At 40.3% G+C, this 288358-nt stretch overlaps 3 protein-coding genes and 1 long non-coding RNA gene across 5 annotated transcripts; 2 read left to right on the top strand and 2 right to left on the bottom strand.

Moving 5' to 3' along the window:
• Nucleotides 1-63223: 63223 nt before the first annotated feature.
• TKTL2 (transketolase like 2) lies at nt 63224-76557 on the bottom strand. Its single transcript, XM_089911284.1, is given in 10 exon segments — nt 63224-63544; nt 63547-64046; nt 64049-64329; nt 64331-64515; nt 64517-64761; nt 64764-64920; nt 64922-64962; nt 64965-65033; nt 65036-65253; nt 76541-76557. Coding segments are annotated over 10 exon segments (1965 nt in total). The 3' UTR covers nt 63224-63292.
• A 187-nt stretch (nt 76558-76744) lies between these two features.
• TMA16 (translation machinery associated 16 homolog) lies at nt 76745-114339 on the top strand. The gene is given in 10 exon segments (XM_089911283.1): nt 76745-76788; nt 77367-77845; nt 77848-77894; nt 83754-83885; nt 85970-86082; nt 106050-106087; nt 107258-107342; nt 108488-108636; nt 112575-112617; nt 114116-114339. Coding segments are annotated over 10 exon segments (1311 nt in total). The 3' UTR covers nt 114297-114339.
• Nucleotides 114340-114458: 119 nt separating this feature from the next.
• On the top strand, nt 114459-119555 carry LOC111179038 (uncharacterized). The gene is made up of 5 exons (XR_016393416.1): nt 114459-114901; nt 115140-115218; nt 117176-117243; nt 118830-118961; nt 119484-119555. It is a non-coding gene; the product is annotated as an uncharacterized LOC111179038 (long non-coding RNA).
• On the bottom strand, nt 114939-205646 carry MARCHF1 (membrane associated ring-CH-type finger 1). Of its 2 annotated transcripts, XM_022582266.2 has the most exons (5): nt 205425-205646; nt 204403-205146; nt 170129-170309; nt 131058-131205; nt 114939-119252 (listed from the first exon to the last, which is right to left on the bottom strand). In XM_022582266.2, exons 1-5 carry the CDS (start codon nt 205613-205615, stop codon nt 118954-118956), a joined length of 1563 nt encoding a protein of 520 aa, XP_022437974.2. In that variant the 5' UTR covers nt 205616-205646; the 3' UTR covers nt 114939-118953. The 2 variants fall into 2 exon arrangements, with proteins under 2 accessions (XP_022437974.2, XP_022437976.2); XM_022582268.2 differs by lacking the exon at nt 204403-205146 and having other exon boundaries at nt 205425-205642.
• Between the last annotated feature and the right edge of the window lie 82712 nt (nt 205647-288358).

The raw sequence follows: 288358 nt of genomic DNA, 5'->3' as shown, positions 1-288358 counted from the left end.
ATCAAGTTGACTGTGGAGCTTTAATCCGCTGCTCCTGAGGCTGCTGGGAGAGATTTCCCTTTCTCTTCTTTGTTCTCACAGCTCCCGGGGCCCAGCTCTGGATTTGGCCCCGCCTCTGCGTGTAAGTCGCCTGAGGGTGTCTGTTCTTCACTCAGACAGGACGGGGTTAAAGGAGCCGCTGATTCGGGGGCTCTGGCTCACTCATGCGGGGGGGCGGGGGGAAGAGAGGGGCACGGAGTGCGGGGCGGGCCTGCGGCGGCAGAGGCGGCAAGACGTTGCACCAGCGTGAGGGGCCGGCCTGCGTGACGTTGCACCAGCGTGAGGGGCCGGCCGGCGTGACGTTGCAGCAGCTTGAGGCGCACCCTACGTTCTCCTGGGGAAGCTGTTCCTGGATCCCGGGACCTTGTCAGTGGCGGGCTGCACAGGCTCCCCGGAAGGGGGATGTGGATAGTGACCTGTGCTCGCACACAGGCTTCTTGGTGGCGCCAGCAGCAGCCTTAGCGTCTCATGCCCGTCTCTGGGGTCCGCGCTTTTAGCCGCGGCTCGCGCCCGTCTCTGGAGCTCCTTTACACAGCGCTCTGAATCCTCTCTCCTCGCGCACCAGGAAACAAAGAGGTAAGAAAAAGTCTCTTGCCTCTTCGTCAGGTCCAGACTTTTCCCCGGACTCCCTCCCGGCTAGCCGTGGTTCACTAACCCCTGCAGGCTGTGTTCACGCCGCCAACCCCAGTCCTCTCCAGGCGCTCCGACCGAAGCCTAAGCCTCAGCTCCCAGCCCCGCCCGCCCCGGCGGGTGAGCAGACAAGCCTCTCGGGCTGGTGAGCGCCAGTCGGCACCGATCCTCTGTGCGGGAATCTCTCCGCTTTGCACTCCGCACCCCTGTTGCTATGCTCTCCTCCGCGGCTCCAGAGCTCCCCCCGCCCCCGCCGCCGCCACCCGCAGTCTCCGCCCGCGAAGGGGCTCCTAGTGTGTGGAAACTTTTCCTCCTTCACAGCTTCCTCCCACTGGTGCAGGTCCCGTCCCTGTTCTTTTGTCTCTGTTTATTCTTTTTTCTTTTGCCCTACCCAGGTACATGGGGGGTTTCTTGCCTTTTGGGAGGTCTGAGGTCTTCCGCCAGCGTTCAGTAGGTGTTCTGTAGGAGTTGTTCCACGTGTAGATGTATTTCTGGTGTATCTGTGGGGAGGAAGGTGATCTCCGCGTCTTACTCTTCCGCCGTCTTCCCAAACTGTTTTTAAGGGGGCCTTTAAACTTAAATAACCATAACCTGGTATTACCCATATAAATCAATCCCATAACTGAAGGATAGTCCCTCCTAATAATCAGGAGGTTATGGTTTTTGACTGAAATTTAGATCGTTGCTCTGATTGAGCTTGAGTACTTTTAAAGAAACTTTATATTTATGGCCAAGGTCAAAGCAAATATTATTGATTGACCAAGTGAGGGACTCCCATCTAGAAATATTAGTCACCCCCAAAGAATTGTACCTTCTTTCCTCAAGAATCAACTTCCTAAGGGCAATCCAATCCGCGCCTTGGAGTGGATCAATCCACCAAAGCAAACCAAAGTACTGCACATAGGTAATCATGCATAATCCCAAAAATTGGATTGATTTTTAAACTCTACATAGGATTGTGCCCATTATAGAAAAACATTTAACATGAAAAAGTCCAAGAAATCAAGAAAACACTATAAATAATCATAAGGGGCGGGTCCATCATCTTAGGATAGCTGTCGACTTCCAATGTCAGATTCTTCCCACCCTGGTGCTGATGTTATTTCTTCTCTGTTTGAATGTTGTTTTAAGGTGAACTTGAAGTCAACAGTCCTCTCTATAAACCATTCCCGTTCAGGGCCCCTTTTTGAGTGGGAAATATAAATCCAAGAATCAGTTCCCTTCAGTTTTGCTGCTCATGAGCTAGTTTACAGTACCTGATAGGGGTCCTTCTATCTAGGTTGGAGAGAGTCCTTTAAATGATTTCTTTTCCAGTATGCATAATCTCCTGGTTTCATGTCATGGGGCATCTGATCTTCATTCAAAAATAGATTACTGTGATAAGCTTCAGAACAAGCTTAGAATGTCTTTTTAATAATTCAATTAAACCTTACAATAATGCAACATAGTAACATGGAACCATCTGGGAAGGGAGTCTCAGGCAGTAAATACAAAACCTCAAAGACCATTAGCAACACTAGAATTTAATATCCACTGGAACATATTTTTTTTTCCTCTAAAATTACCCTCATTTCTACCAACTATAGCCAAATTGAGACTAATTTGCTTGCAAAATAAGTCTGGTTTCAATAAACTTGGCCTGATTATTTACATAGTGTAAATATGATCACATAGGCCCTTTCAAATTGTTTTGCTGTAACTTTTCACAAGGAATCTCAGGCTGAACTTTTAAAAGACCTCTTAAGGCCCAAAAAAGTCACACCAAGTACTTGCCATCAGATTCACCTGTAATACCTATAAATTTGGGTAAATTCTTCTCTTCTTGAGGTTCAAAATATCTTGAGGTTCCTGTACCTGCCAGAAAGTGGCCTTCTTTATTCACCTGATAATGTTACTGGGAACCCCGTAACAAGGTACCAGGATGTTTTTCCAATGAGCATTCTGGGTCCATAAAGTCCACCTTAGTTCTTTAAAGCTGTCTGCTCGTATCTGAGTCTATGCATATTCTCAATATTGATATTCCAGTCAAAGCCATGGTGTAACCAATGTTTCCAATTATGTTTTGTATAAGGAGAACAGATTCTTTTGAATTTATGCAAATATATATATTGCCATGAAAATAAGAATACTCACGAAGAGTTTCCAAATTCTGGAGGGATCAGGTAGAGAGAAAAGGTAAATGTTTCAATTCTGCTTACAAAGGCATAATTTACCAAAATGCTGTAAGTCATTGATAGCTTAAGAGGAAATGTCTCCCTAAGTCTGGAAAACAAAGATTAAAAACCAGTAGTGTTTTAGACAAAAAGTCATAAAAAATGTCATTCACCCCTATGCAACTAATTCTTGTTGATCTTGATCTTCTGTTAACAGTTTTACAAAGCTATCAGATTTTCAATTAGAATTTTGCAATTTTTTTACCCAGCTCAGTGGCATGATCTGAAAGTTATCAGAAATCTGTACTTGTCATAAAGTCCCTTCTATGAAACTTCTTGAAGATGAAGCACATTTTATAAAAGCATCAGAGTAAAATAATAACTGTCTATAAATAACAACTAGAAAGGTACAGCTAAAGACCTAGTTACAATGCAATTGTCAAAGAAGTTTGGTTATTTAGTGACATAAAATATTTTAAAATAATAACTAGAATTATGACTGATAACATACCAGGACATATTCAAATTTTAGAAATTTCATATAATTTTCAAAACATTTAATAACATTTACCCATACAATATAAACTAATAAGGTTTATTACCACTCATTTAACAATGCTTCACATGTAATTTAACATACCAAATAAGCCTAATTAGTCTAGTATGTCTCTTCGAGATATTTCAGGCCCTCTGAAACATCTCAAAGTTCCCCAGAGGTCAATAGAACTTTATTTAGAATTTGATTTGAAGAAGTTCATCAGAGATTCAAAAGGGTTTAAAACACTTGGTCAAAGGATCCATAGGTCACTGTGAAGCAATACTATTCACTTAACCAGGTCACAATAAAATATTTCAAAGGAAAATGCAGAAAGTTACAACAGGTTACTTAAAAGATAAAGACACTCTACAATCTGTTATCAAAATTCCCATAAAACTTTGCCCACTTAACAGAGAAAAGCAAATTCCATTTTTGCACCAGCTTACTTTTAATATTAAAATTCATTCACTCAATTAAATTCATTCCAGTCTTTGCCCATCCTGAGTGTGGTGCTTCAGAGACAAAGGACAACGCCGCCTGAAAAACTTGCAGCATTACACCCCCTACCAGGCTCTTACTCGCCCTCCCTGCCATGTTGCCATAGTTACGAAATTCCTGAGCCCACCTGGGCGATGCCTACCTGGGGATGGGACCTGTCCCAAATAAGGAAAGACATCTGCCCAGTCCCACTCCCACCCTATAGAAGGAAGGTATATGTGCCTTGACCAATCAGTAAACGAAATTTTCACCTCGGACCATTCCTTTGTTTTCTGGCTATAAAAACTGATCAATAGCACATGTTCCGGCTCGACTCTCTCAGACTACAAGGAAGTCAGCCTGCTGTTCTGGCGGCGACCCTTCCCTCTAATAAATTCTGTCTTCTTTACACTCTGCCTTAGGTCTGGAAATTCTTTTCCAACTGGTGTTTGGACCACTGATCACGTAAAAAACTCTTTCCTCAGGGTTTCATTTCCACAAATATTCTATAACTTCCTTACCTTCAGATTTTGTTCTATGCTTTCTCTCTCTCTTTTAAACTCTCTTTAAGATAAATTTATTTTCTTTTCCCTTAACAAAATGCATTTCCATTCCTTACACCTTCTTTTTTCTTGCATAAAAGATATTTTCCTTATTAATTTCAGTAGTTTTAATTTTAATTACATATACTACTTAGAATTCTCAACTCTCAAAAAATCTTAATTTCTAGTGAAAACTAAGTAAGCCGTTACAAACTGTCTTTTACTTTAGCATTCTGTAGATTGGCAAACTTATAAATACATTTATAATTCCTAAAAATGTGTGCCTTCTTATAGAAAATGTCTCATTGTGGCACCAAACATATTTATTAATAGTCTTAAATATCTTTAACTTCTCTGTACAAGAAATCTATGTTCAGTAATTAATGTTTTGGTATATTATTTTATTTGTGAATGATCTAGATAGTCAATAAACTTCCATCATTTAACTTAATTTAGAAAAACTAAAGTTTCAAGTTAAAAAAGTATGGAGAAACTATTTTTAAGTAGACATACCATAAAACATAATTATCCTAGAGTTCACCTAAAAACATTTATTTCATTTACATTTAATTTACTTACGAAAATTTTGTCATATCAAGCTACTTTTTTTGCTGACAAATTTTGTAACAGAGATAACATGAACTTATTTGACTTTTATTAAACCTAAGCACAATGAAAGTATTATACTTAATGTTGATGACCCTAAAAACATGTCTGTACTAATTAAACCAAACTTTATCTTTAACACTGAATATTAATTTAATACTATTTCCCAGATCGTGTGAACCTGAAATCATTAGGGTTATTTTCTTTTATATTTTCTGAGAATTTATATAAGTGCTTAATTTCCTTTAAGCCAATTAAATATATTTATTCATTGTAAATAATTTACAAATTAATTTTGGCAATGTCATCTGAAGGTAACAACATATATTTACAATGTTCATACACAGACACACATATATCCAGATAGACTCAGACAGAGATCTCATAGTTTCAGTTTAAAACTTAATCATGAATCAGGTATTAAAATATAAAACTCACTGGTTTATAAATACCAGTTGGAATAAATTAAGTTTATGCTGGAACTTTAAAGGGCCTCTTTCTCTTTTTTTTTTTTTGTTAGTCTCAGGAATTGGTCTAGATAAGAGTTCTCTGACCTAGTAGAACATTTACACCTCAAAGGCACAGGCAGAGAAATGCAAACTGCTCCTAGAGGGACTTTTGTTCCCTTAGGATCAGAATTTTGAAAAGATGTTTTGTCAAGCTGGCTTTCTCTAACTGCAAATGCAAAACCCAGTTTTGGAATGTCAAAAGATCCCTATCTTGGCCATTTCAGGGCGAGATTTCCTTAGTCCCCAATTAAATAAGTACTTGCAAGTATAAGTTTGTATGTACATAAATCCAGCAGGGGTATTAGCTGGCGGTTATTTGGTGCCTCTTCTTCTTCTGTTTTGATGGCTTTGTTTCCCATTTCAGGGTCAGTTTTTTGGCGTAAAATTAGTATTGAAAACTGTGTGGTGGGCTGGTGTGCTGCTTGTGAGCTTACTTCCTCTAGGTGGCACCCTAGAGTCGTTTCGGCTCTTTTAGGTGTCTCAGTTTCTCCGTCTGGCAGTCTAAAACTGCTGTGGGTGCTGGGAGGACTGGATGGCCAATCCTTATGTGTGCATCCCCAGATGAGCGAATTTTTTAATTAATGAGTGGGTTTCCCTATGAGACTGCTACACAGTATGAGGACTCACTTCCACTACTCCTGTAAGTTTCTCAGTTGCCCGAGAAAGTTGTAGCTGGTTGGAAGGAGTTGTATCCCTTAACTTCAGAGCTGAAAGCTCTCATATGGCATCTTCACTTTTATTCTGACAAAACCCTGTTACAATAGCCAATTCGAGGAAAGACGTCAGGTCAGCCTTTTACGTAATTACCCAGTCCAAACGTCCTCAGTGTCTTTTAACTGAGCAAAGTCTTTCCAGTGCTTTTCATCTGGGGAATCCAGGTGCCTCTTCTTAAACTTAAGTTCAAGGAAAACCTACTCCTCATAGAGAGAAGTTTAACAACCATTGAATAAAACTAAGGATCGTCAACCAAGACGGGAGATCCAAGACCAGGAGAGACTCACCCAACTTCGTCTGGATTCACCGAGGTGAAGGACGGGCACAAGGGCCCTTGCTGGTACCAAGGCTCAGGATCTTTGTAGAGTTCAGGCAAAAGAGAGAAGGATGCTCTTCATGTCACTAGAACTGTCAGCTGAAGGAAATGCACAACTTAAGAGCTGTGAGTTGAGTTTCCTTTAGGGTCTTACTGAGGACTCTAGCCAGGGAGACAGCCTCCCAGATAGCCCAGAGGATCTGCTCCCAAGAGGTAGGGAAGCGACCAGTCTGTATCTGGTTTTGCTTAGGGAATACATGCAAACACATCTCAGTAAAAGTTACTGCTAGTCAAAGGATCAGATATCTCAGTTAATTATGTTAGTGCTTTTCTATGTATAGGAAAATGCAAGAATCTGGGTTCATTAATTTTTTTTTCCTGAGATATTTCTAACTATCTAAAGGGTTGTTTTTTTCCAAGGCACAGAGGGCCTTATCCCGGTTTACATCCTGAATCCATTTCAGGGTGCATTTTTTGTCAGTGACTGCAGTGGCTAATGATTTAATCCTGTAGAACCAGATGGTGAACAACATTCTTTGTTTTACACATACTTTGCTGTTGCAGGCCCATGTTTTCCTCTGGTTACCTCACTTTGGTTCCATATCAAATTATATAGGATGGTGCAAGACTTCAATTTTATTTGAGGACATTAAAAATTTATAACAGGGCTTCCCTGGTGGCGCAGTGGTTGGGAGTCTGCTTGCCGATGCAGGGGACACGGGTTCGTGCCCCGGTCCAGGAAGATCCCACGTGCCGCAGAGAGGCTGGGCCCGTGAGCCATGGCCACTGAGCCTGCATGTCCGGAGCCTGTGCTCCGCAACGGGAGAGGCCACAGCAGTGAGACGCCCGCGTACCGCAAAAAAAAAAAAAAAAATTTTATAACAATTCATCAACCTGTATTCTCTAATCACCATTTCTTACAAAATTCCAAAGACTAACAATAGTTCTAATAAACAAACATAATTTTAGCATTTTACCCTTACACATTAACCTTTTATTCTGAACAAAGAAGTTTCATGATATTTTATAAAATTGACCTAAAAGACTAGACACACTTATTTTTAAACATGGAAAATTCACTCGAATCAAAAGTACTGTGTGCTTCACTACCCTTTCACAGAATTTAACTATAAAAAATATGCTTTTTGGAAACATGATGTATTTATCACAACCAAAGAATATCTTCTTTTTTTTCCCTATTGACATTAATCTTTATATTTCCAAAAGTTTTCATTTAAAGATAGGAAGTTTAAAAGCTATGAAATAGCATTTAAGTGTTTAGATAATAATAGAATTTAGGAATGCAAATTAAGAAGATAAATATTGCATAAAGGTAGTGTTCTGGGTCCTTAAAAGAATGCATTTTCTTCTCTTTCTACAGTGCTATTCCAAAAGGAAATACATAATTAAATTGGTGCTATGCTCACTTGGCCGGGGTTTTTCCATAATATTCACTTTTCTTTATGAATTTGAGTTATCAAAATTTTTCAAAAAAAAGCCCTTAGTTCTTTGCCTGTAATTGATGTGCTGCCACCAGGAGGACTGAAGCTGTGCCTTCACTGTAATCCACTGACAGCACCACCATAAGAATTTTACATGCTTCCCACTCAAGAATATTAATAAGCAAAAAATAAAGCATATAACAATACCCAAATATATCATTTTTTCATAAAACAAGACTAAAATATGGAAGTTTCTAAACACACATGATTTCTAATTTAGTATTTTTCTCAATATTACCAATCTTTGCTAATATAATATTAAATTTTCCAGGCAGAAATAAATCTTACTAATGCAGCATTCTGCAAAGGGTGATATTGTCTTGTTCTGCCCCCTTTAAACAAACACGATTGACTGCAACAGCCATTGACATGTGTCCCTGTCTCTGTATTTATGAGATGAGAACCCTATGCTGTGTAGAGTATAATTCACAAGCATAATTGAATATCAAACAATACAGAGTGGGGCTGACATTATCTAGAATTCTCCACACTAAGCAAATGATAAAAACTCTAAGATATAATGACTTTCATTCTGGCCTACCTTTATTTTCTGTTTTGTTCTCATTTTGGCTGATTCCTAGTTTCTGGGTATAATCTGTTCTTTTGGTGGTTCTCAGAAGAAATTGGGAAACTCCAATTTAAATGGAGAGCAGGTGTTACAGTGACCTAGGCACATTCAATAAGCTTTCTGGGACTGAGAGTTCTGTCCTTCAATGTGAAAAGGAGAGAAAAAAAAGTCTTGCCACAAAGCTCCAAATATGTGATCTTGAATGAAGCACAACTATTTGCTTTCTTCAGTCAGAGAGACACATTGAAGCTACTTTTTTTCTTTTTTAAGAAAGAAAATGGAAAATTTTATTCAAGCCAAATTTGAGGATTTTATAAAACCCGGGAGGAGCATCTCAGAAAGCTCTGAGAACAGTTCTGTCCATTAGAAGTCAAGGCACAGGTATATGAGTTGAGACAAGAGAGCTGTACATTTAATGACGTATTATTGACAGTTTACACAATCCAGATCTGAGCGTCATCATGGCGGTGGGTCACGTGGCCTCTTACAAGATAAAGATGGAATGTTATCTTTTAAGGAATTGCCTTGTTGATGCTAGGAGAATGCTGCTTTTTTTCATTGAGCAGTTATCTCTGCTGCTGGGGGAGGTTTGCTCGATGCCTAATGCAGATACACAATGCACAATAGTGGTGAGAGAGGAGGCCCAAGGGCAGAGGAAATTTTTTATGTTTAAATTTTTCTTGTCTTGCCATAAAATGTGAATTTTATTTCACAGTTGCATTTCCTTGATGATATATGATGTGGAACATCTTTTTATGTGCTTATTTGCCATCTGTATACCTTCATTGCTGAGGTGTCTGTTAAATTCCTTGTTCTTTTTATATGTTGGATAACAGTCCTTTATCAGATGGCATTGAAGCTACTTGACCTTTATTTTAACTTTAGATCTTTGTCTTGACTTTTAGTAAAATGTTTCCAATCTATATCATTTTATTAAATGCAAAATTTTTTTATGCCTCAGTCTTTTTATAAAAGAAAATAGCCATATTGATATTTATTAACGAATTCATTTACACATTCTATCAACAAACATTTATTTAATGTCTACTACACGAAAGTATTGTGCTAGACACTAGGGATATAGAGGATAAGGCTGACCTGGTTCCTTTTCTCATAGAGCTTTTTATTCTAATTATTTACAGACATGAAACAACTCTGCTTTGCCGGCCTCAGTGATTCTCTCTGCTAGAGATTGCCTTCAGCACTTGAGATGCCAAATCTTAACAACCAGGGGGGAAAAGAAATCCCCTTTTTTCTCTTAGCATTACTCTTTGTTAAAAGGCTCCCAAAGTAGTGTTGCTTGGGTCCCCAAGTGTCATACAGATACTTCAGTACAGGTAGTCTTCTCTTTGCATGGTTCTGTTACATGCAAATTTCAGTTATCATAATTTAATTAAATAATAGTAGTTCCCCAAAAGCACAGTTCAAATATCAGTTACCAGGGTATATTAACTTTGAGTAATTGCATAAAATACAAACTTCACTGCCAGCTCTTCAGTCCACAGATTGCTATGTAGATAGCAGATGTGCATCATGATTAGCAATTGTGGTGGATCAATCACATCACTTCTTTCAAAGTCTGTGGGTGTTGGGTCACTGCACGTCTGTTATTCACTTGGTGCTCAGACAGCAAAGCATGTAGTTGTGTTGCCTCCTTGCCTCATAGTGATAAACCTACGTGACAGTTTACAAAAGTGGATAATTAAAAGAGGAAATTAGCTAATATAAGAAGAAACAGCTAATTATGGGAATGTTAACACTCCTGCTGTTTGAGGAGCTCTAGGTATGTAGCCAGTGGGACTGATGAGGGTGAACTTCCTAACAAAAAAAGAAGAAAATGGTTGTGAGGAAAAGTACCAGTGAAAGTGATGCTAACAACAAAATTCACAGTAAAGAAACTCTCAGAGCTATCTCATGACATTGAAAGCACTAAGGATAAAACATTGAAGTGGATCCATATGTAGAAAGAAATATGAAAACTAGCAAATCACAGAAAAGTAAATGCTTACTTTGTGTCATTATACAATAAGAAGTTATAAAACAAGTAGGAAGCATCACTTTTCAAGCTACTCTGGATAAGTTTTTCCAAAGAAATGAAACATGTTCATTCTCAGTGTTTCTAATGCTTTACATTTCAGTGTACCAAATATATAAATAAGTAAATAATCATTGGCTTTACTATTTTTTATTTTTTTACATTTTTATAACCAATGGTAAAAAAAATCTTTGATATTTTAACAAAAATATTTAAAGATCACAGAACAATTGTTATTTTTACCATTAATTTAAAAGAATTCTTTGCATGATTTCAGCTTGAAGTTTTTTATGGGCCTGCACTACAGAGAAGTGCAAAGCAGCACCTATCTGTATATATTACATCCCACTCTCTTCATAGGACCCATAATGCATGTGGGGATTTATCCAAGAGTGGTTTAAGTACTGACTGTCAGACTCAGAGTTCATATTCCTCTCCAATGACTAAGCACCAACAATGCTTCTCAGCTCTTCTGCAAGGATACTTTCATTGGACAATCTCACACTTTGGTAGGTATGACAAAATATGCCTGAAATGTGGAAGGACATACAGTTTAAATTATTTTTCCAGGCAATGCCTCAGCTCCTGTATAGACATAGCAGACGATTCTGATAGGCTTATCTCAGCAGGGTCTACACATTTCCAGTCATGACTAAATCCACAGTGGTGGACACTGCCCATCTGAGACTGTGCCTGTTCCGTAAGAAAAATGAACATAAAAGAAAAAAAATATTGAAATAACATAAAGGTGTGTTGGAATCCCAGTGATCATTGCAGAAGTATTCCAATAGTATTTATTTTGAGAAGAGTAGAAATATATATTTATTTTAGGACTTAGGGAAAAATGATCTTGATTTTTTTAATGTAGTATAATTAAATAGAACATATCATCTCTTAGAAAGAGATAGTCTTTTCATATTTTCTCATGAGTCGAATACAAATTTGTATCACACTGAATATTTTTTATCTTCTCAGTCACCACTTGAATAAAGTTTATTTCTCATTTCCCAATGCCAAACCACTGAAAAAAAAGAGAAATTGTAATATCTTTTTATCTACTTTTTTGGGGGTTTATCCTTCATAAAATGGAGGAAAATCGATGTCTTTCTCTTCTCTAGCTAAAATATATTCACGTAATTCAACTTTTGACATTTCCAGAGATATAGCATTAGTCACTGCTTGACTGAGTCCCATTTGCTTGATTTTGAATATGTATCTGGGTATGCAGCCTTGAAAAAGATTACATACAAAACAATTTCCAATTGCGATTTGATAATGGAGGTCACATATTTTAAATTATGAGTTTTGTGGCTCATTGCTATAGTTTGAGAGGCTTGGAAATGAGTTGTGCCAGTTGATGGTTGTGTAAGTGGATAAACAAGGCTGGATGAGCTCGGCAGAGCGCCAAATCACCAGGGAAAGGATAACAAAAACAGCTTCAACCATCCAGCTCCTATTTAGCAGCTAGAAAGAGCATAAGACCTCAGGTTCACGCTCATTTAATACGGGCTACATCTTTTTTATAGCACATATTCTTTACCTTTCATCATAGGTAACAAAACGTGAATCCAAATATATGAGCTGTCCTTTAGATCGTCTTTTTAATGCTAATACTCTTCCAGAACTGAAGAGTAGAAAAGATTTTGGATTAAACTGTGAAACAGCAGCTGAAGCAGCACATCAGCTGAAAACAATATGTTGAAAATTCGGAGGCAATATGCAGATTAAATAACTTTGCTATTTTTAACCAAAATTAAGATAAATTAAAATAAAAATCTTTGTTTAGCCAAATTCATAAAATTCTGCAACTCCCTTTATCAACAACAGTATATAACTTAAGTTAGAGGAAGGACTTTGGGACTAGGGAACAAGGAGAAGATGCAAAATCTAGTCTCACTTTTGCCACTAATTAGAATTCTTGGAAATGAAACCAAGTCCCCGCCAAACCCAAGTTCCCCTGCCAAGTTTATAGTTAACCTCTCTCTTCAAAACTTTATTCCCTTTCTTGTCCCCTCTCACCTCAGTCCTGTGCTAACTGACCACCAATCAACCAGAGTCAGATGACAACAGTTGCTGTTGTCCATAACATCATTAATGTACTAAAATTGCTGCTGGAGATATCACCATTAATGTACAAACTCAGGCTGTTTCTCCAGGACAAGATGAACACAGGTCACAGGGTCATGGACCTGAAACTACAATTAAGAAATGTCACCGACATGTCACAAGATGATGATTAATCCCAGCTTCTTCATTCTTCCCCTTTAAAACACCCTCAAGTCAAAGACCAAGTGGGAGTGGATCTGAGGCTTGTCTCCCACGCCCTTGCTTGGTGTCCTGCAATGAACCCTTACTTTGCTGAAAAATCCAACTGCCGGCATTTGGCTTTCTGCACTGCAGGCACACGAGGCCTTGTACTCAGTTACAAAAGGAAAAAAGAAAAAGGAATTATCTTTCAGTGAGGATTTACTCCGAGTCAGGAAGTCAGACCTTTGGTTCATGCATCTCCTTCAGTTCTCTCAATAATCCTGTGAGAAGGGAATCTTTATCTTTATGTTACAATGATCAAGCAAAAACGCAGGACTTCCCATAGCAAGCAGGCAGCTAGTAAGGGGCAAACCCAAAATTAAAACTCAGATTCGTTACACTCTAAAATCTGTGCCCTTCCCAATAGGCTAAATCTCATTTCCTCTCAAATAATCTAAAATATAATGGATTCCTTTGTGCCATGAAATCGGTTTCAAATATAAATCAAATTTGAAATTTCTTTTGGCTTTTGAGAGCTCCCAAATCCCACTCATGCTCTTCCTACCACATTATGCTGTCAGCGATATTTTATAATCTTAGTTATATTTAAATCATTGCATTTCATATTTTAATTTTTACCCTAAATAAAAAAGGGCATCAATATTTGCCTCTGAGTAGTAAAAAGGTCAATTGAAATAATGAGCATAAAAGTGTTTCAAAGATATAAAGATAGTAGACAAACTGAGGTCATGATTATGCTTCCATTATGGAACAACAAAAAATTTGCTTTCCAAACTTAAAAATACCTTAGAAGCATGTACAGCAATATCCTTTATTCTATACCAAGAAAAACCATTAAAAAGACCATATTTATATGGTAAGAAACAGGAAGTCATCTGCTGAGAGTGTAAGGGAAAATACAAATCAAAAATAAGAGGCTTAAAAAAAAAAATAGGAGACAATTCTCCCTGATGAAAATAAGAAAAGAACCCTTCCCTCCCCAAACATTTACTTTAGAAAACCTGCAACTGTGAGTTCTTTCTCTGTCCCTTTGAAATAAATGTGAATCTCTTTAAAGCTAAATAAGCCTCTCGCCAGCTTTATGGCCCAGAAGTGTCTTTCTTAAGGACTAGGAAACATCTCTTTGAAATGTAATTACTCAAGGAGAGAGAGCCCCTATCTCCTGTGTCTGAGGGAGGGAGGAGCCCCAGTTCAGCACTAGCACTTTTTGCTCCCAATTGCAAAACTACGCCCTGTCACAAAAATATGAGACCTTTTTGGGATAAAGCCAATTAGATAGCATAGATGGTCCCCCAACTACCAAGTGAATTTAGGGTGAACTATGAGACAAATCAAATGCCTTTACTTGAAGACTAATTATTGTTTATTTAGAGAACGTGTGTGTAGTGAGTTGTATCTCCTTCACTACACAAAAAGTGAGATTTCATTCTATCTTTGTAATCCGTTAGCTGATTTCCTGTGATATTTCTCACATTCTTAATGTTTATTCAATAATAAAATTGTTTTCTTTCTTTTATGGAGAGATTTTCTGAATTGGGAAGAGATTTTGTTATTAATTATATTGCCCAATGAGAGAAAATATATCTTCAGAGAATCAGAAGTCCTTAGAAAAACTGAGTCTTGAATGCAGTCAGAAAGTGGGAAATACTAGGATAAAAGCAGTGACCATTTATTTCATCAGAGGACATTTGAAAAGGTATATGTGAATGGCTGGTAAGAGGAACCCACACTGAATTTTTTTTTTTGGTATTAGAGAGGTGTGCTTCACGCCCTTTCAGAAGAACACCAGTTAGTCCAATTTTCTATAAAAGATTTGATGAAATAAAATTCATATTTTATGCTAAGACTCTTGCCAAGGCTGTTGCCCTAGAATCCTACCCCTGCCCCTCCCTCGAATGGAAGGTCAATTATTCTTATCTAAGTTTGAGGAGGAAGCAGCAAAGAGAAGAAAAACAAGAACTGGTTAGAACCAACTCGGCCCAAGATGGCAGAAGGTCTGACTTCCAGTGGACCCTGAGCCTCATTACATGCTCACTGTAATACATTACCTGCTAAATGACACACCCACCAGTGCCATGACAGTTGACGATTGACATGATGAAACTGAGCAGGACCCGGTGGGGCTCCTGGGCACAAAAGACTTTCTGGGTCCCCTGTTTCTTGTTTGTAAGGAAATGAGCTTCATTCAGCCTCAGTGACCTTCCCTGAGTTCCCCAGGGCAGATCGAACAGTTGCTAATCAGGGAAGGGAGGGGATGCAGAGACAAGGGAGAAGCAGCCACGAAACAATAGTGCAGCCTTGGGGCAGGGTCCTGGTTCCTGCTCAAGGGATAAACACAACAGTATCTTTGAGCTGTTTTGCAGATACTGAAACTCCCACCAGGTGGGAGAAGTTAACTGTGTGCTGCCCACAAGCACATAGACCCCAGACCTGTTGGAACCAGGTTAATGATGCTGACTCCCGATTACCTCACCACCAACCAATCAGAAGGATGTCCACGAGCTGACCACGCCCTGCTCCTCGAACACTATAACACTCCTCACTACCCTGTCCAGGTCAGGACACACAGTTTTTCAGGGCACAGGCCCACTGTGTCCCCCTTTGCCTGGCAAAGCAATAAAGTTATCCTTTTCTAATTCACCCAAAACTCTGTCTCCAAGATTCAACTCAGTACCGGTGTACAGATGCTGAATTTCGGCTACTATGACAAGAACCAGAAAAGCCCATAGAAGGACTGAAAAGGAGTATTGCATGAGTTCTGGGTCCACACCACAGCCTTGTTCTAGATAACTCATGAATATTCCTACCACTCTTTCCTATTCCCTCCCTTTTACCTCAGTCCTCCTATATATTTGGTGTCTCCACCTGAACTGGGCTGTGAACTAGGTTCCTGCTTCTCCATTCTTTGGCTGTGGAATAAAGCTTGTGCTGTTCTAGTCTCAGCACCAGTTTCATTACTGGCTGTGTGAATCTGAGCAGAAAAAGAACTTCCCTCTCTGAGACAAAGCATCTCTGTCCAGGCTAGGAACCCAGTAGGTCCAATTCGGTAACAAGACAAGAAATATTTAAACAAAAATTTTTTCTTTGCTCTTTCGTGCCTCCTTCCTCCCCTTTAGTGTGTATTGAGCACCTGCATTAACCAGACCTCCTTAGGAGATAACCTTCCTTCCTAATCTTGTAGGAGCCACGATGACCCATGACCCACTCACTTTGTAGATCTGGATGTGTAAACTGTCAATAATACATCATTTAATGTACAGCCCTCTGTCTCAAAAAACTTATATAACTGTGCTTTAACTTCTAATGGGTGCCACAGTTCTCAGAGCTTTCTGAGAGGCTCTTCCCAGATTATAATCCTTAATTTGGCTGGAATTTAAAATTTTCCATTTTTTTTCTTAGATTGACTGATTGATTTTTTCGTTGATAGATTTGAATTGCATTAATAGATGTATTGGGTATGGGAATGTGAAGGGTTACATATTTAAGTACAAAATAGGGAAGAAAAGTGGTGGTTGGCAGATATACTAAACTAAGGCAGTGTTCACCATTATTCATTCTCTTGTTGGGAACGAACAACGTCCAGCCCTTAGGATGTTCTGGGGGAAGAAGTTTTGGAGACGGCACGCCCTGTTTTAAACGTTCACAACATCCATGAGCTTATTTAAAGTTCTGAGATAACTTACAGTTAAGAAATTTGTCTCACTTTATTTGATCTAATTTTCTCTAAATATATTTGACCTTTTGTAATCAGATAGATTAGGGGATCCCTGGAGGAAGATGACCAGGCATGACTTTCTTGACACAAGAAAACCCATTTTGACTTAAGCCATTTTGTGAGCTAAGCCTGGTCTCAATGCTTGCCCTTGGACAGGTCTCAGTAATTAATGATCTTGAGGGAACAAAAGAATGCAGGAATAAACGACTGTTACCAGGCAAGAGAAATGACAACAGCAAAGATAATACATCAGTTGTAAGACTCTCAGTTCTGTTTCAGTGGCAAAGATTAGCCCAAAGCACTTTCTTGAGCTGTTTTGCAAAATTCAAACCCCTTTGAGCACTCAACCACCAGATGGACTAGAACCTAAGGGATGCTGCTGCCCGCATCAATCAACTAAAACTTCGACCCTGTCGACCTCTGTCCCAATTCCATGCAGAATTCTCCTTTGCTCAAGCCCCTTCATGAATACGCGTGTACCCTTAGCTTAACACTTCCCCAATATTGCTGTTCAGGGCAACACTACTTTGGGAAAGATCCCCAGAGTTCTTACTACAAGGAGTAAATCCTTCCTTCTCCATCTTTAGCTTGGTTGTATCTTTTGGCTCGACACCCACCAAGAGGCAAACCCAGTTTTTAGGGAACTCTTTGAGAACACTATATTTATAAACTAGTTGTTAATATCCCCAATGAGGTAGTGTTCCAGAGAATAGATGTGAGGAGTCACTGAAGATTTTTTTTTTTTAATATTGAAACTGACTGCATCAGTGGAACATATTTTGGGAAATGCTGATCGAAGGCCAGCACTGAAAATTCAGATTTTCCAATTCCCATTAATTGGAAGAGAGAAAAGAGACACACATTTGATCAATCACAAAATGATGCTCTAAAGGTGTTTGCTTCAGAGTTTAGCATGTGGCAACAGCCACAATTCAAGGCTTTTGGTTAATGGGAATTAACAGAGCTGGAAGCCTCTGTTAATCACTCAGAAAGTAATGTCTAAGCAGCTTTCAAAGTGTTTCTTTTCTTGAATTTTTGGATTGTGCCTACTCCAATGGAAATGGATTTCATGTTAATTCTTGGGGGGGGTAAAATTGACATGATCCTTTTCTATCATTACAGGAATTATTTTAAATACAATCTGCTGACACAAGCGTTTTCCCAAGTTAAATAGAAAAAGATAAATAAATTCCCTTTGTGCTCTGGTGGTTGTTTCCCTGCAGTGTAGCCTTCAGAGTGAGGACTGAAGGCAACTGCCCATATTCCCTCTGACACTGAGGATTGAAACTGTTACCGAATTAGGTCGTATGGACCCCCTACTTGGACAGTAGCCTGGCTGAGACCCCTGCTTTAGTGACAAGGTGACAAGGAAGGTTCTTTTTCCGTTCAGGTTCACGCAGCCACAAACAAAACTGAAGCTGAGACTGAAGCAGCACAGGCTTATTCAGAGACCAGAGAATGGAGAAGTGAGAATTTAGCTCCCAGATCAACTCCTTGCCTTAATGGCGACAGGGATTTGCTTTTTTTTTTTTTTTTTGAGGTACACTGTTGTTGCCTCTCCCGTTGCGGAGCACAGGCTCTGGACGCGCAGGCTCAGCGGCCACGGCTCACGGGCCCAGCCGCTCCGCGGCATGTGGGATCTTCCCGGACCGGGGCACGAACCCGTGTCCCCTGCATCGGCAGGCGGACTCTCAACCACTGCGCCACCAGGGAAGCCCTGAACCACATTTTTGAAGTGGAGGTGTTGTCCCATGAAAAGCTTATTCATTTCCATTACCATGGTGACCCAAGAGGACATGAAATTGCCCGTGTTAATGGTTTCACTTAGGGGTCAATTTTTAGATTAACAGATGTGTTCCTTTTTGTCCCTTCTCTTCTTAACATTTACCCATGGTCTTAATATCACGTTTTAGGGTAGATTGACTCATTTTTTATCAGGAGGTGACATGTCTAGGAAACTGAAGCAGAGAAAATTGTATGACTCTGACAAATCTCCCAAAAGTAGTCAGTGAATACAGAAACCATTTCCACTAAGTGCATTTGCCTTGACATTGAAAAATGTGGCAGAGGCTGCCAGGGGTTCGTTAAAATCTGTTGTCCTCTTCTTTCCTGGCATAGGACAAGACTTCACTTCCCTGAAGTCAGATTCGGCTACGTGAGCTGGGTTCTACCCCATGAAACATGATTGGAGGTCACACGTGCCTGATTCAGAGAGGGCTCACAAAGTCTCCTGCATATGCTGGGCCATGTCCCTTTCCCCTCTGACTGACTAGGATGGCAACACCCTGTGTGACCTTGGATGCAATATTTCAAAGGTGGCAGAGAAGCTGTCAAGCAGTCAGTGAATGATCACATAAAGAAAAGCACTCTGCTGACCTTGGTATCTGCCTGTACAGTTACAGAGGACAGTAACTGTCTTCCTTATTCTCTAAACCACTAATTTTTAGGGGTCTGTTATTTGCAGCCTAGCCTACCCTAATTTTGACCTCAGTCTTGGTGTGAGAGAAATGTGTCTGTGTGTCTCATGCAGTCATAATCATAAATTGAGAAGAAATCTAATTATTAGGAACTTAAATTGTAAGATCCAAAAAAGGGAAATGATACTTTTGCACAAATTGCTTGGCCTTGCATAAAAATTAGAAATAATGAAAAGTGTATTTTTTGCTTGTATCTTTTGCTTAGCATAAACTGATCTAACATAGGTCTCAATTAAAGGATTTAGGAATTTAATCACAATTTCTCTAAACTGTAGCTATACATTTCCATGAAATCTCAGGTTTTTGTCGTTATTTGGAGTTTTCTTACTAATATGGGCCCATCAAAATGTGGCAACTGGCCAATATTTGATTATCATGACTATATCTCACAAAGTTCAACTGACACCATTTTATATACTATCAATTCCAAATGAGCATATTTGCCATCAGGTAATAATACTAGTGATAATGATAACGTTTAGAGCAACTGTCTCCACTCATTACTTGCTACGATATAAATTTAATCTTCACACTAGATTTGAGGTTGGTATTATTATCCACATGTTACTGATGAAGAGCTGAGGCTCAGAGAGAGTTAAATAACTTGCCCAAAGCTCTGAAAAAAGCAAGTTGCTGGAACTAGGATCTGGACCCAGGTCTTGACTCAAGCGTTTGTGCTTTTAGTTCCCCACTGTACCATCTTAGAGAGCAGAGTACTCAGCACAGTCACTTTCCGATTTTCCTTGGGTGTTACGTTCTACAGACTATTTCATATACTAGCAGGACACTGAGACAACTCTGTATTGCAGCTCAGAACTGGGTCCTTAAATCCTTAGCTTTGTAGAATAGCTCTTTCGGATCAAGCACTGAATCACATAGTTTAAAAACAATGGAAAAAATTGTCTTCAAAACTAAAATAATTACACCTCTCAAAGTGTTAGAATTGTGTAGTAACACCTTTGGTCCTTCTACAACTACAGCAGACATCACATCTGATATCACACCCATTTTTATTTGTACAAAAACAGTCTGAACCTTAATCTTCAACTCCTTCTTCTAACCTGGGTTTCATAACATAATTTCAAGTATTTATAAGACAGTTCCCCCTGGACGTTATAGAGAAATCTTTAACTCAGCAGCTCATTAAACACAGCACACAATTGCCCTCAGAACTTGACTTCCCATCCTACCTTCCTGTTTATGTCTCCAATAAAGGAATTAATTTCTCAGGGCTTCGGGCTTCCAAGTTACTTAGTTTGTACTGTATGTATAGCACTTACCAAATTCATGAATTGTAACTATTTTTATACAGGATCTACCTGCCCTGACTGCTTGTAATACATGCCATTTTTATGGATAGATCATTTGTTTAGAAGAAATTGACAAGTTCAGTGATTTATTTATTCAGCCACAGATGTACTTTAAGAGATAGTTTCGTTTGAACTAGGTGGGGATTATAGCGTTGTAGTCATCTTTATGCTTCCAAAAAGATCTGTTGTAATGCCCTGATTTTGACTTATCTTGGCAAATACCTGTTGAGTGATAAATCACATATAAATACATTAATACAGAACTTTAGTACTAATAGATAAGATAAATTCTAAAACATGAAAGGGCAGTTATCTGACACTAAAGCACACATGAGTCAATGCCCACTGGGCAGGGGGTAAGTGAAATCCAACTTATGATTCAGAGAAATCTCTACTTATATTATTAAGGTGATGAATAAGCATCTACCAAAAACATAGCTAATGTACACAAAGCTGCAATCTTGGAAACTGTAACATACTACAAACATGATATTTTGTAACGACAGGAGTTTGGGGAAGTTAATAAAGAACAGTGAAAATAAGAACAATCGAAGAAGAATTTGTCCATGTTTATCCAGAGGTAGGGACGACAGACACTCTGACTTATTTGACAGACGTGAGTATTCAAGTCATTTTTAGAAAAATATTCTCTAAAAAGGAGCAAGGGCAATTCTCCAGACTCAGGTCAGATTACTCACATCCTTTAGCCCACCTCTCTCATCCTATCTTTCATTTATCAGGTACATTCATGTTGAGAATTAGGTATAGCAGTCGGTGGATTTGAATATTAAGATCACTGAAAGCATAACAGTTATCTTTTATTGTAATAAATTTATTAGTGTGAAAAAAGGCACAGTTTATGTGGAATCCTGATTTTATCACTAAGAAACTATATAATTTTAAGCAAGTTACTTAATCTCTCTGGTTTCCACTTTTCCAAACATCCACAAAGTGAAGACATGGGGCTAATGATGTCCTTTATTGCTTTTTAAAAAATCTGTGGTTAGAGAAGTCTGTGTCCTTAAGTACTACCATTACCCCTGCCAGTCGAGATCTCTTCTGGCAAACCACATCTAGGACATCCCAAGGGAAAACTGAACATTTCTTAAGAGGAGCTTGCCCTTAAAAGATTTGAGCCCATTTGTCTCTTGTTTACACGGACTTAATTTGCTGCTTATAATCAGGGAACATATCTCCTCAACTTAAGTTTTAATTCAAAATATTTATCTGCTTCTAATAACACAGCAAATGTCCATTTGATTTTAAACACAAATGGTGGTTATAAGGAACTGTTAACAGCTGCCAAAGTTGTGATCTTGTCTCCTTTCCACATACTTCTCTTGAACACAAACCAGGAAGATCCCATTCATTTTGAATGGAGTCAAGAAATCTGGTTCTGAATCTGACTTGGTGTAAAACCCAGCTCTATCCTAGTGTTCCCCTTGAGTTTAGTGTATTCCACAGTCAGTTTTAGGACTTTTGGATCTATCATACTTTAAAATAAACCTGAATTTCCAGCAATTCCTAAACTAAGAACCAGATGAAATTGAATTATGCTATATGGATTTCCCTATTTTTCAGACCACTTCTCAACTAAGTTTGCTGCTATAGACTTCATACCTGAATAGCTTTCACTAGGCTATTCCATCAATTATCAGAGTAAAATAAGGAACAGCAAGCTTAAATATGAATAAAGGGGAAGCTCAGGGCAATTATAAACAACCTAAAAAGTCCCCTAAAGAGGAAACTTCCTAATCATTGTTTCTTTTTGATGACCAAAGGCAATTTGACTGTATTCATAAACATTATAACTGGCAAGCACAGTCCTCTGTATCTTTCTCTACTTTTGGCTGAGATCAACGTTACCTTTCATGCTAGTTTACCCCCAAGTGTAATAACATCATTATGAATCCAGCAAAATTTAGCCCCTATGTTATGAGCCAAATATGTCTCAACACAGTTGAAAGCCCCCAAATCTGTTAGCTACATACAGCTGGGTTTTCACGAAGCTGCGTAGATGAAAATGGCAAAAGTAAGTAACTTAAGGAAGCCATCCATCAACTAAGATTAAGAACTGGCACCATTAGATTATTCCTTTGTTAGTGAAGACTCTTTTAGGGGACACTTAAATTAGAATTTCCTGTAGTGAATCATAGGGAGTGTTTGAACAAAAATGTCTGTGCTTTAATATCCATTCAACACAATTTAAAAACTATTTTTATGAATATATATTTTGTAAGTACCCTGTATATATATGACTTATGCTAATAATAGCAAATGCTGTTAGAGAATATTTCATCAAAATCAACTTAGAATCATTGCTTCTCTTCCTTCAGTCATGAACTTATACACTTTGAGGGCTCTGCTTTCCACTCTCCTCATAAAGGGACAAGATATAAAGATACATATAAAGATAAAGAAAGAGATACATAAAGACTTTTCCTTTAGAGTCAGTCCACTTTCTGGGTTACAGACATACTCAAAACTCCACTCTTTGTTTCTCAGTTCTTTAGCGTAGGCCTCAGCTTTGGTGGCAGGGTGAGATAGGGCCAGGGTCAAGGAGGTCTGGTCTCTGCGTTTTCCATCTCCAAAACTCAAGTTTAAGTGCTCACTCCAAGATTCTGAATCACATTACGATGTGCAGATCCCCTGACTACAACATGACTTATAAACTGAATTCCAATTTATTTATTTCAAATGGAGGGGAAGCTAATACTGTCCTGGTCTAATAATTGGAGTCTATTATCTAGAGGTCAGTCCTTCCCTGATAGTTCTGGAAACGAGAAATATGTTGTTTATTGAGCTTATTATTATAACCCATAGAGGCTCCTAAGGCACATCTGCCAAGCTTTGGTTCTCTCATAAATTGACTTTATGGAATTTAGAAATTTTCTGTATTTTGGTTATATCTGCACAACCAGGGCCAACTGTCTAGGATCAGAGCCTCTTTCCATTGTCACACACTGACCTCCACTCTCCCCACTGCCTTTTTGATCTTCCTTATCAGTTACTAACATTTCTGTCATTATAACACTCTCTCAAGAACAGGTTAGAGTTTCTAAGATGATACTTTATCTTCAGTTTCCAGGATTTGTGTCTCCCTGGCTTGTTGATTTAATCAATGAACTATCTCCCAAGCATGGTCCAGGAAGAGTTAATATTTCTGGGAAGTTTCCTAAAAATAATTAAATGTATGTGTAGTTTTATGGCTCTGGTGTTTTCTACGGAGAGTACATATTTTCTTGACTTTTATCCATTTACTTCAGCTTCCATCTGTGTTTTTAACCAACACTTTTGATGTTAACAAAATACAAAATAATCTAGATTCATAAATATCTATGTGTAGTATGAAATAACCATTCTATTATCCAATATTTTAGAAATTTTCGCATTAGCATCTAAGAAAAAGACAAGCTTTTTATGTTGTGTTAGATGAAAGAATTACTTTAAGATGAAAATAATTTCAGCAGACTAGTATTATTTCAGTGAAAGATGGACATGATTTTCTTTCAAAGTGCCTGTATTACGTTCTTTCCTATCTAGCTCATTTTCCCACCAATTTTAAAACATCATCATAAAGTTTAATAGACATAATATAGAAAGTACAGCAAAAGAACCAAAATATTTAACCTCAACTGCTGTCTTCCTCTACACTATATCAAGAAAAAAAGGACCTATTGATTATGTTTAATATATATTTGTATATATTAAATATATATAATATATTAATATATGATTATTTAATATAGTTTTAAATTGCATAAAATAAACATGAAGAAAGAGTGGCATGGAGGAAATATCAGAGACTTTGAAATCACACCCCACTAGTTTCCAATAGTAACTTCTGTCCTTACTGGGGTAGCCTTTGACAAATCCCTCATAGCCTTAATACTTGGCTTCCATACAAATAGTGGCTGTCTTGATAAGTTGTTCAGGGATTTGAGAGGATATACATAGAATGAAGTAATTCCAATTTATTTGAGATTTGATGAGATTAAATTTTAATAACGTCTAGCATATTATAGGTATTTAATGGGCAGCATCAGTCATTATTGTTGAGAGAAACTTACCTGAAAGCCTATAGACATGCAGACTCCTATTGTAGACCAACAGTCACCAATAAAGACCATGGTTTTGGAAATATAACTGAAAGAGAACAAAGTATTGCAGAAAATAATACTGGATAAAGAGAAATGATGACCAAATTTTGGAAGTTATATTAACATATGCTTGTGTCATGTTTCTAACTTTTCAAATAACTTGCAGATCAACTGTAAAAAGGAATTTAGTCAGTAGGAACTAAGCTTTCATTTCATATCCAGCATCAAATAATGATGGAGTGTGACTGAAAAGACATATATGGTATAATTCCTGCCATGAATTACTTGGCAGATGCACTAGGAGATAATGGAGACTTTTTTCTGAATGGAGACATCTTACACTCTAAGGAGAAAATACAATAAAGAACCAAAATGATGATAAAGATAGTAGATGTGAAAGGAATTCAGGAAAGCACATATCACGGGGTAACCAGAGAAAGAGGTGGGGAGAAATGGCCATGAAGATAGGTGAGATACGGCTGTGGATAAAGCGGGGGAGGAAAACCCTGAGTGAAACCACTGTGGCGGGAAGGAGCACTGTAGGTGTAGGGAAGATGATAAGATTAAATGTAGGAGAAAGGGGATGAGTGGAGAAGATCAGGGTCAGAATTAACATCATGGAGGAACCAGATGGTGGAGCTCCAGTGTTAATAGGACATGTCTGTTGTAGATCTGATAAGCAGTTAAAAACAACAATCTGGAATCGGATCTGAGTTCAGATGCTTGCTCTGACATTTCTTGGCTGTGTGACTTTTGGAATGCAGACAGACCTCTCTGACCTTCTGTTTCTTCATTCGTCACATGTGGAAAGGAATTCTTAAGTCAGAAGATTGTTGTACATATGATGCCAGTATAAATCTTAGAAGATTTTGGTCCACAAAAACAGTTCTTAAAAGGAGGCCAAGGACCAAAAACTTTAAACCATAAGCCTCATTTCACAAAGCAGACTTGAAAAATCAAGAAAGCAAATTGAAACAGAGAAGGACCCTATGGTCCTTCCCCTCCACATCTTCTGCCTGCCTTTTGCCTATAAAAAAAACTTTAGCCAAACAATAATCAGAGAAGTGAGAAAATACAGAAACAAAGAAAAACAGTCCAACAAGACTAAATAATAATGGTTTAGTCATTAAGCATAGTCAAGGGCTTTTAGTTCCTCCTCAAGGGCTATAGATAATATTCTGAGCCATGTCCTGTGAGCTGTCATGTAGATACTGAAGCCCCTGCCAGGTGGAAGAAGTTAACAACATGATGAGCAGACTGTAGCCACGACATAAGCTGCCACAATTCTGAGAACTGCCCTCAAGGAAATGGGAAACTGACCCTGGAACTGAAGATTAACTGTACTTAGAACAATCAAGATGACACTGATCAGACCACCAATGATCAATTTCAAGATGACGGTCAGAGCTGACTATGCTGTTTCTGCATGTAGCCCCCTCCATCCGTCTCTTGCAACTGGCTGTGGGGAGGGAGAGGGGAGTCGGCCCTTGAACAGGAGTCCACCCTCCCCCACAGTTGCCGGCATCCACAACAAAGCAAACTTTCCTTTCCACCAACCTTGCCTCTTTATTGCCTTTTGAATGGTGAGCAGCCAGACCCCACTTTCAGTTACAAAATGACTCTCAAGAAATTCTTAAAGCTGAGTGATTGTCCCTGGTTCTCTGGACTCTCAGACCTGTGTTCCTTCCATTAAATCACATTTATTTTCCAATTTGCAAGATCCCAAGTATACATGGAGCAACTTAGAAATCACTGAGCTAGTAGGAAATTACATTAAAAATAGTTAAAGCTTTTATTGTCTATTATTTAATATGAGTATATTATACATTATTAATAACGTATATAAAGAATCACAAACCAAAATAAGGATTTGAGCATTTGAACAGTAAATTAGATAAGAGCATTGTTTCAATGTTCCATTTACTGAAGTTGGAAACTGTCCTGGGGTTATGTAAGAAAAATACCTTATTCTTAGGAAATCACACTGAAATATGTAGAGGTAAAGGAAGACAATGATATCTGCAACTTACTCTCAAGAGATTCTGCAAAAAGAATAAATATATATATTCTCTTTCTCCCTCTACAATATATGTGTGTGTATGTAAATATATACATAAGTGTAAGTATATATAGTATATGGGTGTACTAACCTTGCAACTTTTATGTAACTTAAATTTCCAGATAAAGAGTTTAAGAAAAAAAAGCAGGGGAAAGATAAACACAAAATCCAGCCAGTGTGAGCCAGGTAGAGGGATCGGGTCAGGGAGGAGGGCCCAGAGTGCTGTGATGGGTTCATGTTGGCATGGCTGTTCCTGTAGTCACCCTGCTTTTGAGCTACGTATATGTTACTGACACTCTTGTGTGTGTACCGTAGTACATGAGAAAGGAGATGAAAGGAAAAATAACTCTCTCTAAAAAATAAGGACTCGATCAAGAAAAATTACAAAATAATTCTGCCTGTAATCTTGTGGAAATGATGTAATGATATATAAGGAATATACTTAGAAAAGCTGAGACAGTTTATGGCAGATAATTGAATATCTGAGAGAGAACTTTCATGCTACCTGAGCTGTAAACAGACTTTCAAGGTTAAGGATGTAAGGGAACCGAGGAACTCATTTGCTTCACAATGACGAATTTGAAGACCTTGAAAGATACGCTTTGCTCCGCTGAGATTTGCACTGTTCTGAGAAAAATAACTTTCAGGAGTTAATAAAGGCTTTCATGTTCATCTGATTCTCAAATTAAATAAAACACAACAAAATATAGATTGACCAGCATTCACAGAATGATTACTTTATGAAGAGAACTGTATTAGAAATAAATAAAGGTAAAACCAGCATGATTTGTACCTTAGGGAACTTATGTCATAAACAGAAATAACTGTGTCATGAGGGAAAATGTGAGATGTCATAAAGGAACAAAGATTCGTGAAGGAATTCTTAGGAGGAAAAAGTATTTGAGGGTTCTAAAAAAGTCAGCGGGTCAAGAAAGGATGATGAAGAGAGTTGCTATGAGTAGAGCTTGAAGGTTGGGTAGGATTGCATACAGGTACATTTTACTGGAAGAACCATAGCAAGAAGTTCATAGCAAGCAGCAGGGTCAACGTGAGAAAGGTGAAGTTAACACACAGATGGATGAGGAATTGTCCAGCTGATTTAGAAAAGCCATGGACATCATGTAGACCAGGCTGGAAAGGGGGGTTAGAGCCGGATTTGCCAGGCATTGCCGGTGGGTTGAGTAAGGAGTATTTCCCAAACGTGGTGGGCACATACTCCATCCAGCAGGACAGCCAGACCACTCAATGGTGAGATGCTAAGTGCTCTCCTTCTGCACGACCTGAATAGCCCCTGCTCTACACTGAAGAAATAGATGCCAAGCAGAGGTTCTCCATGGCCCAGTCACACTCACACCCACAATCCAGATGCCTTCAAGTAGGGCTCTCAGCAGGGTCTTTCTGAACTTCCTCATTCCTGGCTTATTGCTGTAGATTCAGAATTAGAGATTCATATTGTATCTCAAACTTGTTTTTCAATTTGGTCTTAATTCTTCTGTATGAGGCAGACATTATTTAAGATGTTCGTATGAAATTGTAGTTCTTCCTTAAATTTCAGTATAGAAAAAGTTTCTTCTCCAGTTCTCTTTTTCTTTTCTTTTTTTTTTTTGGTTTTGTTTTATTTTATTTATTTGTCCATAGGATTTTTATTTCCATTTAAATTCAGGTAAGAGAGTTAAACAAACGTGCCTGCACTACTTTGCCATCTTACCTGGAAGTCACATATCTTCTTCTTCGATTAAATGCCATAGGAGACTGAGAAACATTCTTAGTAAGCCTCTGGCTAAAATTTAATTTTATTAGCTCCAGAGCATAAAAGAGAATTTCCTTCTGAGTGTGTTACTGTGTGTGGAATGAAGCATTCCCAGAGTTTCTATGTTAAATTAAATCAAGCTTTCCTTTTTCCCTCTGAATCAGGTTAAGGGTTTTTTAATAGATTGCTTGGTTGGTCCAGACAGGAATTGCTCCAACAGTTATAAAGATTAGTTGAACAGCCTTAAGTTATCCAAGTCTTACCCTCACAATTTAGAATACCCTAATTTCCATCAAAAGTGCAGGGCTTAATGGAACATCTCAATTTAAGGTAACGCTCTCCTTTAAAGAAGAGGAAGTGATATTTCATTAGACCTGGCATCATTTTCCAAGGATTTTGTGATTTCCCCAGTGTGAAAACCTCTTGGTAGAAACCTCAGTAACTGGGTAAAGAGAAAATACTCTGACTAATCAGAATTGCTTAAAGTAAATTTCCTGCTGGAGTAGAACCCAGACACCATTACTAAAACTGTTGCTGAGTTATGATCATAAAATGCTAAGAGGGGCCATACAGATAATCATCTGGTTAAACTTTTGTACTGTAGCTTAAATCAGAGAAATTGAATAAACAGACCAAGGTTGACCAGAGCTAAATTAAAGAGGTAAGATTCAGAGTCAGTTTTCCTAACTATGCTCATTTTACTTCACCATCACAATTCCTGAGAGTAAAAGAATGCACCTACCATTTGAATCTCCTGTTCCCTGGTGAATTCTTAAAAAAGACTAAACACCAATTTTTTAAAAATGTTATTGGAGTAGAGTTGATTTACAATGTTGTGCTAATTTCAGATGGACAGCAAAGTGATTCAGCTATACATATACATATATTCATTCTTTTTTAGATTCTTTTCTCATATAGGTCATTACAGAGTATTGAGCAGAGTTCCCTGTGCTGTAGTAGGTCCTTGTTTGTTGTCTATCTTATATAGAGTAGTGTGTATATGTTCATCCCAAGCTCCTGATTTATCCCTCAGCAACGTTTCAAACACTAATTTTTTTTTTCAAACACTAATTTTTTAAAAGCCAAATATTTTTTGAAGTATAGTTGTTTTACAATGTTGTGTTAGTTTCAGGTGTACAGTAAAGTGATTCAGTTATACATATATATATATATTTTTTCAGATTCTATTTCCTTATAGGTTATTCCAAAACATTGGTAGAGTTCCCTATGCTATACAGTAGGTCCTTGTTGATTATCTATTTTGTATATAGTGATGTGTATATGTTAATCCCAAACTCCTAATTTATCCCTACCTTTCACCTTGAAAAGCCAAACACTTAAAAACATTTGAAGTAGCCCCCAAACCACGTAAACGATGTGAAACTGGTAACAGTGGCTCTTGCCTCTAACGAAGAGAACTTATTGGCTGGGCAAGGAAGAGACAGGAGGGAAATTTATGTTTATTATATGCTCATTTTATGTCTTTTAAATTGTTTTTTCTTAAGTAATTCTTCACTAAACTAGATAAATTGAAAGTCTGATAGGGAGAGAAACTTGTGTTTGTAAGGATTAAGGGTGCTAAACTGAAGGGGATGGGCTTGTGGTAGTTACATTTATGTGGCAAGCTCACTGGGTGAGCTTTGGCTAAACATTATTTGGCTAAACATTATTTCTGGGTGTGTCTGTTAGGGTGTTTCCTGAGGAGGTTAGTATTTCAACTGGTGGACTCTTTAAAGCAGATGCCTTGTCCTATGTGGGTGCCCATAATCCGATCCACTGGATGGAACAGAACAAGAGATGGAGGAAGGGCAAATTCAGGTCTTCTGCTGGCTGTTGAGCTGGGACATGGGTTTCCTCCTGCCCCTGGAGTAAGACTGGCACCACTGGCTCCCCTGGTTCTCAGGCCTTTGCATCTGGACTGACGACACCACCAGCTCTCCTGGGCCTCCAGCTTGCAAGCACACATCGTGGGGCTTCTCAGCCTTCACGATTGTGGAGCTAATTCCTCATGCAAACTCTCTCTCTCTCTCTCTCTTTCTCCCTCTCTCTCTCTCCCTCTCTCTCTCTGTCTCTCTGTATTTTTCTTTCTCCCTCCCCCTCCCCATATATATATTCTATTGGTTCTGCTTCTCTGGGAAGCACTGACTAAATAGAGTGTATTTACTATGCCAGCACAGTATATGCATGACCTCATCGATCCTCGCAGGAACACTGGAAGATTTCTGTGTTACAAGGTAGAAGAAGTTAGAGCATTGGTCTGTAATCCTTTCTTCCCCCCGTAATTAACTGGGAACAACTCGAGGGAAATGTAAAAAAGGCAGGTGATCCAGTGTCATCTCCTTGTCAGCATGTTAATGGAACCTCTGAGTAAATACACTAATAATATTTGCCAGGAGGGGATATTTATGTGTAGAATGTTTTGAACAGGATGAGCCTGGTTAAGTGTAACATGTAGGAAATAAACCCCAAATCTGTGGTTTTATAGGCATGGCTCTGGGGAAAATGTCACATAAACTGAAACAGAAGTGGAGATGTCCCATGTGCGGTAAACCCGTAGTAGTTGCTTTGAAACCTGTTTTTTTTTTAAAAAAATTTCCAAAGTACAGTTGTTTTACAGTGTTGTGTTAATTTCTGCTGTACAGCAAGTGATTCAGTTGTACATATATATGTATATACGTTTTTAATATCCTTTTCCGTTATGGTTTATCATAGGATATTGAATATAGTTCCCTGTGCTCTACAGTAGAACCTTGCTCTGTTTATCTATTCTGTATGTAATAGATTCCATCTGCTAACCTCAGCCTCCCACTCCATCCTTCCCCAGCCTCTCCCTCCTGGCAACCACAGGTCTGTTCTCTATATCAGTGAGACTGTTTCTGTTTCGTGGATAAGTTCATTTGTGCCATGTTTTGGATTCAACCTATAAATGACATCATGATATTTGTCTTTCTCTTTTAGTTCACTTAGTATGATCATCTCTAGTTGCATGAAACCTCTTGTGTCGTCAGGGGTCAGAGAGCATGTGTCTGATGCAAGAGGCAGGAACTTGAGCCACCTCAGCGTTCTAGAATTTTCTTTGCATTGCCTTGGGTCTGTCTTCCTCCAAAGCCTTTCTCACTTCAGGGCCTCTCAGGAGAAACTTTCTCACTCCTAGGCCACTCTTTTATGATGATTTGCAAGTAGAAATGTTGTTAGAGAGACCTACCTGCAAATGGGCACTCCTCTGGTTGTCTGTGTGAGAGAGAGAAAGGCAGTAGAAAGAGGTGGGGAGAGACTGGAAGGAAATGTATGAATAGGCTCCTAACAAAAGCTGACCGTTCACATCATCGCAAGGTATTACGTGGTCTTTTAAAGTGGAAAAAGAGTCCTATTTACTTGTCCATGACTTGTGAAATCCAAGTGTTGAATTAAGATAGATACATCATCATCAGAATCTCTAGAAGCTATAGCATGTTCTAGTTATGAGCTTTGCCTCTAGAGCCAGATGGACTAGAGTTGAATCCCTGCTCTGCTACGCATTAGCTATGAGCTTGGTGGGTTACTTCATTCTCGGTGCCTCATTTTTCTAGTCTGTAAAATGGGAACAATGTTACTAGTACTTAGCTCATAGGGTTGTTGTAAGGATTAAGTGAGATAATACATAGAAAGGGTTTAGAACAATGCCTGGTACATAGTAAGTGCTATTAGCTATTATTATTATTCTGTACATCTGAGGTTCAAAAAAATCAAACATCTTTCACAAGCTCAGTCAGTGACAGAGTCAGAATTCCAATCTTGCTATGTGCTTCAATGAAATACAATTCTCTCTTGAAAGGTTTTGTAAATATTTTAAAATTAAAACTGTGCTTCACTCTCTGATCCCAGAGCACTTTGTATGTGTATCTATTTTGCCACTTCATGGAAGGTATTGTGGTTTTGGTTGGTTCTTTTGCAGCCTTCTCTGCCAAACTGTGAATTCGGAGCAGAATTGTGGAGCATACATCTTTGTCTTACCCGTGCCCAGCATAATAAATATTTGGTAAATGAACACTAAATGCAACAAGTAGTAATAAATATACTGTCAGGCTTGTAATTTTTTTTTTTTTTTTTTTGCGGTACGCGGGTCTCTCACTGTTGTGGCCTCTCCCATTGCGGAGCACAGGCTCCGGACGCGCAGGCTCAGCGGCCATGGCTCACGGGCCCAGCCACTCCGCGGCATGTGGGATCTTCCCGGACCGGGGCACAAACCCGTGTCCCCTGCATCGGCAGGCGGACTCCCAACCACTGCGTCACCAGGGAAGCACCAGGCTTGTAATATCTTTAGGTCTGTAACTTTTTGACTCTTCAAATCATATTACTCAATTTTTTTACTTTATTATATGCAGTCACACTTGAGGATATCTTTGGCAGATCATTTTCAAAAACTTTAATGATACTTAGTGGCAAATAAAAGAAGACATTTCTCAAGTTGTGCTCACTTCCTTGATTCTCACCCTAACATTCCACTTAGCAAATGTCACTATGACTCCCAGAGTAGGGACTCAGATTTATCTCATTCCCTGATCAAAGGGACATATTATGTCATGTCCTATAAGGACATCTTCCCAGCAGTTGAGATCTTGAATGCTTCAGCTATGCTACAATAATTTAATTAAGGCTGTGACTGTCCTCAAAAATAACGAAATAAAAATAAACATGTATAGAAAATGCCTCAAACAAGAAAAAATAAAACGTTAATATAGTTGATCTTATTAGAATTTTTCAAATGTTCTCAAGCTTGCCCACCATGGCAGCTTTCTGTTTTATGTAAATTGTAGAGACACACACACACACACAAAACTCAGGTACACCCAAAATTATAGAATTTGAAACTATGAAAAATGAAAGAGTGCTGACGCCCTGATTATTGGGGGAATGAAGTGGGGACCATGTCAGTAAAGACTTACACGTTAGTATGAAATGTTTCAGGGCTGTGGTTTCTTATTCTTGTGACTACTGCAGAACCTTTCTTTTTCTCAAGTCATTCACCAGGTCCACAGATGTAGTAAAGCTATACTAGTGTCTGGGGGCTTGGACACGCAGAATCTATCCCCATGTGACCCTTTCTGCCTGTGAATCTGCTTTCTTGGTTAAACAGTTGCACTTGGCCTACAGTTTCCCGCTAACCAGAAAGATGTGCTCATTGGATAATCAAAACATGAGCAGAATTTGTGATTAGAAATGGTAAGCAGGCTCCACAACTAAGTGGAACACACTGATTATTTTAAAGTGAAGCTATAAAGAACGTTTAAAAGCACTACAAACCCAGCTCTCAAATATCTCCCTATTAAGATAAGGCTTAATATTTTGGCCTAAATTTCTGAGATACCAGGTGCTGGAAGTATTAAACCAAAATGGAAAGGAATATGAAAATGAATATAAATATATATGTATAACTGAATCACTTTGCTGTACAGCAGAATCACACTTTACAACACTGTAAATCACTTTACAGTAAAAGTGCAAATCACTTTACAACACTGTAAATCAACTAGACTTCAATAAAATAAAATTTTTAAAGACACATTTCAGTCTTTCTCTAGTTAGTCAAACATATATGTATAGTGTATGTGTGTAACTGTGTAATTGATATTATATGTGTATATTAGGACTTATTGAAAATGGGCTATTAAGAAATAAAATCAAGTAAAAAAAATGAAAGACTGTCTTATTGGGCCAATCCTTTGAGAATAAAAATGTCATTGAAGGTAAATTTTCAGCCTCCCATAAGCTTTATAGTGTATAACTCTTTTGTTTTGAATTATGAAGACATAAGCTTGGTTATTATATAAAAATGTAAAGAAAATTTTATCTAATAAAAGCCATAAATGATTAAATCACAATGTGCATTTAGATGGTTTTCACGTAGCAGAATACGTACATCTTATTATGCTAAATTGAATGCAAGCTCCTAGACAACACAGAGATCCCATTGCTTCATAAATATTAAAATTAATCAGGATGGTATGTTGAACCTTGAATGCATACAGAAGTATCTGTCATGTGTCTATGAATATCTCGGTGTCTAATGTTGAGCACAATGAGAATCTCATAATATAGTTTCTGATAAAGAATTGTCCATAATTTATTTATTTTTCCATTAGTAGCTGAATGATAAGAAAAAGCAAAGGCAGTTGAAAAAACATTGAATAATAGTAAGTTTCTTCACTCATATTTGACAGTGGGAGAAACACACACACTGACAAGTCATAAATCTTTTCTTTCTGCCGTGTGTGTACAGTGGAGGTTCTTAACCTGCAGTACAAGATCATGCATAGAAATAAAGATTACATTTTTTGCCTTAACCTCTAATTAAAGTTTGCATTTCCTCCAATTATTAGTGTACAGGAAAAAAAACACCACCACACCATTAGCAGTACAATAGAAATCAGGTATTTTCATATCACATAATAGTGGTTGCAAATATGTCTGTTACTACTTTGAAATTATTATAGTTATGATGAGTGGTTGCAATTATTATTTAAGCAATAATTTTTTTTTTTTTTTTTTGTGGTACGCGGGCCTCTCACTGTTTTGGCCTCTCCTGTTGTGGAGCACAGGCTCCGGACGCGCAGGCTCAGCGGCCATGGCTCACGGGCCCAGTCGCTCCACGGCATGTGAGATCCTCCCGGACCGGGGCACGAAACCGCGTCCCCTGCATCGGCAGGCGGACTCTCAACCACTGCGCCACCAGGGAAGCCTAATTTAAGCAATAATTTAAAAAGTACACTTATTACTATAGCACACATTTTTTTAAACATTTTGATTATTGCACTTTAGTACAATTTTTTTCCATTGTATACTTATGAATTTTACTTTATGCACTTAAAAACATTATTCTGAGAAGGAAACCATAGACTTCAACAAAATACAAAGGAGTCTGTGTCAAAAACAGAAAAATGTCCCCTCAAACATCTCATGGCCTAATCCCCAGAATCTGTGCGTGTGTTACCTCACATGTAGAAGGGACTTTGCAATGTGATCGAGGTAAGTGTACTGAGATGGGGAGATTATGCTGGAGTATGTATCTAAGTGAGCTCAGTGTAATCGCAGTGTCCTTATAACAGGAAAGCAGGAGTGAAAGTCAGAGAAAGGAGGTGAGAAGCTGTCACCAGAGGTTGCAGTTATGCACTTTGAAGACAGAGGAAAGGGCCCTGAGCCAAAGAATGCAGGCAGCTCCTGGGAGTTGGAAAAGGCGAAGAAAACCAATTCTCTCCAGCCTTCGAAGGAATGAAGCCTGATGACAACTTGACTTTGGCTCTGCGAGACTCATTTTGGACTTCTGACGTCTACAGCTGTAAGAATAGAATTTGTGTTGTTTCAAGCCACCACGTTTGTGAGAATTTGTTACAGCAGCAGTGGGACACTAATGCATCATGGCACCATTCAGGAACTCCTGAGGGTCATGTTGGCCACTTGTTCCACTAGTAATACCAATGTTCCTATGACTTAGGGGAAGTGCTTTCCTTGTTTCATATAGGACCATGGTCTTGGTCAAACAGACTATCACTAAGACCAAGTGCTTTGTTTTCCTGGAAACATTCCAGTATTAAAATATTTTTAAGGTTTTGGCACATTTACGTTGGCCTTACACCAAAAATTAAAAAGTAGACATATTTTGTTTTGTTTTGTTTTTAAATTCATTCATTTATTTATGGCTGTGTTGGGCCTTCGTTGCTGTGTGCGGGCTTTCTCTAGTTGCGGCGAGCGGGGGCTACTCTTCGTTGTGGTGCGCGGGCTTCTCATTACGGTGGCTTCTCTTGTTGTGGAGCACGGGCTCTAGGTGCACAGGCTTCAGTAGTAGTGGCACGTGGGCTCAGTAGCTGTGGCTCGCAGGCTCTAGAGCACAGGCTCAGTAGTCGGGGCGCACAGGCTTACTTGCTCCGCAGCATGTGGGATCTTCCTGGACCAGGGCTTGAACCTGTGTCCCCTTCATTGGCAGGTGGATTCTTAACCACTGTGCCACCAGGGAAGCCCTATTTTCTGTTATTTGGGAATAATCATTGCTTTTCAAATCTCAAACTGAATATATCTCAGGCCTACTACTGACACAAATGGCATTCTTTACTCAAAGGCAATTTATTTGTTTTTACAGAAAGTAATTTTAAAAGCCTTGATAGCCATTTGAATATAATCATAGCAATGTTTTTCAGCTGGGAAAATTCCACAGTGTTTTGATGCTTTATACATTCCACACAGAATTGCAGTAACTTATTGAAGACCATGACCTGAACTGCCCTTGCCTCTCTTCAGAACACATTAACCAGTACAATGACCATTACCTAAGACTATATAATAAATATAAGTCTGCAGACACCCCCTGGAATGACATATTCCTTGCCCTCATCGCCTTGATATACATGAGATAAATCCATACCGGTTGCTAAAATTTAACATTATTTGTATTTATAGATTATTTTGCATTAAATGATACTGTTTCTTATCCACCTACCAGTATCAAAAAATCACCTATCTCTTTTACAAAAGCAACTGGAGAAAACAGCATAATTTTGATAATGGAAAGGTCCTTGTTTTATGCGTTAGTGTAGCTCTTTGTGGAAACAGTTCAAAGGCAATTCAGTCATTTGTAAACAACATCTTTATGATGCTAGAGCTACTATTGCTTATTTAATTCATTTGAAATCACATTGTTATGATAACTGGTTCCTGGCAGTCAAAGGTTTTTTTATACAATATGTTGGAAGGAAATTATTCTTTAATGACATGGGTTAATTGTATGTGTATAAGCTTTGAAATCCTCCCAATAAATCACAGGTTCCAAATTGGCCTAGTGATGTAAACCTTTTTGTATTCAAGGTAATTCTATAGACCCCAAGTTCATGGCATGAATTCTACATAGATAAAAGCTTTATAAATTATATTCCTGTTTGTTTTTAAGTCAGTATGAGAGATCTGGTAGCTTTGGGAAATGTTCAAGTGCTCAAGGCCAGATTTCCTAGTTAGCCCTTAGTTCTTGAGCAAAAGCCTTATTATCGATGATCACATTGACCTTCTTTGCCTAGGAATGCTCACCACTCTTCATACAAATTACGAAAACTCTGCTAAAAAGGTCAAGCATGAGGCATGTCAGTCTGAATCACTGAGTAGTGATGCTGAAAGTGATGTTAGAGATTCAGCCAATACATTCAATTTACACTTTAAGAAATGAAAATGTACAGAGGTTAAAGACTTGTGTGAATGAACGTAGTTAAGCATAGGCGAATCTAGGAAGGAGGGGTTTCTGCCTTCTGATGCCATATTCATTCCATTAGATCATATTAGTTTATCTTCAGAGCAACTCAGTCTAATGTATTTGACTCAGTATAATTAAACACCTTTATGTGTCAGGAATTGTGCCGCATGATAGAGACAAAAGAATAAAAGATATTGCGTACTCTTAAGGAGAAAGGAATATGTAAATAAATAGATGGTGTTAATTAGAAATCGGTGCTGAAATAAAGATAGGAGTTCAAAGAAAAAAGAAGTCAGCTCAATTCAGGAGTCAGTGAAGCCTTCACGGAAGAGTTAATTCCTGAAATGACTTTGAAGGGAGGTCAGTTACTTGTCAAACCAAATGGGAGGGTATTCCTAGGAGAAAGAAAGAGAAAGAGCAAAAGTGAAAGCAAGAAAGAACACATCCTTTTCTGTGAGCTTCCCCAGGCCACCACACGCCCAGCAGGAGAAATTACAAAAGGAAAACAGGACCTTCCTGTACTCCAGGTGAGACGGCCCCTCCCCAGCCCCCATGACTCAGTTGGCAGGAACTGAGTGGGTACCACAGTGTCTCCTGTTGCGGAGTTAGGAGAGAGACCCACAGAGAGGAGAGTTCCACGGAAGACTGCCCCTGCCCTGGCCTCCACCTCGGTGTTAGAGGAAGTGAATATTACTCGGCATGCCTCTGGCAGGAGGTGCCCCGGCCCCAAATCTCATAGCCTTACTGCCACATTCCGCTTGAGACAGTTAGGGTTGATCATGTCACAAATGTCATGTATTTTATCCCTGATCACCTCACTCACTACACGAAGCCCAAGACTTCCAAGTCTACCCTCATCCCTCAGCTTCTCACCCTCATAGAATTCTGTATTTCCTGCTGGAACTCGTGCTGAGTCTACAGCAAAATCTTCCCTGGCCTCAAGAGTGCCGTAGCTAAGTCACACTTTGCTACCACGCAGTTTTGAAAGGTGCTCCTCCCTCCCAGTGTGACAGCTTCACATCAAGGCATGCAGGTTGGCTAGAGGGACCCAGTCTGGATTGTAGATTCCCCTGCTCCCTGTGCATAACCCCTGGGGCAGAATACAACCTACACAGCTGTAAGTGGTGGTTTGGACCTTCAGTCGTTTCTCCGAAAGTCCCCTTTACCCTCTCCCTTTTTTTTAAGATACTGGACACAAACTTTAATAATTATTTTCAACATGCTCCAAAAGATAAAAAACTATATGAACAGAAAATTGAACATTACAAATATCAAATGGAAATTCTAGGACTGAAAATAAAAATGGAAAAAAGTGAATATTCATGGGTAGATTTAACAGCAGATTTTTTTTTAATTGGAGTATAGTTGATTTACAATGCTGTGTTAGTTTCAGGTGTACTGAAGTGAATCAGTCATACATACCTGGAGAAAACCATAATTCAAAAAGATACATGCACCCCAATGTTCATTGCAGCACTATTTACAATAGCCAAGACATGGAAGCAACTTGAATGTCCATCAACAGAGGAATGGATAAAGATGTGGTACATATATACAATATACATATATATATGTATACGTATATACAAGGGTATATTACCTTCTCCCTTTAAGGATTGCTTCTTTTACATCCCTTTTAGAAGAATCTGTTTTTCTCTCCACTCTCTGTTTAATAATTGCCATAAAGGACTGCAGATGCTCACCAGCCAAAGACCATGAGAAAGAGGAGAATCAGAATTGGGCTTATTACGCGTTGCAAGGGAGACCAATGCCATGGGAAACAATGGGGTATCTCAGTAAGAGAATATTATGATGGGATTGTTACAGGATTGAGGCTTGCGTTACGTCATTTTGAAGAGGAACAGAGAAGTGCGTTTAGCTCTGGATTCTATGATTTTTGTATCTTCATTTTTATCTAGGAGGTAGGTGGATTGGAGTGAGTTAAAGCTGTAATTGATCCTAGAAATAGCAGTCATTCATCTGTGTAGCGCACAGAGGGGAATGCTTGGTTGTTTTTGCTATTTGCAGTGTTCTTCTATTTTCCTAAGATCAGAAATGATTAAGGAATAGTCGGTTTTGCTCACTCTATCAGTCATTCACAGAGGGACTTTGGCTGACGTGGATGTTCTATGAAGTTGTTTGTATTAAGGAAGAAAGAGCATAGCCTTGCCACGAGCAACAGGTCAGCACACAGCTAACAGCTGTCAGGATTTCTTTGCTTTCTCAGTAGGCATCCTTGTCAGATCTTTTTTTTCCTCCCATAATGGAAATACTTTAATGTTTCATGACTAAGTATGATATGTGCTGTAATTTTTAAGAAGGTTAAGAAAGTTGACTTCTATTCTTACTAAGAATTTTTATCATAGATGGCTATTAAGCTAACCCATTACAGAACAATGGCTGATGGACAGAAACATAAGACTGACATGAAGGCCTGGATGACTATCTCTAATTTGTCCTATTTCCTAGGCCTCCTTAATCTTCAGACTCTCCATCCTCTAAACCATCCTCAACTTAACATTTTAATCATGTTTCTAAAATATAAATCATCACATTACTTCACATCTTATTCAATATAATTCCCTGCTACTTACATAATAAATTTCAAAATCCTCTCCATAAAAGTGTCTTTGAGTTATGATCCCCTATTTATATCTTTAACTGCACCCCTTGTAATCTCCTCATACACCTTTCAATTTATTTATATCTAAACATTCATTAATTTAACACATATTTGATCAAGTGCCAAGCAGGGTTCTAAGTATGATGAATACAGCAGTGAATGAAATAAATAAAATTCTTTGCCATTACAGACCTTATAATCCCCAGAGAGGGGGAGACTAAAAAATAACATCTATCATATCTCTCTTTAATGTTTCTTTTAGCCAATGTGAAAAACTTTTGAGTACTGGAGAATGACAGTGGATATAATGAGCTTAATGGGACAGTCACACTCCAATTGTTGCTGTCTTTACTGGGGCACATCATCAGAGCCCTTCACACCTCTTACAAATGATTTTCTTTTAACTAAGAAGTGGAGAACTCTAGAAGCAATTGGCTTTTACCTGGAAGGAACAGCAGGACTTCATAGCATTTTACGTCAGAACTATGTCAATTCTGACTCTTTGCTGTCATTTAACAAGCAGAAACGTGGATCACCTCACCATCCTAAGGACATCTTACTATACTGGTGACATCATGCTAATTGGGCCTGGAAAGAAAACAATGTAAACATCCTACAATAGATACTTTAGTAAGATAGAGAGGATAAATCCCTGGTAAACACAGGGGTCTTTCACCTCATTGAAGTGTCTGGGGAGGAGGTGGTATAAGGGTCTTCAACTTATCACTTTATATCAAATGAAGTACGTGTTTCTACTTTACTAAAAGACCACAATGCTTAGTATCATATTTACTAAATAATCTAAAGACTTGTCAGCTTTTAGTGGAGTCTAGATGAGAAAAGACTCTCCAGATGATACAGGCTGAAGTTTAAGCAGTTCTTCATTTTTGCCTCTACGATCCAACAGATCCAGTGATGATTCAATGCACTACGAAGACCGTGGCTGACTTTGTTAGGAAAATCACAACAAAGTCTCAGAATTCTGGAGGAAAGCTAAGCCATTTTGGGAATGTAATTCTCCTTCTGAGACACAGTTCTTGGATTGAACATCTGATCACTGGACACTGGGAGACATTAAGAACTGAGAAACTCATTATGAGCTGAGCTTTATGAGAGCAACTCAAACTGTAGATTATACACAGTAGCATTTCAGTGTTCACCTGGAATATACTTATCGGAGTATGTCCTGAAAGCTCAAGGAAGTTGCATAAACAGAATGTTCACACTTCTGTCGGTCTTGCTCTTTCCTTATATCCAAGCCTTCATGGGAAGTTCCTATGACCAATTTTTACTGGAGAGTAAGTAATTGGAGTCTGGCTTACAAATAATTTCGCATGATGTGCTGGCATTAATTAGCAGTGGACAATGGCAGGAAAGTGAAGATATAGAAGATATGAATAACACTGTTGACAAGTGTGAACTAATAGACATCTATAGAATGCTGTACCCAACAATAGAAAATACATTCTTTTCAATTGTACATGCAGGAATCATCTGGTTAGACCATAATAGGGAGGGTTATTCAAAGATACCTCAATAGATACCATAAAGCACAAAGAATTAAAATCAAATGTGGTATATCTCACACCAGACACGAAAACTATTTTGATAGGGATCAGGTACCAAAGCATTAAACCCAGAGCCATAAGTCTTCTAGAAAACAGGAGATTATCTTTGAGAACCTGGCATCAGCAAAATTTCTTGGAGAGAACATATAGACCACTGACCAAAACCTTGAAAATTAATTAATTACATTCCATAAATATTAAAAATTTCTGCTCCTCAAGATACCACTAATAAAATAAATAAACGAGCCACAGACTGAGGAAAAATATGTATAACACATATGACAAATGATTTGTACCCATAAAGAACACCTACAAATCAACAGTAAAAATATGAACATCCCAATTTTTTAAATGAGCCAAAGATTTGGACACTTTGCCACAGAAGATGTATTAATGCTCAATAAACACACGAAAGAATACTTAACATCTTTAATCTTTGGGAGTTTGCACATTAAAACCATAAATGAACTACCATCCCATACCCACTAGAGTAACTAAAATCAAAAGGACTAACTTCACTGCCTATTGGTAAAGATGTGGAACCATTGGTAATGGCTCCTTGGATTTCCTTGGAGAACTAGTGCCCTGCACTCTCAGGCCATGTGTTTCGGGTAGAGTGGAATCTACCTGTACTTTAGGACAGGCAGATCTGAGCCTGGCCAACCAGGATCACAGGAGATAATCAAGAAATATTACCAGATCTAAGCAGGCTCAACTAAAGTAAGTCGGCCTCGGATCTTTGTAGTTCTTGGGAAAGAAATGTGTTTGGTTTTTTGTTTTGTTTTGTTTGTGTTTTGGTTTTGGTTTTTGTATTGTCACCAGATCTGGCTGCTTATAAACCTGGTACAATTGGTGGCCATTGTGATCATCATCCTAGGAGCATCTTTGTAAAAAGAAAGCTAACAGAGTTACATGGCACCATGAGGGAAAGACAGATTATTTAGGTACCAAATCCAGCATGCTCTGATCCTGGACTTGTCAGTTAGGAAAGTCAGTAAATTCCCTTTTCCCTCAAGTGTATTTGAATTCTATATTTCATTTGCAACGTAAAAAAAAACACTTCACTAAAACAGAAATAAACTAGATTTCATATTTTATTTGCCATTAAGCAAAATCAATCTAGAATATATGTTAGAAATCCACCTGTGTATTATATTCTTCTTGATGCAAGATGGGGGATCATTAATTTTTTTTCTTTGCCTTATACTTCAAAAAGTATAAAATACTTCTTCTAAAATGACATGGTATACTATACTATGCTATACCAATTTTAAGCTGAGACTTCACTTCTGGGAAAAAAAAATAGTAGTTAAAATGAATGTGCCCACTTGATTAAACTACAAAGGAACCAGCAGTGCCACAAAAAAATGAAAATCCATTATCTAAAATGATTAGGGGCTTCCCTGGTGGTGCAGTGGTTGAGAGTCCGCCTGCCGATTCAGGGGACACGGGTTCGTGCCCCGGTCCGGGAAGATCCCACGTGCCGCGGAGCGGCTGGGCCCGTGAGCCATGGCCGCAGAGCCTGCGCGTCCGGAGCCTGTGCTCCGCAGCGGGAGAGGCCACAACAGTGAGAGGCCCGCGTACCGCAAAAAAAATAAATAAATAAAATAAAATAAAAATGATTAGGATAGAGAATGAACAGGATATAGTGGTGTGCATTACTTTTCAGGCAGAAAAAGTCAAAGTATAATCAAGTTATTCTATCCACTGGTCAAATGAAATGGCTGGATTTAGAAAAATTCAATTCTAGAAAAGTCTGAAAATGTCTGCAGATGAAAAACTGATATAGGGCCCATGCAGAAATTTTACAGGGAACGTTCATCAAGAAAATATTTCCTTAAAATCATGTAATAGTTGTATTTACAATCTACTATAAATACATTTTCAAAGTAAAAATGCGTGACAGTCAGCCTATCAAATAAGTCAATCAGTCAACTGAGTATAGTCCAAAATCCACAACAATCAGACCTAAAATATAATAAATAAATATAATCAATGATGTTATTTTGAAAAAAATTTAAAGGAGAAAACAAATTAGGCTGAAATTTTAATACTAAAGCACAGTAATAGTCTTCAGTTCATAGTATATCATCCTTGTATACATATCATCCTTGAATCTGAAATTTCTCTTGTTTGGGTTCTAAATCAGGCATCCATCCCAGAAAATAAAAAAAAATCTTTTAATTAGATTTTAATAATAATACCTGCTTTTGTTAGAAGGTTACTATTTTTAAGCACTATGCTATTTCTTTGGATGCATTATTATATTTAATCCTTACAATAACCCCATGTTATAGATTTCATTAAGGTCATTGTAAATCTGAGGAAACTAAAAATTACTAAAGTCAAATCAAAACAAACAAATAGCACACATGGCATTTGGTCTGTCTCATTTCAGACCCCACATACAAGCCAAATACCAGAAAAAAAAAATTTTGAAATGAATTCAGACCCAAAGAGTGAAGTAAATGATTCCTAAATTTAGGAACTACAGAAATAAAGCTATACTGGTTAAAAGAAAGCCCCTTGCTCAAGTTTATGTAACTGGTGTTAGCTCAGTTTTAACAGATTTCTCTCTTGGGAAATGTAATCTGTATATATAAAATCCTTAAAAAATCAAGTGCTGATATTTCTTGCAACTCCTTTGGGAGAAATGAAGCTCAAATCCCAGTTTAAACAGAATTTTTGAAAATCCAGGGGGAGATCAAGATGCAGAGTAGAAGGACATGGAGCTCACCTCCCTCCACGAACACATCAAAAATACTCTACGTATGGAATAATTATCACTGAAAACGAATTGGAAGCTGGCAGAGGACTCCTGTACAACCAAGGCTGCAAGGAAGATCCACACGTAATAAGGTAGGAAGGAAAGAAAAGTAATCAACTCGAGACCTGTGCCCCTGGGAGGGGACTCAGAAGAGGAGGGGGATGACACGGGGAGAGATCCTCTCTGGGAAGTGAGCAGTTCAAGCCACATATTGGGTGCCCCAGCCCTGGGGTCTGACACCAAGAAGATGAGTCCACTTAGCTGGTTAGAGAACCAGTGGGACTGACAGCATGGCTAAAAGAAACCTAGACTCCACTTGAGAATAGCACACATGCTTGCTTACTGAAACAAGGCTGAGGAAACAGATTGAAACTGCCTGGGACTCTGGCTAGTTTTCCACAGTCACCCCGGCACAAGCCCCAGTTTGAGCGGAGTGCACACTCTGACCCCACTTGCTTCTTAAAGCAGCAAATTTTTCAGCAGAAACTTTACAGACCAGAAAGGAATGGCATGATATATTTAAAGTGCTGAAAGGGAAAGGCCTTCAAACTAGGATACTATACCCAACAAGGTTATCACTCAGAATTGCAGGAGAGATAAAGAACTTCTCAGAGAAGCAAAAACTAAAAAAGTTCATAAGTACTAAATTACCCTAGAAGAAATATTAAAGGGTCTTCTCTATGTGGAAAAGAAGTAAGTATCTATAGGCAAGGAAAAATCCCACTAGTAAAGGAAAATATGTAGTAAAGCCTGAGTATCAACCATTTAAATAAGCTGGTATGATGATTAAAAGATTAAAAAGTATAAAATAAACTATAACTACAATAAACAGTGAATGATGGAATAAACATGAAGATGTAAAATATGACATCAAAAACACAAAATGTGGGTGATGGGATTTTAAAAATGTAGATCCTTTAGACTGTACTTAAATGACTGCCAGTTTAAAATAAGTAGATATAGTTATAGGTCACTATATATGAACCCCATGGTAACCACAAATCAAAAACCTACAATAGATACACAAAAACTAGAGAGAAAGGAATATAAGCACACCACTAAAGAAAATCCACAAACCACAAGGGAAGAAGCCAAAAGAAGAAAAAAAGAATAGGGAAGAAATACAAAAACAACTAGAAAACAAGTAGCAAAATGGCAATAAGTACATATCTATCAAAATCACTTTAAGTGTCAATGGACTAAATACTCCAATCAAAAGGCATAGGGTGGCTGATTGGAAAAAAAAAAGACCCATCTGTATGCTGCTTACAAGAGACTCACTTCAGAGCTAAAGACATACACAGATTGAAAGTGAGGGGATGGAAAAAGATATATTATGCAAACAGAAACGACAAGAAAAGGAGGGGTAGCAGTACTTACATCAGACAAAATAGACTTTAAAACAAACTATATAACAAAGACAGAGAAGGTCATTGTATAATTATAAAGGGATCAGTGCAAGAAGGGGTTATAACACTCATTAACATACATGCACCTAATACAAGAGCACCTAAATATATAAAGCAAATATTAACAGACATAAAGGGAGAATTGACAAGAAAACAATCCCATTTAAAATTTCATCAAAAAGAATAAAATACCTAGGAATAAACTTACCAAGGAGTTTAAAGACTTATACTCTGGAAACTATAAAACATTGATGAAGGAAATTGGAGATGATACAAAGAAATGGAAAGATATCCAATGTTCTTGGATTGGAAGAATTAATATTTTTAAAATGTCTATACTACCTAAAGCAATCTACAGATTTAATGCAATCTCTATCAAAATACCCATGGCATTTTTCACAGATCTAGAACAAATACTTCTAAAATTTATATGGAATCACAAAAGACTCTGAATTGCCAAAGCAATCATGAGAAAAAAGAACAAAGCTGGAGGTATCATGATCCCTGACTTCAAACTATACCACAAAGCTATAGTAATCAAAACAGCATGGTAAGGGCACAAAAACAGACACACAGATCAATGGAACAGAATAGAAGAGCCCAAAAATTAAATCCACATGCCTATGGTCAACTAATCTAAAACAAAGGAGGTAAGAATAATCAATGGAGAAAAGATAGTCTCTTCAATAGTGGTGTTGGGAAAGCTGGACAGCTACATGTAAAGAATAAAATTACAACACTCCCTCACACCATATACAAAAATAAACTCAAAATGAATTAAAGACCTAAGTGTAAGACCAGAATTCATAAATCTCCTAGCAGAAAACAAAGGCAGAACACTCTTTGACCTACATCATAGCAATATTTTTGAATATGTCTCCTAAGGCAAAAGAAACAAAAGCAAAAATAAACAAATGGGACCTAATTAAATTTAAAAGCTTTTATATAAGAAAGAAAACCATCAACAAAATGAAAAGACAGCAAATAAGAAAATAAGAAGTAGATAAACAATTCAGAGAAGGTGAAGCTTAAACATTGACAAGCATTTGAAACGATCTTCAATGTCTCCAGTAGTAATGGAAATGCGAAATAAAACCATAATGAGATGGTACTTTTAACTCATCAGGTTGGCAAAAATTAAGAGTGAAAACATCTCCTGCTGACGATGTTCCAGATAAATAAGAGGGAGACTTGATAAATTGTTTTTGGAAAGTACTCTGTCAATAATGCTAATGTAAAAGGACTCGTAATCTGTGACTCAGCAGCCCCATTTAAAAAAATCTCACCCTCTGAAGTTAAAAAAACACGTTTACATTAAAAAATGTATATAAAAGCTGTTTTTGTAGCATGGAAGCAACTGAATGTCTACCAGTTGGGGAATGCTGAATAAATTATGTTACACCCATGCCTTGAAGCTGTAAAAAGTGTAAGCTATTTCTATTTCCATTGCCCTGAAGAGATGTTTATAGTATACTGTTAGTGAAAAAAGAAAGTTTGAGAGTATTGGGTAGAAAATAGCTGCATTTTAGTTAAAACAAAACCAAATTTTAAAATTTACATGTGTTATATATCCAAATGAGAGTACCCTGGGAAAGGCCATTTGTCTGCGGGTAGAGAAGGGCTGAAGGAATGAGAGGATGTATGTGGGGTTCTTACCACTGGTTACCTCAGGGGGTGAGAAAAGAGATGGGTTGACAAGTGTGAGATCATTCATTTTTTTACCAAACTCTGGGTGATTTTTCCCATTAAAATAAGTATCCATTATCTTTTGTAGTTTAAAATCTCAAAGACAAAGACTTTTGAAAAATGAAGCAGTAATAATGATATAAGGCTGAGGTCATGTCGAAAAACCCAAACATGATGTGAAGCCATTACGGTGAGTGAAATGTAACTTCAGGGTGAGTCACAGAAGAGGCTCCAGGCCCTGCAATGGTGCCCTGTGGATGGGCCCATGGCAACTGCACAGCATTCAGATTTGACAACCTTGAAGTGGAACTCTGTGTCAGCTCACCTCCAGCTGGAGTCAGTACGAGGCCTCCTCAGCACAGAATAGAGTTTTGGTTTCCTTAGGAAGAGTCAGAAGCACCTTGAAAGAGAGACAGTTGATGGAGCCAAGTTGTGGAGAGTTACGTCAGGTGGTGATGCGATCAGACACTTCGGAAACGGAGCAGGACCCTATGGTCTATGCCCTCTGTGTCCTCAGCCTTCCTTTTGTCTGTGGAAAAATTTAGGCAAAGAATAAGTTTAATCAGAGAAGTGAGAAAATGCAGAAACAAAGGAAAACCGTCAAAGGAGACCAAATAATAATAGTTTAGTCACTGAGCCTAGTCAAGGACCTTTAGTTCCTTCCCAAGGACTATAGATAATATTCTGAGCCATACCCTGAGAGCTGTGTTGTAGATACTGAAACCGCCGCCAGGTGGAAGAAGTTAACCACATGGTGATCAGACTGTAGCCGTGAACTGGCTGCAAGGAAATGGGAGCACACCGACCCTGGAACTGAAGATTAACTGTACTTAGAACAATCAAGGGACTTCCCTGGTGGCCCAGTGGGTAAGACTCCATGCTCTCAATGCAGGGGACCCGGTTCGATCTCTGGTCAGGGAAATAGATTCCACATGCGTGCCGCAAGGAAGATCCCTAGTGCCCCAACTAACACCTGGAACAGCCAAATAAATAAATATTGAAAAAAAAACCCAACAATCAAGATGACCCAGATCAGACCAATTTCAAGATGAGCTGACTGTGCTGTTTCTGCATGTAGCCCCCTCCCTCTGTCTATGAAAGTTCTTGCCCACTGATTGTGTGGGTGAGGGGGTCTGCCTGGAGTCCGCCCTCCCCCCAGGTTACTGGTATCCGAAATAAAGCAAACTTTCCTTTCCACCAACCTTGCCTCTCTGTTGGCTTTGGAGTGGCGAGCAGCCGGACCCCACTTTCAGTTACACTTCCTGCAGGGAGAGCCTTAGACAGGGCCTGGGACAGAGCTTCAGGAATGCAAGTCAAGGAGAGGAGGGCTCTTCAATCTTAATCCTTCAACAGTAACAAGTGACACGGACAGAGGGCTTCCTGTTGCCAGACACCATCCAGAGAGCCTTAAACATTTAACTCATTTAATCCTCCAATAACCTAATGAAGTTGGTCCTATTATTATCTTCATTCTCCAGATGAAGTGACTGAGGGACAGAGAAATTAATAGCCTACGGTCTTCCAGCAAGTCAGTGGTGGAATGAAATTTAAACCCAGACAGTCTGGCTACTTAGATTCTAAACAACTGGCTTCCTGTGCTTCCTGGAATATGTTAAGTTACTTGATACTTTCAAGTCTACTAAGGGTTTTCCCTTTGTGTGGAATATACTCTTTTCCTCATCCAGTATTAACATCTCCTTCCCCAGTTTCTTTACTGCCTGACACCTGACACCTCTCATTTTCCACAATACCTTAAGCAACGCTTTCAAACTCTGAATCAGCACATTATAGTATTAGCTTAAAGATGACCAATTTGGACCTACAAAAATGACAGTATCATATGTTTTGATGTAGTATCTACCTGTGTTTTATGAATATTACTTACGGATATTTCTTTCCCACTAAGGAGGGACCCACCTCAGAGTCCAAACTTTTTAAAATCACCGTTACTCCAAAGACTATCAGAGTATCTGCCACATACTATATATTTATTAAATGATTACGGAATATAATAGTAAATGATGATGCAAAGAAATTCTGAAGTAAAAAGGCAGATGAGATGATGAAAAGGAGATGACAAAGCAAAAGACTTTGAGGACATTAAATCGATGATGCAGAAATCATAATTTAGCTAACTTCTTAAGGATAGGTATCAACATTGCTCATAAAATGTATAATATCTTTCTATTTCACTCTTAGGGTTAAGTCACTCCCAAGTCTGTTGATTAATTGACATATTTCCTATTTCAGTTCCACAGTATATAGTCATGTTGAAGGGTACAAGTCCAACAGAAGCAGAAATCCTAAGTGGTTGGGAAATATGTTACCATACAATCTGAGTCAAGTAATTCTTTAAAAATGGAAGATAATGTGGGTCAGTATTATGACTGATTGGAAAGTGCACTTAAGATCAAAGAGATGATAACAAATGGAAGCTTTCCGCAGAAGTGCTCAGCATGAAGACAGTGCTGTAGAGCACTGTTCTTTCCCCACTGAATACAGGTGGGCAGAGAAACAGACTTTAAAAATAAGGGATATGGCTAAACTACGTAGACGTTTTAAAGATAAATGTAAGTATAAGCCAACACCAACAGCTATAACCTATTTGTTTTATGAGGGAAGAAATGAATTTTTAAGATATACTAAGTGCAAATCTGCAAAGGGTCTAAAATAAAGATGACTGATATCATGGACATAGGTGACATTATGAGTTCTTGGGATTGGGATTTGTAGATTCTATAGTTCATGAACAAATCTATATGGTCTGTTACAGACTCAGTGGATAACCTAGTCTCTTATATATCTGAGATCAATACTACCTTATATCTTCTTCTACTGTTGCTTTCTTTTTTTAAATTCAAATATCATTATCACTTCTCTCCTCACTACCTCAAAGCTTCTGTGAAGTTCATCCTTTACTTCTTCTTAATTCAAAGCCGCTCCTTCCTTGTGTGCTCTGGACTTACTATATTTCTGCCTTCATTTTAAAAATTTTACAGCATTCTTTCTCCATTGATTTCTAAGCTGATCCATACGTCTGTCTCCTCTAATCTTAAAACCCATGAACCTGTAACCTCTTTAAATACTGTACTACTAGTGGTAAAAATTCTCAAAAGGCTTGTCTTATCTCAGCGGCTTAATTTTCTCACCACTTACTCCATTCTTACCTATTTTCATCCGGCTTCAACCATCCTCCTCATACTGCATCTGCCCTCTCCAAGGTTTCAGGAGAAAAGAAAGGATCGTTCATGGAGTAGGTCTCAGAGAACATGAGAAGTGATGAGAGCAAAGGAACGAGGTGTAAGTAAGCCCTGGAAAGGGGAGACACAGTCAAATTTATGGGAAATTGCCTGGAGAACAGCATGGAGGGAAGGGCTTAGTCAAGCCACGTCCACAAAGCAGTGATACAGTCAGCCTGTGGTGACACCACATTGGGACACTGCACAGTAGAAGGATCTGATCTTCATGAGACCCAGCAGAGGAAAGACCGAAGAGTCAATGACTTGACTGGAAATTCACGAACCACTTTCATGACCAATAAAGAGATGTCATCACCACAGTAACGGAAAGTGTGGTATCTGTACAACAAAGTCTGCATCTGGTAGGGGCTGTGCCTTTACTGTACAATTTCAGATACTGTGGTTGTGACGACTGAAGGGAGCATAGAAAAGAGAGAAGGGTGAGTGAGGCCCACGAGCAGTGTGTAAACTGGATGAGAGCCAGTGGTCTGAAGGCTCTGTGTGTTTAAGAAGCCTCTACGATTTGCTATCCTGAGGCCAAGAATCCAAGTCCAAAAAATTCTGTTAGTTTTCACCATAATATCTAAAAACTGGGATGAATTCTTCTTTTCTCCAAGATTCTGTATTTAGTAAGGCTCATTAACTGCCCTTCTGCTCATCCCAGGCCAGTGTTCTCAGAGGCCTTTGTGGGCACTGGTCCTGCAGTGCATCAGAATTTGTTGCTTGGAATAGCTTATCACACCCACCTTGATGACCACCATTCTCAAAGAAGACTCTCCAGGTAAAGGTCTGGCTGCACAGTGTAACCAATTAAAACTTGGTAAGAAGGAGGACAGTTTCTTACAGAAATAACTACCCCAAGATAAGTTGCCACAAAAAAATAGGCATATCTTATAAGTTTTTCAATTCTGAGGAGAAGGGGGTCATGAGAATCAGACATTATTTAAAATTTTTTCACTTTAGTTTACAAAAGCAGAACTTATGAAATCATTTTTGGTTAAGAAATAGCTTCCTTATATATCCAGAAAAATAGGGTTAGGGTTAGAGTTAAAAAAGACAAAATCATAAATATTTCAAAAATGTAACCACAATAAATTTCCCCTCATTAGTTAATTCAGTGATTAATTGCTGTCCTTCTGGATCTGGTTACTAGTCAGAACTAAAACTGAGTTCTGGATATCCTGACTCAGTGTTATGGTCTGAAAGTTGTTGAAATGATGTCTTCTCAGAAGCCTGGACTCAGAGTCTATTCTCTGAATTGTCAACATCAGTCCAAGGGTTTTTTTCTTTTTTAATGTTTATTTATTTATTTAGTTTTTGGCTGCGTCGTGTCTTAGTCGTGGCACGCGGGATCTTCACCGCGTCCTGCAGGATCTTTTCGTTGTGGCGCATGGGCTCTGTAGTTGCGGCGTGGGGGCTTAGTTACCCTGCGGCATTTGGGACCCCATTTCCCCGACCAGGGATCAAACCCGTGTCCCCTGAATTGGAAGGCGGATTCTTAACCACTGGACCACCAGGGAAGTCCCATTCCAAGGTTTTAAGTTACCTAAATATCTTGGAAATTATCCTCAAGCTGACATATGACAAAACATGATTAGTCTTTAAAAAAAGCTAATCAGAAAAATGATTCAATTAAGATGAATAAAATCCAATCTTTTATAATCATAAATATTATGTAAGAGTAAAGTTAGCCTATTTGATCAGTAAACCTATTTAAGTTTAGAAGAAGCAAACTCAAATAGAATAAAACATAAGCTTGTTTTATACTTAACCGTGATGAATCAGAAGACATAGCTTTTTTTTTTTTTTTACTAAACTAAAATTATTAAACTGGTCTTGTTTGCCACAGAGTTATCTTAATTATGTTAGCCTGGAATCTCAAAACAGTTTTGAGATAGTTTTTGTAGGAAAACACATTTTAGACTTATTCCAACCTTGGACTGGAATAGGATGACCTTTGCGGGCTCGAGTTATTCCTCAGACCAGCAGTTTGTCATGTCTGCCTGGTACGAATGAGTCCCCATTAATTAAAGCCAGTGATCTTGAATTTTTTTCCTCACCTTCTACCAGAAAATTAAGGTTACACCAAATTCTTTGTTATTAATTTAAGGATGTAACTTCTGTCATATATTAATATTGCCTTTTAAATAGAAATTGTTATTTCATGTTTGTAATATATCCAATGGAATTAGAATGACATATCAAACCTGAAAGGAACAAATTAATTCTGACTAAATGAAGTGGGTTCTCTAAAGTTCAGGGCACCATGCCCTAGATTGTCCTAGATTGCAACAGGGGGACATTTAGCTCTGCATCTGCATTTAATATGTTCTGCTATCAAGAGAGAAGTTTTAATTTAATTTGTGGAAATTAACATCAAAAATAAAAGAAGTAAAAGTAAACGTAAGGTTTATAACAGATATATTTATTATTGTCTCTTAAATGAACACTTTAGAGAGTAGAATCCACAATATACCGAATTTAGGTTAATTCAAATCTAGTAAGTACATGGTAGAAATGGGCACCATCAGAGATAACAGAAATATTAAAGATGAAAAAGCAGAGAAATGGTCTACCAGTGACAACAAGCAGGAATCTTACCCCCAAAGGAAACAATGCATTTGTCTGTGCATTATCCAGGAATCTTGTCACAAGTCAAAGAAAACATGTCACCTGTGAGTCTAAACAAATAGCGCCAAAAAAATTAAACTATATTTTGGTCTATCAGAAATAAGCATGGAACTTTTCACATCGTCTGCCTTGAAATCATGCAGAGTATCATTTCATACTATAGACACAAGAGGATGAGAGTCTTTACCTTTTCTTTAATGAGGAGACTGAAAATGCTCTTCATAAAGTTTGAATATTCCATTTCTAAAATTCATAGATAAGGCATAGCGACTTGTCAGGATGTTTTAGCCTGGATGAAATAAAATGCTTCCATCTTCAGTATTTCTTACTGTTGTTTGGTTTTGCTTTCCTGAGATTCTAAGTATCAATGCTTTGACAATAGCTGAGAGATGGGAGGAAAGGACTTGTCAAAAAAATGTCATCCTTGCCACCACTCCAACCTATAATGTATCTTGAATTCAAAACATACTCGCACGGGTTAAAATAACTTTCTGATTCCGGGATTCACCTTTACCAGAATTACCAGTAAGGCAAGGAAAGGCACAGTAACTCACTGCTGGCTCATGGTGACTTCAGTAAATGGAGGCTTTGCCAGAATCAGTATTTTGAAATGTTTCATTGTTTGGCCCTCTGAAGATGTCACAGCAGGCAGCAAATGAGAGCAGTAAGGATAGGTGAAAAAATGGGCTTCTTCTGAGAAGTAGAAGAGAGGCAGTTAGGAAAGAGAATACTGGAAAAATCACAGGGGTATTCTCAGGCCGATCAATTTTAGGAACAACGACATGGATTGAAGGATCTGGAAACAGATTTGCTCAAAATTGTCCATGCTTACATACCCACTTGCAAAGTCCTCAGGACCCACTCCCCGCCCCGCCCAAGGTACATCAGCGTTTGAAGACTGTAAACCTAACTTGCTAAAATTACTTTAATGAGATCTCTTTAACTTCCTAAAGGACCTTTAATAATGTGATCTCTTTAAAAGGGAATATAATCCAGATGTATTGATAATTGCATCAAGATGCAATTGAAATTTTGTGAAAATTGACAGCTTATTTCTAAAATGTATATGGAAATTTAAAGGACCAAGAAGAGCCAAGGTAAACTTGAAAACAAAAAGTAGAGGAAATAGAGAACTTAAACTATTGAATTAAGACTTATGAAAAGGCAACAATAATTAAGACAGTGTAGCAAGGGCACAAGAATAAACAGACGGATGGGTTGGAAACAAATCTATACCTGTACAGTTGCCTGATGTAAAAGAAAGATAACAATCTGGTACAGTGAGGAAAGGGATGGGTTTTTTGAAATGATGCTGTGCAATTGTGTCAGTAAGGACAAAACTAACATTGCATCTTGACCTCCAACCTCACACCACACACAACAGTCAATTCCGGATGAAAATGAAAGATAAAAATATTAAGTTTGCAGAATGAAACACAGGAGAATATCTTCAGTAACCTTGGGGAAGGCAAAGATTTTTTAAACACAATACCAAAAGTGCTAAATCAAGAGGAAAAACCGTTTCTGTTTTGAGCACTTCTGTTGGTCAAAAGAATTCTTGAGGGAGTGAAATGGCAGTGCACAGAGTGTGCCCAACAAATGTTTGTATGCAAAATATGTAAAGCGCCCCCAAAAAACAAGATAAAAGCAAACAACCTATAGGCAAAAGAATTGAATAAGCACTTTCATGCGACCAGTGAACATAAGAAGATGCCCAACTTCATTAGTCATTAAGGAGATGCAAGTTATAACCATGATGCAATGCCACTTAAACAACAAACTCCAAGAAGACTAAAATAAAAAATATAGACAGAATCACAGACATAGAGAACAGACTGATGGTTGCCAGAGGAGGGGACTGTTGCGGGAGGGATGCAGTGGGAGGCTGGGATTAGCAGATGTAAACTTCTATGTATAGAATGGATAAACAACAAGGTCCTACTGTACAGCACAGAGAACTATAGTCAATATTCTGTGAGAAACCATATGGAAAAGAATATTAAGAGAAGAATGTATATATAATCGAATCGTTTTGCTGTACAGCAGTAATTAACACGATATCGTAAATCAGCTGTACTTCAGTAAAAAGAAATATAGACAAAACCAGATGTTGACGAGAATGGGATGCAACCTGAACTTTCATACTCTGATGTGAGTGTATAAGTTAGTATAATCACTATGGAGGGGTTGCAAGACTTAGCAAATAAAAATACAGAATACCCATTTATGGAATAATACTTGGTAGTTTATACTAAAGGTGGACATACGTATGGCCAAGTGACAAAGCAATTACTCCTGATTTCTATAACCAATAAAAATAAACCCCTGTGTTCATCATAATACTGTATAGTAATGTTCATAGCAGCACTATTTGTTATAGCCCCAAACTGAAAACAAACCCAATGTTTGTCAGTAATTTAAATGGATAGATACGTTGTGCTATATTCATGATCTGAAATACTACACAGCAGAGAAATTTAATGACCATCAATTTTTTCATATCTACTGGTAGATATGAAAAATTCCATAACCACAATGTCTAGTAAATGAAGCCAGGTACAAAACCGTACACTCTGTATTATTCCATTTATATAAAGTTCAAAACCAGGTAAAGGTAATCTATGGATTTAGGAGGTAAAATAATGGTTACTTTGAGGAAGAACTAGGAAACAATCCATGGGAGGGGGCAAGAAAGCAGCTTCTGGAGTGCTATTATAATTCTGGATTCAATATGAGTTTAGATGAGTGTTTCCACTTCATGAAAACTCACTGAACTGTGAGCTTGTGCACTTTTTTGTGTGAATGATATACATCAAAATAATCTGTTAGTTTTTAAAATATAAATGTGTATGGAAGGATTTAAAATACATGAAAACAACAGCATTTATGTGAGGGGTGGGTTGGTATAAACAGAGGTAAAGTATTCTAACATCCTTGCATTCCCCAGAAAGAGTAAAACTACCAATTAACCAAACCAACCTATTTCTAATAAATAGACTTGACTTGTACGGCTGGTTGAGTTAGGTGACTTTTTATTGTAATTAATATCTATTATATATTCAGCATTAATCTGTCACCTAGAGAGTAGATGCTATCAGAACAAATAGTTCAGGGAAGGGTGGTGTTTAGTGTAGGTGAAAAGATGAAATAAAAATATACCTTTTAGGGTTCTAGGAATAGATTACCTAGTAATTTTCAGAAGACAGCTAATTTGGGCCAAAGGTAATTTTCCCATTCCTTCTTTTAAGCCTTCTGTGTATAAGTGGAGCTTTAACGCTCTGGTAAGTGCCCCAGGAGCACAGCAGCAGACCTCATCCTAAAGGGGCAAACCTATAAGGCCAAGGACAGAAAGACGAGAGACATCGGTTTAGCAGCATCCAGGTGCCGAGGGAAGTTTACATGAATATTTCTCAGGTGTACGGTGGCCCATCTCCTGACAGGGAGGAAAGTTAGGCGTTGGCTTAGCGCAGGCCCAGGTGGTAGAATAAACGTGGATTTGCTTCCCTCTGCTTCTTACCCTCCCAGAAACTGGTCACACTGATTAAGATGGGACCACACAATTGCTACTTGTTTTATTTTTATAAAATTAGTGTTTATACTGAAGAAAAAAATCTATTTGAATCAGAAACATAATTTGGGGGAAAAATCAAATATAAATGAGATAAAGAAGTATAATGGAATTTAATTTAGGAACAACTTGTTTAGAAACTTGTGTATTTAGAAATTGACAAGGAACATTTTTCTTTCTGGGACTGAGTTTCCTCATCCGTGAAATGGGGATAATAATAATATACATATTTCAAGATTATTGTGAGAATTATATGAGATACATAACTTTAACTTCAGGCTCCAGGACACGTTAGTTATGTGAACTTAGGCAAGTTATGAACACGTAACCTCTCTGCATTTTAGCTTTTCCGTCTGTAAAATGAGAACATAGTAGCACCCATCATTCATATAGATATTTTCTTTTAAACACGTGGTATAAATAGTGTGATGTACGCACACACGTGAACATACAGGTCTGTATATGTGTGCGTCAGTTAATTTTCATGCTTAGTCTGCTTTTGAAGTACACTAATCTATTAATCAGCAGATTGTTAAAAGAACTTTTCATTGGGGAAATATATCGTGTTCCAGAAATTTTATGCACATTGTTCTCCCTTTGAAGGTATGAGAGGTGAGAATCTGGAAAACTCAGCAGTTTGCCTTTTGGAGGAAAACACTCCAACTCCAGAGCTCTATGGGATTCTGTGTCTTCCACTCCACAGAGCCCTTCAACCCAACTAAATGGTTGGTCACCTCTCCGTTGGGAATGCCAGTGAGTCCTTTACGGTACAGTCCTCCTGGCAGCGTACCTTCTGATAGATCAGCTTCCTTCTTGGTAGGAGGTGCCCCCACCAAGCTGGCTTTTGATTTTGAGCTTTACTCCTACCAATGCCCACCTTGGAGCAAACATCCCTCCACCGTGCTTGTAAAAGTGCCTGACAGTGGAGTGGGGACTTGGCTAAGCTTACAGCACACTGCATGACTGCCTTTTTGCCTTCGTGCAAATAAACACGTATTTGTTATATTTTGGTCTAACTACCTGTATCCATTCCAGTGTATGACACGGTGATGAAGTTCTCTACGTTTCAGAAGTACTTGCACAAGTGAAATAAAGTTGCAGGCACAGAGATGCATCCGCTTTACCCACCTTCCAAACTATGGAAACAGAGTCTTCCAGTCAAACAAGAGCTACTTCTCCTCCCACCGTTCTCTGGTCTAAAACTCTAGCTGCAAGTTGGAGAGGCTGGGAGAAGGGAAACCTAACCAGGCGGCCACCCACCATTCCCTGCAGACTGGCACCCTTCCCTGCCAATTGCAGCCCTTTGCTTGGGTGAAGTGAAGAAATATCTCACGTTTAATGAAGACTAAAGCATTGCTTATAAATTAAGCTGAACATGTTGTAGTCTCTGAGTCCAGATTGGATTTTCTTTTTTAACCTCTTTATTGGAGTATAATTGCATAACAATGTTGTGTTAGTTTGTGCTGTATAACGAAGTGAATCAGCTATGCAGTATACATATATCCCCATATCCCCACCCTCTTGTGTCTCCCTCCCACCCTCCCTATCCCACCCCTCTAGGTGGTCACAAAGCACCGAGCTGATCTCCCTGTGCTATGCGGCTGCTTCCCACTAGCTATTTTACATTTGGTAGTGTATATATGTCAATGCTACTCTTTCACTTCGTCCCAGTTTACCCTTCCCCCTTCCCGTGTCCTCAAGTCCATTCTCTACCTCTGTATCTTTATTCCTGTCCGGCCCCATACAGATTGGATTTTTATGATTTAAAATAGCCCTAGGGTCAGCTGTCACCTAAGGATGGATGGGAAAGTCAGGGGATCTGTCCAACTTTCCACTTAGAGCCACGGTGAAGACATTTGAAAGGAAGAGAAGGAAACAAAACTAAAGTTTTGTTTTAATTTCATCATAAATCATTTTTATTCCGTGTGCTTATAAAAATAATGCAATGTCATATTGAATTTATATTATATAAAAATATTGAGAATGGTATTCTACTTCTTAGTATAACTGGTTTGACTGATGGGACTCAATTTCTGTGTGTACTATCACAAAAGGGTTTTATTTTTCCATTAGCTGTCGTCATCTGTATTCTTTCGAAAATCCCTCTTTCTCCTTCCATTATATATAAGCATCTTTAATGTTGTCCCTAATTCATAGCACTTTCAGTCATTTTCACTTATTAAAACAGCTTCATTAGGGAATTCCCTGGTGGTCCAGTGGTTCAGAGTCCAAGCTTCCAGTACAGGGGGTACGGGTTCGATCCCTGGTGGGGGAACTAAGATCCCACAGGCTACATACGGCGGCCAAAAAACACAACTTTGTTATATTTTTAAAATTTAGCTACACATCTTTAAAGCTACAATCTTAAGCTCTCCCTTTCTCCCCAGTTCCTTCAGTGGGAGTTGAATAAAAGAGAGGTTTCTTCTCTTACACTTTTCCTCCATCCGACTTCCCAGTGGTTTCTCCAAATACATCTTTTTTTTTTTTTTTTTTTTTTTTTTTTTTTTGCGGTACGCGGGCCTCTCACTGCTGTGGCCTCTCCTGTTGCGGAGCACAGGCTCCGGACGCGCAGGCTCAGCGGCCATGGCTCACGGGCCCAGCTGCTCCGCGGCACGTGGGACCTTCCCGGACCGGGGCACGAACTTGTGTCCCCTGCATCAGCAGGCGGACTCTCAACCACTGCGCCACCAGGGAAGCCCCTGTCCAAATACATCTTTGTCTCCTCTCAGCTGAAAACCACTACGCATTCAGCCTATCTACATAAACAGCAACATTGGGGCCAACAGACCCTGGATTTAACAGCAAGTAGGTACTCTAAGCATTGGTGGTCCCTTTCTAGGTGAGATCACACCTTCCTATTGTTCCCAATTTGCAGGCAGCACACAGAACTGCTCTGATGCATGTGCCTCTTTACTCCGCAATATGGTGGCCTGTGACAAGCCTGCAACCTCCAATCCTACCAACACTATATAGTCAAAGATAGAGGTGGCTGTAAAGCCTGAGCCTTAAGAGGCCATCCTTATCCCCTCCACCTGGATATGGTCACCCTCATCTGGCTCCAATGCTCTACCCCAGGATTTGCAAACTTCAGTTGTAAGAATCCAGAGAGTAAGTCCTTTGGCTTTGCAGGCCATAAAGTGTGTGTCACAACTATGACTGATGTCAACAACTAATGTCATTCTGCCTAGGTAGCTCCAAAGGCGCCACAGACAATAGATAAATGAAGGAATATGGCTGTGTTACAATACAATTTTATTCATGGACATTTGAATTTCATACAGTTTCCACGTGTCATGAAATACCACCCTTTAAAATTTTTTTCAACCATTTACAACTGTGAAGTCATTCGTCGCTTGCAGTCAGTCACACAAAATCAGAAGGCTAATGGATTTTGCCTGCTGGTGTTTGCTATCCCCTGCTCTTCTCCATCCCTGCATCTCTAAGGTCAGGGAAGGAAGCCCATGTCTAAACCAACATCCAGTCTTGCAAGGAAATACTGGGAATTAACCCCAAACCTTGTAAGCAATTCTCTCAGGGAAACTCTCCCCCACCCCCATCAGTGAAAGGACCGGGAAAGCTGGAGGAGGTGATAGTTTCTAAGAACGATACACTCCTATCACAACAATGTCCCAGAACCTCCCTTACATATCACCACAGTAATGGCCACCAAAACAGCTCAATACTTCTCATGGGCTCCCCACCACACCCCCGACTGGGCCCTGGAGTATGTAGTAATTCCTGCAGAGTTCAGTAAACTTGGGGATGTTAAATCTCTTATCAATACCTCACATTATTGTTACATAATTTAGACATCAGAAACATTGAACAATTTACTTTTTTAAAAAAATTATTTTCCCAAATGGGTCCCTCAATTGACCTTCCAGGTGGCTTAAGAGCCACTGATGTATTTAGATAAAGTAAAATAAAAGTTTAATGTCCTGATTTCTTCTTTTGCTATCTCTAAGAGTCATAGAAATCAGGGAATAACCTGAGAGCCATTCACCATCCGAATGATCAGTGATACTCTCGATGACTGATTGCTGGTCTTCGCTAGCAAAAGCATAAGCAAGGCAGCCACTGTAGTCATAGCTGTCCCTGGAATGTCATCAAGCTTTCTTGATAATCTAGATGACATTCTTCTAGGCAAAACAATGAATAGGAGACCTGAGTTAACCCAGGGACAAGGTGTTCATCCAAATCAAAACTGCATCTTCACAAGCTTTAGTGGTCAAGGATTAGCGTCAGTCAGGACGACTCTCTGATATCCATGGACACACAGACTGATTCAAAGCTAGAGAATATTCAATACAACACAACTGGATCTGACTCCATCTTACTTGAAGAATTGTAGACACAAGGTAAGAAGTCTCACCGATTTCTTTTCTCTGCACCTGATAGCCATGGATTGACGCCCCATGGAACAACCTTTACAGGAGAGATTAAGGGCTTCCCCACCCTCCTACAAAAAACATTTTTGTTCCTCTCTGAGATTCCATTAGTCATTAAAAAGAAAAACCAAACCCTGATCTGCTGTCATTATTAAAGGTGTGTTTATGCATGTTTGATTGCAAACAGACCATCTTGCACCCCACATTCAAGTTACAAGCCATAAAAGCTGAAGCCCTTTCCTAGTATACACACTCAAGTTAGGACAAGTAATTTTGTGCTGGTATTTTATCTATTTATTTTACTCTGTTTCTGCATCAATACTAGGGTTTGAAAACTTTAAGGATGAAGAACTGTTATTCAGTAGCAACCCACTCACAGACATATTTGATTGATGTTACTAGATGGGAATGACCATATTGGAAGATCTACAGTTAGAGATCACAGGCTATAAGTGGATTTTTTTGTGTGTCTGTGAGACAAATGAGGTAAATTTTTTGGTGCATTTGTATTTTCTAAATTTCGACAGTAATCCTATAGCAACTGTTTTTATTTTTACAAAATAATTTTTAAATCTTAGGAAATAAACAGAGCAATTATCATGATCAGTTTTCAAAAGGAGAAACCAGAACTGGCTCAGAGAAAAAGGACAGACAGCACTACTACCATCCTGAGCAGGCCCCAACTTCTCTGATTCCCCGGTTGGCAATTTCTGGTCTCTGCAATACCTTCTAGAACAATGACCCGGAGACAAATTGGTTATGTCTCCAAAGAATTTAAAGAGGGCACTTAGTGAAGGTAATAAAACTAAGGAGCTAATTACCTGACAAAAAGTAATTTTAAACTTACTTTTGAACCTTGGGTCCGTGTTTGATTTTCCTGACTGGTACTTTGTTCTTGTATTCCAGCCACATAATCTACGTACTCACAGCAAACAGCAAGGGGCCTGCTTCAGCCCACACGTTGTTTTCCAGTGATTTGTCTCCAGCTCGGACCTTTTCCCAGGATTACTGTTGGGGGACATGACTCTTTCTGCTTCCGGTTTAGACAGAAGGTTTTTCCTTATCAGAGAGAAACCAAGTCACACGTACATGGCATAAACTGAATAAAGCTATTGGTTTTTAAATACTTTATTACACTGACTCTAGTGTCCTTAGTAGATGAATATAATCAAGTTAGCAACCTGGTTTGGTCACCGAGAAAATGAAACATTTCTGAAACCTCACGAAACAGTGTAGTGTGCAAACTAGAACTAGTCAGGCTTTCTTTCATCTCGTTACAGAACAGTCACTGCAAGCAGCATGGTACATCATAAGAGCTTTCACTGCTGTCCTTCAGCCTCTAAACTGCAGAGGAGAGATGAAGGCAAACTTCCAAGGAAATGCCCAGGGAACTGCAGTCAAACATTATCCAGGAAGCTGCAGGTAGGACGGCATTACATGAAAGCTCCAACGTGCTTCAAAACCTAGGCTACTGAAGTCTACAATGAAATTCACATTTTCTTTACATACAAAGAAATTACACACATTTAAAGAACTGTTACCCTATGTTAATTCCCAGCCTGGTCGATTATTTGTAGTCTTATCATCAAACTTTGTATGAGGTGGTTGTTTTGTTTACTATTCGGTGACTTAAACTATTATAACTTGCTTTAATGATTCAGAAATGAGAGTGACATTTGTATATATAGTCACAGTTTAAGAGAAAGGTAGTTGACCTGAATTTCTGAATTAGGAATGAGGAAAGGTGTTAAATGGCTTTGTTTAAAAAACAAAAAAAGGCCCAACACTATAGATATAAATGATAGCTTTGCCACTACAAGCATGAATGTAATATAAAGAGACCAGTGTTTTAAAACCAATGTGAACAGACTGACTTTTTAAGAAATCAGCTATTTTAGTTCATTAAAGTGGATTTCACAGCTGCTATGATGTGTCTAGCACTGATTCCAAACATATCCAGCAATTCACTAGGTTTCCCGCTTTTTTTAGGCACTCCTGACACTGCCAGCTGATGAACGTGGATGCCAGGCTCCCCAGAGATGGCTGCACATATGGCTTCTCCAATGCCACCTTCTCAGTAGTGATCCTCCACCGTGATAACCCAGCCGCCTGTAGCTTTTGCACTGGATATAATGGTGGCAGCATCCACAGGGGTTTAATGGTAAACGGGTCAGTGACACAGATAGAAATACCCTGTTGAGAAAGAGCATCGGCAGCCGCTAAGGCTTCAGGCAGAGTAACTCCAGCTCCAATAACTGTGACTTTGTCATTAACACTGTGGCGGATGACCGTGGCCCGTCCCATCTCAAAATTTTCTTGTGGGGTATAGATAACTGCAGTTTCTGGACAGCTGATCCGAACGAAGCACATTCCGTTGGGGTTGGCAGCCAGATAAACAGCATGCTCTGTCGAGACGGCGTCACTTGGATAGAAAACAGTGCAATTGGGGACGCTTTGGAACATGTCTAGATCTTCCAGGGCCATCTGGGAGGGGCCATCTTCACCAACGGACACCCCGCAGTGGGAACCACTAAGACTGACACTGGTTTGAGATATGGCTCCCTTCCGGATCTGATCTAATGCTCTGGTCAAAAAGGCAGCTGAAGTCCTAACAAAAGCAACGGTTTGACCACGTGTGGCACAGGCCAGTTCTGTTCCGCAGTAAAACACTCAATAAGACGCTCAGAGTGATCTTTTTTGAATATCTCAGAAAAGATGGAGTTCTTTGGGTCGCCATACAGGACAATGGCTTTTTCATTTGCATGGCCCAGTTCAGCTAGAGCCAAACTATATGCTTTCTGAGTAGCTACCTTGTCGCCTGCTTTATAATCAGGCAGGCAGGTCATTTTTATATCTGTGACGCTGACTGGACGTGAGCCTTCAACAGGGGGTTTGGGTATGAGATTCCTGTTGGTCCGTATCTGACTCTGTTAGTCTGATGACTTCATTTGCTCTTTCTTTCGGCACTGGCTTTCCATGCCAGTTCTCCGCATCCTCAACGTCTGGAATACGCCGGCCCCTGAAGGTCTTCGCAACTATGGCAGCGGGCTCGCTCTTCACTCGAGTCGCTTGGCAAAACGCGTGGCACAAGGCCTCCACGTCCTGGCCATCCACTCCCTACCCGAGTGTTCCACCCACAGGCTTCGCGGCGACGCCGACAGATGTCTGCGCGGTGCTGTGGGGGCGCCACGCCACTCTGTCCCAAGCGGTTCACGTGGAAGACTGCCACGAGGTTATCCAAACTGTAGTGGGAAGCAGAGCCCTCCGAGGCCTCGCCGTCGCCCAGGAGGCAGAACACCCGGTAGCTGGCTCTGGTCCACTACTCGCCAGCATAAGCCGTTCCACACGCGGCGCCCAACCCAGCCCCAGCGATCCTGTCGCCACATCAACAGACGACAGTCTGGGGGTGGGATGTCCCTCCGGGGCACAGTGAATCGTCCTCAAGTTCAGCAGGTTGGGTTCACTGGTGCCGCCCGCCTCCGCCCAGGCGGCACAGAGCAGTGGAGCCGCATGGCCCTATGCAGAGGACGAACCTGTCGCTGTCCGGCGGCTCCGGCTCTGTCTGTAGCTCATCGCGTGGAAGAAGAGCACCGACACGACCTCGGCCGCGCTGCACCACGACGTGGGGTGGCCCTGATGGTATGGATGCGCAGGCGGTTGGCCAAGTCCTGCAGGACCAGCACGGTGGTCGCGTCCTCGGGGTGTGGGGGGCGGTGTCTGCCACGTTGGCGTCTTCCCCGGTTCCTGAGGAGCGAAAGGGGCGGTGCTACGGCGGTTCCGTCACGTAACAGCGCGCCCTGGCCCCGCCTCCGGGGGAACGAGCGGGGCAGTGCCGTCACGTGACCGCTGCCGCGGCTTCGTCAGGTGACGTCGCGCGCCGGGCCCGCCTCCCTGAGGAAACTGCTCGCCAAGCCGCCTTGGGTTCTCGCCCTGCTACGCCTTCTTCTTCCGGTGAGTGGGTTTTTACTACTTTGTCACTGCCATGTTCAACATTATGAAAAGTAATTAAATGTCTTTATACCCTAACTCGTGGTATAAATTCAGAAGGGGGCATTCTTCTGTCCGTGTGTTATGGGAAGCTGTTTGTTGAAGTCGTGCTTCTTTTCATTCCTCGAAGCCACGTCCGAGACATTTTCACGGTTCTGTAGCCGAGCATTAATGGGAATTATCCAAAGTCACTTTCAATCTAACCGATATGGCAGCTCTGTGTCAACGAGACTTTTCAGAGCAGCTGAAAATCCTGTCTATGACTTGCAGATAGAAGTGCCAAAAGGTGCGGGAAAGGTCAAATCTAGACCCACTGAATGGTGGCATATCTAGAACTGCAATTTCCCAAGTATACCCTAAAATACTGTTAGTAATAATAACTTTTAAATAAAATGAATTTATTTGCTTCAGTTATAAAACTAAACTTGTGCCATGGAACACTTCTAGTGGGCAAGGGTTATACCTTATTGTCTAAAAAAACAAAAGCACAATGACAGTACTATATCCTCTCCCACTCTGCGGTGTTGAGCAGCTTGATTCTTGAGTAATTATAAGTTAATGATGATTCTTAACTTGACATTAAAATCATCACACTGGACACAAAAAACAAGCAAAACGCCTGGACTCCACCTTAGGCAAGCCAAATTTTAATCTATGGAACTAGAAGTCTCGGACGCTATAGTTTTAATGCACCTTTCGATTCTCTGGGAGGAAAATCAAATGGTGTTGCCAAGAGAACTCTCCAAAATGGAGCTGGGAGGCCACTGAAGAAGTGATTCCGAATGGATTCCGAACTTTTGGCTGCTGGTTGTCTTAACACAGGCATCCAGAACACCTGCCCAATGTTCCAGAAACTTAAGATGCTTGTTGGACCCTTACCCTAAGTAACTCTCATAGCCTATCACTTAAGGACAAATATCTCCTTCCTGCATGAGGGTCAGTCATAATTCTTGCCAGACAACTTTAACAACCTTGTGGCTTTTGTCTTTATAAGCCCCTGACTCTTTCTCTTCCCTGCACACTCTTTCAGTTTTACCCCAATCTGTGTCTCCAGAATTGCAATTCCTAAGACCTCAGTAAAGCTCTTTGTTCTTGGCAGCCGTGATACTGATTATTGTTTGACAGTTCTGATGTTTAGTCGAAGTTAAGAATCAGTAATCTGCAGATAGGCTTACACCAGTGGTTCTCAATGTTGGTAGTACTTTAGAATCATCTGAGGAGTTAAAAAAACAAATCTCATGTCCAGGCTGCACTCCAAAGCAATTAAATCAGAATTTCTGGGTAAAGGATCTAGGCATCGGTAATTTTTAAAGCGCCCCAGATAATCTCAGTGTTCAGCTGGGTTGTAAACAACTAACTCAGGGGTCTTGCTACTCTTTATATATCTCTTATATCTCAGAAAAAATTTAAATATTATTTGCCACTTAAATTCTGCCACTTAAATTAATTAATTAATTTTATTTTTCAGAATACATATTAGAATAAACCATAATGGTATGACACTGACAAGATTTTAAGACTTGCTGAGGGAATGTTGGAGTCGGAAAAATCCTTAGAAGGTCATCTTGTATTACTCTGCATGCCCTTTACAAATTAGTGCTTGCTTACTAGATTAAAAAAGGAAGAGAAAATAAAAACATACCAAACTAGGACTGGGAGTACAGATGGAAATTAAAGAAAAAAATATTCGTAGTATCATAATAGCAAACTATTAGGGGCCGACAGGAAGGCAGTGAATATAAACATAGGCAACTCACTATTATTTTGGCTAAGGAGAGCTCTAATAAACCCAAACAATTGGTAAACGTGATAGTATAAAAATGGTCTATGAGGCAGTGTTTACCTGAAGAAAATGGGAGAAATAAGAGGTACTTAACATTTCTTTGAAAGTTCCCAAATTCTTCCATTCGTTTAAAGTATTGCACAACTATTTCCAAAAGTATTAAACGGAAAGTTCTTAACATTAGTAAAGATCAATTTTTTTAAGAAAAGAATGTAGTCTTGAAGATTTAATACCCTAGATAGTGAGTGTGAATTTCCCTCTGTTGTTCTGTGAGACCGTGTGGATTTCTTTTTTAACTACATAAAAAATGAATGTTTTGTAAATTATCTATAAAATATTTAAAAGTGTTCTGAGATTTTTTTAAACGAAGGAATGGAAATTTATATATAAATTATTAATATTCCTTGTAGGCATTTTAGTCTTTTAAAATATATTTTCAAATATGCAGTTGAAAGTAACCATATAAGTATAAAGTATGCATAATTTGATAATGCAGATCACCCAGTGTGGCCATGAACACAGCTTAGTCAAGTAAATCAGAGACATGACACCACATTCTATTTTCTCCATTTAGAAGAGACTATTACTGACAAAAGGCCAGCCCCCAAGTTTTAAGCCAACATGGCAAAATTTTAATTGTCTTGGAGAAAAGTCCATTACTCATTTTAGAAGTCATTTTGGAAGATAGTCAGAAGTTTTCTGCAAATAGGAAGAAATTATTCATTTGTTAATTTTGGTTTATACACCTAAAGTAGGGATTGGCAAACTCACGTACCTACTGGAGTAGGGAGTTAAATGCATAAATGAATGTAGGATATAATGTAAGAGGATTGGAGGGGCCTGTGACAAACTGGAGGATACAAGCCCACCTAAAGGCATTCAACATTGAAAAATTTGTGAACATTTTGTTGGTGGAAGAAGCCGTATCTTCAGGCTGCCAGTTTTTACCCCTGATTTGAGGCATGTTGTAAATAAATAAATATTTTGTTTTACCTTTGTTTAAATTTTTCACTATAATTTTTTCTCATAGTATGAAAAAGAATTTATTGTGTGTGTACTTCAAATGAAAATAAAACCCAACCAGAGCACTAATACAGATAGCTATGGAGGAAAAAATATAAATAGCAAGAATTGGTAAGTGCAGTTTCTGAGGAAACAAAACACACCTACTGATTACTCAGGAGGTCTACGCCAATTTGTGAAAATATACATTTCCACTGTTTGGGAGTGAGTTATATTTAGATCGGGAACACTGACATTTCGCTGATATCTGAACTGTTGAGTTTTGTTAAAATGGAATTTTATCAATGAAAGACACAAATGATGAATTCATCCTTTTTGTTCCTTTATTTGAATTTGGTTAGTTTAGCGGGCTGAGTATGGAGTGAGCGAGGGTAAGATTCCTGTGTAGGCAGTAAGTTTCTTGGGGGAAGAAAGGTGCTCTACTTTCTTGAATTATTACTTTGAAATTTATGGCAGATGCTATCACTGATGGTTCTACTTTTTCCATAGTTTATAGAGTCCTTATTTTTTTTGGTAGGAGAGAGAGGTAGACAGTAATGTATTAAAGAAGGTAGACCTACTTCTTAAAGTGCTTCTCAGATGAAGAAGTCTTGGGAATGTAATGTACAGCATAGTGACTACAGTTCAAAATACTATATTAGGTATTTGAAAGTTGCTAGGAGGGTAGATTTTAAATGTTCTCACCACAGACACAAACACGCACACACAAATGATAACTGAGGAGATGGCTGTGTTAACTAACCTTATTGTGGTAATCATCTTGCAATATAAATGTGTATCAACTCATCACATTTTATGCTTTAAACTTACACAATATTATAGGTCAATTATACCTCAATAAAGCTGAGAAAAAAATAAAGTGCTTCTCTGCTAAGTCCGTTATTTCTAAATCTGCTCCTATTGCCTGTTTTCTCTTCGGACAGTGAGTTACCCTGTTCTGCTTTTTGAAATAGCTAGTAATTTAAAAATTAAATGATGGACATTGTTTGGGGGTGCTATATTTTATTTCATTAAATTCTTTTAAAGGGTGTTGGATTTCATTCTAGCAGACAGCTTGGTGCTTTACATTTTTTGAAGTTTGTTAAGACCGATATAAAGTATGCTTCACTCTGGTGTTACTGCAAAAGCATAACGTCCCCTGGGGTCTCCAATGAAGGTCCCAGGTGTTCAGCAAGGACCCTCTTCTCTTGGCCGGTCAAGTTTCAGTTGTGTCAGTCAGCGCTTTGTGAGCTCTGGGAACTGTTTCATTTACTGCCCTGAAGTTACGCTTTGCCTGGCCTAGTAGAGACCTCCAGAATTCTGCTGTGCTCTGTGTGAGACAGCCTTCCCTGCAGCGCTGTCTGCAAAGTGCCTCCAGGAAGATGATGTGGCTTACCTTGTTTGTTTTTATTCTCTAGGGATCACAGTTCTGCCCTGCCTGTTTTCCAACATATGAACACTATTGCTTTCTATAGTGTCTCTAGTTTTGTTGCTGTTTATGGCTAAAGGGCAAGTCTCATTCTAGTTAACCTATCGTAGTCTCAGAACAGCACTTTAAAATATTTTGAACCATAATACCTCGCATGGGGCATATACTCTCCAGGTAACCTAGGTTTTGTAGAATGGGTATGATTTTGGTTAGTGTAACCTTGATAGGAAGTTAAGAGCAAGGTTACAAAAGTAGAAAAAGAATTTCTAATCTGACAGGAAGGGAAGATTCATGCTGAGAACAGTGAGGGGAAAGCAGGAAGCCAGATTTTGAAAAGGCCTTGAAATAGAGCCAAGTGGGTTGTTTTTGAGTGTTGTTTTGTTCTCTTGCTTTTGGCTTGAGGGTGAAGTGCAGTGGAATGGGTTTTATCATCTGAACATCTTGATCATGGCAGTGTTTGGGAAAATTGTTCAGATAGTGTTAGGAGAGATAAAATGAATGTGGGGAAGGCGAGGCTTTGCAGTGGTGCCAAAGTCAGACTAGGGAGTTCTTCGTCTTGTTACCTCCATGAAAATCTGTCCTAGTATGAATCTAGGCACCCCAGTCCTCCGGAGAATCCTGGGCAAGGCAAATGAAACTCTGACTACAGAAACGTTGATAGAAAATGCCCTTGCACACATAGCTGTAGTTAGGAACTTTTCTGTTTGCTACACATATGGTAAAAAAGTGTAGCAGAAAATTATAAGACAATTCGTGAATCAGAAACACAAATTATAATAGGGAAAATCACATTTCCAGAGTTTAATTAGTGTCATGGTTTCCTTTGGGACTTATTTATTTCTGTTCCATTTATTATGTTCTTTCTTTCAGATCAATTTCCAAATGTTCTAAGTTCCTGTAAGTTTAACTTGATGTGTAATAAACAAAAGTTCATTTGTTAACTCCAAAAAATATATATATATATATAGTTCTGAACATTAAATTTAATGCAAGTAAGTAGAATTATCTGACAAAATTGAGAACAAGAAGTGGAGAAAGCAGTAGGTCTGCGGTAACAAAGGATCACACACTGGGGTTTGGGGGTGGGAGCTAAAACAACAGTGATGATCTCACAGCCATGGAGGCTGGAGGTCCAAAATCGAGGTGTCAGCAAGGTTGTCCTTCTGAGGACCATGAGGAAAGGATCCACTCCTGGCCTCTCTCCTTGGCTCGCAGATGGCTGTCTTCTCCCTGTGGCTCCCTCCCCTCTATGCATGTCTCTATCCAAATCTCCCCTTTTTATAAGGACATCAGTTATTTTGGATTAGGGCCCACCTTAACAAACTCCTTTTAATTTGATTACTTCACGAAAGACTATCTCCAAACAAGGTCACGCTCTGAGGTAGGGCTTAGGACTCTAAGGCATCTTTTGGGGGTGGGAGGGGAGCAGTTCAAATGGTAACACTTGTCTTGTGGTCGTATAACTCCAGTATTCACACGGCCTTCTCCTTCATGTGTGTCTATGTCCAAATTTCTTCTTTTTATCAGGACACTAGTCGTACTGAATTAGGGGCCCACCCTTCTCCAGTAATGACCTCATCTTAACTAATTACATCTGCAATGACCCTGTTTCTAAATAAGGTCACGTTCTGAGGTGCTACAGGCTAGGACCTGTGCACTTGAACCCTAAGCTCGATCACCAGCCCTTATGTTTCTGTTTGGATGAACACATCTCTGATGACACCACAGTCTTTGACCACATTAATCATCAAATTCAGCTTTTCTCAATCTTCCTTTTTTTAATTGGAAAAGTTTTAAAAATATTGCTTTAAAAAATTCAAACACTAGAGAAGAAGAGTGAAGAGTTATTTTCCGAGCTCCCCCCACCTCAAGCCTCATCTCGTAAACTATTAACAGTTGATTGTTATCCTTGCTGCTATTTTCTATACTGTCTTCCTTCCACAGTTTGTTCTAAGTGGGATTTCTTATGCACACTTATAGCTCACTTTTTCAACTTAACAAGTCTATAAAATTGCCCACATCAGTAAAACTGATTTAAATCATTTTTTAAAGCAGCAGCAAATAATCTTGACTTGGTAACTAGAGTAGCGAGATCTCGAGGATGTGACCACGAGATGGCACTAGCGCACAACCACCTTTATTGGGAGTCACTCCGACAGATTTGCATGGGGGCGGGGAAAGCCTCTCAGCGCTGACCCCTCCCAAAGGCAGGGTGGAGCCACTCTCCTGCAGGGTAGTGGTGTGGGCATCAGAGAGGGGAGACCCTAGGCCCAGGTAACTCGGACGAGCCGCAGTGGCTTGGGGTCTTTCACAGCCCCAGGGTTGATCTTGCCTACGGGTAGCTTATGCTGGGTGATGTTTCACAGGGTGTGCGAAGCAGGGAGACTCTAAATGGCAAAACATCTGCTCTTTGGAGCTATATTTCAAATAATCGGATGTGTAAAAGTTTGATTTTGGCACCAATCAGGCTTTTGAGTTACTGGGTCCCAGCCTGCTGTGAGGAAGAAAACACGATACAACTTTATAGGGCACCACCTTTAACTCTTTTGTATAACAACTAGCTCCCTACTGAAAGACATTTTACAGTTTCTCCGCCGCAAAAAAATTGTCACAGATGGTTCAAAAGAAAACTTACCAACCAATTTACATCATATATGACAAAAGGCTTATTTTATTAATGTAATCAGGATGCCTAACAATAAGTAGGATAAAATGGTAAAGAAGCACAGGCTCCTCGAAAACAACCCTGAAAAATGACAGCAGCAGGAAGGAATTGGCTGTTAGAAGTAAGATTACAACTGTGAACCCCCTAGGAAGATGGGAACTGGTGACTCATGGTGGGAGGCAGTGGCCTGGGAGGAGGATGTCTGTCCGAGGATCTGGAGAGGTTGTTAACTTGAGCTCTTGTCTCTCTTCCTTACCTTAGGGATGGGGAGTATCACTGGTGTCCCAGTGGTGTGAGGTACTAGCACAGGAGATGGGGCCCAGCTAAATAAGGAGAGACGGAAACAGGCACAGGACGACAGCTGCCCTCGGGCTCTCAGCCTCCTGCTCTCCTGTCAGCAGAAATACTCTGGTCCCTGGAGTCTCTCCTCTGTGATTTCACCCTCCGTGTTCCCAAACTTTCCAAGACTGACACAGTTGAGGGTGTGACTTTCGGCATGTCCCCAGTACACATTCCAGGACAAGAGAGCTGACTCCGTCAGTAAAATGTGATGCTACAGGTTCAAGGAAAATACACACCTGAGGAGTACGGCTCCTCGAACAGAAAGTTAAAAAATAATGAAATTGAACAACACATGCCACTTTAAGCAGAGTTATTGGAACAGATGAACCAATAGTTTCAAATGAGTACAATACATGTTCAAGAGTTGAAGAAGAATATGGTAATAAAGCAAAGTGATAAACTCTTCTAGAAACAAGTGATATATGATATATATCTGTTAAAAGTAAGGTAGTTAAAATGAAGATACAAGGAATATCTAGCAGGATGATTACATGAAAGAATAAAAGGATAAACTGGGAGATGAAATTAGGAGTAATCCAAGGGGCAGCAGAAATAAAGAGACAGAAAATACAGGAGAAAGGCTAAAAGATTGGGAGAACAGAATTATCGATACCCAGATAATACAAATCCCCAAAAGGAATTGAGAGGCCGTGAGTATCAGGACACGTAAGGAAATACCAATACCTAGACACGCGATAGTAAAACTGCAGAAGAGCAAAGGCAAGAGAAATTTTATGAAAAGATTCCACACAAAAAGTAAACCACCCACAAAGGAACAACAATTAGCCCAAAGTGAGACTTCTCAACAGTAAAACTGGATGCAAAAGACAATGGAGTAATAACATTTGTGCTAAAATTTTTTTAACACTTCTTCCTGTGAAGTATAGCCTACAAACATAGAAGTGCATAAACCATAAGTGTGACACATGAAGAAAAATTATAAAGTAAACAGCAAGGTAACCACCACTCAGGTTAAGAATATCACTGGCCACTTAAGAAAGTATATCTAGAAAATGTAGCTCATTTTGCCTGTTTTTGAACATTATAAATGAACTTTACAAATGAGCTTATACTGTATGCATTCTTTTGTCTATTACTTCTTTTATATTATGATTAAAAATTAATGTTTACCATCAGTGTAGTTTGTTAATTTCATTGCGGTATAGAATTTATCACACTTACTTTTCTATTTTTGTTGATGAACAACAAGAGGTTTTCTCTAGTTTGGGCTATTACAAACAGTACTGTTAGGAATGTTCTCGTGTATGTATCCTGAGAGACATGGGCTGGAGTTCCTAGGGTATGTGTCCGGGAATGCCACTGCTGGATTAGAGGATGTACACATTTCAACTTTTCAGATAATGCCAGAATGGTTTCCCAAAGTGGATAAACAAACAGAAGCTTGCTCTTTGAGGTCAGGAATAAGACAATGGTATCTACTATCACTAGTACCAATCCACATTTTTATCATATTAAAGAGTAGTGTTCTATTCCTATTTACATGTATTTATAAAATCTAAAAAATCTGTGTTTGTAATTTTAACATGGGAAGATATCTGAGTAGCGTTTTTAGAGATGATGGAAATATTCAAGTTTTCTATTCCTCTGTCAGTTGTATAGGTTATATTTTTTTAAGAATTTGGCTATTTTATTTAAATTTATTTGGTCATAATATCCTCTTAATGCTTGCATCATCTGAAGTGATATCACCTGTTTCAATTCCAGTATTGGTTAATTGGGTCTACTCTAAAGTTTTTGAGTGGTCCTGCAGGAATGTATCAATTTTATCATTCTTTAAAAGGAACCAAATTTTTACTTTCCTGTTCTCAATTATGTATTTTTTCAATCTCAATAATTTCTGGTCTTCACTCTCTTCCACCTTCTGTTCTGAATTTCCCTTATTGTTCCTTTCCCGGCCTCTCAGTGTGGATTAGCTCATTAATATTCAGCTGTTCTCTTTCCTAACATTTATGTTGAGGCGCTAATACATACACTAAAGGACCCGGTTGCTGCCTCGGATGTATCTCACAAATCTGTATATGTATTTTTGTTATCATTTCAGCCCCAAATATTTTCCAATTCCCGTATGATTTCTTCTTTAACTCACGACTTATTTGAAAGTGTAATTCTTAATTTCTAATTATATGGGAATTGTCCAGCTATCTTCTTCTTGTTGATTTCTAGTCTAACTGCACAGTGGTTAGAGAACACATTCTGTAGGATTTCAGTCCTTTCACATTTGTCTGGATTTGCTTTCTGGCCCAAAATATGATCATTTTTGATAACTATTCCATATATGTTGGAAAACACATGTATTCTTTCTGGCAAGCACTAGAAGCAGCGTTCTATGAGACCCATTAGGTCAAATTGTGTTGGTGGTCTAGTCTTCCAAATCATTGTAAATATTTTATCAGCTTGTTCTATTAATTACTGAAAAAGGTAATTTTCCTCCAAAGCTGTTTGTTTTCTACCATTATTTGAAATTTTATCAGTTTTTCCACTATATACTTGGGGCTATATTACTAGGTGAATATAAGTATATAAATTTAAAATGGAACCTTTTTATCTTTATGAAGTGACCTCTTCTAACTACCATAATACTTTTTGACTTACAGTCTATCTTCTATAACATTAATATGTCTGTACTTTTGGTACTTGTTTAGTATACCTCTTTCCATCTTTGACTTTTAATTTTCCTGTTTCCTTATGTTTCAGATGTGTCTCAATAAACAGAACACAGTTGTATGTTTTAAATCCAATGTGAAATACTCACTTTTTAAATTGCAGGCAGTTAGTCCATAATTATTGTTATATGGATTTAAATCTACCACCATATTTTTAAAATTTTCCCTACAGTCCTATGTTTCTTTTTTTTTTATTTCATTGCTTTGAGTTATCTGAATATTTTATCATTTCATTTTCTCTACTTGTTTGTATCCTATTCAAAGTCGTATACCCTGTTTTCTGTTCTTTTAGTGGTTACCCTAGAAAGTATTCCTGTATTATTATATCGGTATCTAATGTTAATCAATACTTTACCCCTACACATGCACACACAGACACACACACACACACACATATGCCTTAGTATGTTTGTGAAAGCACAGGGAAACATCTCTAAAGATATCTCCCAACTCTCTACTGGGTGGCAGGGTGCAGGGGTGTGATATTGGGGGGGAGAAGTAGGAGGCTTCATTCTGCTTTTCACTGTGGTACATGTACACACTAAATTATGACCAAATATTAGTCTTCACTGTTGTACTTTATATATATATAGTGTATTACTGTACTCTTACTTTGTATAACTCATTCTTGCATTTGCTACAGTGTATTTTGAACATGGTGCCTTGCCCATAATCAATATTATTTAGGGGTTGAGTCTGAATGGGGAAAATACAAAATCTTTTATTTTCAAACCCAAATTAAAATGAAAAAAAAAATGAAGATACATGGTTTGTTGGATTGTTGGCAATTTGAAATTAAGAATGGGGTAGGAGCAGGTAGAGAATTTTGTGCTCGGTAGAGCAATTAGTAACAGCTGAAATAGCCAGAACAAGAATTTAATGCTTACTGGATTTGCAGTAACATAGAACTCAGGATGATGACTTGCAGTGGGCCGGATTTCGGAAACTGGGTAGAGTGGGTGTTAAGTTGGCTTCACAGGAAACGGTTATCGTATAGAAGTAGGGTGCAAATGTTACGGATTAACCAGAGTTCTCAACAGAGTAGTGCCTCCAGAGTAGATACTACAAGGGTGCCCCCCTTCATTGTGTAGATTCACACAGAATGCGCTTTCACACACTTAAAAGCCTTGCCCCTAGATTCAGGGATCTTGTGGTCACCCATTCTTGTTTACAATTTAATCTAGTTTTCAGTGGCTATAGTTGTTGATTAAATTCATGCACCTGCACACATATACCCCACTTCTCCCTACCTGTAGCTCCTTGTCATGCCTGGTTTTCTCCTTTCATTCAGGTGACAAGATTCTCTCCTTGACCAAACTCTACTCAGTTTCCTCTGAACTCTTTTTTCAACTAGGCCTGGAATTTTGGATTGCCTGTTCGTATCTGATTGTTCAATTTTAGCAGGAAAGTCGGTTTAGCCAGAGTCCCCCATCTTCCACATCTGGTCAACCTCCATGTCTGTAACTCATCAGATTCCGGGTCATTCACCATCTTCCAGGTGATGTCTGATCACACCAGCCTGCCTATTCCGAGAGTCCTGTTAGGTTGGTGTAGCCAGAATGCCCCGTTACCCCTAATGTTTCCTCTTAGTAATTTTCCATCCACTACCCGCCACCCTGCTCCTGGGCTATAAATTCCTTCCTGTCCCCGTATATTCCGAGTGGAGCCCGTATCTCTCCCCACTGCGGTGATCCTTATGCAGATTGAGGAGGAACCCCTTGAATAAAGTCTGCCTTACCTTTCCTTCAATTTTTTGCCTTTAACGTAGGTCTCTGCTCAACCCTTAACTTCAAAAGCGGATTCAGAGACCAGCACGTGTGAAACAGCTTTCCTGCCTACCCTTCCAGCTTTGTTTTTCAGAACAGTATGGTACTGGAAACAATATTAATTAGGTGTTTTTTTTTCACATGTCGCCTTGGAATATGAGCTGAGCTAGGGCAGGAATATCGTCGGCGTATTCCCAAGGCCTGGCACACAGTAGGAGATCATTCAGTGTTTGCTGAACGAATATATTGTCCACGGAATCCTCCCAAGTACAGATGGAACGAAGACTCACACATCGTGAGAACAACACAGAAAAACCGGGTGGGAAGGAGCCTCGAGTGGGCAGAGGGGGCCTTCACGGGTGAGGAAGCAGCCTCGGGGGAACTTCGCTCAGGCGGCCCGGAGGCGCGGAGGGCAGGCCTGCGCCCGGGGGACGCGGCGGCCCTGGGCGCCACCGGCAGCGGGCGGCGTGCGCGAGGCCGGAGCCCGGTGCCGCCACGTCCGAAGGGGCTGCGCGGCCCGGGAGCTGCGCGCCGGGCAGACGCCCGAGACCCCCGCGGGGCCGGGCCGCCACCGCCGGGAGCGGCGAGCCCAGGTCGCTGCCTCACGCCCGGCGCCGCCCCGTTCACCCTTGGCCCCAAGCTCCGCCACCCCGCCCACGGCGCCCGGCGAGCACGCGGGGAGCCTGTCTGCGCGGCGGGGGCGTGAGAGTCCGCCACGGCCCACAAAGGTGAGGTCTTGTTTCCGGGGACGTTTTAGGGAAGAACACTCGTCCCGCCCCCTGCCGGTCAGGTGAGCCCGGCTTCTTCCGCTCCTCGTGGATTTGGCCGGAGTCGCCTCGTGAGCTGTTGCCGCTGCCGACTCTGAGGTCTCGCCGTGTGGACTCGGAGGTCCGGAGGTCCCAGGCCGCGAGGACATCACCATGGTGGGTCCCACCCGTTCCTGGAAGGCTCCAGTCGGCGGCGGGGAGGGCGGGCCGGCGTCGGGCCGCTGGGAGCGGGGTGCGGAGGGAGAACGGTGGGCGGTGCGCGGGCTGCGGTGCAGGCACGGGTTCCGGGCCGGGTCCTGCAGGGCTCTTAGGGCGCCTGCCGCTGCCTCCAGCCCGCGGGGAATCCGCGGGTCTCCGTGTACTCGCTCCTCAGCGGTGTAGGAGCGGGGGGCGGACGGGGCGCGTCGGGGACGGCGTAGTCGCCGGTCCTCGCGGCCGCTCACCACCCCTCAGTGTCCTACTCCCGCCCCAGACCCTGCCTCCACGCCCCTCATCCCCTCCGTCGCGCTGACACTTGGTTTTTATTAAAAATGCAGTGGATGCAGAAGAGCGCTTATGTAGCGCGTTTAAGTATAAACCGTATAAGGAACTCTCGTTTATCCGTTTTTCACTTTAAGAACACTTCTGTGTTCACCTTGAACCTGTATTTCCAGGAGCCACTCAGAGGTAAACAGTATCTAAATTATGCTTGCTTGTTTTTATATTTACTCCTTATGTTTATATTACAAAACTGCTATTTTTTTCCTTTTTGCTTCTGTTGTTGAGAATAATTCTTGAATGGGAATATGTTTTGTAAATAGTCACTTTTCAATTAGTTTCTAACGAAAACAACAGCATAAAGTTTATAATCTGGTAATAAGTTGTGATACTCTGGTCTCAGTGCCATTAGTCCCCTTTCTCTGTCACTTTCCATTTTCTCTTTTTCATTGTATTCTTGTTTTTCATGTCTGTCTACAGTCTTTTTGCTTTAGATTTTATATACGTTTGTGTAAATTAAATCTTTTTATTTATCAGTATGTGCGGTGGCCAGCTCTTTATAATTTTCTTTTCTAGGCTTTTCTAGAAAACGTTGGCTCCCTTGTCTGGACTTCCGATTCTGTTTTATCTGTCTCTGTTTCTGTTTTTATGCCTGTAAGCGTAGTAAGTATTAAAGCGATTACCTGCTAGTAAAAACTGGTTCTGAGAGTTAGTAAAACTAAAGAAAAACATTAATGAAAATCTACTTAGTATACCAGCTTTGGGGATAATGTTACATGTGCATGGTTTAAAAAAAAAAAAAAGAGTAAAATGTCGTCCGTGAAATGTGTGTTAATTTCCTTTTACTGCTGTGAAAAATTAATACAAATTTAATGGCTTGAAACAACACAGATTCATTCTCTTATATTCCTGGAGATCAGAAGTCCAGAAATGAGCCTTACTGAGCTAGAATCAAGGTGTAGGTGGGGCTGTCTTCCTTCAGGATGCTCTAGTGGAGAATCTCGTCCCTTTTTCCAGTTTCTAGAGGTTGGCTCTTGGCCTTCCTTCTCTTCAAAGCCATCAGTGTAACATCTTCAAATCTGCCTGAAGAGAAGGGCACATCTCTTTCTCTTGACAGTGATCCTTCTGCCTCCCTCTTATAAAGATCCTTGCAATTATTTTCGGCCCTTGTGGATAATCCAGGATAATCTCCCCATCTCAGGATCTTCGATGGCATCTGTACAGTCCTTTTTGCCATGTGTGGTAACACATTCATGGGTGTGGGGGAATTAGAGCATGGTCATCTTTGGGAGGGACGGCATTCTACCTACACCAAAAAGTAGGTCTGCCTCCAACTGTGTTACCTAATTCCCTAGCTCAGTTGAGAAACAACTACTGTTACAACACAGTTTCTTAGATAACCATTCAGATATTTCATATGAATGTGCCAATATATATGTCCTCTGACCTCCCTCTTTTTATAGAAGCAGTATGCTAGACACGCTCCTAATGCCCCTTGCTTTTTTTCTTCTACCTGATCTTAGACATCAGTCTACGTGAGTACACATAGATCTACCTCTTGCTTTTTTAACAGCTGACATCCTATTGTTAGCTTTTACTGTAATTTATTTACCAGGTCTCTGATGGACACTTAAGCTGTTTCCATCCTTTTGCTATTACAAACACTGCTGCATTGATTATTATTTGTTTTGTACATGTGTAAATATGTCTGTAGACTAAATTAATAGAAGTAGGATTCCTTGATCAAAAGATGTGCGGTTTTTATTTTGATAAGAACTATCAAATCACCTTCCAGAAGATTGTACCAATTTACATCCCGCTTATTAGTGACACTACTAACTCACCCACAGTGTCACTAATGCAGTGTGAGTAAATAATCTTTAAAAATCTTTTTTATACATTAAAAATTATAGTTTATTGAAGTTTTAATTTACATTTCTTTTAAGGTAGAGCACACATCTTTTCAAAACTTAAAAGGCATTTATCTATACTCTTTCTTGTGACCTGTTTTTATTTTAGGTTACTAATCTTTTCCTCATTGATTTCATAATGGTGCGTGTTACGTTGTAGGTGCTTATTAAATATCTGTGCATCTGAGCTTAGCCCTAGCCCCTTTTCTTATTCTACTGAAGAGACTCTTATCTCTGTGGCTTTAAGGTACCTCCTTTAACCCCACGTTATCCCAAATTTGTATCTTCAGCCCAGACCTGTTTTCTAGGTGCCAGACTCATAACTTTATTTACTTAGTTTACATCTCTACTTAGCAGTCTCCAGGGCATCTTAAACCAGTGGCTGAAAGTGGGTTCTTGATGCCCCCTGTCTCCATGTGCCAATTCCTGTCTTAGTCAGTGGGAGTTCTGACCACTTGGTTGCTTTGTTGCAAACGTGGGAGTCATACTGGACTCTTCCCTTTCCCTCACCGTCATTAGTCAGTCCTGTCATTCTGTCTTCAAAATGCATTTCATACCTTGCCATTTGTCTCCATCTTCACTGTCACCCTGGTTGTGCCACTCAACTGTCATCTTTTTCTTAATGACCTCAATACTTCAGTAGTCTTGCTTCTTACTGTATCTCTGTCCAAATTGTCCTATATACAGCAGCTCGCATTATTCTTAAAAAACCAAGTAGGTCTCAAGTCCTCGGGGAGTCTCTTCCTGATTTCCCAAAGTTAGGCACGCCTATTATATGGTGGCCATTTTCTGGCCAGCACTTACTAAGTTATGTAGTTATTCATGAGATAACTAGATTGTAAATTACGTAGTTAGGATATAACTAGACTGTAAGCAAGTCCATGTCTGTTTTTAATCCTGGAACCTCACTGCCTATTTTAATATATGGTAGTGTGTGCTCAGTAAGTTTGTGGGTTTTTGTTTTTTTTGGTCAGTGAACATTAGTATAAGATAGAGGTGTAAAGAGTGGTAGCAGAAGAATGGGAGAAATGGTTAATTCTGACTAGATATCGATGGGTAAGTTAGGAATAACATAAAGTTGAGCCTGATGTTAGATTTTTGCATGAAAGGTAAAGTCGGCATTAGAGAATTATTAAGATATTTTCTTAATGTTAAGGAGAGTATTGTTTGTGAGCCTTTAAAAATTATTTTTATATGAGGTATTTCACACGATTTTAAAGAACTTTATAAAATATTTTTTACTCATAGTAGCTCAATGTACAGTATACAGTAAAATATTCACTTGGGTCAACACACCACTCTCTTTTCTTTCCTTCTAACTGTTATTTTCAACCCAGTAGAACATGTTTGTAGTCTTCAGGGAGCTGCAATGTAGGAGATAAGCACACGTGTGGAATTAAATGACTGGTCAGTGCAGTACGTTAAGTGCTATGGGAGAAATGCTACCCAGAGAGAAAGGATACTGAGATGTGAAATGGTTACATATTTGTGGATGTCTTCACAAATATGTGAACTGGAAATGGTCCTTGAAAATTGAATGGGATTTAGCAAGGCTTATGTGGAGAACAGTTAAGTTCCTTTCTGGATGCTCTAACTATGTATTTGTCATTGACACTTGTCCTTGGCATCAAATTTATCTGTTAAGCAAAGGACATGCCCTAGGGTTCTTCAGGGTAGAGTGCCTGCAAAAAAATGGTGCAGGTTCTGTTAATTAGTTCATTACATTCCTGTTATGTCTTCGATGTTAAGTGACTTAGTATATCATATTCTAGAATTTATTTTGTGCTTTAGGGTATTTGGAGTTTAAGGTATTATATACTGTAAGCTTTCTCAGTTGTAGGCATGGCTTTACTCCTCTTCATTTTTTTTTTTTAAGTATTCATATACCTTTGTGTACCTTAAGTGTGTTTGGTGAAATGATCATTCTTCTAGGTTTCTAGTTGAATTGGGCAGTCTAAATGACACTTTTGTTTCTAGTTGAGCCTAGATTCTTTGATGGCTTTGATACTATTTTAGGAAAAGTTCCATTTTGTTATTTATGATTTTAACAGGAATATTTAAAGCATATTGCTCCTGAAATACCTCTCTTTGTTGCGGTGTTGTTTGAATAAACTACTTGTGTGTTTTCTTTGTTACTCTGAAGTATGAATCCAAAGACTAGTTTATAATGAATTTTCTGAAGTAATCACTAAAGATAGTATGTAAGAGAGACTTTTAATATCAGTTTTCTTAACTGGAATATTTCTGTGGTGCCAGAAATTTTCGAAAGTTTCTGTTATTCAGAGTAGTCTGTGATGCTTATGAAAAAAATGTATTTTTGTTGTATCTTTGAGAGTTTAATTTGGTGCTTTTTGAAACATAAAATACTGAGTTTTAATTGAAAATACACCTTAAATCCCTCTCCCCCCACTTTTGTTATATGTTTACATTCTGTACATTTTTATGAATTGTCACGTTTTACAAAATAAATTGGGACAATCCCTGATTGATGGAGATTAATTGCTTTTTAATTAAGAGATACTTAGCTTGAGCAGACCGTAATTAATAGATTAATTTTCATTGATAGGGTTTTACTTCACTTTTCCCCTGTTGAAGTATTTTGTTGGTTTTTATTATTATTATTTTTTTTTTTTGCTGTACGCGGGCCTCTCACTGCTGTGGCCTCTCCCGTTGCGGAGCACAGGCTCCGGACGCGCAGGCTCAGCGGCCATGGCTCACGGGCCCAGCCGCTCCGCGGCACGCGGGGTCTTCCCAGACCAGGGCACGAACCCGTGTCCCCTGCATCGGCAGGCAGACTCTCAACCACTGCGCCACCAGGGAAGCCCCGGTTTTTATTTTTTAAAGTCATATATTGAAACATAAAATTGTTTTGAAATTTAATATTTTATGATACATGTTTCTGTGCCTTATTATATATTTATAACATGCCTTGAGGCAACCTTTTCATGAATAAATTATAATAAGAAATCATAGTCTGTTGAGTCAGAATATAAGTTCAGTTTTTTTGTATTTTCTTTGTACTAAGTCTTGGAGGTTCTTTAATTGAGATCTAAAGCTGTGCAGACATTTTTATACTCCAACGGTATCAGTATTTCTTGTTCTAAAGAAGGTTTTTAAATCTTTAAAGGAAATTTTTTTTAGACTTGGACATACTGCTGAAACGTTACACAGCTCTGTAACTTAAGTTTTACAGCTTCAGAAACCATCTTTTTTTCTTGAGATTTTTGTGACCTTGTTTCATTTTTTAAAGCATTTTATTTGTTGGAATAAAGATATCTTTTCAAAGAGATCTTTGCTTTATTTTTTGGTCTTGCATTAGTTATCTCTTTAACATGCTATCCCACAATTTATCAACTTAAAACAACAGAATTTATTATCTCATACTTTTTCTGGGTCACAGATCAGGATTCTTACCTGGATCCTCTCCATCAAGGTTTCTCACCAGTTTCAGTCAAGGTATAACCTGAAGCTGTGGTTTCATCTCGGCACAGCTGTAGATGATCCATTTCCCAGCTCACTCACATCTTTCTTGTTGGGATTCAGCTCCTCGTGGACTGTTGGACCAAGGGCCTGTGTTTTTCAGTGGCTGTCCGCCGAGGCCTCTCTCAGTTACTTGTCACAGGGGCCCCTGTGTATGTAGGGCAGCTCACTACAAGCCAGCTGGTCTCCATCAGAGTGAGCCAGAAGAGGGCAAAAGAGAGCGGGCAAGACAGAGCCCGGGTCCTTTCATAACCTAATCTTGGGATTGATAGCGCATCGCTTTTGCCACAGGCTAGTCAATAACGTGAGCTCACGCTCAGGGAGGGGGTTACAGGTGGGCGCAAACAGACTTGATTTGTGTTTGCTGGGCACACTTCATGCACAAAAGTTCCTTCTCACACCTTCCTTTCTCCTTCCTCCCTCCCCGCCACATGTGCAGAGAGACACACAAAAGAATGCACATAATCTTATGATGGTTTCACACTTTATACTCCTATACTTGTAACAGCTTCCAGGGGCATCCTGGGTTTCAGACTTGGAGTTAATCTTCTCTGGTCAGGTTTATCAAGAAGTGAGCAGTAAATATTAAATATTTCAGTAAATATTTGTTGATGAAATGAGTACATGTGTGAGGTGGTCATTTTAACTAATTCTGCCTGGAGAGTTTTACAAAGGAGGTGACTTTGAGCTGTGTCTTGTCAAAGGACAAGTAAGGAAATGGATTTTGCAGGCAGAGGTAGCAACAAGTATAGTCTCCAGATGTAAATAAACAGCAGGGTATATTCTAGAATTGGTGAGAAGTTAGTAAGAATGGGATGAAGGATCTTTGGAAGAATGGGATGTAATGCTGGAGAAGTAGGTTGTTTTCCATGTTAAGGATTGTTTTCCTTGTTAAGGATTTAGGGCCTGAGTTAGTGGAGCCCTTTAGCAGGGGAGAAGGACTTTACTAATTAGTGTTCTAGGAAGATAAGCTCTGTCACTTCCAATGAAAAAGAACTAGCAGTGAGAACCTAAAGGCCATCCTAATCATGAAAGATCATGAGACTGAATTAAGACAGTGACAGTAGGTTTGAAGAGAATATTCTAGAAACATGACCTTTTTGAGAATTAGGTATGTTAGCTAATGCCTCTTTCTTTTTCTTCTGTAATCCTGCATTTTTTCTGAGAATAAAGATTATATTTACTAACCCCTTATGTAATTCTCCCTTATATATAATATAGATGGAATATGTGTTTTGATTTTCTTTTCCACTTCTCACTGGCTGGAGTGTAGACCTGCTTTTAAGCCATTTTGAACTCTGGGTAGATACGAGGTTACAGCCTAAGGATAGTAGGATAACAAGGTGGAAGGAGTTTGGATCTCAGGGCTTTGTGGAACAGAACCTCCAGCTCCTTTTTACATGAGAGAGCTAAACTTTATCTGGGTTAAGCCACTACTTTTTGGCTTTGTATTATAGGGAGCCAAACAAAATTCCTAAGTAATATAGGTCAGATATAAGATACAGAATTATGTAGGAATAAAAAGTTACTGAAATTCTAGACAACTGGTTTAGAGGACCTAGTTAACTGGCATAAGGCTTGAATGGGATGTGCTAATTTCGAGATGGCTTATATTATTTCCTCTGTTCCTGATCTCCTGTGAGCCCAAGTTTGATTTGCTTTATTCACTGCCCAGTGTTCCACGTGCAGCTTCTGCAGTCGGGCTTGCATTAACATCCTGTGTTCCTTCTCCCTCTTGCACCTTTCTTAACTTTGATGCAAATTTCCAACCGTGAGTCTTCTCGCTATCTGCATTCTTTGTATCTGCTTTGAAGCTGGAACAGTTGAAGAGCTGGTTCATTGACTCTGCGCCTTTCTTTCTGTTCTTACGTTAATGGAGGATAGTTCTGAATACAGTTGACCCTTGAACAATGCAAGGTTAGGGGCACTGATCCTCCATACAGTCAAAAATCTGCATATAATTTATAGTTGGGCCTCCATATATGCAGTTCCTCCATAACCGTGGATCATGTAGCACTGTAGTATTTACTGTGGGGAAAAAGTGGACCCATGCATTTCAAACCGATGTTCAAGGGTCAACTGTACGTATATCATTTCTGTTAGGAGCATGGAAACAAAGACTTTGAGTCTGGCGTTTCTCCTGATTCGTAGTGTAGTATTTCTGACTCACAGTATTTCTGTTATATTACTGTTTTAAATTTTTATTTCTAAAGAAAATTTTTTGAGAGAAGTCATTTATGTATCTGACTGTGTGTGCCATATGTTTCTCTACATTTTAGCCTAAAGCACCAAAGGGAAAAAGTGTAGGACAAGAAAAAAAAGTCATCCATCCATACAGTAGAAAAGCGGCTCAAATTACGAGAGAGGCCCACAAACAAGAAAAAAAGGAAAAGTAAGTGTCTTCATTGTTTGTATTATGCATTGGTGAAAAGCCCTTTTATATATTTATTCCTAATCAGTATTCCCTTTCTCTTCCTTTAATAAATGTTTAAGTATGTTCTGTGCACTAAGGTAAAACAGTGAATGAGGATTCAGCTCTTAAAGCTTACCTAAAACAGATATATAAATATAAATGGGTTGTGATGCGGGCAGTGAACAAAAATTTTAAAGGATTACGGGATACAGAGTGAGGGAGAGGTTCTGTTTTACGTAAGACAGTCGTGGAAGGCTTCTCTGAAGACCTTACATTTGAGCAGAGAGCTGAAAGGTGTGAGGCAGTGAGCCATGCAGACATATATTAGGCAGGTAGGTTAAAGTGCCCATTAGATGTGGAAGACAAGAGATAGAATGGGCAGTTGAGTGTCCTGGGTCTGGGGCTCAGAGGATAGGTTAGGGATGTAGACACAGATTTGGGAGCCATCAGTGTCTAGCTGGAACTCGAAGCCATTAGACTGGATAAGATCACCTACCAATTAAATGAAGATAAGAGAGAGAGAGGAGCGTCAAGGATTGAGTCCAGAGGCCCCTACCATTCAGAAGTTGGAGAAATGGGGAGGCTCTGACAAGCAAGCCTGAGAAAGGGGAAAAAAAGATAGCGTTTCAAAGAGAAAGATAGCGTTTCAAAGAGAAAACACTGATCAACCTGTGTCATTTGTTGGATTAACGCTGAGAATTGATTTAGTAATTTGATTTAGTAAAATGGAGAGCACTGTATATATATATATTTTCTTGCATTGTTTTCTTAGTTGTTGCTCTGGAAATTTCAATTCACATCTTAAAACTGAAAACAACCTAGTTCAGGTTAATGTCAAGTTAATTTCAATAGTATAGAAAAAACTTGCTCCATTATAGCTCCATGACCCCTTTCTTTGTACTATTATTGTCATATAAGTTACATCTTTATATACCGTAAGCTTATAATTTCATAATTATCATTTTTATGCAGTTATCATAAGTTAGGACAAGAAAAGTGTTACAAACAAAAATACATTTATACTGTCTTTTCTATTTATTTACCTATGTAATTACCTTTTTTCATTGGTGCTCCTTATTTTTTCATGTGGATTCAAATTACTATTTACTGTCCTTTCATTTTGGCCAGAAGGACTCCCTTTAGTGTTTCTCATAAGGCAGGTCTGAAAATGACAAGATTCTCTCATTTTTGTTTATCCGAGAACGTCTTTAATTTTTCTTTCATTTCTGTAGACTGTGCTTCATTTTGCAGTTCCACTGTGTATAGAATTCTTGGTTCATAGTCTTCCTATTCAACACTTGGAAGTCACCCCTTGGCCTTTGGCCTCCAGGGTTCTGATTAGGAGTCAGCTGTTAATCTTATTGAGGATCCCTTGTATGTGATGAGTCACTTTTCTCCTGATCTTTCAAGATAGCCTCCTTGACTGTCAGTAGTTTGACAATGATAAGCCTAGGTGTGGATCTCTGAGTTCATCCACCATGAAGTTTGTTAAGCTTCTGAGGCATGTAGGTTAATGTTTTTCATCGAATTGGGAAGTTTGGGGCCATTATTTTTTCAAATATCCTTTTGGTCCTCTCTCTCCTCTCCTGTGACTCCCATTATGCATATGTTTTTTGTTTCTGAAAGTGTGTCCTCTTTCTGTTGCTCAGATCGGATAATTTCAACTGACTTGTTCTGATATTTGCTTGTCTTTGTCCATAGGTCCAACCCTCTGGACTGCCTCAGGAACAGTTTCTATTATATGCCATTTTTAACCCCTGTTTGTTCGTGGGTCTCCTAATTTTTTGTACTTTTTTGTTCAAAACTGGACATTTTAAGCAGTTTGACAATCTTGTTAATCAGACATGCCCTACCCCCAACCTCAGTCAGGTTTGCTGTTGTTGTGTTGTTGCTGTTTGCTTTGTGACTTTCCTGGACTAATTTTGTAAAGCCTTTTTGTTGTGTGTGGCCTTTGCAGTTTCTGTTGAGTTAGTGGTCAGCTAATGTTCGGACAGGGATTTCTTTAATTGCCTTTAACTAATGAGTCAGCCTTTATTGAGGGGCTATGTTAGTCTGTTGGATATGCTTTCAGTGCTCCAGTAGGCAGTTTATAGACTTCATTTCTCATTTGCACAGAGCCTCAGGGTTACCCAGAGGTGAGAGAGTAGGACCTTCTCAGATCCTCCTTTGGTACAAACACAGTCCTGAATGTACATATATCATTCTAGATTCCCAGGAGTATGTTGGAGCTAGCTTTTCAAAGCCCTCTATGGGCCTTCCATTCCTTAATTTTTCCTTTTAAATTTTTTTGGTCAGCCTTTTGTTAGCCCCCAACTGGTAATATCACTCAGGCAGGTGCTGTGTTAGAGAGCTGCTGCTGATTGTTTCTGAGAAACAACCTGGGGATAGGGCTGCTTCCACAGAGTTAGCTCTGAGTTAGATGAACTAAAGTAATTCTGAGAACGGAGCTGTTCAGTCTGCTGCTGGTTGGGTCAGATGGTGACAACTCTCAAGATGAAGCTTTTGGGGAATTCCAAACCCAATCTGTTCTAGTGGCTGCTAGGAGGATGGCTTTTAACAACTACCGTAAGTTGCTAGTCTATTGGTTTTCAAGTCTACTGCAGAGCTGGGAAGAGGGGGATGGGATTAAAACACCACAGAGATTACTCTTCTTACTGAGATTGGGTCGTTTTTCTTGAGTAAATAAATGGACCTTGGATTGTTGTAAGACTGGTTAATTTTTATACTTTTGAAAAGGTTGATTTTGACCAGTTTTATCAGTGCTCTCTTGCTTTTATGGAGGAGTAGATTTTTTTAAGTTCTTATTCTGCCATTCTGAAAATTGGCCTATATTCTTGATGTGAAGAATTCATAGGAAAATTTTCTTCTTAGGAAAATTAAATATGTGTATGCTGCCCCTTCTTTTCTCCCCTTCCTATCCCTTAGCCACCCTTCTCTGATCAGCATCCCGCACTGTAGTTTGCCTATTTTCCCTCCGTCTGTGGGCTCTGAGAGTCCCCAGGAACTGCTATGGGATCAAATTTAAAAATTCCTTAAAATGAGGTTACGAAATCAAAATAGAAATCATCATTTAGATTATTTTAGAATAGCCTTAGCACTTTTTTTGGGGGGGGTGGGGTTTGGAATATAAAGAGTACATCTTCATCTTATTTTATTTTTATTTATTTATTTATTGGAGTAAAATTGCTTTACAATGTTGTGTTAGTTTCTGCTGTACAATGAAGTGAATCAACTATATGTATACATGTATCCCCTCCCTCTTGGACCTCCCTCCTCCCCTTCCACCAACATCTAGGTCACCACATAGCACCGAGCTGAGCTCCCTGTGCTATACAGCAGGTTCCGCTAGCTATCTGTTTTACAGATGGTAGTGTATTTATGTCAAACCTAATCTCCCAGTTCGTCCCACCCCCCCCTTCCCCCACTGTGTCCACATGTCCATTCTCTACGTCTCTGTCTCTATTCCTGCCCTACAGATAGGTTCACCTGTACCATCTTTCTAGAATCCACACATATGCGTTAATGTATGATATTTGTTTTTCTCTTTCTGGTTTACTTCACTCTCTATGACAGACTCTGGGTCCATCCACATCTCTACAAATGACCCAATTTCATTCCTATTTATGGCTGAGTAATATTCCATTGTATATATGTACCACATCTTCTTTATCCATTCATGTATCATTGGACATTTAGGTTGTTTCCATGTCCTGGCTATTGTAATTAGTGCTGCAGTGAACATTGGGGTACGTGTGTCCTTTTGAATTACGGTTTTCTCAGGGTATATTCCCAGTAGTGGGATTGCCTGGTCAGATGGTAGTTCTATTTTTAGTTTTTAAGGAACCTTCATACTATTCTCCATAGTGGCTACATCAATTTACATTCCCACCAACAGTGCAAAAGGGTTCCCTTTTCTCCATACCCTCTCCAGCATTTATTGCTTACAGAATTTTTGATGGTGGCCATTCTGACCGGTGTGAGGTGATAACCTCATTGTAGTTTTGATTTGCATTTCTCTAAATTAATTAGTGATGTTGAGCATCTTTTCATATGCCTCTTGGCTGTCTGTATGTCTTCTTTGGTGAAATGTCTATTTAGGTCTTCCACCCATGTTTTAATTGGTTTTTTTTTTTTTTGATATTGAGCTCCGTGAGCTCTTTGTATATTGTGGAGATTAATCCTTTGTCCGTTGCTTCATTTGCAAATATTTTTTCCCAGCCTTAGCATTTTAATGAATGCTACATACATTCGCATACTAGCTGATAGAACCCAGCACTTTCATTGTTATATATTCATTCCTTGGCCAAGGCCAGTAGGGGTTAGCTGCTTTATAGTGATTTGGCTAGAAGTTTTCTTGAAAAGAATAGTCAAGTGCTGGGCTTCCCTGGTGGCGCAGCGGTTGAGAGTCCGCCTGCCGATGCAGGGGACGCGGGTGTGTGCCCTGGTCCAGGAGGATCCCACATGCCGTGGAGTGGCTGGGCCCGTGAGCCATGGCCGCTGAGCCTGCGCGTCCGGAGCCTGTGCTCCGCGGCGGGAGAGGCCACAACAGTGAGAGGCCCGCGTACTGCAAAAAAAAAACACAAAAAACAAAACAAAAAAAAGAATAGTCAAGTGCTATGATAGTATACTCGAATTTTCTTTCTTTTTTGTAAGGGAGGGTCTTTTTTTGTAATTAAGGGTTATTAGAATAATATTGTTTTAAAACTGTAGTTTTCAAACATCAGTTATCTATGTATCACTTTAATGAATTTTTTGCTTTTTTTAACATGTTTATTGGAGTATAATTGCTTTACATTGTTGTGTTAGTTTCTGCTGTATAATAAAGTGAATCAGCTTTACGTATACTTATATCCCCCTGTGCCCTCCCTCTTGCGTCTTCCTCCCACCCTCCCTATACCACCCCTCTAGGTGGTCACAGAGCACTGAGCTGATCTCCCTGTGCTATGTGGCTGCTTCCCACTAGCTGTCTGTTTTACATTTGGTAGTGTATATATGTCAATGCTTCTCTCTCACTTCGTCCCAGCTTACCTTCCCCCCCCCCGTGTCCTTAAGTCCCTTCTCTATGTCTGCGTCTTTATTCCTGTCCTGCCCCTAGGTTCTTCAGAACCATTTTTTTTTACATTCCATATATATGTGTTAGCATATTGTATTTGTTTTTCTCTATCTCACTTGCTTCACTCTGTATGACAGATTCTGTGTCCATCCACCTCACTACAAATAACTCAGCTTCATTCCTTTTTATAGCTGAGTAATATTCCATTGTATATATGTGCCACATCTTTATCCATTCATCTGTCGATGGACACTTAGGTTGCTTCCATGTCCTGGCTATTGTAAACAGAGCTGCAGTGAACATTGTGGTACATGACTCTTTTTGAATTATGGTTTTCTCACGGTATATGCCCAGTAGTGGGATTGCTGGGTCGTATGGTAGTTCTATTTTTAGTTATTTAAGGAGCCTCCGTACTGTTCTCCATAGTGGCTGTATCAATTTACATTCCTACCAACAGTGCAAGAGGATTCCCTTATCTCCACACCCTCTCCAGCATTTATTGTTTGTAGATTTTTTGATGATGGTCATTCTGACCAGTGTGAGGTGATACCTCCTTGTAGTTTTCATTTGCATTTCTCTAATGATTAGTGATGTTGAGCATCCTTTCATGTGTTTGTTGGCAATCTATATATCTTCTTTGGAGAAATGTCTATTTAGGTCTTCAGCCCATTTTTGGATTGGGTTGTTTGTTATTTTGATATTGAGCTGCATGATCTGCTTGTAAATTTTGGAGATTAATCCTTTGTCAGTTGCTTCATTTGCAAATATTTTCTCCCATTCGGAGGGTTGTCTTCTTGTCTTGTTTAAGGTTTCTTTTGCTGTGCAAAAGCTTTTAAGTTTCATTAGGTCCCTTTTGTTTTTATTTCCATTTCTCTAGGAGGTGGGTCAAAAAGGATCTTGCTGTAATTTATGTCATAGAGTGTTCTGCCTATGTTTTCCTCTAAGAGGTTTATAGTGTCTGGCCTTACATTTAGGTCTTTAGTCCATTTTGAGTTTATTTTTTTGTATGGTGTTAGGGAGTGTTCTATTTTCATTCTTTCACATGTAGCTGTCCAGTTTTCCCAGCACCACTTATTAAAGAGGCTGTCTTTTCTCCATTTTATATTCTTGCCTCCTTTATCAAAGATAAGGTGACCATATGTGCATGGGTTTATCTCTGGGCTTTCTCTCCTGTTCTATTGATCTGTATTTCTGTTTTTGTGCCAGTACCATACTGTCTTGATTACTGTAGCTTTGTAGTATAGTCTGAAGTCAGGGAGGCTGATTCCTCCAGCTGCATTTTTCTTTCTCAAGATTGCTTTGGCTATTTGGGGTCTTTTGTGTTTCCATCCAAATTGTGAAATTTTTTGTTCTAGTTCTGTGAAAAATGCCAGTGGTAGTTTGATAGGTATTGCATTGAATCTGCAGATTACTTTGGGTAGTATAGTCATTTTCACAATGTTGATTTTTTCCTATCCAAACATGGTATATCTCTCCATATCGTTGTATCATCTTTAATTTCTTTCATCAGTGTTTTATATTTTTCTGCATATAGATCTTTTGTCTCCTTAGGTAGGTTTATTCCTAGGTATTTTATTATTTTTCTTGCAGTGGTAAATGGGAGTGTTTTCTTAATTTCTCTTTCAGATTTTTCATCATTAGTGTATAGGAATGCAAGAGATTTGTGTGCGTTAATTTTGTATCCTGCTACTTGACCAAATTCACTGATTAGTTCTAGTAGTTTTCTGGTAGCATCTTTAGGATTCTCTATGTATAGTATCATGTCATCTGCCAACGGTGACAGTTTTACTTCTTTTCCGATTTTGGATTCCTTTTATTTCTTCTCTGATTGCTGTGGCTAAAACTTCCAAAACTATGTTGAATAATAGTGGTGAGAGTGGGCAACCTTGTCTTGTTCCTGATCTTAGTGGAAATGGTTTCATTTTTCACCATTGAGAACTATGTTGGCTGTGGGTTTATCATATATGGGCTTTATTATGTTGAGGTAAGTTCCCTCTATGCCTACCTTCTGCAGGGTTTTTATCATAAACGGGTGTTGAATTTTGTCAAAAGGTTTTTCTGCATCTATTGAGATTATCATATGTTTTTTTTCCTTCACTTTGTTAATATAGTGTATCACATTATTGATTTGCGTATACTGAAGAATCCTTGAATTTCTAGGATAAACCCCACTTGATCATGGTGTATCATTCTTTTAATGTGCTGTTGGATTCTGTTTGCTAGTATTTTGTTGAGGATTTTTGCATCTATGTTCATCAGTGATATTGGCCTGTAGTTTTCTTTTTTTGTGGCATCTTTGTCTGGTTTTGGTATCAGGGTGATGGTGGCCTCGTAGAATGAGTTTGGGAGTGTTCCTCCTTTGGCTATATTTTGGAAGAGTTAGAGAAGGATAGGTGTTAGCTCTTCTCTAAACGTTTGATAGAATTCACCTGTGAAGCCATCTGGTCCTGGGCTTTTGTTTGTTGGAAGATTTTTAAACACAGGTTCAATTTCAGTGCTTGTGATTGGTCTGTTTATATTTTCTATTTCTTCCTGGTTCAGCCTCAGAAGGTTGTGCTTTTTTAAGAGTTTGTCCATTTCTTCCAGGTTGTCCATTTTATTGGCATATAGTTGCTTGTAGTAATCTCTCATGATCCTTTGTATTTCTGCAGTGTCAGTTGTTACTTCTTTTTCATTTCTAATTCTGTTGATTTGAGTTTTCTCCCTTTTTATCTTGATGAGTCTGGCTGATGGTTTGTCAATTTTGTTTGTTTCCACAAAGAACCAGCCTTTAGTTTTATTGATCTTTGTGGTCGTTTCCTTCACTTCTTTTCCTTTATTTCTGATCTGATCTTTATGATTTCTTTCCTTCTGCTAACTTTGGGGTGTTTTGGTTCTTCTTTCTCTAATTGCTTTAAGTGTAAGCTGAGGTTGTTTATTTGAGATTTTTCTTGTTTCTTGAGGTAGGATTGTATTGCTGTAAACTTCCCTCTTAGAACTGCTGTTGCTACATCCCATAGGTTTTGGGTCCTCGTGTTTTTTCATTGTCATTTGTTTCTAGGTATTTTGTTTGTTTGTTTTGCAGTACGCGGGCCTCTCACTGTTGTGGCCTCTCCTGTTGGCGGAGCACAGGCTCCGGACGCGCAGGCTCAGTGGCCATGTCTCACGGACCCAGCCCCTCTGCGGCATGTGGGATCTTCCTGGACTGGGGGCACGAACCCGTGTCCCCTGCCTTGACAGGCAGACTCTCAACCACTGCGCCACCAGGGAAGCCTAAATGTTTACAGTTGTTACATTTTCTTCTTGGATTGATCCCTTGATCATTATGTAGTGTCCTTTTTTGTCTCTTGTAATAGTCTTTATTTTAAAGTCTATTTTGTCTGATATGAGAATGGCTACTCCAGCTTTCTTTTGATTTCCATTTGCATGGAATATGTTTTACCATCCCCTCACTTTCAGTCTGTATGTGTCCCTAGATCTGAAGTGGGTCTCTTGTAGACAGCACATATATGGGTCTTGTTTTTGTATCCATTCAGCCAGTCTGTGTCTTTTGGTTGGAGTATTTAATCTGTTTACATTCAAGGTAATTATCGATATGTATGTTCCTAGTACCATTTTCTTAATTGTTTTGGGTTTGTTATTGTAGGTCTTTTCCTTCTTTTTTTTTTTCTGCCTAGACAAGTTTCTTTAACATTTGTTGTAAAGCTGGTTTGGTGGTGCTGCATTCTCTTAGCTTTTGCTTGTCAGTAAAGGTTTTAATTTCTCCATCGCATCTGAATGAGATCCCTGCTAGGTAGAGTAATCTTGGTTGTAGGTTTTTCCCTTTCATCACTTTAAATATTCCCTGCCACTCCCTTCTCACTTGCAGAGTTTCTGCTGAAAGATCAGCTGTTCTCCTTATAGGGATTGCCTTGTATGTTATTTGTTTTTCCCTTGCTGCTTTTAATATTTTTTCTTTGTATTTAATTTTTGATAGTTTGATTAGTGTTTTGGCGTTTCTCTCCTTGGATTTATCCTGTATGGGACTCTCTGTGCTTCCTGGACTTGATTGACTTTTTCCTTTCCCATATTAGGGAAGTTTTCAACTATAATCTCTTCAAATATTTTCTCATTCCCTTTCTTTTTCTCTTCTTCTTCTGGGACCCCTATAATTCAAATGGTGGTGCATTTAATGTTGTCCCAGAGGTCTCTGAGACTGTCTTCAATTCTTTTCATTCTTTTTTCTTTATTCTGCTCTGTGGTTGTTAGTTTTACTATTTTATCTTCCGGGTCAGTTATCTGTTCTTTTGCCTCAGTTATTCTGCTGTTGATTCCTTCTAGAGAATTTTTAATTTCATTTATTGTGTTGTTCATCATTGTTTGTTTTCTCTTTAGTTCTAGGTCCTTGTTAAACATTTGTTGTATTTTCTCTGTTCTGTTTCCACAATTTTGGATCATCTTTACTATCATTACTCTGAATTCTTTTTCAGGTAGACTTCCTATTTCCTCTTGTTTGGTCTGGTGGGTTTTCACCTTGCTCCTTCATCTGCTGTGTGTTTTTCTGTCTTCTCATTTTGCTTAACTTACTCTGTTTAGGGTCTCCTTTTTGCAGCCTGCAGGTTCGTAGTTCCCATTGTTTTTGGTGTCTGCCCCCAGTGGCCAAGGTTGGTTCAGTTGGTTGTGTAGGCTTCCTTGTGGAGGGGACTGGTGCCTGTGTTCTGGTGGATGAGGCTGTATCTTGTCTTCCTGGTGGGCAGAACCCTGTCTGGTGGTGTGTTTTGGGGTGTCTGTGACCTTACTATGATTTTAGGCAGCCTCTCTGCTAATGGGTGGGGTTGTGTTCCTGTCTTGCTAGTTGTTTGGTGTAGGGTGCCCAGCACTGGAGCTTGCTGGTCATTGAGTGGAGCTGGATCTTAGCATTGAGACATAGATCTCTGGGAGAGCTCTTGCCAGTTGATATTATGTGGTGCTGGGAGGTCTCTTGTGGACCAGTGTCCTGAGCTTGGCTCTCCCATCTCCGAGGCTCAGGCCTGTCAGCTGGCTGGAGCACCAAGATCCTGTGAGCTACACAGCTTAGAGAAAGGGAGAGAAAAAAAGAAAGAAAGGAAAAAAATAAGTAAAATAAATAAAATAAAGTTATTAAAATAAAAAAATAATATTAAAATAATAAAATTAATAAAATAATAAAAAGTAGAGCATCGAAACCAATAAACAAATCCACCAGCGATAACAAGTGCTAAAAACGAAACTAAGATAAAAACATAAAAATCAGAAACTGATCAGTCACTTACAGCAAACCCCAGGTCTACAGTTGCTCCCAAAGTCCACCTCCTCAATTTTGGGCTGATTCGTTTTCTATTCGGGTATTCCACAGATGCAAGGTACATCAAGTTGTTGGTGGAAATTTAATCTGCTGCTCCTGGGGCTGCTGGGAGAAATTTCCCTTTCTCTTTGTTGTTTGCACAGCTCCTGGGGTTCAGCTTTGGGTTTGGCCCCGCCTCTGCGTTTAAGCCGCCCTCTGGCATCTGTTCTTCGCTCAGACAGGAGGGGTTTAAAGGAGTGGCTGATTCGGGGGCTCTGGCTCACTCAGGCCTGGGAGAGGGAGGGACAAGGAATGTGGGGTGAGCCTGTGGCAGCAGAGGCCAGGATGATGTTGCAACAGCCTGAGCTGTGCTGTGTTTTCTCTTGGGGAAGTTGTCCCTGGATCACGGGACCCTGGCTGTGGTAGGCTACACAGGCTCCCTGGAGGGGAGGTGTGGATAGTGACCTGTGCTTGCACACAGGCTTCTTGTCTGCGGCAGCAATCTTAGCGTCTTATGCCCATTTCTGGTGTCCACACTGATAGCCGTGGCTGATGCCCATCTCTGGAGGTCATTTAGGCGGTGCTCTGAATCCCCTCTCCTCATGCACCCTGAAACAGTGGTCTCTTGCCTCTTCGGCAGCTCCAGATATTTTCCCGGACTCCCTCCCAGCTAGCCGTGGCACACTAACCCCTTAAGGCTGTGTTCACGCAGCCAACCCCAGTCCTCTCCCTGGGATCTGACCTCCGAAGCCTGAGCCTCAGCTCCCAGCCCCCGCCCGCCCCGGCGGGTGAGCAGACAAGCCTCTCGGGCTGGTGAGTGCCGGTCAGCACCGATCCTCTGTGCGGGAATCTCTCACTTTGCCCTCCGCACCCCGGTTGCTGCGCTCTCCTCCGCTGCTCCAAAGCTCCCCCCCCCCACCACCCGCAGTCTCCGCCTGCGAAGGGGCTCTTAGTGTGTGGAAACTTTTCCTCCTTCACAGCTCCCTCCCACTGGTGCAGGTCCCGTCCCTATTCTTTTGTCTCTGTGTTTTCTTTTGCCCTACCCAGGTACGTGGGGAGTTTCTTGCCTTTTGGGAGGTCTGAGGTCTTCTGCCAGCGTTCAGTAGGTGTTCTGTAGGAGTTGTTCCACATGCAGATGTATTTTTGATGTATCTGTGGGGAGGAAGGTGATCTCCGCGTCTTACTCCTCTGCCATCTTAAAGGTCCTCCCTTTTCTGTATCTTTTTGACATGATATACTACTTATATGATTTTGCTATCACCTATATCAGTATTTCACAAACTTTGGTATACATGAGATGCACCTGTAAGGTGTATTAAAATAGATTTTGGGGCCTCATTCCTAGAGGTTTCCATTCAGAAAGTCTGGGACAGGGCCAAGATGTTGCATTTCTGACAAGTTTCCAGTAATATTGATGCTGTTGCTGCTGGTTCAGGCATTGATGTATAGTATTCTTTAATTATATTCTTTAAAAATAATTTTCCCTCAAATACTGTTTTTAAAGGAGACATTTTATCTCTGTTAAAACCAAGTAGATACTATTGTCTTCCCTGAGTGGTTTGAGCTTGAGGCATGTTTGCTTATTTTTGGGGGAAAGATTTGGCAAAGGTTGGAAGACTTGTAAAATGAACTGACATTAAACTAAGTTTTCTCCTTAATGTAATCGGAAAGGGTGCAAAGAAAATGACGGGAAAAGTAACTTGCTTACCATTTGATTAAAGATTATTTAATTCTGTGTATATGAACTACCTAAAATTACCTTGCATAGTACCAGTGGTAATATATACATGCAGTATTTTCGGAAATAACGCTTTAGAATATGATTAAGTACTTCAGTTCACTGTAAATACTTGTGATGTTTATATGTTGTTAGTTATATTCAGGATCTTATGCACTGATTTAATGTTGATTTACAGTCAGCATTACAGAAAAATTACGTAAGGGTAAAGCAGAACAACATGCTAATCTCATATATAAAACTTGTCCTAAAGAAGTTCTGTTGTTGGCCAAGGTTCTATTTTAATAGTACAGAGTTGAACAATATTTAATTTTTTGTGCTTGGGTGATGTTTTAAACAGGCTGAGCTTTCTCTTTTTTCTTAATTTATTTTAAAGAAGTCATCAGTGTAACAGTCATGGCCCCAGAAGCAAACAAATGCACAGTTTTAATAGTGTCTAACATTTTATGAAACAGGCTTACACTTGTCATGACTAGCAGCATCAGTGACCGTGAGTCCTGTTCAGTTAAGTGGGAGCGTGGTCACAAATAGCATCTTGAAATGCAGCTCATCTCCCTGCCTTAGAGCAGTACTTCCAGCAAGACAGAAATGGAGAATTGCATATTTTCAAAAGATGGCTGGTGACAAGATACTCAGACTGTAGTGGCAGCTGTAAGCAAGATGATAGAAGAGGTACCAACAGGACTTGCCTTGAACGTCAGGTGCCTGTGATGTCTTGGAAAGAAATAGCAGTTAGCGGGTACTGCTTTACTCAGCAGCTTGAAACAAAAACAGTTCCTCTGTCAGGAATCCCAGAGCCACTTAACTGGGTGCTTTGGGCTCAGGGTCTCTCGCAAGGTTACAGTCAAGGTGTTGGCTGGGGCCGCATCATCGCAGGGCTTGATAGGGAGAGGTTTTGCTTCCAGGCTATTTACATGGTGGTCGACAGACCTGTTGTGGCAGCTGTTGGCTGGAGACATCAGTTCCCTACCACGTGAGCTACTCACCACGTGAGCTACTCACCATATGAGCTACTCACCACGTGAGCTGCTCACCACGTGGCAGCATGTGTCCTCCAGAGCAAAGGCTCTGAGATAGAGCGAGAGGGGGTGACAGTTCCAGCAAGATGCCTGCAGGGTGCTTCATGACAGCCACCACCGACGGCCTTCAGTGCTGGTGAAGAAGGCGAAGGAAATGGTGGGGCATTGGTGTCACATGGTCTGGATCGGAAGGAGCCCCGAGCCGGGGAGGTGACGCGCCCTTCACCCAGCCCGCGTCCCCAGGGCCGACCCCCAGCTCAGGCTCTGGGGCCTGCTGCCAGTCCTCCGCCTTCCCCACCCCGTGGGCCCCCCTGGGCTGGGATCCCCTTTGCCCCTCTCTACAGCTCTCTTCAAGAAGGGCCCTTTGTCCTTCTCCACCCCGTGCCCCGTTCCCACCGTGCTTTGAAGACTGTGCTGGTGAGAAGAGGCCCAGGTGGGAGGCAGTCAGCAGGGTCTTCCAAGCGCCTGTACCCCCTACCGCCCGACACACACAGCTTCCCAGTGAGTGGCTGTGGGGGAAAGAGGTGCGGCCGGCCCAGTTCTTACTCCAGCATCAGCTCCACCTACTGCAGAAGCAGGGGTTAGCCTTGCCCAGCTTTTAGGGACTTTGGTGGGGAAAAGAGCTTTCAAGAGAGGAGGGTGATTTTAGAGAGGGATGACAGTGAGCCCTGGGAGAGTGGCAGGGAAGAGGAGGGGCGGCCGCCTGTTTCCCTCCCCTACCTCCCCCCGAATGGAGGGCGGAGCAGTTAGAAGGGAGGGAGTCCGTTGCCGCTCAGCCTCAGAATAAAGGCGCCGTTTACTGGCTCAGTTTAAAAAAGAAAAGAGAAGACAACGTCATTTCTAAGTGACATCCATCACTGTCGGACTGTTTTATTTGTTAGAAAAGAGTCATTAGGTCCAGCCACACTCAGGGAGGAGAGGGGCGTGAGTATCAAACCAGCAAGGATCGGCAGTGGGGACCATCTTGGATATGACCACGTCCTGGTAGTGCCTGCCTGCCGAAGGTACTTGGTGTTACAAGGAGGAAGGGTAGCCAGGCAGCCGGAGGGTCTGGTCTCTGTTCTTTAACAGAGAATCCAGGGTTCTTTGTGCTACTTCCTAAGATTTATTTTTAGGGAGTGAGAGAGGTGGGGGAGGATATTGTTAGGGCGTAGAGCTGCGGGATTCGTCAGGTAGACTCTTAGAGGTGGAGTCTGATTACCTGAAGATACTGCACGTGTGGTAGCAGCACAGAGTAGAGCCAAACGCTCTTCATCTTGAGCATTTGAATGCTCTGGTTTAGGACTGTATGAAGTACTGCTTCTGTTCCTATTCATAGAAACTAGTGTGGTTTGAAGACTAGCACATTTCAAGTGGTGCACAGTTTATAGGCAGCAAAGAGTTATTCTGTATCATGCTTTTAGCTTTATTTTATGACTTCTCAGCGTAGTGACATCTTGTTGCTGTGTACTACTCTCATATTTTGTCCCATTGGGTATGTAGCAAAGAACTCTAGATAGCAAATGAAGGTTATTTAATATGGAAAATCAACAGGGAGAAGCTAAGCGTAATGGGTAAGAATCTAGGAAACAGCTGTTTTTGAGAATCAGTCTCAGATTTCTCTTCTTTTCTTCATCCCAGCTCCACCCCACTGTAGTTCAGGCCCCCAGTGTGTTCATTCAGAACTGTAGCAAACTTGACTTCTAACTAGACTCTTCCCTGCAGTATAAATAAGATACGACAAAGCAGACATATTTGAAGTGTGGCCCCCAGTGCGTTCATTCAGAACTGTAGCAAACTTGACTTCTAACTAGACTCTTCCCTGCGGTATAAATAAGATACGACAAAGCAGACATATTTGAAGTGTGGCCCCCAGTGCGTTCATTCAGAACTGTAGCAAACTTGACTTCTAACTAGACTCTTCCCTGCGGTATAAATAAGATACGACAAAGCAGACATATTTGAAGTGTACAGCGTCTGGGTTTTGGCAATATGTGGTATAACCACTGTGATCAGTGTACGTATAGTGCGTTTTCATCCTCCCCAAAGCTCTTCCCGGTCAAGTCTCAGCGCTCCGCCCCTAGCCTTGGCACCTGTTGATTTGCTCTTTATTTTGGTAGATGAGATTTGTCTTCCATAGTGTTCCATGTAAATGGAATCATACTGTATGTAATTTTTGTGCCAGATTTTTTCAATTATACTGTTTGTGAAATTTGTTGTCTTTCTCTTTTATTACTGAGTAGTGTTCCATTGTATGGATATATGCAGTTTTTTAATCCATTTACCTGTTGGTGGTCATTTGGATTGTTTATAGTTTTTGGCTCTTTTCAGGGTCTGCAAACTAAGTGGCCATCCACCTGTTTTTGTAAAAAAAGTTTGTTTTATTGGAAAGCAGCTATGCCCAATCCTTTCATGTTGTTTGCAGCTGCTTTGAGGCTACAGTGGCAGAGATGAGTAGTTATGACAGACCAACCACATGGCCCTCAAAGCCTAGTTTGTTACTAGCTGACATTTAAGCAAAGAGTATCAACCCTGCTGTTACATTTTGATAAACCTGCCATGAACATTAGTGTATAGGTGTTTCTGTGGACATAAAACATTTTTCTTTCAGTTCTTAGAACTGGAATTGCTGGGTCATACAGAAGATATATGTTTAAGTAAATAAGAAGTTGAGTTTTTAAGAAACTGTTTAAAAGAATGAAGTCATGTGGTAGGGATAATGTTTAAGTATATAAAAAATTATCTGCAGTGATGGTACCATTTTATTTTTTTCCCAGTGATGTGTAAGAGTTACATTCACTCCATTTCCTCTCAAACATGTTGTATTTTCAGTTTTAAGACAGATTTTAGCCAATCTAGTAGGTGTACAGTAGTATCTCAGTGTGGTTTTAATTTGTATTTCTTTATGACTAATGATGTATTTTTATGTGCTTTTTGTTCACTTTTATGTATTTGATGAAAAGTCTGTTAAAATCTTTTTCCTTTTGGTTTTGAATTTTGTCTGTAGTTAGGTAGTAAGAACTATTTGGATATTCTTAATGCAGGTATGTTATTGTTTTGTGAATATTTTCTCCATTCTGTGGCTAAAAAGTTTTTATTAAAAAGGCTTCATTTTAGTTCTCCAGTTTTCTAGTTGTTTTAAGTGGGAGGGTAAATCTGGTCTGCTTTGTTAGGGCAGGGACAGTGGATTTATTTTTCTTCATTGCTGTATCCCTAGTGGCTAGCATAAAGTGTTGCAAAAGCTAGCATCCAAAGGTATTTTCTGAATGAATTAGAATTAAGAATAACAATAATAGGAGGCATATATCACCTAGACCAGTTTTTTGAGAGTAAATGAGTTCTTTTTCTTTGTTACAGTTCTTATCAAATTGATGAAAAGTAAACATTCTTTTGTTCTTGTTGAAATTTAAAAGGTGATAGTGATGCATTTTGGTCTTGGTGGCAGCACTCAGTCTTCTAGAAGGTCCTCATTATTTTGTGCACAAGTATTCTGCATATTACAAAATATAATCAAGCTTTCTTTTGTGTTCTCAAAACCAATTTGTTTTATAGGTATCATTTAGTCATTGCAGAGCAGGAAAAAAATTTTTATTTTATTTATTTATTTTTTAAACATCTTTATTGGGGTATAATTGCTTTACAATGGTGTGTTAGTTTCTGCTTTATAACAAAGTGAATCAGTTATACATATACATATGTTCCCATATCTCTTCCCTCTTGCATCTTCCTCCCTCCCATCCTCCCTATCCCACCCCTCCAGGCGGTCACAAAGCACCAAGCTGATATCCCTGTGCTATGCGGCTGCTTCCCACTAGCTATCTACCTTACGTTTGGTAGTGTACATATGTCCATGTCTCTCTCTTGCTTTGTTACAGCTCACCCTTCCCCCTCCCCATATCCTCAAGTCCGTTCTGCAGTAGGTCTGTGTTGTCTTTATTCCTGTGTTACCCCTAGGTTCTTCATGACATTTTTTTTTCTTAAATTCCATATATATGTGTTAGCATACGGTATTTGTCTTTCTCTTTCTGACTTACTCTGTGTGACAGACTCTAGGTCTATCCACCTCATTACAAATAGCTCAATTTCTTTTTATGGCTGAGTAATATTCCATTGTATATATGTGCCACATCTTCTTTATCCATTCATCTGATGATGGGCACTTAGGTTGTTTCCATCTCTGGGCTATTGTAAATAGAGCTGCAATGAACATTTTGGTACATGACTCTTTTTGAATTATGGTTTTCTCAGGGTATATGCCCGGTAGCGGGATTGCTGGGTCATATGGTAGTTCTATTTGTAGTTTTTTAAGGAACCTCCATACTGTTCTCCATAGTGGCTGTACCAATTCACATTCCCACCAGCAGTGTAGGAGTGTTCCCTTTTCTCCACACCCTCTCCAGCATTTATTGTTTCTAGATTTTTTGATGATGCCCATTCTGACTGGTGTGAGATGATATCTCATTGTAGTTTTGATTTGCATTTCTCTAATGATTAATGATGTTGAGCATTCTTTCATGTGTTTGTTGGCAGTCTGCATATGTTCTTTGGAGAAATGTCTATTTAGGTCTTCCCATTTTTGGATTGGATTGTTTGTTTTTTTGTTATTGAGCTGCATGAGCTGCTTGTAAATTTTGGAAATTAATCCTTTGTAAGTTGCTTCATTTGCAAATATTTTCTCCCATTCTGAGGGTTGTCTTTTGGTCTTGTTTATGGTTTCCTTTGCTGTGCAAAAGCTTTGAAGTTTCATTAGGTCCCATTTGTTTATTTTTGTTTTTATTTCCATTTCTCTAGGAGGTGGGTCAAAAAGGATCTTGCTGTGATTTATGTCATAGAGTGTTCTGCCTATGTTTTCCTCTAAGAGTTTGATAGTTTCCGGCATTACATTTAGGTCTTTAATCCATTTTGACCTTATTTTTGTGTGTGGTGTTAGGGAGTGATCTAATCTCATACTTTTACATGTACTTGTCCAGTTTTCCCAGCACCACTTATTAAAGAGGCTGTGCTTTCTCCACTGTACATTCCTGCCTCCTTTATCAAAGATAAGGTGACCATACGTGTGTGGGTTTATCTCTGGGCTTTCTATCCTGTTCCATTGATCTATCTTTCTGTTTTTGTGCCAGTACCATACTGTCTTGATTACTGTAGCCTTGTAGTATAGTCTGAAGTCAGGGAGCCTGATTCCTCCAGCTCTGTTTTTCATTCTCAAGGTTGCTTTGGCTATTCGGGGTCTTTTGTGTTTCCATACAAATTGTGAAATTTTTTGTTCTAGTTCTGTGAAAAATGCCAGTGGTAGTTTGATAGGGATTGCATTGAATCTGTAGATTGCTTTGGGTAGTAGAGTCATTTTCACAATGTTGATTCTTCCAATCCAAGAACATGGTATATCTCTCCATCTATTTGTATCATCTTTAATTTCTTTCATCAGTGTCTTATAATTTTCTGCATACAGGTCTTTTGCCTCCTTAGGTAGGTTTATTCCTAGATATTTTATTCTTTTTGTTGCAAAGGTAAATGGGAGTATTTTCTTGATTTCACTTTCAGATTTTTCGTCATTAGTGTATAGGAATGCCAGAGATTTCTGTGCATTAATTTTGTATCCTGCAACTTTACCGAATTCATTGATTAGCTCTAGTAGTTTTCTGGTAGCATCTTTAGGATTCTCTATGTATAGTATCATGTCATCTGCAAACAGTGACAGCTTTACTTCTTCTTTTCTGGTTTGGATTCCTTTTATTTCCTTTTCTTCTCTGATTGCTGTGGCTAAAACTTCCAAAACTATATTGAATAAGAGTGGTGAGAGTGGGCAACCTTGTCTTGTTCCTGATCTTAGTGGAAATGCTTTCAGTTTTTCACCATTGAGGATGATGTTGGCTGTGGGTTTGTCATATATGGCCTTTATTATGTTGAGGAAAGTTCCCTCTTTGCCTACTTTCTGCAGGGTTTTTATCATAAATGGGTGTTGAATTTTGTCAAAAGCTTTCTCTGCATCTATTGAGATGATCATATGGTTTTTCTCCTTCAGTTTGTTAATATGGTGTATCACATTGATTTGCGTATATTGAATAATCTTTGCATTCCTGGGATAAACCCCCCTTGATCATGGTATATGATCCTTTTAATGTGCTGTTGGATTCTGTTTGCTAGCATTTTGTTGAGGACTTTTGCATCTATGTTCATCAGTGATATTGGCCTGTAGTTTTCTTTCTTTGTGACATCCTTGTCTGGTTTTGGTATCAAGGTGATGGTGGCCTCGTAGAATGAATTTGGGAGTGTTCCTCCCTCTGCTATATTTTGGAAGAGTTTGAGAAGGATAGGTGTTGGCTCTTCTCTAAATGTTTGATAGAATTCGCCTGTGAAGCCATCGGGTCGTGGGCTTTTGTTTGTTGGAAGATTTTTAATCACACTTTCAATTTCAGTGCTTGTAATTGGTCTGTTCATATTTTCTATTTCTTCCTGATTCAGTCTTGGCAGGTTGTGCATTTCTAAGAATTTTGTTCCAGTGATTTAAAAGAGAAGCATGGTATTCAGTGTTTCTTCATTAAAAAAAATTAATTTCGGGACATCCCTGGTGGCGCAGTGGTTAGGACTCCGTGCTCCCAATGCAGGGGGCCTGGGTTTGGTCCCTGGTCAGGGAACTAGATCCCACATGCATGCTGCAACTAAGAGTTCGCATGCCACCACTAAGGAGCCCACATGCCGCAGCTAAGGAGCCCGCCTGCTCCAGCTAAGACCCGGTGCAACCAAATAAATAAACAAAATAATTTTTAAAAATTAATTTCATACGCATAAAAGAATGATCTTTGAATTAAAGTTCTTTGGGTAGTTTTTGTTGCTTTTGACAGATTTTTAAAACTTGCTCTGGAAGTTTTCTGACACATACACACTTTTTCTCCCAAGACTGAAGAATGAAAAGGCGTTGCGTCTTAAACTTATTGGTAAGTGGATATACTTATTTGAAGTTCTTCTCTATACCTATTTTCTTTTGACTCTCTTAGTAAAATACTATTTTTATCTAAGTGAATTTTCTCTACCAGACTTGATCAAAACAAAATAAAATCAATCAATAAACTCTGAGAACAAACTGTGTTAATAATATCTAGCTCAGTTTTCTAGAAACTGTTTAGTACCTACCTACCTGTTTTTATCCATCCCCCCCTTCCTGTCTCTCTCTCTCTTTCTCTCTCAAGTTTAATTCTAGCTCCCTGACCATTAGAATTATGAAGGATTTTGAAAACAATTCATATTTAATGATGTGAGTATATACATCCTCAGTCTGTATCTCAGTGTCACAGTCTTTTTGTGTGTGTGACAAGTCTGAGATTTCAGAAGAGTGGCTATTAGGCTTTATAACCAAAATGAAAGGTATTTGAACCATTAACTCTAATGCTTTATCAGGCAATAGAATAGTATTTCTAAACGGTTTGTCAGTAATCCTGGGTAGGGCCATTTCTTGATTTGTAATATTGAGAAATCTAATTGAAAGTGACACCCCGATGGTCAGATTTACTCATAAGGATGAGGTCTGTCAGCTCCGTGATAATAAATGTCACTCATTCTGCACAGTATCGGGCAGATCTTGTATGCTTAAGATATTTACTAACTTTGAGGCCCTGAACAGGTTACTTAACCTGTCTCTTCTAAATGGAGATAATAATAATAATAATCCTCATAGGATTGTAAAGGTCTTGACATAGTGCCCGCTGCTTATTAAATGTTCAGCAGATGTCATCTTCTTCATTAATTTGATCAGACTCTCATTTTTGTTATTTCGGATAAGTTCTGTCCTTTGCTTTATAAATACCTAGAACCTTCATGTTCTGTTAAGAGTGTTCTTTCCTTTGTTAAATTTTTTGTATCCTTACTGGATAAGAAATATATACAGAAAAGCGTCCCTCCTACCCTTGTCTCTTGCCCAAATTAAAATGTGACAATTTAATTTCTGACAGACTGATTTAGTTAGCTTTGAGCCCACACAAAACTTTATATTTAACTTTGAAATAAATTTTGATACTGTTTTAAACACATTGATGTTGAAAATTATAATGACTACCTCTGCTTGAATGATGACTTGTGGTGTTAAACTGTCTTGGTACTTGTTGTTATAGGTGAAAAACTGCAGTGGTTTCAAAATCATCTTGATCCCAAAAAAGTAGGATATTCAAAGAGAGATGCTTGTGAATTAATTGAAAGGTAAACACTGGGCATGTTATGAGCAAAGGGTCAGTAACAGGAATTCCCCAGCTTGATTCTTCAAGATTCAGAGTTCTATTCGGGATTTATAGATGAGCAAATGAGCTTTGTTATCAAGACTTTGGATTCTTATACTAGCTTAGCCATTTTAGTAGCTTTGTAACCTTTCTGGGCCTCAGAGTGGTAGTTAACCCAGTTTCTTGGCTTTCTGGAGGAATGTCATCTAAACTGACATCTAAAGATAGGGGTTAGCAGATTGAGGTGAGGTAGTTGGAGCCTCTAGGCAGAGAGAACAAGATCTGAAAGGCCCGGGGTGAGAGCAACATATTTAGTGATCTGCCAGACATTTAATAAGACTGAAATAATAGGTTCAAGGAGGGAATTGTGACAGGTAGGATAAACAGCCAGCTTTTGAAAGATTTCAGATATCAGTGTAAGAGTTTGGACTTTATCCAAGGACCGTGGGAGACATAGTTACAGCAAGCACCTGAGATGGTCACATTTTTAAACTTTAGAAAGGTCACAGTTGGAGGAATGAGGAAAATGGATGAGGGGGCAGGCTTTGGCTGGGAGACTGCTGAGAGGCTGATGGAGCAGTCCAGGCAAGAGGTGATGGTGGGAGCAGTGTGGTGAAGAGAAATGAAAGAGTGCAGACCTTTGAAGGAAGCGGAAGTCCCCATCTTTAATGAAGACTTAGATGTGGCGTAAAAGGGAGAGAGGCGAGGAGTCAGAGGGGCCACTCGCATTCCTCACTTGGGCAGCTGGATGAATGGTTGTCCCAGAGGATGGAGCGGGTCGGGAGGGGGCGCCTAGGGGCAGCGCGGAGGCAAGGCCAGGGGTGACGTGTTAAGCCAGATGGAGATGTCCAGGAGGTGGCTGAGTACGTGGATATGGAGTTTGTTTAACAGACACTTTAATGGCAGGCTTTGATGTGGTCACAGGAATTTTGAAAATGGTTAAGTTACCACGAGAAGGTCTGAGGTCTGAGAACTTAAGGAACTCAGAGGAATATAAAAACTTAAGGGACAGGCGAAGGCTGGGGATTATGGTGGGTTTTTTTGGAGGGGGGGGAAGATTATGTTTTAAATGAACTAGTATAAGCCAAACAGAGACTCTGTAAGTCAGATCATTTTCTTGTTTTTCAGGTATTTAAATCGGTTCAGCAGTGAGCTGGAGCAGATTGAGTTACACAACAGCATCAAGGCCAGGCGGGGCCGGCGGCACTGCGCCCGAGAGGCGGCCATCAAGCAGACCACGGAGCGAGAGTGGCGGCAGTACAGGGGCTGCGGCCTCGGTAGGAGCGGGAGGGCGGCAGTATGGAGCTCGGTGTGTTCTCAGCGTACCTTCCCTTCTTTCTAGTCATATTTGGCTTTACTTATTCTATTTATTTAGTTTAGTTTGATTTTCTTCCTTTGATTTCCTTTCCTTTTGAGTGTTTGGAATAATTTCTGAATTCATCCTTTTTTTCCTCCTACATTCCCCAAACTGTCAGTGTTGACAGTGACTTATCTTTCTACTGTGACAGTAAGGTTTTCCTCTCCCTTCCAGTGTATACTTGATTTGCTTTGTTCTAGAGTTATTACTTGCCCATCTCCAACCACATCGACGTTTCTTTAGAGTAAGTACTGTGTCCTCTTGGCTTTGTAAGTCTTGTAGTAAAGAGCTATACTTGTTGCAGCATTTCTTGAGAAATTATAGAAATCAAATTTTCTTTCTTAGCACTAGCATTTCTTACAGTTCCTGAAGACAAGTATGTTGTGGGCTTAACAACACTGTCTGAAGAAAGGCGCTTAGGAGGAGAGGAGAGGGCACTTGTAAGGCTTGCAAAGCCCAAAGTCAGGTGATGACCCAAGGGCTACATGGCCTGCAAATGGTGTTTGATTGGCTCATTAATTGTCAGTATAAAAAAATCTGCTGATTTCACATGAAAAGTGTAGATTTCTGGCTTCTCGTAAAACATGCGGTGGCCTGGCAGCAGCATCTGCTAGAGCAAAGTAGCGACTGTCCCTTTAGACTGGAGCACTCAGCGTCCCGAGCCTGCCTTCATTCACATTCCCTGCCTGGTCCCTGTAGGCATCCCTGTGTGGATTTGCTTGGGAAGTACAGTAAATGAAATGCTTAAAGCAGCATTAGGTTTTTAAATTTTAATAATAACAATAGGGCCCTGAAGCAGATACCCTGTGGGTAACTGTTGTGTTGGTCCCGGCCTGTGCATAGTGATGCTGTGCGCCAGGAAGGCCTGGGGCGGCCTCCACAGGCATTCTCCCCACTGGAGCCAGTGTTGTGGCTGGACCCCACCCTCGTGGTTCTTACTGTGATTGTAGGGTGCACCTCAGCAAAAACCAGCAGGGAGCTTTGAAAGAAACAAGATTTAGTGCTTAAAAGTCCTGGATGGTACAGGACATGCCTGAGGGCCACACAGCGAGGTCTCCAGTAGAGAAAGAGGGAGGGAACAGGGACCTGGGGCCCTGCCTTTGTTAGGGTCATAGGCGGGATGCCTGGGGTTTCATGGGTTCAGTCTTCATAAAGGCGCCAGCAGGGGGAACGGGGTCACTCAGGTGGTCAGTTATCTGCGTTCCCCGGGGCTTTCTAATAGGGGAACTTCGTGGGGGAGGAGCCTGGTCCCTCACCTAGTTGTTTTGCTGGAGCTGCGTCAGTCTGGCCGTAGGTGGATCCATAGAGTTGGATGTTTTCGCAGCATATACCTCGACAGCTGGAAGGTTAGCATCAGGCACTTACCCTCAGTGACACTGTGAGCCCTGAGTAGATGGCAATTCCTCCACATCGTTCCTAAGCAGTGAGTTTCTTCACTGAAAAAACAACAGAATAACTTTGGAACTAGATAGATCTGGACTTAAACCCTTACAGCTTACTATATAACAGGGCAGGTTTCTTCCCACCCACTCCCTGGCCTTGTTACCTTCTATTTAAAAATAGAGGTAAATAGTGCACCTCCTTTCCAGGTTGCTTAAAAGTCAAGAGAGGGGCTTCCCTGGTGGCGCAGTGGTTGAGAGTCCACCTGCCAATGCAGGGGACACGGGTTCGTGCCCCGGTCCGGGAAGATCCCACATGCCACAGAGCGGCTGGGCCCGTGAGCCATGGCCACTGAGCCTGTGCGTCCGGAGCCTGTGCTCCGCAACGGGAGAGGCCACAACGGTGAGAGGCCCACATACGGCAAAAAAAAAAAAAAAGTCAGATGAGATTTCATGTATCAAGTGCCTGACACAGAACCTACTGTCCGGAGGTTGAGGGAGAGCTTTGGCCACTGTGTCCTTTTCACCTCAGTTTGTCTATGCTTGTAGTCTCCATTTCCTCATTTTTCCATTTTTATTGGAACCCCTTAATTAAGCTTTTGTAGCCACCACTCAACTAAAAGCCCTTGTCACCGATGACCTTTAAGTTGCTAAGACACATAGTGCCTGTACTGGGCACTCATGTAGTCAACTTTTGTGCAGTGTTCGATACAGATGATCCCTTCATTTCTTGTCACACTTTTTATTTGGGGTAGAAGCCCCTGACCTTCCCTGGTTTTCCTCCAAGTTAACTGGCCATGACTTCAGTGTCCTGAGTTGAATCCCTCATAGCCTCACAAACTAAATATTGACCCAGGTCCCTGTCCTTGGGCCTCTTCTCTTTTCTCTTTACATGAATTCCTGAGTTGATGTCATTCAGTCCTGTGGTTTGAAATATCATTTAACTGCTCATAACTTCCAAATTTATATTCTCAATACTTGTCACTAGAACTCCAGACTTGCATTATCAAACTTGGGTTTCTCAGAGTATCTACTTGAATGTCTTACATGCATCTCCAACTTATGTCCCAAAGCAGAGTCCAGCTTTTCTCCTAAAACTTGCTTCTCCTGCAAGCTCCGTGTGTCTGTCAGTGATATCACCACTTGCCCCATCGCTCGTGTCAGAAACCCTGCCGATGGTTTCGCATTCCACACCCAGCTCATCAGCAGGATATACTTAAGAGTCTAATGGCTTGCCCTGCTGCCCCCAGCACCTCTGGCTCGAGCCACCACCATCTTAGCTCTGCCATCATGACAGCCTCCCAGGTGGTCTCTGTGCTCAGTCTGTTCAGCCTGCAGCCGCCTGGTTAATCAACAGTAATTGACGGCACACTCCAGGTCAGACATCTGCTGGTGGTGGAGCCAGTGCTAAAACTCATACCTCGTCTTCCAGTTATGCCACAGTCCTTATTCCAGATGCATGGAATGTGTCTGGTGAAAAAAACTTCAACTCTATCAAGTTTACAAGCATCTAGAAACATGTGGGCAGATTGTCACCAAATGCTGTGTTGATCAGGTTCAGAGAAGACAAGATAACTGACATCTCTCCCTCTTGCTCCATGGTGGTATAACTGTTCCTGACTCATTTTATTAGAATTTCTTAAAAAAAAAATTGTGCTTAATTTATACCTTTTAAACACCTGACCCCTTGTACTCATACTCTTATTTTCTGAAGCTATTGTAAAAGTCAGTATACAGTCATGTCAAACATTTTTATCTTTTTCATTAATTGATACTGGATTTTATTTAATATTTTATCCATTGGCCAGAATTTTTGCAGCAGTGTTCCAGTTTTTGTTAAACATGCCTCTGTGTTCCGTCAACAGGGATGACCCTTGCATATAGGTTTATGATCCACTTTCTAATCATGATAAGGAGCTGTCATACACCTAGTTTTCATTTAAACTGGGTTTAAATTTTATTGAACTTTATTGAACATCTATTGATCATAGTTTATTTGAAATTTTTTTACATTTTTAATAGTATTTTTTAATATTTAATAATCCTTGCATTCCTAAAACTCTACCTTGCCAAAGCGAACTATATGCTTGAAAAAATTGCACCTTTCACCAAGAAAATATGTAAAACAACTGAGCATGTTGTTGTAGGGGACCGATGGTTAGAATTTGCCAGGCACCTTTACTGTCTAAAAGGACAGAGTTTATTTTGTTGATAGGTTTGTTTTATTTTATAGAATTCTGTGGTAGAATACATTATTTAATAGTGTTCTTTTTGAATCACCTTCTTATAAAGTAAGTCCTTTATGCTTGCAAAACTTACTTTTCATTATAGCATTATAATCATGCATTGAAATTTTGTTTTTCTTTGGATGTTCTTGCTGTCTGTCAGTTATTATTGTTTCTGAGATAGTAAATGAGGAAACTATAAATGTTATCATAGAAAGCATTGCCTAATAGATATAAATTATTTTCTTTTCCAGAGATTCCAGACATTTTAAATGCAGGTAATCTGAAAACTTTTAGGTGAGTCTGTCTCTTTTGTTCTTTGAAGCTGCAAGTAAAATACATAAGAGATAAACTTTCTTCCCTTTTGATTCTAGACGTTAGAGCTAAAAGAAAATTAGGAGGTTCTTTTTAACCTTTCCTCTTTCATCAGTTGAAGTAAGAATTTTCCTAAGTTTAGCATTTGTTTGAGATGCCTGATGTACACTGAAATAATGACCTGGTGCTTTTATTTGTTTTTCAAAATACTTTAAAATTCTTTAATATAGTACTTAAAGAACATGATATCCTTGTTCCTCCCTGGTTGTTATTTTTTAAAAAGATAAATTGTCAGCAGCAGACTTGTTGGCTGAGTCCTGTCCCCATACTGTTTGCAGCACCCCCTTATGGAGAAGGTGGCTAGTGGGAAGTGGTATGGGGAAATGGTTAAATCATAAAGAACCAGTTGCCCCAGTGGTCTCTCTAATAGTGCTGTGTGACCGAGAGACCAGTGAGTAGGATTTCCTGTTTTCAGTTTTCAAACATGGGTTGTCTTTAGAACATAATTTTTATTAATCATTTTGATACTAGCTAGACCATGTTGATCAGTCTGAAATTTTAATTGAAATTAGATACATTTAAGTCCATATTATTTGAAACCCTTAAGCTTATTTTATATTTTTATACTTCTGAGTTCATAGAAAATATTTAATATTCATAAAATATTTGCTCTAATAGAATTGATTGATCATATTTAAGAAGTGGTTCACTTTGTAGCCTAGGTACATGTATTTATAAGTACATGGAGCTTAAGATTGATTATACATTAATTTTTTTTGCCTGTAATGTTAAGAAATCAGATATATAAATGTTCTCTTTATTCCTAAAACAGTGTATGTTCTGCCTCCCCCAAAGAAAGCCAGAAATGAGAAGAAATTAGCCTAGACTGTTAGTATCAGAGTTCAGTTCTCAGAAGAATCTTCACATTGCTTGTAAAGTAATTGAACATAGGATTGTCACAGAAAAGCTGGGGTTGAAGAACTAAAAGTTTTCTATTATAACCAAAAAAATTGTTTGATTACGAAAACAATTGTGATTTACCGTTGTGTGTGAAAAGAAAAACCTTTTCTGACTGTGCATTTTGGAGATTTTCCAGGATGATGTAGTTCCTACTTCAGAGATTCTTGATACCATATATGTCCTAATAGAGGGAAGTGTTTGGATTAGGGAGAATAAAAGAATGGAACGGAGTTTCCTTGTAACTTCTGCCTGATATTTTCCTGCATTGCTTTGGAAATTTTGAATTCTCTGTGCAGTTAACCGCTATTGTAGATTAATGAGAAAGTTCAGTTAAGTATGGAAAAAGCAAACCTCAGTTCTTGGGACATTTTTTTTTCTACTGCATTTATATTGTTTCTTTCTAGTGCATTTGAATCTGCTGTAAATTTGTAAACTTTCTTCTGCTTAGTTTTGAATATTGACTATTACTTCCCTACCTCACCACCCCTCACCACCCCTCTGCATTCTCTCTTTTGTCTAGGGAATGGGATTTTGATCTGAAGAAATTGCCGAACATTAAAATGAGAAAAATCTGTGCTAATGATGCAGTGCCTAAGAAGTGTAAGAAAAAACCTGTGACAGCTGCAGACAGAGATTTAGGAGAATTGGAACTGAAAGATGAATCAAGTGACACAGATGAGGAAATGACTGCAGTGGCCTAATTGTCTTTACTTGAGTTGAAAATAAACAATTTGAGAACTTCAAGTTACACTTGAATTGATTATGATAAATAATTGTCTCTACACAACAATTTGCTGTTTAGCTTATTCTCTTATGAGAATCCCATTTTCAGTTTCAAAAACAGTGTTACGATTTTAACTTAAAAATGAATGTTGCTTTATGTTTACATAAATATGTTCAGACCCTGCTTAAAAACCCAGACCGTTATAAAATCTTAAGAACTTGGGCTTCCCTGGCGGCGCAGTGGTTAGGAATCCGCCTGCCAATGCAGGGGACATGGGTTGGATCCCTGGCTCGGGAAGATCCCACATGCCACAGAGCAGCTAAGCCCATGAGCTACAACTACTGAAGCCCGCGCACCTGGAGCCCATGCTATGCAACAAGAGAAGCCACGGCAATGAGAAGCCCACGCACCGCAACGAAGAGTAGCCCCTGCTCACCGCAACTAGAGAAAGCCCACACACAGCAACGAAGACCCAGCGCAGCCAAAAGTAAAACAGATAAATAAATTTATATATTTAAAAAAAAAAATCTTAAGCACTCAAGGCTGTTTGAATGTTGCAGATACAAATCTGCAGAAATCCAGGTAAGTTAGGCAAAAAATATAGAAACCACAACAAAGGTTTGGATCACTTGTTTAATATACAAAGTCTGTTTTTCACAGGTAATTATTTTCTTTTCCTTAATTTGTCTTAGTACACATTATTCACAAAACAGTAAATCGTTCATGCAAGAGAATTAGGTAAAACCGAAAAAAGTACAAATGCTCAATCCCCCAAATTGCACACAGTTAAAATAATTTTTCCTTGTTTGTTTTAATGCAGTTTCAAATGGGCTTTCTTCGGATGTGGAGGAAACACTGCAGCCCAAAATAACAGTACTTCCTTTCAACTGTATTGACAGGTAAAATAGCACCTTTGGGCTGACTTAAGGAAAGAAAACTGATTTTCATCTTTCCTAATTAAAGTGTAAGTCCTACACAATTATCGTATGACAACTACCATAATGATAATGATAAGTTTTAAGAGCTCTACTTTGTTCCAAAATATTCATTGGCATGGCAAGGAAAGGTAAATTGTGTCAGGCAGATGCAAAAACCTTCCTCCCCACCTCTCCTCCATGACAATTAGAGTATCTTAGTGATGTCATTGCTCTAATGAGCTAGTTTTCCAGCCCAAATAAGTAGATGTTTTAGGGACCTTTTGCAAAACAAGGTAAGTGTGACTATGTGGCCATCTCTCTGGAACTATAATCACATGTAACAGCAGCTCGGAGTGAGAATAGATAGTTTTAGGGACCTTTTGCAAAACAAGATAAATGTAACTATGTGGCCATCTCTGGGACTATAATCACATGTAACAAGCTCGGAGTGAGATTTAATCCAAGGGCATTTTGAAAGACTCCAGAGTATATATATACCTGTCTTCCTTTTATTTCTCCATTGCTTTATATCCCAAGTCAATGGGAACATTTTTGTTTTGTTTGTTTACATTTTGTTTGTACTTAAGTTTAATTGCCCTTTGGGCTTCACTTTAAAAAAAAATACTGGATTTCATTTCTTTACAATTTAATCTTCGATTTTACACAATTAGAGTGACAGTTCTTTAAAAAATCAACAGCATAAATGTATGTTTTCTGGTATTGATAATACCACAGATTCATGATGATAAAAAGCCAAGGTTTTAGCAGAACTGTAAGTTTATTCTTCAATTTCATTCTTTGTTTCAATTCCATTTTATTTCTTACATAAGCAGGTGAGCATGCTTCAAAAAATTGCCATTCCGGAGAGCAGTTTTTCTTTTTGAAGGGTATATCCAGTCCACAAAAGTGTTGTCACAAAGCCAAACCCGGTCATCGAAAGGACAAGTGTACCACTGCTACACAGAACATAAAAGAAAATAACACTAGGTTTTAAATGCACATAGTTACTTCAGATTGTTTGAACTACCAACAGCCATTACAGGAAAACTTTTAAAGATTTAAATTCAGGAGTTCAGTGTTTAAAAAGAATAGCAGAATAATTTTGACTTTTAATGTGTTAGGGAGGTATATTATTTTCTCATTTCAAGAAAGTCAAAGCCTATTCAAGTTCATTTTGAGAATTTACGTATGGTTTTAAAACACCATGTCATTTTTTATCATTAATACAGTAATGCTTATCCTTACTTTTCATTCTAGAATTTCTTAGTGTTCGGTATGCCCGTTAATAAATTATTTATTAAGCCAATCGTCTTCCACTGTGAAATTATGCACTTACCTGTATTGCTAAAGTTTGGACAGAATTTAAATGGTATTTATGGTATAATTCAGGTAAATAATCCTTTTCCTTACAGAGCAAACACAAGAGAAATCAACATTTCTTTGTTTGCTGGTGGCTAGATTTTGTTCCCTCAGGAATATTGTAAACAACGGTTGCCATTGCTAAACCTCAGGAGAAATGGATTAGTAAAATGCTTAGGAAAATTATCAGAAAAGAATGAATCACATTTAATCCCTTGGGTGAGGTGCCATGGTTAAATCCCCTAAAGCTTCATTATCCATGAGTGTATTTATCTTAAACCTTGAAAATGGAAATTTAAGGAGTTAATACAAAGTCCAGGTTGTTTAAGCTTCATATATTTTTAATTACACCACTATGTCTTTATTTGTGCAGAAATTTTGGTCTAGTTTAGTTGCCTCAACTTAGTTTTTCCTGTGCCTTCATTCCGTGCTCCTACAGCAAGTTTTAAGAAAGATGGGTTTTAAACCTTTTGTTTCCTGCCTGACTGAATACCTTGACGTTTTTCTCATGTATATACAGGAACAAACACATGCCACACACACACAAAGTTGATACTGTTGACCTTTGCTTTATTTCTAGGAACTGGGACTATTTGGACTCAGTGTCAGCCACTACTCATATCGAATCAAACTTCTCTTCAGTAAAAGGTTATTTCTCTTTTCTTTCCCTATGGTAACGTGTGAGTTTTGAAAAAGCCCACTGACAATTACAAAGTGCATCAATGTGATACCCAGATTTGTGCAATACGATACCCATGCTTTGGTTCTATGGCCATCACGGTTGCCTTTTCACAATAATAAATACGACAGCTAGCAAAAATAAATCACCTCATTTTATGTAAGACATCTCTCTTTGACAGGCCACACTATATTTATAATCATTAATCTAGCTCACTGCTATGTCATTCACATTTCAGTTTTACATGAATATGCAAAGAATACAATAATCAACTGAACTGTCAAACCTAAACAATTCAATTTATTACTTAGCATAGAATCTGTTGAATATTTTTGCCTCCCCGCTGAGCAAGGGAAATACTGTCAAATACTAATGCTTGGTCCTAACTACTCATCTGTCAAGTTGACGCCTCATTAAAAAAAAAGGTACGTTTGACTCAACAAAGGTATTAAATTATTTTCCCTATTATAAGTGCTTCACAGTAGCAAATAAGTTAATTTCAGAACTTACCACAGGCAGATTGCTTTGTAGTTTTGTTTTTTCACCCTTTAGAGAAATGGTAACTTCACCTAACTCAATTTGATTAATTTAGTTCTTTGTAAAATAGTATTTGTGATACTTTGAATAAAAGAGTGAATTAAGCTGCTGTTTTGAAAGATTCAATTGTTAAATGAAGCAGAGGCTTTGTCTCTAATTAATTTTAGGGCTGCACTAGCCAATAAGTTTAATTCAAATTGAGCTATGCTGTAAACATACTGGGTTTTGAAGACTTGGTTCATAAAAAGAGCTGTAAAATAACTCAATACTTTTTTTATATTGATGACATTGAAATGATAACTTGGGTATATAGTGTTAAATAAATTCATTTCACCTATTTTTACTTTTTCTAATGGGGCTACTAGAAAATTTAAATTTGCATATGTGGCCTTCATTTGTGGCTATATTTCTGTTGGACAACACTGTTTTAGAGGGTCCAGGTGGAGTATACAAGGCTTCTGTGGGTATAACAGAGCTAATTAAACCCCAAAATCTCTGAAAATCATGATTTAAACATACTTCCAAGTATTAATATCTTGAAATGTATATTGCATCTATTTTAAAAACATGCATCTGTCAAAACAACGGGACTCCACTATAGCCATAAAACCTGTTAGCTGTCAAAGTATGAATATCAAAATATGCATCTTCTGAGTTTGCTTCTGATGTGCCTTAGGGATAATGCAGATAATTCAAGCTTAAAACCAAATGTGTTTGTCATTTCCAGATGAGAGAGTTAACATTACAAGGCCCTACAAGAAAGACACGTTGCAATTCAAGTCCATATTCTTGACCTTGCAATTCAAGTCCATATTTTTGACCTTGCCCTGTTACTGTGAAGACTCATGGGTCTGTCCAGTTAGTCTCTCCTCATTGCCTGAAAGCATCCCTTGCTCCAGCGGTCCTTGTCTCACAAATCATTCTCCAGCCAACTTTTCACATTTTCTCTTCACACTTGAGACTGCTTCATGGGATCCTGATCAATTTGGTGTTTCTTCTCCTTTCTTTTTGAGCAAAGAAAGGACAAATGAGTCAGAAAGAGGAGAGAAGATAATGAGGGTGACTAACTCAGGATCACTTCTGTCACTTGTAGTGGCTGAGGGCCAGGCGATACTCCAGTGACACGCTCCCGGCTGGCCCCATCACACAGGTATGACTTCGGGGGGGCCGCCCTCTGAAGGTGGCAGTGCGTTGGTCCCCGTTTGTAAGGCAGGCACTGCCCCGGCGTCCTTGGCATCCGTGTTCACCGTGCAGGAGCAGTTCTTCTCCAGCCTCTTGGCCGTGTCGGGGCAGTTCTGCACAAAGATCACGCGGTTGTAGGCCTTCAGCCTGCGCCACAGCTGAACGTAGACCTTGCACTGTACGTACATGAAGACCAAACCTCCCGTGAAGCCGATGGCCACCACAACCAGTTTTGTCCAAAATGGCCATTCAAGGACACCTGTGAAATAAAAGAGAGAACATTACCACCAAGTCTTTATTGATGGATTTGGTGATTCTTTTCCTATGGTTCCTTCAAAGGATCATGCCAGCCTGTCAGGAATATATTCTTAACTAGTAAAAATTATAACCTGTTGCTTAATTGCCTTAAATATTCTCGAGGTATTGCCAAAATTGTACATGAAAAAATTCTCTCCCCTACCCCTGTAATGATGTCTCTCATCTCTCTTAGCCATCAAGAACCTACTGTGATCATCAGATACTTACTTCGACATTTCAGCTAAATCTTTAAGGAAGTGAAAGAATCAGTAATAGGTACATGTGTGGGATTGTACCCATGGGTTCCCTCCCCACCCTCATTACCTTTAAAATTAAAAAAAGAGAAAGAAAGAAGCTGCCACATCTCAGAATTCCTGAGTACAGACATGCATAAGATTTAGAATTTTAGTCACTTGTTTTCTTACCAATCTTATTTTGTTACTGAGAACCATCTCTTTCTTAGACATCAATCAATATTTTCTCTTAATTTCCATCATCTTTCACAAAGAGTCACGAGCATTTCTGTAACTACAACAGTATTTACACCACACATAATTATAAATGTTAAATATATGATGGTCAAGAGACCACCTCTTGCCAACATTAGGATGGTATGGAGGATGTGACAGCTGCCGTCATTCATGTGAGAGACCGTCAAGTAAAAGAGAAGGGCGGGTTGGAAACCACACTTTAGGGAAGTTGGGTTTTACTTACTTGTAACAGTGAATAGAGTTATAAGAAACGTCCTGTCTATATCCCGTCTATATTTTGTAAGAGTGACATTTATGAATACTTTATGCCTCTGGAAGCAAAATGGACCCCTGCCCCGTTTGCCTCACGTTGAAGGGCTTGCCTTGTTCCTTAATCCTGTCTATGCCTGACTCACTGAGCTGGGGGGACCAGCAGCTTACAACTGGGGGTAGTTGTGTGCCCTGGGCCACTGAGCAGTGTCTGGAGATGCCGATCGTTATACCTGGTGTTGGGCGGGTGCTACTGACTTCTTAGTAAGTCCTGTGGTGCTGCTTTGCCAGCATCCCGCAATGTGTAGGACAGCAAGGAGTTAACCTAGTCCAAAATGCCAATAGTGCTGAGCTTGAGAAACCCTGTTGCAGAAAATGATCACGTTTCTTTATTTAGAAATTTAGGATTTTTGCTCTCAGCTGTTCAATTGAGCACTAGTGTCTCCTTGTTTAGAAGGATGTTAACCACAGACAAGCTGAAGTGTGTTTTTGTCTCCCATTTTTAGGGAAATCCCCATGGATTACATCTCATTTTCCCCTGAAATGTGTTTTGTCTCCCATTTTTAGGGAAATCCCCATGGATTACATCTCATTTTCCCCTCTGATTCCTAAATGACACTACCACCTGTGCCCTGGAAGTGCCTGGAGATTCTCTCCTTCCAAGCCTCTGCCCATGATATTTCTTCTCTCAGAATTTTGCTTCTCTATTTCTGAATGTCTACCTGTCCCACAAAACCTGACTCAGAAATAATTTCCAGCTGGGAATAAGCGTTCTCACTCTTCCAGTTTCATGGTATTTTTACACCTGTGGCATGAGTCGCTCTCTGACATAAGTTATTTGTTCTCTGCTGTGCCATAACCTTGACAGTGCAGGATCTACGTCTGGTTGGTCTTTGTTTTCCACGCTGCCTTGCTCAGTGGACATTTTAAGGATGAAGGAAAGCTTTTAATATATATAAAGCTTTGATATATGTCTTTCTCTCTCTGACTGACTTCACTCAGTATGACAACCTCTAGGTCCATCCATGTTGCTGCAAATGGCATTATTCTTTTTTACGGCTAATATTCTATTGTATATATGTACCACTTCTTTATCCATTCCTCTGTTGACGGACATTTAGGTTGCTTCCATGTCTTGGCTATTGTAAATAGTGCTGCTGTGAACATTGGGGTGCATGTGTCTTTTTGAATTATGGTTTGGGCAGGATTGGGACTGCTGGATCATATGGTAGTTCTATATTTAGTTTTTTAAGGATCCTCCATACCGTTCTCCATAATGGTTGTAACAATTTACATTCCCACCAACAGTGCAAGACGGTTCCTTTTCTTCACACCCTCGCCAGCATTTGTTGTTTGTAGACTTTTTGATGATGGCCATTCTGACTGGTGTGGCCATTCTGACTGGTGTGAGGTGATACCTCAGTGTAGTTTTGATTTGCATTTCTCTAATGATCAGTGATGTTGAGCGTTCTTTCATGTGTTTGTTGGCAATCCGTATATCTTCGGAGAAATTTCTATTTAGGTCTGCTGCCAATTTTGGATTGGGTTGTATGTTTTTTTGATATTGAGCTGAATGAGCTGCTTGTAAATTCTGAAGATTAATCTTTTGTCAGTTGCTTCATTTGCAAATGTTTTCTCCTATTCTGGGCTTTTAGTCTTGTTTACAGTTTCCTTTACTGTGCAAAAGCTTTGAAGTTTGATTAGGTCTCATCCGTTTATTTTTGTTTCATTTCCATTTCTCTAGGAGCTGGGTCAAAAAGGATCTTGCTGTGATTTATGTCATAGAGTGTTCTGCCTATGTTTTCCTCTGCGAGTTTGATAGTTCTTTCACACGTAGCTGTCCAGTTTTCCCAGCACCACTTATTGGAGGCTGTATTTTCTGCACTGTATATTCTTGACTCCTTTATCAAAGATAAGGTGACCATATGTGCTTCGGTTTATCTCTGGGCTTTCTCCTGTTGCATTGACCTACATTTCTGTTTTTCTGCCAGTACCATATTGTCTTGATTACTGTAGCTTTGTAGTATAGTCTGAAGTCCATGAGCCTGATTCCTCCAGCTCCATTTTTCTTTCTCAAGATTGCTTTGGCTATTCAGGGTCTTTTGTGTTTAAATTGTGAATTTTTTTTGTTCTAGTTCTGTGAAAAATGTCATTGGTAGTTTGATAGGGATTGCACTGAATCTGTAGATTGCTTTGGGTAGTATAGTCATCTTCCAATCCAAGAACATGGATATCTCTCCATCTAATCATCTTCAATTTCGTTCATCAGTGTCTTGTAGTTTTCTGCATATAGGTTTTTTTTCTCCTTAGGTAGGTTTATTCCTAGATATTTTATTCTTTTTGTTGCAATGGTAAATGGGAGTGTTTTCTTGATTTCACTTTCAGATTGTTCATCATTAGTGTATAGGAATGCCAGAGATTTCTGTGCATTAACTTTGTATCCTGCTACTTTACCAAATTCATTGATTAGCTCTAGTAGTTTTCTGGTAGCATCTTTAGGATTCGCTATGTATAGTATCATGTCATCTGCAAACAGTGACAGCTTTACTTCTTCTTTCCGATTTGGATTCCTTTTATTTCCTTTTCTTCTCTGATTGCTGTGGCTAAAACTTCCAAAACTATGTGGAATAATAGTGGGGAGAATGGGCGGGCAACCTTGTCTTGTTCCTGATCTTAGTGGAAATGGTTTCAGTTTTTCACCATTGAGAATGAAGTTGGCGGTGGGTTTGTCATATATGGCCTTTATTATGTTGAGGTAAGTTCCCTCTATGCCTACTTTCTGGAGGGTTTTTTATCATAAAACTGTGTTGCATTTTGTCAAAAGCCTTTTCTATTGAAATGATCATATGGTTTTTCACCTTCATTTGTTAATATGGTGTATCACATTGATTGATTTGCATATATTGAAGAATCCTTGCATTCCTGGGATAAACCCCACTTGATCATGGTGTATGATCCTTTTAATGTGCTGTTGGATTCTGTTTGCTAGTATTTTGTTGAGGATTTTTGCATCTGTGTTCATCAGTGATATTGGCCTGTAGTGTTCTTTCTTTGTGACATCCTTGTCTGGTTTTGGTATCAGGGTGATGGTGGCCTCGTGGAATGAATTTCCTCCCTCTGTCATATTTTGGAAGAGTTTGAGAAGGATAGGTGTTAGCTCTTCTCTAAATGTTTGATACAATTTGCCTGTGAAGCCATCCGGTCCTGGGCTTTTGTTTGTTGGAAGATTTTAAATCACAGTCTCAATTTCAGTGCTTGTGACTGGTGTGCTCTCATGATCCTTTGTATTTCTGCAGTGTCAGTTGATAAGTCTGGCTAATGGTTTCTTCTCAAAGAACCACTTTTTAGTTTTATTGATCTTTGCTATTATCTCCTTCATTTCTCTGATCTTTATTATGATTTCTTTTCTTCTGCTAACTTTGGGGTTTTTTTCTTCTTTCTCTAATTGCTGTAGGTGTAAGTTTAGGTAGTTTATTTGAGATTTTTCATGTTTCTTGAGGTATGATTGTATAGCTATAAACTTCCCTCTTAGAACTGCTTTTCCTGCATCCCATAGGTTTTGGGTCATTTTGTTTCCATTGTCATTTCTTTCTTGGATTTCCTCTTTGATTTCTTCAGTGATATCTTGCTTATTTAGTAGCATATTGTTTAGCCTCCATGTGTTTGTATTTTTTTTTCCTTTTCTTTTCCCCTGTAATTGATATCTAGTCTCATAGTGTTGTGGTCGGAAAAGATACCTGATACAATTTCAATTTTCTTAAATCTACCAAGGCTTGATTTGTGACACAAGATACGATCTATCCTGGAGAGTGTTCCATGAGCACTTGAGAAGAAAGTGTATTCTGTTGTTTTTGGATGGAATGTCCTATAAATATCAATTAAGTCCATCTTGTTTAATGTATCATTTAAAGCTTGTGTTTCCTTATTTATTTTCATTGGATGATCTGTCCATTGCTGAAAGTGGGGTGTTAAAGTCCCCTACTATGAATGTGTTACTGTCAAATTCCCCTTTTATGGCTGTTAGTATTTGCCTTATGTATTGAGGTGCTCCTATGTTGGAGGCATAAATATTTACAATTGTTATATCTTCTTCTTGGATCGATCCCTTGATCATTATGTAGTGTCCTTCTTTGTCTCTTCTAATAGTCTTTATTTTAAAGTCTGTTTTGTCTGATATGAGAATTGCTACTCAGGCTTTCTTTTGATTTCCACTTGCACGGAATATCTTTTTCCATCCCCTCACTTTCAGTCTGTATTTGTCCCTAGGTTTGAAATGGGTCTCTTGTAGACAGCAAACCTATGGGTCTTGTTTTTGTATCCATTCAGCCAATCTGTATCTTTTGGTGTGAGCATTTAGTCCATTTACATTTAAGGTAATTATCGATAGGTATGTTCCTATTCCCATTTTCTTAATTGTTTTGGGTTCGTTATTGTAGGTCTTTTCCTTCTTTTGTGTTTCCTGCCTAGAGAAGTTCCTTTAGTATTTGTTGTAAAGCTGGTTTGGTGGCACTGAATTCTCTTAGCTTTTGCTTGTCGGTAAAGGTTTTAATTTCTCCATGAAATCTGAATGAGATCCTTGCTAGGTAATCTTGGTTATAGGTTTTTCCCTTTAAATATGTCCTGCCACTCCCTTCCCGCTTGCAGAGTTTCTGCTGAAAGGTCAGCTGTTTACCTTATGGGGATTCCCTTGTATGTATTTGTTGTTCTTCCCTTGCTACTTTTAGTTTTTCCCTTGCTACTTTTAATATCTCTTCTTTGTATTTAATTTTTGATACTTTGATTAATATGTGTCTTGGCGTGTTTCTCCTTGGATTTATCCTGTATGGGACTCTCTGCACTTCCTGGACTTGATTAACTATTTCCTTTACCATATTAGAGAAGTTTTCAACTATAATCTCTTCAACTATAATCTCTTCAAATATTTTCTCAGTCCCTTTTTCTCTTTTTCTCTTCTTCTTCTGGGACCCCTATAATTCGAATGTTGGTGTGTTTGATGTTGTCCCAGAGGTCTCTAAGACTGTCCAATTCTTTTCATTCTTATTTCTTTATTCTGTCTGCAGTAGTTATTTCCACTATTTTATCTTCCAGGTCCCTTATCTGTTTTTCTGCCTCACTTATTCTGCTATTGATTCCTTCTAGAGAATTTTTTTTTTTTGCAGTACGCAGGCCTCTCACTGTTGTGGCCCCTCCTGTTGCACAGCACAGGCTCCAGACACGCAGGCTCAGTGGCTGTAGCTCACGGGCCCAGCCACTCCACGGCATGTGGGATCTTCCCAGACCAGGGCATGAACCTGTGTCCCCTGCATTAGCAGGCGGACTCTCAACCACTGCGCCACCAGGGAAGCCCTTTCTATAGAATTTTAAATTCATTTATTGTGTTGTTCATCATTGTGTATTTGCTCGTTAGTTATTCTAGGTCCTTGTTAAACGTTTCTTGTATTCTCTCCATTGTATTTCCATGATTTTGGATCATCTTTACTATCATTTCTCTGAATTCTTTTTCAGGTAGACTGCTTATTTCCTCTTCATTTGTTAGGTCTGGTGGGTTTTTACCTTGCTCCTTCATCTGCTATGTTTTTATCTGTCTTCTCGTTTTGCTTAAGTTACTGTGTTTGGGGTCTCCTATTTGCAGGCTGCAGGTTCATAGTTCCCATTGTTTTTGGTGTTTGCCCCCAGTGGCTAAGGTTGGTTCAGTGGGTTATGTAGGCTTCCTGGTGGAGGGGACTAGTGCCTATGTTTCTATTCATGTATTCCACAGATGCAGGTACATCAAGTTGATGGAGATTTAATCCGCTGCTCCTGAGGCTTCTGGGAGAGATTTCCCTTTCTCTTCTTTGTTCGCACAGCTCCTGGGGTTCAGCTTTGGATTTGGACCCGCCTTTGCATGTAGGTCACTGGAGGGCGTCTGTTCTTCATTCAGACAGGATGGGGTTAAAGAAGCGGCTGATTCGGGGGCTCTGGCTCACTCAGGCTGGGGGGAGGGAGGGGCACGGATGCTGGGCGAGCTTGCGGCGGCAGAGGCCAGTGTGATGTTGCACCAGCCGGAGGCGCGCTGTGCGTTCTCCTGGGGAAGTTGTCCCTGGATCACGGGACCCTGGCAGTGGCGGGCTGCACAGGCTCCCAGGAGGGGAGGTGTGGAGAGTGACCTGTGCTCGCACACAGGCTTCTTTGGTGGCGACAGCAGCAGCCTTAGCGTCTCATGCCTGTCTCTGGTGTCCGCGCTGATAGCCACAGCTCGCGCCCGTCTCTGGAGCTCCTTTAAGCAGCGCCCTTAATCCCCTCTCCTCGTAATCCCCTCTCCTCGCGCACCAGGAAAGAAAGAGGGAAGAAAAAGGCTCTTGCCTCTTCGGCAAGTCCAGACTTTTCCCCGGACTCCCTCCTGGCTAGCTGTGGCGCACCCCCTGCAGGCTGTGTTCACGCCGCCAACCCCAGTCCTCTCCCTGGGATCCGACCGAAGCCCGAGCCTCAGCTCCCAGGCCCACTCACCCTGGCGGGTGAGCAGACAAGCCTCTCGGGCTGGTGAGTGCTGGTCGGCACCGATCCTCTGTGCGGGAACCTCCCCGCTTTGCCCTCCGCACCCCTGTTGCTGTGCTCTCCTCCGCGGCTCCGAAGCTCCTCCCCCTCCGCCACCTGCAGTCTCCGCCCGCGAAGGGGCTCCTAACGTTTCCTCCTTCACAGCTCCCTCCCACTGGTGCAGGTCCCGTCCCTATTCTTTTGTCTCTGTTTTCTTTTTCTTTTGCCCTACCCAGGTACGTGGGGGAGTTTCTTGCCGTTTGGGAGGTCTGAGGTCTTCTGCCAGCGTTCAGCGTTCAGTAGGTGTTCTGTAGGAGTTGTTCCACATGTAGATGTATTTCTGTTCCACGTGTAGATGTATTTCTGGTGTATCTGTGGGGAGGAAGGTGATCTCCGTGTCTTACTTTTCAGCCACCTTGAAGGTCTCTCTCTCCTTAACTAGTTTTAATGGTAATTTTTATTGTGAGTAAACATGAATGATACATGTGCAGTTTGTATAAACACTTTGTTTCTTTTTTTAAAAAATAATTTAGTATGTGGGGTTTTTTTGTTTTGTTTTTTTATAAATTTATTTTTGTCTGTGTTGGGTCTTCGTTGCTGTTTGTGGTCTCTAGTTGTTTCGAGCAGGGGCTACTCTTCGTTGTGGTGCACAGGCTTCTCATTGCGGTGGCTTCTCTTGTTTCAGAGCACAGGATCTAGGTGCAGGAGCTTCAGTAGTTGTGGCTCGCGGCCTCTGGAGTGCAGGCTCAGTAGTTGCGGTGCACGGCCTTAGCTGTTCCGCGGCATGTGGGATCTTCCCGGACCAGGGCTCAAACTCATGTCCCCTGATTGGCAGGTGGATTCTTACCTACTGCACCACCAGGGAAGCCCTAAACAAACACCTTGTTTCCATTTATCTGATGCAAGGGCAAGTTCATGGTGTTTTTGAAAAATGAATCATAGAAAGTTTGGAGAATATTCAGTCCAATTTAGTCGTCAAATGAGAAAAGCAAGCTTCAGAGTGATAATTGTTTTATTGAAGATAACTAGCACATGACCAAGGCAGAACGAGACCCTGTCCTTCTGATCACTTGCCCAAGTCGGTGTTTACCACTTTGGCGTTGTTAACAATAAGAGCATGTGTAATTATGTTAAAAAGGAATGTTTAAGCAACAGTGCTGAAAAGGTGACTATTATATGGATGGCAGGGAAGTGATTTTTAAGACATTCTCAAAGCAAATGTTAACAGCCAGCAGGCACGGCCCAGCCCTGGATGTTCTCGGAGGCTCACAGGGGAGTGAGACAAAATCAATTTCTTACTCTAGTCCCTCACTTCTATGCATTTAAATGGTCCTGCAGCAGCCCTAACATCTATAGTCCCTTTAATAGACAGCATGGGGCTTTGCTGGTGGCGCAGTGGTTAAGAATCTGCCTGACAATGCAGGGGACACAGGTTTGAGCCCTGGTCCAGGAAGATCCCACATGCCATGGAGCAACTAAGCCCCTGTGCCACAACTACTGATCCTGCACTCTGGAGCCTGCAAACCACAACTACTGAGCCCGTGTGCCTAGAGCCTGTGCTCCACAACAAGAAGCCACCGCAATGAGAAGCCTGCGCACCACAACGAAGAGTAGCCCCTGCTCACCACAACTAGAAAGTCCGTGTGCAGCAATGGAGACACAATGCAGCCAAAACTAACTAAACAAATAAAAATAGCATGAACTTTTGTTTTGTTTTCTTGGTCTGTATTTTTGTTTTCTTGGTCTGTATTTTTGTGATTTGTTTTCAGCACACAGATAGTACCCTGGAACATTCCTCTAGGATATGTAAAGAAAGGCAGGAGGAGTAATTGTTCTCCCAAATTAGAGTTGGCAACATGGATAACTTAAAGTTTCAAGTACCATGTATTTATTTTTGTTTTTGTTTTCCTGTTATTACAGCTCAGAAGATGCTGTTTATATTCGACCTCCACTCTGGTTAAAGAAGGCAATTTGTTCCTCCTCAAATGTTTTCAAGATGGATTTAAAGCAGTTTTTTCCAAAACTTTAAAAGCCAATTCAGGATCAGCACCCCCTGTTCCAATGCCAAAGGAAGATTAAAATAATAACACACAGATGCCCACACTACCTGAAAATGTGCACTTTGGGAAGTTAGGTGTAACTTAAGTGCAGAGAGTCTTCTACTAAAAAACTTTTACAAAAGTCACCATGGTCCCATTTGAAATTACCCAGGTCAGGAGCTGTCCCTCTGGTCAGTGACTCTGTAGGAATAACCACGGGGACTGCTTCGTGATAAAGATCTTGCTTCCTATTTCAGAAGCTCTGAACACCAAAGATAAAAGCTATCTCATTTTCACTTGCTTTTAAGAAACTGAAAATAGGGACTTTCGTGGTGGTCCAGTGGTTGAGAATCCGTCTTCCAGTGGGATGCGGGTTTGATCCCTGATTGGGGAACTAAGATCCCACATGCCACAGGGTAACTAAGCCTGCGTGGCGCAACTACTGAGCCCACACGCTCTGGAGCTCGTGTGCCACAACTAGAGAGAAGCCTGCGTGCCGCAATGAAGAGCCCACATGCCGCAACAAAAGATCTCGCGTGCTGCAACGAAGACCTGACGCAGCCCAAAATAAATAAATATTTTTAAAAACCTGAAAATAACTTTAAAAAGTATATGGTATGGGCTTCCCTGGTGGCGCAGTGGTTGAGAGTCCGCCTGCCGATGCAGGGGACACGGGTTTGTGCCCCGGTCCGGGAAGATCCCACATGCTGCGGAGCGGCTGGGCCCGTGAGCCATGGCCGCCGAGCCTGCGCATCTGGAGCCTGTGCTCCGCAGCGGGAGAGGCCGCAACGGTGAGGGGCCCGCGTACCGCAAAACAAAAAAACAGAAGAGGACACACTCTGGAGAACCCCTGCCACACACATGCTCCAGCTACATAAAACACATCCCGGGGGGGTCTGGGGTCCCGGTCCTTTTGAGCCCAGCCCTGTTCTGCCCAGAAGCAGCACCCAAGGAGCACGAGAAGGGGGGCCCTCCCCCCTGCTTTTGTGACTTCCAACAAAGAGACACAGAAGACAGAAACCTCTCCTTTAAAAAATTCTTTTCCTGGGCTTCCCTGGTGGCGCAGTGGTTGAGAATCTGCCTGCTAATGCAGGGGACACGGGTTCATGCCCCGGTCTGGGAAGATCCCACATGCCGCGGAGCAACTAGGCCCGTGAGTCACAACTACTGGGCCTGCGCGTCTGGAGCCTGTGCTATGCAACAAGAGTGGCCACGACAGTGAGAGGCCCGCGCACCGCGATGAAGAGTGGCCCCCGCTTGCCACAACTAGAGAAAGCCCACGCGCAGAAACGAAGACCCAACACAGCAAAAACAAATTAATAATTAAAAAAAAAATTCCTTTCCTCCTTCCTTTTTTCCCTCACTGCCTCGCATCTTGTTCTTTCTTTCACCTTCTTTTCTTGAGGGAGACACAAACTTAGTCTTATCATCTGAACAAGTTCTTCCAAATTCACTGCTGGTTTTCTATATAATATATATATATCCCCCCCCCCCAGGGGGAGGCTAGGGGAATATTCCTCACTGTTTCACCTGCTATGATTTAGGCTACAGGCTAAAAGCCAGCAGAACCTGCTGGGAAACAGAACTGGGTACGGAGGTGAAGATAAGCCATTTTTGCTCCCGTTTTTGAAGGACCTATCCATTGAAAATGTTACAACACGCCTCAGTGGTTTTAAGACATCTCGCTTTGCAGACTTGATACCATCCTTCACAATCAAACTTAGCGCCGGCAAATATTCTACTCTATCAAATTATAGCGTGCCAATTAATAAGCTGTAACACATCTCTGCTAACTGCCATCTTATTTGTGTGTTACAAGAAGCCGTGACTGGGGTGAATTAAATACAATGAAAGACCTTCTATTTTTACCACTGTTTGCCTTTTCCCATCAGGCAGAACCTGATACTTATCAGCTCCTTGAAAAGCCTAAAGTGGTGCATGGCCTCTGTATATTTCTCCCCCACTAAGGTTTACTTGATAAATCTTATTTCTCAGCTTGGGAACCCTGTATGCTCAGTGCTTTATAGTCCGAGCGGTCATCAATAACATAACCGGAGGGCTTCCCTGGTGGCGCAGTGGTTGAGAGTCTGCCTGCCGATGCAGGGGACGCGGGTTCGAGCCCTGGTCTGGGAGGATCCCACATGCCACGGAGCAACTAGGCCCGTGAGCCACAACTACTGAGCCTGCACGTCTGGAGCCTGTGCTCCGCAACAAGAGAGGCCACGATGGTGAGACGCCTGCGCACCGTGATGAAGAGTGGCCCCCGCTTGCCAAAACTAGAGAAAGCCCTCGCACAGAAACGAAGACCTGACACAGTGAAAAAAAAAAAATCTGGGATTTAAAATAAATAACATAACTGGAGCAGACTCCGTCGCCAGTACTGGGTGTTGCTCGTGCACCCAATGTGCTCTGGGAAACATCTTCCCTGCCTGTCTCGGGATCCAAGAGGGAAAGAGAATGGACACATGCTCTTACCATTATCATTGCCTTGCTTGATTTCCTCTGCTGTCCGATCAATCAACACGTACAAAGACCAGACCACGCAGGTGATGGCAATGACGTGGAAGGTGACAGAGCAGAATATCTTCCTCCTCTCACTCCTGGTCATCTGCAGTTTCTCCCACTGCAATTACAAATGAATCACACACAACTGAATCCCCAACCCGTAAATGTTGCTCCCCATTTATACCCCAGGCATAAATCATGAATCGAGGGAAAACATTGAAGAGCTGTCATTTTAGATGACACTATAATATTCACATAAGTCTTTGTGTTTGAAAAGATCTGAAATCATAACCCGTGGAGTTATAACAACTTAAGCATACATTAAAATGAAAAAAAAATTCCTATTCTCCAAATGAATTAAATTAGGTCATTCCTGGTTTGCTACCCTGTATCCCTTGTCTGTAACACGAAGGGGCCAGTTTTAATACTGTACAATTTTCAGAAATCATAAATTTCCACTCAGGTGTCTGCATATTACTTCTCTGTGGTCCTAGGTTATAAGCAGTAATACATAGTCTCTTCTTGGATTAATACATAACCTGATAGAGTGTTGCATTCTTGAATGTGTCAACAAGTATTTGAATGGCTGAATGGTATCTGTGAGAGAAAGTCAACGTCTGTTCACAGCTCTTCTAGAAGACACACTTTATCCTCCCGGCAATAGGAGAAGGTCAGCTGCAGCCCCTTCCAGAGCAGCCTTGCTTTTCTGCTGCCACTACTGTCACAACCACTGTCCCCAAGTCACACTCCTCAGAAAGTTGAGGGCTGCCCCCTCCGCCTTCGGAAGGGGGAGGGCCATGGTGTTTATAGTAAGAAGTCAAGGATTACGTGAGGGGACATCTCCACTATTTACTTTGAAGTAATAGGCTCTCCGATGGGAGTTTTGCTCTCAAACAATTTTAGCGCCTTGACAGCGACACTCACCTGATCACTGTGCTAGGATCTGATCTTTAGTTTTCTTTGCACATTTCTATAGGAAAATCAAACCACTATGATCTTATTAGGTCATGGATTATTTCAGTAATCCATGATTCTTTACATTCTTTTTTCCTAAAAATTGAAGTATAGTTGATTTACAGTATTGTGTTAGTTTCAGGTGTACAGCAAAGTGATTCTGTTTTATATATATGTAAATGTATATATATATTCTTTTTCAGATTCTTTTCCATTATAGATTACTACAAGATATTATAGCTCCCTGTGATATATAGTAGGTCCTTGTTATCTGTTTTCTATATAGTAGTGTGTATCTGTTAATCCCAAACTCTTAATTTATCCATTCTCCCACCCTATCCCCTTTGGTGACCAAAAGTTTGTTTTCTAGTTCTGTGTGTCTATTTCTGTTTTGTAGATAGGTCCATTTGTATCTTTTTTTAGATTCCACATATAAGTGATATCATATTATATTTGTCTTTGTCTGACTTACTTCACTGAGTATGATAATCTTTAGGTCCATCCATGTTGCTGCAGACAGCATTATTTCTATGGCTGAGTAGTATTCCATTGCGTGTGTGTGTGTGTATCACATCTTCTTTACCCACTCCTCTGTCGATGGACGTTTAGGTTGCTTCCATATCTTGGCTGGTAGTGTGAATAGTGCTGCTATGAGTCGTCACATTCTTTATGCTCTTGCTAAAGCAGAATTCTTAGAGCTTCCGAAGACACACTCCTTTCCCATCCCACCCCACCATCATGCTCCATGAAGCCCTGGCTCTGCCACCAGCTCTGAGACATGGGTGAAGCCTTCGGTCTTTCCGGGCCCAGGTGCCTCATCTTCCTTAGAGTCAGAGATGTGACAGAGAGGTGTGGTGGAGAATACACTCCTCTCCTTTTCCTGCATTAACAGACTAAGCCTCTGAGGGTTGGCACTGTGCCAGCTGAAGCTACTTTCCCACCTTCCTGGCAGAGGTGACAAGGACTGTTTCCTACCGGTGACATGTGAGTGGCTATCTCCCGGGATGCTGAGTTTTTGTCTTCCTGACACAGGAATTGCCCCTTCCTCCTTCATTTTCTCTCCTTTGCTATTAATTAGGAATTCCTAATTAATGGTAAAAGCCCCAACAGTCATCTTGCAACCTTGAGGAAAAGTCTTGAGAATCGGAGAGACCTCAGCCAATCGGCCACAGCTCACGCCCAGCTGCCTGTCATATGCGAGGGAAAGAAAGCCCCGTCTGACTGAGCCATTATTTCTCAGGCCTCTGCTCCTGGCTGTCAAATGCCATTCCTGATAGGATCAAATGGAAACCTCCTAACTTCCCTTCCGGTCTGAATGTGAAGGTCCTATCACTTCATTTGTAAGAGAGCACAATGCTTAGAGTCTGATCATGACCCTCTAGAAAGCTTCTTAAACATTTTAGAGAAATAAATGTTTTATTTACAAACACTATCCGTTCCTCTCTTGCTGGCCGGTTAGTCATCACAGAGTTTTCCTTACAGAGTCTGTTAGAGCCAACTAACCATTCGTACCTCATCTTGGACTTTCTTTTCCAACAAACTATATGTTATATATTATTCTAAGTAAATAATGGAAAAATCTTAGTGATGAAGCTACGGGGAAACCAGATGCTTCAATCTAAAATCTATTTTTAATTAATATTGAATTGAGAAGATTTCAGGATGTGCATCTTAGCTTTTATCAAAACTTCACATCACAGGTGTGAAAGATTGATTTTTAAAATTTCATTTTGTTATTGATTTATTATGTTAATCTGAATAATTTGTGTGATAATAGAACAGAACATTATTATTTGGCAATAGCATTTTGTGATTTAATAACTATTTCTTGGATTACCTCCGAATCCAGTATAACCAGATAAAAAGTGCAGGATGGTGCAGAAGGGCAGCTTTACATGTTCAAATTTCCTAAACGTTCCAAGCAGATGGCAATACCTTCATACTAAAATATTCATACCAAATCAACCCTCACTTGTAAGTCTGGCTTTGGGAAGAACGTTTAAAAAGTGAATCTTCGGGCTTCCCTGGTGGCGCAGTGGTTGAGAGTCCACCTGCCAATGCAGGGGACGCGGGTTCGTGCCCCGGTCCGGGAAGATCCCACATGCCGCGGAGCGGCTTGGGCCCTTGAGCCATGGCCGCTGAGCCTGCGCGTCCGGAGCCTGTGCTCCGCAACGGGAGAGGCCACAACAGTGAGAGGCCCGCGTACCGCCAAAAAAAAAAAAAAAAAAAAAGTGAATCTTCTTCAATCTAAGGCGCGTTTTGATGAAGTGGCTGAAACACATTCTTCAAAAGTAATGAGCCTCAAATAGAAAAATATCAGCGGGGCTGACAGGGATGAACCAAACTCCTTTTAGTTCCAGACAATAGGAGCTCTGAAGCTGTCACTTCCTAATCTCAGCAGCGTTTTAAGAAGTGGAGTGTAAAAGGACCAGCAAACGTTGCTACTTTCCTTTACAAATCGTCTCAGGGACCACTCAGGAATTCACCAGACAGCACACGAGTAAACGCGGTACCACAGCCCCCTCCTCCGGACGATCATATCACTGCACACGATATCCAGCACCAGGCATTCACTGAAACGTCATCAATTTCATAAAATGTTCGTCCACATTTTTGTACTTTCAGGTTTATATACAAAGTTTGAATAAGTTTTGCAAGCCCCACAGTGAGAAGTGGATCGAGAAGGCAAAGATAGAAATCTTATTTTAACAAAGTTGTCACGAAAGGGCAAATACTAATTTATTATTTGGGATGCTAAAATTCAACACCATCAGTTTGCAAAAGATTATGTGATAGTACAGCGCTAATCTGCACAAATGCACATAGCATCGGGCTTCCCTGCCCTGTTTTATAAAGTAATGTGTGCTTATGCCCACAGACCACGTGTCCGTTGTGAACCCCACCCCCCCCCACCCCCCGACCTGTGGAGCATTAAGGGGAGGGAACCTCCTGGGTGCTCAGTTTTAAGCGGACACGTGTCTGCAGGGGGTCTCAGAGGAGCTGGTGGAAGTGAGCAGACGCAGCAGGGCGGGAGGGAAGGCTGCCTTGAGCGCCTGGGCCTCTTTCCTCGCCAGCCCCTGCCCTCCTCGGCCTGCTCGTTCCCTTCACCTGCAACACCAGCTTCATAATCTTAGCGCCCGGGACCTCGCTTCCCTTTACAGGATCCCTGGGTCTCTGGCACCTGTTTTACCGTCCTTAGCCTTTGATCCCTTATCCAGACCCCTCAACGACAGAGAGAATTGAATAGAACTCCGTTATTCAACTTAGAAATATACAATTAGATCGTTCTGAAAAGACTTCCAAACTGGAGCCAAAATTGACGCAGATACTGTTTCTGTGAAATTCGCCGTTTGCTCTAGTGAGATGAAACTGAGCAAGTGTTCTAATTTAAATTACTTGTATTTGCCTTCTGTCCTAAAATACAAATTCAAAAGCACTGCCTAATGAGAATGCTTTTTTAATGTATTTTTTGTTGAAGTATAGTTGAATTACAACATTGCGTTAATTACTGTGGTACAGCAAAGTAACTCAGTTATACATATATACACATTCCTTTTTTAATATTCTTTTCTATTATGGTTTATCACAGAATATTGAATATGGTTCTCTGTGCTATACAGTGGGACACTGTTGTTTATCTATGGGGCAGAGGTTCTTAAAGAGCTTCCCTAGGAGCATCAGGATCAACATGGGACTTGTCAGTGTGACATTAATGAAAGGAGGAGGCCATTTGGCTGACGTGGCTCAGTGCCTGGGCGCCCACATGAACAAACCAAAATCTAAGCCTCTAGACGTCTCACAATGGACACCAGTCAGAAAGTGTACACGATGCGAGCTGGTCTCTCAATAGAATTACAAATAACCAGGTACACAGACTGCCTGGTTTTCTTGCTAAGAGTCAAAACCTCAAATGTGACATCCATAAATGTTCTGTGGGTCTACCGCAATCTCCTGGAAAAACTCTCTCCCCCCCATAGTGTTCTCTTCCCTTTTGGTCCACCAATAATTACTACTTAGCATCGTTCATGCATGGTCCCACGTGAAGGGGTATTATACATTTCTCATTGAATGCAGCTCCTCCATTTCCCGTGGTAACAGGACAAGAGGAAATGGCCTCACGCTGCAGCAGGGTCTGGGACCCACATCCAAAGAACTCGCAAGCAGGAACAGTGAGTGTGGGCATGTGCGGTGAACCTGTGAAGTCTCCCGCTGAAATGTAACTATGGGATTGCCAGCTCTGATTGCAGGACATTTGGAGCCCATGTTGATCCGGAGTTGGGGGAGGTAGTCATTGACATGCAGGGCAGGAAAGATAACACTGCAAGCAAGTGGCGGTCTTACTGAAAAGTGGTTTACAAATTTTCCCACAAAGAAGAGGAATACTTGGGAACATGGAATCAATGGCTTCATTTGCTACCACCCTTGGCATCCAGAACTACTGAGTAATGGGTATTACCTGGACATGGAGGGAATAATAACACAGGTTCTTCAGCTCTGGGAGTCCTTATAAGTAGAAGTAGTTTTCAGCCTTGGTTAACAGAAGCCTCTGGGCAGGTAAGGTCCCAGCACACATACCAGACCTCACTGACTCCATCACCGAGAGCACACTTGGTCCGTAGTCCAAGCATGTCTGCTAAAAATGAGGGCTCTGCCACTACGTGCTGTGTGCCCTGGGCTGGGTTACTTTAATCCTCTGTCCTTCCATTTCCTTACCTGTAAAATGGTGATAAGAATAGTATCTACAGCAGCCACTATGGAGAAAAGTATGAAGTTTCCTCAAAAAACTAAAAATAGGGTTGCCATCTGATCCAGCAATCCCACTCCTGGGAATATAGCTGGAGAAAATGCTAATTCGAAAAGACACATGCACCCCGATGTTCATACCAGCACTATTTACAATAGCCAAGCCATGGAAGCAACCTAAGTGTCCACTGACAGATGAATGGATAAAGAAAATGTGGTACAGATATACAATGGAATTAACCATAAAAAAGAATGAAATTACGCCATTTGCAGTAACATGGATGGACCTAGAGATTATCGTACTAAGTGAAGTAAGCCAGAAAAAGACAAATATCATATGGTATATGATTATATGTAGAATCTAAAAAGTGATACAAATGAACTTATTTATAAGACAGAAACCGACTCACAGTCATAGAAAACAGAATTATGGTTACCATATTTTATCTATGAAATCGATAAACAACAATGTCCTACTGTACAGCACAGGGAACAATATTCAATATCCTGTAATAAACCATCATGGAAAAGAATGTGAAAAAGGATACATATGTATATGTATAACTGAATCACTTTGCTGTACACCAGAAACCAGCACAACATTGTAAATCAACTCTACTATACTCCAATTAAAAAAAGAATAGTACTACAGTACAGGGTCAAGTTTAAGTGAGCTAATGCACATAGTGAGAAGGGTATCAGGCACTTGGAAAGAATTCAACAAACGGTTATCATAATTTGGACCTTGCAGCACCACAGCACCTCAGCCAGTGAGACTCTGGTTGCTTTTTTTTTTTTTTGCGGTACGCGGGCCTCTCACTGTTGTGGTCTCTCCCGCTGCGGAGCACAGGCTCCGGACGCGCAGGCTCAGCGGCCACGGCTCACGGGCCCAGCCGCTCCGCGGCACGTGGGATCTTCCCGGACCGGGGCACGAACCCGTGTCCCCTGCATCGGCAGGCGGACTCCCAACCACTGCGCCACCAGGGAAGCCCACTCTGGTTGCTTTTACCTTCATGTTGATACCATCAATGGGGGGTGGGGATGAGTTGGGATTTGGTCATTTTGCAGAATTAAGGCAGTCAAAGCGCCCCACCCCCATCTGTTTTCCAAGTACAAATAGATTTTTCTGAATATTGGCTCTCATAGCAGAGAAATACAGTTTGTTTTTGTTGACTGTTTATACAAAGAAGGGCAAGTGAACGAATTACTGTGCATATCCTAGGTGGACTCTCTTGTTGAAAGACTACAACAATACACCCTTTATTGTTAGGACTGGAGAATATATCATAGGTTGCAATGTATGTCCCAGTAACTTCTCATTCTTTTTGTCTGGAAATTCAAATCAAAATGTTATGTTAAAGCCACCTAAAGAAATACTGTTTTCGGTGACAGTTTTCACAGAAGGTTAAAGGGACTCAAATATTCCACATAAACTGCAGCACTGATGCGAGCGTGCGGTTGTAACTGTGTCTTCCCCAAGTAATGTAATCCACGAGAGGCAGCCTGGTGGGAAACATGCCCCAGGGCTGCTGTTCTGTCTTCGGGATCGTAAAACCCAAGCGGCTACCTGAGAATGGATAAGTAAAGAAATGGCTCTTTTTCCTCAAAGGTAATTCACTTGGATTTCTATATATAATGACTCTTACTGTTTGCTTTTCAAAAACATGTTTTGAGGCCAGCTGACACAACAGGGCTTTACCCAGACATCTCCCATCATTTTACAGGATTCACAGTGGTACCTGGAACGGTTCCATTGAGTAGAAAGGTAGGGGGTGTTATAGTAGGGCCAATTCCACTTGTAACAAAAATCCGAGCATTACTGAAATATTTTAAAACTTGAGGAAAACGTGCACCTATTTAAAACAATAGCAGTACAAATACATTATACTGACATGCTTGTCACATTCATTTGCAATGGGATAGTAAGTTACTAAGAATTGTAACCAGCCCAGCGCTGGTTTAGAGAGGCGTCAGCTACCTGATGAGAAACTGCCCAAATGCAAAGACACCAGCAGAATCAGAGGCCAAGGGAACAGAAGACGTTGTGAAGAGCCTGGGTAGCAGGGGGTCTGGGCGGGAAGCAGGGGGTCCGAGGTGGTGGGAGGGGAACACATTGGGACATTCAGGCGGAAAAAGCTGGAAGCCCGCTGCTCAGAGAGGCCCTGGAGTGAAGTGACAGGATGCAGACTCGGGTCTGGCACCGTGGATTAGAGCCTGGGCCAGGGAACCTCACCTGTCTGACTTGGGGCGAGGAAACTACCTCCTAAGCCCTCGTTTCCTGGATGGTACAACTGGGATGTGAAACTATCCCTTGTAAAGGGTTGTGGTTAGAATTATATGAGCATAATATCCATACACAGCACTTCGTAAGCTGTCAAGTAAATCAGGGATCTTTAGCTGGTTTATGAAACAAAGTTTCATACAGTTCACAGATGTTTAATTAGGCCCACAGTGGACTTTATAAAATTATAATTATTCTTGAATTCCTTGAAATGTAACAAACTCAGTTTGCTTTAGTCTCCACCAGTCTTTGGTTTACACCCTGCCCACCCACTCATCTGTGTCACCTGCTTGGTGCCTGTGGGCAACTGAATTTGTGACTCTGGAAGTGATAGCATCAGTAAGCAAAGTTCTTCAGTGAGAGGAAAGCCACAATGTGCAAAACACATCCAGAGCTTTCAGGATCTGGAAAAGAGCTGTCGACCGTAGAAGCCAACACGAGAGGTGTCAGAAGGGCCAGTAGGTTCTAAAGAGATGCCCAGAAGGGAGCAGTCAGGAAGATCCAAGTTATCGTACTGATTTGCTGGAAGGAGCGTATTAGGAAACTGGTGTGTGACAATATTAATCTTACAGGTATAAATGGCCTAAAAATACTGTGGCCAGTCAATCCAAGGTTTCTAAAATCTTTTAATAAAACAGATTAGCCATATTCAGCCAACTTGATCAGGATTAAATTTTTCCCTATATAATATGTATGTATATTACACATCAAATGTATATCTAAGTGTATATGCATCTCATGTTCCTTGAAGCAATTTTTCTTATGAGCCTTTTCTTGATTTCCCACTGTTTCAAGGAGTTCACGAGAGATGGAATTTCCTAAAAGTTTTGAGCAAGGCATTTGTAATACAGAAAAAGTTTGCTGAGTGAAATCATCCACTAGAGGGCGCAAAAATATCACAGATGAAGGGATTATAGCAGAAAATAAAGAAACGGACACAGGCTTATTTTATAGGTGTCCTCTCTAGAGGGGAGATATACAATGTGGTTCTGGGGAACATGTGCATTGGAATTGCTATGGTAATAGCTAAAAGGTGATTTCCTAGGCTCTGTCCAGATCCATATCTGGGGGTAGAACCTAGGTATCTGCATTCTTAAGCACTCCAAGTGATTTTTATGTGTGTTGAAGTCTGAGAATAACTTCCTTGAGGGGGAAAAGAAACCCAGAGAAATATTTTAAAGAGGAGCTGTAATTTCTAATACTTTTTCACAAGAGTGAAAATATTCCACCCACCGCATATCTGGGTTGAATAACATGTTGTCATGTAAGAACACAAACTACTTAAAGAATTAATAGATGCATTTAAACAAAGTTACTTTAAAAATATTTAACCAGGGGGCTTCCCAGGTGGCGCAGTGGTTGAGAGTCCGCCTGCCGATGCACGGGACACGGGTTCGTGCCCCGGTCCGGGAGGATCCCACATGCCGCGGAGCAGCTGGGCCCGTGAGCCATGGCCGCTGAGCCTGCGCGTCCGGAGCCTGTGCTCCGCAACGGGAGAGGCCACAACAGTGAGAGGCCCGCGTACCGGAAAAAAAAAAAAAAAATTAACCAAATTTGCTTGTCCGTTTTCCCTCAAAGGTTATGGAGAAAATATCATACGGCACATTCTGGAAACACTAAGAGTGTGTTACTGCTTCAGGCATGTTGAACCAGTGGAGAAATCTAGGGTGCTGAGTCCAGGGGATACTTAATTATAGGCTGAGACTTCAAAAAGGAAACAGGAAGAAAGTTGGGCTGCATCTCATAAGATGGCACGTCACCTCTTCCCCACACAGTCAAGCCCTCGCCTGGGACCCTGGGACTCGCCCTGCTGTCCGCAGTGTTCTCCCCAGAAGCCTGTTTCTCTTTAGTGAGTATCCACAGTGCACACGGGGTCTTCACAGGCCAGGTACCAGCTTGTGCCTAAACGATCATAGCCCTGCACTTGGGAGAAACTGCCTGCCTGCTAAGCAGAGCCAGAGGCTGGGAAATTAGAAGACTTTAAAAGGACCCAGTGTTGAATTTGGAATTAACAGACACATTACTATATATAAAATAAACAACAAGGACCTACTGTATAACATAGGGACTATACTCAATGCCTTGTAATAACCTATAATGGAAAAGAATCTGTAAAAAGAACATAAATATATATATATATGTATATATATACCTGAATCACTTTGCTGTACACCTGAAACATTGTAAATCAACTCTACTTCAATAAAAAATATATATGTTTAAAAAAAGACACATTTTACCTCCTCATTTTCTAGATGAAGAAACTGAGGCCAAGAGAACTGAATTGATTTACCCAGGGTAATACAGTAAGTTTTAGTAGATTTTTTTTTCCCTGGCTTTATTGGGTGGTAGATTTTTATCATTCAGAAACTAACTGTTGAAGCATCACAAGGTATCGGGTATTTATTCTAGGTGTCAGGGAGCAAGGTAGCCAAGACTCCTTCTTTTAAGAAGTTTACATTGGTGTCATAATTGTGGATTTTTCTGTATTTGCTGGAACAGGGGACTGTTTAATTGTCCATCAATCAGATATAATGGGCTTTCGTTTCATAAGCGCTTCTATCCCTTTCCCAGATGTCTTTTATTGTGTGTGTGTGTTTTCTGTACTTATCTTTCTAAAATATTCCTTTGGGTGGCAACAAAGAAAAAGAGAAGTTTCTCCCCGGAATCGCTATGGTGCAGTAGTGCCAGCCTGATTCTAACGACAGCCCACGGTCAATGCTTATTTTCATGTCTGAACGTTGTATATAACGTAACTGGGTTGAGTTTTTTTGTTGTCTTTGTTACTGTTGTTTTTTACTCTCAGAGTATGTTAGTCAGATAAAAATTTGAAATAAATCAGATAAATACATGGTCTCCTCAGCCTGAATGGGAGCTAATGAAGGTTTAATCTCTCTCAGTATTGATTCACATTTTGCAGATCATAACACAAATAAAACAAATAGTGTTTTAGGTAATATATTTTAAAACCAGTTTTATCAGTACTTTGACATCAAGCATAATTAATTGGCTCAATATATTACCTTTGAACTTGTTTTTGGCATTTGATCGACTCATCTTTTGCTAAGAATTCTGTCCTAAAACTGAAGACTTTTTATTAAAGAGAAGAGTTCTTCAGACTTTTCAGGGGTACAGGCACACCTCAGAGGCGTTGTGGTTTCAGTTCCAGACTGCTACAATACAGTGAATATCACAAAGCAGCGAGTCACACAAGTCGTCTTGTTTGCCAGCACATATCAAAGTAATGTTTACACTATACTGCAGTCTGTTAGGTGTGCAACAGCATTATGTCTAAAAAACAATGTTCATACTTTAAAAAATACTTTATGCATAAAAAATGTTAACCATCATCTGAGCCTTCAGTGAGTTTTAATCTTTCTGCAATAGTAACATCAAAGATCACGGATCACAGATCACCACAAAAATATAATAATATTGAAAAAGTGTGAAATATTTCGAAAATTTCCAAAGTGTGACTCAGAGATAGAAAGTGAGCAAATGCTTCTGGAAAAATGTTGCCAGTAGACTTGATGCAGGGTCGGCACAATCCCTCAATTTGTAAAAAATGCAGTATCTGTGAAGTGCAATTAAGTGAAGCACAATAAAATGGTTTGCCTATATATAAATTCCCTAAATTGTATGTAAAATGCTGTGTGTATTTCCTTTTTCTGGGGAGAAGTCTGTAATTTGCATTGGATTCTCAAAGAGGTCTGAGACATTTTCTGGATTAAAAGCCCTTGCTTTAAACTGCTCTCCCTTGAATTGGTTTGATAGTACTGGGTACATCCACTTTTTACAAAATAAGGAAGCCCTGGACCGGGGAAGGATGAGAGGTACACAGAATCTCTACAGGCTGGAAATGAAACTTGTGGTCTGGGGACTTGACAAGTTTGGGAAATGAAGAATAACTCTGCAACCACAACTGACCAGATTTCCTCATTTGCAGAACCTAGAGTGGGTTCCAATCCCAAATGCTGCTTCTCAGCCTTCTGGGTGGTGGGAGAGAATGCGTGATGCTTGCTCGTGTTGTCATGGAGATGCTCATATAACAGCATCTTTATAAGAAAAGCAACTGTTCCCATCCTACCAGCCCCACATCTAGTTTTCCTCCATTTTTTTTTTTTTTTTTTGCGGTACGCGGGCCTTTCACTGTTGTGGCCTCTCCCGTTACGGAGCACAGGCTCTGGACGCGCAGGCTCAGCGGCCATGGCTCACGGGCCCAGCCGCTCCGCGGCATGTGGGATCTTCCCAGACCGGGGCACGAACCCGTGTCCCCTGCATCGGCAGGCGGACTCTCAACCACTGCGCCACCAGGGAAGCCCTAGTTTTCCTCCATTTTATGAAGAAGTTGCTTTGATCAGGGAAAGCTTTTGGGTGGCTAAGCATCTCCTTTCAGTTTCGAGGACACCAGAATGGTGTGTTCAGGTCCTTGCCAAGGCGTCTGTTTCCTGAAATGATCCCTTAGGTCTGACTGCTGTGTGTGTGGAATTTCTTGGGACACACGTGAAAATTGTTCACATTCTAGAACAGATTCCACTTCCCTTCCTGGAGCTTAAGAGTGAGAAGTGAATATGAAAGAAGCTCTTATTCAAAAGTTCTTATTTAATAGTCTGTCATTTCCCCCCCATCTTTATGGAAATCAAATAAAAATGGGTTGGCCCTGCTTCTTTCTCTATGTCATTCATTCCCAGTTATTAAATTTTTGAAAATAAACACCTTTCTGTGCAGCAGATTCACTATCAACTTCTCTAGCACCACTGAATCCCCGCAAATGGACACAAATTAAATGGTAAGACAATCTAACGTAACTCCAGTAATGTGTTCTTATAAAAACAATGAGGTGGGGGGCTTCCTTGTGGCGCAGTGGTTGAGAGTCCTCCTGCTGATGCAGGGGACACGGGTTCGTGCCCCGGTCGGGGAGGATCCCACATGCCGCAGAGCGGCTGGGCCCGTGAGCCATGGCCGCTGAGCCTGCGCGTCCGGAGCCTGTCCTCCGCAACGGGAGAGGCCACAGCAGTGAGAGGCCTGCGTACCGCAAACAAAACAAAACAGAACAAAACAAAACAATGAGGTGAAGTTCAGTTATCCCCATTGACAATGAAGGAGGAAGGTTTAATAGTCCCATTTAAATATCCCCTTGCACCAAAGATCATAAAAGCCTTTTGATGCTTGAGCGTAGTGTGACAAAGGGAACGAGCACGAGGTGAACTTGGGGTTAGGTGACAATTTAGAGTGGTGTGGGGCAGATTTGTCTGAGGAAACTGCAAAGACTCTGTGTGAGTGCGAGGAAGGGAGACGGGATGCGACCAGGTGATGAAGAGCCTTGAGCACCAACCCAAAGCGTGGGAATCTGCGGCATGGGACTGACATGGACGCATTAACACTCAGGAGAAGAAGAAAATGTTCTTCCCGATTTCCTTCATGGAATCTGTTTGAAAGAGATTTCTCCACGACTAGTTGGAGTGAAAAGCGAGACACACAGGACGTGAGCCTGGGCTGCTCTCTTTTTTTGTGTGTGTTAGTTTCTGCTTTATAACGAAGTGAATCAGCTATACATATACATATATCCCCATATCTCCTCCCTCTTGCGTCTCCCTCCCTATCCCACCCCTCTAGGTGGTCACAAAGCACCGAGCTGATCTCCCTGTGCTATGCAGCTGCTTCCCACCAGCTATCTATTTTACATTTGGTAGTGCGTATATGTCCATGCCACTCTCTCACTTCGTCCCAGCTTACCCTTCCCCCTCCCCGTGTCCTCAAGTCCATTCTCTAGTAGGTATGGAGGTTCCTTAAAAAACTAAAAATGGAACTACCATACGACCCAGCAATCCCACTCCTGGGCATATATCTGCTCAGGAGATAATTCAAAAAGATACAAGCACCTCAATGTTCATTGCAGCATTATTTACTACAGCCAAGACATGGAAGCAACCTAAATGTCCATCAACAGATGAATGGATAAAGAAGATGTGGCACATATATACAATGGAATATTACTCAGCCATAAAAAGAAATGAAATTGAGTTATTTGTAGTGAGGTGGATGGACCTAGAGTCTGTCATACAGAGTGAACTAAGTCAGAAAGAGAAAAACCAATATTGTGTGCTAACACATATATATGGAATCTTAAAAAAAAACAAGGGACTTCCCTGGTGGTGCAGTGGTTAAGAATTTGCCTGCCAATGCAAGGGACACGAGTTCAAGCCCTGGGCCGGGAAGATCCCACATTCCGCGGAGCAACTAGGCCCGGGTGCCACAGCTACCGAGCCTGTGCCGCAACTAGAGAAAGCACAGCAACAAAGACCCAACTCAGCCAAAAATAAATAAATTATTTTAAAAAACAAAAAAACAAACAAAACAAAACAAAAAACCCAAAATGGTCATGAAGAACCTAGGGGCAAGACGGGAATATGGGCTGCTCTCTTTGAGGGAGACAACGAAGAGCTTGTCTGTCCTTCCGAGGAGGTGTGGGGATGGGGGGATGGAGAGAGTCCGGGAGTGGCTGGGGGAGAGGGCGGAGCCCTGGCTTCATGATGAGATTCCTCTCCTGCTACTGCACTCACCAAATGCTGAGTGTATCTGGGGACAAAAACCTACAAAGTGGCTGATTTCTGAGGTCAGATTTATATGAACAGAAGTGAGATAGCCTGTATGGACAGAGTATGTAAAAATAGGGAAAATAAGCTGCCGGTACCTGCAGAAAGCAGGAGGAAGATGTGGACCATCCCAGACCATGGATTTGAAGCTGGGCCAAGTTTAAGCAAGTTTCCCAAGGGTGAGGTGGAAAGGAGGTTAGGGTTTAGGGTTTTAGAAAGCCCGTTCTTGTAGCTCTGTGGAGGGTGAACCGGAGAGAGGGTGATGAAGCAGCAGCTCCTGCTACCAGTTTTCTCTCCTCTGGATGGACAGACGTGCTAACAGGTGGGTCTTACTATGACTTCTACTTTGGGGAACACTGATGCTCTCATGGGTAAACTCCCCTAACTTCCTGTCTTCAGACTTAATGCATCATACCCTGCTTACTTCCTTTCCTCTTATTTAAGCAGACAAAATGTCCCTCCACGGTCCCCTTCACCCTGTGATTGTATCTTTTCGTTTATTTTAAACTTCTCTCTCTCTGGATACAGCCCCTTTCCCTTCAATATAAAAACCTGCTTTTATGTCTCTCCCAGATTTTATTTTACAGTAGTTTATTATTTTTATGTAACTGCGTGTTCATTATAGAAAATGTATAAAATACAGAAAAGTAAATCAGAAATAAAATCATTCATAAGCTCATCGGCCATGTGTATCTCAATATTGTGAAGAGGTCAATTCTCTTCCAGTTTCTTTTTTTTTTTTTTTTTTTTTTTTTTGCGGTACGCGGGCCTCTCACTGCTGCGGCCGGCCTCTCCCGTTGCGGAGCACAGGCTCCGGACGCGCAGGCTCAGCGGCCATGGCTCACGGGCCCAGCTGCTCCGCGGCATGTGGGATCCTCCCGGACCGGGGCACAAACCCGCGTCCCCTGCATCGGCAGGCGGACTCTCAACCACTGCGCCACCAGGGAAGCCCCCAGTTTCTTTTAAAACTTTGGTTTCAAGAGTGTCACTCTCCTCCACTGGCTCTCCCCCTCTGGCTGCTGCTGTTAATCTTTCTCTGCTGCCTCTTCTTTTCCACCTTCCCCTTTATCTTGGTCTCCAGGGCTCCATTTTCATCCCCATTCTCATCACACTTTCTTACTCTTCACTGACTCATCTGGGTCTGAAGCTTCCACTACCGGAAATGTCCTGATGGCTGTTTCTCTCTGCATCCAGACTCAAGCTCCCTGAGACTTACCTCCTCTTCTTGGCTGACCACAGGCACCTCAAGCTCATGTGTCCTGCGTGGGCTTCTGATGTTCTGTCCCCGGATTTGCTCATCTGCACGTATATTCTTCCCCAGTGAATAATCAGACTCTCCCCCCACCCGTCACGCAAGGTAGAAAGCTGAGAGCCATCATGGGTGGTTTCCTACACCTCGTCCTTCATCTTCGGTCCTTGCAGTAGCTCAGGAACTAAACCTCACCACATGCCTTCTCTCCATCCGCTCGGCTACTGCTGTACCGAATCATTTTCTTTCCTAGCTTGCATGTTGTACCTCGCTGGCTCACTCACACGGGCAATGCATCCTCCACACATGGCTGCAGCGCCATCTTGCAAAAATACAAATATATGAATTCCTTACTTAATGCCCTGAAGTGTCTTTCCATTCCCTTCTGGATAAAATTGAAATTCTTTAGCAAAGCACCCTATATTACCTGACACTTGCTTTCTATTTAACCTCATCTATTATCTGTCTTAACAAGAATATTAATAGCTTTATATAGTTAATTTCATTCTCACACCTTTTCTATGATGGACATCTTATTATTCCTCTCATTGTAGGTGAGGATGGGAGATTAAGAAACCTGCCTATGGTCATCCTCTCTGGCAGAGCCAGCTATTTTCAACTTGTGAATTATTCATACTCTATGCATGTAAATGCACTATTTTCTTGCCTAGAATGTCCTCAACTCTCTAGATCTCACTGGAAGACATCTAATCTCCGCTTATGACCAGTTTCAGTTCCCCCCTCTCCTAGGAAGCATTTCCTAACCATCCAGCAAACACGATCACCCCTACTCTGAACCACAGAGGTAGCATGGGCTACCTAAAACCATAGACCTGGGCATGACGTTGATCTAAGTCTGAATCCCAGGTCCACCGTGTAAAAATTGAGACCTTAAACAGTTTATTTAACCTCCGCTGGCCTCTGTTTACTCACTTCTGACACTATGATAAGAACGTCTATTTCATGTTTCTTGGGAGGGTTAAAGGAGGTTAGGTATATAACAAAGCACGCACCACAGGGCTCGGCACCAGTAAGCAACCAGTGAACTCTGGCTGATTGTGGTGGCCACTAACATAATGCAGCTTAGTGTATCATTACTGTAGATGATCTACACCTCTACCAAATTTACTTAATGGTAATCCAGGAGGAAATTTTCCTTTGGACCTCAGTGACCTGATAATCTACGTATTTGCTGAAATATTTCTATTTGTATACTAAGAATTATTTAATTGACCACATTTCTCTCTTTGGTTTGGCTGCTAAACTACTGGAAGCACACAGCTCTTCCCATGCAAACAGCATACAGACCATGGTACCAATCTTCCTTATGTTTGCTTTAGGATTTTACTTCACTCACCTTCTTTTCCTACAACCTCCTTATCCTTTCGCTTATGTTTTGGAATGTATTTCCGAAAGCAGGCTCAAGTTCTTCGTGCATTGTGATGGGGTGCTAATAATCGTTGAAGGCTGCAATAGGAGAGGGCTGAGCTGAGCAACCTGAAAGGCTTTGTAGATGGACCGACAGGTGTATACCTGATCTGTCAAATCACGATAATGGGAAGAAAATAATGGCAATGCTTCAATAGCGGATATGATAATCTGTACTATTTTGTATAGATAAAACTCTTTATTGAAATATGAATGGCAGCTGAAAGGTGCTGAGGTGTGTTTTATCTAATAAACGTGCACCATGAAAATGCTCTGAGCCAGTAAGACCCATGCAGAAACTTCGTTACAGCCATATTTGCATCTCAAAGCTTTGGGAACTGTGAAATGAAAGATGGCTCCCTTTGACGGGATCAACTTTTGAGCAAAAATGTAAGGAGTGGAAAATCATATGACTTTTTGAAAAACTAACTGGAAACCCATGCCAGCAGTATTGCATGAGTGACTAAGAATTACTTCCAATTATTTACATAATTAAATGTAGCCTGTGAGTTGTATTGCCAAGACTAGGTTAAAAATAAAGTCTTCAAATGTGGTACATATGCACATGTACACATATTCCATTGCATATTCTCCTACTCAGCCGTGAAAAAGAATGAAATAATGCCATCTGCAGCAACATGGATGGACCTAGAGATTATCATACTAAGTGAAGTAAGTCAGAAAGAAAAAGACAAATACCATGTGACATCACTTATATGTGGAATCGAAAATATGACATAAATGAACTCATGTACGAAAGAGAAACAGATTCACAGACATAGAGAACAGATTTGTGGTTGCCAAGGGGGATGGGAGGTGGGGGAGGGATGGATTGGGAGTTTGGGATTAGCAGATGCAAATTATAAACAACAAGGTCCTTCTGTAGAGCACAGGGAACTATATTCAATATTCTGTGATAAACCATAATGGAAAAGGATATGAAAGAGAATGTATATATATGAATAACTTCATCACTTTGCTGTACACCTGAAACTAACACAACATTGTAAATCAACTATATTTCAATAAAATAAATTTTAAAAAACAGTCTTCGAATCTTTAAACCTCAGTAAGAATCTTAACCTAACCCAGTTTTCTTCTTAATAGTGAGCTAGCAAAAATAGTAAAATGACCCCTACTATTCTCCTATTGAGACTTTCTTTTAAACCAACCTCTCGGGAGCCCAGATCTCTGGGGAGACACCTTCCCCCTTGATGTCAGTGTCTGAATTCAAGCGTGATGCTGTCATAGCTTCCCAGAGAATCGTGGAGTTAGCCCAATTACATGGAAAGAACTCTCAAAAGTGGGTCTTGACTCTTAAAAAGGGGGGAAATATACAACAGGTGGGTGTATATTAACCCCAGAAAATACTTTGTCTTTTATGTGATTTAATTTCACAAACCACGAAAAAGCTGTTGACTGCAATCAATTTACATAGAAATTAGTTGAAATATGCCGACATTGTTACCACAGCTCCAAAAATGTAACTGCCTTTAGTAAACAACCTCACATCTGGAAGTGCACTGATAGGACACAAATGCTATGGGATTAATGTTAACGCTTTAATATACACGTTATCCCTCAAGTCAAATTCTTCCACTGTAATGACACGATATCTTATAAAAAAGTAATAGCTTTGTGCATGCAGGGGATGTATTTGATCCTGTATATTATAAGAGATGATTGAGATTTAGGGTTTGCAACACTGGAAATGGTTTTCTACAGGGGAGAAAGCAGTTAAGTGGGTTGCCTTGACAACATGGGTTAGTTGCATCAAGAAATCCATGGCAATGCAGGAGCTTCTGTTATGTCAAGATTGCAAACTATCTCGCAAGTTAGGTTAAAAGAAAACGAATCCCACCGCAAGGCAGTGTTACCTGACCTATGAAACATTAGTTCTCACTTTTTTTTTTTTTTTTTGCCGTACGCGGGCCTCTCACTGTTGTGGCCTCTCCCGTTGCAGAGCACAGGCTCCGGACGCACAGGCTCAGCGGCCATGGCTCACAGGCCTAGCTGCTCCGCGGCATGTGGGATCCTCCCGGACCGGGGCATGAACCCGTGTCCCCCGCATCGGCAGGCGGACTCTCAACCACTGCGCCACCAGGGAAGCCCAGTTCTCACTTTTTATCATGAACCTTGTTAGAAAACATGAAAAATCTAGGTAGGCAAGATAGGACAGGGGGACAAAAACAGAAAGTACAAGGGTTCTATTAAAGGGTCTTCCCCACTCTCCTTCACACCCCTGCACCCCCAACAGGGCTCCAGGGATCCCTGCATGTTCTCTGAAAGTCAATTCTGCTAAGAAAAGGTGTCTCGCCCCGATTCTGTTCATTTCCCCAGCAGTCTCCCACAAAGCTTCTCTGCGGGGAATATCCCATGTCCATACTGCATATTCATAAATAACGAGCGTAATTAGGATTACCACACAAAACTGGTTATTAGTGGAAGTGAAAACCAAACCTGTTAACATGCATGCCCTCTAGTCCAATTATCCTGGCAGGGCTGAGGAGAGATTTATCTGCAGAGCATCAAGCCTCAAAGACAAAGCCTGTTACTGAAAACAAGCTTGTTTCTTCCCACCCTCCAGCAAGCAACCCTTTCTGGCCCTGTTCTAAGTACACAGTTTTGATATTCTGCTTCTAAAATCTCCATCAAGCAATTTTGAAGGAGGAGCTTGGGTGTTCCTTTCTTAAAGCCTTTTTTTAAAAAGGTAGACAGAATTATGCTTTTCTTTGGTTAAACTGCAGCGTGAGTTTCGCTTTCAGTGTAGTCCAAGGCTACGATTCACCCGCTATCATCCACGATGTGCCCTGAGCATCTGGGCTGCCCTTCCCTTTTGTATTTCCTGACTTTAGGAACATGGAGGGAATGGGGACCAGAGGGACACATACTAGGGGCAGAGGGACTGCCTCTGTAGTAACAAAGTGGAGAAGAACTAGCCCAGACCCCTGCGAGGTTAGAGTACAAACAGGCAGGCGCTGGCAGCTCCCACACCTGCAGGGCCGAGGTAACCCAGCAGAGTGAACCACTGAGCATGAAAGCTAAGAATGAAGACAGTTTTCCTTCCAAGGGGCGTTTGTTTTCTTTCTCTTGCAAAATAGACAGGAAAGGGGCTTCCCTGGTGGTGCAGTGGTTGGAAGTCCGCCTGCCGATTTAGGGGACACGGGTTCGTGTCCCGGTCCAGGAAGATCCCACATGCCGCGGAGCGGCTGGGCCCGTGAGCCACGGCCGCTGAGCCTGCGCGTCCGGAGCCTGTGCTCCGCAGCGGGAGAGGCCGCAACAGTGAGAGGCCCGCGTACCGCAAAAAAAAAAAAAAAAAAAAAAAAAGACAGGAAGCCCTAACAGGTGGACCCATCCCCTACAGTAAAGTCCAGTGTTATTCACGAGGCTTTTTATGTATCTTGGAGGCAAAACCCATCCCTTCGAGCCTATGAACAGCCTAGAGGGTGCCAAAGGATGCCAGGGACACTGCTCTTTACGTGTATCTTTAGAAGTGACAGGTGAATGGGCAGCATCAACAATGACTCACTGGCCAGATACCAGGCAGAAAAACAGGCATGTCATTAGGGAAGTAGGCCAGAGAAGGAGTCCTGGACAGCTTCTGATTCAATCTTAAACGCTAGGATTTCTCAATCAAGATAAGAATATAGGGAATGCAAACAAACATTAAGCCATAATTTGTGCTCTTAGCTAAATCCTTTAACCTAATCAGTCGACAAGCCAACCAATGTATCTCCTGTGCAAACACTCTTCTAGGACCACGGGAAACAGGAATTTCACCCACGAACGCAGGACTCATCTTTCTCCAATGACCTCTTTCCTCAAGGTATCAATAATGGACCACCTGTCCTTTGATCCACTCAGTGTGACCACACATGGGTCAGTCTCACATGGGGACTCTTTGGGTGAAATACATGAGTCTACCTTTGTGGTCACATTGAAGAAAACCCCTCTATTTCAGAGCAGAAAGTAGGCATAACTAAATAAAACCTACAACTGGTGAAAGGCAACAAATATGACACAGAAGGAAATCTTGTCTTCTGGTCCTCACTTTACACAAACGTGTAAGATGTGCAATAATCTTTGGGTCTTGTGTCTTTCTGCCCCTAAACAAGTAAAAAGATTTCCGATCTCTTTTCTTTAGAGGCCAGAGATTTCAGAGTCCCAGGGGCTACCAGAAGTCAAAGGGGACAGAGAACAGGAAGGCCTCCGAGTCCCCCTTCTGTAACTTTCCTCACTAGTCTAAGCAGAGTATTTCAGCTTTTACCCCTCGTTATTCACTCTTAACATTTTAATTTTGGAATAATTTCAGGTTTATAGAAAAGTTTCGAAGATAATAAAGGCTGTATGTACCCCTCACCCAATTTCCCCTAATGTGAGCACCTTACGTTACTGTCATACATTTGTCAGAGGAAGAAAACAGCACTAGTACATTAATATTAACTCAACCCCAGACTTGTTAGGGTTTCACCGCTTTCCCCACAAATTTTCTTTTAACTTTTAACTAGACACTGTTCCCTGAAGAAAGTTTGGAGACTACTTTTGGAGTTGTAAGCGACAATCTAGTGCCTAAGTGAGGCTTCCTCTCTGATGGCATCAGGATGTCTTAAGTTCCAAGTTAGGAATAAATTCTGCTTACGTGACTCCATGCTACAGAAAGCATGGTCCTACACTGGCATTACCTGGGAGCTGGTTAGTTATGCAGAATCTCATGCTCCACCGAAGCTTACTGAACAATCAAAACTTGATATATTTCTTGAGATTTATTTCCATAAAGTGCATTTTAAAGACCATCTAGAATTTCATCGTATGACAATCTCCTGCTCTGCCCTATTGAACCCTTCTTTACCCTTATCTAGAGGCAACCACTTAAATGTGATAGGTGCTGCTTCTTTTTTTCTTCAAATTTAACATATTTTAAAAAATTTGTTTTATTGATGTATAGTTGATTTACAATGTTGTGTTAATTTCTGCTGTACAGCAAAGTGATTCGGTTATACATATTCATTCTTTGCATATTCTTTTCCATTATGGCTTATCACAGGATATTGGATTAGTTCCCTGTGCTATACAGTAGGACCTTGTTGTTTATCCATTCTATATATACCAGTTTGCATCTGCTGATCCCACACTCCCAATCCATCCCTCCCCTGCCCCCCCTCCCCCTTGGCAACCACAAGTCTGTTCTCTATGTCGCTGAGTCTGTTTCTGTTTCGTAGATAAGTTCATTTGTGTCATATGTTAGATTCCACATATAAGTGACATCATATGGTATTTGTCTTTCTCTGACTTCTCTAGGTCCATCCATGTTGCATTATTTCATTATTTTTTTTGGCTGAATAATATTCCATTATATATATATATATATATAATATATATACACATATATATGTGTGTGTGCATGTGTGTGTGTATATATATATATATATATATATATTCTTCCTCATCCATTCTTCTGTTGATGGACACTTAGGTTGTTCCCATGTCTTGGCTATTATGAACAATGCTGCTAGCAACATAGGGGTCCATGTATCTTTTTGAATGACAGTTTTCTCAGGGTATATGTCCAGTAGTGGGATTGCTGGGTCATATGGTAGTTCTATTTTTAGTTTTTAAGGAACCTCCATACTGTTCTCCATAGCGGCTGTATCAATTTACATTCCCACCAACAGTGCAGGAGGGTTCCCTTTTCTCCACACCCTCTCCAGCATTCGTTGTTTGTAGCTATTTTAATGATGGCCATTCTGACTGCTGTGAGGTGCTATAGTAGGTGTTGCTTCTGGTATTTACTTCCCTCATTTTCCGTAATATGCCTCTACTGTTATGACAACTCATTGATATTACACATCACCTATTGATCTCTTATTATTGTTGTTGAGGATTTAATGCTCAGCCACAGCCCCGCCCACTCATATTCATCCTCCCAGGATAAGTGTAGGGCTAGTTTGATTACATCAATATAAGAAATTATAACTATATAAAATGGTATTCATTAAAGAAATCAAGTGTTACTTGAGAGCAGTGTTTTTCAAAGTGTCATCTGGGAATGCTTTCAAGAGATCAGTGTGGTCAAAACTATTTAATAGTAATTCTCAAAGATTTTTGTATGGTGGGATTTTCCAGAAGCTACATGAAGTATGGCACATTCAGCAGACTGAATACGGAAGCAGACACGAGATTTCAGCTGTCTTCCATTAGACCAGACATTAAAGAGATTAGACATTAGAGAGATTAGCAAAGTGAGAAACAGTGCAGCTCTTCTCATTGAATACTTTTTGTTTTGGAAATATAATTTTTCATAAAAATATAGTACTTATCTTAACATGAAATGTTTCTTATTATTTTAAAATAATTTAATAAGTGCATATTTGAACGTTTCTCAGTCTCAGTTCCTAACCTGGTAAATATTGGTAGATATAACCCACATAAACCAAAGCTCTCTGGTGTCTTCCATAATTTGTAAAAGCGTCTTGAGACCAAAATGTTTGAGAATTGCTGCTCTAGAGAAATAATTCACTTTCTTAATAAATTTCTGTTGCATTTTAAAGATAATTCCCTTTTAATTATTTGATTAAAATGTATCTACTTTAATTTTTTTCTATATCCTTCAATGCATCTATCCAAAGCCCCTTAATCTTACTTCTGAAGCAAGTCAGATATCCTACCAAACTGATTTTTCCACTGACCTCTGACCCTGAGGCTTCTATCCTATTCCCCATTCTGAACACGTCACTGTCTGGCTGCACGTATTTCTTTTCCTCCTCTGCACCCTCCCCGGGGGCAGTCCCTTTCTAATAGTTTAGAAATGCTGGGTGCCCAGACCTTGTTCTGAGAGCATCTTTGCTCCTCTGCTGTGTTGCTTCCTGTGCTTTTCCAATCTTAACATTTTCCCGTGTCAAGTCCCTTATTTTGCTTAAGGATTCCCTTGAAAAGTTTCCTAAGAGGCCATGGGATGTAAATTTTTAGAATCCTCGCATTGTCTGAAAATCTTTATTCTGCTCTTACATTTTGTTGGTATATTTGCTAAGTATTAAAATTGTGGTTGAATATTCCTTTAGAATATGCCAGTATGTACTAAGCCACCTCTTTATCACCAAATTATGGTAATAATTATCACCATAATTCTGATTACAACAGAATTCATCAGAACCTTCTGAAAGCTTCCTGAATTTACTCTTCATTTTTATTTATTCTTGGTCTTCGGAGTTTCACAGTAGCAAACACTTTTCTAAGTATTTCTTCATTTGTGCTGGATAATCACACTCTTCATTTTTCAGAAGCACTCTTGCATTATTTCTTTGATAATTTTCTCTGCCTTTTTGTCTATTCTATGCCTTAAAGAATTGTTTTACTCCTTTTATCCTTTTATTTTAGTTTCTGGAATATCTGTTCAACTTTCTTTTTCAAGTCTTTCATTGAATGCTTTTTATTAGCTACTTGACGTCTAAGGGAAAAGTGTTTACTTTTTTTAATTGATGCGTGCCTAAAACATAAATATACAATTTAACCAGTTAAGATTTCTTCGTCAAGTTCTGATAGTAATGCCATGTCAGCTTCCTGAGAAATGCTGGAAACGTCAGTCTTTCCCTCCCCGCTGGACGTGTTTAAATAACACTGGTGTTACGTAAGTTACAGGCCCTTACATCCTCCAATTTCCACAAACATCAAAATGTTGATAAATGCTGGCCCGTGAGGGGCAGGAATTCTTCAGTTGTCAAGACTTTCGTCGGACTGTTCTTTGAGCTAAACTCAAGGGGTAAGTTGGGAGGTTAATTTCTGCTCTTGCCTCAAAGTCACCTGACAACTCTCTGTGATTCAGAAATTTGGACGAGGAGATGTCCAAAGGGAGGACAGAAGATGTAGGCTGTGAGGAAAGGTGGGTGGTTATTTTTCTTACAGAAACAGATTAATCCCTGAGCTTGGTCTCTTTCAACCCAAGTCCACCCATTAAAGGTATGGAATGCTTGGTGACATCAGGGCTTGGACATAGACCTTCCTCAAGAACGGTGTGGCTAAGGCAGAAGGAGACCAGTGCCGGCCAGCCTTCCCCTGCCAGGGCACCCAGAGGAAGAGATACATATCTAGGCTGTTGGGATCATCTTCCCCAGGTAAGGCAAACAGTTGTACAAATTGGTCTACGAATGTCTCAGGGAACTGTGCCCAAGAAAGACCTGAGACTCCAGACATGTTTCTTGGGCATCATAATGCTAAGAATTCCACTATGAATGCCAAGAGGAGGCACCTCTGCTCAGGGTGGCTCCGTGCCAGAGGCTCAGCTGAATCAGGTGCAGCTGCATCGGGACCCCCAGGACAAATGTTTGCAGCAGTGGTGGGTACGGGGTCTCCCCTTCACTGGGGCAAAGCCTGTTGCTGAGTTTTTCCACTGCTGTTTCTTCTACTTGACACCCTGGTTCTTGAACCAAATCATTGGTACTAGCTCATCAAAGCTAGGGGCTGAAGTCAAGCACCCAATCTGTGTCTATGATCTTTTAGATCCCACCTTCCTACACCCTAAGCTGTTCCAGGCTAGGCTGTGTGGCTTCAGCGAGCGTGCCATGGCTTTGCTGATCCCTGGGAAATGCCACTGTCAATCAGGGGGCCACTCCTGAGCCACGCTGTAGTGTCTCCGTTTACCCTGTGTCCTCTTACCTCTTTTATATTTTTGAATTCTAAATAGAGTTACATTAAAAAAGGAGGGGAGTTCTACTGCTTTAAACAGCTTTGGAAACCAGTTACAATTTCAAAAGACACTTCTTACTTAAAAATTCTAGGACCATAAACAAGGCTGAGAAGTTGAAATTAAAGTCACTTAAAATTTACATACACTAATAGTTAATATTTATTCTCATCATGTTCCAGATGCAGTGCTGAGTGCTTTTCATGTATTATCTCATTCAGACTGCCTAACAACCGTATCGGGTGGTACACACTTTTATTATCTCCATTTTACACATGAGGAAATACAGGCATGGAGAAATTGAGTAACTTGCCCAAAGCTCTAAAGCTACAATGACTGCTTTCAAGGTGCAAACACCGGCAGGCTGACTCCAGAGCTCAAGCCCTAATCATTACACAGTCAGGTAGAAAAAAATAAAAATAACCAGGCTATTGGGTTACTTTGTATCAGAAGTTTTTAAAAGAAATATTTCAATGCATCAATAAAAATAATTAACAACTACGTCAGGTGTTCATATGCAAATGACTGCCCAGTACATTTAGCGGTCACCCTTCAGAAAGTAAACACGAAATAAATTTTGGTCAAATATGCCAGGCAAGGCTAATTATTTTCTTGAACATTTTTATGAACTCCTTAAAAGTTTTCAGTATGTTAATGATTTTCCTGCCTTCACCTTGCTTACATTATTAATTTGCTCAGCAAATTCTTTACAGATAAACTAAGTCGCAAACTTAAACCAACATAACTCTTCTGTGGGTGACTGAACACCCCGAATCACTGAACAAATTAATCAATGCATGTACCCCTATAATCATCCAGTGCTTTAGAAACAGTTCTTTGAAAATGTGCATGCTACTCTCTTAATGGCCTTCTAGTGAATTCAATGCTAAATGCTGATTTAGTAAGAATGGAAAAGTGAATTTGCTAGAGCATCGATCGGGTGATGGGAAACTGGGGAAGATAATAACACCGCCACTTTGTGGGACTTTACTGCTGACAAAGGACTTGTACTTACATCATTTTATTCCTCAATACAAACTGAAAAGTTGGCAAAGTAGATATCAATATTATTGCCACCCTTCCTCCTTCCTCCTACAATTTGATAGATCCCATCTCAGGTCACAGGATGCACCTACAGCCACAGGGTGGCTACACTGGGGGTTTGAGTTTTGCTGTCCTGCCCACTCAGCTCAGGTTCTTTTCACCGCATCATGCTCTACTCCATCGGGGAGATATTTGCAAAGATAGATAGGCACTTCTACCCTGCAGAGGTCATAGACTCTTGGTCTGGGGGCTGAATCTAGCCTTCAGATCTGTTTTGCTTTGCCCGAATAGATTTTGAGTTTGATTAGTTATGATTGTTTTTTTAAAAATCAGGAGAGATTAAGCTAAATCTAGAATTGTGGCTTCATCTGGAAAAGTAGTTGATTTGGCAACAATCAACTACTGTTGATTGCTCTGTTTAGAGTAGGTGTGTCTATTTCAGAGTGCCACAGTCTCTTATACTCCTTAGCACATAACCAGTATTGCCTTATTTGCCATTTATCCTCCTAAAACCAGGCTGCTTCATTCATTTATCTTACCTGCTTGGCTCCCAAAAGAAAGTGAATTCTCTGTGGGACTGAGAAGCTTTCCACAGACACGGGGTAATTTTCCTCAGCCAACTTGGGCAGGGTTGTCTTTGTGTATCTTCCCAGCTTTGGCTCCTCATTCACTCAACAACCTTTTCATTTAATTTTCTTTATTAAATTGTTCTGCTAATGGAATAGAGAGGTATTGTGAAATTGAGGATTCAAAGAAGTCCCATAAACTTCCTTTTGATTATAATGTAATAGCTGGACTTTTATTAACCCTGCCCAGAGTTACTAAAAATATCTCCCATGTAGTTTTTAAGTCTACTTCAAAATATTTTGACTCATTTTCAAACTCTCAGCCTTCACCCCTCCTTCACAAGAATGTGAATTCTCTGAGATCAGAGGACTCTGCTTGTTCATCACTATAATCTTACTACCAGGGACAGTGACTGGCACATAGGAGATGCTCAGTAAATGTTTGTTGACTGACTGAATGAAAGTGGGAGTAGTGAATCAGGACTGGGCATTCCTGGAACCCTCTCAGTGTGGTCCTTCAGACACAGTTGGCCCTTATCTATGGTGTGGTCTTATTTATGCAGACAGTCTAGTAGGAGATTATCAGTCTCTTGGGAGATAAGTCATTTCCTGGAGGCAGAAAAGATCTAGCTCAAAAATTTGTTAGCTTTGCTTATTGGTAGAAATACTTCATCAAAATATCAACTTTTGCAATAAACTGGCTGTACGTTTACAGAAACACTAGCCTTCAAGAAAACAGAATCTTTCTTAGATTAAACTAACCCTTCAGTCTACACTGGTTTTCTTGGTTGTGCAAAGAGAAGATGACTTTCAGCCCAGCCTGCCTCTTTTCTTAGGGCCAGGAGTCTTCCACGTAGCGGAAGCTTGCTGTCAAGAACCATTTGAATTTGGTTGACTTTTTTTTAGTTCTTAACGACCTGTTTACAACTTATAAGAAAAAAGAGTGTGGCCTGGACCCTCTAGCTTCCAGTCACCTTCCAGGACGCCTCGGGTACTCAGCCGCCCTATACACTCCCCTTTCCTCTCTCTGCTTCTTTCTTTCTCCTCTTCCCTCTCCCTTTCTTCTTCCCTGTCTTCCTTTAGTCACGCTTTTCACTGGCTTTCTTTTTAGAATGTGGAGAGAGTGTGTCTCGTTTTTCCCACCATGGTCTGCTCTAAAGGGTAACAAGATTGAGAAAGCATACACATTACTTCTTCAGGACTTGAACTTGGACTCTATTACTCAGCATCCTGTCCTGTAGAACCTGAGCTACTGTGGGTGTGAAGTTTTTCTTCTGAACATTTAAAATTCATTTAATGCGAGGTTCCTCCCTCCCTCCCTCCCTCCCTCCCTTCCTTCCTTCCTTCCTCGCTCTCTTTCAGATTCCTCACTTTGCTTTTTTGTGAAATCACAGAATTTTATGTTGGAAAAAACTTAAAAGATAATCTTGTCCAGACTCTTCATTTTACAGATGAAGAAACTGAGGCAAAGGTCAGAGGGATTAAGCTTCAGAACCAGAATTAAAATCTGGTCTTCTGGGACTTCCCTGGTGGTCCAGTGGTGAAGAATCCACCTTACGATGCAGGGGACACCGGTTCGATCCCTGGTCAGGGAACTAAAAGATCCCGCATGCCGCGGGGCAACTAAGCCCCATGTGCCACAACTACTGAGCTCCCGCACCTGAATTAGAGCCCACATGCCACAAACTACAGAGCCCACACGCCCTGGAGCCTGCGCGCCGCAACTAGAGAAGAGAAAACCCGCACTCCACAACTACAGAGAAGCCCGCACACCACAACGAAGAGCCCCATGAGCCACAACTAAGACCCAACGCAGCCAAAAATAAAATAAGTAGATAAGTGGTAAGTAAATCTTAAAAAGAAGAATCACATATTAAAAAAAATCTGGTCTTCTGAAGTGTAGCTATTTCCTTTACTATTTGAATGGATTATTTGTCTTTTTAAATTTACTGTAACTCCTCTGTATATTTCAGTTAAAAGAGGATTTAAACGTATGACTCATTCCTGACTGCAGGGGTCTCTGTGTTTTGGGAGTGGAGTGTGAGGTCCCCTGGAGGAAGATCCCTATGATGGGAGCGCTGCTGTCTTCCAGGTCTTCCCTCTCCCCTTTGCTTCAGGTCTCCGTGTGGAGGGACCTCCCTTAGGGGAGAAGAGCTTGCCTCTCAGAGAGAACAGGAAAGAGAATGGGGTACGGATTGCCCAACCTCTCTGCCTCCTGACCCACTCTCCCCACTTTTTACAATGTTTCACGCTGTACATTTCACAGGGGTAGGTCCTGCCATATCTGGCTGGGGTAAATCAGCCTAATTTGGGGCAAAGCGTTCATATGCAGGGTGATAGCACTGGTATGATGGGGCTGTGGTGTATCTATGTGGGAAGCAAGAATCAGGAGCCACCTGATGGTACCAGGGAGAGAAGAGTAGAAAATTGGAAGGAAGCTGGCTTGTGAGGGATTGGTCCTCTTTTAGAGTGAAATCTTCCAGCCGCTGACCTCATGATAATGTTCGCAGCATCACACACACATGCTGATGGACTAGGTGGGGCTCGACACCATCCTTCCAGACAGATCATATCAAAGTCTCCCTCATTTCTCTCTTACTTGTCAATCCAATAGAAAAGGAATTTGACCTGGTTTAAATAGTTTTTCAAAAGGCCATGTTGGGGCTTCCCTGGTGGCGCAGTGGTTGAGAGTCTGCCTGCCGATGCAGGGGAAGCGGGTTCGTGCCCCGGTCCGGGAAGATGCCACATGCCGCGGAGTGGCTAGGCCCGTGAGCCATGGCCGCTGAGCCTGCGCATCTGGAGCCTGTTCTCCAAAACGGGAGAGGCCATAACAGTGAGAGGCCCGCGCACTGCCAAAAAAAAAAAAAAAAAAAAAAAAAAAGGCCATGTTGCTTCCCAGTGCCTTATGCTTCAAAATATTAAACCAAAAAATTAGGGAAACTTTTTTCTTATGTTTTATGCCAAGATTTGAGCAATGAATTAAGAAAAAAATCCCAGCCAAGAAGAGAAAAATGTTTAGCTGGAGGAAAATTTAAATATGAAAGTAATTTGATAATCATTCCACCGTCTTAAGAAAAATGAAAGTGAAAGACAAATATAAATATACCTCTTTCTCAGAAAAATAAATACCGTATGCTAACACATATATATGGAATCTTAAAAAAAAAAAATGGTTCTGATGAACCTAAGGGCAGGACAGGAATAAAGACAGACGCAGACGTAAAGAATGGACTTGAGGACACAGGGAGGGGGAAGGGTAAGCTGGGACGAAGTGAGAGAGTGGCATGGACATATACACACTACCAAATGTAAAATAGATAGCTAGTGGGAAGCAGCCACATAGCACAGGGAGATCAGCTCGGTGCTTTGTGACCACCTAGAGGGGTGGGATAGGGAGGGTGGGAGGGAGACGCAAGAGGGAGGAGATATGGGGATACATGTATAGCTGATTCACTTTGTTAAACAACACAAACTAACACAACAATGTAAAGCAATTATACTCCAATAAAGATGTTAACAAAATATATACATACCTCTTTCCCATAAAAAACCCTCAGTTATAAGATGATGCTTTGGGGAAAGCTTCATTTGTAACTGTGTGTGTGTGTGTGTGTGTGTGTGTGTGTGTGTGTGTGTGTGTGTGTGTGTGTGTGTGTGTGTGTGTGTGTGTGTGTGTGCAGATGTGCATCTGCTTTTGCACATTCTAATTTGATGATTTTATGCTTTCCAAATGGATCACTGCAACACTGATTCCATCATTGTAACCACAGTTTACGTTTCAAGTATCAAAATACACAGTATATAAAAGAAGTTCCATTCTGTGTGTCCCTTATCCTTGGCAAAAGGAAAATAGATTCTCCCAAGCAGGGGACACTGTGTCCAGTTAAAAGACTTCAGTAAAGAATATAATGTAAGTTAAGTGTTTCCTTTCGTATCTAGAATACTAACACCAGGTAACGTTCTAACCAACCTGGTGAAGTTATATTCTTCAAGGGATAATGTTCAAAGAGAGAAACTGAACTAAATTAGTATACAATTGGGACTTCTAATAAGGAAGTACTGAAGAGAAATGTTCCAGCCAACAATGATCATTCAGGAATAGTTTACTTATGTCTCCTTTGGGAGACCTAGCAAATCCTGCTCTGTTTTCCCGGATGTCCAACTGGTAGCTAATACCTTCTTGATTACCCCAGGTTATGGGAAGCATGGAGAACAAAAGAGAAGAGACACTTTGCTATGTGTCTATAGTTACTGCAAAAAAAAAAAAACAAAAACCCTCTTGATATGATGGTCTCACAATAAAGACCAAATATACGGTGGCTTGCTCTCTCTGAATGACCGTTCCCATTCCCACAGAAAATTCTTGATTCCCACATCACTACCCACCAACTACCATGCTTTTCAAATTTATTACACCTTACTGTAAGTTATTCAGCCTTTTCCATCCTTCTTGCAGGGGACTCTAGGCCCTCTGAGAGCAGGGGTTTTCTATCTGGTTCTCTACTGAGCACCACTGAGACGTGGTACATCCTACCGGGAGTTGAGTGAATGAGTGAACTGGGCCCACTGGCACCTTTTCGGGACAACCATTCAGAACACAGCTGGCTGCGGCTCTGGGGTCCACTCTGCCTAGGGGGAGGCCTATTTATGAGTGCAAGCTTCACAAAAGAAGAAGATCTGCTCCCCAGAGAAGAATATTTCTATTTTGAACCAATTATTCTATATTATTGAGCCCAGCTGACTACACAGTTGTTTTTCTGTTTTTGAAATTTTACAGACTAATTGACCTACGAGTGTTTCCTCAAAAGACAATAGGATGAGGCCATGTGATAATTCCCAGGTACCTATTAGAAAAATACGCAAGATGCTTGTATTTTCCATCTCATGATTATCTGACACAGACATGTTGGGATTGTTATCTACTCACCCTGGAATATTATTTTAATCGAAGTATCAATTGTAGTTCAATCGAGAGCATGAGGGTAAGGGAATAAAACAAATGACAGCAACGAAACCCAAGAAAGGTGTTTTAGTACAGAAGATAATGCCCCCATTGAATTGAACTCCTTCTCTTTCCTCACTCTCTCCCTTCCCGCAGCAGTTAGGTACCTGCCGGCCCCTCCTTCTCACAGAATAAAGCCCCTGGGAGGTAAGGGAAGTGCCGGGCTGGCGACAACGCCACCACTGGACAGTGAGCAATCTGTGTGGAAAACTCCCTGGATCATTTGGAGACTGTGAGTTTGAAAACAGAATCACTTCCTGAGAGTATTCTAAATCACTGAGGGCTCATGTAATAATGAAACTGAAACTCAGCAAGAAGATGGTTGAATGAGCATGCACTGCAAATCATGAGTATGGATGTTCTGCAAGTAGTATAAAGGAAGCTTTGTCTGGCCCTGTACTAGGGCAGAGATTTTCATTGCTTCCAGGCTTACATGTCCGTGAAGAAATGAAACAGCAAACCTGCTCCCAAGAACTGGGCTCTGACTATAAGCGAACAGCCTGGAGACATCAAAGGTTCATTTGCGGAGGGCTTTCTTATCATGTAATCCCAAGTAATTTGAGTCAAACTGAGAATTAAGAAGGATGCTATGGAGAACTCCAAGAACACTAGACCAATGTCAGCATGGCACGCCTGCTAAAACCCTTGCCAATGATCAAAGAGAATCACGCAGAAGTTCATCTAGAACTGACTTCAGCCTTTTATAGACCCAAGTCTATAATTTTGATTTTGTTGTTTTTGTTGTTTAAAGCAAAAAGGCAGTAGCTATGTAGTATGTTGAACAAGGGCTACTGGAGGAGCAGGGGAGTGAAGCACATGCTCTGAGAGCAGGAAGAAAGAGAAACAACAGAAAGCAGATAGAAGGGCTTTCAAAGCACAGTAGGCTGGCAAATGGGAGTGAAGATAAACGGCCGAGGCTGTTGATGTTTTCAGCCTGCAAAATAATTGACGTTTATATAATGATGTAACTGAGTATTAGGAAAATATATTGGGTGAGACAAGCATGTTTAAAAAAGAAGGTTTTACAAACTATGGTTACCAAAGGGGAAAGGGGGAGGGACAGATTAGGAGTTTGGGATTAACAGATACACACTACTGTAGATAAAATAGATAATCAACAAGGACCTACTGGATAGCACAGGGAATTATGTTCAATATTTTGTTATAACCTAAAGGGGAAAAGAATCTGAAAAAGTTTTACACATATACATAACTGAATCACTTCGCTGTGCACCTGAAACTAACACAACATTGTAAATCAACTATGCTTCAATAAAAAAAAAATTGAAAAAGGTTTTAGCAACAATTTTAGTTCAGAAAGTTTTAATTTGAAAGATTTCCACTAGATAGTTTAAGTGAAAACTGAAGTTTTGATGCTTAAAGGGCAAGGTTCCCAGCGCTTATGGCAGTGAGATGCCATGCAGCGAGCACATGCTATGGAATCAGGAATCTCTGGGTGTGAGACAGCAAGTGGCTCATTTGCTCATCTGTAAAATGGGCTTCACGTGCCTACACACAATGGGGCTGTAACGAGATGAAATTAATTGAGAAATACATTCCAAATGCCTGGCACAGAGCAGAAAATTCAGTCTGTGGTGGTTGCATTAGTGAAACTGCAAATCACCCATACTGATAAGTAAAGGATGCATTTTGAATTTCCTTTCTGTATTATTATGTATGATTATTCAATAGGGTGCTAGAAGCTGCTGGCTAGGAATCTGACTGCACCCTGCCTGGTCCAATGTTAAGGCTACGAACTGCAAGAGCTCCAGCTCAGCAGAGAATCAGTAACACCCTTGGGGTGGCTCACCTGCTATGCTAACTTGCATTGGCTCTTGGCTATTCTGAAAGATGGATGCTACCTCAAATTAAGGAAAGGAAAAAAATAACACAGTAGTTGTTAAATACAGTTCTTTATTTTCTGAAAATAGGTATTTCAACTAAAGCATTATAAGTCACTATGATGGAAATGTAGAAATACAAAAATGCTGTATTGCACAGGGAGCTATATTCAATATCCTGTGATAAACCATCATGGAGAAGAACATGAATAAAAATGTATATATACGTATAGCTGAATTACTTTGCTGAACAGCAAAAATCAACGCAACATTGTAAATCAACTATCCTCCAATAAAATAAAATTTAAAATATCGAAATGATTATTCCTTTTTATTTAGCATAATAAGTTCTACAGAACTTACATTTATGAACTTACCAATCTTCAACTGTTTTTGATCTATAAAAATGAGAAGTTTATATGGTTTGACCTAACTGCTACTAAAGCAAACGTAATTGAATTGATTCACTGCCCCATTTTATTTGTAGAAATGAGACAAGGAACTGATGCATGGATTTGCATATTTTGTATGATCTATTTGTCAAATAGTTTGTAAATGGAAAACCATATAGAGAACTCTTTTAGGGAAGGACACACAGTGTCAGGAGTATTCTCTGTCCTCATTAAGCTTAGCTTTCTGTCCAGTAGCTGGTTTCTGCCATTCAGGAGTGAGATTCAGCTCTGAGCCCCATGCAGTTCTTCAGCTTCAGAACAGATTAGTTTCCTCGTCCTGAGACTGCATGCAGTTGCAGACAGCACTTAGTCGTTGCTGTGCTTTCTGCATTGTTGGCTTTTCTGGGCCCTGAGGATTATTTCTGATTCTTGGTCACTCAGTAGATTAATGAGACTTCTGTTGAGTGTTATAAAAGTAGCTGAGCCACCGACTTCAAGGTGATGAAAACTGCTTTTTCTCAAATAAGGCCTTGCTTTTATTTAGGCTCTAAATTTTCTTCTGGAAACATTAGGATACCTTGATGAATTCACTAACTTAGATTTTGGTGTAGTAATAGTAGCAATTAATGAAGTAAGCTTTCACTGATATCTTTAGAGGCTATTAAGCCCCAAGGTTTGTCAGGCTATGAAGATTTGTACCTTTCTACTTCAAGAAACCATTTCATCTCCACAGAATCTCCTGCCTCCATTGGCTAATGACAGAAATTCAGAATCATTAGCTAAATTAATTGTTTCATGTGGTTGATCTTTAGAATGTTATAAACTGTAATAGAATTACTGAGTTGAGAGCAATTAATTAGATGTACTTTGAATATACTCTAATTAAACGCTATACCTGTCATTCTTAATGACCACTTGAAAACTACCAAAAGAAAACTGTTGATGAATCTCAGTGCCATGAAAATAAACCATCCAGAACCGTTTAAATATGCCTCATGTCTGTATAGTTCACATCACTTCAAAATCTGAAAAGTCATTTCAGATACTGCCATTGAAGTATTACCACAGGGCCCCATAATTTTAAGGGAGAAAGTGAAAGTGTGGAATCCTTTTTTCTAGGTTTTTAAAGCCCATAAATCATAGAGGTAGGAATAGCATGTATGTTTCTTATGTCCAGGACTGTGTTAGACCATGTTAGACCAGGAGCTGAAAATTCAGATCTGTATACCAGAGCCACAGAGAGATCTGATGCTCAGAGATCACTGAGATCTCATGCTCAAATGAGAGGAGATCTCTCAGGAACAGAAAGAAGGAGGACTGAGAAATGCAGGGCCCTTGAGGGCAAACAGCTTTACAAAGGGGCCAGCCTCCCGCTAGCTACACTGGATGTTGTCTTACATATGTGGTTCCTGTCAAGCTAGATACAGTGGTTTTCAAACAAATACAGATGTGTGGGATTTTACATGAAATCATTACAGATTCAAATTTTCAGCCCTGTGGGTCAAGTAAAACACATCTGTGGGCTGCTGGCAAGCAGCCTCTGGATTAGATTCTGACATCCTCTGTAGGTATATATGCTATTAAAAATGAAGGATGTTGGGCTTCCCTGGTGGCGCAGTGGTTGAGAGTCCGCCTGCCGATGCAGGGGACACGGGTTCGTGCCCTGGTCTGGGAAGATCCCACGTGCCGCGGAGCGGCTGGGCCCGTGAGCCATGGCTGCTGAGCCTGCGTGTCTGGAGCCTGTGCTCCGCAACAGGAGAGGCCACAACAGTGAGAGGCCCCCGTATCACAAAAAAAAAAAAAAAAAAAAAAAAAAAAATGAAGGATGTCGACATGCTGCCCTTCATCAGTACTTATGACCAATCAAAGGAAACACCTGTGAAAAGAAACTAGGGTATTTCATTAATCAACAGATAGGATGTGCCCACTAGGTTGCTGCAATATATATATTTTAAAATTTTTATTGGAGTATAGTTGCTTTACAATGTTGTGTTAGTTTCTGCTGTGCAGCAAAGTGAATTGGTTATACGTATACGTATATCCACTCTTTTTTGGATTTCATTCCCATTTAGGTCATGACAGAGGACTGAGTAGAGTTTCCTGTGCTATACAGCAGGTTCTCATTGGCTATCTATTTTATACATAGTTGTGTATATGTGTCAATCACAATCTCCCAGTTCATCCCACCCCCCCTTCCCCCCTTGGTATCCCTAAGTTTGTTCTCTACGTCTGTGTCTCTATTTCTGCTTTGCAAATAAGTTCATCTGTGCCATTTTTCTAGACTCCACATATAAGCAATATTATACAATATTCGTTTTTATCTTTCTGACTTACTTCACTCTGTAGGACAGTCTCTAGGTCTATCCACGTCTCTGCAAATGGCACAATTTTGTTCCTTTTTATGGCTGAGTTTAAGATTAAAAAAATCGATGTATTCGTAGTCTTTCTCTGGTTTGTAAACAGGTTGGTTGAGGAAAAAAAAGATCTTTTGAAAGGATTGTAACTTATTGGGAATGGAATACTAAGAAAGGATCAAAGCTGTATGTCAGGGGTGATTCTAGAAAAGCTGAAGGTAGAAGACTTTCCAAGGTCCATACAGCATCATGTACTGTTTATGACACAAAAATGGGGGAGGGGCACACAGTATGAAGAAGAGAAAATTAGAATATTTTATTATCCTAGATTGTTGTTCTCATATTGAAATACTATGTTTGAAAAGTGGAAATGAAAATTTTATACAGATGTAGGTTGAAAAAAATGGAGAACTGTACAGATGTTATGAAACAATTGGTACTTCCCTGAGGGGTAAGAAGAGAAATTTACAGAACCACAGAGCACAATATGTCATGTAGCGGCTGCAGAGAGCACACAGCATCCTTCAGCGGATAAAGCAAAGGGCAAGGAGGTAGGGTCCGTTTCTATTTCTGGCATCTGTTGCTTTGGGACTTGGAGGATCAGAGTGTCACCTTTTGGCACTCAGGTCACCCCACATGTTTAAAAAATCCATAACTCAAAGGTGTTTTATGCACCAGTTTTGACATCTATAAACCACTGGCAGATTTTAAAAATCAAGGCTGTCACAAAAGCAGGGACTGTTGTTCTCCCTCGCTGTAATTTACAGAATGCATGAAGATTTGCAATGGCCAGCCACCAATCAGAGGTCTATTGGAATATTCTTGTTTGCTTTACATCTCTGCTCACCCTGGAACTCATCACCTTAATTCATTTTTTCTTTGCATGAAATTTAAATGAAAAAGCAGCTCTAGGCAGATTCATTATTTAAGTTGCCGTTTCCATACTCTCCTTTGGAAATTGAGGCATCCGTATACGTAAGGCTTCAGTTAGGCTAAAAGATAAGTTAACATGCTAAAATCCAGGGTCCCAGCTATCATGCATGAAGTATATAAAGTTCATGTCTTCGTTTGCATCCTTTACAAGCTATCCTCGGTCAGCATTGATTTAGATGCTAACTTTATATTCAACTCAATTCTTACCTTCATTCTTTAGAAAAATATAACACATATGAGAAATCTGAAGATTAAATTTATAGATAAAAATACTTACCTCTCTCTTGCAGCTTGATGCACAATATGGAAAAATAATACATGAAAAAGTAAAAATAATACATAAACTATCAAACCAAATCCCCAGATAAAGGCAAACACAAAAAAGAGTCCACGCCTTGTAGAAGACATCATTCTCTTCCATTACCTAATGCCTGACTTTCAAGAAATTAGGTGAGTTCATATTGTTTAATCTATGGGATCTATTATCTAACCTTCTCGGGAAGTGACTTCAGTAAGTATCAATGCAATGTTCTCACAGTTCTCATCAATTCAATTACCTTGACCCACAGGTATATTTTGCGCACACACACACACACACACACATATGCACACATGCACACACTTACATACACACGCGCACACACATGCAAATGCTTTTCTTTGACTTTGAAGAGTGAAACAAAAACCACAGGTCCTAGACCCTAAAACAGAAGTAGGGAGGATTATCTGTAAACACTTGGCTGCATTTTACATATTGAGCCCAACCCAAGATGTGTATTCTTAGCGGATACTAGCATGTTAGCAAACTCTTATTGCAGAAAAGAAATGGGTTTTTGATATGTGCGTGTAACTGAATCACTTTGCTGTACACCTGAAACTAACACAACATTGTACATTTTTACTGAAGTCCACTCTACTTCAATTAACAAAATGCCTGCTTTGCCGGCTGTCTCTCTCACACCAGTCCCAGCGACACCCTACCTTGCGGAGGGGCTTGAGCTTGGTCTCCATGATGAAGTCGTACTTGCACAGCTCACAGCAGCGCGTGTCGGAGCTTTTGATCCACTGGTGGAGGCAGGCCTGGTGCACGAAGCGCAGGGTGCCCGTGCAGCGGCAGGGCGTGATGAGCGGACTCCCCTCATCCCCTTCGCAGTGACAGATCCTGGGGAGGACACAGCAGCCGGGTAAGATCTCTCCCTCGGGGAGCACACGGCATCCTCCTCCCACACATCCCAGGCTGTATTAGAAACTGCAACCTCACATTCAGACCCATGGACGTCGCACTTCGGCTTAATGCTAGAGCTGAATCTATGGCCAATACTAATTTCCTCTCCCTTGCATAGTCGTTGCTGGCCTCTTAAGTCATGTTCAAAGGCATTAGACACCCCAATACATCAAAAATGTGCGATCATTCCTACACAGAAGCCAATTTTAACAGCATAGCTATTGAGCTATGTCCCCACCTTCATCTATTAAAAGTCAATATCCATAGGCACAAGCTTGCTTTCATATACAAAAGTTACGACTTAGTATTCTAAGGAATGCTGGAGCCTGGTAACTTCAATGTTTTACTTTGATGGTAGTTTTATGGGGTGTATACTTTACTACATACGGTATCTTACCAATGTGGAAGAATTCTGAAACATTTTAACATGCTACTATGGAATAAAGTGAATACAGAAAGTCTCAACTAGGAAATATTATGAAGATTTTCCTAGGAAGATGCACACATATTTGGTCAAAACAAAAGGCCTAAACTGCCAATAATCATCGTCACAAAAGTTACTGGTTACAGAAAGTTCAAGTACAGTAAATCCTACTGTTTTAAAATGTTAATTACTACATCTTCCAAGGAACTCCTAGTTCAAGTAGTTTACTGAATTACTACGACTTCTAGTGTCACAGATTCATAGTCCATGAAATCTTCATTATTCTTCTCTTCAAATTAAAAAACAATAATTTGTTTTCCTCACTGGGTAAGTTTTTATACCACCAGGTCACAAATTCAAACCTTAGAACTTCAATAATTCCTGTTATATAACCAGCTGTTAGAAGTTGTTACTAAATTTAATTAGAAATATTGCTTGAACTCTGTTAGAAATATGAATGGAATGTTCCCAAAACACCTGTATATTAATTTTTTGGAGCAGAATCACAGTGGTAGGCTGGAAGAATGTTTGAATTGCTGCTACTTTCCTTTCATACCTCTTCTCCGGAAGCATGTTTTAAAGAGTGGATTTTAAAATATATTTATCTAGCTCAGCTGTCTCCCCAGGGGAAATGTGATGGTTGGTCAGATTGTTACTGCAATGAGATACAGGAATTGAAACCCAACCCTCCCCTAACCTCAAAATAAAGAAGTATGACACAGTGCACTGGTATCTTGGGTCTCTTTTTCTTAAGTAAAGCTCTTTGGGCGGAGTGATACGATGAGAACACAGGAGAGTTCAAAATCAGCGTCTGCCTTTCCCTGGACAGAGTTAGGAGGTATCAGTGTTGGATGTTGCAGCCCATGTCAAAGGCTGGCGTGGTGGGGAAAAACTAAAACTCATCTCAGAGCCTATTCTTTAATGTGAAAGCCCGAGATATGTCCTCTCTCCAAACGTGCAGGTCCTAGGATCAGGGCTTAAGTATACTTTATAGCATACCTGTTGCCGACAGACTGTTGGTCAGTGGATGCTTGTTGACTAAAGGAATTGTTCAGTCAACAAACTGTGACTTATTATAAAAGCAACCAGTGAAAGCATATCTGGGTTTCTATGGCACATCATTTAATTGTAATATTTATTTTTTTGAGCCACTGAAACCTAACGCATTATACATCACGAGCGGCTGAGATTTCTGAAGTCCTTTGCACCTCTTCTCTACCTGTTCCCACACAAAGATACTCCCTTAGATCAGGGGCCAGCACACCGTGGCCCGTTTCTTCCTGCTGCATGTTTCGGTAAAGTTTTATTGGACCACACCCACACACGTTTGTTTATGTATTATTTAGAGCTGTGTTTCACTATAACTGTAGACCTAAGAGTTGATGCAGAGGCCATGTGGCCACAAAAGCTATCATCTTCACTACCTGGCCCTTTACAGAAAACTCATGTCTTAAACATGGTGATCCTGAGTTAAAGACAATGTCTGACTATTATCAACAATGATGAAAACAAGGTTCAGAAAATAAATCACCCCAAATTCTGCAAGTAACAAAAGCTGACGTAAAGGTTCCAGAGAGAAGCACACAATAAAGACGAAAGGCCCCTCCTGACCCACCACTGAAGCCCGCTGGTCCACAGCAGTCTGCAGGGACAGGGGGTAAAGTTTCTTGTTTGAAAAAGAAAAATTTGCAGTTAATGCCATCTCATAATTCGTCACCACAAAGGGGGTCAAGTGTTGCACAGCTGCCAAGATGATTCTGAGGCTCTGATTTTTTACTAACTTGAAGAAGTAATATATCATAAGCAGATGTAAACAGGGACCGCGCTGATTACTGAGTTCACACTGACCACAACAGTTCTCTGCTTGTAGTCAAGACTTCTTAAATCTTACAGATTCTTTTTAGGGAACTTCTCCTGAAACTGTCACCCGAAGCATCACTGGCAATATCACTTTTTCATAAAGTTAAGATTATTTCCCATAGGAAAAATCAAAAGCTTGGTTCATTTCCATTTCACAAGATTTCTTTTTATGTGATTTTAGCATTTTGAATTTTTTCTAAATTATCCAGCTCAGGTTGGCTCCTAAAGAGTCTTTTTCAAACTATGCTGATATTGTTCTAAATGAATTTAAAAACTAAATATCAACTTCAAATATCTACTAGAAATGAAAATAGAGTGACGGAGCCATTACAGGAAGCATTAAACAATTCCTAAATTGATATACTTCACACAAACCATAACTGCTAAATTATAAATGAAAGCATAGTAATAAAAATATAAACATGCTTTTTTCCAATAGAATAATTGTGTAGAGAAAACGATTTCAATAATAAAATAAAAATGCACTGTAAAATAATCATAATTTTGATGCATTTTTACCTTATGGGAAATCGAGACTCGGGAATTAAGTGATTTTTTTAAAATCACTGATGGTCTACATTGGTGTCTGTCACCTAGCGGCAGGAACAAGCTGAATTCACAGATATTACTGGCATTTTAGTATCTTAACTGGCTGCTTACAGTCCAACCACCATGTGTTAGGCTTTCACCATTTATGACGTGAATAAACATCTACTTCCATATAATTTCTAGTTTTCTGTAAAGAGTGGACCACAAAATGCTATTGAGCAAATTAAATTTTAGAAAATGTGTGTGTGTGTGTGTGTGTGTTTGCAGCTTCAAGTCCCCCCTTAATGTCTGAGTTTTAAGAAAAGTTGGCTTTTTTTTTTTTTCAGTCAGAGAGATCTGAAAATGATCTCCACTGCCTGCCCCAGACCCCATCCCTTGCCAAGGCTTCTTGGCTCAGGTAGAATAGTATTTTTTTTTTATGCATAAGTTTTTTAAAAAAATAATTCATCACTTAAAAAAATCTTTGTGAGGGCCGTAGTGATTACGTAACTTTAGAATTATTTTCATTCATTCATTCATTAATTCATTCACATTTTCTTAGTTCTTGCTACATGCAAAGAAAATCAGACACTAGCATCTGCACGGAGGGTGGCTTGAGAGGAAGAGAAGAGAACCTGAAGGCGGGGACACCATTTGGGCAACGATTACAAATATCTAGGTATTAAGAATCTGGAACAATGTGGTAACACTTGGGAGGAGATGGGAGACAGCCTGCAGAGAGTGTCAGGATCCCCGAGGGCCTTGCTTGGTTTCCATGACTACTAGCTTTGGCATCGAAGCACATCTACAACATGGGACTCTTCAAGGCAGTCATCCCTGTAACCTTCAGACAGCATTGCAACTCTTTTCCCATAATCCATGCCATTTTTTCCCCTTTCTCTATCCCCTCATTTCCCTACCTACATTTTCTTCCATCCTCCTCTCTAACTAAATAAGCTTTAAACACAGTACTAATGGACACTGCTGTGTTTGTAATGGTTTAACCTAGATGTTAATCTTTACTCAAAACCAGTCATCATGCTTCAGAGTTTGGCGCCCATTCTTCGCCTTTCAAAGAACCAGTTTGGTTTTATTGATATTTTTCTATTTTTTTAACCTTTATTTTATTTATTTCCTCTCTGATCTTTATGATGTCCTACCTTCTGCTGACTTTAGGGTTTTTTTGTTCTTTTTCTAATTATTTTAGGTGGTAGGTTAGGTTAGTTGAGATTTATCTTGTTTTTTGAAGAAGGCCTGTATTGCTATGAACTTCCCTCTAAGAACTGCTTTTGCTGCATCCCATAGATTTCGTATGGTTGTGCTTTGATGTCCATTCTTAGAATTCACTTTCTTAAGCTAAAAAATGATTAGAACACATGTTGGGCAGAAGCCATGTTGAAAGGTAGTAAGCAGTTACAAGAAATTAGTGCTCAAGTAAACAAGTGAGGAGATATAACCACTCTTTTTGAGAAGTATAGCACAGCAATGAAAGGATGGTGGACTAGAGAAAATTTTAGTTTTCACTTTCATTTCATTTTTTTTTAACAGTAAAAGCTGACTGTGTTCATAAGCAGAAGTGAAGGTGCCACAGAGAGGGAGACACTTACAGAAATAATCAGGCAAGAGAATGACCCATTGTTAAATGAAGTTTCTTGAGAAGTCAGGAGAGTGTGGGGAAAGAAAAAATGGTAGAGGAATATCTTTGGACAAGTGCAAGGGTATCCAGGAGGGAAACAGACACCATTTCCCGTGAGCAAGAGGCAGAGGAGAAACGGCAGGTGAAGATGGAAAGGAGGTGGGGGCAGGGAAGGTTCAGCCCCTGGGCCTAGGGGTGTCTTACTATCTTCCCTGATATAACAGACAACAGGTAACTAAAGGGAAGGCAGGAAGGCACAGGGTTATGGTCTCACAGAGGCTGTAAATAATTAAAGAAAGCCACTGGGAGAATGAGATGGAAAATTAACCAAGCATGTATATCAGAATCGTGGAGCAGCCATGAGGTCCTCGATGAGATGAGACAGCATGGATTTATGGTGGACGTTCTGGGACTCAGTTTGCTGAGCAGTCAGAGAGGTCCTACAAAGGGTAGCACAACCTCTCCGTCCCGAGATCACTAGGTCAGGCTGGAGAAGGATGAGGAGTGAAGGATTCTGGTGCATCAGAGAAGACGGTGTGAAGATAGTTGTCATAAAGTCTAGATGAACTGAGCAGGGAAGCTAGTGAAACCACCTCATGGTCATTGTATTATGAGAAAAGGATGGGTTTGAGAGACCAGAAGACAAAGCGATGCAGAAGAACAGATGCTGAAAATAGGAGGAAATGGGACAAAGATTGTCCCTGTGTACAGTATGCATTCATCTCCCTCGTGGATGAATTTGTATCCCTTCTGTTGTATTTTTTCCATTGTCACAGAAAAAATAAAAAATATAGACTTATTTGGTGCTTGAGGTTCACAAGCAAATCCAATCCTGACTCACATCCTTGTTTTCCCCTCCAATAAACTGGTAAAGTTCTCTGTTTACTCATGTGCAAAATGAGGTCAAAAATAACTCTTAGGGTGTCATGAGAATTAAATAAAAGAGTACATGTCTGGCATATAGCAGGCAATCTAATACTTGTTAATTTTATTATGGCTAATTTGTTAATTTTGTCATGGGATCATGGGATTAATACTATTGCTACTACTATTACTAATGTGGTTTTTCTACGTTACTGCTGCCAATGCACTGGGACTAACAGCTTTTAGCAGCTAATTTGTGAAGTCAGTTAAAGCAAGTGCTGGTAAGGCCAAGGTCATGAATTCTGACAGCATCCAGGTGAGTTAGTTATGACACCTTTGAATCCCCAGGTTAGTCGAGTCACAAACATGTCTCAAAGAAATCCTGGCATGGGAGTGTGTTTAGAGTAAACCTGGGATGGGATTCAGCTTCACTCTTCTGTATGTTGGGTGCTCTCAGACAAGTTTTCAGACAGTTGAGAGGCCCGTGTACCACAAAAAAAACAAAAAAACAACAACAACAAAAAAAGAAGAGCATGCAGGATGATCGTAGGGACTGAAATAGTGACTCCTTATGGAGGGCCAGCCCAAAATGTCGGTATTCTGGAACCTGGAAAGATGAGAGATGATGGGGGAGATGATCCTATGATGAGACATAACAGGTGAGTTACCATGTGGAGAATAGTATACAGTTCAGCGTGTCTAAATTAATGGGTAAAACTCATCTACCATAATTTAATATTGTAGGGTGCAAAGCTTACCTCTTAAAGTATGAGTGTACTCATTTTGAGAGAAATAAAAAAAATACTAAGTCCTACATTTAACATCTTGGAGGGGAAAAAAAAAGCAAGGAAGGGTCATTACATGCCAATTGTCTTTAGATATATGACAGGCTATTGTGTGAAAGGGCAGCGGGTCTTATTCTGAACCATAACTGGATCCAGGGAGTACAAGTTAAAGAATACATACATTGATATATACAGAACTTTCCAAAGATGAACTGAGCTTGCCCAGGAGGGTGTGGATTTCCCACCATGGAAGGTACTCAAGCAACAAACGTTAAGTTGTGGGATTACATGGCAGGCATAGTGTAAAGGAATTCAAACAAGGAATTCATGTACTTAAACTACATGACCTAAAATTTCTAGTGTTGCGAGTCTGTTTTCCTTCCTTTCCAACAGACCGATCTCCCTGCTCCACCCCCTGAAATTTCTTTGTCAGCATTTCCCCTCTGCTTATCCTGGGAGTTTTGTACTTAATCCTTTGATTTTTCCATTCTACGCTGACTGCCCCAGGGAGGCCATCCTGGACCACAAGTTCAAGCATTGCTCCTAGACTTGTGATTTTAAAATATTCATCTCCAAAACCAACCGTTGCCCCTCCAACAGCAAGAAACCTCAGCCGGTTCTTACTGGTTCCTGCATCTCACCATCTCCAAAATAGCCTCTCTTCCCAAAGAGGCCATTCCATCAACATCAACATCCCGTTCTATTGCTTGCCTTTGTTTTGAGCCTTTCAGGTACTTCGTACTCTAAATTCAAATGATCAATATGCCAAAAATTTTTCTCCCTTAGTGTTTTGGTTTTTTAAAATTATTTTCCTCTTTTCATCCTCACTGCCATTGCTCTGGTAGTTTTGAATTGTCACCAGATACACAAACTGTCTTAAAGCCTTTGATCCTTCCAAATCATTCTTTAAACATAGTTATTCAGATCCTCTTAAAATACTGCCATTCTTCAAGAACCCTATCATCAATCAAATAAAATCCAAATTACTTCACCTGGTTTTCAGCTGACCTTCCATAATTTGGATTTACCTTACCCATCCTGCTGTATTTCCTCTTAATCCCTAACACACAGGCATAGCAGCATGCTACAGAATTTACCAGCTGAGAAGCTATGAGTTTTGCCACAAATAACTTAACCAGTGTGCCAAGATCTTGATTCCTCTCCATCTACAGGGCATTTTAAGGGTCTGGGTGTGTTGTCCATTAATCCCAGTTAACTCACAAATGTTATCATGTTCTGCGCATGTCATGATGTAGAAAGTGTTGGGAAACACTGGTGTGGTTTTTAATAGTACAATCACCATTAGAACCCTAGTTCTGCCGGTACATGTCTGTTACCTCACTTAATCTCTGGTATTTTCAAGTTCCTCACCAATAAAATAGGAAAATAGCAGTGTCTACTTCATAGGATTGTTTGTAAGAATTAAGTTAATTGTCAACTGCTAAATACTGTTTTTTTAAAATTAATGCTCAGATGTTTATTTCCTCAGCCTATTGCGTTCTGTGACTGTGCTTCTGCGAATTTTCTCAAATATGATCCCAAACCCCTGAGACCCTATTTCTTTCTTTTTTTTTTTTTTTTTTTTGCGGTTCGCGGGCCTCTCACTGTTGTGGCCTCTCCCGTTGCGGACCACAGGCTCCGGATGCGCAGGCTCAGCGGCCATGGCCCACGGGCCCAGCCGCTCCGCGGCATGTGGGATCCTCCCGGACCGGGGCACGAACCCGCGTCCCCTGCATCGGCAGGCGGACTCTCAACCACTGCGCCACCAGGGAAGCCCGAGACCCTATTTCTTGATCACACTTCATTTAAATTTAAGCTGCCCTAAGACTCACATCCTTCATGAAATAGACTCTAGATCTTCTTTCCCTACAGTGTTTGAGGTGTCACTGTTCTTAGCACAGATACAGATCCGGTCTTTGCTGTTTGTTGTTTCATCTATGCAAGTTCTGCTACTAGGAGCTCAATAAATTCTTGTTTATTAATTTTGAGGGTCAGGATCTTCTTTGTATGGAAAGAATAGCAGGATATTAAGAGTAATTTAAGTGATGTGAGTGTTAAAAAGTCGAGGTGAAGATGGCTGATTCCCAGACCGCAAATGGATTGGCAATGCTATACTTTAAACTATCGTTTAAGCATGTACAGACCAAAAGAGATAGCCAAGGTTAGTGAGACGATTTATCAATTCTCAGAAGATGTTACCAACTACCAGTGTTTTGTTTATGTTTCGGGAAAACTCACTTATAATGAAAGTGAGAGATGTATGACCCTTACAAGTACCATGCACTCTTTATTTGCATTTGAGGAACTAAACTGAGGTGTACCAGTTTTACACCCTCTCTGAGCATCAGAGGAAGTCAAGCAAACCGGTCTGCTGTAGAAAGGAGAAGTAACTCTTATTTAATAACCAGAGAAGAAGATAGGCAGTATTTAATATTAGTCTTACCGGCAGCTGTTTCCAGCATCTCTTATTGATATGGAGCCAGAATATATCTTTAGAATTAAAAGAAAAAGGCCTTGCAAATCAGGTTTCTAAGATTTCCCTACAGAGATGAAGGTAAGTATTATGAGCTACCATTCAGCCTGCGATTTAAAATATTTTGAAAACTTCTATTAAAGGTACAATTATGACATAGGAATAAAAATATTTTGTAGAGAGCTGATACAATTTTTATAATCATAAGATGGGTCATTCTGAATCTACAATCTTTTTCTACAGATGAGTGACAGCTCTTTACACACAAGTGACTTTTTTAAGTGTTTTGTTTTCTCAAAGGAATATTTTCAACTCGAAAAACCTGGTATATACCATGACTTCCTGAGTTTGATTTCATGCCCTAATTTGTCACCAATGACTTGGTCAAAACCTCAGACCATCTGCACAGAGCTGCAGGGAAGGATCAACAACAAAGGCAGAAACATAGCAACGTCCCTGGTTCCTCACTGGGCCCTGGAGCAAATCCAAAGTCACAGCTAATCAGCTGTGTCTTCTTCCCATCGGATACCACACGAGGGAAAACAGTGGAGAGCACAGTGATCACTTGTGCCAATGATGGAAGCACAGGAAGCACAGGCTTATCTGAGTTCACAGGTACTTGGGTTAGGTGACCTGCAGTGGCTTGGTAAGATGCTATCTGAATTGCTCCCCTTGCAGCCCTATCACCTCTGGTGATGGCTCGAACCTATTGATCCCAGGAGTTTCAACCCTGATTGGGATCGAAGGTTGTCATAAGAACTCCCCTATTAGTGGCTAGCCCAGTGATTCAATCTCATAGTAGGCTAGGTCCTCTTGGAGGGCTTTCTGAGACATCTCCGTGGGTGCATGGAGTATGTGAGATTTCTTCCCCTGTGTGTTGGCATGTGTAGCCCCAGGAGTCCCAGCCCCAAGTGTACCCAACAACAGGACAGATCTTCCTCATTAGTCTTAGTATCAGCTCAGATGGTCCAAATCCTCCAGGTCAGGAGAGATCAAAGGAAGGGTTGTGCCCTATGGGATAACCCCTCCTTTGTTAGCCATCACCTTGCTTTCCCATCCACACTCTGTTGGTGGGTTCAGACAGAGCACGGTCTACTTCTGAGTAGAGAAATGGATTTTCCCCAATGGTGCTTACCTTTCCAGATCCTACCTTATAATTTTGGTGACATATAGATGAGTTAATAGATAATAAACATTGAATAAATATCCTGAGGTAATGATTCTCTCTACACTCTCACACATCACCAACATTCATTTTATGTCAGCTTTGAGACCTTTCTGTGTGTGTTCGTAAGATGGACAAAACTGAACTAGAGACATTTCTAAGCAGGAATTCTTAAAGTTGTTAGGCTCAGGGCTTCCCTGGTGGCACAGTGGTTGAGAATCCTCCTGCCAATGCAGGGGACACGGGTTTGAGCCCTGGTCCGGGAACATCCCACATGCAGCAGAGCAACTGAGCCTGTGCACCACAACTACTGAGCCTGTGCTATAGAGCCCGTGAGCCACAAGTACTGAGCCCATGTGCTGCAACTACTGAAGCCCGCATGCCTAGAGCCTGTGCTCGCAACACGAGAAGCCACCACAATGAGAAGCCCGTGCACCGCAATGAAGAATAGTCCCCACTCGGCTGCAACTAAGAGAAAGCCTGCGTGCAGCAACGAAGACCCAACACAGCCAAAAATAAATAAATAAATTTATATAAAAAAAAAGTTGTTAGGCTCAGTTTTTATTAGCTGCATGCGTTGAAGGGAAAAGGAAAAACAAAAGGACAGATAACACACACTCATTTGCTTTCTGTGTAGATATAAGCAAAGAAATATATTTGGTCAGATGCAGAATAGGGCTTTTGTACATGCATAATAACAGAGCTATCAGAAAACTTATCATTATAACTTTTTAGTCCTTTTACTTTTCTGCATGTGGCAGAGACTCTTAATTCAAATTGATTTTGTGATACCGCTTTTTTCGTGATTGCTTAGTGTTTGAATCCCCATAACCTCATCCTCAACCATGACTTCTTTCTGTTTTTGTCTATTCATTAATCTTATCTGGTGGAGCATTACTTCAAAGGAAGTCTCAAGCTGCCATGCATAACTGACAAAGAAGGTAATTTATTTACAGATAACCAAGAATGCACTGAATGAATTAAAAATATGATTCTGCATATAAATTCTCCTACACAGGCAAGCGAGTGTCTTGGCAAAATACTGATGTCTTATAGTAGCTCCAGCCACCTTGAGTGAACACTGGTCATTCTTGATTCATTTATTCACGTATTCCTTTATTTGTTTATTTATTCATGTAATCATTCTCTCACCAAATAATCTGTTGCATGTGTGCAAGGTTATACGAGGTGGTGAGATAAATGCAGAGATGAGTAAGTCTCAGTCTCTGTCCTTCAAGGAGCTTATACTTTGACACTTTATACATTGGACACCTGCACAACTAGCTGGAATCCAAGTCACCGTGTGATGTACGCCATATCAAATGCTGTGCAAGGCAGGGAAAGAGAATGTGTAGATTGGGGTGGGGGGAGGGTGGTTAGAGCCTAATGGAAGATGTCTACAGAAAGTGGAATTGGGGCCTGGGGAGAATTTTTGGCAGATGGAGATGGAAGTTGGTAGAATACTCCAGACATAGAAGATCCTTTCAGTGAATGCCTAGAAGTAGGAATCACCAGGTAATCGGGTCAAGTATGAGGCTAAGTTTGAAAGGAACATGAAAGTTTGGGTAGGATTGTATTGGGATGTCATGCTGACAAATTAAGATTGTGGAGAGCCTAAAATACATTTCCTTCATCCAGCACCAACATTTACACACACACACACACACACAGGCATGCACATAAAAAGTTTTAACTATCAATATATTCAGTTGGAGGGGGAACTCAATAAAGAATCGGATTAAGAAAAAATTATTAGAAAGATTAATCTGCCTGTGTAACCTCAGAGATTAGACAGAAAAAGAAGAGGATATTACAATCGTCAAAATCAACAGTAATAAGAACATGCACTAGTGTAACAGTCGTGACAATGAAAAAAGATAACAGGAGATACTGAATAAGTAAAGGTGGTGGGATGTAGACACGAACTTGGGAAGAGGAGCAGGGATGAGCCGTGAGAGGAGAGGAAAGGACTGACTACACTGACTTCAGGGTTTTAATTAAAACTATGATACAGAGAATGGATCAAAAACAAGATCCTCCTGTATAGCACAGGGAACTACACTCAGTGTCCTGTGATAAACCATAACGGAAAAGAACATGAAAAAGAATATGTATAACTGAGTCACTGTGCTGTACACCTGAAACTAACACAACATTGTAAATCAACTCCACTCCAATAAAATAAAGAAAAAAGCTTCTCCGGACAGAGGCTCAAGATTAACCGACTTACAGGGCCTCTGAGCATTTGTGTGTCACCACAAGCACCACTTGGAAACGATAATGTTCATAATTTAATTTTTAAGTTAGTTACACTGTATGGGGAGGGTCATTTTGAAAAGCAGAAGGAAGTAGTTCCACACATTCTCATAGATGCAATTTTCTTGGATTTGAGATATTTCAATGAATAAACATATTCGAAAGATGTTTTTCCACATAGCAACAGAATTACCTATGACAAATAATTATTTCAAATAACAAGCCTATTTGAAATAGACTTTTTTCCAACTAGCAGTAGAACAGCCAAGAGGTTTCTAAATATTAAGCCCAGAATTTTACCTTCTCTCTTCTCTGTGCATTAAAGAAAAAGACAGTCTGCACTGATATCAAGAAACTGGAGGAGAATATTACTGTTGCTCATATTATATGTCAGCTATAAATCATCAGAAACCAAAACAAACTGGGAATTCATCATGAGGGTCATCTCCTCTTTATTTTGTTTATCTTGCATTATGTATAGTGCAACACCATGCTTGAGGTTGTCATTTTGCACTTGCATTTTTCACTTCTGTAGTTTGTGCATGAAGAAGAAATGTTCTACTTTACCTTTCATTAAACCCCATGTTGAAGTTATACATTTAAAAATTCTTAATTGTTTCTATCTTCACATAAAGACAGCTGCTTCAAAGACATAACAATAAGGCAGAGATAGCAGGAAAGAGATATGTTACTGCTTTTTACTTTCAAATTATATTTTAATTTTCAAATAGCATCTTAAGGTATATGTTCTCTAAAGGAAGTACATAGTGAATATAAACTGCTAGTAGCTTCAGTTTGATTTCATACAAATAGTATTTTACTTGGGTCTAACTGTAACAGCTTTAACTATTATAGAAGATTACATATCTACTGTATATATACCCACATATACATATGTTATAAACGCAAATGTATATGTTTCAGTCCATAAGGAATATTCACATTATATCAATGAACCACACTGATGCAGGGTTTGCTGATCTTCACGCTCGATCCCTTAATGGCATCTGACAAAAAGTAAGGGAAGTAAACAGCTGCAAATGGAACAAAAGGCATCTGCCTTATCGCTGCAACATATCATCGTGATAACTACAGGAAAATTGATCTGCAGCTAACTAACCACTGGCAAAGGTATGAAGAAGCTACATAAGCTAAACTCATCTGTGAGCCTTGTTTCTGCACAGAGTAGAATTTGGGCTAAGATATCTCCCAAGGGATGTTGAAGGCTGTGGCTTCATAGGTGGGAATTCGGGACGAATGCTCTTTTAGCTGAGTGGCCTCAACCTGTGGTTAGACTTTGTCACGTTGGTTCACTGTGGGGAAGGTGAGTAGGGGTGGTGAGGAAGAAGAAACATATTCTCTTTTTATCCTATTCTTCAAAGGATCTTCCTAAGCGAATCTAAGATGATTTTTACCTCAGCCTTTTCTCTTCTTCACAAATGATATATTGTATATAGTAGACCATGCAAAATGATCAAAAATATATAAGCCATGAATTTTAGGATACATCACTGTATTTCTTATAAAATCAATAGGCTCTTGCAATGGCACATTTTAAGACTAAAATAAAATGTAAATGGAACACAACAAAGTAAAACCAAGCATGGTATCATTTTAAAAATCACCCTTGCAACAATGTGCAAGTTATTACATATCATCATGGGAAAGTGAAGTGGTTACACAAGAGAGGATTGATCTTGAGCTATTTCTCAAGAAAAAGTGCAGGCTGCCAGTGGACACGGACATTTGCTCCTTTGACATTCTTTTTTCCACAAATACTATCTAGGGACCTTTGGAGCTGGAGAAGCCTCCTTTTAAGTGCTCATCTTGAGGTAGCTCTCTAGTTTCTTGATAGGGCCTTAACTCTGTCTTCTGCCAAGCCTTGATTGTCAAAGAAAGTGGCACACGTTGCTTACACGCAGGTAGCCAAGGATGCCATCCACTATGTTGAAATGTTCTCATTATAAGGAAAGAAGTTTTGCTCAGTCATTCTTTACTAGCAAAAGCTGGGTTTCATCTGAACGCTCGATTTGCTTTTCTGTGAATCCTGTTTCTTTCTTTGCTTTGACCACTGTGCCTATGAAAATTAAACTTGTAGTAAATCTCCATATATGCATTTTTGTGGATTTAGTAGTTTTCTACCCTTCTTTTCATGTGTCCTGATTTTCTCAATTTCCTATTTTATCTGTTTTGAGTGTGTGTGTGTGTGTGTGTACACACATATACACATGTATACCTATATACACACACACATATATATACATGAAAAAGGGGTCAATTTAAAAAGGACTTAGAAAATTTTCAAATACAAACATGCATCATCCCCTTTACTTGCTTTGTGTTTTGCTGTCTCTTATGCATGACTTGCATTGGGATCCTTTTCCGTACCCTCCCCAGCACACTATGATCAACCCATGGGGGCACGAACACACTCTATTACAATTGTCTGTTTTCTCCTTTGCAGCCTCTGCTCCAGTGGTGCCCAAACATAAGCCTGCATCAGACTCACACAGAGGGCCAGGGCCAGTTAAACTAGGGGCTGGGCCCTGCTCCCAGAGCTTCTGATTCAGTATGTCTAAGTTGGGTCCCAATAGTTTGCATGTGTAACAAATTCCCACTTGATTCTGATGCTATGGGTGCAGGGACTATCTTTGGGAACCATGGATTTAGCTGGGTTTCATTTCCTATCCTGTCATTTGTAAGTGAATTGCAACTAGATGAGAAATTTGAGGTTTCATCAAAGATGAAAACTGTAAAAGACAATTGTATCTTTTATTTCCTCCAATCAAGTTGTCACGTTTGGGAACCCCTGTCCCAAACGGTTTCAGGAGCCAAGAGGAAATTATTTGTACCCGTCGTTCACCCCAGGGTCCATTCTACTGAGTCCAGATCACAGACGTACCACCAAGTGGGCTGCTACCCGAAGTATGATTCTTATGACACACGTGTCTTCTGGGGGTCAATTTGTTCACCCAAGATTGAGCTGGAAATCAGTGATTCTCAGCCCTAACTGTGCATGAGAATCATCTAGGATGCTTTTATAGATGTGCCTGTGCTGAGACATCGCTTCTAGAGGGATCTGGATGAAGCCCTGGCAGCAACATTTTTTTTTTTTTTTTTTTAATTTCCCAGGTGAGTCTAATGTGCAGGCCAGACTGAGAGCCACTGGGTGAGGTGAGCTCTCTAGGTCTTTCCAGCTCTACCTGGTAGGATTTTGAGGCTTTCAAGTGCTGAATGGAACCATGACTTCTCAACCATGGGACATTTTGACAGTGTATATGACTTCTATTTCATTCTAGTTATTATTTTTTCTTTCTTTCCTCCTCCTTAATTTTCTCCCTTGGTACTGGCTGAGAGTGTGGCAAAACACCTTTGTTAACACCCTCGGAGAGCTATGAGCTAGCCTGAACCCCAAAATCCCTAAAATAAAGACACCAGAATTTGTTAAGGTGAGGCTCAGAGGGCCAAACAAGAACAAAGTGGTGCAACTTGGGCAGAAAATAGGGAGGTTTTGATTATTATTTATTAGATAACCATGAAGGAAAGAGGAAAGTTTTTAGTCTAATGTCTAAAGAAAAGGCCATCTCCAAGAAGCTACCCAAACCCAGGACTCCGGGATTATGGCATCTTCAGTCTGCAAAAACATGCAAGCGAGTGGAGGGGAACCAAGAGTCCTCTGGAACAGAGGCGGGAGGAAGGTCATGGTGCTGAGTTTGAGACGCTCAGAGGCCTATGAACGGAAGGCAACTCCCTGGGGCTGCTCCAGAGCCATTTTAATTTCTGAACCGAATTAGACACTGTATTTAAATTTACCTATGTCTGAGGATGGTTGCAGAAGATTTGAAATGAATATATAACTACTCTGCAACAGTTACAAGGAAGATGAGAACTCAAATATGGTGATTAAGAATGGAGGGAAAAAAAAAAAAGAATGGAGGAAATGCTCAAGCTATAAATACATTCTCAGAGACATATCATGATGTGGTAGCAACAAGCACTGTACCCAATATTCATCAGCATATGTACACAGTGTGCATTTCCTGTTTGCATAAATATATGAAGATATAGGTTTAAAAAGGAATTTATGTGACAGAAAGAAGAGGAGGAGACCTTCAAGATGGCGGAGGAGTAAGACGCGGAGATAACCTTCCTCCCCACAAATACATCAGAAATACATCTACACGTGGAACAACTCCTACAGAACACCTACTGAATGCTGGCAGAAGACCTCAGACCTCCCCAAAGGCAAGAAAGTCCCCACGCACCTGGAAGGGATTAAGAGCGCTGCTTAAAGGAGCTCCAGAGACGGGCGTGAGCCGCGGCTAACAGCGCGGACCCCAGAGACGGGCATGAGACGCTAAGGCTGCTGCTGCCGCCACCAAGAAGCCTGTGTGCGAGCACAGGTCACTCTCCACACCTCCCTTCCCGGGAGCCTGTGCAGCCCGCCACTGCCAGGGTCCCGGGATCCAGGGACAACTTCCCCGGGAGAACGCACAGCGGGCCTCACGCTGGTGCAACGTCACGCTGCCTCTGCCGCCGCAGGCTCGCCCTGCATTCCGTACCCCTCCTTCCCCCCGGCCTGAGTGAGCCAGAGTCCCCGAATCAGCGGCTCCTTTAACCCCGTCCTGTCTGAGCGAAGAACAGACGCCCTCAGGCGACCTACACGCAGAGGCGGGGCCAAATCCAAAGCTGAACCCCGGGAGCTGTGCGAACAAAGAAGAGAAAGGGAAATCTCTCCCAGCAGCCTCAGGAGCAGCGGATTAAAGCTCCACAATCAACTTGATGTACCTGCATCTGTGGAATACCTGAATAGACAACGAATCATCCCAAATTGAGGAGGTGGACTTTGGGAACAACTGTAGACTTGGGGTTTGGTTTCTGCATCTAATATGTTTCTGGCTTTATGTTTATCTTTAGTATTTAGAGTTTAATATCATTGGAACATTTGGTTATTAATTTCGTGGCTCTCCTTTTTTTATATATAGATATATTTTTTTCCTTTTGCTTTTTTTGTGAGTGTGTATGCTTCTTCGTGTAATTTTCTCTGTATAGCTTTGCTTTTACCATTTGTCCTAGGGTTCTGTCTGTCCTTTTTTTTTTTTTTTTTTGTATACTTTATAGTGCTTGTTTTCATTGGTGGATTTGTTTTTTTGGTTTGGTTGTTCTCCTCTTTCCTTCTTTCTTTTTTAAATTACTTTTTAATTATTTTTAATTTTTAATAATCTTGTCTTGTTATTTTAATAACTTTATTTTCTCTCGTTCTTCCTTCCTTCCTCCCTCCCTCCCACCCTCCCTCCTCTCTCTCTCTCTCTCTCTCTTTCTCCCTTTTCTTCTAAGCCATGTGGTGGACAAAGTCTTTGTGCTTCAGCCAGGTGTCAGGCCTGTGCCTCTGATGGGGGAGAGCCGAGTTCAGGACACTGATCCACCACAGTCCTCCAAGCTCCATGTAATATCAAACAGCAAAAGCTCTCCCAGAGATCTCTATCTCAACGCTAAGATCCAGTTCCACTCAATGACCAGCAAGCTGCAGTGCTGGACACCCTATGCCAAACAACTAGCAAGACAGGAACACAGCCCCACCCATTAGCAGAGAGGCTGCCTAAAATCATAATAAGGTCACAGACAACCAAAAACACACCACCGGAGGCAGTTCTGCCCACCAGAAAGACGAGATCCAACCTTATCCACCAGAACACAGGCACCAGTCCCCTCCACCAGGAAGCCTACACAACCCACTGAACCAACCTTAGCCACTAGGGGCAGACACCAAAACAACGAGAACTATGAACCTGCAGCCTGCAAATAGGAGACCCCAAACACAGTAACTTAAGCAAATGAGAAGACAGAGAAACACACAGCAGATGAAGGAGCAAGGTAAAAACCCACCAGACCAAACAAATGAAGAGGAAATAGGCAGTCTACCTGAAAAAGAATTCAGAGTGATGATAGTAAAGATGATGCAAAATCTTGGAAATAGAAAGGAGGATATACAAGAAACATTTCACAAGGGCCTAGAAAAACTAAAGAGCAATCAAACAATGATGAACAACACAATAAATGAAATCTAAAATTCTCTAGAAGGAATCAATAGCAGAATAACTGAGGCAGAAGAATGGATAAGTGATATGGAAGATAAAATAGTGGAAATAAGTACCACAGGGCAGAATAAAGAAAAAAGAATGAAAATAATTGAGGACAGTCTCAGAGACCTCTGGGACAACATTAAACGCACCAACATTCGAATTATAGGGGTCCCAGAAGAAGAAAAGAAAAGGACTGAGAAAATATTTGAAGAGATTATAGTTGAAAATTTCCCTAATATGTGAAGGAAATAGTCAATCAAGTCCAGGAAGCACACAGAGTCCCATACAGGACAAATCCAAGGAGAAACACGCCAAGACACATATTAATCAAACTGTCAAATACAAAGAAAAAATATTGAAAGCAGCAACGGAAAAACAACAAATAACACACAAGGGAATCCCCATAAAGTTAACAGCTGACCTTGCAGCAGAAACTCTGCAAGCCAGAAGGGAGTGGCAGGACATATTCAAAGTGATGAAAGGGAAAAACCTACAACCAAGATTACTCTACCCAGCAAGGATCTCATTCAGATTCAATGGAGAAATTAAAACCTTTACAGACAAGCAAAAGCTAACAGAATTCACACCAGCAAACCAGCTTTACAACAGATGCTAAAGGAATTTCCCTAGGCAGGAAACACAAGAGAAGGAAAAGACCTACCAAAACAAACCCAAAACAATTAAGAAAATGGGAATAGGAACATACATATCGATAATTACCTTGAATGTAAATGGATTAAATGCTCCAACCAAAAGACATAGACTGGCTGAATGGATACAAAACCAAGACCTGTATATATGCTGTCTATGAGAGACCCACTTCAGACCTAGGGACACATACAGACTGAAAGTGAGGGGATGGAAAAAGATATTCCATGCAAATGGAAATCAAAAGAAAGCCTGAGTAGCAATTCTCATATCAGACAACATAGCCTTTAAAATAAAGAATATTACAAGAGACAAAGAAGGACACTACACAATGATCAAGGGATAAATCCAAGAAGATATAATTGTAAATATTTATGCACCCAACATAGGAGTACCTCAATACATAGGCAAATGCTAACAGTCATAAAAGGGGAAATCAAAAGTAACACAATCATAGTAGGGGAATTTAACTCCCCACTTTCACCAATGGACAGATCATGCAAAATGAAAATAAATAAGGAAATACAAGCTGTAAATGATACATTAAACAAGATGGACTTATCTGATATTTGCAGGACAATGCATCCAAAAATAACAGAATACACTTTCTTCTCAAGTGCTTATGGAACATTCTCCAGGATAGTTCATATCTTAGGTCACAAATCAAACACTGGTAAATTTAAGAAAATTGAAATTGTATCAAGTATCTTTTCCGACCACAATGCTATGAGACTAGATATCAATTACAGGTTAAAAACTGTAAAAAATACAACTACATGGAGGTTAAACAACACACTAATAAATAACCAAGAGATAACTGAAGAAATCAAAGAGGAAATAAAAAATACCTAGAAACAAATGACAATGAAAACATGACAACCCAAAACCTATGGCATTCAGCAAAAGCAGTTCTAGGAGGGAAGTTTATAGCAATACAGTCCTACCTCAAGAAACAAGAAACATCTCACACAAACAACCTAACCTTACAGCTAAAGCAATTAGAGAAAGAAGAACAAAAAATCCCAAAGTTAGCAGAAGGAAAGAAATCATAAAGATCACATCAGAAATAAATGAAAAAGAAATGAAGGAAACAATAGCAGAGACCAATAAAACTAAAAGCTGGTTCTCTGAGAAGATAAACAAAATTGACAAACCATTAGCCAGACTCATCAAGAAAAAAAGGGAGAAGACTCAAATCAACAGAATGAGAAATGAAAAAGGAGAAGTAACAACTGACACGCAGAAATACAAAGGATCATGAGAGATTGCTAGTAGCAACTATATGCCAATAAAATGGACAACCTGGAAGAAATGGACAAATTCTTAGAAAAGCACAAACTTCTGAGACTGAACCAGGAAGAAATAGAAAATATACACAGACCAATCACAAGCACTGAAATTGAGACTGTGGTTAAAGTCTTCCAACAAAAGCCCAGGACCAGATGGCTTCACAGGTGAATTCTATCAAACATTTACAGAAGCGCTAACACCTATCTTTCTTAAACTCTTTCAAAATATAGCAGAGGGAGGAACACTCTCAAACTCATTCTAGGAGGCCACCATCGCCCTGAAACCAAAACCAGGCAAAGATGTCACAAAGAAAGAAAACTACTGACCAATATCACTGATGAACATAGAGGCAAAAATCCTCAACAAAATACTAGCAAACAGAATGCAGCAGCACATTAAAAGGATCATACAGTGTGATCAAGATTCTTCAGTATATGCAAATCAAACAATGTGCTACACCATATTAACAAACTGAAGGAGAAAAACCACATGATCATCTCAATAGATGCAGAAAAAAAAAAACTTGACAAAATTCAACACCCATTTATGATATAAACCCTCCAGAAAGTAGGCATAGAGGGAACTTGTCTCAACATAATAAAGGCCATATATGACAAACCCACAGCCAACATCTTTCTCAATGGTGAAAAACTGAAACCATTTCCTCTAAGATCAGGAACAAGACAAGGTTGCCCACTCTCACCACTCTTATTCAACATAGTTTTGGAAGTTTTAGCCGCAGCAGTCAGAGAAGAAAAAGAAACAAAAGGAATCCAAATTGGAAAAAAAGAAGTAAAGTTGTCACTGTTTGCAGATGACATGATATTAGACATACAGAATCTTAAAGATGCTACCAGAAAACTACTAGAGCTAATCAATGAATTTGGTAAAGTAGCAGGATACAAAATAAATGCACAGAAATCTCTTGCATTCCTATACACTAATGATGAAAAATCTGAAAGAGAAATTAAGGAAACACTCCCATTTACCATTGCAACCAAAGAATAAAATACCTAGGAATAAATCTACCTAAGGAGACAAAAGACCTATATGCAGAAAACTATAAGACACTGATGAAAGAAATTAAAGATGATTAAAACAGATGGACAGATATACCATGTTCTTGTATTGGAAGAATGAACATTGTGAAAATGACTCTACTACCCAAAGCAATCTACAGATTCAATGCAATCCCTATGAAACCACCAATGGCATTTTTCACAGAACTAGAACAAAAAAATTCACAATTTGGATGGAAACACAAAAGACCCCGAATAGCCAAAGCAAACTTGAGAAAGAAAAACAGAGCTGGAAGAATTAGCCTCCCTGTCTTCAGACTATACTACAAAGCTACAGTAATGAAGACAGTATGGTACTGGCACAAAAACAGAAATACAGATCAATGGAACAGGATAGAAAGCCCAGAGATAAACCCACACACATGTGGTCACCTTATTTTTGATAAAGGAGGCAAGAATATACAATGGAGAAAAGACAGCCTCTTCAATAAGGGGTGCTGGGAAAACTGGACAGCTACATGTAAAAGAATGAAATTAGATCACTTCCTAACACCATACACAAAACTAAACTTCAAATGGATTAAAGACCTAAATGTAAGGGCAGACACTATAAAACTCTTAGAGGAAAACATAGGCAGAACACTCTATGACATAAATCACAGCAAGATCTTTTTTTGACCCACCTCCTAGAGAATTGGAAATAAAAACAAAAATAAACAAATGGGGCCTAATGAAACTTCAAAGTTTTACATAGCAAAGGAAAACATAAACAAGACAAAAGGACAACCCTCAGAATAGGAGAAAATATTTGCAAATGAAGAAACTGAAAAAGGATTAATCTCTCAAATTTACAAGCAGCTCATGCAGCTCAATATCAAAAAAACAAACAACCCATCCAAAAATGGGCAGAAGACCTAAATAGACATTTCTCCAAAGAAGCTATACAGATTGCCGAAAAACACATGAAAGAATGTGCAACATCACTAATCATTGGAGAAATGCAAATCAAAACTACAATGAGGTATCACCTCACACCAGTCAGAATGGCCATCATCAAAAAATCTACAAACAATAAATGTTGGAGAGGATGTAGAGAAAAGGGAGCCCTCTTGCACTGTTGGTGGGAATGTAAATTGATACAGCCACTATGGAGAACAGTATGGAGGTTCCTTAAAAAACTAAAAATAGAACTACCATACGACCCAGCAATCCCAGTACTGGGCACATACCCTGAGAAAACCATAATTCAAAAAGAGTCACATCCCCCTCTGCAGCAGCCCCTCCAACCCTCATTCTTTAAGCTGAAATCCTACCACTGGGGTAGAGGTCTGGGAATAGGCATCTCAGAACACCTGTGCCACCCAGAGTCCACAGTGGGGCAGAGGTCAGCGTGCTCGTGAAGGACGGGGCTCAATGCCTCCAGCACAATGCTGCCACCGCCACCGTCCAGTCCTGGCCATGTGACAGCCCACAGCTGACTGGGCAGCAGGCCTGGGTTGGCTGGCTCAACTCCAGCCAAGGCTGCCTGCATACATTTCTCTGGACACCCTACAGCTAATTTTGTTACAACTGCACAGTGGCTGCTGACATTTTGTATTAAACATTTCATGAAGCAAAAAAAAGAAAAAAAAGAGTCACGTACCACAATGTTCATTGCAGCTCTATTTACAACAGCCAAGACATGGAAGCAAGCTAAGTGTCCATTGACAGATGAATGGATAAAGAAGAAATGGCACATATATGCAATGGATTATTACTCAGCCATAAAAAGAAACGAAATTGGGTTATTTGTAGTGAGGTGGATGGACCTAGAGACTGTCATACAGAGGAAGTAAGTCAGAAAGATAAAAACAAACACCATATGCTAACACATATATGTGGAATCTAAAAAAAAAAAAAAAAATGGTTCTAATGCACCTAAGGGCAGGACAGGAATAAAGACACAGACGTAGAGAATGACTTGAGGACACGGAGAGGGGAGGGTAAGCTGGGATGAAGTGAGAGAATAGCATTGACATATATACACTAGCAAATGTAAAATAGCTAGCTAGTGGGAAGCAGCTGCATAGCTGCTTCCCACAGGGAGATCAGCTCGGTGCTTTGTGACCACCTAGAGGGGTGGGACAGGGAGGGAGGGAGGGAGGGGATATGGGGATATATGTATACATATACCTGATTCACTCTGTTATACAGCAGAAACTAACACACCATTTTAAAGCAATTATACTCTAATGAAGATGTCTGAAAAAAAAAGGAGAGAGGGTGTTTTTCTTTTTTTTTTTTTTTTTTGCATATTGCCAAACAGATATAAGTTCATTAGAGAAGGGTTATAGTTCAAAATAACTGTAATCCTGAACACATATTGCTCTTAAATTAGAAGTAGATAAACTTGATCTAATCGCTATTCCTTCTCACTCAGTATTTTGCACTTTGCTATGATTGGGCATTTAACAGTCTTGGAAATTACCAAAGAAAAGATAAATGTAGCACAGTATAAAGAGCTTTGTAATATGTAGATATTGACTTTTACCTCTGAAGGAGCTTTGTACTTCTATGTACCTTTGCCTGAAGCTTTCTGAGGTTGGAAAATTCCTGCTTGATTCAAATCTACTTTAAGACGTTTTTATAAGCAGAAAAAATTCTGGTTTTTTTCCTTTCTAAATGTACTACTTGTTACATCATTTGTCTACAGAATACATATTCTTTCCAAAAATCAGAGTTACTTGGTTAGCCAAATTAGAAGGTAATGAATCAACCCACTTGGTTTTGGTCATGTAAGATAATTTAACAGTCAAGACAATCAGTATTATTGATGACACTGTCATTTCATTCCTGGAAAGATTATCTCCCAATTCAGAACAATTAGAAAAAAGCCTGCATGTCTTTCAAAGATAGAAAAAAAAAAGATATAAATTGCCATTTCTGCTAGCCTTTCAAGTTTTTTCTTATATGTTTCGTGTGTGTGTGTGTGTGTGTGTGTGTGTGTGTATATATATATATCTCAGTGCCTTCATTTATTGTTTTTGTTCATTCAATATACAAATTACTGAGCTAAATGCTGAAATTCTATGTGAAATCACACCAAACATTTATAACATTAAAATGTGGTGTCATCAGTGTTTATCTTTTTGAGAACCTTTACTCTGTGAAATAAAGTAGCATCGTGTATATCTGAATTTTTGCCGAGGACTGCAATGAATTCAATTATTCACTTGGAGGAAAGAAATTAGTTTTAAACATTGTATTAGACTAGCAACGCACCTATTTGCAACACATTCTTCTCATTTTTGATCACATAAATGAAGAGAGGGCCACTTCACCTTTTGCAGCCTGCCTGCTCTAAGTAGCAAGAAAGCAAGAATTGAAAGTGAGACCTTGTGACTCTGTGTCGAGTCACCCCGAGTAACTCATCTCTGGAGGGTCACCAGCAATGTTCATGCCTGTATTTCCTACCAACTCAGCCGTTATTAAAATGAACAGGAGAAAGGTTGTTATTAATTCCTACAAGACTCAGCAAAACAAAGGCAAAGGCATAAGGAAGACAATAAATTCGTGAACTTCCTTAAGAGTCTGTTACCTCTTGGAAATGAATGCTTCTCTTTAGGTCACTTTGGATAAACTTTCTCACCTGAATGTTGAAGACGGTGAACAGCTTATCTTTTACTCATGGAATGGACGTTGACAAAGAATGTCAGTTTCATTTTTTTTACAGAAAAACTAATAGAAGTAATAGAATATGTAACAAAATTAAAAAAAGATCTACTACTGAGTGAATATAAATCTAGGACTAACAAATAGAAAATAGAAGGACACAGGCTATTAACTATTACAAAGAATTGCTTTCACAATTAGAGGCTCTGGAAGGAAAGAGGCTCCCAGGAAATGATATGTCCAAGGAAGAGATAATGTAACCAAGCAGGACCCTATGAGGGCTTCTGGGGATGGACCCCTCCACCATATCCTCTGCTGTAGCTCCTCTCGGAAATACTTGGATAACAGTATCTGATGCACATTTCCTGTGTTGTTTTACAGATGCTAAAACCGCCACCAAATGGAAGAAATTAATTACTTGACAACCATGAGCACGTAGCCCCCAGACCTACTGGCACTAAAGATCGATAATGTTAAGCCCCGTGACACCACCCAGTTACTTCACCGCCAACCAATCAGAGAATTGCGCATGAGCTGATCACATACCCTGTGACCCACTCCCTCGCCTTGACTTTAAAAATGCTTTGCTGAAACACACTGAGGAGTTCGGATTTTGAGCACTGGCTGCCCCAGACTCCTTGCTTGGCGTCTGCAATAAACGCTGCACTTTCCTTCATCACAACCCGGTGTCAGTAGACTGGCTTTACTGAGTGCAGGACAGCAGACCCAAGTTTGGTTCGGTACCAATAGATAATAAGAGTGCTGATATTCAAGGATCCTCAAAGAGCAAACTGGAAAGTGACCTGGATGGTCCATGAATCTATGAACCCAGTCTTCCCAATGACCGTCATAATTGCCTAAAAGGGGAAGGTAAAGAGAAGTATGCTTTTTCCTCTAAATACATATTTAGAGAGAAAAACTACTCAGTGAAATGTTATTTTGCTTTAAAAATCTTAATTTGTAAAGCATATTTGTCTTAGTTTTTATATTTCAAAATGTAAATTCAAAATGTAAATGTGAAGTGTGTCCCTGGGGACACATAGGGATAAATACATGACACTGTGCTAAGTGTGAAACCTGGCTATTTCATGATGTCACTCCTTTAGGTCCCTGTTCAATTGCCCTCCTTTGGTCATATCTGCATTTAAACGACGAGCTGCAGAGGGAAATTGCACTTCCTGCAGCTGTGGCCCCATAAACTTAGTTATGAGTCTCAGCAGCACTTTCAATGTGCTTTTCTCTCTTGTTATTCTTAGCACTGCCAGACTTAGAAAAAATATACAGGATGCCCAGTAAAATTTGAATTTCAGATAAACAACGAATACTTTTTACTGTATGAGTGTGCCCCAGTGACAAACTATTTGTTGTTTATCTGAAATTCAAATTTCCCTAGATGTTTGACCCTGCAAAACTCCCTCATTCTACAAGGTCATAAAAAGAAAATTTTATAATCTGTAGATCTGCATTTGTTCACATCTACCGTTTCCTTGTTTTCTTCTATTGGAAAGAAAGACACACCTATTTTCCTCACCACAGTGATCCTTCTATTTTGGGCTCTGGGTCCCATCCTCTTCTACCTTCCCTGTGGGACCTCAATAAATAAGCACTCCCCCCAGTTCCCTGCATCTTCAACTTCTTTGAGCCCAAGGGTTCTCTAAATAAAAAGCACAAACAGGCCCCCCAATTCCTCTCTCCCTCCACCTGGTCTACTCTCTCTTTCCTTCACACAGTCCAGGGTTTCCACCTGCTCCTTTTCCTTTCCCAGGGCCATTAAATGTTGCTGTTCCATGGGGCTCCCGTGCCCTCATCCTCTCAGCTGCGGTTTTCTCTGGGAGATCTCGCCAATCACCACCTATCGGCTCAAGACTCCCTAGTCTTCATCTAAAGTTGCAACGCCACTTCTGACCTCTAGACCTATATATGTCTCTTTGATACCTCTCTTTGGATGCTTGTTTTGTGCCTCAAACTACCATGTCTAAAACTGAACTCCTCTCCTTTTCTGCTTCTCAGTGTGTTCTCTCCACAGTAAATGGTACTAGCATCTACCCAGTTTTCTAAATCAGAAACTTGAGATCAGATCTATAGGTACTTAATCATCAAGTCCTGTTTGATTTACTTTCAAAATACTTTAAAAAATCCATCTACTTCTTTTTATTCTCATGGCCACCATCACCTCTTTCCTGAGACACCGCGCTGGCTTTCTAACTGGGTTCATTCAGCTTCCGTCTTGCCCTTCCTACCTGTTTTCCAAAAGTAGCTTGAGTGTTCTTCCAAAACACAAAAGTGACAGTGTTGTTCTTTTACTTAAACGTCTACGGAAACTTCCCCTTGTCATTGGAACACTGTCCAAACTCCTAACTGTGGCTGATAAAGACCCCGTGGTTGGCTCCCACCCCCTCCTCCTGCTTCCCTGAGGGGCTACAGGGAAATCCTTTTCTTCCAAATCACTCATCTCTGCGTGCTCACTTGTATCTCTTCTCTTTGCTTCTCCTTTGAATTGTTCCTTAATTATTAGTTTCACAGGGAAACCTGCTTTGTTCTACTAGATCAGTATGTTCCTTTAGCTTTGTTTATTCATGTTTTTTTTTTTTTACATTTGCCTGTTTGATTATTTGTTTTACCACCTGGAATATAAGTTCATTAGGGATGAGACCATTACTGCATTTTCCACTGTATTTCCAGCTTCTAGCACCTAGCTGTGATACAGAGTAAATTCCCTAGAAATAGTTGCTCAATGTGTGAATGAATAAGTGGGCACACAGATATGATGACAGGGATAAGAAAAAGGTCCATTTTAAGCACAATTTTCTTAGGAGCTCAGGCCTATGATTCAAAAATAATCTAAATCAATTTTCTAAACCCCAGTGCTTTGTCAAAAACGCATGATTCTGTTGCTTTTGAAAGGCAGTCTTCTGCTACGAACACTTGGGAGTTTTAGACATTTTGTCTCTACTTTCCCATACCCAGATCAAAATTATTGCAACAATTAAACAAGTCAACGTATAGACTATTTTTATCATTTTCTCATCCAATTTGCCTCAAAATTTTTTCTTAATGAAGGTGAAGGCTAGAGAAAAATAACATAAAGTATACCTTCAAGTTCACCATCCAACCCAAGATAGATCTAAAATATTACCAGGAATTATTATTTACTTTTGGGCTCTTCCTGTTTTAATGAAACCATTGAAAGAATTCAATATTCCCTCTGTCACCCAATTCCCATTATGGCACCCATGTTTTTTGCAAGTCTCCTCTCTTAGGTTTCACTGATTACAAAGCCATTCCCAAAGTTCCGTGTGAGCCATTGCTAAATTCCCAAGTTATTCTGAGTACTGCGTAGGGCACAGAATAGGTGTGAGACATGAGTCCTACCTTCAAGGAGCTTGTTGTGTAGAGAAAAGGGAATGAACACACTTGAAACCACTAAAAAAATGACTGAATACTAAAGACGTGATGTTGAGAATAAAGGTTATGGGAATTGTCCAAGAAGGAAAATGTCACCATGGACCAGAATACTTTGGAAAAGCTTCATGGACGAGGATAAACATGAGAAAGCATATCTAAATATGGGCATTTGGAGAGGAAGAGAAAGACATTTAGGAAGGAAAGAACTGCATTTGATGGTGGTTGAACACTACTACCGTTTTTTTTTTTTTTTTAACTGAAGTACAGTTGATTTACAATGTTGTGTTAATTTCTGCTGTACAGCAAAGTAATTCAGTCATACATATACATATATATATTCTTTTTTATATTCTTTTCCATTATGGTTTATCCCAGAGCATTGAATATAGTTCCCTGTGCTATACAGTAGGACCTTGTACTGCATTTTTTTTGTTTTTTCCTGCTCTTAATTCTTTTCCCACTTCTTCTGGTATAGTGCTGTTCTTTTTGGTGTTCACGTGTTCTTTCCCCAATTCGTAAGGTTCTGAAGGGGTTGCCCATAGCCATATTTTAAATCCAACCTTCCCACCCAAGGACTGGGTCCAAGCATAACGACCCATGCCCTGGTGACAGCAATTAGCCCATGGATGTGACCTAAGGCAGGCGAAGTCTATTCCTTCTCTGGGATTTCATGTAACTGCTTGAAGAGAACGTTTCCCTTTTCTGTTAAGCCACTGCTGGTAAAATGTAAGCCTGCCACCGTCTCTGTCCACAATGTTTCTTCCCTCTGCTGTACAGAGGAAGCTTGTCTGCAGTCAGAGAAAATAAGAACCACACAGAGAAGGAGAGAGAGTGAGGGAACCACACTGCTTGACTCTCTGGAGGCCCCGAGGGGATCTGTGTACCCGGATTTTCTATTTCTGTGGCTAAGACATCAAGCTCATTTGAACTGGTTTCAGCCCATCTTAACCTGAGAGACGAGTCCTGACCAAAACGGGGGGTAAACGGTGGATGTGGAGAGAGAATAGATGTGTAGAGTAGAGTCACAAAGGGATGGTGGTAACGGGTAAGAAGACCCAGATCAAAGCAGTATCTGGAGGAAGTGGCAGAACTTGGTTGGGACCAGATATACCCAATGAGAAGAAAACATTGCCAAAACTGGAATTCAGGGGATCTGTGAACTCACTGACAGAAGTGGGTATAGATGAGATGAGGAAGTGTGTTTGAAGGGAAACAATAGTCAAACCATGACAGCTGAGTTCCTGGTAAAGTTGGGACTTTGTCAGTCTATGGTTTTAGCTTGATGACCTGTCCCACGCTGGTATGACAGCATGAAATACAGGAAAGTGATCCGATTTGGTGCTTTGTGTGTCAGCACTCGGCAGAGGATGACAGAAAACTCTAATTATGCTTCCCAAGCTCAGCCTCTCCCACAGAAAGCCCAGGGAGAATCTGTAGCATCGAACAGCGGTTCTCAAAACGTGGTCCCTGGATCAACTGCATCTGTATCACTTGGGAATGTTTTAGAAATGCAAAGTCATGGGCACAACCCCAGAGGAAGGGCATCAGAATCGCTGGGGGTGGGGACAGTGGTCTGCCTTTTACAGGCCCCATAGCTGATACTGATATCCACCAGCTGCTCGTGAAGAATATTCTTTACATGGGACTCCACTGCAGGAGAGGTAATCTACCACTTACTGCTATGATTTCACACAGGAAGAATGACCCCCTTCAAAAAATTTATTTTCCCTAAATCTATTCAATCAAAAACTGTATGTTGAGGCACTGTTCCAGGCACTTTGGATGCTGCAGGGAGCAAAAACTGTATGTTGAGGCACTGTTCCAGGCACTTTGGATGCTGCAGGGAGCAAACCTGATACCGTCAAACACAAAAATACATAGATGTTGGCAATTAAAAATTATGCTATGGTAACTGAATCACAATGCTGTCCACCTGAAACTAACACAACATTGTAAATCAACTATATTCCAATAAAATTAAAAAAAAATGATGCTGTGGAAGTGAAGGGGACCTGAGTGTCAGTTAGGGAATTACAAAAGTTTCCCTAAAGAAATGATATTTAAATCAAGAAAGAATGACCAGGAGTTAGCCTGGTGAAGGGCAGAGCAGGTAATGTGAAGGCATCCCAGGCCCTGAAAGGGACAGGCCTAGCTCTTTCAGAGACCTGAAGACAGACTGGCATGAGTAGGTCATTGTTAATAATGCTGTTGAAGCTGGGTAGGCAGGTCAGATAGATCATGCAGGTCCTTGTAAATCCTATTAAAGATTTTGAACTTGCCACTGACGGCAACTAAGAGGCTACTGACAAGTTTCATGCATGAGCTAACATGATTTTTTTTAATGTAAATTTTCTATTAAAAAAAGGCAAAGCCTTTCCTACTCCACAAGTGTGGGTGTGATAGCATGATGATTTAAATTCCCTCTAAGTTCTAGGAAGGTAGTAGAGAAACTTTCTCTGCGCGAGGCTTTGATGAGGGTCAAGAGTGGGTAGAGCGTCCCTGTGGGACTAAATGCCAGGAAGAAAAAAGGAAGAAGGGCTTAGGAGCTTCTGCTTTGTGGTTGTAGCTGAGACTCATCCTGCCTGTCCATGTCAAGCGGCAGGAGTGCGAGTTCATCTTCCTCCGTACGCAGGGGACCCTGGTGCTCGGGCTGGGTCTATACAGAGGCTTTTTTCCTACACACGATCTCATATAGAGGCTTCATTCACTTTCCAGGCATCTCAGTCACCTCCCTGAGAATGATATCCAAATCTATATGTCCTCCGTGACCTTGAGGTTTTCGTTTTTAATATCTTGATGCGATTGCCCTGTGCTCATACACGACGCTAATGACCATTGCAAACATGAAGCTCTTTAGTGTTGGTCTGTGTATATAGTTCACTACTGCCTGAAAAATCACACAGACCCAGCCGTGACTGCCCTCCTGCATTTCAGTGACGTGACTCACGTTATCTGCTCGACAGCCGACCCTGGGACGGCACCGTCACCACAAATAGCCTGCCTGCAATTAAACTCATCGTGTCTTTCCCTAACCAACTGGCCTCTGACCTCCTCTGCCTCTGTCAGTAACATCGGCTTTTACCACCTCCCAGCTTCCAAGGTCTGGAGTCTTTCTTGACTTCTTTGTCTTCTGCCCTCACCGACTGCAAGCACTAAGATTGCTCCTGATGGCCTGGGGGACTGGGGCGGGGGGGGGCGGGGAACCCTGCTCACCTGGGGGGATCCCACTCACCTGGGGGGATGCAAATGCTTGCATGCCATTTGTTCCTCCCTTTCGTTCCCCTTTACCATCCTCATCCTACTCATCCTGAAGGAGGCTGCTTCCACCACATCACCACTCCTCCTCCTCAATCTAGGTCCCTCTCCAGTACATCACTGGCGTCACTGTGACTACTCTTACGAGTTGTTCTTCATCAAGCCAGCAAAGGCTCTTCTACATTATTTTTTTACAGTGGAATCTTCTTTTTTTTCCTTAAAGGAATGTCATATAGAACCCCAACCCTCTGGTTAAAGATGGGCTAACGGGAACACAATTGCCTTGAACTGTCCTCGGCAGCCTCTTTGGCACCCAGAGGCTCAGAAAGGCAGTTTGAAAACAGGGGTGCACGGAACAGAGTTAAGCTCCTTGGAAGGATATGCATGTTTTCTTCACAATGTCTTTTTAAAAAATATTCTAGTTATCCATCTATGCAAACCTTCTAACCCAGTCACACAGTTCACAAAGAGTTCCCAGGTGCACAGTGGCATTCCCTAGTCCCTGCCTGGGCCCTGCCTTGAGGGCCTGGATGCAGGCTGTGCATCTCTGCCAGGCTAGCTTCTCCTTTTCTCAGCCCCAATCCCACCTCTCAAGGGGTTCCCGGATTATGTCAGCTCTCAGCAATTTTTCTTTCTTCAAATTCCTGTAGTATTCCCCTTCTTAAACTTACCCTGTGCTATCTTGAACATTCATCTTTTCGGGTATACATTTGATTTCTTCCACTAGAAAACAGGCCACTTAAGGGAAGAATCAAGTCTTCTGTCACATTATCCTCAGCTCCCAGTATAATATACAGCTCATAGGATTTGCTTAGTGGGTGTATTTTGACGATAACCCACAGTAAGAAATAGAAACTATAGGTCCATCGATCTCACTTTCATTAATAGAAGTCTATGTTAAATATTCTGTCTTTGAAAATGTTCCTCCAGAGCAGTGCTTTTAACTTCAGAGAGCCAGCCACTATGACTTTAATTACAATCATTACTTTTTTCTCCAATTACCGTTAAGCCTACAACTAGCTTTTCTGACTCTCTTTCATTAAATTACTCTGGAAGTAGATTTGGGGAATGACCACAGATGTCTGTGACTGGGGAGTTCTTCATCTAGACTAGAAATAGTGTTTTAGTCCATCCCCAGACATTTTAGCAAAGTCACACTTAAATCATAGTCAAAAGATTACAAGAAACTTAACTCGTATTAGTATCTAAGTCAAATGGTGTCACTTCTGTTTTAAACCACTTAGCGTGTTTTACAGGGCGCTCTCCACCTCTCTAGCCTCAGCTCCACCACCTGCCCCCCCCCACCCCCCCACCCCGCCCCCAGCAGCATTCAGCTCTCAGTTCCCTGGAACCCTGCTGGCATGCTGCCTGGATGGCCTTCCCTGCTCTTTCCTTGATCAGTTCCTGTCATGCTTGAGCCTCAGTCAGCTTGTCAATTCCTTAAGAGAGTCCTTCTCTGATCTCCCAGCATAGGTAAACCTTCCACATTATAAGCTCCTACATTCCTTATCACAATTGTAACTAACTGTGAAAGAGCTTTCGTGTCTGTTATTCCCATCAGATTGTAAGCTCTAGATGTCAGAGACCCTACAAATCTTAGGCACTGTAATAGTTTCAGTGCCTGATGCATTATAAACGCCTGAGTGAATAAATGAACGAACATTTTATGAACGACTATTTCATAAAACTTTCAGAGGAACAAACCATTACAATATCATTTACATCCAGAGCTTAATCCTCCTTCTCGTCCTGCCCTGAATGTACATAGGAGGTGTTCTCTGGGTCACGTGATTCACACGAAACATACATGTTTTATAAAATAACTTCAACTTTCATAAAAATAAGCCCCCAAAACCAAGCATTATGCAACAAAAACATCACTTGCTCCCAAGCAACTAAAATGGCTGGGTGTAACAGGAAAATCCAAAATATTTGTTTTGTTTAACATTGTCTTATTTGTGCACACTAGCCTGGATAGTTACATCATTCTTTTAAATTTTAGGTTATTTTGAAAATTGTATCCAGTCGGGTAAAAAGTGCAAACAAGCAGTCTCATAGCTATGAATTGTCTACACATTGAAAACTTTTAGTACACAATTATCACCAAAGTTAATGTGGTCTCCTTCCCCGAAGGCCCCAGCAACCCCGCAGACATGTCCGTGACTTGTTTCTGTGCCCTTTCAGTCTCGAATTATCCTGCTGAGTCAGATAACTGGAGAACAAATTAGCACCAACTGCAGAGGAAATTTTTCTGATACAAAAATCTGACCTTAAACCCCCCAAGCCCTGAATATCCTCTGTCGGAGTGCTAACAGTTCACCAGATTTGCACTGAGGAGTCTAAAGTTTCACGCTCTCACTCATGTTTCTTCCACAATTCTTGTCTTACCGAGAGTAGGGATAGGACTCAATTGGTTTGTCAGTTTTTTGGCCAGGATAAGTCATTATTCAGTTGAAAGAAGGGGGAGGGGAAAATCTAACTGTATTCTGGAACAGCATTCAAACCCATGGATACTTGTGCATTGTTCTTCCCAGCCCTTTGCTCGTTTTATCACCCTATATCCAATTGGACAAATAACAGTATGAATAAAGGTTATGTTTTGAGGGTAGGTGACACACACACACACGTAATTCACAGCAGGAGGAGATATAGTTGGATGTAATCAAGTCTTTCTCTGGAGTGACTGACCTGCATGCTTTTAAATGATCAGACCCATCATGGTAGGTGGCAGGAGGCTTCTGAAGGAATCCTGCATCCTCCACAGGCTTGCCACCTTCTTTGACTGCCAGCATGTCAGTGCTGGAATCTGTCTCTGAAAACATTCTCTTGATTGTTTCATTTTGCCCAGGACTGTGCAAGAGCCGAGGATCCCTGTGGTGGTACCTGCCTCTGCTTTCCTCACCCTTCCTTGACGGTCTCTTAATGTCAGAGGACCGTCTTGGCAGGGAAACACTGCATCCTTGGTATGTTGTGCCTTTTCCTCTGTGGAGATTTAAAGAGTAGCTCTCACACTCGGTCAGCTCCGGGCGCTTTTTATCTTTGGATCCTAAATGTACTGGATGGATTTCATTAGGAGCGGAAGACTCATCCAAGCTTCCACTTGGTTTCTTATTTCTCCTTCTCCGAGACAGGCGGAACTTCACTTGGGCTCTTCGTTTTGCCTGAATCCAGTGACTCTCATCGGTGGACGATGAATCTGAAGAATCTGTGTCAGTCTCACTCCATCGGTGGCTGGGGATTTGGAGGTGAAAATCCTTTCTTCTCCCTTTCACTTGTTCTTCTGTGTGCTCATACCTCAGAGCAGCCCTCCTCTTCCTCCTAGGCCTCTGTTTTACTGACTTCTTACCAGACTCCTTCCTAGCAGGGCTCAGCACCACGACAGGGGTGCTTTGCTCAAATGAGGCTTCTGACATGTCATGTAAGATGGCAGATCTAGACAAAGCAGCAGGCGAAGGATGGAGAATGGGAATGGAGAGGAAAGCCATGGGAAAACAGAGAGAGAGAGCGATGAAAATGACAGCACGGACCCAAAGTTGGTAAATAAAGATCAAATGAGGGAAATGCACTAAGGGAGAAAAATTAGACTGGTATAAATTATCCACGGACAATGTAAGGCAGAGGCAAGAGTCACACAGTCTCAGCAAACACAGCAAGAGTACAAAGCACTGGTCTAAAAACACACCAAATGGGATCATTTGCTGGGCACTTACCTGCAGATGTCCTGAGTGGATGGACAGACAGACAACCTTGACTGGCTCCTGGGAGCGGTTCCTGTGGTCGGGCTGCTCGCCTGGAGAAACAAGTTAGATAATTTGGCATCTTGGTTAAGGTAATACATGGTCGATATCTTGCTTTTTTTCCACATATTTAAAAAATTACAACAAATGTGGCTGCCGGTCATGTTGCTCGTAAGGCAGCTCACAGGATATAGGAAGTCGGAGGGCCGGTTTTGCAAAAGTAAAACTGATTTGAGGAACTTGGAACAGCTGAGATGCTGTACCACTTTGCTGTTTCTTCATTTGTGAGAGAGGAAGATGATTCCAGAAGTTGCTATTCTATTTACTGTAAACTTTTGAGGGGAATGGTTCAATTTGCCTTGGGAACAAATAGGCAACCCTTGAATAGCCTATGATAGAAAGGACACAATGTCTATTATGTGACCAGGATGATAATAATCCGGGAAGCTTAAATGATCAAATAGCCCTTAGATTGCTAGATACTGCCTGGGGTTAACATTGTCACTTTAAGGCCCCATGAGATGATATATTTAAAAACACTTCATAATATTTAAAAGCCTGCAGTGATTATTATTATTTCATCATTGACACTAATAAAATCTATCCATTGCAACATTATTGAACCTTCATATCTTTTAACCTAAGATAAGAGAGCCTGAAATTATGCACATTGTTGGCACAAATTTGAGTCCATTTCATGAAACTCCTATCTTTGAAACACAACATTTTCTTCACTATTTTGACTTATTTAACTGTTGTATTTAGTACAGGCAATAATGACAAATCAAAAGCTAGACTGTATTGAGAATTTACTGTGCATAAGGCACGGTGCTGTGGTTTATCTACTGTCCCTTTAATCCTTACAATAATCTCACAAAACAGAAATACCAATAACTAACAGTTTTGAGGGAATATTATGTGCCAATCACTGTTCTAAGTAATTTTCATATGTTCATTCATCAATACTCACAAGAAACACATGTGGCGCATACTAGAATTATTTCCATGTTACAGATGAGGAAACTGAGGAATTGGTGCTGCTCTGTGCTAGTAGGTGGTAGAGCAGGGCTTTGGGTTAGAAATCCTGCTCCTCTATCTGCTCTCATTCCCACCTAGAAAGGCACCCCTCTCCTTTACATAGAGGTAACTGCGGGAGTCCCAGGTCCAGATTTAGGCCATTCTGACTGCACAGATGAAGTTGCCACAAAGAAAATAACAGTAAAGGTAGAAAGATTAACCCCAAATTTCAAAGTAGTTCTAAAACTCTCCATATTAAAGATATATACATAGAAATCAACTACAAGAAAAAACTGCAAAAAAAATTTTTAAAAACACCTAAACATGTGGAGGCTACACAATATGCTACTAAACAACCAAGGTATCACTGAAGAAATCAAAGAGGAAATAAAAAATACCTGGAGAAAAATGAATATGGAAACACAATCATTCAAAATCTCTGGGACTCAGCAAAAGCAGTTCTAAGAGGAAAGTTTATAGCAATACAAGCCTACCTCGGGAAACAAGAAAAATCTCAAGTAAACAACTTATCCTTGGGCTTCCCTGGTGGTGCAGTGGTTGAGAGTCCACCTGCCGATGCAGGGGACACGGGTTCGTGCCCCGGTCCGGGAAGATCCCACATGCCACGGAGCGGCTGGGCCCATGAGCCATGGCTGCTGAGCCTGCGTGTCCGGAGCCTGTGCTCCGCAACGGGAGAGGCCACAACAGTGAGAGGCCCACGTATCGCAAAAAAAACAAAACAAACAAAAAAAATACAACTTACCCTTACACCTAAAGGAACTAGATAAAGAAGAACAAACAAAAGCCAAAGTTAGTAAAAGGAACGATATAATAAAGATCAGAGCAGAAATAAACAAATTAGAGACTAAAAAAAAAAAAAAAAGAAAAAAAAAATAGAAAAGATCAATGAAACTAACAGCTGGTTCTTTGGAAAGATAAGCATAATTGATAAACCTTTAGCCAGACTCATTAAGAAAGAAAGAGAGAGGGCCCAAATCAATAAAACCGGAAATGGAAAAGGTAAATTACAACCAACCCCACAAAAATACAGAAGAGCGTAAAAGACTACTATGAACAACTATATGCCATGAAAATGGACAACCTAGAAGAAATGGGCAAATTCTTAGAACTATGTACAATCTCCCAAGACTGAACCAGGAAGAAATAGATAATATGAACAGACCGACTGCCAGTAATGAAATTGAATCCATAGTTAAAAAACTCCCAACAAACAAAAGTTGAAGATCAGATGGCTTCACAGATGAATTCTACCAAACATTTAGAGAAGAGTTAATACCTATCCTTCTCAAACTATTCCAAAGAAATTGCAGGAGAGGGAACACTTCCAAACTCTTTCCATGAGTTCAGCCTCTCCCCGATACCTAAACCGGACAAAGATATCACACAAAAAAGAAAATTCAGGCCAATATCACTGATGAGCACAGATGCAAAAATCCTCAGCAACAATACTAGCAAACTGAATCCAACAGTACATTAAAAGAATCATACACCATGATCAAGTGGGATTTGTCCCACAGATGCAAGGATTTTTCAAAATCTGCAAATCAATGTGATACACCACATTAACAAATTGAAGAATAAAAACCATATGATCATTATCAATAGATGCAGAAAAGCTTTTGACAAACTTCAACATCCATTTATGACAAAAACTCTCCAGAAAATGGGCATAAATGGGAATATACCTCGACATAATGAAGGCCATATATGACAAACCCATAGCTAACATCACACTCAATGGTGAAAAGCTGAAAGCATTTCCTCTAAGATCAGTAACAAGACAAGGATGTCCACTCTTGTTATGTTTATTTAACATAGCTTTGGAAGTCCTAGCTTCTGCAATCAGAGAAAAAAATAATAAAAGGAATCCAAATTGAAAAGAAAGAAGTAATACTGTCACTGTTTGCAGATGACATGATACCATACACAGAAGATCCTAAAGACAACACCAGAAAACTAATAGAGCTAATCAATGAATTCAGTAAAGTTTCAGGATACAAAATTAATATACAGAAATCTGTTGCATTTCTGTATTAATAATGAACTATCAGAAGGAGATATTAAGGAAACAATCCCATTTACCATCACCTCGAAAAGAATAAAAACTGGAACAAAACTACCTAGGAATAAAGCTACCTAAGGATGTAAAAGACCTGTACTTGGAAAACTATAAGACACTAATGAAAGAAATTGAGGACGACACAAACAGATGAAAGATATACCACATTCCTGTACTGGAAGAATTAATACTGTTAAGATGACCATACTACCCAAGGCAATCTACAGATTCAGTGAAACCCCTATCAAAATACCAAGGGTATTTTTCATAGAACAGGAACAAATAACTTTAAAATGTGTGCGGAAACACAAAAGATCCCCTATAGCCAATAATATCTTCAGAAAGAAGAACAGAGCTGGAGGAGTTAGGTTTCCTGACTTCAGACTATACTACAAAGCTACAGTAATCAAAACAGTATGGTACTGGTACAAAAACAGAAAAATAGATCAATGGAATAGAACAGAGAGTCCAGAAATAAACCCATGCACTTATGATCAATTAACATATGACAAAAGAGTCAAGAATATACAGTGGAGAAAAGACAGTCTCTTCAATAAGTGGTACTGGGAAAACTGAACAGATACATATAAAGAATGAAATTAGAACATTTCCTCACACCATATACAAAAAAAAAAAAAAACCTCAAAAAACCCCAAAAAACCCTCAAAATGGATTAAAGGCCCAAACGTAAGACATAAACCATAAAACTCCTAGAGGAAAACATAGATAGAACACTCTTTGACATAAATTGTAATAGTATTTTTTTTGATGTATCCCCTAAAGCAAAGGAAATAAAAGCAAAAATAAACAAATGGGACCTAATTAAACTTAAAAACTTTTGCAGAGCAAAGGAAACCATAAGCAAACAAAAAGACAACCTACTGAATTGGAGAAAATATTTGCAAATGATATGACAGATAAGGGGTTGATATGAAACATATAAACAGCTCATGCAACTCATCATCAAAAAACAAACAACCTGATTATAAAAATGGAAAGAGGACCTGAATAGACATTTTTCTAAAGAGGACATTCAGATGGCCAAGAGACACATGAAAAGATGCTCAACATCACTAACCATCAGGGAAATGCAAATCAAAACTGCAATGGTATATCACCTCACACATAGCAAGACAACTATCATCAAAAAGAAAACAAAAGGCAAGTTTTGGAGAGGATGTGGAGAAAAGGGAACACTCCTACACATTGCAGCCATTGTGGAAAACTGTATGGAGGTTTCTCAAAACACTAAAAATAGAATTACCACACATGACAGAGCAATTTCACTCTTGGGCATACATCTGAAAAAAACAAAAACACTAATTCGAAAAGATACAGTGTTCACAGTAGCATTATTTACAATTGCCAAGATATGGAAGCAACCTAAGTGTCCATCAACAGATGAATGGCTAAAGAAGATAATATTCAATGGAATATTACTCAGTCATAAAAAAAGAAAAGTTGCCATTTGCAGAAACATGGATGGACTTGGAGGGTATTACGCTAAGTGAAATAAGTCAGACAGAGAAAGATAAATACTGTATGATATCATTTCTATGTAGAATCTGAAAAATAACACAAAATTTTTTTATTGTCGTATTTTTTAATATGGTGAATATAACAAAAAAGAAACAGACTCAGATACAGAAAACAAACCAGTGGTTACCAGTGGGGAGAGGGAACAGGCGAGGGACAAGATAGGGGCAGGGGATTAATAGGTACAAACTACTATGTATAAAGTAAGTATGCTACAAGGATATATTCCACAATGCAGGGAATACAGCCAATATTTTATAATAACTGTAAATGGAGTGTAACTTTTAAAAATTGTGAATCACTATGTTGTACACCTGTAACTTACACAATATTGTACATCAAATATACTTCAATTTACAAAAAGCTAAAAAAAAAAAAAAAGATAAAGGTAAATGCAGATGATTGTGGAATCCAGAGGAAAAGAAACTAATTCTAACTCAAAAGGTTAAGAAAACTTCAAGAGGAGGTACGGAAGGCTGAATAATACACCCCTTCACCCCAGCCAAGATGTCAACTTCTTAATCCCTGGAATTTGTGAATCTGTATCCTTACATGACAAAAGGGACTTTGCAGAGGTGATTAAGTTAAGGGCCTTGAGATGGGGAGATGGGTCCTGCATTATCCAGGTGGGCCAGGTGTAATCAGGAGGATGCTTCTAAGAGTGAGGCAATAGAGTTAGGGTCAGAGAGAGAAGACATAAGGATGGGAGCAGGGGTTGGAGAGAGGGGGAGATGCTACATTTCTGCATTTGAAGGTAAAGCGAGGGGGCTCTGAGTGAAGGAACGCAGGCAGCCTCTAGAAGCTAGAAAAGGCTACAAAATGAGCTCTCCCTAGAGGGTCCAGAAAAAATGCAGTCTTGCTGATATCTGGATTGTAGCCCAGTGAGACCCGTGTTTGACTTCTGACCTCTAGAACTATAAGATGATACGTTTGTGTTGTTTTAAGGCAAGTTTGTGGTAATTTGTTATAGCGGTCACAGGAAACTGATATAGGAGGTAACATTTTAGCTAAGCTTAAAGGGAAAGAAGGAGTTATTAAAGAAGAGATTAAAAATATTCTAGGCAGAGGAAGCAGTGTCCTGACAGGGAAGGAGGGCATCCTCAATGTGTTCTAACAAACTGATCTACATTTGTGCACTTCTTTTTTAAAAATTTATTTTACTGAAGCATAGTTGACTTATAATGTGTCAATTTCTGCTGCACAGCGGAGTGATTCAGATATACATATATATTCTTTTTTACGTTCTTTTCCATTATGATTTATTGCAGGGTATGGAATATAGTTCCCTGTGCTATATGGTAGGACCTTGTTGTTTATCCATCCTATAACAGTTTGCATCTGCTAATCCCAAACTCCGAATCCTTCCCTCCTTCACCCCCCTCTCCCTTGTCAACCACAGGTCTGTTCTCTGTGTCTGAGTCTGTTTCTGTTTCATAGATTAGTTCATTTCTGTCATATTGGAGATTCCACATACATGTGATATTATATGGTATTTGTCTTTCTCTTTCGGACTTCACTTAGTATGATAATCTCTAGGTCCACCCATGTTGCTGCAAATGGCATTATTTCATTCTTTTTTATGCCTGAGCAGTATTCTACTGTATATATGTACCACATCTTCTTGATCCAATCATCTGTCGATGGACATTTAGGTTGTTTCCAAGTCTTGGCTACTGTGAATAGTGCTGCTATGAACATAGGGGTGCATGTATCTTTTTGAATTAGCATTTTGCCTGGATATATGCCCTGGAGTGGGATTGCTGGATCATACAGTAACTCTATTTTTAGATTCTGAGGAACCTCCATACTGTTTTCCCTAGTGGCTGCACCAATTTACATTCTTACCAACAGCGCAGGAGGGTTCCCTTTTCTCCACACCATCTCCAGCATTTGTTATTTGTAACATCTGCCCCCTTCTGACTTTTAACTTTCTGAGTCTTTTCTGTCAACCCATGAACATTGTGTATTTTTAAAGGCTTTGAACATCATCTTTGGACACCAGTCTGTGTTCGATTATCTCCTTCAATATTTGTACTAAAACTCACTTATTTCAAGTTTTCTAATGTAGATCAACTTCATATCTACCCATCGAAAGCACAGCCAGTTTTTGTAAAAACAGAAGCATTTCTGTACTCGACGCAGTGAGCAGTAAGTTTTGTTAGATTGTGTACTGTTTATTTCACGTACACCCATTGAGGTTCATAGGAAGCTGTGCATACAGCAGGCACTGAATAAAAGCCACATGTGTGAAGTTTGCTCCTCATTCTGTTTTTAAAAAAGCAATGCACCAAATGTAAAATAGATAGCTAGTGGGCAGCAGCCGCACAGCCCAGGTAGATCAGCTCGGTGCTTTGTGACCACCTAGAGGGGTGGGATAGGGAGGGTGGGAGGGAGGTACAAGAGGGAGGGGATATGGGGATATATGTATACGTATAGCTGATTCACTTTGTTATACAGCAGAAACTAACACACCGTTGTAAAGCAATTACACTCCAATAAAGATGTTAAAAAAAAAAAGCAATGCAGCCCCAAAATGACCTTCAATCACTGATGATGTGACTATGAATGTGAACCACAATATGATGAGCATCATAATGGGTATCCATGGCTACTTAATGGTGTGTTAAAACCCATTCCACGAAGTTGCACAGGCAAAGGTGCTGCAATAGACATCATCATGATAAAATAAATTTTATAACCTCACAGGTCTGGGCAAATTCATGTTCTGCAATGGGAGGGTGATTTATCAATTAATAACAACAAAGAACATTAAAAAACATGCAGCTTTCCTTTGGAGAGAGTTTTGGTCCACCATGACACTAAATCAAACAACATTTATATCTATAACCCTGAAGGATTTTGAAGGAACTGAAACTGTTCCTTGCTGCCGCTCAAGCAGCTCAAATAGCTCACATCCGGTGTTAGTCTGTACATATTGAGCGGGCAGCTGGGCTGCTGCTGGAGCAGATGCTGCCAGTGCCTCCCCGGACCTTCGCCCTACCCTGCGGACTGGTCCCCACTTGATTTCTCTGCCTGGGTCTTTCCTGGTGCCATGTGCACATGCTGGGCTGCACACAGGCACAGCCTGGAAGTGTGGGGTAAGTTAAACCCCTGGGGACAGTTCTTGGGTTGGAGTCAGTGGATAAGTGCCCTGGCTTATTCCATCTTCCCAGGGGCAGTTCTGAGAGGTGGCTACCAGAGTTTCTCAAAAGGTCCTGAGCTGGATCAAGGCCCATTTGTTCACAGGTCATCAACACACTCTTTATTGGCATTTCCCCTTTCTCTGTCTTACTTTTTTCATGCCTTGTGTGCTTCCCAGAAAAACTACCTGCACCTGACAAAGACAGCATCTAAATTGACTGGAATCTATTGAGCCAGCTGATGGATATGAAATTAATCTTGTGTCACTTTTGATTCATTTGCTCAGCAAACATGAATAAAGATCTATCATGTAATCAACACAATGCTGAGTTCTGGGAATAAAGAAATGGAGGGCATCCTGACAGGGCTTCTTGTTTAGTGGAGAAGAGGTGTAAGTGAACAGGCAATTTTAATACAGTCTAGGGTATCCTGATAGTATAGTAGTGGGAGTTCTGATGAAGGAAGGGCACCTAATGGAGGGTGGAGCAGAGATTTAAAGGAAGTGTCCCAGAGAAGAGAAAACCTCACCTCAAAAGTGTGGTGTGGGTCATGTGGGTGAGGACCGTCCAGACGGGGAGAAGAGTGCGTCAGAGTACAGTGGGGAGACCATGGCTTGTTATGGGAACCACAGAGCGTTTGGTAAAGGCTGGAGGGAAGGTGGTGAGGGAGATAGGAAATGATACAAAGTCAGGAGAAAGAAGTAGATGGAGAGGTTTTATATGCCACATTGAAATGCGTTGGTTGTATGCTCAAATAAATGGAAAGTCACTGAGATAATCAGCAGCAAATGGAAATGATTAAATTTGGGCACCAGAAAGCTCACTTTGGCAGCTGAGCATTGGAAGGTCCAGAGCTAACAATAAATAGGGAGAATTAGGATTTGTTATATCCAGGATACAGCGGGGAAGGAGGAAAGGAAAAGTTTAAGCAATACCATCCCAACTGGTTGTTTTATTTTTAAATATGATAAAAATTATTTGAAAGATCAGCTGAAAAAAGTAACATGGGGAAATATCTAGGAAAATTCTTTAATAAGACCTAAGTGAAATCAGAGTACTTTTACCAAATAGCAAACATACTGTGAAGCTTCAGAAATAAGAATATGTGGGTGGCAAAGATACGTCATTAAAATAGAAAGTTATTTATCTATATATCTATCTTTCTATACCGTAGTACATAATAAAGTTGCATTTCAACTTTTCGGTGGGAAAAGGCTAGGTTATTAAATAAATGGCATGGGCAGAATTACAGGGGAAGATGGCGGAAGAGTAAGACGTGGAGATCACCTTCCTCCCCACAGATACACCAGAAATACATCTACACATGGAACAACTCCTACAGAACACCTACTGAACGCTGGCAGAAGACCTCAGACCTCCCAAACGGCAAGAAACTCGCCCACGTACCTGGGTAGGGCAAAAGAAAAAAGAAAAAACACAGACAAAAGAATAGGGACGGGACCTGCACCAGTGGGAGGGAGCTGTGAAGGAGGAAAGCTTTCCACACGTTAGGAGCCCCTTCGCGGGCGGAGACGGCGGGTGTTGGAGGTGGGGAGCTTCGGAGCCGCGGAGGAGAGCACAGCAACAGGGGTGCGGAGGGCAAAGCGGGGAGATTCCCGCACAGAGGATCTGTGCCGACCGGCACTCACCAGCCGAGAGGCTTGTCTGCTCCCCCGCCGGGGCGGGCGGGGCTGGGAGCTGAGGCTCAGGCTTCGGTCGGAGCGCCTGGAGAGGACTGGGGTTGGCGGCGTGAACACAGCCTGCAGGGGGTTAGTGCGCCACGGCTAGCCGGGAGGGAGTCCAGGGAAAACTCTGGACCTGCCGAAGAGGCAAGAGACTTTTTCTTACCTCTTTGTTTCCTGGTGCACGAGGAGAGGGGATTAAGAACGCTGCTTAAAGGAGCTCCAGAGACGGGTGCGAGCCACGGCTAAAAGCGCGGACCCCAGAGACGGGCAGGAGACGCTAAGGCCGCTGCTGCCGCCACCAAGAAGCCTGTGTGCGAGCACAGGTCATTACCCACACCACACTTCCGGGGAGCCTGTGCAGCCCGCCACTGCCAGGGTCCCGGGATCCAGGGACAACTTCCCCGGGAGAACGCACGACGCGCCTTACACTGGTGCAACGTCACGCCAGCCGGCGCCTCACGCTCGTGCAACGTCACGCCGGCCAGCGCCTCACGCTCGTGCAACGTCACGCCGGCCGGCGCCTCAGGCTGGTGCAACGTCATGTCGGCCTCTGCCGCCGCAGGCCCGCCCAGCACTCCGTGCCCCTCCCTCCCCACCGGCCTGAGTGAGCCAGAGCCCCCGAATCAGCGGCTGCTTTAACCCCGTCCTGTCTGAACGAAGAAGAGACGCCCTCAGGCGGCCTACATGCAGAGGCGGGGCCAAATCCAAAGCTGAGCCCCGGGAGCTGTGCAAACAAAGAAGAGAAAGGGAAATCTCTCCCAGCGGCCTCAGAAGCAGCGGATTAAAGCTCCACCATCAAATTGATGTACCCTGCATCTGTGGAATACATGAATAGACAACGAATCATCCCAAATTGAGGAGGTGGATTTTGAGAGTAAGATTTATGATTTTTTCCCCTTTTCCTCTTTTTGTGTGTATGTGTATGCTACTGTGTGAGATTTTGTCTGTATAGCTTTGCTTCCACCATTTGTCCTAGGGTTCTATCCGTCCGTTTTTTTGTTTTGTGTTTATAAAAATTTTTTTTCTTAATAATTATTTTAATAACTTCTTTTTGTTTTTGTTTTTGTTGTTTTTTTGTTTCTTGCGGTACGTGGGCCTCTCACTGTTTTGGCCTCTCCCGCTGTGGAGCACAGGCTCCGGACGCGCAGGCTCAGCGGCCATGGCTCACGGGCCCAGCCGCTCCACGGCATGCGGGATCCTCCCGGACCGGGGCACGAACCCGTGTCCCCTGCATCGGCAGGCGGACTCCCAACCGCTGCACCACCAGGGAAACCCTTAATAACTTTATTTTATTTTATCTTATTTTATTTAATTTTTCTTTCCCTCCCTCCCTCCCTCCCTCCCTCTCTCTCTCTCTTTCTTCTTTTTCTCACTTTTATTCTGAGCTGTGTGGATGAAAGGCTCTTGGTGCAGCAGCCAGGAGTCAGTGCTGTGCCTCTGAGGTGGGAGAGCCAACTTCAGGACACTGGTCCACAAGAGACCTCCCAGCTCCACATAATATCAAACAGCGAAAATCTCCCAGAGATCTCCATCTCGACACCAGCACCCAGCTTCACTCAACGAGCAGCAAGCTACAGTGCTGGACATCCTATGCCAAACAAATAGCAAGACAGGAACACAACCCCACCCATTAGCTCAGAGGCTGCCTAAAATCATTTAATAAGGCCACAGACACCCCAAAACACACCACCCGAGGCAGACCCGCCCACCAGAAAGACAAGATCCAGCCTCATCTACCAGAACACAGGCACTAGTCCCCTCCACCAGGAAGCCTACACAACCCACTGAACCAACTTTAGCCACTGGGGACAGACACCAAAGACAATGGGAACTACGAACCTGCAGCCTGCAAAAAGGAGACCCCAAACACAGTAAGATAAGCAAAATGAGAAGACAGAAAAACACACAGCAGATGAAGGAGCAAGATAAAAACCCAACAGACCTAACAAATGAAGAGGAAATAGGCAGTCTACCTGAAAAAGAATTCAGAACAATGATAGTAAAGATGATCCAAAATCTTGGAAATAGAATAGACAAAACGCATGAAACATTTAACAAGGACCTAGAATAACTAAAGATAAAACAAGCAACGATGAACAACACAATAAATGAAATTAAAAATACTCTAGATGGGATCAATAGCAGAATAAGGCAGAAGAATGGATAAGTGACCTGGAAGATAAAATAGTGGAAATAACTACTGCAGAGCAGAATAAAGAAAAAAGAATGAAAAGAACTGAGGACAGTCTCAGAGACCTCTGGGACAACATTAAACGCACCAACATTCGAATTATAGGGGTTCCAGAAGAAGAAGAGAAAAAGAAAGGGACTGAGAAAATATTTGAAGAGATTATAGTTGAAAACATCCCTAATATGGGAAAGGAAATAGTTAATCAAGTCCAGGAAGCACAGAGAGTCCCATACAGGATAAATCCAAGGAGAAATATGCCAAGACACATATTAATCAAACTGTCAAAAAATAAATACAAAGAAAACATATTAAAAGCAGCAAGGGAAAAACAACAAATAACACACAAGGGGATCCCCGTAAAGTTAACAGCTGATCTTTCAGCAGAAACTCTGCAAGCCAGAAGGGACTGGCAGGACATATTTAAAGTGATGAAGGAGAAAAACCTGCAACCAAGATTACTCTACCCAGCAAGGATCTCATTCAGATTTGATGGAGAAATTAAAACCTTTACAGACAAGCAAAAGCTGAGAGAGTTCAACACCACCAAACCAGCTTTACAACAAATACTAAAGGAACTTCTCTAGGGAAGAAACACAAAAGAAGGAAAAGACCTACAATAACGAACCCAAAACAATTAAGAAAATGGAAATAGGAACGTACATATCGATAATTACCTTAAATGTAAATGGACTAAATGCTCCCACCAAAAGACACAGGTTGGCTGAATGGATACAAAAACAAGACACATATATATGCTGTCTAAAAGAGACCCACTTCAGACCTAGAGACACATATAGACTGAAAGGGGATGGAAAAAGATATTCCATGCAAATGGAAACCAAAAGAAAGCTGGAGTAGCAATTCTCATATCAGACAAAATAGACTTTAAAATAAAGACTATTAGAAGAGACAAAGAAGGACACTACATAATGATCGAGGGATCGATCCAAGAAGAAGATATAATAACAATTGTAAATATTTCTGCCCCCAACATAGGAGCACCTCAATACATAAGGCAAATACTAACAGCCATAAAAGGGGAAATTGACAGTAACACATACATAGTAGGGGACTTTAACACCCCACTTTCACCAATGGACAGATCATCCAAAGTGAAAATAAATAAGGAAACACAAGCTTTAAATAATATATTAAACAAGATGGACTTAATTGATATTTATAGGACATTCCATCCAAAAACAACAGAATACACATTTTTCTCAAGTGCTCATGGAACATTCTCCAGGATAGATCATATCTTGGGTCACAAATCAAGCCTTGGTAAATTTAAGAAAATTGTATCAAGTATCTTTTCTGACCACAACGCTATGAGACTAGATATCAATTACAGGAAAAGATCTGTAAAAAATACAAACACATGGAGGCTAAATAATACACTACTTAATAACGAAGTGATCACTGAAGAAATCAAAGAGGAAATTAAAAAATACCTAAAACAAATGATAATGGAGACACAAAGACCCAAAACCTATGGGATGCAGCAAAAGCAGTTTTAAGAGGGATGTTTATAGCAGTACAATTCTACCTTAAAAAACAGGAAACATCTCGAATAAACAACCTAACCTTGCACTTAAAGCAATTAGAGAAAGAAGAACAAAAAAACCCCAAAGTTAGCAGAAGGAAAGAAATCATAAAAATCAGATCAGAAATAAATGAAAAAGAAATGAAGGAAACAATAGCAAAGATCAATAAAACTAAAAGCTGGTTCTTTGAGAAGATAAACAAAATTGATAAACCATTAGCCAGACTCATCAAGAAAAAATGGGAGAAGACTCAAATCAACAGAATTAGAAATGAAAAAGGAGAAGTAACAACTGACACTGCAGAAATACAAAAGATCATGAGAGATTACTACAAGCAACTCTATGCCAATAAAATGGACAACCTGGAAGAAATGGACAAATTCTTAGAAATGCACAACCTGCCAAGACTGAATCAGGAAGAAATAGGAAATATGAACAGACCAATCACAAGCACTGAAATTGGAAATGTGATTAAAAATCTTCCAACAAATAAAAGCCCAGGACCAGATGGCTTCACAGGCGAATTCTATCAAACATTTAGAGAAAAGCTAACACCTATCATTCTCAAACTCTTCCAAAATATAGCAGAGGGAGGAACACTCCTAAACTAATTCTACGAGGCCACCATCACCCTGATACCAAAACCAGACAAGGATGTCACAAAGAAAGAAAACTACAGGCCAATATCACTAATGAACATAGATGCAAAAATCCTCAACAAAATACTAGCAAACAGAATCCAACAGCACATTAAAAGGATCATACACCATGATCAAGTGGGGTTTATTCCAGGAATGCAAGGATTCTTCAGTATATGCAAATCAATCAACGTGATACACCATATTAACAAATTGAAGGAGAAAAACCATACGATCATCTCAATAGATGCAGAGAAAGCTTTCGACAAAATTCAACACCCATTTATGATAAAAACCCTGCAGAAAGTAGGCATAGAGGGAACTTTCCTCAACATAATAAAGGCCATATATGACAAACGCACAGGCAACATCGTTCTCAATGTTGAAAAACTGAAAGCACTTCCACTAAGATCAGGAACAAGACAAGGTTGCCCACTCTCACCACTATTATTCAACATAGTTTTGGAAGTTTTAGCCACAGCAATCAGAGAAGAAAAGGAAATAGAAGGAATCCAAATCGGAAAAGAAGAAGTGAAGCTCTCACTATTTGCAGATGACATGATACTATACATAGAGAATCCTAAAGATGCTACCAGAAAACTACTAGAGCTAATCAATGAATTTGGTAAAGTTGCAGGATACAAAATTAATGCACAGAAATCTCTGGCATTCCTATACACTAATGATGAAAAATCTGAAAGTGAAATCAAGAAAACACTCCCATCTATCACTGCACCAAAAAGAATAAAATGTCTAGGAATAAACATACCTAAGGAGACAAAAGACCTGTATGCAGAAAATTATAAGACACTGATGAAAGAAATTAAAGATGATACAAATAGATGGAGAGATATACCATGTTCTTGGATTGGAAGAATCAACATTGTGAAAATGACTCTACTACCCAAAGCAATCTACAGATTCAATGCAATCCCTATGAAACTACCACTGGCATTTTTCAGAGAACTAGAACAAAAACTTTCACAATTTGTATGGAAACACAAAAGACCCCGAATAGCAAAAGCAATCTTGAGAACGAAAAACGGAGCTGGAGGAATCAGGCTCCCTGACTTCAGACTATACTATAAAGCTGCTGTAATCAAGGCAGTATGGTACTGGCACAAAAACAGAAAGATAGATCAATGGAACAGGATAGAAAGCCCAGAGATAAACCCACACACATATGGTCAGCTTATCTTTGATAAAGGAGGCAGGAATGTACAGTGGAGAAAGCACAGCCTCTTCAGTAAGTGGTGCTGGGGAAACTGGACAGGTACATGTAAAAGTATGAGATTAGATCACTCCCTAACACCATACATAAAAATAAACTAAAAATGGTTTAAAGACCTAAATGTAAGGCCAGAAACTATCAAACTCTTAGAGGAAAACATAGGCTGAACGCTCTATTACATAAATCACAGCAAGATCCTTTTAGACCCACCTCCTAGAGAAATGGAAATAAAAACAAAAATAAACAGGTGGACCTAATGAAACTTCAAAGCTTTTGCACAGCAAAGGAAACCATAAACAAGATGAAAAGACAAACCTCAGAATGGGAGAAAATATTTGAAAATGAAGCAACTGACAAAGGATTAATCTCCAAAATTTATAAGCAGCTCATGCAGTTCAATAACAAAAAAACAAACAACCCAATCCAAAAATGGGCAGAAGACCTAAATAGACATTTCTCCAAAGAAGATATACAGACTGCCAACAAACACATGAAAGAATGCTCAACATTATTAATCATTAGAGAAACTACAATGAGATATCATCTCACACCAGTCAGAATGGGCATCATCAAAAAATCTAGAAACAATACATGCTGGAGAGGGTGTGGAGAAAAGGGAACACTCTTGCACTGCTGGTGGGAATGTCAATTGGTGCAGCCACTATGGAGAACAGTATGGAGGTTCCTTAAAAAACTACAAATAGAACTACCATATGACCCAGCAATCCCACTACTGGGCATATACCCTGAGAAAACTATAATTCAAAAAGAGTCATGTACCAAAATGTTCATTGCAGCTCTATTTACAATAGCCTGGAGATGGAAACAACCTAAGTGCCCATCATCGGATGAATGGATAAAGAAGATGTGGCACATATATACAATGGAATATTACTCAGCCATAAAAGGAAATGAAATTGAGCTATTTGTAATTAGGTGGATGGACCTAGAGTCTGTCATACAGAGTGAAGTAAGTCAGAAAGAGAAAGACAAATACCGTATGCTAACACATATAGATGGAATTTAGGGGGAAAAAAATGTCATGAAGAACCTAGGGGTAAGACAGGAATAAAGACACAGACCTACTAGAGAATGGACTTGAGGATATGGGGAGGGGGAAGGGTAAGCTGTGACAAAGTGAGAGAGTAGCTTGGACATATATACACTACCAAACGTAAAATAGATAGCTAGTGGGAAGCAGGCATATAGCACAGGGAGATCAGCTCGGTGCTTTGTGACCAGCTAGAGGGGTGGGATAGGGAGGGTGGGAGAGAGGGAGACGCAAGAGGGAAGATATATGGGAAAATATACGTATGTATAACTGATTCACTTTGTTATAAAGCAGAAACTAACACACCATTGTAAAGCAATTATACTGCAATAAAGATGTAAAATAAATAAATAAATAAATAGCATGGGCGAAAATGACTGTAGTCATTTAAAGCCTGATCCCTTCCTTACCATTTACACTGAAGTTTATGTGACTGAAAGACTTAAATGTAGTAAAATAAACAATAAAAGTATGAGAAGGAAACATAACTGATATGATATAATATTGTGGAAGGGAATATCTCTCTTAGGATGATATGGAACAAAAATTTCATACAGGAAAAGACAGGTAATCATAATAATTAAAAAAATTGAAACTTCTAATGTATAAAAAGGAAGCACATATACCTACACACCCATACTACCCCAGACAAAAGTCAAAGCCATAAATAATGCCATATTTCATAACATATATGATAGCCAAATAGCTAATTTTCCTAGTATTCAGAGCTCCTCTACAGATCAAGAAAAATAAAATTGATTGCTCTTAGAGGCAAAGGAGTAAAACAGGTAGGTGACAGAGAAGGAATTCCACATTTGCAGAAGAAATTCCAAAAGCCTTGTGTAAAAAGATGGTTGATCTCAATAAGCAAAGAAATGCTGATTCTGCTAACAGTGGCATTTACTTTCACTTATAAGATCAGCACATTCAAAAAAAATTGATAATACCCAGTGTGCCTGAGGTGAGGGGACCAAGCATCGCTATGCATTGTTGAAGTAATCATAAATTGGCATGACTAATTTGGAGGGCAATTTGGTAAACTATTAAAATAGAAATTGTCTGTTATTCAAGTCAGAAATTTTACTCATAGGAATCAACTTTGATAAAATACTTGCACAATTGGCCAAAGATATGTTCATTATAACAAGAAATTGGAAACAACACAAATGTTGTTATTTAAAATGAAATACATAAGCCATTAAAAGAATGAGATGCACACACATACAAACTCACACATACAGACATTTGAAGGATACATTTTTAAGTGAAAAGCTAAGTTTCAAAATTTTATATAGTGGGATCACATTTGGGTAAATAACACTTTCATGATGTATGTTATCATATGACTAGGACACGTTCAGAGGAGTACACATCCAGCCACCAACAGTGATTATCTTTGTAAGGCAGGATTACAACAAATCTTTATTCTTTAGGTTAAATATATCTATAATATTTAAAATCTTTAATTTTAATAAAAGTGAAAAGAACTTTTAAATCATATTAATGATGATGTGATAAATCACAACTATTAAAATCAAGAATCAAGATTTGTGGGTGTTTTCCTCCAATATTTAAGTGATAAAGTCATGGCTTATTTAGCCTTTCTGAGCTCCACTTTGCTCCTTCAATTAAATGGAGTCAAGACAACATCTATATAAAAGGATTGTTAGGAAGAGAATATGAAATCATTGATCAGATAACTGCTTTTCGAAGGTCTAAGAGTTATAATAGGACACTGATTTTGAAACATTAGAATTTTTTTCTCTCTACATATAACTCAGTGATATTCCCTCTTTCAGAAAGAAGACATGTAACAACAGTCTTAATTCAATGGTTCTCAATCCTGGCTAAAATTTAGAACCACCAGGGAAGTTTTAAGAAAAAATACCTCCTTCCTGTGCCTGATTCCAGAATCTCTGAAGAATGGGGATGAGGGCATAGGACCTGACCATCAGTCTTCTTAAAGCTGTGACTCCATGTATATCGGAAGTTAAAGCTTAGGTCAAAGGGGACACTATTCTACCTTAAATTTCATATTAGATTTTTCTCCCTGAGACTCCAGGGGTAATATTCTTGAAATCCTGATTTTTTTTTTGAGTGAAAATATTTTCTGAATTCCCAAATCAGACTTTTATATATCTAGAAGAGATCTTGGACTTTGGTCATAACTTTACTACAACCTATAGTGTAGGGAGATAAGGGGAAGGACTTAAAGGAAATTTACAGTTCGCAGGGATAGGAATCACGCTCTGCTTACCACTACTTGTGCTGAAGGGCAGGACAGGGACAGAAGACCAGGAATGACATTCCAGTGTGTGTCCCTCCCCATTTATCCCCCAACAGTACAATTTGGGGAGACGTGTGAGGACAGAGCAGGGTACGTGGCAGGCTCACCAGGATAGGCTTGGGGGAAAACCTAGAGTGTGACGGCTCTTCCCTTCCCTGGAAAGACTTGTCTTTCAGATCAGCTTCTGGGTGGCCACGGGCGGTGCCTAGCCCGGCACCTGCTCTGGTGGTGGAGTGACTGGAGGTGGAGTGAGGGTGGGCCTGAGCAGCTCCCCTAGCTCCGCCTGGTGTGGGCCAAGCATCCGGAGGCCTTGTGCTTCTGCGAGTGTGTGAGATGGCCAGCCTCGGGGGTGGTAAGCGAGGGTCACCAGAGTGAAAGCTAACGTGACGTCACACCAGAAGGCACAGAAAAGACTACCCAGGCAAGAGGCCTGGCAAGGGTGGTGAAAACCCAGACTGGCTGGAGGGTCAGCGTCATGCTCGACTGTAATACAGAGCTGGTCACCAGGTCCACCAGCGAGGGGTTGGTGCTTTAGCAACAGGGCTGGTAAAAACCTGTAGGATAAAGGTCTAAATAGAAGCCCCTGCCCCAGTCTATTCCGAAAACTGAAGGGAAAAGAGGAGAAACTTTAAAAGTCTGAATGTGATTAAGCTCTGAATGGGTAGAGACTGAGGTCTGTTTTTGAAAAAAAATCCAACATCTCCCATATCAGAGGTAAAAGGGCTTAAAGGGAAGATAGGGAGACTGAAGTTACTTTCAGAGTCACATGTTTTTTTCCCTATCTTGTGCAAAAATTTACCACACTACACACTGAGGGCCATGTGGGATCCCTAAGAAACTGGGTCGCACACATCCACACCATTGGCTGATTACAAAACCTGGATGTTTTGATAGAAGAAAGTAATCTTGAAGCTGAGTCTATAATCCTGTGAATTAAAACTGGTGCCTAAAAGGGGAAGCAGGCCAGACATAAAGCGTAGAAAAGAGCAGGGTGGCAAGTTGTCTCAGTGCTCCTTTTGGGACACCAAGTCTTGGAAGGAAGCAAACATCTTTTCAAAAGGGGAAAATCTAATCTACCCTTGGCAATTCATACCATTCGGAGAGAGGCTTAGAGCAGGGCTAGATCTGCAGGTCAAAAAGAGAAGCTGCAGCCAGTGGTGCAGGACCTAGCCTGCCCTGAAAGGCCCTGGAAGGCCAGAGAGTGGAGCCACAGGGGTCTGCAGAGGCCAGACTGAGCCAGCCTGTATGTCCTATTGGAAACAGAGACGGGGCACTGACTGTCAGCAGGGAGGTCATGGCCAGGAATCTCGTTTAAAGTACCAGCTGTGTTACCCCCCAGTTCTCAAAGGCCACCACTCCCATTGACATAGATTAGATCCAAGGTAAGCCTCGGCAGCAGTCAAGACCAGGGACCGGGAGATGGTAAGTCTGATTCTGAGAGCAAGGATCGTCTCTTGGGGGATGCACAGGGACCATACTGTGAAGGAGTTGAGGACCCATCCTGGTACCCAGGCAATCTAGTAAGATGCAGGCATTCTGGGAGTGGATGGAGAAGCAGACTCAGACAGGTGTCTCTGGTCCCCTGTATCATACCCCCTCTGTCTACGTCCAATGGCTGCAGCCCTGGTGAACACTCCTTGTGAGAGTCAGCTGGTCTCATAGTGACAGTGACCCACCTCAAGTGAGTGCCACATTGTTTGTACTTCCAACTCCTAATTCCATGGGAACCCACTTGGCCTTACATAATCCTCAAGGCAAGGGAGTTCCTAAGTCCAGGGGTAGCCCTCAAAGACACAGGGGCCAGGAGCTTGTGGATAAATGACCCACCCTCCTATCCCTCAGGTAGAAAATTCTGAGAGACATTTTGGATGTTTCTCAGGAGTCCCATTAGAATCAGGCCCCCATAAGTGACTTCAAAATGCACCCTTAACTTGACTTTTTGCCTGTCCTTGTTTTCTGTGCCTTAATCCCTCATTTACGATTTCTGGGATGACCTCTGAAATATACCACCTGCACCAAAAGTCTATTGTCGCCACTACTGCTTTGAGGGGAGCCCAAACTGAGTCATAGCTGGTATCAGAAACAGTGCTGGAAAGCAGACCCACATAGAATTTAGGAGCTGGGTCACTCATGGCTCGACATAACAGGGAACCCTTTGCTGGTGGCAGGTAGGGCGGTGATCATGCCTAGCGAGCTGTAGCATCGCTATTCCTGGGCTGGCCGAGGTGCAGGTGGTGGAAAGCACGCAGTAGCTCTAGCATTTGTACAGGAAGCACCAATGGTAATTACAAGGACACGTAGTTGCCTGGCTCGGTTTCCTGCCTTGGCAGCTTCTATGAAAGAGAATGGTCAGTTCAGCTTGGTCAGAGGTGCTTTGTGTATATCCCAAGTGTAGAGATGGTACCGAGGCAGCCCTCAACCCAAAGGGGGCAGAAGCTGGAGGAGAAGTGCACCAGCCCTCAATAATTCAGGTGGTCAATTCTTGGCACTATTCTTTTTTGTTGGGAAGTCTTGTACACTAGTTTTATTTTGTTCTGGGAGATTTTAAAAGCAAACAATTCTCTGGATGCCTAAAAGTAATGCCTAGGTTTCTGTTTTTAGGTATTTAAGCTAGACATAGAAAACAAACTTATGGTTACCAAATGGGAAATGGGGGGAGGGATAAATTAAGAGTTTGGGGTCTTCCCTGGTGGCGCAGTGGTTGAGAGTCCGCCTGCCGATGCAGGGGACACGGGTTCGTGCCCTGGTCCGGGAAGATCCCACATGCTGCGGAGTGGCTGGGCCCATGAGCCATGACCGCTGAGCCTGCGCGTCCGGAGCCTGTGCTCCGCAACCGGAGAGGCCACAACAGTGAGAGGCCCACGTACCACAAAAAAAAAAAAAAAAAAAAAGAGTTTGGGATTAACAGACACACACTACTATATACAAAATAGATAACCAACAAGGACCTATTGTATAGCACCGGGAACTATACACAATATTTTTAAATAACCTATAAGGGAAAAGAATCTGAAAAAGAATATATATATGTACATATGAATATATATCTAAATCACTTTGCTGTACACCTGAAACTAACACAACATTGTAAATCAACTATACTTCAATTAAAAAAAAGAAGATCAGGCAGGAGTCAGGCAGATAGCAGTCTCCTGAAAAACCACAGCACTTGTCAGATGCATTTGTATAGGCAGTAGTGACAATGGTAATTATCGCAACACTAGTAGTAATCAGAAATAGTAAATAGTAAATATTGGTGATCATTTACTAAACCCTTATAACGTACTTTACTTATATATATCCAACATATACAACCTTGGAAACTAGGGATTATTATTATTATACCCATTTAACAGATGCAAAAACCAAGTCTGAAGAATTCGCAGGATTTGGCGACATGGTTTACGTTTCATAGGAGATCCTAGGGGTTCAAACCCATCACTCCACCAGTGACCTCTTTACAACCCTTCTATTGGCTTCTCCCCCTTTTCTGTCTCACTCCCCTTCTCCCTCACTCCTGCTGCCTAGGGAACACTTCCCATACAGGGTACCCATACAAGTCCTTGTCCCGGGTCCTGCTTGTGTGAGAACAACTCAGACCCTGGAGCTCTAGGGTGGGCTGTACCTCAGGTAAATGGTTTGGCTGTCGCCTTCGCACCCGCTGGCCTGGACCACTTCCCACACTCCTGCTGCTGCGTGTATTCTCCACTGCCCAAGCCCTCAGAGACTTGCAGGTCTGCTGCCCAATCTAAGTCTCTCTGCAAGAAGATCAAGTTCCAGATCCTGGCCCTTCCCTTTCCCTGGTGCAGTTAACTGTCCAGAGAGAAGAAAAATATTCTTCCATGAGCTTTGAGATGTATCTTCTTAAGGGAGATTCCCCAGTCATTTCCTTTGTCTTATCAAAAGGCTTCAATGGTTCTTGACTGTCTAATAAATTAAATACAAAGAGACCAGTTTTGGGGATTTTAGGGCCTTTGGGTTCTGCATCCCATCTACTTTTCTGGTATTAAACATCAGTCAGTCCTTTTCATTCCCAGATTCCAGCAAAACCAAGCTTATTTGTTATTATCAAATATGTCCTGTACTTTTATTCCTATGCTTTTCTCCATAGAGAAAAGAGCAAAAGCAAAGGCTTGGAATTTTCCCCAAGGCCCAGTTAATTTTCCCAGCTCTACGCCAGTCATTTCCTTTGAACTCCAAGAGCCCTTCTTCTCTTATGGTATCCACCTTGCTCTAACATTTATTTTATCAACCATGTTCCTGTCTAACCATTTCCAAACTGCCATAATGTTCTATGGTTCATCTTCTGTACCAGATTGAGAAAAGAGGCCACATCTTCCTCATTTTGGGGATCTTCACAGTGTCCTCTATGTAGCAGGTATCTAATGAAGAGTTGTGGGGTTGAACTGAACTTGGTAATAGTTGCATTGAGGTGAACTGAGCTTGGGAGTAGTTGGACAGAGTTGAATTGACCTTGGTAAATCCCGTCCTGACTGTGGTGGAGATACAGATGACAATCGCATTACAGTGAACCAAGAAGAAAGGGCTTCCACTCTCTGTAAAAGAGGCATTTCTGCTCTGTAACAAAGTAAATAAACTGAGCCCTAAGTTTTATATATTTCTTGAGATCCCTTCCATGGACTTCGGGGTTAAAAAGTATATCAAATGCAAGATGCATGCTTTGTTTTCTTTTAAAGGTAGAGATTTCTAGTTAGGAAATGACATAACTATGCTGTGTAGAGAAGAGAATGTCTTCCAACAATTTTTAAGCAGGCAGGGTCTGTTTAAAAAGAAGACATGGTAATTGAGGATAAAACTGAATTAAAATCTTTTAAATGCATGGCCCTATTCAGCATCAATGAATTGTTTTAATTAGCTGGTTGGTACATTAAGAGAACTTGGTAATTTGTTCATCCCTTTAATAGGTACAGAAAGAAGTGTATTTGGGGAGGGAAAAATAACAATTGGCTGGATGAACACAATAATATGTCCTTTGAAATGGACCATTCGTTGTAATGGGTGTTTATTTCAGATGACTACATTGTACAATGCGTTCAAATGGGAAAAACAAACAGGAGGCCAGCTGCACTAATTTTATCCAAGTTATTTATATCAGCAGTATAATTAAAGGCAGTAATTTCAAATTAGGTTTTCTGAGAATCCATTTATAGGCAATACAAGACAACTCGTCTCTACGGCATCCAGGCCATGATTGTGCTCTGGGGGCAATGTTAACTATTGCCAGTTGGCCTTGGCATTTTGAAAATTAATTATTGTTTCGAAAGATGCTAAAGCTGTTGCTTCCTGCTGCTCTGACCCCCTTAGAGCCACTCCGCTAGGAGAACCTGATGGATAAGTTATGGATGTGACAAAGAATGATCATGCATAACCATTTACAAATGGCTTCTCTTATTTAGTAATACATTAATAATACCCTGTCAAGAATGATTCTAGAACTTCCGACGGGAAGTGCTGTTGCAGAAGCTGCTTTTTAAAAAAGCCTCTGTTAATTTCAGCAGTAGTTCATGAGTAGCATGTTCAAGAGTTAAGAATTAGAGGAAATATTAAACTGGCTCTAGGGAGTACAAACTGAAAGACTCCTTTTGGTTGTGAAATGATATTTAATGACTATAAATAAATAAATTTAGAGAATATTTTCATGCAATCTCAGCACTAGGGGGAACGTTACAAAGGTGACCCAATTTAATCCCCACAGGACACTATTTATTCTCTTTATAACATTCTCAGTAGCTGATCACTCAGCCCCTGCTTGGCCAGTAACAAAATTTACTGTCTCCTGAGAAAGCGCCTTGCATTTCTCTAACTATATCATCTGACTGTATCATCCTAGTATCACACTGAAGTCAGTTTCTCTGCAGTTTCCAGCACTAATTCTAGTTTTACCTTCCAAAGCCAAGTAGAAATTGCTTACTCTCTGAGTCTCTCTTCTATATCAGGGCACTTTACTACTCACTGATCTTCATATATACCATATTCTTGCACACCATCCTTGGTCCTCTTATGCAAGTTTAGAGTGTACATGTGCAGTTTTATATGTAAGCTTGGAGTATACATTTGGAGCAGTGAGTAATTCATTTTATTGGAAACACGGGATGCTGGTGATACATCTTGTAAAGGAAGATTTTAGACAATGATGGGATTTCAATGTCGGGTTAAGTAGTGTTCTACATTATCTGATATGCAATCAGTGAAGGTTCTGATTAGGAGATAAAGATGATGACAACTCTTAAAAAATTAGCCTGTTGAAATTAAAAAAATTCTATTTACAACAGCACCTAAACCATAAAATATCTACAAAGTCATCAATGGAACAGAATAGAGAGTCCAAAAATAGACTCAGAAATACGATCAACTGACTTATGTCAAAGGTGCTAAGGCAATTCAATGAAGAAAGGAACATCTTTCAAACAAACGGTGCTGGAACAAATAGGCATCCACCATGTAAGAAATGAATCTCAGTCCTTACCTTACAACCGGTTATAAAATTACTTAAAGTGATTTGATAATTTAAAAAAATCTAAAACTATGCCACTCTGAGAAGAAATATATGAGAAAATCTTTGTGACCTAAAAGTAGGAAAAGATTTTCTAGATGAGACACAAAAAGCAACAAATCATAAAATAAATTTTTGGTAAATCAGACTTTATATAAACTAAAACTTTTGTTCTCAGAAAGGCATTATAATGAGAGATAAAATGCAAGGTGTATATTGGATAAAAATATGTAAAGAATTCTTAGACTCTTATAGTTCAAAAATAAACAGACACCCAATAGAGATGGGTTGAAGATTTGAGCAGCTACTTATAAAAAAAGAATATATGAGTTTCCAATAAACTTTTGAAAAGATTCTTCTAAATCATTAGTCATCAGTGAAATGCAAATTAAAGCCACAATGACATACCACTACATACACATTAGAAGGGCTACAATTAAAACTACTGACAATATCAAGGACTGGCAGGGATGCAAAGCAACAGGAAGTTTTGTACATTTCTGGAGGAAATGTAAAAAGGAAAATCATTTGGCAGTCTCATAAAAAGTTAAATATGACCTAGCCATTCTACTTCTATGTATTTACCCCAGAGAAATGAAATCCCATGTCCACTCACACCAAGACTTATATATGAATGTTTATAGCAGCTTATTCACAACAGGCCCAAACTGTAAACTATCCAGATCTCCATTAATAGGTGAATGGATAAACAAAATGTGATATATTCATGCCTTAGAATAGTACTCAGTAATAAAAAGGAACAAACTACTGATATACGCAATAACACTGATGAATCTCCAAATAACTATGCTCAGTGAAAGAAGTTAGTTACAAGACTATATACAGTACAGTCTCATTTATAAAATGTCAACTAATCTTTGTGACATAAGCAGACTAGTGGCTGCTAGTGACAGAGGTGGAAGGTGGGATGGATGGACTCCAGTGGAGTCTAGAGCCTCTCTGGGGGGTTGATAGAAATATTCTGTATTTTGGCAGGTTCTAAGGTCAAAACTCTGTGAATTGAACAATTTAAAGGGATGCAGTCTATTGTTCTATTTATTTGAGTTAGAACAATCTAAACTTAGTTTAATTAGGCAATATTGTGAAAAATGGATTATGGTGGGAAAAGACAGACTGGATTCCATAGAAGCAAGAATATTTCTATGTTCAAGGTCAGAGATTATTAATGTAGGCTATAGAATATGAGAAGGGGAATGCAGTTAAAAGCAGGATATGACAAAAGAAAGAGGGAAAAAAGAGAGAAATGAAGAAAAAGTTAAAAATAAGAAAGATGAGTAAAGTTGGAATGAAAAAGAAATTGGAAAGAAAAAAGCTGAGGTCAGAAAAGGAGCAGAGAAAAAGGAAAAATAGAACTTAAATAAAATAATAAAAAGGAGGGATAAAAGAAAAAACAAAAAGATATTTATATTTATATATACTACATGTTGTGGAGAGGAGTCTGGCTGTCTACGGTTTTGAAAACTTTATTCACTCTAGCCTTTATTCCACAGTTTTGCAGGAAATCAATTTTTTTTAACTTAGCTGTATTGCTTAGTTATTGTTCTAAACTGGATCTTCTGAGACATGAAGTATTTAAGTCATATCTTAAAAAGAATAAACAGATATGCATGAAGATTCAAATACATAATATAAAATCAACTGCAGGACTTTAAAAGATATGTAGCATGGCTGCTAATTAGTTTGGAGAGGGTTTAAGGAATGGTGTCAAAAAAGGTGAATAATTAAAAAACACTACCTTATGTCTCTTCATATATCTCTTGCTCAAAAATGAATTTAAGGTAATTTACACAAATTAGATAAATACAAACAAAACACAGATACCAAAAGTACAGTTTTAAATATAATTAGAAGTAAATGTAAAAAATTATTAGAAGAAAACATAGAGGGAAAGTTTCATGACATTGGTTTTGGTAATGACTTCTTGGATATGGCATGAAAAGCACAGGAAACAAAGGTAAAAATAGATAAATTGGACTATATCAAAATTAAAAATTCTGGGCACACAATCAACAGAGTGAAAAGGCAGCCTACTGAATGGGAGACAATATTTGCAAATCATATATCATATAAGGGGTTAATATACAGAATATATGACAAACTTCTACAACTCAACAGCCTCAAAAAACAAACAACCCATTTAAAAATGGGCAAAAGACTGATAAACACATGAAGATGCTCAACATAATTAATTATTGGGGAAATGTAAGTCAAAACCACAATGAGATACCACTTCACATCCATTACTTAGGTTGGTCACTATTGAAAAACCAGAAAATAACAAGTGTTGGCAAGGATGTGGAGAAACTGGAATGCTTGTACACTGTTGGTGTGAGTGTAAAATAGCACAGCCACTATGGAAAATCCTATGGCAGCTCCTAAAAAAATTAAAAATAGAATTACAAGTATGATCCAGCAAATTCACTTGTGGGTATGTACACAAAATAATTGAAAGCAGGGTCTTGAAGATATATACGCATGCCCACATTCATAGTAGCATTATCCAAAATAGCCATAATGTGGAAGCAACTCATGTGTCCATCAACAGATGAACAGATAAGCAAAATGTGGTCTATATATATATACAAGGAATAGTATTCAGCCTTAAAAAGGAAGGAAATTCGGATACATTTTACAACACAAATGAACCTTGAGAACATTATGATGAGTGAAATAAGCCAGCCACCAAAAGACACATATTGTATGATTCCACTTACATGAGCTACTTAAACGTAGTCAAATTCATAGAGACACAAAGCAGAATGTTACCAGGGGACTGTGGGGCAGGGGAGTATGAGGAGGTGATTAACGGGTACAGAGTTTGAGTTTTGCAAGAGGAAAAGAGCTCTGGATATTGGTTGCACAGCAATGAGAATGTCCTTAACACTACTGAACTGTCCACTTAAAATTGGTTGAGATAGCACATTTTATGTTAGGTGTATTTTAACTACAATTAAAAATTTTAGAAATGTAAAAGAGGAAATGAGAGCAGGAAAGATGAGATACATACCTTTGGGTACACTGGCCAGAGCAGTAACCCCAAGGTGGTTCTAGGTTTTCTCATCCCTGATACAAAGAATCACATAATTTGTACTTGCCACAGGACAAAAACAAACTGAATCATTAGAAGAAGCACAACTGCTGGGGCTGAGACCAAAAAGAACGCTCAAGTCCTGCGTGATCATTCAAGAGAACTAGCAATGAACATTTATGCCCAACAAAATTTTTATAATGAATACAGTGATGAATTTCAAACACACGTCCACGATTATTTTCCAGTGGCATAATGTCAGAGTAGACTGCAGTGTGACAGGAAGAGTTCTACTTTGACGCTATGCCATCGGGAAACAATAATGGACGTGTGTTTGAAATTCACTGCTGTGTTCGTTACAAACTATTCTTAGCTCCTTCCGCTACCCCCTCCCTTTTAAAATCTTCACTGCTTGTCGTTATCATGCTATTTGGATTGGCAGATGGTGCTACTTAAGGGAGCACAAGAGTGGAATAGATTACAAAGGAAAAGTCTGAAAAGGAAATAAATAAGATCTAATAAGGAGGTGGAGTAAGGACAGAGCGATAGGGAGCTGAGAACAGCTTTGAGAGTTTTGTGAATAGACAAAGATGAGCCGCTGCTTTAATGAATGAGGACTCGGGGAATGGAGATAGGGAAAGGATCTTTTGGAGTCTTTATTGTATATTCTTTGCCCTGATTCCAACTTTATACCCACCTCTGCCTCTAATCCATAGACCATTCGAAAAAACCCTTATGAAAGAGTTCATCAGCGCTGTCCGAATTGGAATTGCATTTCTTTTGAATGACATTTTGTGTCGACGCAGAACTTAAATTAGGTGCTAGAAGGCGTAGATTTCTTTAGTTTGTATCCAAGAAAAACAGCTCTACAAGAGAACAAGATATGAGATCTAAAGTCCTCTTTACTATCTGGTTTAATTCAGGAATCAAATTTAGAGCACCTGGAAGAAAAGCTAGAGATCAGAAAATACTTCACAAATATTATGTATCATAAAGGGTGTTGATGAAGAGCTGAAATGAGTTATATATTCCTGGGCATATGCTTCCACGAAGCTAATCTGTGTGGCCAGTTAAGTGTGGAGTCAATATATACAAGGTCAATATATATCTTCTTACATATATTGAGGATCCTATCAAAAATGTGTCTGAATAAATATCTGGCAAACAGTCACAAGCAAATTAGGCAAAGGTTTACACACAGGCAAGGCCAGGTGCTATCAGAAGAAACATCTGAGGTGCACTCAAGTGCACACACAAAAGGACAGATAAGATCTCACATGCCAACACCATGGGCCAGAACTATAGATAATTTTATCCTGGAAAAATTTTAAAGTGTTTCCAATCACATTTTACCATGTCCATACAAAAATATACAGCAAGCCACCTACGATATATTTAGCAGCCTGAGCTATATCACCTTCTATTATAACCACCAAGTTTGACATCTTGCCAACTTCATGCCTAAGTCACTGCATAAGTTAGATTTTTATACAGGATTATTGACATTTCAAATAAGCAAAGCACATTAATTGGGCCCATTGTCCGTTAAGGCCATTCTTTTTCATTAAAATCATATTATCTGTATCAAAGACAATGTTTACTTTTGTATTTCAAATGCCAAAGGGGTACAAATGGGCAATGAGATAAGAATGTAGAAAAAGACTGTACTATTAGTCTCAGTTTGCATACTTCCTTCATTTATAATTTGTGTTTTTACGGTTTTAACACAAAATCTCATCATCATGTCAACCTACAAGTGCATTCTCTTTGTTATCTCTAAAGTCATTAGTCATCTTTAGCTTCTGGCATATATGATACATTTGCTTAATGTTATGTCATTCTTGCATTTCTTACAGGTTAATTTCTAAGTAGTGTCTGCTATAAGAAGCTAAAGAATATTTCTCAACATCCAGGTTGTTATTTCATCAAATCTGTCACTTTTCAAGGATAAAATGATAGTTTAACTTTGATTGAGGGAGCATAGGGAAATCAAGTAATACTATTCGGGATAAGAAAGAGAAGAACTAAAGTTATTATGATTCTTGTAATTTAGTTGTTATGACTGGTAATCATATAAGAAAATGATGGCTGTTTGCAGGAAAAAAAAAAAAGAGGTTTCTAAGGGAAATGAATTCTTTCAATCTTCATAAATCTGGGTTTTACTGAAGGTCTTGGGATGTATTCCTTCAAGGGTCTACTCTATGTGATTATCACATATTAGACTAGGGGTAGGAAACTACAAGGAAGATATTAATTCCTGAACTTTTTCAGGAGTGAATAAGTATCTTTAAGCTTACTTCAATGGAAAGCAAATATATACATGCTAATGAGGGAGGCCTGGACATGCCCCAAATCTGCCTCTTTTGCATGTTCATTATTTTGAGGTAAAAGTTCTTGAGAAACAGCAGGTGCGAGAAAGAAGCTCTGACCTCCCCTTTACTTCCTGAAAGAAGGAGATGAAATTCCCACGTTACAGATGCAGTCCCAGTACCAGGAGGAAACAAACATTCTTACCACCAGAGACAGAGAGTTGAGGCCAAGAGAGATCACCTCAGCAAACAGACCTTGCTATAATTCTTATCTTCCTTGAGTCTCCCCATGTATTTTAGTTACTTTTCCACAATTGCATCTCTTTGTTCCGCCTGGTATATGAGCACTGAGGCCTGGCCGCTTCTTTGGGGCTTCATTTTCCTGTGAGAACTCCCATTACTCGTAAGATTTGATTCAATACAATTTGTATCTTTTCCTCTTGTTAATCTGTCCCAGCTGGAAACCCCAAGACAGCAGAAGAGAAAGGTCACCTCCCCTACAGTGGGGACAGGGCGTCCCTCCTCTTGGGTTTTTGTTGAGAAACATCAATCCAATGGATACATTTAGGAACCCCAAAATCCCCAAAGGCAATGCTCTTGGGTGGTCCCTCTCTCTCTCTCTGATTTCCATGTATTTTCTTCTTTTTTCTTGCTCTTCGGTTCTTCCTCTCCAGACTAATGCCGGAGATCTGTGGTACCAAAACCAAAGGTGTTTTTATCTATGTTGGAATTAGGTATTATCCAACTTTGCTACTTTCTTTGGCTGGCTTGGCATTGTGTACAGCAGCTCAGAAGCTGCTGAATGAAGGTCACCAACAGAGACACTGTATTGCTATTCTTAGGGGAGTCTCCCTGCCTCCAGGCCCACTCCCGCAAGGACAAGCCTGCCCGTTTTCCAGTGGTTGTGTTATCCAGGCTGATCTCCTGATGTGATCACAGATCAGATCACAAAGAGTTAGTAATTTGACTTCATATGTGGATCAGTTGCTCAACTTCTGCTGAGCTTAGGTGCACAGCTCCTCATTGTACGTGGCAGTGCAATGAATGCACTCATTTTGGCCTTTCTCTCAAGGGTAATTTTGAAGGCTGGCTTTCGGCTCCTGTTGTCCTCTGGGAAAGAAAACTAGACAAATTCCTTGCAGTGGCTTCTTTTGTTGCAGAGCTTCAGTAGTTGTGGCACGCGGGCTCAGTAGTTGTGGCACACAGGCTTAGTTGCTCCACGGCGTGTGGGATCTTCCAGGACCATGGATCGAACCCGTGTCCCCTGCATTGGCAGGTGGCTTCTTAACCACTGTGCCACCAGCGGAGTAGTCCCTGACCTTTTAATAGTCAAATTAAATTTACTGGAGTCCTGGGTCGCCTGGATTTATTTTTCCACTGAAGTGTATAGCTGACACTGTTTGCTTAAAAGTCACTTCAGTTCTGCGTGACCCATTCTCATTGGATTGATACATCATTACCTTGCATTCTGGTTGACTTGACTGCATGTCTGTCTTTGACTAAGGAGACAAATTTGCTACATCTCTTTGTAAAGTTATTTCCGTAGCTACCGTTACAATTGGATTGTTTCCTATGCTCTGAAACAAATGGATGGGTGATTAATGGAAGCTTACTGGATATACTATTTATCTGTCTGGTTTGCTCCTCCAGAACTGCAGATCTGCTAACCTTATTTTGTAGAGCTAGGGTATTATGTTTCTGTGGACTTGTCAAATAATCCTCCTAAAAACACCTCTATCTGTGGAGTGACAAAAGAATTATGTGACTACAATGTACGGAATTATTTAACACCACGATTAGGCAAGAAACTGAAAAGTCTAAGATTAAGAATAAGAAAAAAATATGCCTTTTAAAAATGTCTTTATTTATTTTTAATTACATGGTACTTTAGACAGTACCATAAAATGTGAAGAAATTAATCGACAAGTTCACACTTTCTCCTACTTCCTTGCTTGGCTTACATGTATCTAGCTTTTTCTTCCTGAATCCCTTATGATTTGTTTTTTAATCCTTGTAATTGTGTAACTTCCCCTAAATATATATGTGTGTGTGTGTGTATGTGTGTGTGTGTATTTGGCTTAGAACTACCATGTTTAATTTGTTTATGATTCTGTAGGTTGGTGACTTGGGCTGGGCTCATCTGGTTAGTTCTCTGTTGACTTTTGATGGGCTCATTCATGTATCTTTTATTTTTTTATTGAAGTAGAGTTGATTTACAATGTTGTGTTAGTTTCAGGTGTACAGCAAAGTAATTCAGTTATACTTTCCTGTGTCTCCAGCTTGCAGATGGCAGACTTTTCAACCTTTATAATATCTCAAGACAACTCCGCATAATAAATCACTTTCAGTTGGTTTTGTTTCCCTGGAGAACCTTGACTAGCACACAGTGGTGGATTCTGAATACTCAGCAGTGATTTCAATGATTTACATTTTTTTAGACATTCTTTCCTTTTTGGGGCAGATAGGTAAACAACTTTCTGTTTTTCAAAATTAGCTTTCAGTTTATATTTTGTTACCATTTTGTTATAACAGAAAGAAAGTGGTCAGAAGGAAAACATGTAGAAGAAAACCACATATATAAATATATATATATTTACATATATATATACATTTAAAATTTTTATTGAAGCATAGTTGATTTATCATGTTTCAGGTGTACAGAAAAGTGATTCAGTTTTATATAAATATATATATAATTTATCAGATTCTTTTTCCTTATAGGTTATTACAAGATATTGAATATAGTTCCCTGTGCTATACAGTAGGTCCTTGTTGTTTATCTATTTTATATGTATTGATAGTAGTGTGTATCTGTTAATCCCAAATTCCTAATTTATCCCTCCCCTACATATATTTTTTGTAAATACAGGATGCAGATGGGACTGGGAACAAGGAATGTGTGGAAACTATGATGTTAGTGCATGATGTTCCTCCTATGCTATCTTAAAGTTCAAATGTGCTTTATCTCTCTACAGATTATACAGTGATTTTATAAGTGATACTACCCTTGTTTCTTCAAAAAAAATTTTTTATTTATAAAATTTATAACTTTTAGGTAAAGCCAATAAAAATATTTCTATATTTTCTTTAGTACCATGTTTTCTTAATGTTTTAACCATTTTAGGTAAAATATTGTTTTCTCAGAAATGTCCTTCAAATGTATGTTCTCCACAAATACTGAAGCAAATTCAGGAGGCTGGTTGATAAGTTTTGATCTACAAGAAAGAGTATCACCTAATAAAGTTTTTCTATTAACATGAAATAAAACTTAGGATTTTCCCCTTTACATTAGGGACCCATTAAAAAATGAATCATGTAGTTAATAAAAATGTTTCCAAACTCCCTTTAAAGAAAAATTGTTTTTCTGAGTCAAAACGTGAAATTGAGACTCAGTAAATATTTATCTTCATATAGATCTTTGTTTCTAGGTATTAGGCTTGATTGTTAATTAGTGAGACCAATTTTAGATACGATATATTATCTACTGTGCAGAATATTGCCTAAGAATAATATATTATATATATATATTATTATTATATCATGAAACTTAGTGAGTCCATGATTTTAAGGCATATCTCCTGTGTCCAAACTTTTAGAGTCTGGTGCATGAAACTAGGCAAGTTAGTCATTTTTGCATCTCTTCTAGTTAATCACGAAGACTTCATTCACTTTGTCATTTTATAGTCTTTAGCAGGCGTCAGCAAACTGGCCCATTGGGCTAAATCCATCTTACTGCTTGTTTTTGTAAATACCGTTTTATTGGAACACAAACACACTCATTCATAGACATACAGTCTCTGGCTGCTTTCACACTACAAGGCCGAGTTAAGTAGTTGTGACATACTGTGTGGCTTGCAAAGATGAAAATATTTATTATCTGGCCCTTCATAGAAAAAGTTTCCCGAACCCTGGGCTATAGTAAAGGTAAAAAATAATGGGGAAGAGCCCAGCTGGCCACCTTCAATGTCAGATTTAAAAAAAAAAAAAAAGCTGGAGAGAAAAGAAAATATGTAACGTTGTGGGGAGAATAAAAATAATGGAGGAGCTAAAAATTATCATGGACAGAAAAGGGCAGAGACATAGAAAATAATAATGAGCATATATTAAAACTACAACCCTAGTACTAAACAGCAACTCAGAGGAGAATGGATGCGAGAGGGAGAAGAGGGAGAAGAATGTTTGGGCAAAGTAACAGAAAACATATGTTTGGGATGGAAAAAAAATTTCCTCTACCTTTCTAGCTGCTTCTAGCTGACCTGAGAATGAAGTTGACATGAGACAGATTAAGAGGAGAAAATCCAATTTAATTACGTAGGTACAGAGGCCCATAAGAATATGAGGCCCAAGGACAAGTCAGGCCATTGAGACTTAAATGCCCTCTGAGAGAAGAAGCGGGGCAGGGGTTTGAGACTTCAAAGGGGAGGAAGGCAATTCACATGGAGATGGGGAAGCATATGTTTGGTAAAGAAATGTTTGCTGGGCCAGGCAGATCACAGTGGTACACAGAGTGAACTCTGGTCTCTGAGCCCTGTTCCCCTGCCACATCTAGCCATGTTCTCTGCAGATACACCTGGTGATGGTGTTCTCTCTGGACCAGGCCCTCTATCCAAGTCTTTAGGCAGCTAACAGGCCAGTAAAAAAGAAAGACTTCCTCAGTCTTTTGTTTCTTAAAAATAATTAGTCTAAAATAATCCACAGGTGAGCACAGGGAAATTTATTCAATATGCTGTGATAAACCATAATGGAAAAGAATATAAAAAGTGTATATATGTGTATAACTGAATCACTTTGCTGTACAGCAGAAATTAACACAACAATGTAAATCAACTATACTTCAATAAAATAAACTTAAAAAAATAAAATAATCCACACGCCAACGAAATACACTTTGGGATGGCAAATTTGCTCCCCTACACAAGCAAATACAAGTAGAACAATTAAAACAATCTCTTTCTGTCCCTGCCTGTTACAGTCTGAAGTATTGCTACAGATACCATCGTTGGGGAAAAAACATGTAGTAACACAGGGAGTTCAATGCAGCTTTTTTTCCCAATGTGACAATATTTTGAGGCTTTCCTCAAATCATCATGGTTCTTGAAAGCAAACAGTGCTATTGATGTTGAATGCCTAGTACAAGATCCAAGCCACACGTGATGCATTTTTTAAAAATATGCTGAACTTAACTTCATTTTTGGTGAATTATGTACCTGGTTCAGCATATTTCTGAGAATGAGTTTTTCTTTGAGCACAATATGTTCCATTAGACTGGATATTCCATTAAGACGAACGAATTCTCTGAAATAGGCAACTGGAGCCCTCACATGACACAAAAAGAACATTTTCCTGGAGCATTTCTAGAATTTAACTACTTGAACCTTAATTTCCTTTCAACCCAAAGGAACACCTCATGCAACAATGGAAGAGAAAGTTATGGGCAGAGAGTTATAAACCAAAACAAATTGCCCCAAAGAAAAGGATATCGGGGAAAATAGATGGTGATAATCAATGCTTTTTGTTTCCAAATCTCTTAGTCAGAGAGACTGATCTGGTGAAATTTTGAACAGATGTTTTTAGGACTTAAATAGCGTCTGTAAAGTAAAAGCTGGGCCTTGCTGGTTTCCTAGTAGCTGAGGTTGCAGAGTCTCACCACACAAAGGTCTCAGAACTCCTCACCTCTTAGCCTGATGCCAGTTTTAAAGTGCATGATGTTAAAACAACCAACCAAACAAACCCCCAAACATAGCATTCTTCCTCAAACACAGCTAACTGAAATGCCCCTTATGATACACTGTGGAGTCTCTCCTTGTTTATACCTGGCTCTGTCACTGTGTCTGTGATACAATCGCTTAATGGCTACACTCTCCACCTCAGGAAGACAGAGAGAATATCTCTGTGAGGATAAAGGCAAAATGAGTAGCTGAATAAGTACAATTCACTTGAGATTATTAGAACAGAGAATGCAGTCCAATTCACCTTTATGAGAAGCTTTGCACAGGAAGGCGGCAACCAGGAGGCCTTTACTAAAGATGAGAAATGAACAGTTCTGGGTAGATCTTTGGGGTGCAAGACATGATTCGTGACAAGATATGGGTAGGGATTAAAATTCAGATGTTAGAGTGAAAAGAATGAGTAAGCATAGGAGATATAAAAGGCCGTGGCATAGGACTTCTATAAATATACTGGGTGTCATTTTGTGAGGTCACTGAGAAGCATGAAGTTGGGATAAAAAAAAGTTGTGCTGAAAACCCTGAGATAACTAAACATAATCAAGCATTTAAATCTTTTAAGAGTAGCTGTTAAAGTAAGAAACTAATAAAAAGAAAAGAATTAAAAAGGGAAAACAAAGCCATTTTCTAAGTTTAATGGTAGAAAAAGATAAATATTTATACAATGGAAAAGATTAAAGTATCTAGAAATTATGAGCCTCTGGCATGGCGTCGGAAGTCAGACAGACTTAGGTTTCATTTCTGGTCTCCAATTCACTAACCCTACACCTCCCAAGCCCCATGCAAGTGTCCGAATTTCCCCTGGTCTTGTTTCTTCATCTATAAAATAGCGATAATATTTCTGCATTGTATGTGCTCTAAAGCTTACATTAAATCCAGTGTAAAGTGTCTAGTACACCTGCTATGTTAGTTCCCTTCTTCCTTAAATATGTTGCCGGGAATTGAACTCCACAGAGTAACAACGCAACGCCAATTAAAATCTTTTCATTCACTTCCGCGTTTACTTAATCTGAAAACAGATATCAAGTTTATTACATGCCAGGCATTTAAACATATTAACTTGATCTTCGTAACAACCACATGAAATGGATACTTCTATGGTCCTATTTTACAAAAGAGACATGAAGCAAAGAGAGGTGACACAGTCCACCTAAAGCCACCCAGTATCAGAGCTGGGATTTGCACTCAGGAAGTCTAGTTCCAGAGTCAATAATCTAATCATCACCTTAAACTGCTTCAATACCTATTTTTCTAATAAATGGATAAATGAATGAATGGCTTGTTTCGACTGCCAATGGGAACCAGCCGGGACTGGTACCTTGGAGTTCCTCGTTATGTTATGAGTTTCTGTTTGTTAGTCTGTGTACTTATAAAATTTCCTCTCAGAGTACCCTACGCATTTGTTGAATTTTCTCAGGATGTTCACGCACAATTTGACCTGGATCTGAAGGTTTAACTGCTTCTGAAACTGACTTTCAACCAGTCCTAGAACTTTCACTCCCACCTTTGTGCCCACCTCCAAAGGCTGGCCTTTTGGGAATTCCTTGCTGGAAATGCAGTGGTTTCTTAGCTTTTCCCGCTGCAAACTTAGGTGTCAGCTTTCTTAACACTGCTTCTTCAATTCCCACAGCTCTATCTGTTTTTCAAATATCACAAGTTTTTAATGCTCTTTCCTATTTTTTAAACGGTTTTATGCTTTTAAAAGAGTTCGTTCGTTTTATTTCAGTGGCAGGCTAAAGAAAAGTAGAGGTAAGTAGTCGGGTTCTGCCATAGCATCTTCAACTGAAAGTTTAGGTCTTGTCTTTAACTCCTTTCTCTTTACACTATTTTCCACATCCAAGCTGTCATCAAGTTCTACTACCTTTTCCTCTTTACTATCTTAATCTGTCCACATTTCTCCATTCCCTCTTTTTTTTCCTCAATGACTTTATGTATTTATGGCCACACCGAGCAGCTTGCGGGATCTTAGTTCCCCAACCAGGGATCGAACCTGCAACCCCTGTAGAGTCCTAACTACTGGACCTCCAGGGAATTCCCCCCTCTTTTCTTCAAAACTTAGTTCAAGGCATTCTTTCTTTTTTTTTTTTTAATTGGGGTATAGTTGTTTTACAATGTTGTGTTAGTTCAAGGCATTATTTCTTGATCAAATGACATCAGCAGTCTCCTCTGGGAGCTTCTTCCAATGATACTCCACTTACCTGAAGAAATTCATGGCTTTTTACTTTGGCTAACTAGGCTTTATGATCTGGCCCCTGGTTATCTTTGCAGTCTCTTCCCTCCCTCTCTCCATCCTCTGCTTTACTCTTTCTGAATTATTTGTGATCTTGTGATTACTATCTAGGAAGCGTTCTCTGATTCTCTTGGGCTGTTTTAGATGCCGCTCAAGTTTCTCCCATAATAGTCTGCACTTACTCCTACCATAGTCCTTTTTCACACCAAACTGACACGGTCTCCCCGAATTTAAACACCTCTATGGCTTCCTGCTGTATTCAGAGTAACTTTCAAACTCTTTATGGTGGCTGAAGATGTCCCAGGTGACGTGTAACTTTGTGATGTCATCTCCTACAATGTTCCCTTTACTTGCGCTGGGCCAGCCATGCTCTCTTCCCCTCTGTTCCTTCAATACACTGAGGTCCTCCTGGAAGACTGAGTACATTTCCTCTCGCCTCTGGCTGTTACGACTCCCCTCCAACTCCTGGCAGAGTACGTTCATTCTACTTGGCACTCAGCTTCATCTCAAGGCCCTTAACTGCTGTATCCAAAATAGTCCACTGCTCCTCTTGTCAGCTCACACATAACTTTATCTGCTCTATGGCACCTACCACAAATTTCAGCCACGAGAGCAGGAATCCTGCCTGTGTCTTTCAACGTATTTTTTATTTCTTCTAAATATTTCAGAAGGATCTAGAAATGTTTTACTTTCCAGTTAAGGGAAAGGAACCAGATAACTTCATATGTGTACACACATTTCCAAGTGGTATTTTCTTTCTTTTTTAATTTTTATTTTTTTATGGAAGTATAGTTGATTTACAATATTATATTTGTTTCAGATGTATAAGATAGTGACTTAATATTTTTACAGATTATACTCCATTTAGAGTTCTTACAAAACAATGGCTATATTTCCCTGTGCCGTACAGTATATCCTTGTCGCTTATCTATTTTATATCTACTAGTTCGTACCTCTTAATTCCCTACCCCTGTCTTGCCCCTTCCCCATTCCCTCTCCCCAGTAGTAACCATTAGTTTTTTTTGTTGTTTTTTTTTTTTGCGGTACACGGGCTTCTCACTGTTGTGAACTCAGATACAGACCCATGTGGCCTTGGTCCTCCACCAGCACCATTTGCCAAGGGATCCTGCAGTGGTCACACCCACCTATGCCCCAGTAACAGACTCACTGACCTCAGTCCAAGCTGTGGGCTCCGAGGGGGCCCATGACCCAGCTCCTGCCCCTTCTGCCCCATCCTGGACAGGAAACACTCCTACCCACCCAAGGACCCGCAGGGAGCCATGCCCGTCCGGGCTCTAGGGGCACGCTCTCCTACCTTGTTTCTACTGCAGATCTAGAAACGGCCCTGTACCTTGGCACCAGCCCCTCTCAGCCACGGGCTGGGAACACTCCTGCCTGTACAGGGACCCTCCAAGAGATATGCCATCCACGGCCCTGGAGATAGGCATGCTGACCTTGGTCTGACTGCAGGTCTTGAGGTAGCCCTGCAGTACAGCTCTAGCCTCTCTTAGCCATTGTCTGGGGATGGTCCTGCCCACCCAGGGATCCAGAGGGGGACACATCCATCTGCGGTGAGCGAATCACTTTTTCAGTACATCCTTATGGATACCAGATTCTAGTCCTGTTCATTGTCTTTGAGGTTTGGTCACTGACCTGTAAACTAGACTGGAATTCTTCTAGTCTCCTTTGACGTCTGGCTATGACTCTACAAGCTTATGTTTCCAATTTTCTCCCACCCTTCTGACTTGAAATTACTCAGAACAAAAACTACCTTTTTGGGAAAAGAATCTAAAAAAAGAGTGGATATATGTGTATGTATAACTGAGTCACTGGGCTGTACACCTGAAACTAACAAACACAACATTGTAAATCAACTCTACTCCAATAAAAATTAAACAAATAATAAAAAAAAAAAAAAAAAAACTGCTCTTTTTCCCAAAGCCTTGAAAGCAGGAGCTGGGCAACTTGATATAAACTCCAGAGAAATCACCACGACAGTTCATGAATGCACAACCATTGTTCCTGCTGCTGCGTGAACCCCTCAGGAAGCTCACTGCAAGGCCCAATGACATCACCAGAGGCATCCAACCCGCAGAGGATGCTTTCAGCCCCACATCTTAAAATCTTCGCTACAGGCTGCCCTCCAGACTTAGAAACTTTTTTATAGTCTTCTCCAATCATTAAGTTGTTTTTCTTCCGTCTCCATAGAAATGCCTGTTATTAAATAACTGATTTCTAACACCTTATAGGCCTAACTTTGATAGGAGCCCAACTTCACCATCACCTCCTGAAATGAGACCCAACTGCTTCACTGAACTGACCTATTTTTAGGGACTAGGAGACAGGTTCAGTGAGATGTGCAGCAATCTACCAACTCAACTTCTGGACTGTGAAACTTCTTGGGGAAGTTTCAAAGGCGGGAAATGAAAGGTAGAAGAATATGGCATCCTTAAATACGCCACTTTGGCAAAAGGATTATTTTGAGCTGAAGGCAACTGAGTAGAAGTGGATATAAGAAAAAATTCTCTGCCTTCCCCCTATTTGACTAAAAGCAGGACATAAATCTGCAAAGCTGTCCCTCTTCCCCCCTCTTCCCTACCATGAAGGACAAAAGCTCATCCCCAGACACAACTTTCTACTTTTATCAAGGGAGAAGGCACCCACTTCAATCTATGTAACGGATCTTACTCTTTTTACTGTGCTTTTTCTGGTAATCTCCCCATAACTGGCCTCCTCCACAGCTTTTTTTTTTTTTTTTGTCTTTTGCTGAAGGTGGTATTTAAGTCAGAGTTCTAAGCCACTGCTTTGAGTTACTCATTTTTCCTTGGGATAGCCCATGTACACATGAGGTATACATGTTCATAAGCTTCTGTTTCTCTTGCTTAAAAAAAATAAAACCATGAAATGGGTGTGATAACCTAGGAATTGCATATAGAGATGAGAGGAAAGGATACAACTCTGGGGCACTCCGACATTGAGCTCAGAAAGATGAAGAGGAACCCCTGAAAGAGACTCAGAAATAGGGACCATTTGGGTGGGAGAAGAGCCTGCAGACAGGGGGCCTTGAAAGTCAAGTAAAAGGAGAAGGCAGTTTGAGAAGGCCAGAGAGGACCACTGTGCTAGATGTCCTGAGAAGCCTATTTGCAACATGGAAATCATTGTTGCCCTTGACAGCAAGAGTAGAAGGCCTGACTAGAACACATTTAAGAAAGAGCTGAGATATAGGAATGAAGTCAGCAGCTATAAAGAATTATTTTTTTTTAAAAAAAAAAAAGGATGGAAAAATGCAAGAGGAAAGAAAAATTAGAGGCAGATGAAGTTTGTGTCAAATGTTGAATTTCTGCCTTTGGACGATCAGAGATTGTAAAAGCTACTCAAGAACGCTTTGGAGTCTCTCACTTTTTAATTATAAAATGTTGTAGGCATACAAAACAGTATAGAGGCCATTATAATTGAACGCCTGTGTACCCCACAGCTTTCTTGTCTGATCTTAAATTGGGGCTTCCCAACATTTTTCATGTGTTGATTTACATATAAAATTACAATAATATTTGTAGAAAGCAGGGTATATAGAGGCAGCCCCTGGACAGACAGGGTTACCTGGCTCAGGACCATGGCAACCCAAGGATCTTCTTGACTGAGGGATCACTGTGTTAGGACAGTACCTGTAGCATCCTCCTTGAGAAATGGCAAGTTAGATAAAGTTGTTTATTGCGTTGTTGGTATCTTGTATACGTTGTAAAGTTTTGTTTTTTTGATTTAGCAAGTACCGAGAGGGATGTATTAAATTTTTAATGTAGATTTCTCTTTCAAATTATTGTACTTTTTATACTTTTAAGACTTACTGGTGCATACACGTTTAGAATTAATGTAACTTTCAGGCGAGTTGTTCCTTTTCTTATATGTTCCTCTTCAGCCTTAATAATTGTTCTTCTCATAAAGTCAATTTTGCCTGATATAAACACCAACTTTCTTTTGCCGTTTATTTTCCTGTTATCTATTTTTCTATCTGTTTACTTCCAATCATTGTGTCTATGACTTTAGACGTGCCTTTTATAAACCCCAAACAGCTGAATTTTGCTCTTTTGAGTCCATCTTACAGTTTCTATCATTAAACATCAAGTTTAACTCATTTATATTAATTTTGATTAGTTACATAGTAAATTCCTATTTATTTCTATTATCTTATGTACTTAATATTTACCATGCTTTTTTTTTCCCCTTTGCCCTTTTTCTTTTCTGCTTTGTAATTAAGTTTCCTCTAATCGGGCTTCCCTGGTGGCGCAGTGGTTAAGAATCCGCCTGCCAATGCAGGGGCACCAGTTTGAGCCCTGGTCCAGGAAGATCCCACATGTCACGGAGCAGCTAAGCCCGTGTGCCACAACTACTGAGCCCGCATGCTACAACTACTGAAGCCTGCACGCCCAGAGCCCGTGCTCCGCAACAAGAGAAGCCACCACGATGAGAAGTCCGCGCACCGCAACTAGAGATAGCCCGCACGCAACAGCAAAGACCCAATGCAGCCAAAGATAAATAAATTAAATAAATAGGGCTTCCCTGGTGGCGCAGTGGTGGAGAGTCCGCCTGCCGATGCAGGGGACACGGGTTCGTGCCCCGGTCTGGGAAGATCCCACATGCCACGGAGCGGCTGGACCCGTGAGCCACGGCTGCTGAGCCTGCGCGTCCGGAGCCTGTGCTCCGCAACGGGAGAGGCCACAACAGTGAGAGGCCCGCGTACCGGAAAAATAATAATAATAATAAATAAATAAATAAATAAATTTAAAAAATAAAATAAAGTACAATGGTACATCTTAACTATTTAAAAAAAAAAAGTTTCCTCTAATCATGTATCCCTTTCTTACCTCCTTCCCACCTCCATCTGCATGGGTTTGGAAGTTATACATTCTACTTTTATTTTTTAAGTTTACTCTTAAATTTTTAACATGCATTCTCTGATCTCTTGCTAAATGTTTATCACCCCCTTTCATCTTACCAGTTATGGTTCCTCATTTTTCGTTCCACCTTGTTGTTAAAAGCCCTTAAGTTAATCATTATTATTGTTATAGTTCTTTAGCTCTATGCATATTTCTTAATTTATTCAGTCATCATTTCCTCTTGTATCTCGTGACATTTTGTACCTATTTTCTTCTTGAATAAGTAAATTTTCTAGTTCTTTTGTGAAGATCTGTAGTAAATTCCATCAGAACTTATTATATCCTTTCTCTTCAAAAATAATTTAGCTGAGTATATAATTCTACATTGACAGGGTTTGTGGACTTTTTTTTTTTTTTAGCTTTTACATGATAGTATTTCATTTTCTTCTGGATTTTATTCATTTTGTTGGAAAAAAATATGGGATTAGCTTCCTTGGAGGTACCTGTCTTTGCTCTATTTTGCTCTTCCCTATTGACTATGGTGTTCTGTATTCACTGCTTTCTGCAGTCTGGATTTTTACGTGACATTGACCTTCTTAAATCTAAGGATTCATGACTCTCATAAATTCCGTAAAATTATTCTTCCCCACTTCTTCTCACTATTATTATGGAATTCCAAGTGTTGTAATTTTTCACTCTGATTCTTCCTCTACAGATAAACCACTTTCAGCTCATTGAGACGTTTCTTTTGGAATTTACCTTTGTATTGCTAAACATATATTATCACTGATATTATTATTATTTCTTAATTTGGATGTTATTTGTTGACTCCCTACTATGGAAATTAAGAAATTTACCTTTCTTACAATTCTCCTCCAGCCACACATCCTTTCCTTCTGTTCCCTTAATATAACTGCATAATCATTTTGGCTATGCTGTATAAACACTGAGTCATGTACTACACTTTCTGCTACCACTTGACATGATTCCATTTCAGAAGCCCTTTTCCTGGATCCAAAGTCTTCATTCTTCTAGATGCTTTCCTTTGTTTGCAAGGAATACAGATTTCAGTAGGAATCAGAGAATGGGTTTAAGTTTGAGATTTTTATTTCTGAAAATATTTTAATCTACCTTGCCATTCAACTGATTGCCTGGTGGGATAAAAGAATTCTAGATTACAAATATTTTCTTTCAAAAAATTGAAGAAATTGTTCCCCTTTTCCCCCTAGAACCTAGTGTAATAATTGAGAATTTAGAGGTCATTCTGTTTCTTGATTCTTCAAACATAATCACTTATTTTTGGATGTGTAGGATACTGTCTTTGTCTCCAGTGCTTTAAATTTTTCAAATCCAATTTATTGGGCACTCAGTTTGTCCACGCAATCTGGAAACATATGCTTTTCAGATTGGGGATGTTTTCTTGAATTATTTCCCTGATGATTTCAACTCACTTTTCTTTCTTTTTACTCTCACATGAGAACTCTTATTATTTGGATGTCGAAGCTCCTTAACTATCTTTTCTATTTTCTTTGTCTTGTTGTGCTTTCTGGAAGTTTTCCTCAAGATTTTCTTCCAAACTTTTAAATTATTTATTTCTCCTCACATATTTGTAATATCAAAGCACTCTTTTCTACTCATTGAATCTTCCTTTTTAAGAGTTACCTGTCTTGCTTCAAAGACACAATATCTTTCCTCTCTATGGAGTGCTGTGTTAAAAATTTCCTTCTACTCCTTTCATTGGCTCTATTTTCTTTGATCCTTGGACATTGATTCATATTTAAGAATAAGTCACTAAAAAGCTGATTAGAAATTCTACGTGTGTATTTGGGGCTAGTTGACAGATGGTCTTCTCCATAGGGTGATCAGGCTGGACTGTTTTGGGGGGAAATTTCCTCAACTCAATGTCTTCAGCTATTTTCTCTGCTTCCTCAGTTTCTTAAAAAAAAAAAATCTTTCCAATTCTTGCCTTAGGTCATATGGCTGATGCCAGCATTCTGGAACCAAGCACGGAAAGAGGACTCATCCCCACTCAATGTGCAGACTTGCACTTACACTGTTTTACAACATTAACTCCACCCTAAGCTGAGTCTGATTCCTAAATGCAGAATCCATGTGAATTACTTTGTGTCCAAGGTTGGGAGGGGACAGTCATCCAGACACTTGGGGCCGGCAGAAGATCTGCAGGCCTTTCTGATTCTTATACACACTTACAATCCAGTTTCTTTTTATTCAGTCCAACGTGAACCCCATTTTCAAAGTACGAGTCACCTCTGATTCTTGGAGTTCCATAGCATGAAGCAGCTTTCTTCTTGTTCTTGGAAGCTGGTTTAGTTTTGGCTTTCTCTCTTACAGTCAGCAAGATATTGCTTCCTACTTGCTGAGGTACTCCTCACTTTTCCAACTTCCAATATTTTTGTTATTGTCTCCTTTCTCCTCTCCACAATTTTCTGTCCCTTTGTGTTTAAACTCTAAATAAAATATTTTGACTATAATATTAGTGAAGTTTCAAAAAGAACACATGCAAACATATGTAACCCATCTTTCTGGTTTAAGCAGAATTCCAGTTCTCTCTTACGCTGTGTCTTATCTTCTGTTTAATTACTTACTGAGTTTTTAAAAACACATTTACTATATTCTTCAGTTTAGCGTTTCTAATATTTTCTCAAACCCATTTTTCTGTGGTTTCATGATATTTTCTTATTTGGGGGTCCTTTTTTATGTAATTTTAAACCTACTAATTTGAAAATTTCTATTTAATTTATTCAAGTACTTGAAATTTGGGGGGATTTAGTTCTGTCATTTGTTGGTGCTGCTTACTCTTCCTCAGGTGTCTGTTTCTTTGTGCCTTTTTAAGGTTTGATTGTGAGCTCCTCAGGTTGTCATCTGGGGAAACCTGTTCATCCTTCAAGGAGGACCACCCTTCTGAGGGTTTTTTGTTTATTTGCCTGGGGTTAACATTGGCCTGGAACAAAAATGTTTCTTAATTTGGGGGATCCTAGTTCATGCAGATTAGACAAATTTGAGTCCCCAACTGGAATGTAGCACAGATCCGTGAGTAAATTTCTCAGAGAACATTTTTTTCCTTGTATACACAGAATTCAGGTCAAAAAAAGGACAAGCTTCTTCGTTTTTATCTTTCTGTGTGGGTTGGTTGGATTTGTTTTCTTTTCCTGGAAGATACTTTCCCTGAGACAGCTGTATTTTAAAGAGCCCCCCTCCCTTTTTTTTTTTTTTTTTTGCGGTACGCGGGCCTCTCACTGTTGTGGCCTCTCCCGTTGCAGAGCACAGGCTCCGGACGCGCAGGCTCCGGACGCGCAGGCTCAGGGGCCATGGCTCACGGGCCTAGCCGCTCCGCGGCATGTGGGATCTTCCCGGACAGGGGCACGAACCCGTGTCCCCTGCATCGGCAGGCGGACCCTCAACCACTGCGCCACCAGGGAAGCCCCCCCCTCCCTTTTTTAAAGGTAGGGTTGGGGGGAGTTTAACTCCGCAGCCCCTGCAGGCCAGTGGCCCCGGCTCCTTTCCTGAGTGGGCGTGGCACTCACCACGTGATCACAGTGACCAGCTCTCAGGCCAGCTTCACTGGCTTATGGCGCCCTCTTCCTTCCTGATTCCTGGAGATTGCTGTCGTCCTCTTGCTCATGCAGATGAGCATGGATAAGGATATTTGCTATTTTTTATCTAGTGTTTCTAAGTTTTAATATTAGGAATTAGCTCAGATCATCCTGTCTGCAACACCACTAGTCTCTACTGTCTTATTTTTATCTTTGCCAACAATGGGTTTTACAGGCAAGGAAGTGGAACCTTGTGGACGAAATGACCAACCCAGGAGCAAGCAGTAAGTGGCAGAGCCAGGGTCACCTCTCTCCTGGTCAGTGTTCCCTCCAACACACTGTGTCCCTGGATCTCTTCCAAAGCCTTTTGACTTTAATATACACTAAGGTATACAAGCTAACGGTGCCAGACCCAGTTCCCATGTGTGTGTGTGTGTGTGTGGTGGGGGGTGGCAATTCTCTGACACAAGCTGGGTGCCCTATAACTTGACTCAATTCTGACTCTCTATATACAGCATCAAGACCACAGGTTAAGGGATTTGTCCCACAAGACTGCCCTCTCTTCAGGTTTCAGATGCCAGTCAAAAGTCCAGGTGGCTACCTGTACTTCTGACCAACAGGCTATAAATCAGGGGTTCCTACAACCTCCTCTCTGTCTTCGATTAATTTGCTGGGGTGGCTCACAGAACTCAGGAAACCTGTTTGCCTACCACATTACCAATTTATTACAAAGGATATTAAAGCCCGAGGAAGAGCTACTTCGTGCCAGGTCCCAAACAAGGGAGCTTCTGTCCTGGTGGAGTTTGGGGGCCTGAGGTGGTTCATAACAAGTGTTCTAGCTCACCAACCTGGAAGCTCTCTGAACGCCCTCCATCTGGGTTTTTATGGAGGCTTCATTACATAGGCCCAGTTGATTAAATCACTGGCCATCGGTGAATGATTCAACCTCCAGCCCCTTTCCCATCCCCAGAGGCCAGGGGGTGGGATTGAAAGTTCCAACCCTCTGTTCTTGGGTGGTTCCCCTGGCAACAGCCCCCTTCCTTAGGTGCTTTCCAAAGTCACCTCATCAACATAAACTCAGGTGTGGTGGAAAGGGCCTTGTGACGAATATCAAGACACAGTTATAGCTCTTATCACTGAGGAAATTCCAAGGGTCTTAGAAGCTCTGTGACAGAACCAGGGATAAAAACCAAATAGATACTTATTATAAGTCACAACGTCACACGAGCTCTTGTTGATATCTATTATCTAACATTCAGAAGAAATAAGTATCAAGTACACAGAAATTAATAGAAGCTAAAAATCCCGAGGCTTTCATATTTATGCCCGTATCTTCCACTCTGCACCTCTTATCTCTTCTGAAAATCTCTTGCTACTAGATTGTTCTTCAGAACTTTGAGCTAACAACACAGCTAAGGCAAGGCTTCAATGTACTTGCCAAAATAGGGTGGTTAAAAACAAAACAAAACAAAAAAATGACAAAAATACCAAAGAGCTGACAAACGCAGTCAGCTGTGATACACGGATTTGCATTGTTGAACTGGCAATCGAACACTGACAAATAAAGTAAGAGTATTTACACTATCTTAGTTTTCACAGACAATAAAATTCAAAGGCACTTGTAATGCTGAAAAGGTCTGGCAAAAATGTTTTCTTTAAAAAATCAAAGAGTAAAGAGTTTAAAGCGATGAACTTGTGTATCACCGTCTCCATTTGTCTCTCTCTGGTAAAGAAAGTGAAGTACTCCTGTTCTTAGCAGTCTACAGGCATGTGGAGCACATACTGCTCAGAAAATTCCAAGGTGTTTACAAAAGATCAAGTTAATTAAAAGATACTTTGAAACACAGCAATCGACTTCTATTTGTAAACATATACATTCTGTATTAATGATTTTCTATCTTTTTTTTAAAAAAAGCAGTAAGGCTCATTTTTCCAAATTAAATGTTATCAAGGAGTCCTAAATATGAAATAGATTAAAGTAAAGTGTTCTCTTTGAAGAAGGGGAGGAGATCTCCTGCCTCCTGGCTGGTCGGGGCAGAGGCACCTCCAGAAAATTAAGGAGCCCTCAGAAACAGCTATGAATGAACCAAATCCTGCATGGAGGTTTATTGAATCTAAAGATCACGTGTGAAGTTCCTAATCTGATGGAATAAAGACATATTCCATTTGCAGGGTCAGTGTATCGAGCAAGCACAGCAGGTGCAGGGATTGAGCCCGGTGCTATTTTTAAGGGATCATGAAAATATTTTGATTTTAGTTTCTTTAAAATTAATATAATAAATATAAATGCATAACAATGAATCCAGATTAGATTATATTTGTCTTTATACTAACATGGTCATAAGGAATAATTGTAATTTTTATTTTGGAGTAAGGGGCCCACCAGAGGCAACAGTGCTTTGGGCCCATGAAAGTCATAAGGCAGCCTTATCCATCTGCCCCATTAGTTACTGGACAGGATGCTGTGGTCCCAATCCCAACAACTTTGGAACATTCTGCAGAATTAAAGAGGATCGATTCTGTTACAAGTTTTAGTATACAGGAAAATTCACATGTCACTCTTGATGTCATAATATTTAGTAATACAGATGGAAGTAACTATACAGATACAAATTACAATGTATTTAAATTGCTTCAAAGGTTCTGTCAAGAATATAACTGAAATTACGCCATTTGCAGCAACATGGATGGACCTAGAGATTCTCATACTAAGTGAAGTCAGACAGAGAAAGATAAATGTCATATGATATCACTTATATGTGGAATCTAAAAAAAATGATACAAATGAACTTACTTACAAAAGAGAAATAGACTCACAGACATAGAAAACAAATTTATGTTTACCAAAGGGGAGGGATAAATTAGGAGTTTGGGATTAGCAAATTATTATATATAAAATAGATAAACAACAAGGACCTACTGTATAGCACAGGGAACAATCTTAAATATCTTGTAATAACCTATAACATAAAAGAATCTGAAGAAGAATATATATATATACATATATATGTATAACTGAATCACTTTGCTGTGTACTTGACACACAACATTGTAAATCAACTATACTTCAATAAAATTTTTTTTAAAAGGAATAAAATACTGCCCCAAATGGAAGCCTGCTCTGGTTGAGAACTTGGTTGGCTGCAGCCTCTTCTAAGAGCTGCAGATGCTCAGGTGACAGGGGAATTTAAAGGAGCCGTCCGGTCCTACTACCTCAAAGAAATCCTCTTCAAAGTGCATTTTCAGGCAGTAGAGATGACTAATGATGTTCTTCCACTCACACTATAGTTTTCTTTTATTACAACAATTTTTATATGTGTGATAGAAATAGTGTTCCCTGGAAGTATTGCTGGAGAGTGTATAACATTTAAAGAAACAACCCTGTTACATAAGCCAGCTTTGTGCTTGAAGATTATTAAGGTGAAGTGTGAATTCATTCCCTTTATCCATCCTTTTCCCCTTTGTTGTAGCTTTTCTTTCCTCCATGAAAAAAAACCAAAAATGGCCCAAGCTAGGTAGAAAACTCTATCCATTGTCACCGCTGCCTGAGAGAGAATAAATCTGTGTTCTAGAGTCAACTCTCAAAGATACTCTACATTTTATTATAAGTCTTCCTGAAAACATCTTAAACTGCTTTTCAATAGCTAAATGTTACCCGTTTTCTACTGCATTGGGCACACTGACGTGACCTCTCGGAAGGAGAGATTTCTGAGGAACGTGAGGCTCTGTACCCAGTGGGTTTGACGTGAGTGACACGCCCACGCCCTTTCGGGCAAACATTCATGTCTATGCTGCATGTAAACACTCTCACTAAAATCTCATACAGTAAGTTAACATGTCTTATTTCACTTAATTCATTGTTGATTACTTTATTCCCATTGTCATTCTAATCCCAAGAACAAATATCAATAAATGGTCCAAGTCATGAATATTGCCTCGTCCATCTGATTCTACAGAACAAAATTAACCAGGGCATCGGAACCATTTGTCCACGAGTCTTCTGAAAAACCATAAAATACATCATTTGATAGTATCACTTTGTTTGATGAAAGTTTTGGCCACTGTAACACACAGCTTTATGATATTATTTTTTTCTATTTTATGAGCTTCATCTTGTAGGTGATTTTGAAACTGATTTTGAAGAAATACTTTAGCATTAAAAAAAGCGTTTTTCGCTTTATTGCTCCTAACCAACTCTTCCTCTTTTTAGTTACACACACACACACAAAATAAACCCTCTCAGGTTTTGCACCAGTGCTGTGTAAATGCTGCAGCAACAGCGTTATTTAATAAATTTATTACCAGGAACTTGTCAAAGAAGCACACATGCAGATTTAGACCACCTGCATCTCCATAAACATGAAGCACTCATTTAAAATAGTGACTGTCCCTTCTTCCTGAATTGACTGCTATGATTATTCTCAGTGAATGGGTTGACCGTCCTTCCATGGGTCTCCACTATCAAGTTGATTTTCAGGGAGCAGAGCAATCAGACGACAGATGCCATGTCACAAGATAGAATTTACAGAATTTTCTTTTGGGGCCTGTTTTCAGAGACTTGAAGGTTCTGCTTTGTACTTCCTGTTTCTAACCAGTGTTATATGTTCCCACTTAAAAATACAATTTAAAAACAGTTTAAATTCTGCTTTTAAATTGGCAAATAGAAATGACACTAAAACCACAAAGCCCTGAATTTTTGGAATCCTCATGTTAGACTCTAAGAGCTCCAACTTTTTTGAAAGAAGGGAACATTTTTATCTTTTACTGTATCTTATCATTTTACCTTTTATCATTATTCTCATTTATTTTTTAATACTTTTATCATTATTATCATTTTACCTTTTATCTCATCGCGTTATCCATACACTGCCTTGCCATCTTTAATATCTGGCGACTAAAATAATATGGGGTAAGTCTTCTAAACAAAAAATTGGTTCGACACCATTTTTTTTTTAAAGCCAGTTAGTTTGGTGCAAAATACTTTTTAGAAAACCCAGCAGTGTGACTACTTGCAGATGTTCTGACCAAGAACTGCAGGGGGTGAACTGAAGTTGGGCTGCAGGCCTGCTACCACGGACTCGCCAGCAAGAGAAAAGTACTGCACTTTTCAATCATTAACTACGTGTACTTTTCCTCTCTACACTGCAGGCTTGAACAACAACAACAATGCCCCATAATTTAGAAGATGTTGAAAATAGCCTTCTACTGATTGGGTCAAAACCTTTACTGACATCAAAACACACACACTTACTTTCCTTAATCTTCAAGTAAGATTGGAATTATGTAAGAAGCCCCTAGAAGGGTGGAGAATTCCTTAGGAAATCTTTGTTAGTTTTAGAATGTTTTCTAAGGTTATATAGTTGTTGGATGTCCATTATAAGAAATGGACATCAAACAGCTTTGAAATTTGAGGGGAAAGTAATATTTTATGGTCCTGCTTTTTTAAAAAAGCTTATTTTGGAAGGACCTATGTTAGAATGAATGTATGCACGACCCCTATATGCCAAATATTTCCAGTTAGAAACACTGGTGGCACTTTGGTGATTGAACCATCTGATATAAATGTATGACCAACTGATCATGAAATTGTTATGTCACTCTGTGTGGTATAAACAACGCTAATCTGGAGAAACTTTGCTATAGTTTTTTTTAGTATGTTCCCAACAAATCCAGAGTTCACAAGTTCACTACCAAGCTGGATCCTAATCTCAGGGAGGCAGTGATCTAAGTGCAGGTAAAAGAAAATGAGGGAGACATAGTCAGCACTCACCCTCAAGAATGGCCACAGTTTTACAAGTGAAGCAGAGATGCAAGCAATTAATGTATACACTGCTTGATAAGGCTCACGCATATGACAGAGGTAGCACAGGGAAGTGACTAACTCCAAGAAGGAAGAGGGGAATGATGGAGAAGAATGGACAGAGAAAGGTTAGAGCAATAACAAATGGGGTGGTCTTTAGGGGAGACCAGGACCTGCCAGATACACGTGGGAAAGAAGCCGAATAAGAGGCAAGTGGACAGCACCTTTATTCCCACTGAAACACGGCATCAGCAGAGCGCTGAGTGGTGAGCTGAAGGAGCAAGGATGGCTTGGGATAATACTTCTGAAGTTCAAAACCAAATCTATCAGAAGCAAGGTTTCTTTATTATTTCTCCTTAATCTTTTTCCCAATTGACAGTGCGCTGAAGGAATTGTAAAAGGATAGTGTGAAACCCCCATATGTGCCCTCCTTTTAGTAGTATAACATGCAGAAAAGTCACCAAAATTAGCTAGAAGTATCACTGAGTTATCACAAAATATATCAGGTCCAGAGATAGAACATTATGCTCATTTTAGAAGCAGGCTTCAGGCCCCCTTTTGGTCACCTACACCTTTTTCCTTCATAAAGAGAATAATTATTTTGTCTTTTATGATATTACCTTCTTTCTTTTAAAGAGTATTTTCAGCATCTATATACGTAGTCCTAATAACTATGATACAGCTTTGCCTGTTTTTAAACTTTATGTAAAGAGGATCATATAGTATGCATTATGTTCTGATGGGTATCTCAACATTATATTTGAGATTAATTTAATTTTTTGCATGTATAAGCAGTTCCATTTTCATTGCTGTATAGTGTTCAATTTTATAAACATGCCATAACTTCTTTTACGATATTTAGAAATTTGGGTTCAGTTTATTTTATTTAGAAATTTGGGTCCAGCTTTCACTATTAAAATTAATGGTGCTAGAAAGATTATTGTATGCATCTTGGCACAAATGTGCACACATTTCTACTGAATATATAAATGAGCAGAAATGCTGGGTCACAATGTATATGAATTTTCAATTTTAGGAGATAATGCCATAAGTGGTTGTTTCAATTAACCTTCCCATCCACTCCCATTGGTCCGTATCCTCTCCAACACTTAGTATTTTCAGTCTTTTAAATTGTAGCCATCCTAATACCTGTGTCACAGTATCTCTTTATGCTTTAAACGTGCGTTCCTTTGATTACTCATTAGCTTGGATATCTTTCATACATTTTTTTTTAACTATTTGGATATCTTCTTTTGTGACATGCTTTTAATTGCCATTTTTCTATTGTGCTGTCAGGTTGATTTTTTTCCTCCTTACTGAGTCATAGTTCTTTACATAAATCTTTGTCTGTTATGTGTGTTTAAGATATCATTTCATACTCTGTAGCTTGCCTCTTTACTCCATTAATGATGTCTTTTGATGAGCAGTTTCTTCATTTTACTGCAGTCCAATCAATCTTTTATTTTATGGCTCGTGCTCTCTGCATCACAGTTTAGAAGTCTTTCACTGTTCTGAATTCATTAAGAAATTCTCTCATGTTTCTACACAACTTCTAGAAACCAAGAAAATAAGCCGAAGGACATAGAACGCGAGATCCCCTCCCTGGGTACTCTTGGTGAGAGACTCTTAGAAGTGATTGGGAAGATAGAAAGGAAGTCATAATCCCCAGAGGCTTTTGCAGCGGATGTGTGGGCTGGCCTGAGCTTCACAGTGGCTTTCCAATGACCTTGAGATCCACCCATTTCTCTTCTGCAGATTGGGGTATTTGTGGGAACTTGTGAGAATTTCCTGAGAATTGTAGCAGCTTTTGAAAAGCTTTTGAGAAGTTCTACTTTGTTACTTGTGGCTGAGGGCAGTAATTTTCCGTGGTAGCTTCTCAGCTCTGCGGTCCTCCCTCCCATCTTCCAGGGTGGATGGAAGCCTCCAGGGCTCCCATTAAATGCTCTGTACCTGGAACGCATCCAGTAGCTGCTCTACTTCTGACTGAACCCTGACTTGGCTCTAGTTTTGTTGTCTTGTCTCTTTGTATGCCTGGTTATCTTTTTTGTTGGACATTGTATTCCTAAGAGTGCTTTTTAGAAATAATTTGAGCCAAAGTGAGAATTTAGGTTTGTTCGTATTGGGCACCTAGTGTCACTAGTGATCCAGAATTGCATTAATTCTGTTCCAGGCACTGAAATGATGTGAAACGAGCTGCAGGTGCTTTGAGGCATGTCTGCTTCCTGCTCACACTTCATCCTAGGGTTGAGCCTTGAAGGGCCACCAAAGTGAGGGACGCTCACCAGGTTCCTGACTGGGTGGGCCCTGGACTCCTACTTTGGCCTCTCAGACTGCCAGCTGCTGGGCCACTTCTGAAATTGTTAAATACCTCTACACATATTACCTCTACACGTATTTCCCTGTATAGGGAAAAGTAGCCCCAAATGCCAAGCTCCCCTCCCTGATTTTTACCCCCTTTGGATCTTTGTCTGTTATCTCATCCCTGCCATGTTAATTCTCCAAATTCTTGCACCAAAAATGATTTTTAAATATTTTTTCAGCTTTTCTAATTGTCTTTGGCGAGAGTAATGATCCAAATTACTTAATTACTTATAAAGAGCAGAAGTCGCCTATGGTGACTTAAAGTTTATTTCTTTAAATATCATTCATTAAACACAAATCCCTCATCATGCATAATAATAAACTTCAGTTGAGTTAAAAAGGCTTACATAAAAAACTAAGAAATGGAAAAAGTTATAATCTTAATATGATAAGGGCCTTTCTAAGTCAGACATAAAAACTAGAAACCAGAAAGAACAAAAAGAGAGGGAGAGAAAGAGATTCTACTATATAAAATTTAAATATTTCTGTACTTTAATATTTTTTAATTTTAATATTTTAAAGCAAAGTTATTTGGGGGGGCGGGGTATATTGGAAATCTCTGTACCTCCCTTTCAGTTTTGTTGTAACCTAAAACTTCTCTAAAAAATAAAGTCTTTAATGTGAAAAAAAATAGCAAAGTTAAAGGACAAGTTATAGACTGAGAATAAGTATTTGATTCATATCTAATGACACATTCTTTATGTCCATCATCTATTACTCTCAACTGCACTTTTATTTTCTTTTAAATTTTCTTACTTTGTACATTTTCTTTTCTTTTTTTTCTTATCTCAGATTATTCTCTGTATAGCTTTACATTCATGCTTCACAGATTTTAAAGACTTGTTGTTATCCATTGAGAATGTGGAATACTTTTTAAATGATTTACTCATTAATTTAGTGAGTATTTATTGAATGTCCATTGAATGTCCACTCTCAGTCACACAAATGTTTTAGGAGCTGGGGATATAATTGTTAACAAGAAAGACAAATGTTCTTATTCTGATTGTCAATCACTGTAAGGGTTCTATTTTTCTTATGAAACTTGAGGTGTTTCCCTTCTCTTGTCCTATAGTACCTGGCAATTATAAGTGTGTTTTTATTTCTGTTTATTAATCTTCAAACGAGAGGAGGGCCAGGCAGACCTAGTGTGCCAATGGGAAGACCATGAGATTATCTTTGACTTCGTTCCTTCTGGGTTCACTTGTTTCCTCGTTAAATCCTTTCCCTTGCATTTAGCTGGATGGTTTATGGAGGTTGTAGCTCATGGCTGTTTTACTCTTTGCAGTTCTCTGTCTTAGCAGCTGGATACATAGATGTTCTCCTAGACTTACTGCCTAGTCATATAAGTGGATGACTCAAATGAAAAAACAAAATCGTCACTACTTATTGTACCAAGGCTCTTGTGCCTTATCTCTTCCGTGATTATAGCCATTTCTTTGTTAACCTGCCTTTTTGTTTTCTGGGAAATACAATTATCAATAAGATGTACTAAAGCTGAGAGTGACTGAGGGTGTTTGAATCAGCACTGGCTACTTCAGAAAGCAGGGGACCCATAGTAGAGGGAGAGCCGCCAAGATCTCGTTAGTGGGGAATTTACATGTTGAATAAGGGTTCAGGTAGAGGCAGAGTCTGACAGTTTTCTTTCAGCAAGAATACAATGTAAATCTTTCACCGTAGCATTTTTCTTTTTTTTTTTTTTTAGTGTAGTTCTAGTCTGGTAGTTTTCTGTATGTCTTTGTAGGAACTTTCCTTGTAAGTGTTATAGGATGGGCCATATTAGGGGCTAATCAGATCCCATTTTCCCCCAGGGTTAATTTTTTAGTTCAATTCCTAATGCTACATTTCATCATGTGTATCTTTATTGGTATTTATAAGTAAATGTGTTGGTATTTAAATATACATACATTAGATTTGCAAAACTCTGAATGGTATGTAATCAAGTAGGTCATGACATAATTTCATTCTCTAGACCATTACATACTTACAGAAAATCCTTATAGCAATTTACTTTGAAATGAGACAGGTGCTAATTTTTCTAAAAATGAAAGTGAGAATAGAAACTATTTTTCAAGTACCATCTCAACAGATTTTTAAAACTTTTATGTTTTATTCTTTTTTAAATTTATTTTTTTCTTCATTTCAAAAGTAATTAAAGTTTACTGTTCAGATGAAGAAAAGAACATAAAACATGGACGTCTTCTACCACATAATATTATCATGCTTTATAAGTTTGCTTTGCTTACTGTCCAGGGTTATTTATGTAAAGAGGACTAAGAGTGCAGGCTCAGGGGTCTCATGTCCTGGTTTCAAATCTGTTACCTACTAACTGTGAGCTCCTACTGACTCAGTGCCTTAATTACCCCATCTGTAAAATGGGGATAGTATATCCACTTCCTAGGAGAAATAATTGAGATAATACATGTAAAGCTCTTTAAAATTTCCTGCTGCACATAAAAGCACTTAAAATGCAGCTATTTTCACTTGTAATTTCCTTGTTAAAAATGAGTTAACATTTTTATGACTTTTTTAATAACACAATATGAGCAGCACATAAAATATTGTCCTACAACACAATTCCAATGGCTGCATAATACATATTTTTTGATGTGTCATTAATTAGTTAACTCTTTGTAGTTGATTTGTTTTTAACTTTTTCCTATTATGTACTTTATTAGTTTCCTATCGTTGCTTTAACAGATTACCACAAATTTAGTGGCTTATAAAACCCAATTTATTATCTTACAGTTCTGGACGTCAGAGTCTAAAATCAAGATGTCAGCAAGGGTGTGCTCTTTAAAGAGGCTCCAGGGGAGGACCCATTTCCTTGCCATTTCCAGCTTCTAGAAGCACCTGCATTGCTGGGCCCACCCCCTTCTTCCCTCTTCAGAGTATATCGCTTCAATCTCTGGCTCTCTTGTTCCATGTTCTCTTCCTGACTTCAACCCTCTTGCCTCCCTCTTCATGAACCTTTGTGATTACACGAGGCCCATTCAGATAATCTAGGATCATCTTCCCACCTCAAGGTCCTTAATTAAACCACATCTGCAAAATCCCTTTTGCTGTGGAAGGCAACATATTCATGGGTTCCAGGGCTTTGGACATGGACATCTTTGGAGAAACTAACTTGTGCGTACTTCTTCATTATTTCTTAGAATACATTTCTAGACATAAGTTTCTGGTCAAATAACGTGTCCATTTAAAACTTCTGCTCAATATTACCCTATTTAGGATTTAGCAAAAGCCTAATTGAGTGAGCATTATCTAATTAAATGCAAGAATGTCGTATTAATTTACACTCTGACCCAGATTTCATGACAGCTGCATTTTATTCTAATGTTCAGCATTTCGAAATTTCCAAACTTTCTAACCATCTTAACACTAGGCTTTTAGTTGTTCTTTTTCTCATTTGTTTAGTCAGTTTTCAATAACAAAATGAGGGCTTTTCTTAGTTTTCTATATTGAAATACAACGCTAACAGAACAAAGATATCCTATTAAATAAGATTTGCTTTCCTATCAATCGTAAAACAGCTATTCCATGAAATGCAGGTGACAAAAATACGTGAGATGTTGCAACATCCGAAAAAGGAAAGAAATAAAGTTGTGATTTCCTAGAGACATCCATAAACATAATATCATAAAAGGCAAAAGTTGTTTTCTTTTTAAGTGCTTGCCATATGCCACAGACTTTGATATATTATATATTACTTTTGGAATCTGTCATGAGTATAATTCATGAATTGCAGTTGGAGAATAAAGACAGCATTGATTCAAATCAAAGAAATATGAGGAAAAAAACCAGAACTTCTACGCCTGTTATGATGGTGAGCTAGCATGAGTTCCTAGCCACTCCTTCAAAATCAAACTTGGAAAAACCAAAGATGAGAGTAGAAACATGACTAACAGGCATCACCTGTTAACAAACAGCCACCCCCGACCTGACCCACCCCTAGGAGACTGCCTGGTGCCTTGACCCGGGAGTGTGGGAAGTGGTGAAGGGGACTTTCAAGTTCCTCTTTGCTTCTCCCCTTCATGCCTTCAGACAATCATTCTTTCCTGCCGCATCCTCAAACTCATCACCAACACCTGGAGGATAGTGAGTTCAGGTGCAATCAGGGCCGAAAAACATAACAGAGCCAAACACGAGCAACAGGGAGACAAAGTGATGGGCAGCCCTGCCTCCTCTAAATCCCCAGGGCAGGCGTCACACCGAGGAAGGAAGACTCCTCTTCACCCTCCTTGTTTCATCTCGAAAGCTGCACGAAACCCTGACCCATGAGTTTAACCAGAAGAGTGACAGCAGGTGGAGGTTGTCAGCAGGGGTTTGGGTGTTGGGGGTTTCTGCTGTCCCTCATCCACGGCCCCAGCTAGTAGCTCTTCCCCAGAGCAACTGCTGCCTTCAGGGAAGTAGGAGCTCAGAAATCAAATACTGGACACCTGGTAATACAACCTTTGTAAAGAAAGGTTTAAATTGAACAGCATATACCATTCAAAGCACAATCATTGTAGTCATAATTTAAAATAAGTGTAATATTTATGCTTGAGTAGAAAAGGTAAGACATCAGCAATAAGAAACAAGACAAATGTCATAAAATTGGAAACATTCGATATTAAAATATAATGGTTGAACATGAAAGGATGCTCAACATCACTAATCATTAGAGAGATGCAAATCAAAACCACAATGAGGTATCACCTCGCACCGGTCAGAATGGCCATGATCAAAAAATCTACAAACAATAAATGCTGGAGAGGGTGTGGAGAAAAGGGAACCCTCTTGCACTGTTGGTGGGAATGTAAATTGATACAGCCACTATGGAGAACAGTAGGGAGGTTCCTTAATAAACTAAAAACAGAGCTACCATATGACCCAGCAATTCCACTACTGGGCATATACCCTGAGAAAACCATAATTCAAAAAGAGCCATGTACCACAGTGTTCATTGCAGCTCTATTTACAATAGCCAGGACATGGAAGCAACCTAAGTGTACATCAACAGATGAATGCATAAAGAAGATGTGGTACATATATACAATGGAATATTACTCAACCATAAAAGGAAACGAAATTGAGTTATGTGTAGTGAGGTGGATGGACCTAGAGTCTGTCATACAGAGTGAAGTAAGTCAGAAAGAGAAAAACAAATACCGTATGCTAACACATACATATGAAAGCTAAAAAAAAAAGGTTCTGAAGAACCTAGGGGCAGGGCAGGAATAAAGATGCAGACGTAGAGAATGGATTTGAGGACACAGGGAGTGGGAAGGGTAAGCTAGGATGAAGTGAGAGAGTGGCTTGGCCATATTTACACTACCAAATATAAAACAGAAGCTAGTGGGAAGCAGCCGCATGGCACAGGGAGATCAGCTTGGTGCTTTGTGACCACCTAGAGGGGTGGGATAGGGAGGGTGCGAGGGAGGCGCAAGAGGGAGGAGATATGGGGATATATGCATATGTATAGCTGATTCACTTCGTTATAAAGCAGAAACTAACACACCATTGTAAAGCAATTACACTCCAATAAAGATATATATATGTATTTTTTGCGGTACATGGGCCTCTCACTGTTGTGGCCTCTCCCCTTGCGAAGCACAGGCTCCGGACGCGCAGGCTCAGCGGCCATGGCTCACGGGCCCAGCCGCTCCATGGCATGTGGGATCTTCCCGGACCGGGGCACGAACCCATGTCCCCTGCATCGGCAAGCAGACTCTCAACCATTGCGCCACCAGGGAAGCCCCAATAAAGATATTTTTAAAAAAAGATGCATCAGAATCGTAAACTGGAAATAAACTTAAAAAAATAATAAAATAAAATATAATGGTTGAAATAAAAAACATAATAGAAGGGATAAATACCAGGGTAGATATAGCTGAAGTATAAATTAGTTCCATAAGATAATATGGAACAACTTTTCCAGAGGACAGAAAAATGTACATAAAATATAATAATAAATACAAACTTCACAAGATTAAAGAAAGATGGAAGACTTCAGGGTGAAAGAATTTAGGATTCTAAACAAGGGGAGAAGGGAAAACAATTACCTAATACATATAATTAAATTTAAGAAATCCAAGACAATGAAAGTGTTCTGGAAAACATTTAGAGAGAAAAGCAAAGTTCCATGTTGGAACAAGAATCAGGTTGTCAAACATTTTGATAGCTCACACATAATACAACAAAAATGGAGTAATATTTTTAAAGTATTAAAAAATATCCAGTTGAATAATTCTTCAAACATGAGGACATAAACATATTCTCATGCATTGAAAATTTCAGAACTTTTGATAATGTCATACAATGAAAACATTCTTGAAGTAACTACTCAAATAAGTAAAGAAAAATAAAAAAAGAACCCCAAAGATGTTACAAGTATCAGGGAAAGAAGAGGTAGTCAAATTATTCAGTAACATTTAGCGTGTGTGTATGTGTGTGGGTGTGCATGTGAGAGAGAGAGAGACAGGGAGAGAGAGACACGAGAGAGAGACAGAGACAGAGACAGAGAGACAGAGAGAGACAGAGAGAGAGAGAGAGAGAGAGAGAGAGAACAAGCACAAAATCATAGGACCTAGTTAAACTAGTAAGTTTATCCATAAAAATTAAAAATTAAGTTCTAGAAAATATTAATAAAATGAGGGCTGGGGAATAACAAATTAGATTTAAAAATGTTTTCTGCAAGTGACACTCCTAAAGCAAAAGGACAAAATCTTTTAAAAGGGAAAATATGAACAACATAAACCTGGGGTAGCAATTTGAAAACCTAACAAAATAAAATTTAAGAAAAAAATATCATGTGAGCACACAAGGATATGCTATACTGGAAAAGAAGAAAAACAGGAAAAGAAGGCATGATGTCAGAAACACATGTGCTCCTGTAAGACAGACTCAAAACATATACATCAAAACTTTCCAGGGAGAAACAGGTAAATGAACGAACGACTGTCACTTGAGATTTTACATATCCCTCTCAAAAACTGCAATCAAGTTTATAAAAAATAAGCAATCTGTTCTCCACACAGAACCTAGAATAATTTTTTAAACATGTAAATTAGATTATGTCTTTTTTTTTTTTACCACAATTCTTCTGTAGCTTCCTGTTATTCTTAGAATAAAATCTAGAGGGTTCTACATATCTCTCACGGCTCATGATTTGTTCCCTCTTATTTCACTATTTTCTCTCCCTTATTTATTACATTTGTGCCCAACTAGCCTTCTACTGGTACTTACTTGGAAGTTGCCAAGCACCTTCTTGCTCAGGATTCTGGAGTTTATTGCTGGTGCAACAACAGTCTCTCACTTACATCTAGTGATTTTGCACCATTCAGGTGTCTCCTTAAAATATCTCTTTCTTGGCTATCGTAAATAGTGCTGCAATGAACATTGGGGTACATATACAGACTACTATATATAAAATAGATAATCAACAGGGACCTACTGTAGAGCACAGGGATCTCTACTCAATATTCTGTAACAACCTATATGGGAAAAGAATCTGAAAAAGAATAGATATATGTGTATAACAATCACTTTGCTGTACACCTGAAACTAACACAACATTGTAAATCAACTCTACTCCAATATAATTTTTTTAAAAAATCTCTTCCTCAGAGAGGCCTTGCCTATTCATATTGCACTGAAAACAAACAAACAAAAAAACCAAAAACTCTTGCCCTCCCCCAATTCTCCAGGCTCATTATTTCTTCAACAGCTCTTACCACCATCCAGTAACACAGTATGGCTTCTATCTTGACTTGTGTACTCTTGGTCTGTCCCACTAGAGTGAAAGCTCTGTCGGGGACGTAACTTTTTATCCACCGCACACGCCCACCCTTAGCATACACGGCACACACTGTGTGTGATTCACACGCATCACTGAATAGGGCAGCAGGCAGAAGGGAAGCGCAGGGCCTTCGCAAGCCCAGATTTCCAGCTCACCAGTTGTGTCATTTTGGAGCTCTTCTGGTCTCAGTTTCCTCGTCTCAAATAGTTTGTGTGTGTGTTTAAAGAAGTGAGCTAAATCGTGAGGATGAACTCTCTTATGAGTTAATTCATGTGAAAATGCCTAGAAAGGTGTCCAGCTTTTAGCAGATATATCGGAGATGATAATGAAGAAGCTTGGGTTTTCGCCCCTCCTTTCGTAGCTCAATTGCCCTTGATACAGGATTACCCGTACCACTATGAGCTAAAACGGCCACGGCAGAATTCTTTGGGTCTCTGCCCTTCCTTATTCCTTAGAGTAAAACACTAGTGTTACCTTCAGGTCAGAAAACCTCCTGAACTTCATTCTGATGATTGTGACAATGTTATCAGGCCTGCCAGATTAGAGCCATCTCCAGCTCTGTATTGTCTCTACGCTCAGGCAAAGGGGATGCTGTGCACGGTGATTAAGTTATACGGAGTCTGCCCTGCCTCTTGCATAGAATTAACTTTGGTATAGCTTCCATTTCATTAGAGAAATGCTTTAAAACAGGTCAAGTGTAACCAAGACAAAATTGAAAATGCATTATTCTATTTTGATAGGCCCTCCAAGCTGAAACACATTTAATGCAATTTTAGAAGGAAGTTCAAATGTCAGGCAGACTCCTTTAAGGAAACAAATGTCTTAAGCCTCACACTCAGTAATTTTAGAATAAACACTCGGTATATCTCTCCGACTATCCTAGAACATTTTCTGGATGGAAAATAAGCCATTTGTGTGAGTTATGTGGAATGCAGCCGACAGCACTACACTGAATACTGTTTTCGATAACGTCTGTCTCTTTGGGACTCACTTTATGCTTTCAGGAATACCTTGAAGTTTTCTATATTTTCTTTCTTTGTATTGGATTCTTGGAATTATCAAAGTTTAATAAAACTTAGGTCTGTGCCTTGCTGTTCTTCCACATATTAACATAATATAATTAAGTCTTATTCATCAGGTTTTTCAATCAGCTGGGCAACTACAGTCGCTTCCAAATTTTCACTAAACGCAAAAGCAGCTCCGTTTAGATGGAACCACTTTCTGCAGCTGTCAACACAACTTAAAAAAGGAACATTTTATTTCTACCACTGTCGTGATTTTTCAAAAATGAGTCCATGGACTAATGAGTGGTAGATGTTGGGAATCACCATGGTGGTATGGGATCTGGGCAAAGGGAACAACATGTGAAGTGGGTCGTGAGTTGTGGCCATAAGTCATTATCATAGTGTTTGGCTCTTGAAACATTCAAACCAATTGAAAGAGGAGGGGGTGAAATTACTTCCCTTCCTGCCAGCGTGCTTTGGGAGAATATGAAGTGAGAATTTCTGGGCTTAATGTTTAAACTTGTGTCATGAGTTTCAAAAATCACTGGATTTTCCAGGAATATGTTTCCAGATTTAAGGACACCCTGAGCTGATCATTTTCCAGAAGAAAATCTGAGTGTATATGCTGATATGTCTGTTTTATTCCCACAGCCCAGATCCCTCTGCCTAGAGCCTGCTGTCATTTAGAAAACCCCAGGATACCTCAACCCTGTCTTCTTCTACCCCTCTGTCCTCCTTAGCGGTAAGTGCAGTCCCTGCCCCACATGTTCCTCCTGGGAATAAAGATGAAGACCTGAACAGCATCCTAGGCTTCTCCCTCATCTTGTCCCCAGCCTCCAGAGCCTTCAAGTCCTAACACTTGGCCTATAAAGGACAGCTCGCATGTAGCGCCACCTCTGAAACTCCCATGTTTCACTCGGCTCAAATGCAGTAGCCTCATAACTGATCTCTTGCTTTGTGTCTGTCTTGTTTTGAAACTGATCAACCTTACTGCTCTAGTGCTCATACTAAAACTTAGATCTTTTAACGTTACTTTGTTTTAAACCTTCCAACGTTTCGCATAACCTTTCATATCAGGCTCCACTCCTGGACCTCGCCCAGGGATCTTGGGTGATCTCGTCCATCCCACTTACCTCCCTAGCCCCGTCTCTGTCATCTATTCAAATGCAACCGCTTGCTCCAAACCACTGGCAGCTCCAGAGCACGCCACCCTCTCCTGTTTCTCCGTGGCTTCCAACACCTTTTAATCTCACTATTGCTTTACCTTTACAACTCAGCTGGAGCTCAACCTACCCCAAAAGCCTCCTTGGATGCCACAGCCTAAATTTGAATTCCTCTTCCTCATGAAGCTGTAATATTCTCCTTGTGTCCTTATCAGAGAACCCAGGACCCTTTCCTAAACTTAAAGGTGGCCAGTGCTCACGTATTGGTCCAACCTAATAATCTCTCCTCAGTGTTCATCCTCCCTAAACTAAGGCCTCTAAGGACTCTGGAGCACCAGCTTTTTCTAAAACAGTCTCCTCGCTGTGTTCTGAGGCTCTGACTCAGGTTTGCTTGTGTCTCTCTGCCACTTCTCCTGTTCTTCCAGGGCACCTTCCTCTGTGGAACAAACGGTGCTCATTGCAACTCTTTTTTCTCACACCTTTACTCCCTGTGATTATCATTTCTTATATTTAGAACCACCATTTCTATGGGATAAACCCTGACTCTATTCTCAATCCAGACCTGTGCTCCAAACATTCCACTATGACTTGAAATTCCTTCATAACACTCAACAGCGTTCACCATTGTATATTTACATATCTGTATGCTCTTATAACTGAATAACCCGTTACACTGTAGATGCCATGGCTCATCAGTATATTCCCAGTGCCTGATTATATATATATACACATATATAGACATAAAATCAATAAATACCGGCTAAATAGAGAATAATAACCAGATGTTATTGGGCTATGTCAAATGGGACTGTTTGTCTTCCTGAACTGCATCTAAAAACAAGTAAACGGTATCCCCATATTTTAAAGGGCTGTGCTACTGAACCTATGTAGGGCTTGTTAAGAGATGGCCCCCTCAAACTAGCTCTGACACTTCTAGATCATTAACCATCTTCAGGTTGAGACTGAAAGGGGAGAAGTGCTATTCAGTGTGATTGAGAGAATGCGTCCATCCACTTCAAGCCAAGTAAGGAAACCGTGGAGAAGAATTTTCAGACTGGCATGTACAGTTGTGCAGGTTGTATACTGCACCCTAGGGGTGCCATTCGCATCACAGGCATTATAGTTTTGTATAGTTAAAAAAATTTTCAGAGTGGCAGAAGTAAAATATTTTGTTCTAATAAAATTAGTAAATAAGATAGAGAATTTGATGAGGGAAGTATGATGTCTTGAGTGAGTGGTGCCTTTCTCTACTTTGCACAAAGGGCAGATATGCACTGGTGGTTGGCCCGAGTTTGGTATTTACTGTCTAAATTTTGGAAGCTATAGAGAGTCCGTCTCTCATTTAGAAAAGTTTAAAGATGAGAGACTAACTGAATCTAGGCACTACTGCTGAGTGAGGAGAGAAACCAGCTGGAATAAGATGGAATAAGAACAACTGCTAAGGAGCGTGGGCTCCTGTTTCCTGTGGGCTTAAGTTGTCTTGAAAGAAGTCGGGTCTTCCTTCTAGGACAACGTGACCTTCCTGGAAAAAGTCTGTGTGAATGTGTTCTACTTATGACGGCTGAGTGACATAGTATCCCAAAACTTAGTGGCTTACGATGATGACATGTATTTCTCTTACAAATCTGTAATCTGGACCGGGCTCAGCAGGAATTCCGTGGAGGCTTACTGGCTTACGTGTCCACCACCGGGGCTGGAGCAGCTGAGGCTCCTCGGGCATCTCTCTCTCTCTGTTTGCTGACCATGTGGTCTCTCCAACATGGTGGCCTCAGGGCGGCCAGGATTCTTCCACTGGCATCTCAGACTCTCAAGGAGTGAGTCATGGGAGACAGGTAGCTAGGCAAAAGACACACAGTAGCACTTCTGCTACGTTCAACTGGTTGCAGAAATTACAAAGGTCCACCTACTCTCAAGGGGAGGGAACCTGGGTCTTCCTCTTGGTATTGATGGACAGGTGGGGATGTCATGTTGTAGGAAGAGCACGTGGCATGGGGTATGATGCATTGGCATAGCCAGTAAGTGGAGCTCTAGCAGGGTCAGGAGATGCTAGGTACAAAGTCTGTTGTCAACATCAGGGAGAATTCCAGTTTGGGCAGTCTCCAAAAATACCTGCTATGCCTCAAGAGAGCCAAGATTTGGGCACCTGTCACACCAGCCCCTCAACGCCAGAGGACAGAACACCATCATTTGATCTTTCTCCCAGGATAGAATCTCTCTGTAATTCATTTCTCTTTATTTCATCCCTTATTTCTAATTTTTAAAAAGTAACTCATTTCTTTATTTTAAATATCAATCATGATCAATATTTCTTCTTTCCCACTGTTGCTAACTAGCCCAAGTACTCAACAGCTCAGATCCAGTTTATTGTTATGTCTCTAAACATTGCTTTCTGCTCCGCCAATCTCTCCCACATATGGCTACCAATGTTTCTATTTTTTCTAGCATCTTATGAAAAATGTCAACTATACATAAAACCTGAAAGGATTATGCAGTAACACCAGTATACCAAAACACAGATTTCTAAAATTTTGCTAATTGTACTTTATCACATATTTAGCTATTTATCCATACCTCTATCCAGTTACAAATCCATCATATTTTTATGATTCACGTCTAGATAAATTGCATGTAAAAGTACGCTCTATTGGTAAATAAGTTAGAATGTATACCAGTAACCAGCACTCAGTATTTGTGTACAATTTTTTAAGGTAAAATTCACATACAGTGAAATGCATATATCATAAACGCACCATGTGACAAGTTTACACAGCACTGTTTTTTAAATGCCATTTTTATGATGCTATTCCCCGTCTCAAGAAACCCAAATGGCTTCCCACCCGCCATCAAAATAAGCCCCCCCAAATCTTCCCTTAATACAACCACATTCATTCTCCAATTATATTCGCAATCACCTCTCTTCCTTCTGTGCTGTGAGTCCTACATAATCTGGGATGGCAATTCACATTTCTGCGTGTGTCACACTGGAAAAGTCAGGAGTCCTGTGGGGTGGTCTGTCACTTGCGACCGTGGATGAGTAACTTCTGGTGTGTAACACGTAGCTTAAAATCCAGGCTCTGCCACCAAATTGTCTTGTGATTTAGGGTAAACTACTTGATTTAGGTCTTAGTTTTCTAATCTTTCAATTGTAATCTATCTAAAAAGGCTCACACTTATTAGTGATAATACGTGTACAGTACCAACTAGGAGGCTTGACACATAGTAGATGCTCAATAAATAACAGCAGGTGTCCTTAAGGATTCTTATTAATGTTAATAAGACACAGCAAAGTTCCGACGTCAAGAAACTTAAAACCCAATCTGGTATTGTGCTAATAACAAAAGAATTTTCAATAGAAAACAATATTTTTCCCTCAGATATATATTTTTTAAATATAATTTTATTATGCATTAAACAGCAAGCAAAGCTTCTCTTTACACTGGGGCATAAAGTACCTTAAATATACACTCACTGAACTATCTCTATCGTAAGGTCTGATTTTCTGAGTACCCACATTGAAAAACCTTCAGCTCCTGGGTTAAATGTTGAGCTCACAACATTTTTTTATTGCAAACACATAAATTTGCAATAAAAGTTAACTATTATTATTATTGTTGTAATTTGTCCATTTAGAAAAGAAAAAGCAAGTCAAAGACTCAGCTGACATAAGAAAAACGCTTTTTCATACAGGGTATGCCCATGTAGAAAACGAGTCTGCTATTACAATTCACTGTGAAAAATCTAGGAATACAGGACTCAGTTGAAATATCTGTGGAACCGTTAAATTATTATTATAATTTTTATTACTTTTAGCTATTTGTTCAGTTCTCGGAACAAAGACGTTTTCTCAAAACCAAATACTCTTCCATTAGAAGTGATGAAATAAAATTCCTATTTTAAGGCAAGACAACAAAAATTTAAACATAAAATTTTTTCCCGGCCTTTGGCCTCCTCCCTCCCCTCTGGTGTGCATTGTGCATCTGTGTTATGTGTTCTCCAGACCTCCCCAAAGGCAGAAATACCTGCTCAGCCATAAAGATTCATTTTTCTTCTTCTGACGCCAGCCTTAGAAGATAACATTTCTTTCTCAATCCTGTCATGGGTCATGATGACCCGCCACTCGCCTTGTACACGCAGACATCTTTGGTGAACTTTATGTACAAAGCCAATCTATCATTTCTCTTAAAGATAGTGATTGGTGCAGGACAGACTGGTCAGACCACCTGGGGAGATACTGGGCCACACCGAATGGAAGATCTTAGCTTAAATACTTATTTATGACCTGATTAATGCTACTCTCTTTACTACTTGTATTCTGCCTACTTTACCTGACTATTGTTTCTTGCATTACCAAATGTGTGGCTGAACCTCCGATAAAAATAATGATGGCTGGGCAACTTTAAACGACTGACCAAATAAGTTCTGTAAGATCAATGACTGTAATAGTGTAACTCTATATATGGGAAGAAGCAACAAGAGGGAGTCATTTCCTGGACCTTAACAGACAAGTAAGACAGGAGGTCCAGGGATTTCTGGTTACGGTTAATAGTAATAGCACATGGAGTGGTCTATCAACGCGATCTTCGCCTGGTCTGGGAATGAGCATTCCTAGCACCGTGGGACAAAGTGGTCATGAAATGCCTCCCAAAGAGTCATTGAAATTAAGAATGAAAGGGAGGTGATCATAAAATAAAAAATGTTGCCCACCATTCCTGAGCTTTGCCCTGAATTCCTCCCAGGGTGTACTGTACAAGTACACAAGTTTGCTGAGTGAAAAAATAAAACACTAGTTTACTGTAGTTTGGTCAGCAAAAATGTTATTTCTGAAGACTGAAGGCCTCTGGTGAGCCAAAAGGTAATTAATTATTCTATTTTCATTTTTAAAGCTAAAGATCAAAAGCTATTAAGACTGAGAATTTCAGTATGTTGCGAGGGGAAGTATGTGTATGAGCTTTGGGTTTAGTGGGTGTAGGGTCCCCTCTTTCTCCCTCTCTCCCTTTCCCTGGTGGTGGTACAAACAATGTATTCTTATAACTTTTCCCTTTCCTCACTTACTGAAAACAATGCAAGTGGTTATTGAATTTCATTTTAAATTGGTGCTGTTTATATGTCACCATGCCTTCAGAGCTTAGACTGTAAATTACAACGAAATGAGAATCAAATGAGGGAATAAACCATGTGTCTCTGCAGTAAGTAGTGAGATAGAGATTTGACAATTATCCAGCTAACCTGATTGGCAAAGACAGCCAAATTGGGTAGTTTAAGTCTCAAAGTGGATTTATATGGCCTAGTCAATCCAAATTGACTATGCACATTAATTACATTACCAACACAGCTGCCAACATTCTCCACACTGTAGGATACATGGAAAGAGCTCAAAGAAAGGTGTGATGAAGGACACAAGAAGGAAAAAAGTGTTAGGCGGGGCTTCCCTGGTGGCGCAGTGGTTGAGAGTCCGCCTGCCAATGCAGGGGACACGGGTTCATGCCCCGGTCCGGGAAGATCCCACATGCCGTGGAGCGGCTGGGCCCGTGAGCCATGGCCGCTGAGCCTGCGCGTCCGGAGCCTGTGCTCCGCAACGGGAAAGGCCACAACAGTGAGAGGCCCGCGTACCGCAAAAAAAAAAGTATTAGGTGATAGCAAGTAAACAAATCAATGAAACTGAGAAAAGCAAAAACACAGGATTCAATTGTACCCTGCAAAAAAAGAAAAAAAGGCCAAGACCTGCCCAACAAATTTAAACAGACAATTATTACCTAATAATGTCAGAAATAACAGAGAAGGAGAGAGACACAGAGGAGCAGTGTAATGCCATAGAAAATATGTCCATACAGCACCTTTTGTTTAAGTGGGTTAAAGATGATCAAAAACTTACTTCTTTGGCTTTTAATGACTTAAAACAATGCTTCCTTTATTTACTTGTAGTATTTGAACTAGCATGTGTCTAAGTCCTTAAGAGATCAATCTTTATGGTTGCTGGAGCTAAATGCAGCCTATTGTCAGGAGTAGGGAAATCTCAATTTAATTTTAGGAAATTAAACTATTTCCTAAAATAAAATCATAGGTGAAAAATTCAAGAGGGTATCCATCAAACTACCACGTTAGATAAGATGAATTTAGGTACATTTGGTATAGCTTATTAAACTATCCAAAGTTTAAACATATCCAAAGAAAACAAACACCCGTTTGGCTTCAGGTCAATGTTTCTTGCATTGAACTTTTAGTGGAGGAAATCCAGAGGCAGAAAGTTATATTTGCTTATCCTATCTCCTCCCCCCAGCCACCAGAATCTCAGGAAACTATTAATTCATGACCCGTTAGACTTGGAATGTATGCTCCTATTTCATCAGAGATTCAATAACTGGAATTTATGAGTATCTGCAAAAATTAGAAATACACTGAATGCAATCAGTCTCATTTAAAATAAATCCCTTCCTTTAGAAAAGAAACGACAACTGCAAGGTTGGTTTCTGTTTCTGCTCTGTAGAGCAGAAGGATGAGCAGTGATGTCGGATGATTTCCACCCTGGTAGCACAAAACCACGTGGTCTTCGTTCCCTTTCAGAATTGTTAAGAGAACCGAATACTGGCCCCCTTTTGCTTTATGACCCCATCTGGAAAAACTACTTCCAACATGACCACAGAACCAAGTCACAACCATTACAGCCCTGTCATTTGTCCCCTGGCACCTAGTCATGATCAACAGTTCTCCATCTTCAGTATTTCTTGTTACGAGAATATTACATTAAGCCAAGCAAGGCTGAATGGCAGGCATCAGGATTTAAGAGCTTGCAAATTGTTGAATTAAGCATTATCACATATTATATTATCACAGATAATAACTGTCACAGATAACTAAGTATTATCACAGATTGGGCTTATTTTTCTAACTGTGTTGAAACTGTCTAGGCAACATTCACATACCTCTTTCCACAGAGGAGTTTGATGTATTTTCTAGAGCAGCAGAGTCTGTCTGATAGAGCTTTTGGTGACGATGTGAATATTCTGTCCCTATACTGTCCAATACGGTAACCACTGGAACGTGGCCAGCACAACTGAAGAACTTATTTTAAAATTTTATATAATTGCAATTAATTTAAATTTAGATAGCTACCCATAGCTAATGGCCACCATGCTGCTTAAGAATCAATAACCAGCTACTTACTACTGTAAATTCACCTGGATAGAATATTTTTTTCCATATGTGTCATAAAACAAATCTTTTTCATCTTGCCCCAAAGGACCCAGACTCTTTGAGACAGACTTCCCCCATTACTCGTAGGATGGATGGGAACTGTTTACATCATTAGACAGGTATATGACACGATATCCTAAATTCATCTCACGACTCTATTAATTTATATTATACTAAAAAAAGGAATTAAAATAGTCAAGTACAATATTGAAGAGTTTAAGTTAAATCGAACTGGTCCATTTCTTACATGTTTGGTTGGCCACTGCCAGTGTTACTTAATATCTTGGCACTATTCTCTCATTCTGCCTGTTCTCTCCCACTGAGTGGTCGGCATGACCTATTTTCTGAGTTTTTTAGGAGCCTGTACTTAGCTGGGCATTGGGTCAGGAGATCTGAGCTGTCTACACTCGTCATGATATCCAGAGTTCTTGACCTAAGGAGACCCAGGGTACACAGACTAAACGCCAACAGTGATTCCCACTCCCCACTGATGTCTGATTCCCAGGCGAGGCTGCAGCCTTGTTTCTGAACTTCACCTCCACAGACATGGCCCTTACTATCAACTAATTCTGTTTTCAACTAAAATTATTTTCACTCTGGACTTCACTTAAAGTGAGTCACTCTTCTTACGGGATGTTTAGAGAGTCAATACAATGCAAACGGATTAAACACTGAAAGAAGACGACATCCATCTACTCAGCACTGGGGGAGATAAAATGTTACTGATTCTAACTTCTTAGCAGGGGTTCTGTTCAGGGATTTAATCACTGACAATACTTGAAAGCGGAATTAAAAGCAGGCCTTAGAAACTATGAAGTCAACATAGTGGTGAATCCCTTTCACCACCACCATCCACATGTTGGTCACATTAAGGTACATTTAAAAAGTGTCTCCAAAGACGGCCAACCTCACCCCGGATCTCAATGACACTCCTACTCAGACTCAGCTCCCCACCTGCCAAGGAGCCAGGCTGGACCTCGCTGGCCCCGTGCTGGGGGCAGGTGGAGGTATCAGCCCCACATTTCCTATTTCAGATGCCAACAAGCTGTGACCGAAGGCACGACAGGGAACCCCGACATCACAAAGGAGCAGAAACGATGGCCTGAAGGCCCGGACATGCCGCCTTCCACGTCCACGCTGCTCCTGCATTAAGAAGCTGCCACTCGCTGTGTGAGACCTCTGGGCTGGAATTCTCCTCGAAGCCGGAGAAGGTTCCCGGAGGATGATAATAGTACTTTTCGGTGCAAAGATGGGGAAGTGACCCAGAGCCACGGGGTTGTTTTGCAGACAGAGGAGAAGAGGCTCCTGCTCAGAAGCCTGTCCACACAGACGCCAGATGGACCCCTGTGCCATCTCACCCCGACGACCCACACAACCTCGGGAGCACGGCACCCTGACCTGTGCTTACCAGTGTCTCCCCAAACCTGCTCTTCCCACCCTGCCCAGAAGCCCAGGGAGCATTCCAGATGACGCCTGCCACTGGTGGAAAACTTCTGTGAACTTTGCTTTTGTCTCTGACACGTCTCCTACCTGCCCACTAAATCCTGCCTCAGTGGAACATCTAACCTCCCACCTGGACCGTCAGTTTCTGCCCACCTGGCCTCTGCCTTCGGATCGGCTCGTCTCCAGCCCCAGTGCGCCCTCCAGTGGTGGCACTATTGCTGTGGGGCTGGCTGTCCTGCACATCCTAGGTGTTCGGCAGCATCCCTGCCCCCCCCACCCCCACCCCCGCGAGATGCCAGGAGCAACCCCCTACCCAGCTGTGACAACCCAAAATATCTCCAGATGTTGCCAGATGTCTCAGGGGCTTTCATCTGGGCTGTACATTCAAATCACTTGGGAAACATCTTAAAAAACACCAATGCCTGGGCTCCACCCTACTTAATTACCTCTTAAGTAAATCAGAAACTAAAAGAAAAAAGTACCTCCAACTCTTCCTATTGTCAGAAGGCTTGACATGGTACGGTTGTTGAAAGAAACAACAACTAAATATAGATTACATAGTTTAGGGATGGAAAAAGGAGAGAGTATATTTCAAGCCCTCTGCTACCTATCGCTTGCCAGGATACACATGAAGCCACAGACATAATTTAATTGGATAACAAAAACCAGCTAGCATTACAGTATCCAAATCACGATCCTTTATCACCTTTGGTGTGGTCATGAGGTCACCTCAACCAACGGTCATGTCAACAGCCTTCCCCAGGCTGGCCCCCAGCACTAGACCACCATATCTTCAAAATGCTTTAGCAGAAGGCAGAGTTGACCTGTTACTACACCCAAAGCTTCCCAAACGTATGGCTTTTCCTACTTCTTGAAACCCAAGAGAGCTACGGAGACCCGTCCTAGAGGAAATTCCGAAAAAGCCAACCAACCAACCAAACCAAAGCCAAAATAAACCTTTTAGCTAAAGGTAACAAACCAGAGAAATGTTCAATAACCCTAGAATATATATTTCATAATGGCCGTGACTATAGTAGCTCTAACAGCTTTGAATGTTTAGCATCTAAAATAATTTCTTGCATATAATAACTGGGCATTCTGTAACTATTCAAGGTATGAGTGAAAAATCATAGATGCCGTCCTGTTCTGTTTTACAGAAAGTAGTAGGGCAGATCAAGCCAGTTTTAGCAAACAAACGAACGAAGCTAATGATGAGCCAGAAGACTGAGCGTTCATGTGTATTTCTCTATAGATATGTGGAGACATCATTTTCATCTTTGCACATTTTTCGGATGATGAAAACTATGTAGTCTCTCCCCAGATGCATAAATATACACACACTCAAGTTAAGTTGAAGTAATTTCTTTTTTTTTTTTTTTCTGGACTTTCTAAAGCATTTAGAAACAATTAAGAAATCTGGATCTTCTAAAAATATATTAGATGCCCCAGGGCAGATTATCTGTAGTAAAGAACCGATTCTGTCTTTCCCTCTCTTCCTCTCCCCCACCCTTTCTCCTTCTCTCTTTTTTTCTCTACGATCCTTTATGGACTAATACACTTGAAAATACAATTAAAAATTGCCATGGGATTGCGTGCTGTAAGAATGTAAAATTGCTAAAAAGTTTCTAAGCTGCTTAGGTCAGATTCCCTAGAAGCGGAGCCTGAGACAAGAATTCTTGTCCAAGTGATTTACTAGGGTGGTGTTTTTAGAAGTGGAAAGAGGGGAGCAGTTATAGAACAGGAGCTACAGAGCCGGGCAGAATTTTGTCTTACCTGAACGTTAGCTTCAGCTGATCCCATATGGCGGCTCTGACACCCACACTGAACCAAGCATTAATCCCACCTGAGGCAAGGGGGTCAGTTCCCCCTTCCTTCCAGCAGCCCTTGACCTCGTGGGCAATAAAGTTCTTGCGTGGCCAATGACAGGTCTCTGGGGAGGGAGCAGCTGTGAGTTACATTATCAGCCAGCGCTCACAGCAGCTGTGTGACGGGGTCTGTAGTAGGGATCTGGGTGGGGACTTAACAGCGTCCACTTGAGATGATGCCTTGGACCACTCAGATCCACCTGCGGTTCCCATCAAGTTCGCCCCACCTTGACATAGCTTCTCCAGGATTCCGACTGGTTCCACTTTCAGGAGAATCTCAGCAGAGGAGGTTAAGAGGGATGAAATATAGCCCCTGTTGCTGCATTTGGTCCAGAGATCATGGCTGATAACTCGTCATCTTCCTGACTGCACACTCCTTCTCAATTCCTTTCACCTTTGTCAACCATTCTGTTGGTCTGGGTGGCTTGCCTGAGGGACTGAGCCCTGGTTACTAAGCCCTTATCAGGCTGTAGTTGTTCTACTTGCCCATTTACAGACACAGTGAAAGGAACAGAGATGCTAGTAAATCACATGAGGGGCAAACATATTTCCCCCTGTCCCAATGTTGTATAAAGGTTAAGGATAAGGTTAATTGCTCCTGCTAGAATGGTAACAGATTTCTTTACTTGCTGGGATACTAGCTGGAGGCGCTCAAGGTGAGCGGACAGCAGTCATAGCTTTAAGTTCAGTGGGATTCTTACTGTGTCCTCCGGTGGGACTGTGTGCCTTGTGAACCAGCACTTAGAAGCCCACCGAGCCTAAAGTGATGGCTGTGGGAAGCACAAAGTCCACAAATGGATGACTGGAAGTAAGGTAACTGGACCTGTAAGAAACAAGGCACCATTTCATGGGTGCTGGTTTCAAACACGTAAGGCATCTTGTGGGATAGTGTCCCATTCTCCCAGGGAGTCTTCTCTAGGCTGACAGCTCGCAGCCATCTTCAAAAGTCTGTATGATTGGGGCTTCCCTGGTGGCGCAGTGGTTGAGAGTCCGCCTGCCGATGCAGGGTACGCGGGTTCGTGCCCCGGTCCGGGAGGATCCCACATGCCGTGGAGCGGCTGGGCCCGTGAGCCATGGCCGCTGAGCCTGCGCGCCCGGAGGCTGTGCTCCGCAACGGGAGAGGCCACAACAGTGAGAGGCCTGCGTACCGCAAAAAAAAAAAAAAGTCTGTATAATTGCTGTATCAGACTGACAGCATCTGGCAGGCAGGGTGTGTGCTGCAGGAGGCCTGTGAATCCCACAGTCACACACACACACCGCTGCACCTTTCTGCTTTACACTGAGTCCCTGGGTCTGATGTGATGCTGGCAGAATCCTGCATTGGTAGATCAGATGCTGAGTTCAGAATGCTGGCAGTAGCTGGAAGCTGTTACATGAGGCACAGAGCCAGGACTCAATGAGACACTCGCCTCAGGCATGCAATGTAAGGGGGCACTGAAACACTCAATAATCAAGAGAAAAAAAACCTTTAAAACAATATTTTAAAAAATGCAAAAAATCCATGATGAACAAATACCAAAAAATTAAATAGAGAGAAAACCAGTAATACAGAATTTTCCCTTTGCCTCTGGCTGCATAGGGCCTGATACAGCACTGATCCTGTTTTTATTTAAAATGTTGATATCCTATTTATAATGGAGTTTTGGCAAGACGCTTGTTTCTTCAAGTATTGCATTAAAATTTATGTTGATTACTGAGTTTTTTGGCATCCCATTGCAGTTTGTGTCTGAGCCTAGTGCTCTTCTTACTTCACCCTAGTTCTAACTTTTCAAAAGAGGCAAACCCAGAAGGCCTGTGATGCAATCAAGCCGCTATCAGGGGCTGGTTGGTTTTCTTGATAAACGGTACTAAATGAGGGGGCTCGACATCAGCCTCTGCTTCTTCATGTCAAGTGTTCATTCAGCAAGGCAGGTGGCTGGATCACCCCTGGTGAAGAGGAGACCATGGCATTGTGCCCACGCAAGGCGTCCTTCTCTGCCACCAGAGCTATTCCATTTATGGGCTCTGGCACAGCAGTGGGGGAGCTTAGGACAAAGCCTGGCTGAAATCCACTGGATAAGCCATCCTTTCCACCTATTTAGCACCTCTTCTGCAACAGATGCTCTTTAGTGGGTATTAAAGTATGATTTTTTTTTTTTTTTTTTTTGCGGTATGCGGGCCTCTCACTGCTGTGGCCTCTCCCGTTGCAGAGCACAGGCTCCGGATGCGCAGGCTCAGCGGCCATGGCTCACGGGCCCAGCCGCTCTGCGGCATGTGGGATCTTCCCGGACTGGGGCACGAACCCGCGTCCCCTGCATCGGCAGGCAGACTCTCAACCACTGCGCCACCAGGGAAGCCCTAAAGTATGATTTTTAAAAATGCTCACATGTTATGTATCTAGGGTGAAAGGCTAGACTTCACCCACTTGACTTAGGGAAAATCTCTGAAGAAGGAGGCAGCTGGTGAATTATGTGAAAACACTCAGAGAAGCTGGGAGAAGGTGGCTGGTGTTGGGCATCTGGGTGGGGCATCAATTGCATCCATTATAAACACGTGTACTTTCGCCTGTCTTGTGTGTATTGGAACAGTGAGTCATGGACTGGCCTGGTCCAAGGATCACTGCTCTGTGCACCCACAGATTCCACATTAGGAACATACATTCTAAAGCTAACAAAACAAAACAGGCTCTATTCTCTCATTCAGCACATTTATCAGTCACATTTCTAGGTGCTGAGGAAGCAATACTGAACCAAGAAATGAAGTTCTTGCTCTCACAGAGCTTAAACTAAACAAATAAAGAAAATATATAATATTGCAGGTTACAACACAATCCTTAAGGGAAAATAAAGCAGGAAAGGAGATAGGTCCTCACTGATAAGGTGGTATCTAAGTAGAAAAATCGAGAAAGCAAGCCATGTAGACATGTGGGGAATGAGAATTTTGAGCAGCCAGGGCAGAGACAAATGCCCCGAAGCAGAAGGGTTCAGTGAGTCTGTAGCTGAGTAACCCAGAGGAAGAGCAATAAGAAATACAATTAAAGAGAGACTGCAGGGACAGCTTAGGGATTTCTGATTTACTCTGAGTGATATAGGAAACGACTGGAGGGTTGAAACAGGAGCAAGACACTATCTGGCATATATTTGAAAAGGATCATATTGGCTGTTTCATGAGAATAGACTTAGAAGGATATAAGGGTGGTTGTTTCCGTCATGTCACTTAATTTCTAGTCTGTTCCTGCTGAAATCTAGTGGGCCAGGCACCCTCACCATCAGAGCAGACCAGCATGTGGTCTGAAGCTACTTTCCTAGTAACGTGTTCTTTCAATATTCATCGTAAATGAGGATCAAAACCAGTTTGCATTCACCTGGCATGGACAGCAGTACACATTCCTGGTCCTGCACCAGAGATACGTCACAATATAGACTGAAGGTAACCTTAATTGTCTGACGGTTGTCAAAATCAGTTTAGTCCATTTTGTGATGATATCATGTTAATCAGGTCTAATGAGCAGGAAAGGCCAATAATCTGAAGGCGTTTTTAGGACACGAGGGAGGGACAAAAATTCCACAAACACTCAGGAACTGGGGATCCCGTTTTGTTGTGCGCGTCAAGACATTCCCTTCAGACACACCTGGCATCTCATCTTGCTATGAGGACAGACGCAGAATGCTTGGTAGGATTCTGAGTCTTAGAACAAGACAACACTTTGGAATAATTCTCAGGCCCTTTATCAGATGACTCAGAAGGCTACCACTTCTGAGTGGGGACTAGAATGAGAAAAGTTTCTGCAGCAGTGTCAGCTGCAATACAAGCAACCTTGATGCCAAAGCCGTAATAAGTGGCAAGTTCCATACTATGATCATTACCATGGTAAATAGGAATGCCAGGCAGGTTCTCTGTCAAGTCCCAAATGGAGAATTACAGTGAAAACTTCAGTGTTTTGGATCAAGGTCACACCATTGCAAAGTTCTCATAGTATAGAAAGCACCTCCTGGTATGCTAATTGGCTCTAGAAAGACTGGTCAGGACATCAGTGGACCACAGGAATGGAGCTTTCCCTCAAGAGTGACACAAGTTATGTGGTCTGGTAGACAGAGCAGCAATTCACTCAACAACAGACTTGGCCATCATGAGGAGCTAGGGTGGCTGCTACATAATGAGGAATCAAGATAAGTCTCAAACTTGGGGGATCTGCTGTAGCATTTTTCCATTTATCCAAACGCAGGTTTAACTTCAAATCGTTGGTTATATCAAGCACAACCTGTTAAGGGCAAGGTAATCAGAGACACCTCACCAGCAAACTGCCTAGTCTAAAAGAACTGATAATCAAGAATGAGGGATACCAATACATAAGGCAACTGCTAACAGCTATAAAAGAGGAAGTCGACAGTAACAGTAATAGTGGGGGACTTCAACACCTCACTTACACCAATGGACAGATCATCCAAACAGAAAATTAATAAGGAAACACAAGCTTTAAATGACACAACAGACCAAACAGATTTAATTCATATTTAGAGGACATTCCACCCAAAACAGCAGATTACACTCTCTTCTCAATGCACATGGAACATTCTCCAGGATAGATCACACCTTGAGTCACAAATCAAGCTTCAGTAATTTAAGAAAACTGAAATCATATCAAGCATCTTTTCTGACCACAACACTATAAGATTAGAAATCAATTACAGGGGAAAAAAACCATAAAAAACACAAACACATGGAGGCTAAACAATACATTACTAAATAACCAAGAAATCACTGAAGAAATCAAAGAGGAAATCAAAAAATTCTACATCCCATTTTACTTCATCAACCTGTCAAATTTACCCTCTCAAGGTATGTAGTCTGAAGGTATGGCTGATTTATAGGTCCCTTATAAGCAAACCAAGATGGATCTCTCACTAACTCAGAACATTAAACGCCTGTTCAGAGATGCAAATACTTGGCTCAGGGTCAGCTGAATGAACTCCCAATACATGTTAAATTGGGGGAACACATTCACCTTGACCTTGCTGGAAAACAAGCTGGAATCTTAAAGGCAAATCTGGCAAAATAGGAAGAGATGAAGACTTACAGAAGTAGAATCAAGGTATTTATCTGATCAAAAGAAAATACCTATTTAAAATGTACATCCTTAAAAATGTTTGTAGAATAAATTGTGTTGACTATACTATACACCTTTATTTATTGCAGAATAAGCTGGGGCACACAGAGAGGGGAAGGAAACACTTTAGCATTAATATTTCATACACTATGTACTGTCTATACCTTAACATTGTATATGATATTTCTAGGTAGATACCAACTGAACATTTTAGATGACGCTTTGTCAAGTAAGTGAGGTCTAGGGAATATAATAGGGAATAATGGAAGCTAACTGAAACATCATTTTAAGGTAGTAGCTTTTGAATTTCTTTTCATAAGTAGATTAGATTTCATGAGCTGCTTCCTACATAGACCAAAAAGCATAAAGTGTTTTGTTTAAAAGAAAATGCTAGATGTTGATTTTAACTGAAAGTACAAGCCTTTCTTTCCTTTTGACAGTTTGCTCTTGAAAGGTTTTTCTTGTGAAGTACATAATATACTATTGCTAGTTGAATGTAATGAGGCCTCACCCTAGAAAAAAGAAAAGAAAAGCCAAATTTGGCTAATTTTGCTTCCCAAGGAACCTATTTGTGAGCCATATGTGTGTTAAAAAGCAGCAACAAACACTAATATCAAAAGCAGCTTTTCAGAGGAAAAGTAAGTGAGGAAAAAAAGAAAACTGACATGTTCACACTGAGATATTTTGACAATCTCACATACATTGTTTTAAACTTATATAGCTTCTCTGTAGCTTTTAGAGCAGCATTAACATATCCAAGGCACACAAATCCTATTAGAGTAAAAAAAAAAAGTCACAAGTATATCTTATATTCCTAAAACAAGCTAGAAATATAAACTAATAAAAAACTCAAAGTTGGAATGACCAGAAAACTCAAAGTATAATCGCAGCTGAATAATATAGGGTAGAAATACGGAGGTAAAGACTAAGGAGAAAAAGTTTAAATGTTTCCTAACAATTCAACATTTGTTATTTATCCCACACTTGGATATCTCGTATTCACAGCAGCAAGATGATTCAGGACTTACACAATCCTGAATATCAAAAATAATAGGGCTTCCCTGGTGGCGCAGTGGTTGAGCGTCCGCCTGCCGATGCAGGGGACACGGGTTCATGCCCCGGTCCGGGAAGATCCCACATGCCGCGGAGGAGCTGGGCCCGTGAGCCATGGCCGCTGAGCCTGCGCGTCCGGAGCCTGTGCTCCGCAACAGGAGAGGCTACAGCAGTGAGAGGCCCGCGTACCGCAAAAAAAAAAAAAAATAATAATAATAATAATGTTCCGTTTCTAATGTTCTGTTTACTAAAAACTGTCTCAAGGATATCAATGGATTCTAAATCCATCTCTATGTTTCCAAGCCAGGGAACACTTGTACAATTAAAGAGAATGTATCCTACGACCAACGTTCCAGGTCAAAGATCCCTGAAGACTATTTTGAGTACCTTTCTTCTTCTAATCCATGTTTTCTGGTTTCCATGCCTTGTACTTATATGCCTTTAAACATACTTTCCTTGTATTTGATCAAGTCACACCCCTCCTTCAGGTCCCTGTTTATATACAGTTCTTCCCTAGTGCTATCCTGTCAACAGATGGGAGTGGTCATTCCCTGAACTCTCACAGCCTGCGGTCTGTACCCTTTTCACAGCCTGTGGTCTGTACTCTTTTGGCTGGAGCACCAGAGGTTCCCATGACTACGCTCAAGGGCAGTGATCGCCTAGGACCCCTCATAGGACTGAACTTGTAGCCATATTCCTCCCTACGGTTTATTACAGTGAAAGGACACAAAGCAAAATCAGCAAAGGAAAAAGGCACACGGGGTGAAGTCCAGAGGACATGAGGAGCAGAGTTCCAAACTTCCCCAGGTTTACTCCCAGGGGAGTCATACAGCTGTGCTTAATTCCTGCAGCTGTGAGTTATGACAACAGGTGAGAAGTGCTGTCTACCAGGGAGGCTCGTGAGAGGCCCAGTGATCCAACTTTTTACTGGGGGCTGGTCTTACAGGTACCAACTGTCTAGCATGTACCCAAACCCCAGACTCCCAGAAGGAAAGCAGGAATCCAGGATAAACTGGGTTTTCTGCACAATTTAGGCACCATGCGCCATTCTTACCAGTTAGGGTGGTGGTACCCCACTACTGAAATCCCAGGTGCCGACCAAGGGCCACGCCTTTCTAAAGGTGAGAGGCGCAGGGTTGCTTGCTCTGTTTTCTTTTTTGCACATAGTTCTGCTTAATATATATTAAATTATAATGTACGTATATATTAAATTACAAGTTATATATCTATGTCATATCTCAACTCCTTCACTGTAAGCTCACTGAGGACGTGGAGGGGATTTTTTCATTACTCCGTCATTCCCAGTATAGAATAAGATTGCTGATGGAGACATTCCACAAATACTAATGACTAGAAGGTCTGATTCATTAAGAAACTGTAGGAAACAGGCAGGAAAGCAGACTCAATGGCATGCAGGATGGTTCTGCTACCCCAGCCTGGATGGAGTCCTCTGAACTGTGACTGCCCTTTATCAAAGGCTCAGGGATGGCACAAACTTGACAACAGTT

This window comes from Delphinapterus leucas, chromosome 5 (genome assembly GCF_059928025.1).
Source record: "Delphinapterus leucas isolate spDelLeu-1000000601 "Yukka" chromosome 5, BTC_Dleu_Yukka2, whole genome shotgun sequence".
NCBI lineage: Eukaryota > Metazoa > Chordata > Mammalia > Artiodactyla > Monodontidae > Delphinapterus > Delphinapterus leucas.
Note: the sequence above shows the minus strand (reverse complement) of the source record. Positions and strands in the feature narration are given on the sequence as shown.

Excerpts from the sequence above, each read along its gene's own strand:
- MARCHF1 (XM_022582266.2), bottom strand. The coding sequence starts at position 205,615 with ATGACCGGCAGCCACATTTGTTGTAATTTTTTAAATATGTGGAAAAAA. Across the intron at positions 170,310-204,402 it reads GATCATTTAAAAGCATGCAG|GATCTGTCACTGCGAAGGGG; the intron begins GTCAGTCACTCC and ends TGTCCTCCCCAG. Across the intron at positions 119,253-131,057 it reads CAAGCAAGGCAATGATAATG|GTGTCCTTGAATGGCCATTT; the intron begins GTAAGAGCATGT and ends TTTATTTCACAG.